Source organism: Equus asinus, chromosome 3 (genome assembly GCF_041296235.1).
Source record: "Equus asinus isolate D_3611 breed Donkey chromosome 3, EquAss-T2T_v2, whole genome shotgun sequence".
NCBI classification, from domain to species: domain Eukaryota; kingdom Metazoa; phylum Chordata; class Mammalia; order Perissodactyla; family Equidae; genus Equus; species Equus asinus.
This window is the reverse complement of record NC_091792.1, coordinates 135,102,965-135,391,322: the sequence shown is the minus strand read 5'-3', so window position 1 is coordinate 135,391,322 and position 288,358 is coordinate 135,102,965. Positions and strand designations below refer to the sequence as shown.

Below are 288,358 nucleotides of genomic sequence, written 5' to 3'. Positions count from 1 at the left end.
TTATGAATGCAATTAAACAGTATTATGGAGTTCTTACCATTTTGGTGTAGCAGAATTTGGTAAGTCTGAATTTGATCCGAGATATACCTTGAGAAGATGAAATTAAAACTAAGATTTTAAGATTTTGTTACTGGATAGTAACTATCTGGCTACTTTACCATGACTAAAATTTTAGGAAGAGAGATACTATGATTTATAAATTGTAGCAGTAATGTTTTGTGAGTTTTTCCCCCAGACAAAATTAATTGGGAAGAGAAGAAATGTAGAATTAAATAAATAGTAAAGAGCAAATAAGAGTTGAGAGTAGAGAATGGGACTTATTAAGTACTTTGCTTAGGCAGTTCTGGCATTTTTATATCTATTTTTTCATTTACTACATGATCAATGTTAGATTGATATTTATAGATATAAAATATAACGAATATCTAATTCATAACTCCATGGGATCTTTCTATCTTCTTGCTCTAAACAAAACCAATGTCATAGTAGTTATCCCTGTAGCCTTTGCAAGTGGAGCCTGTGCTCTCTTCCACACCTTATACAGCTCTAGTATGTGTAAATGGGTAGGAATCTCTTGGCCCTTTCCATAAATTTCTCCTTTCCCCTCATGAAACCCCCAGAATTTTTGAAGTGTGGATAGTCAGATTTCATACATTTTTACCTTCCTCTTAATGTCATCTAAAGATCTCCCAATTGTGCTCCTTCATTCTCTTATAATTTTAAAGCTCGGATTACTTCATCTTCCCCACTCTTTCTTTTGTCATTCTTGTCAAATTCAAGACGTAGTAGATAATCCTTCCAACACTTTGTCTTCTCATCTTCCTGACCAAGCCACATTTGGAGATAATTTCTTCCTCTCCAATCCATCCACTCACACACAGTTATAGTCTATATTCTGTCATCCCCTATCCATGCTCTGCCTCCCAATTCATACGTAATGCTTCTGCTCTCAGCTCTTAACCTCCTATCAATTCAACTCATTTAATATCTTACTCTGCTGCACACATGAACACAGTATATGTCTCCTTTATTTTGGTCTTCTTTAATTTTGCTTAGCAGTATTTTGTAGTTTTCAGTATATTGTTCTTTCACAGATTTTATTAGGTTAATCTCTAAATGTTTGATATTTTCAATGGCATATTTATGTTAATTTCTATTTCCACTTGTTGTTGCTAGGATATGGAAACGAAATTGATTTTAGTATATTGATTTGGCATTCTACTGCTTTGTTAAACTCAACTTCTAGTTCTAGTAGCTTCTTTGTAGGTCTATCAAATTTTCTACATAGACAATCATGTTGTCTTCAAATAAACACATGTTTAGTTCTTTCTATCAATTTTGTAAAATTTTATTTCACTTTCTTGCCTTATTTCACTGGCTAAAACGTCCAGTACAATGTTGAATAGAAGTAGGTAGAATGGACAAACTTGTTTTCTTGCTATATAAGGGGTTGAACAGTCATTTTTTCAAAATTAACTATAATGTTAGCTGTGGATTTTTCATAGAAGCCCTTTATTATGTCTAGGATGTTTTCTTTGATTCCTCATTCTCTGAGAGATTTCTTTTTTTTAAATCAGGAATGGATGTTGTATTTTGACAAATGCTTTTTCTCTGTCTCCTGGGATTATCATACATTTTTTTCTGTTTATTTTGTTAGTATAATAAATTATACTGAGTTATTTCCAAATGTTAAAACAGCCTGGAAAGAATTTCGCCACTGTTTCTTCAAGTAATTTTTCTTTCTCCATCTCTTTTTCCTACCCTTTACGGACACTAATTATACAGTTAGGCTGCTTGGAGTTGTCCCACATTTCACTGATGCTCTGTATTTATTTACAATTGTGTTTTCTCTGCGATGTTGTTATGGATAGTTTCTACTGCTACATCTTCAAGTTTTGCCATGTCTAATCTGCTATTAATCCTATCTAGTAGGTATTTTTTATTCTGTCTCTTTCTTTCTCTAATTTCAGATATTATAGTTTATATCTCTAGAAGATTATTTTGCGTCTTTTTTCTTTTTGTCTTTTATATTGCAACTTAACTCTTTAAATATACAGAATACAGTCACAAGCGGTTTTTTTGTTTGTTTTCATGTCCCTGTGTGCTAATGCTAACATCTACATTAGTGCTAGGTCGATTTTAATTGATTTTTCTCTTCATTATGGGTCCTATTTTCTTCTTCGCATGCTTCATAATTTTTTATTGGATGCCAGACATTGTAACTTTTACTTCATTGAGTGGTAAATGACTTTATATTCTTCTAAATAATTTTGAAATTTGTTTTATAATACAATTAAGTTACTTGGAAACACTTTGATCCTTTCAGGTCTTAATTTTAATATTTGTTATGTGGGACTGCAGAAGTGTTCAGTTCAGTCTTGCCACACGACTGATACAAGAACTTTATTAATATTCTACCCACTGCCTCATGACTCATGATGTTTTACAGTCTGGCTAGTGGAAACAGCTGCAATTTCCACTTCTGTGTGAGTACTGAGACTGTTACCTCTATTCCTTTTCATGGTCACTTCCTCAGCCTTGGGTAGTTTACTCACATGTATTCCTTGGTCATTATTTACCTGAATTCTTGAAAGAAACTCATCAGAGATCTCCAGAATTTACTCTGTGCAGTTCTTTTCTCTCCAATTCTCTCCTGGAAAATCCTGGTTTTCCCAGACTCTCGGGTTTATATCCTCAAGTTATAAAGTCCTCTGCTTTCCACCAGGATTACCCCTTCATGAGTCACCACCTGGAATCTCTAAGAAAGTTGTAACAAGTGTAAGCCTCACCTAATTTGTTTCTCATCTCACAAGGATCACAATCTTTTGCTATCTGATATCTGTTGTCTTGTAAACCTTTTATTGTTTGTCTGTGTTTTGGTAGTTTCAGGCAGCAGGGTCAATCCAATCCTTGTTATTGCATCTTGGCCAGAAGTGAAGGTCCCCAAATTAGCCTGTTTCATCCTTATACCACAAAGTATACCATTCTTTCCAAATCTACACCTATACGCTGTGCTTCCTTTACATTGAAGTCGAAAAAATTACCCCCGCTTCTGTGTGAAGTCAACTCTTCCACTTATATCCTAAATCCAGTTCTTTTCAACTAATCTCCTGCAAATATCTTATTTCTCTTTTATATCATCAATTTTGTCCTCTACGGAAAGGGTAAGCAAACTTTTTCTGTAAAGGGCCAGACAGTAAGTACTTTAGGCTTTGCAGCCTATGTAGTCTCTGTTGCAGTTATTCACCTCTGCCATTGCAGCACAAAAGCAGCCATATATAATATGTATGTTGGTATATTTTCCTAAATCTGTCAATCCTAAATATTTTCACATATCTGTAAATGGTACAGATATTAGCATAACTGCTCAAATGTACTCAAGGAGTCATCACAGATTATATTTTCCTTCACATCTGACAACCAATCCATCTGTAAATCCTATTGACTCTACCTTCAACATACATTCTGTATCTGACCAACTTTTACTCCTCTTTACTGCCAAAACTCTTGTCCACGCGACTAATATATCTCACACGGAGTATAACAATACCATCCTCTCTGACCTCCCCACTGCCCATTGCCACCGAAGATTCTTGCAAAGTATAAATCATTTTATGTGGCTCTCACATTCTAAACACTCCAGTGTCTTTCAATCACACATAAATAAACAACTCATTTCTTTCCTAAGGCCCAAGAGACTGTATGATCTGTTTTCTAACAATCTCTTCAACCTCATTTATTACCACTATCTACTTGATTACTGTTGTCCACATATTTGGCCTCCTTATGCCTTAAAACATGCCAAGTATGTTCTAGCCTCAAGAAGTTTGCACTTGCTGGTTCCGATACCTGTCACTTCCTTTAGGTTCAAGGCTTCACTTCATCCAGGCAGAATTGGTACCCTTCTTGAGAAAGATAAAATAATTTTTAAATTTCCCATAAACTTACCATGCCTTTATGCCACTTACCTGGAAATTTCTTTTATTCTCAATGCACTTCAAAACTTGAGTAACTTTACAAAATATGCATTTTTCCTGGCCCTGCTTCTCTAAGAGGCCAGAGTTTACTCTAAAGACATTTTGTAAGCTATTAGGCACATGACTGTAATATCTTCAACAGGAAAAGGTTGCAATTAAATGTAATACAAAATATGTAATGAAACCTCTAAAATGAAAGTATAACTTTTTAAAAGAATATGGAAAAATAGGATAATAGATGGTTCCTAACTATGTGTTAGAAAGAAAATCCAGAGAAAATGAGATGAAAAAGAATGATGGCCTCATTTGTAAAAGATTTCATAAGCCAGCTAATAAACACTAAATATGCTATAGATGAATGAAGAGGCTGACTTTAAGAAGGATAAGAAAAGATAATGAGGTAAAGATAATGAGGTAAAACACAAAGTGTACATTATAGCAATAGAAAAATAGTAAGGAACCAGATGCCGAAGAAATTGGCAGGAAACAAACAAACTGAAATCGCTTGAAGGTCCAGCCCCATGGCCGAGTGGTTAAGTTTGCGCACTCCGCTTCGGTGGCCCAGGGTTTCACCAGTTTGGATCCTGGGAACGGACGAAGCGCAGCTCATCAGGCCGTGCTGAGGCAGCATCCCACATAGCACAACCAGAGGCACTCACAACTAGAATACAAAACTATGTACTGGGGGGCATCGGGAAGAAGCATAAAAAACAAAAAGAAGATTGGCAACAGTTGTTAGCTCAGGTGCCGATGTTTAAAAAAAAAGTCACTTGAAAATAGTTCACACACATTTTCCCAACATTGATGAATGTTAGTGCTTGTATTAATATGACAATGTCTATAGGATTTTAAATGGTCACGTTTGTTCTTCTCCTAAAATATGGTTTCTATTGTGGAAATTAATATTAATGTAAATTTTATTCTTCCCTTGCATCAATGAATAAAGAATAACAACTGCCACACAATCTTCAAAAAATATTCTGTATTTTTTGAATACAGAATAGGAATAAATGATGGATGTAGTACATCTCCAGTAGGACTGTGTCTGTAATTCATTTTCCACACACCTCTGGGTGCTACAGTAGCTTTTAATAGACTCTCCAGTGCATACTCTGTTGTGTGTTTTGCACTAAAACCCTGACACAGAGGAATAATGTTGAGGGCGAAAATAGGACAACTCAGCCCTCGGTGAATGATTTGAAGAGTGATTGGATCATTTTTCTTTCTAGGATGGAAACGAGTTTTGTTTATACTGTTCCACATTTTTATTATCATAAGTAAGTCTTGCTTTTTCTGTGGAAGAGTTTGTCTTATTCTGACAAATACCCATTAAAGTATATAGGAAAGCAGAGGAGGAGATGTAGAACTCTATAGGGGAAAAAAATGTAATGAAAATGACTTATGTTCCTTCAGCTCATATCTGATCCCTGAGAATATCACTCAAACCATTTAGTCCTGCTGAAAACCCATGGTCTCTGTAAATCTTTCCTGTTATAAGGGACTATGCAACGGCTTTTACCATGCTTAACAGAGTTGTTAAATTACTTTTTATCACGTCTTAGTCCTTAGAGATGAGAATTATGTGGAGTTAGTGGATTTTATACAAGTGCTTGTATTGTTCTTTAAGTCAGGTCAGGATAAGTTTTGTTTCCACTCTTGAGTTCAATGCCCCTGCTTTTCCTCCTTTGTCCTTTTCTAGTGTGCTGCATTGCCTTCTTTTCAAATATTTGCATTTGACTCTTTATAATCTCATATTCTAAATGACTTCCAAATACCATTAAGTATCAGGACCTGTTGAAGTTTTATAAGCCATTTTAGGGATGGGGCAAAGGACAATGTGATACTATGAAAAGGAAGACATTGAATATAAAAAAGAGAGCTAGAGCAAACCTGGCAGCATTGCATGATGGAATTTGGTATGGGGGCAGTGGGGAATAGGAGATTCAGAGACATTAACAGGGAAAAAAGGAGACAAAGAAATAAAATAATGGAAAACTTAAGAAGAGGGCAGGATCAAAAAACATAAAGCATATAATATAAAGTAACTTGAGTTTTGAAGTGAATTTGGAATTATAGAAATTCCAAAGTAAGTGGTGTAAGGTGATGAAAAGTTTATAGCAAATTGAGAAATTATTTTCTCTTTTGCAAGAAGGATGCAAATTCTGCTCTTTCGTTTATTTGAGGGAACAAAGCAATGGCAAAGAAGAAAATAATGGCAAAAAAATAGTTGTCACTTCTCTGGAGTAAGTTGAATATACCAGGCTTGTGAATTTTCAGAGAACTTTTCCTGTCAAATTATAAAATGTTATGAGTCCTGGCAGTCAAGTGGGCAAGAATAACTCTATACCTACTCTTATTCATTTGTTTATTCACTTAATGAACATGTACTATTTATTTGGCACTGTACAAAACGTGAGTATAGAGAGATGAATACATCCCCAAGCAAGTAAGTAATAATACTACATTAAATCTGGGACGAAACAGTGTTAGTGGTGAAGAAAAGGATGAATATGGATACATACTGAAGGTAGAGCAGATATGCTCTCCTAATGAATTGAATATGAGATGTAAATGAATGGGGTCATGCATGATGCCAAGGATTTGGGCCTATACAATAAGAAGGATATGGTTGTCTTCAGCGGAAGTCAGGAATTCAATTTTCGACATGTTAAATTTGAGATATATTTTTCTATATTTTATAAGATGTGTTGAGCAGGCAGCGGGAATTAAAAGACTAGGTTTGAGAAGAGATAACTAGTCTGGAAAGAGAAATTTGTGAGAGTCTGACTCTTAGAAAGTATTTAAATCTATAAAATAGATGAGATCAACAAGGAAGTCAAAATATAGAGCAGAGAACCAGGAACTAATCCCTGTAGCATTCCAAAATTGAAAGGATGAGATGCAAGTAAAATAGACTGAGGAAAAAAAACTTGTGTGGTAGGAGGAAAAAAGAACTACCAGAAGATTGTGTTGTTCTCGAAGTATGGAAAAGGAAGTTTATAAGTAAGGGGGAGTGATCAGTTGACAATGTTAAAGGCTGACTATTTAAATGAGATGAAGACTAATAACTGACACATTAAAGAGATGCACATTAAGGGATAGAGAACAGTAAAATAATGGTAAGATAAATATATTGAACATCCCAAACAGATTCTTGGGTTTGGAGTACCACAGGGAATGAGTTAGACAGGTAGGAGGAAGTGTTAGGAAGTAGGATAGATGAACTTGACATTAAAGATGGCTACAGTGGTGTATTATACAAACTATAACTCACTACTAACAGACAATTGTTGAATTTTTGGGAATTTTGTAAGCTGGTTACAAAACCCCTAGTACCTTAAAATCATCCATGATAGGATAATTTTCATGATAGAAATAAGAAAATTCTATCAACCAAAACTTTTTTTTCTTTCCCAGAGCCAATTTACTGACAAATCACATCTATTGCATGTATATATCCTTGTAGTATCTAGGGTATAAGTATTAGAATGAGTGCTAAAGTAAGTTGAGAGACAAGCTAATAAGAGGAAATGAGTTCAAATAATTGAGAACCCAACGTATTGGAAGTATTATCTGTATATTGTTCTTCATATGTATATTGAAATAATGAAAAATCAAGACAGATCTAGTGCTGGAGAGATTAACCATGAGTCAGAAGCTGAAAACAATTAGAAATGATGGGGTGTGACTATTCATTTGTCAGATAATAGCACTGAGAAATAGTACGTGATAAACCTAGAAGATATTTCATACAAAGCTGGAAGTGTTGGAAATGAGAAAAAGAGAATGGTCTAAACGTGGCAATGAGAGAAAGACATCCACGTGACCAATCTACTGGCTCTGTGGTGTGAGAACTGTAGGAGAAAAAATAACTGTCACTTGAGAAGGCTATGTGGGAAGCAGAGCTTGTGGAGGGAAGCCAGATTTTTATTAGACCACAAACGTGAAGGAAAAGTTCAGAGGAGAAGATCAGGATATAAGATATTGTTCCGATAATGTCTTGTATATTTGAAGAGTCTCGTGAAAGATTTTGAGGAATCAGAAAGCGATGGACTGGGGATTACAGAGACATGTGTGTAAGAGTGAAGGACATGGCAGTCAATCTGGGAAACTGAGGGTTCTTGTGTTGACCCATATAGAGGAATGGAGGACTTAATAAAACTAGTTGTAGTGAATTCAAGACAAGTGGAGGGGTGAGGTTGTGTTGAATGGCAAGGAGTGGCAGGCTTCTGATTCTTCCTCTTCATCCATGATGATGAGATTCCAAAGTTTGGGAGACTTAGTCTTAGGCCAAGTGTGCTGGTGCACTCTGACTTTTGGGAGGGTTGAAACCTCATGGAACCAGTGTTGCCAGGGTGCATCCCCAGCCGGACAGGGTCTCCAGAGGTATGGACTGCGTCGGCGAAGGAGGAGGCAGTGAGACAAGGAGTTTGGTGTCCAAGTCTAACTTTATTTTGTGTATGTATGATTTATATAGGGCTCAGGGTATGCAAGGATGATTTCATGAAACAGTCCCAGTACATATTTTTGGCTCGCGTAAGCGGGTTTTTGCAAGGTAGACAATAGTCCTAAGAGCAACTGATTGTAAGGTACACAATAGTCCTAAGAGCAATTGATTGTGTGCAGGCCCGGGGGGAGTCAAGCTTCTGTAATTCTTTTACTTCAAGGAGGCTACCCCCAGCGGTCTCCTGACTCAATGGGCCGTGACAACCACCGTCCTCCCAGAGAGATCTGTGGGGGCTACAGATTTCTTTGTTCCCTTTCCACTCCCATCGCTTTACCCAACCAAAGGACGGGTTAGAATGTTCTTTCCCTAGAAGATGTTTTTCCCCAGAACTTTCCCTAGAATATTGCATTGTTTCATTCTCATTCCCAGGGCCGGGCTGACTTCCCCTGAAATAACCCCAGGTGCAGAACAGAGTAAGCAGAAGCAGGAAAGTCAGAAGTACCAGGGAGATTTGTTGCAGGGGCAGCCTAGTAAATTCCCTTGAGGGTCGCCATGCGTCCCCTCATCTCTCTCCCGGACCGTGTCACAAGGCAGAGGCTTAATTTGTAGGCTGACAGCTCCCAGCACAGTCTGTTATCCTGCGAGGCCCTCCCTTCACCACTGGTGATGAGGAAAGAAGGCCTAAGGGAGGTGTGACATTTAGTCTCAGAGCCCAAGCCTACGCCTTGACCTCTGAGGCTGAGGCTCTTTCAAACTAAATATTTCCTAAATATGGAAATGAGAATTGTTTTTTTTTAAATGTGAAGATTTCATTGCACTCGTCATAAGTGTAACAATGTAGCTATCCAGATAGCTATTAAAGATGGCCATTGAATATGGGGGTCGCAGTGGTGCATAATTTAAACAGTCTGATTCTCCTTCTCCCATGGATAGAATTCATTTATTCAAGAGAGTCAATTCAGTGCCTCTCTCGCTCTCTTTTTTTTTCTTTTCTATACAAAGATAAAAAAAGGAAGCATATATTGACCTGGGATTAGGATTTCATTACTTGCTTCAATCAAAGTCTCCAATACCCTGGGGATGCAAAGCCAGTAGGAAGTGAGGAGCCTTGTATAAAGAGCCTAAGATTCTTCTAGAAAGAGGAATCTGATACCCTAGGTGCTTCCTGAGTTTCAAGTCAAGGAGACAGGGTGGCATGGATGGAGATTACCCTATCCTAAATCTCATGGCAGGGAAGAGAAAAATAAAATAAAATGACTCTGAGGGGAGTAAAAATGTGAGTTGATGACATGGTTTCAGGTAAATAAGGCATGAAGGTTCTTGGTAAGGGCTGACACCATCAGAGTTTACAGCTAATAGGTGCAAGGTCTTTAGGACCCAGACATCATTTTACAGTGTGATGGGCTGTGGTCTAACAGAACTGTAACTTTGGAGCCTGAGTGTGTCACACCACTCTGATATGGCAGTACGTAGAACTGGATTTGGCATGGTTGCTGGGTAGATAAACACCACTAGAGTTGTACAAGACCAGAACAGATGCAAAGTCTGTGGAAAAGGACTCATATCTCTTGCTGGGAAACATTTCTCCTATAGATGACAAACCTTCCTTGCTCCCAGACACTGGTGTAAATATGAGTCTGGATTTCTTGGATAATTCAAGAATAGTTTTTAGAAGAAGACAATAGTAACAAGATATTTTTTGGGCTCCTGTTACTAAAAACAAATGATTAAAAGAGATGTGACTATGTTCTATGTTAGTTTCACGGGGCTGCTCATATTTGAGTAAAGTTCTTAGAAATTAATCAGTTTATTATTTTTAAATTTATGCTTAATAGCTTGCGTGTTTTATTCTTCTACTTGGAGAATGTCTTTGCTTATTTCAACTTTGAGTCCTTAGTATCTAACACAGTGGCAAACACCTACAAGGCCATTCATTAAAATTCATTGAATGGGTTCAAAGGTTACAACTCTTTTGATTCTCACCTACACTCAGCCACCTGTGTTCAGAACATAGCGCTGTTACAGAGAATTGGCTCTAAGTTATTTAAAGAAGCAAGGACATGCTGAGTTAGAATTAGCCATTCCAAGCAATTAATTCATAATTGAATTCATAAATTAATTAATAAATAAATGGATTTCAAAGTTTATAAAAACAGAAATAAACATTTTATTTTGTTGTAACGTGTAACTTGACACTCTAATGTGAAAACAATTAATAGATAGGAAGATTTATGCCCAGCAGGTAGCCGAGGTATATTTTATTAGAAATTTCATGAATATATTGTTTCTCAAGTTCTTCCAGTATTATTTTAATTGTTAAATGGATGATTTAAGCTTATGATAAAGTAATTGGATTTGACTATCCAAAGTGAATGCATTAACTCTTTAAAACTCAACAATAAGAAAACAAACAACCCAATTAAATAATGAGAAAAAGACAAGAATAGCTCACCAAATAAGATATACAGATGGCAAATAAGCATATGAAAAGATGCTCCACATCCTATATCATTAGGGAGCTGCAGGTTAAAACAACGAGATGCCATTATGCACATAGTAGAGTAGCTAAAATCCCAAACATTGGCAACACGAAATGCTGGTGAGGATGTGGAACAACAGGAACTGTCATTCATTGCTGGTGTCCTGCACACCAGGTGTTTATTGCAGCTTTATTCATCATTACCAAAAGTTGGGAGTAAAGATGTCCTTCAATAGGTGAATGCTTAAACAAATTGTGGTATTTATGTGAAGTAAACTATTATTCAGCAAAAAAATGAAACTAGCTACCAGGCTTTGAAAAGGGACCTTAAATTCATATTGCTAATTAAAAGAAGCCAATCTGAATATACTAATACTGTACAATTCCAACTATACAATAGTTTGGAAAGGGGAAAACTATGGAGACAGTAAAAAGATCAGTGGTTGCCAGGGGCTTGGGGATGGGGGAAGGGGTGAAGGATAGGTGGAGCATTGGAGACTTTCAGGGCAGTGAAACTACTCTGTATGATACCGTAATGGCAGATGCATGCCATTATACATTTGTAAAACTCCATTGAATGCACAACACAAAGAGGGAACACTAATGTAAATTATGGACTTTAGTTAATAATAATGCATCAATATTGTCTCAGAAATTGTTACAAATGTACCACACTAATGTAAGATGTTAACAATAAAGGAAACTCTGTATATGGGAACTGTCATACAATTAAAAAAACTGAATGAAGTCCCTTTCTGCCCTTTGGAAATTAGTTATTACAGTGAGTGGAGAACTACTGCTCTTCTTACAACACACACACACACACGCACACACACACACCCCCCCACACCCCCGAGATTTCCCTGAGCTCGTGTATAAGCTCTAAAACTGGTGAGTTGAAAGATACAAAAAAACCCAAAAAGATGGAAGATGAGCATGCTCTGGGTAACAGTCAATATTCCGTCGGCATGCGAGTACTTTGGCAAGCATATTTTTCTGTCCAGTGGTTTGCTGTACCCCATGGAGCCCAAGACTAATTCTCTCCCTCGGTCTGACTAAAACATTTTACTGTGGAGCTAACTGTTGAGTGTGCTTTTCTGGGACTAGAAGGCAGAACTGAAGTAATTACTTCTTTACCAAGAGCAGAAGACATATTTACCTGAATAGTTTCGTAATTGTGAAACACAAAAGTGACTCTTGTTTAAATTACCCAAGTGATATTAGTATTTTATTTCAGGTTTATTTTGTACATTTAGGATTCTGTGGGTATGTGGGTGCATATGTGTGCACTGGAGACCAAGAAGTCATTCCCAAGTCCAGGAGAACTTCCATGAATAATATTGATAGTTGAACTGAACAGAATTTTAGAAATATAGTCTTATAAATGTAAGTAATGGATAAAAGAGGAAGGAAGACACAGATAATCTCTAATACGTATTATATATAATAAGTAATGTGCAATATGTAATAGAATATGTTGGATATAGTATTCTATATATTATAGATATAAATATAAAATATGCAATAACATATATTTTATATTATGTAAATGTGTGTATATGATATGGCACATATTATATACTTCATGTTCATGATCTCTTTCTATCACTACAGGGATATTTGTTAGGGTAAAGCCTGGATTTGGAATACTTGCTATTTGCCCCGACTATCCTCCAGTCAAAGCTATAAACAGTTAATGTGCAAATATCTACATAGTTCACAATTATTCCCCTTTCTTTTTACCATTTTATAAGTTGATACTTTATTGAGGCATTCTGTCTTAATAGTTATAGATTTCACTCTTCGTTTGGTTTCATAGAATCTGCTCTCTGTGACCAGAGAAGGATATGTTGTGGAGAACCCAACAATTCTGTCATTGATTTGAATATCACTAAATTTCCAGACTTTTTTCACTTGAACTGTAAACCAACGCTTCTCCATATTTCACTTTTGCAATTAGCTACCTCAAATGTTCTTTGAGGCCGGTGAAGTCTAGATTATAAATTCATGAAGCCACAAGTAAATTTTGTTGACCTTAATTGCCAGAATATAAAAATTTGTAACCATTATTTTTTTCTGTAAAGTTACAAAAAGCCCTTTTAACTTCTTTGTTTTTTCCTTTTTGCTCCCCAAAGCCCCAGTACATAGTTGTATTGCCGTAAGGCATTCTATTCCTCTCTTTGGGATGCTGCCACAGCATGGCTTGATGAGTGGTGTGTAGGTCGGTGCCCAGGAGGCAAACTGGTGAACTCTAGGCTGTTCAAGTGGAGCACATGAACTTAACCACTACGCTGTCAGGCTGGCCCCCTTAACTTCTAAACATGAACTTATACAGGAATTCCCTTTTCATAGACTAAACCATAAACTTTTTGAGTATGAAGGTCACACATTCATACTTTATATAGTATTTTCTCTTGATCTCTTACTGTTTTACAGATTGTGGCATTCCAAGAAAATTTTATTAATTTATTATGAGTTTAGTAAGATTAAAGTAAATTCATTGTAGTTTAAAAACATCTTGAAATTCAATTTCGAATTTTAAACAGTGAGAAAAAGTGTAGATGTAGTTATATAAATTCATATATGCAATTATATATGTAAAGAGAACAACCTATTTACCTAGTCAGAATCCCACTGTAAAAAGTCATTAATGTTTAACAGATATTTTCACTGTCTAAAGCTTAACTGCTGGAGAAATGCTATTAATCACATTAACACTATTTATGGTAAAACATTACTCATCTTGTTTGATGACAGTGTAGAGTTTTTGACAATCCCCAGAGTGTCATCTGATTATGATTATCATCACTCAAATCCAACAGATATTGGGATTCTTGTTTCAAGAACATACAATTTCTACTTACTGACATTCTTTATAACTTTAACAGAAATGTAGGAGAGAAGACAATATCTTACATGTCTATGACAAAAAGGCAATCATTTTAGAGATAGATCAGCCACATTTTCTCCAAAACAATGCCTTCTTTTCTAAGTTAAGAAAAAAGGCATTTGTGCTTCCCCTACTTTATAAATTATTTTCCTGTGAAAAAATAATAGCAAAAATATTCCCTGAATTCATTGGGGCATAAATCATGGAGAAATTTAAAAGAGCACATGAACTCCTTTCTAAATGTTACCTGGAGAAATAATAATTTTAATTTAAGGGCGAATTTAGAGATTTTAACAATTAGTTTATATTCAATTCAACCTATAATTTTCTTTTTGTTGACAAGCCGGAATACAAAGCTCACTTTTCTCTAAAATACTCCAATTTGGGGCCAGCCCTGTGGCACAGTGGTTAGGTTCATGCACTCCACTTTGGTGGCCCGAGGTTCACCAGTTTGGATCCTGCACACAGACGTGTGCATCACTTAGGAAGCCGTGCTGTGGCAGGTGTCCCACATATAAAATAGAGGAAGATAGATACAGATGTTAGTTCAGGGCCAATCTTCCTCAGCAAAAGGAGAAGGGTCGTCAGCAGATGTTAGCTCAGGGTTAATCTCCCTCAAAAAAGAAATAAAATAAAATAAAATACTCCAATATGGAGAAAGGTTTTGTTTTTCTCCAGTTTTATTGAGGTATAATTGACAAGTTAAATTGTGAGATATTTAATGTGTATATTGTGATGATTTGATATATATATACATTTGAAAGGATTCTCCACATCTAGTTAATTAACATATCCATCACCTCACATATTTATCCTTTTATTTTTTTGGTGAGAACATTTAAGTTCTACTCTCTCAGCAAATTTCAATAATACAATACACTGTTATCAACTATAGTCACCAGGTTATACATTAGATCTTTGGACTTTATTCATCTTATATCTGAAAGTTTATATAAGAAATCACATTTGATATACATGCTTTCTACAACATTGAAGCAGTGTGACTAGATCTGGAATAATTTCTGTAGGTCAATCTTTAAAATTCACCTGTTCAAGATTGCCCTGATTTGCTTTAATTTGGTGCATATGTTGTAAAAACCAGTGTGTCCATGACAATGTTTTAAGTACTATATGTTTGAACATAAAGGAAGGAAGGCATAAACCTTGCTACTGGATGGAGACACAAATAACTGGTTACTAATGCTATAGATCAGGGATTGGTAAACTTTTTTGTTGAAAACCCCAATAAAAAATAGTGTAGGGTTTGTGAGTCATATTTTCTTTGCACAACTATTCAACTCCACTGTTGTAGTGTAAAAGCAGTCATAGACCATATATAAAGAATGAGCGTGGCTGGGTTCCAACGAAACTTTATGTACAGACCCTGAAATTTGTATAGCTTTTATGCGTCACAAATATCAATCTCCTTTTGGTTCATTTTCAACTATTTAAAATGTAAAAACCATTCTCAGTTTGTGATCTTTATATATAGGTGAGGGCTGGATCTGATCCTCAAAATAGTTTGCTGATAATATAGACATATAGAGGTATAAAAACAGTGTATATAATTCAATATATGCATGAGATGGTATAAAATACAGAAAAAATGTCATCATCGTTTGAGCTAGTCAGAGGTGGATTCCTGGAGAAAGTGAGATGATTTAGCACTTAAAGTAAGTTTATAATTAGGACTAGAGGACAAGGAATTGAAAGGCGATAAAGAAACAAGTTTTTAAGTAAAGGTTCAAAGGTAGAAATGAATAAACTGTCTTGGTTATTTGAATCTTATATCTGATTTAGATTTTGACAGTGCTTACCTATAACCTCTCAATTGTTATTGTACCAATTTCTGTTGTTTTTAGCTTATGCTTAGTGATAAATGTTCATTTGAATAATTTAATATTAAATACAAGTAAAACACTTCCAACATCTGATACAAATATACTCAATATTCCAAAAATATCTAACTCTTAGTATTCATATTAAATATGGACATTTCATTTCACTTATAAAAATCTTGTAGAAATTCTGTCTTCACCATGATTTGATCTCATCACTATTTTTTCTGCGTTTTTGCCTTTAAAAAGAAAACTATTTAAATCAAACATGCAGGTCTGGCCCCACAGCCCAGTGGTTAAGTTCAGCAAGCTCTACTTCAGCAGCCTGGGTTCAGTTCTCAGGCGCAGACCTACACCACTCGTTGGTGTCCATGCTGTGGTGGTGACCCAAATAGAAAACAGAGAAAGATTGGCACAGATGTTAGCTCAGGGCTAATCTTCCTCAAGCAAAAACAGGAAGATTGGTAACAGATGTTAGCTGAGTGTTAATCTTCCTCAGCTGCCGGGAGCTGCCCACCAGTCAGCTAAGCCTCTACTCAAGGACAATGGTCTGGGAGAGAGATGAGGGAACGCACGGGGGACCCTCAGAAGATGGCGGTCGGCCGCTCCTGATCCTACTCATGCTACTAATCTTAGCAATATTGCTCCTGCTGTTCTTTTTCTGTACATGGGGATATCTTGGGGAAAATCTCTCCACGCAGGGGAAAGAAGCTGATGTAACCTGGCCTTCTAGGGAGGGTTCAGGGAACAACAGCCTGAAGGGAAAAAACGTTCTGACCCCCTCCTGGAGAGGCGTAGGGGAATTTGGACAGCCCTCAAGGAGGAAGCCTTCTAATAATCAGCCTCAAAAGAGAATATTCCCTCCTCAGGTCCTTCTAGGAGGTAGAGATTATCCTAGGCCTGTTAGGACAGGAGGTAAATGATGACACCCACCCAGGAGCAGAGGCATACAAAAACTACCCCTTCCTAAGGCAACTCACGATCCTGATAAAGTTGCAGAAAAATATCATAATATATTGACACAGGGGAACTGGGATTATGATGAGGACTGGGAACCCTATAATATAGTTAATGGTAAAAGAGAAACCCCAAGCACTGTGCCAGTATGGCTTGAGATCAGATGGAGCTGGGGGCCTGTGTGTATTTTGGTCCCCTTACACTTTGTAATACTTCTGCTTTCATTATTACAGGAATAAAGATAGAGGCTTATGGCCATTCGACCCATGAGGAACTAAATCTAGACGTTACACCCCGTTTTGCAATCAGTCTTGGACATCTAGACGCTTAAGAGACATATAACAAAGGTCAATATCTATATTTAATAAAGGTTGCTTACTTCTCACAGACATACTGTGCTAATATTGTAACAAGATATGCTTATGTACCCATTTTGTTTGCCAAAATTATATACTGAGACAATTCCATGAAATCATAAACACATGACCTGGACCCTATATAAGTGCTTGAATACTTCAAATAAATCGGACTTGGAAACCTCACTTCAAGTCTCACCGTAACTTCTTTTTTCGCTGAGGCCATTCATCCCTCAGGAACCCTACCGGCTGGAGCAGGACTCCGGCACTCAGGAAAAAAAAAAAAAAAAAAAAAAATCAAACATGCAAGTAAACAGTATGAAAGTAGAACCTTTCCTGAGGTGGAATTCTAGGACAAATACTCTCCACTTAGCACCGGCTTCAAATATACTCCATTTCTACAATAACTTCTAAAATGAGAACATGACAACTTATTGGACAGAAACCCCTCCTTGAATATCACACATCCCACGTAAAGCTGCGTCTTTAAGTTTCCAAACCAAGCAATTTTATTGAAGGAAAAACTCATAGCAGTTGTGTGTCACAGATAAAACTAATCAAGCAATTAAGAGAAGTCTTACCTTTTCAAAAACTGATTACAGCATCATGTGAGCAAATCAAATCATGGATCTCAAGATACCAGTATTTAAATATTTATATTACAGGTACTCATCATGACAGATTTTAATTCTCAAGTAGGTCAAATTTCTTGGTGTAGGATGTAGAGAATATTCTCTCAGAACCTAACAGCAACACTAGCTTCAACGTTAAAATAGTTTGCTAGGATGATACTTGAACAAATGTGTCAAGGACAATATATATTGAAAGCAGGAGGATACCAAATTATTCATATTTTGAACTGCATCACTAAAGAGTAATGATGGATGGAGTTCCTTCTTTCAAAAAATATTTCGTTAAGTCAAGGTTGTACACAAGCCATTAAATTGTTCTGCTAGGTCTCAAACCCATGCAGCCTGATCCAAGTGCTTCTTCACCACTGTGTGAAATAGTAATTACTCCATAGGTAAGTTCTACCAAGTAGTTCATCTATTGTAAATTTTCCTGCTGAAATACTCACAAAGCAGCATTCTGGGAATTTGCTACCAACAGTACTGTCAGATTCATTTCTGTTTCCTTTCCATTTTGAATTTTATTTACATTGAGGTAGAACTATTTTGAAGTTGAAATAATATGAGTGTAAAAGTTGAAAAAATGGTCTTAGCAAAAACAGCGATTAATAATATGTTGAGAAATGAAGTACATAAGCTTGTCAGAACATTTTTCTGTTGTCTAAGTATTTTACTAAAGCCTGGAGAATGTTCAAAATTCTGTGATGACATAGCTGTCTTGGTGGTCTCAGGAAAGTCTCTCTATAATACTGGAGTCACAGGCTTACCAAAATATTCTCCACTGGTGCCAAAGTGCTCATGAAACTATTACTAGCTGGTGGCCATGCCGGTCAACTGTCAACAGCTTTTGTGCTTTATAAAACTAAGCCCAGTTTGAGGCAAAGAATAGAAATTTTTAGATTTTGTTTTTTACTACTAATATACCTATCAATGTACTGACCTGAACCATTTTTCTTATTTACCTTTTTATACAAATATATTGTTTTCTCAAGAAAATTGTAAATGCCCTAAAATAATAATCATTTTGGTCACAGGATCCACACATAGTAAGTAGTCATTTCTTCATGCATGCATTAATGATTCATTTTCTCAAGAATAGATGCTTCTTTGTGATGTCTTTGAATATATCAGACTGATATTTGAATGCATTTAAGCTATGGAAAAATGACCCCATATAATTATGAGCAACAATCATAAACCATTCAAGGATTATTTTTCAGGTGTTTTAGATTTCTGAATAAGAATTCAGGGAGGTGCCTACATTTTAGATGAGTCCTATATTCCTCCATATGCAAGGCTGCATACTCTCTTTTAAAAAAAATTATATTTATTGAGATATAATAGACATATAACATCAGGTAAGTTTAAGTTATAAAATGTGTTGATTTGATACATTTACGTGCTGCAATATGACTACTACCATAGTGTTAGCTAACACCTCTATCACATTCCCTATTTTCATTTCTTTTTTGTGGTGGGAACAATTAAGATCTAGGCCCTTAAGAACTTGGACGTTTCTAATACGTATTGTTGTCTATAGTCACTATGCTGTGCATTAGATCTCCAGGGATTATTTATCTATTGGTTGCAACTTTGTACCCTTAAATAAAATCTCCTCAATTCCCTCACCCTTCAGGCCATGGTAACCACCATTCTACTCTCTGTTTTTGAAAGTTATCTTTTTAAGATTCCAAGAGTAAGTGATATCATATAGTACTTGTCTTTCTCTATCTGACTTAAATCACTTCATAATGCCTTCAATCTCTATTTTTTCCAATAAACTAGGTACTATATTAAAAAACTAATAGAATTACTATAGATTTTGTTATATAATTATATATTTTATCTATTTTTTGTAAAAATACAGTATATAATTATATATATAATATAAAACTTATTTCATATTGAATTACTAGATTGCTCATCTGCAGTTTCACGTTAAACACATTTCAGAAAGTGTTTTAACAGGCGAGTCTCTTCTGAAAATGCTCTAAATATGGAGTTTTCATTGAGCATTCTAAAGAGACCGATCTGATGTGTCTAATTGAGTGCCAAGTGGGCATGAACTGGGTCTAATTGTTCTTTATAGCATTTAATGCATTGTTGATGCTCAAAGCACCTTTAAATGATGACAATACTAACAATGTCCCCTGGCATCCTGATGGAATGTTTCCTCCCTTGCTATTTTCTCTCTGCTGGGTGCATTACAAGACCCAGTCTCGCAGTCCAAATTGCTTGGATCGTGGCTTTTTGTTTCCATGCTATGGCATCGTTCTTTCACTATATTTATTGGTATTTTGGCATTTCTTCCACTCGGGAGATATGGGAATGCCTTGTGTCTATGTGATCCTTAACCTTTGAAAAATACCTCACAGCAAACCCATTCAAAATTTCTTAATTTCTATTATTTTGATCACGAAATTCGTAGTTTGAGTAAACATGTAAGTTTTCTTTGTCTCAAAGGAGAAAAAAATGTTACCAAATGAAACCTGGAGGTTTTATTCAGCTTTAGTGTCTCGAGATATTATTCAATTTTTATGCCCAGTGTTATAAATCATAGAGACGTTTATCTTTCCATTCCAATAGATCAGCACAAAGCTGAAAGGAAGCATTTACATTATTGCAAATTCCCAATAGTTTCACCATAATAAACCTTTGTCCACTAAAAATCTCTATTGCTTTCTTCCACAATTTAACATGTTTGCATTATCTAATTCACACAATAGCTCTTGAGATGTGCAATGGCACTAATTATTTTATTTTATTGTTTAAGGATAATATAATAGCTAGTATTCCTAGAAAGCTCATTCTTATTTCAAAATTAAAATATTTTATTTTTCATTTTAGATATTACAAATATATAAATATATCTTTCAGAAAACATAATAAAATTATAGAACATATACAGCAAGTAACACACATACACTCCCCCTAAAGTTTTAGTAATTAGCTAAAAGTCTTCCAATACTTCCAAACTGATGTCATGCAATTCAGACTTCTAATCATATTAGAACAAGCTTACTCCATGAACTCAACTTGCAGGTATGTAATTAATACGGAGAGAATACATTTAGTGAAATGAAACTATTATTGTTGGCAAGTACTTAAACTCCAAACCCTATTGTAATCCTCTGGTGGCATAAAATGAAGAAAGTGGAAAACTAAGTTAGATTAATTGTAATGAGAATAACTGGTATTGATTGAGTCTTATGTTCCAGACACTGTGCTTAGGCATTTTGCATGTTATTTAATCTTTACAACAACTGCATGAAGTGTTAACTGTCACCATATTACAGATAAAAAAAATGAGCATAAAGAGATCTTGGACAAAGTCATTTTGTTCATAGGTAATAAATGCAAGATTCTAATTCAAGTGGTCGGACTCCGTGGTCTATGCAGAGAAGGCAGAGGAATGGTTTAAGTGGTTTCCAATTCGTAAAAAGGCTTAGCAGTGTCCTTTGATTTTTCTGCAACAAGTCCATACCAGTATTGGAGTCCTCTGTATCTTACCCCTGTGATGGCAAGATAAGTCCCAGGTAATCCACTCAGGGTTACAGCAAGTTGAAAGGCATTTACTCCAATAAAGGATAAAGAGTTGGTTCTCATTTTACTATTACTCTTTTATCGAGTCTTGGCATCCAAATAGTATCTTTGCATTTGACACATTTTTTTCCATGTTCTTCTTACGTGGATGTGGAGTGAGAAAAGAGTACTAGATAATGGGCTGAGAGAGAAAATGATGAGGTGTGTTAAACTATTCCCAGTGACTAGCAACTGTTACAAATGTCATGTGATTGATTGATTGAGTCAATGAATATTTATTGAATTTCCACTAAGACTTGAGGTCTAGGGTAGATTCTGTGACAGATAAGTAAGAAAGATATAGGTGAAATAATTGTGCAAAATTATAAGCAGTTATGCTTTACAATGGTACCCAACACATCAACTTTACCGAGCATTCCTTCTTTGAGATATTGTAAAAATTAAAAAAAAATCCAGGTAAACTAGTTTAAATTCTGGTTTCCCAAAGCAGCAGAAACATTTATGAGTTCTGTTTCTTCTTCTTCTTCTTATTGCTACATTATTATTTAAACCATGTAGTTGATCACGAGGAGTATATGTGGTCCATCTATTATAATTCACAGTAAAAAATCTTACAGAATCATTCTCACATCAATTCAGAGAATATTTACGTTGATCTAGTGTTAAAAACAAAATCAGGGGCCAGCCCAGTGGCCCAGCAGTTAACTTCGCACGTTCTACTTCTGCAGCTGGGGGTTCACTGGTTCAGATCCCAGGTGCGGACCTTCACACTGCTTGTCAGGCCACAATGTGACAGGCATCTCACATATAAAGTAGAGGAGGATTGGTGGCAGATGTTAGCTCAGGGCTAATCTTCCTCAAAAAAAAAAAAAAAAAATCAGGGCAATCTGGTATATATATTTGGTTACAGGGCTTTTTGGTTTTCTCCACAGGCACACTGCATTACTGTCTTGCCAAAAGATTTCATTTGAACAACTAAGAAAAAGAATAAATGGGGTCTGGGAAGAATCTGGTTCACGTTCAGTTCCCTATAATTTACCAGGTTTTTCTTCTTATGACAGTGACCCAATATTAAGTCTGATTGCAAAGGAAAAAATTAGAAGTGTTCAGAGGGACATCATAGAATAGAAATAGAAATAAATCAATCAATCTTGATTCTAATGAAAATCAGTCTAATTTGGGAGATAGGAAAACAAATAAAAAAAGCATACTTTTTCATTTTTGGAGGAATCAAGTTAATGCTGTATCGATTTCATTCACTCTCTGCCCTTATGCTGTTCTCCTTCTTATACATACAAAGCTGTCTGAGAAATAGGGCAGGAGGAGAATTTTTGGATATGCAATATTATCTTAATATTCTGCCTGCAAAAATAAATTCATAAACTACAATTCAGGGAATGACTGTTATAGTACCTAAAACTCCTGGATCCATTATCTCCTGCAAAACAAGTTTGTCAAAGGCTTATCAGTGTTTGGGGTTGAATAAGAAGATTTGAGAGACAGTTGGAAATAACAGATTAATATTGTTAGACCTAGGAAACCTCATTGCCTGAAAGGCTTAGCTCTCTCCACACTTACATAAAAAGAGAGTCAAGTCCTTATTTCTGGGATAGGTCTGAGGGAAATTATAGTTTCTATCAATTATTTTATTGGTGAGATAATAAAATATCTTTCTAGAAAATTTAGTGGCGTTGAAGACCCTCAAATTTAATTTGTTAAATCAAAGAGAGAAACCATTAACAGCAATATAGCATTCAGAGACTCAGCAGGAAGCATGGGAATTGAATAAAGGGATTACATGGAATTACACAGTCAAAATTTGCGATTGAAAGATCAGGCAATTTTCCCTAATGTCAGTGCACACAACAAGTGATTAGTGAGTACTCTAGGAATGAGAAGATGTGGAAACATGAGGAATAAGGTGTGTACCTCATGACTGAACTCACAGTGAAGTAACTCAATGAAACACATACAAGAGTGATCCTGTGGCATTTTGGACATGAAACTTAAACCTAATCCAACAATGTTCTTCAGTGATATCATCTTTAGAGGATTAACAATATATGTCAATCTTTGCCCTCAGGCATTCGAAAATACTCCATATCAAATCAACTGTAGAATATACATATAAATGGAGAGATGTCTCATGTTCATGGATTAGAAGAATTAATATCGTTAAAGCGTCCGTACTACCCAAGCCATCTATATATTCAACACAATCTGTGTAACAATTACAATGACTTTTTTTACAGAAATGGAAAAAATAATTCTAAAATTTGTATAGAATCACAAAACACCCCAAATTGTCAAAGCAATCTTGAGAAAGAACAAGCCTGGAGGCATCACATTTCCTGACTTCACACTATACTGCAAAGCTCTAGCAATGAAAACTGTATGGTACTGACGTAAAAATATACACATAGACAAATGGAACAGAATCAAGAGCCCAGAAATAAACCCCACGTATACGGCCAACTAATATTTAACAAGGGAGACAAAAATACTCAATAGAGAAAAGATAGTCTCTGAAATAAATAGTGTTGGGGAAATTGGATATCCACATGCAGAAAATGAATTTGGACTCTTATTTTACACCGTTCACAAAAAAACCTCGAAATGGGTTAAAGACTTAAACCTGAAACCATAAAACTCATAGAAAGAAACATAGGGAAAAAGCTCCTTGACATTGGTCTTGGCTATGATATTTTGGATATGACACCAAAAGCACAGGCAACAAAAGCAGAAGTTAATAAATGGAATTACTTCAAACTAAAAAGCTTCTGCACAGCAAAAAAAAAAAAAGTCAACAAAATGAAAAGGCAACATACAGAGCAGGAGAAAATAATTGCAAATGATATATCTAATAAGGGGTTAATATCCAAAATATATAAGGAACTCATACAACACAATAGCAAAAAACGAAAAATCCAGTTAAAAAATGGGCAAAAGACTGGAATACACATTTTCCCAAGAAGATATACAAATAGCTAAGAGGTACATGAAAAGAGACTCAACATCACTAATCATGAGGGAAATGGAAATCAGAACCACAACAAGATATCACCTCACACCTGTTAGATTGGCTGTTATCAAAAAGACAAGAGATAGTATGCTAGCGAGGAAGAGGAGAAAAGGGAACCCTTGTGAACTGTTGGTGGGAGTACAAATTAGTGCAACCATTACGGAGAACAGTATAGTGGTTCCTCAAAAAATTAAAAATAGAACTATATTATCCAGCAATCTCACATCTGGTATATATCTAGAGTAAATGAAATTACTATCTTGAAGGAATATCTGTACCCCCATGTTCACTGCAGCATTATTTACAGTATCCAAGACAGGAAACAACCTGAGTGTCCATCATCGGATGAACAGATCAAGAAACTGCGATATATATATATAATGGAATATGTAACCATGAAAAAGAAGGAAATCCAGCTATTTGTGACAACATAGATGGACCTTGAGGGAATTATGCTAAGTGAAATAAGTTAGACAGAGAAAGACAAATACTGTGTGATCTCACTTATAGGTGGAATCTGAAAAAAAAACCAAAAACCAAACTCATAGAAATAGAGAGTAGATTGGCGGGTGGCAGCGGTGAGTGTTGGGGGAAATCAGTGAAGGTGATCAAAGAGTACAAACTTCCAGCTATATGACAAATAAGTTCTGGGAATGCATGGATGGCAGGTAAAAAAGGTAAACAAAATATTGCTAAATAGTTCCAAATTTCCCTACATAAAGTTTGCAATTCTTTATGCTTTCACTAATGGCCCTCAAGTTGCTTGACTCTCTGGTTCCTTGTTAACATTTCTTGAAGGTATCTGCATTTGCCAGGTGAAAAATTGCATCATGGTTTGAATTGTCATCACCTTTAGTTATTGGTGAAGTTGAATATTTTCTCATTCATTCGCCATTCATTTTCTTCTATGATTAGTAATAATTTAGTAGGCTCTAGGGTCTACTAAAACCCACCTATTCCTTTAACATTCACGTACAGTTCAGGGAACTACCACAGACCTTTCAGTTTTACTCCAGCCTCTGTCCTCATTGTAATAGCTCTGAATGCTTTTGCTTTTTCTTGTCTGTGTTACCCAAAGTGACATAATCACATACGCATTTTTATCGATACTTAACTTGCTATTCAAATAGATTGCTTTTGTATATTACTTTTTTCTTATTATGATGTCTGATGGACGCCCAATAAGCACTTTTTAATTGAATTAAATCTATTTGATATGTATATTTAAATTGATCTGTGCTGTCGGCTAGAATATTGAAAGAAATGTTTACCCATTGAGAATGAACAAACATTTTGTTGTTGATATTATTGTGGTTATGGTTGTATTTTTAGTGTCAATTTACTTCATCATATCCTCCTAAAATGTTTTTGTCTATTACATATTTTTATCTAGTTTATGTGGCATAACTTGGATTACAATCCAAGCAGTCAGGTGTCAGAGACCTCAGCCTAAATAAGTGAGTTTTCTGTCTTCCTAAACAATGTCAAGTATATATGATTGTGATGATTTTACAGATAAGAAAATCTAGTCTTAAGAAGTTGAAGCAACTGCCTTGCCAAGTTGACATACGTTATAGAACAGGAATTCAAAGCCAGGTCTACCTAACGCCGCACCATGTTGCACTATCTTCTTTATTCTTATTTGTATTTTATCAGCTTCAATTGAGCTTGATTCAATTAAAAACTTAGGTTAGCTAAAATCAGATCTTAAGGAGTCCAGCTGCTACATATTATAACTGTAGCTTAGAGGGCAATAGTTTAGTTTGTTTTTATTGACACATCAACACCTGTAATAATCAGCACCTTCACAGGCCAAGGTGCTATTGGCCAATGGAGCACAAGAGACAATTATTCATGATTGGTACAGATAACTTTCAGCACATGAGAAATTTTACTGATTCGAGCTTATTTTGTCTTCTTTTCATTGTTTTTAACAGCTGCACGGCTAATGAATAATGATTCTTCATTGTAAAACTTTCAAGAAAAGGGAATTATACAGGCTAAGAAATCATAATCATTGTTGTATTAGTTTGCTAGCATTGCCATAAGAAAATACCACAGACTGGTGGCTTAAACAACAGAAATTGATTTTTCTCACAATTGTGGAGGCTAGAAGTCCAAGATCTAGGGGTCAGCAGAGATGGTTTCTTCCAAGACCTCTCTCCTTGGCTTATAGATGGTCATCTCCTTCCTGTGTCTGCACATGGTCTTCTATTTCTGTGTCTGTGCTCTAAACTCCTCTTTTTATAAAGACACCAGTCATGTTGGATTAATGATTACCCTTGTGACCTCATACTAGCTTAATTACCACTTTAAAGACTATCTACAAATACAGTCACATTCTGAGGCACTAGGGGTTAAATTTTCAGGATATGAATTTTGGAGAGAACACAATTCAGCCCATAACAATCTTATGTCTCCTTTAAACCCATTCTTGTCCATTAGATAACCACTCCCAACATTTGATTTCAAATCCAGGCAGTCCTGTTTCAGAGCCAGAGTACATGGGCTCTGTAAAACCTATTCTCTAAGTCAAATACACACACACACACACATAGATAGGTATATGTACACACACAAATATATATATATATATATATATATATATATATGTAGTATATTATATAATTGCATAAATGTTTCAGTGATCATTAAGTAAGTTGGTCATATTTGTTCAACTATTCATATTTGCTTTAAAAATAGTTCTAGCTTTTCAATAAGAGCATACAAACTGTATGACTTGGCATATATAGAGTTGTTTTTGGTGGTCAAAGCACATGCTGGATTATTGTATGGTAAAATAAACATAAAAGCAAGTTTCTAATTGTTGACCATGTAGTTTCTATTCCTAATTGTATTTATTAATTGTCTGTGTGATTGACTGAGTTTGAAAGAAAATATGTAAATGTCTCCTACTACTATGAATTTTTTAATTTACTTTATATTTCTATAATTTTATTCCTTATATACTGAGATAGTAGATTATCAAAGACAGAGAAAGATTCTTGTCTACTATAAATTCTTCAGAATAATTATATAAGCTAATAGAAAAATATAAAATACCTATTTAACGATACTCATCTTGTCATATTTTGTCTGATTGCAATATACATACTTAATATCCTTTTAGGACACTCACCTTGTATATTTTGTCCAACCCTGACCTTCAGTCACTCTTTTAAGTGGGTCTCTTATAGGCAGTAGATATCTAGGCTTATATGTCTTTATATTAGGACCTTTAGCCCATTCATCTTACAGTGATAACTAGAATATTTCCTCTTATTTCTATTTTCTTGTTTTGTCTTTAACATTTGTTATGATTTTTCCTATTTTTCATTTTCTGTCTTGATCAGTATTGATTGAGGTTTCTTTATCAGACATCCTCTTTGTTCCCCCTAGATGATCAGAAGTTACATATTTTATTTATGCTCATAGTTTCCTTAATTTGTTATTGAACACATGTATTTTTGTTTTTCTCTTAGTTTATAGAATTGATCAAAATCTAAAACTCATAAGCTTCTCCAAAAATGAGATTTCTAACATGTTTCTACTCCTCCCACATCCTGCCATAGTTTTAAGCTGTTGTCTCTACATATTGTTAGAGATTTTTCTAAATATTTCTAAATAATTGAACTTACGCTTCACAATAATTTTATTAGCAAATTTTTATGCATAGATAATATTTCCTGGTTATACTTAAGCTTACAAATTTTTCTAATATTTGAAGTTTTCTTTTACTCATATTAATTTTTCAAATTGCTGGACTTTTTCCAGTGGCAATTATTGATCAGAGGGGGGCAATTTTCAGGGAGTCAACTGAATGCATTTGAAAGAAAATTTGCAGTTCCACCATACATTTTGGGGAGTGAGAGACAAAACAAGGAGAAACCATAGGCAAAGTAGTGAAAGGGCTTATGTTCTTGCAACTACAAAATTAAGGAGAGCCAGGAGCACAATGAAAGCAGAAGAGGCAGAACTGTTCATGCCTCACTCTCACTTCCTCTGGCAACAAGGCTTCCTTTCATTGCAAAATAAAATTGTAATAAGAACAAACATAGGTGAGGGGCTGGCCTGGTGGCGCAGTGGTTAAGTTCGCCTGTTTCACTTCGGCAGCCCAGGGTTCACTGGTTTGGATCTCGGGTGTGAACGCGGCACCGCTTGGAAAAAGCCATGCTGTGGTGGGCGTCCCACATATAAAGTAGAGGAAGATGGGCACGGATGTTATCTCAGGTCCAGGCTTCCTCAGCAAAAAGAGGAGGATTGGCAGTAGTTAGCTCAGGGCTAATCGTCATCTTCTGCAATAAAAGAACAAATATAAGTGCATGAAGTACTTAGTAATTGGAGCAGGGGATCTTATCCTTGACCATTACAGACCAATTAGGTCAAACTCTCTAAGGATGAGACCCATTCACCAGTGTAATTTAACTTCTCAGGTGATCCCAGAATGCAGCAAGTTTGAGAATCACTGAAAAAGAGTACATCAGAAGATTTAGGGGAGTATTTCAGTTCTAGATGGGGAGGGGAGGAGAGAGGGCAAGAGTGACATTATGAGGGGAAAATGGTTTTGAGTCATGTACAAGAGGCTTAACTTAATATTTTCATGCTCTGGAAAGCACCTACTGCTCACCTGTTGAAACTCCATTGAAACTAGTCAAGTATTATGGGCAATAATGGTGTAGTTACCTACACAAAGTGTCTTGCTTGTTCAAATCATCAGCAGCAGCATCCTTTGAAAGGGAAATGCATGCTCTGGTGACAGAGAAAGTTTCATTCTCTGAGGATATATTCTTATTTGGGGAGACCTTCATAGCAAGTCATGTAGCTTGCATTCAGATTCTTTCTGCTATTCTTAATTTCACCAGCAATCCAGGTGAGGTGGTAGAAAAGGGAGTCATGAGAGTACGCAAATTAATAATTTATTCCTAATAAGTTTATAGGTGATAAGCTTTTGCATATTTTTAGTTTGGACTCACTTTTCTTTTATAGTATTTTAAGTATTATATCAATTACATACATTAAAATGCAAAGATACTTTTAGGTTTTGTTATTCTTTTAATTTGAAACTGTTTCAAAATTATGGACAATTACAAGTACTGTACGATGTATTCCTGCCCCCCCCCCGGACTAAGTTGTGAATGTGAGATCCTATCATGTCAGAATACATCAGTATATTAATCATTCAAATAAGAACATTCTCACTGGATGTAAACATTCTAATAAGGAACTTAACACATGGACAGCTCTGCCGTAACAAAATACCCACAGACTGGGTGCTTAAACAACAGAAACTTATTTTTCCACAGTTCTGGAAGCTAGAAGTCCCAGATAAGGTGCCACCATGGTCAGGTTCTGGTGATAGCTCCCTTCCTGGATTGCAGAGGCCCACCTTCTCACTGTGTCCACACATAGTAGGGAGAAAGAGAGAGAGAGAGAGAGAGAGAGATGTGGTGTCTCTTATAAAAGCACTAATCCCATAATGAGGGGCCCACCATCATGACTTCAGCTAAACCTAATTGCCTCCCAAAGGCCCCATCTCCAAAGACATTGGGGGTTAGAGCTTCAGCATATGAATTTGAGGGGTGCAGTTCAGTCCATAGCAGTCACTAACATCAAACTCTCCTGTTCCATTTAATTTTCACCAATATAGTCAATAACATCTGTAAAAGCAAAATAATCCATTTTCAGATTCAAGCATTTCATTTACTTGGCATGTCTCCTTAATCTCCTTCAATTGTAAATAATTCTTCAGTCTTTGACTTTCATGAACTTGATGCTTTTGAAGATTACAAGTGAGTTATTTTTTAGAATGTCCTTCCATTTGGGTTTATCTCATATTTCCTCATGATGGATTTCAGGTTAGACGTTTGGGAAGAAATACGGAAGTTGTGCTTTTTCTTTCCATTGCATTCTCTCAGGCAACCTAGGGATGTCTAATCATCTTGTACATTTGCAATTCATCAGTGATGAAGGTGGCATCCACCAGCTTGCCATTGAAAGTGTACACATTCTACCTTTTTAATTAACAATTATTTTGTCAGAGATGCTTTTGAACTACATAAATATGTCCTTCTTCAACAAACTTTCAGTCTATTCCATTCAATTATTTAAGTATAAAATCATTGTTTCCAATGTTATTGAGTGAGTTAAAAGTCATTGCAGTTATCCTTTACCTTGATGCCAAAAATCTTCCAGATTTGACAAGTAGATGGGCTCTTTTTTCTTTTGACGTGTTCTTATCATCCCTTGGCACCTTCTTAACTTCTGGCAGGACAAGATATTCTATATCTGGAATTAGCCATTTTCAAGGAGCCCTGGTTCCTTATGGTGGAGCATAGTATTTAGAAACCAAGTATGCACCCTAGTTACTCATTAACATCCACGCAATGTTGCTCCCAGGACCTCTCAGTGCACAAAAGTCAGGAATGCATGTGTATGTATAAATATAAACCCTACATTGTTTATTCTAGTTCTGTCCTTTTCCATACTTGTAATTCCCTTCTCCATTGGTGAGAAACCTGGTTTCCATTATTTTTAATACATTTACTTATTTAACTAGTCTTCCTGTAGAGAACTTCCATCACCACAACTGCCCCCTCCCCTGGGCTATCGTCCTCCTCCCCCTACTTAGGCCTTAATATCCATGCTGAGCGTCTGCTACTGACTACAACACGGATGCCCTTCTCACCTCATTCAAACTCTGATATTCTGTAATATGCTGCCCCCAAACAGACAGCCTTCTCACCCTGCTCAAGTTCTGACACTCTCCACTGGGTTGCTCACCACAATGAATGCCCTCCTTTCTCATTTAACTTTAGCCCTATACTGGGTCTCTCCCCTTGTGTGGGAGCCCTCTTTATCCCACCTAGGGTGTAACACACTTGAAGACAGCTCCACGTTGTGGATGCTCTCTCAGACTCCTAATCCATGTCTCAGGCTGTATCCTGCATATCCCCAGGACAACTACCTTCCTCAGTCTACCTGGGCTTTAACACCTTATGCTAGGCTTCCAACATCACTATGTGGATGATTTCCTTACTTGTCCCAGGCTTTAATAAGCCTCAACAGGCGGTCCCTCCCTCTTTTGAAGCCTCAACAGGCTGCCTCTTTTGAAGGGTCCCTACTCGCCTATATTAGGCTTCAACACTTCACAATGAGCCCTCCCTGCATGGATGATGCCCTTGCATTGCTCAGGTTCCCACATCACACGCCAGACCTCCCTCTCATGAAAACACCATTCTTACTCAACTCGCATCCAACACCTCACACCTGGCAGCCCTTCTGCGCAGATTCCCTACTCATCTTACTTCAGCAACACTTCCGGTATCTGTAAAAGCCACTTCCCCATTTTTAAAATAGGTTATTTGACTTTCTATTGATGATTTATAAAAGTCACTTACCGCTACGGGATATGGGTCTTCTGTAAGATATATATACTGCAAGTATTTTCTCCAATGTATGGCTTGCCCTTTTCCTTTATTAATAGTGTTCTTGTTTTTAATGGACAGAAGTTTATAATTTTATAAAATTTAATTGATTAAGGTGTTTCTTTTTTTTTTTAAGATTGGCCCTGAGCTAACATCTGTTGCCAATTTTTTTTCCCTCTTCTCCCCAAAGCCCCCCAGTACATAGTTGTGTATTCTAGTTGTAGATCCTTCTAGTTCTATTATGTGGGATGACTCCTCAGCACGGCTTAATGTGCAGAGCTAGGTCCACGCCCAGGATCCGAACCAGAGAAACCCTAGGCTGCCGAACTGGAGTGCAGGGTCGGCCCCAAGATGTTTCTTATTTTCTGAATTGTCTAAGAAAAATTTGCCTAACCTACGTGTACTAGTTTCACGGAGCTTCAGTAACAAATTACCACAAACTCGGGGGATTAAAGCAGCAGAAATTTATTCTGTCATAGTTCTGAAGGCCCTAATGGGGTCTGCATTCTTTATATCTTCCAGTTTTTGGTAGCTGTTGACGTTCCTTAGCTTGTGGCCACTATACTTCTATCTCTGCCTCTGTGGTCACATTTACCTCTTGCTCTTTAGTATGTGTCAAATCTCCCTCTGTCTCATTCTATTAAGGACATTTGTCATTGAATTTAAGGCCCACCAATATAATCCAGGATTGTTTCTTTATCTCAAGATCTCTAATTACAATGCAAAAACTCTTTGTTTTTTAAACTAAGGTTACATCACAGGCTCCAAAGATTAGGATGTGAACATATCTTTTGGGGGCCATCACTCAACCCACTACACGAGCTTGATAATCTTCCTTTAAATGGGCAAGTGACTTGTAAGGCAACTATACAAATGGAATGAGTAGCCAATAAGCACGTGAAAAGTGCTCAGCATCATTTGTCATAAGGAAATGCAAATTTCAACTAAGGGAGCTATCTCTACAAAATTATTTGAATAAAGAAAATGTAAAAGACAAACAATACTACATATTTTAACTTTAATTAAATCTGGTTAATCACGTTTTCAGGGGTTTTCAAAATAGTCGAAGAAATCTTTGCCTAACCCAAGTTATGAAGATATTATCTCATGTTTTCTCCTAGAAACTTTGGAGTTTCAACTTTGATTTTTAAGTCTATAATCCATCCCAAATTAATTTTTGTGTATGGGGTGAGGTAGGGCTCAAGGTTACTTTTTTCCATATAAGTGTCCACTTGCTCCGTAACTATTTATTAAACAGTATTTACTTTTCCAATGAAATTGCACTGGTAGCTTTGTTTAAAATTATTATATAAGTTTAAGTCTATTTCTGGAATACCTGTTCTAGTCTATTTTCTTTTCTCCTACCAATACTAAATTTCTTAGTTAGTGTACCTTTGTAGTTGTAGCATTTCAATAAATGTTAAAACTAGATAATGTAAGTTCTCAAATTTTCTTCTCATATTAAGTTTGTTCAAGATATTTAAAACTCTTTGTGTCCCCATACAAATTTTAGGATCAGCTCATCAGAAAAGAAGAAAAGAAAAAATTCTTCATTTAGGTAGAAATGGTATACTAAAAAAAAATGTTACATTTCCTGATTTATTTAGATATTCATTAATTTCTCTCAACATTTTAAACATTTTCAGGACGAAGGTATTGCTTATCTTTCATTTTATTTATTTCTAATATTTGAAGTGTTTTGATATCATTTTGAATTTTATTTTTTAGATTTTCATTTCCAAGTGTTTGTTATCATTATATAGAAGTAGTTATATCTTACAACCTTGCCCAAATTGCTTCTTTGTAGTAGTTTACATGTACATTTCTTTGGACGTTTTATACATACAATTGTGCCTTCTGAAAATAATGACAATCTTACTTCTTTCTACTATGTAACAATTTTTTAATTTCATTTTCTTGTCTTATTACACTGGCTAGAAAACCCAGCACAATGTTTAGTAAAATGGTGAGAGTGGACATCTTTGTCTTTTTCCTAATCTTATGGGAAAATATTCATTTTTCTCACTTTTAACAATAATGTTTGCTTTAGATTTTTGTAAATACCCTTTATTGATTAAAATTATTTTGTGTTCTTATTTTCAGAGTTCAAACCATGCACAAATATGGAATTTTATCATGTTTTTTCTGCTTCAATTGAGATGTTTTTTTATTCTACTTCATTCTGGTGCATTGATGGATTTTCAAATGTTAGATCAATCTTGCTTTATCGGGACAAATCTTGCTTAGTCACAATGCAATATTCTCTTTATATATTGGTAGATATAATTTGCTATTATTTTGTGCTTATGAGGTATAGTGAAATGTAATGTTCATTTCATATTTTCACCTCATCATCTTTTGGTATCAGAATTATTTTGGCTGCATAAAACTATTTGAGGAGTATCTCTATTCCTCTATTCTCAGAAAGAGTCTTCATAAGTTTGTATGAAAGTTTGTATTGTTTCCCCATTAAATGTTTGATATAATTCCCCATTGAAGTCATTTGGTCCTAGATTATTTTGGTGAGAGATTGTTAACTATAGCTTCATTCTAACAGACATAGTATCCATCATATTTTCTATTTCTTCCTATGCATGCTTTCAAAAGATATCTACCAAATAATTTGTCAATCTCCTCTAAATTGCCAAATTTATTACCATAAGATTAATCACAATATCTTCCTTTTATTCTTTCAGTATTGTTAAGATCTTTAGTGATGTCCATTAAAAAAATTCATGATATTGATATTTTATGTTTTTTCTCTCCTTCTTATTCAGTTATGAGCTTATCAATTTCATTAATCTTTGCAAAGATACCGCTTTTCTCATTTTTGTTTTCTACTTCATTGATTTCTGTTTATACATGGATTATTTCCTTTCACTTACTTCCTTTGAATTAATTTGCTCTCCTTTACCATGTCCTTCAAGTTAAAGCTTGAATCTTAAATTTTCTACCCTTTTGTGTTTCTAATAAATTTTTTGCTCCAAGCACTGTTTTAGCTGCATCATACAAATTGATGTGGTGCTTTGTTCCCATTATCAATCATTTAAGTGAAAAATATATATATTTCCTCTTCTTTTGGGGGAGGGTGTGTGAGTTCTATTTGACCTATAGATTTTTTAGAGGTGTTTTGACTTACTTTCAAATATCTGGTGTTTTTTTTTTTTTTTTCTCATTATATGCTTGTTATTTACTTCTAATTTAATTCCATGTGGTAGAAACATACTTTGTGATTTCAATCCTTTAAAACTTATTAAAACTTGCTTTATGACTCCATAAACCTGTCTTGGTAAATGTTCCATGAGCACTTAAAAATATGGATTCTGGGGCTGGCTCAGTGGCATAGTGGTTAAGTCTGTGTGCTCCACTGCAGCAGCCTGGGGTTCACTGGTTTGGATCCTGTGCACAGACCTACACACTACTCATCAAGCCATGATCTGGTGGCATCCCACATAGAAGAACAAGAAGGAGTTATAGCTAGGGTATACAAGCATGTCCTGGGCCTTTGGGGAGAGGAAAAACAAAAAAGAGGAAGATTGGCAACAGATGTTAGCTCAGGGCCAATCTTCCTCACCAAAAGAATATATGTATATGGATTCTGCCATTGTTGATTTTAATGTTGTATAATTGTCCTAATTTGAAAAGGTTAATAGCCTTGTTCATCTCTTCTAGAGTCTTACTGCTTTTTGTTTACACCTTCTGTTAATTATTGAGAGAAATGCACTTACATCTTCAACAAAGATTGGGATTTCTATATTATATCTTTTTCCATGAATTTTTAATTTATGTATTCTGTAACTATGTTAACTGTACAGATATTGAGACGTATATCTCCTTAGTAAATTGATTCTTTTATTATTTCAAAAAAGTTTCTCTTTATCTCTTTAATATCCTACATTTCTTCACTTTGAAATCAACTCTCACATTCTGCTTCGGTGGCCCAAAGTTTGCCAGTTTGGATCCTGGGTGCAGACATGGCACCACTTGGCAAGCCATGCTGTGGTAGGCATCCCACATATAAAATAGAGGAAGATGGACACGGATGTTAGCTCAGGGCCAGTCTTCCTCAGCAAAAAGAGGAGGATTGGCAGCAGATGTTAGGTCAGGGCTAACCTTCTGCAAATAAAAAGAAAGAAAGAAATCAACTCTGATAATAATATAACTGCATTGCTTTTTGTAATTAGTAGTGGTATTGCATAGTATATCTTTTCTCCCAAATATTTAACTTCCTCTTTTTTCTTATATCTAAATTAAATCTCTTTTAAGCAATATATAGAAGGATATCTGCTTTATTCACATAATCTAACCATCACAATCTTTTAATTTGTGTGTTGAATTTATTTACACTAGGTGATATTACTAATATGGTCAGTTATTTGTTTTTAGTTCTCATAAAGTCTTTGATATTTTATTATTCTTTAAAATACTCTTTAAAATATAATTGTGTTATATTTTGTCACTTCCATTGGCTATAACATATCACATCCCACCTCATTATACTGCTCATGAGCAGTATAAGAAATAGTGTAATTATATTTATACACCTTCCACTCTTTGTGATATTGTGGTCATTTTTTTTTACTTTTATTTTTTTAAAACCCTATAGTACATTTTAATTGTACTTGTTTTAAACAGTCCATATTCTTTTTATAAAGTTAAATGTGATCTTGTACCTTGGTTCACAATTTTTTTTGACTTTACGGTGTTACTTTCCTTCTTGCTTGCACAAACAGTATTACTTTAATTCAGGAAGAACTTTGTTTAGTTTCCCTAGTGGTGTGAGTTTCCTGGCAATGAGTTATTTCAGCTCTTGTCTGAAAGTGTTTTAATATTGCCTTCATATTTAAAGATATTATCACTGGGTATGGAACCCAAGTTTGACTTCTGTTTGATTGTCTGTTTTCATAATCCCCTGCCCAAATTTAATGATATCATTCCATTACCTTCTGATTTCTATTGTTTCTGATGAAAAGTCTATTTTTATTATTATTATGATTGCCTTGATTGTGATATTTTATTTCCTGTATCTGATTATAAATGTTTTTCTTTATCTTGAATTTTCTCAGTCTGACTCTAACATGCCAGGGTGTCTGTGTGTATGTATGTGTGTATCTGCATATTTCTTTTTATATTAAGCATTCTTGAGGTTTATTGTGATTTTTTGGCCTGTGCTTAGAAAATTTACATCAATTACAAACAATTTTTGTCTATTGTCTTCTCACATATTTCTTTTGCCCCCTTTTACCCACCTCTCCTTTTATTCCAATTGTGCAAATTTCATAGTTTGACGTTGTTTTATATGTCTATAATGCTTTACTTGTTTGTTTCTTTTTTTTTCCTATGCTTTAGTTTGTATTATTTCTATTGGCATATCCTCATGTTTACTAATACTTTCTTCTGTAGTGTTCAGTTTGTTGTTAAACTCAAAAGAGAAAAGCCCTTTTCTTTTCAAACAGTAAATTATAGGGGCTGGTCCAGTGGCATAGTGGTTAAGTTCACACTCTCTGCTTTAGTGGCCCAGTGTTTGCAGGTTTGAATCTGGGGTGTGGATCTACACACTGGTCATCAGGCCATGCTGTGGCGGCATCCCACATACAAAATAGAGAAATATCAGCACAGGTGTTAGCTCAGGGACAATCCTGCTCCAGCAAAAAAAAAAAAAAAAAAAGGAAGATTTTCACAACAGATGTTAACTCAGGGCCAATCTTCCTCACCAAGGGAAAAATAAAGTAAATTATAGAATTTCAGAAACTTAAATTCTGGAACTTTGTTTTTATAGTATTTTATTACTATGCTGAAATCATCCATCTTTTTCCCTAAATTCTTCAACATGTGTAAAACAGTTATTTTAAAGCCTATGCCTGCTAATTGTAACATCTGTGTTACTTATGCATCTGCTTCTGGTGGTGACTTTTATTCTCTTGATTATGGATCACATTTGTCTGCTTCTTCACATGTCTAGTAAATTATGATGACTGATGAGCATCCTGAAGGATACTTTGAGGAGCACTAGATTATGTTAACTAGATTATTTTTCTCTATAAAGTGTTGTCTTGTTCTGGAATGAAATTAAAGTACTTTGTTCCTGTCAAGTCTTGATTTTGGTTTCCTTGAAGCAGATCAGTCCTAGTTTTGCCATTATTCCTCCAATAGACCTTAATTCTAGGCATAGTTCATATTGAAAGTACAAGAACTTTCTGAATTGTCAACTGAAAAAATAGTACTTTCACTAAGAGTCTCCTCTCTTCCTGGCTAAGATTCAATATTTCAGCATTGTATGATCTCTGAAATTTCTATGCATTTGACAGCCCTCAAGCAGCTGTTCTCTGCTGTATTTCCTGGATTCTTGCCCTGCTTGTTCCAAGCTTAGGATTTGGCCAATATCTAAGGAAAGCTTCTGTGCAATATAAAAGCCCAAGTTTTCCTCGAACTTGAATAATTTTTTAGCTATTTTACTGGCTGGATAGACTTACACTTATAGTCAGTTATTTACATTTCATATAAAATTAAATTGCACTTGTAAAAAATATTAAGTATTACACTATTTGCAATAATATAAAAGAATTTGAATTTCAGGAAATAAAATAGAAAGTTTTTGAGAAAATATTACAGGTAAAAAGGTGTATAATGTAAATCAAATAAATGAAAAACTACTAAAGAGTAGCATCATCACTTCATTTCAATAACACATTTTAGTCCAAAAGTATAGTTTTAATATTGCAAGGAATAAAGTCTTTGGTTTAGACTTCTGAATAAATGTATTATAACATTACATCAATCTGATCCAAAAAAAGTATATGTCTCCAGAGAGTGACTAACTCTTAGCTAACATTTCTTATCTCATGAGAATATGTGTAATAAAAAGTAGGTCACTGATTTTGAAGAGTTCTTGAAGTTGCTCTGTGACAAAGCAAGGGGAAAAAATTGTTGAATAAAACAACGGTTAGGAAACTTGTCTTTATCTCACTCCCAGGAAGGCATACATCAATACTTCCTTCAGTTTAAAATATAAAAGTGAAATTTGCCTGTGGAGACATTTTTTTCCTGAAAGAATGGGAATGCTCATTAAGAAGAGTGAGAAGAGAATAAGGAGGAGAAATGTGTCTTGATGCATATAGCATATTGACATTTTTCTTTTGTATTTTTGAATTCTCTTGTATTCTTTATGCAGTAAGACAAGGCATTTTACTAAAAAATTGTGAAGTAAGAACTGAAAAGCGTTATATAAAAATATTATAAAACATTCTATTTTGATTCCTTTTTATGTCATTATTTGCTATTTTCTATTATCTCACTATTTTCTATTATCTGGCTTGGTTTTAAAAAAATCTCTTATTAAATCAATTTGGGAAGAACCTCTACTTTCCAAAGTGAACTAACTTACAATATGATGTAAAACCAACACACTTAAACTTCAGTATCTTATAATTTATTATAATTTGTGGTGCCCCAAAGCATTGCATAAACTTTAATAAAGAATAAATCTTGGGAGCAGGCCCTGTGGCCAAGTGGTTAAGTTTGCGCTCTTTGCTTTGGCTGCCTGGGCTTTCACTGGTTCAGATCCTGAGCACGGACCTAGCACTGCTCATCAAGGCATGCTGAGGCGGCATCCCACATAGCAGAACCAGAAGGACCCACAACTAGAATATACAACCATGTACTGGGGGGTTTTGAGGAAAAGAAGGAAAGAAAAAGGAGATTGGCAACAGATGTTAGCTCAGGTGTCAATCTTAAAAAAAAAAATCTTCATAACCCGTTTCTTTTGAATGCATCTAAGCAGGCAAAAATGAGGAATCATTATATGCACTGGGTAGAAGCATACTTTTAAGCTGCAGTTTTGTTTAATTCCTATCACCTTACTCATAACAGCTATAACAAATAAAGAAACTGAGGATGAATCCATGGGGATAATTAAGTAGTGTTGGTCTTAGGACAGTTGTCTTTTCAATGAAACACTGATTGCATTGTTCATAACAAAACTATCTCTGCGTGACAGAACTAATTAGTGACCATCTGAACTTACTTAGCCAAACGAAAAAAGCAATTAAAACCACCGTCATCACTGGATCTACCACTGAACAGCTGGTTATATTGATAAGCAATCCAGCAAGTTAAAGCTACTTTAGAACACAATGGAACATAATCTGCTTTCTGAGTAGTAATTAGAGAGCAATAAGAGAATATGAGATTATTGTTGAGAAACTGTAATTGTGATGCAAACAACTTTTAAAATGCATTTTTCATCCTGAATTGGCATAAGAATAATAGGTAATAATTTTTATAGTCTTTGAAGCATTTTATATTCCTGTGGGATTTACAGATCATATTGTAGGGTCTATCAACAATTAACCAGGAAAAATTTGTATGACATTGTAGCTTGACTTACAAAGCAGGTGAAGATGGCCTTTAATAGAAATCATTGTGACACAAAAAATTGGAAGAAAGATTACACGTCATTGGGTTACAAATATCGAGAGGACAGGAGTAGGTGTTTCTATTGTAGTATATAAGACACAAAATCTCTGAAATGTGTGGGTGCAAGTGTGTGTGTTTGTGTGTGGTTTTTATGTTGCTATTCCCCATTATATTTGTTTCAAAATGTCCATAGATATGAGAAAAATATTTTCCGATTTTTAGGTAAGTGAGAAATAAAATCACATTCTTTCCAATCATAGTTGGTGCATAGTTCCAAGTAAAAAATTCAATTAAATTCAATTAAAAGAAAAAACTTTAACAATATCTCAAACTTAGCTAATCTATGAGCAGTTAGCTATGCCTGTTTGAAAGAGTACTTGCTACTCTTAAGTTGTCTGAGTCCTTTTCTGTCTTTATAGCCATTTAACTAGAACAAATTTTCATCCTAGAATACATGATAGTACAATGTTCAAACATAAGATTTTTGGAAATATAAAAAACAGACATATATCCAAATCCTATATGTGCCATTAACCAGTTATGTTATTTCAGGCAAGTTACTTCATTTTTAACCCTTAAAGTACACACCTGAGAAATGGTTGGGAGGGGATACTAACAACTTTGGGAGATTGTTGAAATAAAGTGTATATATGTATACATATATACACACACATATGAACACACAAACACACATATGAACACACAAACACACATGTAAATACACATATATTCGTAAATGTATACATATGTTAGGCTGAATAATGACCACTCAAAGATACAAAGATATCAAGTCCTAATTGCTGGAACCTTTAAATATTATTTTATAAGGATGAAGTTACTTTGAAGATGTGGTAAAGTTAAGGATTTTGAGATGAAATTATTCTGGATTATTCAAGAGGGTTTTAAAGGCAATCACAAGTGTCCTTGTAAGACAGAGACAGAGAGAGATTAACACATGCACAAAAGGACAGGACAATGTCACCATGAAGGCAGAGATTGGATTGATGCAGCCAAAAGTCAAGAAATGTTGCCAACCACCCAAGTTGGAAGAGGGAACAGATTCTCCAGCTCCTCCAGAACCCTCAGAAGGCAGGTAGCCCTGCCTGTAACTTGATTCTGACTCAGTGTGCTGAGTTTGGACTTCTAACCTCCAGGACCATGGAATAATTTCTGTGGTCGTAAACTACCCAATTTATGGTAATTTGTTACAGCAGCCACAGGAAAAATGACTTATATATAATATATTTAAAAATTTATATAGATGTATGCATAATATTAGCATCTGAGTATTCTGACTGGCCCAATAAATGGAAGTTATAATATTTCCAAACAATTCCATTTACTGTTTATTTAGGTACTAATTTCATTTGTTCCTCTGGGTTTCCCCACTCTTTTTTCTCTTGTTTTGTTTTGCCTGTTGTATGTTATTGTTTTACTTACTCCATGGTAAGTATATTAAAAACAAAGCAAGACTTATTTGTTAGCCAGCTGCAAGAAAAAAAAGAGGTAGATGGCGAAGGTCTTAATCTTCCAAACAGTACTTTTTTGAATCAGTAATGCAAGGAACAAAACTCATCTCTTCTCTACTGCCTTACTGTGTGCAATGAAGTTCCCTCCCAAGGCAGAGCCATATAATCTAACCCCTTTATGTGTATGGATTATTTAACTCTCAGACTAAATACGGCAGGTTATTTGTTATTCCACATCACAGATGAAGTTAAGAAATGTGAAGTAACTTGTTCAATCTCAAAAGGCTAGTGAGTGGTGCAGCTGTGATTCTAAAGCTACCTCTCTTGAAGATTATGGCAAAAAAAATTGCTTATTTGTTCAGTCAACAAATATATATTGAGCACTCACTATGTGCCAGGGCTACAGCAGACAATAGGTGTATAGTAGACAAAACTACAAAGTTCTTCCTCTTATGGAGTTTTCTCTTTATTAGTATAGCCTAGAGATCAGCAAACTTTTCTGTAGAGAATATTTTATTTCTGTAGAAGTATTTAGACTTTGCAGGCAATGTGGCCTCTGTCACAATAACTCATCTCTGCTGTTGGAATGCAACAGCAGCAGAGGGAATACATACATCATGTATGTCCTGTTTCAATAAAATGTTATTTACAAAAACATATGGAGGGCCAGATTGGGTCTGTGCGCCGTAGTTTTCCTACCCCTAGTATAGATAGATAGTGGACCAGATAAATAAATACTAATAAACTATAAATCACATTAGAACATAAGTGTTACAGAAAAAAATAAAGCTGAGAAAAGAGAGAGGGAGTTAGGAGCAGGAGAGTTTATATTAAATCCAGTGGTCAGGAAAGAGCTCTCTATGAAAGCGGTAAAAGTGAAAAAAGGGACGGAGCGAGTTATGTAAATATCTGAGATAGGTAGAAAGCAGAGCCCTTTCAAAGCCCTGGGGTAGGACCATGGCGGGTCTGACAAGAGCAATGAGAAGATGAGCGAGTCAGTGAGGCGTGCAGGGCTGTAGGCGAGCAGAGAGTTAACAGGAAGCCACATCACATGCGACCTTGTGCTCCAGAGGGAGAGTCTACCCCCGAGTCACACGGAAAGCATGATGAAGTAGGACAGTGATAACACGATCTGTTTTAGATTTTAATAGCATCATTCTAGCTATTGTGTCAAGAAATGATTCGGGGTTGGCTTTCACAAAGGCAGAAAGACCAGTAAAATCTCCTTAAACTTGTTAACAGAATTGCTTTTTAACGCAATTCTTTTGGATAACATTTTCTTATTCAGCACCCAATGAAATGAATTCAGTAAAATGTATATGGTACTTCTGCATGCCAGGAGCTCTTCTAAGTCCTATTGTTACAGTCAAACAGGACACTATTTTTCAGTCTGTGTCTGTTTTTGGCTACTAAGTATTCGATCCTCTGCCTTTCTTAGTAAAAGTAGGCAGTGGGTTTTTCTGTTTTTCTGGGTTTGCTTGAAACAAAAATAGCATTTGTGGTGACTTGTCACTTGAACATTAGAGTTACTCTTCTTCAACAGAGATACTAAAATGGCAGCGATGCATTAACAGACTATATTTCATTCTCCTGTGACTTCACCGCCTTCTCTTTCCCAAGAACTGTGTATCTGTTAACGGTCTGGTATGTGTCAATCAGAGAGGAATAAACAGAGGAGACCGGAAGTTGAGATTCTGACGGTGAGGTGACAAAGACTTGCAGTGCCTGACTCTTGGTAACGTCAATAATTCCTTCATTTGAGTGGGTTTTATGGTTTCAGCTGAACTGCCAGGCCCTCACTCAAAAAGGATCAGCCTTGTGGGCTGCATAAGCGTGAGATAAAAGCTCTTTCAGTTGCTAGCAAGTCAGGAGAGGTTAGTGAGATCAGCTTTTGGCCGAACTTCAGACAGATCGTCTCCATCACTGATTGGCATCATAAGCTGATAAAGGGGGCATGGTTTCATGTTGCCAAGGAACAGAGCATTTAGGGGAGAGACACATGCCTACGCTTTAATCTGTGTCCCAAGACATTTTCCCAATATCTCTTTAGACTAAAAACCAGGGCTATTTTCCTTACCAATATAAGATGACTGTGTCAACCAGGAAAATTAGATGGAAATGCTAAGGTTTTATAGGGATTTGAAGTCAATCCTTGTGGATTGCTCCAGTCTGCACTGACTCACTGTCTAATAATAATATTTCTGTCTTACTGTGTATCCTAAGAAATCACACTGGTATTTAGATTTTACTATAGCATTTGAGTTTTGTTATAAATGTTATCATTGTCATTGTTTTTCTATTAAATGTATGTTTCCTTAACTATAAAATTTTATTGTCTTAACCCTAAGTTTGAACATAAAACACTAAAATTATAAAGTCTAACGATGGGTAGTATATTTTAAAATATATAATGAACACATAGGGCTTTGAAAGAGAATTTATTGTGTAAATTATAAATTGCAGATAATGGAACTTGATTATTCAATCCTAATGTAATTAAAACCTCTGAAGGAGTTTTGGCTGATTTATATACATATTTACACGTGGCTCTGTCTTTTACCTAACAGTTCCTGAATGTCTTAGGCATTTTAATCATTTTTATAAGACTTTAGAATGTTATACATCATTACCTCAACATTATAGAGCATTAAATTTAAATCTTCAGAAGGAAAAAGATTTGTGTCAAAATGTCAGACAGCTAAATTTATTATTTAGTAGACTATTCTTGATTCTGAAATGAAACATTTCTTTTTCTAAAATACTTCTGTAAATGCAATCATTTGGAGTTTTTTGTTTGTTTCTAATTAGATGTTTTTACCTTTTCAGATTTACAGATATTAAATGGCATTATACGAGTTTATTCCTGTCACTTTTCGGCATGTTTCACAATTTCTCCTCAATAAAATGCTCATGTATGTGTGTGTGCATGTGTCTGGGTGTCCAGTGTACACTCAAGCATAGGCGCTCTCTCCTGCTGTGATTTTATCACATTCTCCCAGTGAATGGGGTCAACTATTTTCCCTTCACCATCTCAGCCTCTGCCTACTCACCCTTCCCTACTCTTTTCCAATGTTGCTGTCTCTCACCCTACGTACGCACACACAGACTTATGCATACACACATCTGCACCTATGAGGTACTCGAAGGATTCAAGACAAGCTTATGGGAATTCAAGAAAATCAACCATCCAAAAGACAACAACAGAACAAGTAGTGAGCTGTCTAAAATTTCATGTAAATCTTGTGAAGAAAATTGTTTTAGACTTCTTATTTATGGTCCACTGTGTAAGGAGCTTGGAAGTCATAAACATTCCCATCCACACAACAAAAAAAAAGGTATACAAACTTAAAAGCAAAAATTCTTAGATCTGTCAGAGAATTGAGGGCATGGGGCAAACTGCTGGCTTCCAAAATTGGAAGGCTAGACAGGCGGATAGAGAGAATCACGACTTACCTCAGCAGAATCCCATGAGGAGAATCCTCTGTGGGAACCTGCATCAGAGCGGGAAAACCTAAAGAGTAATTGAAAAATTGTTGAAGGCTCAGTATGGGCAAGTTTGAAAGTTCGAAACTCCACAGGGGCTCAGTCTTCATGGCCCCCAGACTTTTGTGAGTTTTACCTCCTGGAGCTCTACCAGGTTCTGACAGTGAAAATGGGAGGGAAATCTTATGCTTCTGGCAGAGGGAGGAAAATAGTAACTATTTTGAAAAAACTCCAGAGCATTCTGTTTTTCCTAAGAGCCCTGCTCTTGAGATAAACTGTTTCACCAATGGTTAACCAACTGGGCTTTTACTAAAGTCTAATTGACCTGTGGGAAGGGAAATATCCAACTCCAGCCCCCTCTTGCCTTTTTTGTCTCATCTAAGCTGGAGAAAGAAAACAATAATAAAACAAAAACTGAGGACTATTGTGACGTTTACAGTCTAGGGGCACAGGCTCACTAAATTACGGAGACTTGCTCATAGGATATAGGACTCGTCCCCCTCGCTCCACAACTTAACTACCACATCAGAACTCTTGTGAAAACAGGGACTACAACGGAATGAACTGCATGGCTCAGACCTTATTTAAGAAGGTTCTAGGGAAACCCAAAAACAGCAGGGGAGACAAAAACAAGGACACCAGAGGAAATTTTTACCTCTGAATCCTACAGCCAGCGTTAGTATACGGTAAACACAATTTCTCTTTAGAAACTATGCAAGTGTGAAAAGAGGGAAGTACAATATTCAAAATGTTGAAAGGAAAAAAGCCTCATCAACCTAGAATTCTGTATCTAATAAAATTATCCTTTAAAAGTGAAGGGGAAATAAACACTTTCAAAGAGAAACAAAAATTGAAGGAATTTGTCACTAGTAGACCTGCTTTGCAAGAAATGTTAAAATAATTTCTTGAGAAAGAAAGAAAATGATATAGGTCTGAAACTCAGATCTTTGTGAAGAAGAGAAGAAATTAGAAAAGGAATAAATGAAGGCAAAATGAGATAATTTTTTCTTCTTCTTAACTGATCTACACGGATAATTTGCTCACAATAACAATAGCAACAATTATGTAGTGATTGTAGCTTATGGATATGTGGACTGAATGATGACAATATTATAAAGGACAGGAGGGAGGAGTTGGGAATACCCCGTTTTAAGATGCTCACACTACCTATGAAGTAGTATAGTCTGATTTGCAAGAGGACCTGAATTAGTTATAAGTATATACTGCAAACTCAAGGGAAACCACGCAAATAAGTTAAAAAAAAATTGATATACTTAGAGGAGGGAAAAATGGAATTATATAAAACGTTTGCTTAAAACCAAAGATGGCAGAAAGAGAGTAGAAGTCAAAAAAATAAAAAGATACTAAAAACAAAGGCAATTAGTAAAAAATAGTAACAAATATCACAGATATTAATCCAACTATACAATAATCAATTTAAATGATCTAAATCCACCAATTAAAAGACAGAAACCATCAGAGTGAATTAAAAAACAAAACAAAAAAGACCCAACTATATGGCATTCTGCAAAAATCAAAACTATGGAGACAGTAAAAAGATCAGTGGTGGCCAGGAGTTTGGGGGGAGGAAGGGAGGAACAGGTGGAGTAAATAGCATTTTTGATACCGTCATGGTGGATATATTTCATTACACGTTTAACAAACCCCACAGAATGTACCATACAAAGGGTGAACCCTAATGAACTATGGACTTTTGTTAATAATAATTGTAATAAATGTAACACACCAAAGCAAGATGCTAATAATAGAGGAAACTGGGAGGGGAGGAGATAGAGTATATGCCTTCTCTTTGTATTTTCCACACATTCTTCTGTAAACTCAAACTGCTAAAAATATATATATATAAAATTAAAAGAAGTTTTACTTATGTAACTTTTTTTCTGTAGTTGAACACTCTCTAAGGAATGAAAAACTTTCTTTTTCCTTCTAGTTCCCCGCTCTCACCATCCCTCATAGATAGTTAACTGAGCGTTCATGTTCCGAGTTCTGAGCTTTCTTATATCAAGGGATTGGTTACAACACTTTTATTGAGAGGACAGCTCTGGTGCGTTGAGGTGAAGTCATGTAAGTTGTCTCTGGGATAGAGGAAGTGAACTTCAGATCTTCCAGTTAAAGAGATGGAATTGTTCTAACACAGGAAAGAACAGGTTCACTGAGAGAAGAAACTGTCTTCAAGAGTTAGAGAAGCATCTGTAATTGCAAGAATTACAGCATACTTAAAAATCCATAACATTTTCATTTTGCTAGACCATTCTTGTCTTTTCTGAGCCTACCACACTCATCAATGTGTGAAGTTGATGAGAACATATCAATCAAGGAGCACAGTTTTTGGACACTTTTGAAAAAAAACCCAAATAGCCATCTCTTGGCTCTTAATCCTCAAACACTTGATATAATTTGTTGTATTTTACTTTGTTTTAATATAATATTCTTAGGAATTCTTCTTTTTAGAAGTTTCTATTTTTTCTTTTCTCCTATCATTCTGCATTAAGAAATAGAAAGAATGATCAGAAAATTAATTATTTTACCTGATGTGCCAAATGAAGCATCCTATATAAAGAGGGTTTGAGTTTTATTTTCAAAAACATTCTCTTTTGTTTCATGCTTGAAATTACCTATAAAAAATAGCTAATGGCACCTGGCCTTTACACTGCCTGGGTGTCTAATGAATGCGAATGTCTTCCGAATTCCTATCATTTTTTATACTTTCATCTTCTTGAACAGTGAAATACTTGATTTGAAGAGTGATTGCCAGTGGATAGACACCCTAAACGAGTTTTTGGGTTTTTTTAAAAGAAAAATCACAACGATTAATAATTCGGTTAGGTCAGCTGAATATAAGCCAAAGATCCTCAATGAGGTTCCGACTCTGATCCACCAAGCAGATTTTCTGGTCAACACCTGCCTGCTCTGGTAGCTCCTCTTTCTGATCTCCATGGCGATTACAGTCGGCCTAATGCCTTGGCATTTGCTTCATTTCCGTTTTTTAGTTCATATAACTATCAGTCATAATTTGCTTTGAACTTTAAAATAATTTTATGTTCTCACGCAGATTGTTACTATCTGTACGAAAGTTCTATTTACTTCCCATGACACCTAAGGTTGTTAGTAAAGCTCCTTGATGTCATAGAGAAAACATGAAAAACCATGAACTTTTAAGTCCTGTCTTAACTTCAAATAACAGCTTCTCCATGTTCTAACTGTATGACCTTAGGAGGATTACTTAACTATTGTTTGCCTCAATATCCACATCTGTCAAATGACAACAAAGATACTAAATTCACTTATGTCTTGTGAGAACTAAATGAGATTAAACATGGAAACTGGCTCATAGTGTGTACTCAAGAAATGTTTTCCTTTAACATAAATCTAGTATTTATTATGTTAATAAATACCGTGTTTAAACTGAGGTGTTGACGTTTAATATTATCAGTAGTGAATTCAGTCATGCATCACTTAACGTTGGGTATTTGTTCTGAGAAATGCATTGTTAGGCAATTTCGTCATTGTGCTACATCATGGAGTATACTTATACAAACCTAGATGGTATGGCCTACTGGACACCTGGGCTATATGGTGCTAATCCTATGGGATCACCATCATATATGCAGCACATGACTGTATATATTGTATTCAAAGATGTGGTTTTTATTGTAGAAATTGTTTATTTTGCTTTCTTAGACCAACGAAGTGAAATTAGGAAGTAATTTTAAACTTATCTACAGTTATCTAGTTTAAAATTCTTACTTAGAGCAGAAATTTCCATAACCTTTTGAAAAACTTCTAACTAACAGCCTCTAGGGGTTGGCCCTGTCGCATAGTGGTTGGGTTCACACATTCTGCTTTGGTGGTCCAGAGTTCCTGGTTAGGATCGTGGACACAGACCTACGTGCCACTCATCAAGCCATGCGGTGGTGGCATCCCACATAGAAGAACTAGAAGGACATAGAATTAGGATATACCTCTATGTACTGGGGCTTTGGGGAAAAAAGAAATAAAAGAGGAAGATTGACAACAGATGTTAGCTCAGGGCCAATCTTCCTCACCTAAAAAATAAATAAATAAATAATAAAAGCCTCTAAATGGCTACATTTATGACTAAGAGACTTTCAAAAACATCCCACCACTGTTTGAGGATTCTAACTGTTCGAATGTTCTTTCTCATTTTGAACTAAAGGGAGACATTTCCTCCAAACATTAGCTTATTATTCTGCTTTCTTAAGTGACATAAAACAAATCTATGTCCAATTTCAAATGATAGACTTCTGTGAAATTACAAAAGAAGTGTGTCCACCATCCTTGAGTAAGGTTGTTCAACTTGGCAAGAATGCATCTACTTTTGTTGTCATCAACCCATATTTCTCCAACTTAAATCTTAGACAATTTGAGAACCTGTGAAAGGAATTACCAAACTAAACATACATTGAATACATTATGAAAACAAAATGCTTTGTCACATCAGAGATAAATATCTATAGCAGTACCATATTTTTCTAGCTAATAACACTATCACAAATTAAAATGAGGTTAGTTTGGGCTGACTTATTCTTAGAAAATGCAAATTGGATTTTAATAATATTTTTCCATTATTATTGTTTCTCCCTTATATTTCAAAGACCTTTGACAACAGTTCCAAGATTACAATGTAAATTTGTTGCAATATAGTAGGTGGAGAAATCCATTTAAACAAGCTAAGATGATTACCTATCTTGAGCTATCATTCTCCTTCTTAAATATTTTTTTTTCCAGTTCAGTTTTTATTCTTCAGTTTTGATGTGGATTAAGGCTGCCCCAGGTAGAGAAGCCCAAGGTGAACTGGCCTACATGCAGAACTATGTGACCCGGTGGATTTTTATGGTCTGAATTAGGACTGCCCCAGGGAGAGAAGCCCAGGGCATCCTCACCTACATGCCAATCTATGTGACCAGATTCGTAGCTAAAGTTATACGACCGCACAATAACCAGACCCCATCTGCACTGAAATCATTTAATGACTTTTTACATCATCTTTTCTTTTTCCAGTAAAAGTAAGTCACGTACCCATGCCTTATAAATTTAGCCCTAACCCTCAACTCAGGGCAGCAGGAGGAGCTCTGACTGCCCATGGGTCCTGTCCCCACGCAGCAGTGGCAGCTGCACTTCACTGCCCATGGGTCCTGTCCCCATGCCTGCAGCTCTTCACTGCCCATGGGTCCTGACCCCATGCTATTCCGTACTATTCTCTAAATAAAAGAGCACCACTGCCAGACCTTGAGAGTCCAAGAAATCTTTGGACACTTCGGCTCGCCCTCCCTGCATCAAGTTTTAGTTCAAAAACTGCTCTTTGTCAACTAAGAATTGCATCATTTTGCTGATACTATTGTAGGGAAGATGGAAATATTTCATTTGATAAGCATAAAACTCTAATTTAGCTGACAACTCCTTTCCCCTCATACTAGGAAAGAAAAAACAAATCCACAGGTGTTCGGTCGGCGCTTAAAGGGGAGAAAAACTGGAAACTCTCATTTCCCAGGCCAACAGAACTGAAGGAAGGAAAACAAAGTCACAGGCAAAAAGTACGTGAAAATTATAATATAAAAAATTTTAAAAACTGTATGCAGCAAAAAGGATTAGTTTTAATATCTTCTGGCCTTAGAATTTTTGCTTTATGCAGATTGATACTTTTATGTACTTATAATTTATGTTACTTTTATTCTCTATAGTTTAATACTAGATTTTAGGGTCTAAAGTGACAAGGATATTGTCTCATACTTAATATGTTTACCAGAGTAAACCAGAATGGATGTATTTTTAAATTTTTTTTTATTTCTTTTTTTGTTTTGAAGTAGGGGTTTAATTAATATGTACTGGTCAATTATTAAAACTTTTGCTTGACATTTTTTACTTTAACTTTTCACTCCAGATGTACATTCAAAGATTTAATTTTCATAATATATGTGTTTTCTTGTTCTGCTTTAAATGACACAACTTCTGTTTCATAGGTCATATGGGGTAGAATTAAAATAATTATAAAATGGATTTTTTTTTCTCTCTATTCCTTCTCTCAGTTACCAATATACCTACATGACTTCACTTTAAATCACATTAATTAGACTCCTGTTATCTGATAAAACATAGATATATTTTCTATTGCTGGTACTCAATACAAGGTTATTGCATTGAAATGATAATTGATGTAGTATGTTCAATAGATATTTCAGCTGTTTAAATAGTCAAATGATTATTTTATAATGTTCTTCATGAATAAAATGAAAAAATAGGCAGCTTTATTCAATTCAACAATATTTATAAACATTTACTTTGTTTGTGACTGCATTAGGCATATTGGGGATATTTCACTAAGCAAGATTGATTTGTGCCGTCTGTCCTCCAAAATTTTACTATGCCCAGGAAAATTATGTTGGCTAAGGTTTCTTGTCAGGTTCCTACACTGACAATCACCCATCCTACATAAATGAGAGCACTCATTGACTTCTTTGATGCCTCCTTTCTTTCTGAAACACTTTTGCCCCGGCCCACTTCACTGGCTCCACATCCTACCCATTCTGCATATTGTGTCTTCCATGTCATCCTCTTAAGGAAGCCCTCCTATCCTCTGGTAACTAAATTCATGTCTCTTGTTATATATTTTTATAGCACTGCCTAATCATTGTGATTTCCATAATTAGTTCTTTGTGCGTGTTTAATGTTTATCTTCCCTACTGGAGTGTGTGTTATCAGAGGGCAGGACTAGTCTTCGTTTACCTTCATATTTCTCATGTCTAGTGAATGTTTGACTCAGTGATAATTGAATAAATGAAGGATTGGTTAAGGCACATAGCTAATACTATTTTTGCAAACTTTTTATTTTGAGCAAATTGAAAGTTAAAGAAAGGTGTAATGTATCCTTTTTGTAGATTCACCAGTTACTAACATTTCACCACATTTGCTTTCTTCCTTTCTCCCCCACCTCTCCTTTTTATATGTAATTTCAGCATGTATCTCCAATGAACAAGGACGTCTTTCCACCAAACCACAATATAATGATCTTCTCAAAGCATTTAACAAAGATAAAATAACAATATCTTTCTTAGGTCCATATTCAGATTTCCCCAATTGTTCCTACAATCCTCCTTTTTGTTTAATCCATGATCCAACCAAGTATTACAGATGCTTTAAATTGTCAAGCTACATTTATTATATTTATTATTACCTAATATGATAATTTTGCTTTGTTTTTGAAGCATAACATCATTTAAATCTCACTTTTACTCTCAAAAATATGGCTTACTTAAAACTTTTGAACTAGTTTAAGTTCTCTGGTTCATAGATTGCCAAATGAATGAGTAGCCCAAAGGCAAAATTTACATATGTCTTTATTTATCCTCCACGAGTAGGAATATTTTAAATTTAGGCTTTTAAAAACTCATTACTAATGGTACAGCATATCAATATTAAAATACGATTTCTACAAACAGCACTCTCAATGCTGAACATTTACATAGTTCCGAAAAACAGATTAGAAAATTTTTCACTCTTTAATTTTCTCCTTGAATTACCTCCTTCATGAATCTAAGTTTACCCACGGGGCCTTAAAGAAAATGAAAAAGCCTGCCAGAAAATCATACTATATAAGAAAGGTTCAGTTTTTTTTATTTTTTTATTTTCAATACCATGGAGCTTTCTGAGAAAAATCAATGTAGAGGAAAGATATAACGGGGACAGTCCAAAGAAGTTATGCTATTTTAACTCAGCACCATGTTTTTAAAAGCTACAAGAATGAACACTGTGGCGTTGAAGAAGTGTCTATAAGAAGTGAGATAGATGTTTCAATCTGGGCCCATTTCACATTCACTGTGAACAGTTGGATATTATTGAACAAGCTTTGCCCTTTACTAGTAAATCCTGCAGCTAATCTTATTAAGAACCAGTGGAAGCAGAAGTTATGTAGAAATCAGAAGTCAACTCCACTGTAGAAAGTTCAAAGGCTGTCTTTTCTCTTGAATGCTTTTTCTGTGGTTTTTTAAAGAGAAGTTATCTCATTCACTTAATTATATTTCAAATACTTAAAAATGTAATCAGATGGGTTACACACTGCAGTTCCCCCATTCGAACACATTCAAAGATTTAGTTTTGCCAAACGCAGACCAGTTTGCCTTGAACACGCTTTAGATAACATTGAGGCACTTTGAAGATTCTTTGGAGAACGTAGACCATCTCCTTAAAACGACTTCTCTTTTCCTCTAAGATAACTCTGAAAGAGAATTGACGCTATAGATTCTGAATAAGTTTCAGAGTCCCCTGAAATATTATATCTGAAGCACGTCACCATCTTGATTTTGTCACTAAGTAACTTAGCCAAATTACTGACTGTTGGAAGACAACAGATTGTGGATAACATTCTGTTTATGACTCTCCACTGGTCATCCTTGTGACTTGGACCCATTAATCATTTAGCTTCTCCAAGCCTTGGTTATATATCAAGGTTAGGCTAGGATGATTCAGTAAAATCTAGTTATATCAAGTCAGTCTTTTGCTCACGATCCTTCAAAGTTTCACCACTTTCACTCAGAACAAAATGAAATCTTTTTAAATAGCCCTCTGGGTCCTTTGTGATCTGTTTCTATTTATTTGTCAAAACTCATGTCCATCTACTACCCCCTTCTATCTACTGCCACTCCTGTTTTTAGCCTCCTACAGTTCTCCCAAGCTTTTCTTTAAATGCTGCATTCTCACTGAAGCATAGCTATACAAGCATCCTCCTTTAAACTTAAAGTCACTGCCATCTGTTCTATACTTTCCCCATAGCATACATTGTGTCTATGATACATGACCAAGAATAAAGTAAGGTGATGACTTAAGTCACAAGTTAATTAACTTAATGATCATTTCCAAGATCTTTTTTTTTAATGCAACATACATAGTGAAGAATGTTCAAAAATCAGCCATTTGGTCATCAGAGAGATAACAGTTGGAGAAAGGAACATCAATTGATAAAGAGATAGATTGGCAAATTGAGTAAGGTATAGAAAAAGTCCGTTATTATCAATAAATTCAATTGAATTAGGGTTTAGCATTAGGATAGTAGTTGAGTTTATGTAATATGCTTACAAAATGCATAAGCAAATCACTAAAATGCTACTTTATCATGGAGCAAAAATTTCTCGGTAAATTGGATGTGATGTCTTTAAATACAGTTTCACTCAGCATTAGGATGAGCTGCTTTCCTTAACTTAAAGTAGTTATTCATATCTGAAGGTTCGAATAATTGGCTTGACAAACTAATTTAGGGAACAAATGGGCTCACAGATAAATTATTTAAATGACAGTTATAAAAATGAAGCTGGGCCCTCAGGAAATGAATTTTGTTGGTAATTAAGCATGGATCTTTTACAAAATCTTAGTCCTACCTCCCTGTTGGATCCTCTCCCTCCAGTTCGGATTTCCATACACACTCACAAATAGTCCAATAGTTCCCAATGCTCCTCTTAATTGATATTTATAGACCTTCTATTCATATATATTGCAGAAATCAAGATATAAATGAAGTTGCATTTCTTTTTATTAGTCCTTAACCTTATTTAGAGGATGTTCAATTTTCCAGAATTTCTGAATTTGGCCTATAAATGTAGTTTAACTTTTTAATCCTTTACCTCTTCCATCAGAGTCAGTAGTACTACTGGGAACTATTGGACTATTTGTGTGATCCATGCTTTGTATTGCAAGCACCCCTAAAGCTGAACCTAAAATAAGGTGGAGTCTAAAAATATGTATCATAAATAGCTCAAGAAACATTGTAATTTGCTAAATGACTAAAAAAGAAAGGACTTCTCAGAATATTTTCAAAATTCAGGTTTCTACTGTGAGTACTGCCCACTTTATTTAAGGTGAAAACTGTCATGATTGTCCTCCATTTTGTGAACCTAAAATCAACACACATTCCAAATTATTTAGTTTTAAATAAGAACCTAGTGTTTTTTTTATTATACTTAGAATAATATATCCATGCCTACACACACACGCGAGTACATGAGGTTTCCCTAAGATGTTTCCTTGAGTGCCATGGGTACTTAGAATTGTCTTTTTTTTTGTAACAACCTTCTGGTTGTAACTTCTTATCAAACTGCAAAACAATCCTGACCCCAGGTATTGAATAGAAACGACTAGCCTCCAGTTCTTAACAAGGATTTACAGAAGGTTTAGTTAAAGCAGATGGTAAATACAAGAAAGTGTTTACATCTCTATATAGAGTCCTACCTCATGTTTTCCATTACACCATCTTTCTTAACTTGCTCACATTGACTTTCACAGTCAGGGTCAACCCACTCTCTTCTAAAAAAGTACTCTGAGCACATCTTTTCCTGGTGTTCAGGCTCTATTGCCCTAAAAAGAGAATTATTTACCCTATGTCAACATCATCATTTCCTTCCTCAAAAGCGAGTTTTGTTTCTATAAACATAGGTAGCCAGCCCCAGTGGTCCAGTGGTTAAGATTAAGTACTCTCACTGCCAGGGCCTGGTTTCATTTTCTGGTCAAGAAACCATGTACTACTGTCTGTCAGTTGTCATGCTGTGGCCAATGCATGTGGCTGTGATACTGAAAGCTATGCCACTGGTATTTCAAATACTAGCTGGTGGACAAGTTTCACTGGAGCTTCTAGACTAAGAAGGACCTGGGGAGAAGGACCTGGCCACCCACTTCCAAAACATTGGCCATAAAAATTCTATGAATAGCAGCAGAACATTGTCTGACGCAGTGCCAGGAGGTGAGAGGAGGGCACAAAATGACCAGGTAGGGTTCCGCTCTGCTGTACACAGCGTTGCTAGGAGTAGAAATTGACCGGATGGCACTAACAAAGAGAAAACATAGGTCTATAGTGATCATATTGGAGAATTTTGTAACGTGATGCTTTTCACTTAGCAAATGATGAACAAATTTAATCATATATCATAAACAATTTACTATATATATTATTTAGGTGTGATTTTGAATATTGTATAAAATTTCGTAGTTTTGACTTTGTTCACTATTGGGTGCTATTATGAATTACAATTGTTCATGAAGCTTTATGTAAATTCTCATAATTTCCACTGGTTGAGTTACTAAAAGAGAATTGACTGGCTTAAAAGGTATGTACACAATTAAAGTTTCAGCTCCCTTAACACTTCATACAATTATTGCTCTATCAGTAGCACGTGGCAATGCTGATTTCCCTATAATTAGTATTTTATGTGGTGAATTATATGGTTATATTTTTGTTATAATATGTTACCATAATTAGAAAAAAGACAAGCTCCCACATTTCAGCTTAAGTGCTAAGCCTTAAGCTAGTTTTCTGTGAAACTGGCCAATTCCATGAAGAAAGCTGGTCGTGTCTGTGTTTCCACCCCTTTCTCTATCCTCTTTCCCTAACATTAATCTCCTGCCTCAAAAATGTTTTCATTTGAGTGTTTTTAAGGACCTCCATTTGGCTTGAAAAATATAATAATATTCTCACCTTTTTAAAATCATAGCACACATTTAAATTTTGCTGTCATAAAGATGGAATTTCATTGCCTGAAAAATTATCTCAATTATAAGGGTTCAATTGATCATATGCTAATACATTTTAATGTTCTAAGGAAAGCTACTTGATCCTAAATATTTTCCACTGAATTTCTTGTCTTAGCATTTCTCCTCTGATGTATATTGAGTAGAACATGTGTTATTAGGAAATAAGGAATTAAGGAATCTAGGAAAGATTTATAAGAGTGAAAGTGTCATGCTCAGAATCATTCTTCATCTTCTGCTTCTATCAGGTTCTGTTTTGATACTGAGCATCCTAGGGCAATCTTCTTTTTTCCATGTCTCTGCCTGATAACAAATAGGTAAAAGCCAAATGGGAAGAACAATAATGAACCCTGTTTATAAATCCCGGCTTAACCCATAAACAAATGAGTCTCTTTGGAAGAGTCATTTACCAAATCAGGACTTGAATCTCATCTAAATGTAAGATATAGTCACAGTCAAGCTGACTATTATGTAGGAAATAGGCTAATAGTTTTAAATGATTAATATTTTAATCCACTTTTATCTTTTTGAGAACAAGTCCTTTGACCCAGTTGGCCAGAGGCATTCATCTTCCTAGAGAGTGCGGCGGACTAGAATTTATTACAGAAGGAGTGAAAAAAAAAGTGTAACATTCAGTTTTTGACATATATAATTGATGCAACACGACTGTAGATGTGAGAATTATGCAATGTTGGAAGAATAAAATTTTTCCACATTGACTATGTCTCTTATCTCCTCCAAACTGGAAGACCCTTGCCCACAGAGATGATACCCTTTATACCCATGACATTGAGGCCTTGTGGCTATGTTATATAGAATGGAAAGTTTTATCATGAGGAAATTTTTAAAAGGAAGCACATATCTTTTCCTTTTCTTGAGAATGGTGAAAAGAAAGATATAAGGGAGAAGAGTGAAACAATCAGTAATAATTGTCCACTTTCTCTTTCAAGACTTTGGTTTGGTAAGCAGGAGATATATTACATATTAGAGTTAAGAACAAGGGCAGAAGGGACCTAACATCTCCTCCCTTTTTCAGGCAATAGAATGAACAATTCTTGGGTCATTCCTGAATGAAGCTGAAATGTAGCAAAAATGACTTGGTAAAATTCTGTAGACCTGAGATTAATTTCCCCAAGTTACACTCAGTTTTCATGAGGCATGGGTATGAATTGCCAGGAGTTACCTTTCGTAGGGCCCATTTTGTCAGAGAATATGACCATGCAAACCTAGGAGAAAACTACCCAAAAGAAATGGACGGTGCATTGGGAAGATAGTCCTGGCCTAAGTCAATGGAAACCAAAACGGGGCAAAACCAGCTATGGGGAGATGGTGGGCTCTGTCCAAGCCATGAATCATGTGTACTGCAGAGCTCAGCCATTCTTTCAGCAGCTAAGATGGCTGCTGAATGATGGGAATCAAGATTAGTTGTCGTAGATGATATACATCTCCTCTGCTAATTTCCTCCAATTAAGAAGAAAAGAGAAGAGGAAAGAAGAGGGAAATTGCCTTTTTAAAAACCACACAAGATTTGGCAAGAAATGGGGCACTGTTTATCTGATGAACCTGGGTTACAGCTCCTGCCACTCCATTTTAGGTGTTTATGTGCCTCTGGTAAGACTAGATTCCCTCTAAATATTTGTTTGACTATAAATTTCTAAAAAGTATTTTATTCAAGTTTGTTAGGGATGAAATGAAATGTTGGACATACTCTTGTCATTAGGAGTTTACAGATTATTTAGGAAAAAGCAAAGGCAAAAAAAAGCATGCAAAGTTAAATATCAATAAACATGATAATCAAGGAAATTTAAAAGATAGTAAAGTGCAGCATTATTTACAGTAGCCAAGATCTGGAAACAACCTAAGTGCCTATCCAGGGATGCATGGACAAAGAAGATGTGGTATACACACACAAAGGAACTCTACTCAGTTATAAAAATGATGAAATCTTGCCATTTGCAATAACATGAATGGACCTTGAGGGTATTAAGTTAAGAGAAACAAGTCAGATGGAGGAAGTCAAATACCCTATGATCTCTCTCATCAGACGAAGATGAAAACAACAACAACAACAAACAAACACATAGATACAGAGATTAGATTGGTGGTTACCAGCAAGGAAGTGGGGAGGGAGGAGGGTGAAAGGGATGATTAGGCACATATGTACAATGATGGTTGGTAATTAGTCTTTGGGTGGTGAACACGATGTAGTCTACACAGAAATCAAAATGTAATGATGTACACCTGAAATCTATATAATGTTATAAACCAATGTTACCTCAATAAATAAATAGATAAAAAGAAAACTAAAAAAAAAGATAGTAAAGTGTAATGATCATCCACAAAAATGGGTATTAATATTTTGATAGATAATTTATTAACTTTTGAAGTTGCTAAATAGGGCATTTTGGGAGAATAGCCTTAAGATAAACCTTGATGTATTTGCTCATTTATGCAGGCAAATACTGTATACTAGAAAATCTGTTGTGCAGTGAGGCTACAGAAGTAAATAAGAGGTAAGTATGGTCTTCATGAAGCTTATAGTCTAAGCTTAAGAGAGAATAAACATAATAAATAAACCAAATACAAATAGGTTGGATTAGTGTGGGGAATATTTATTACAGAAAAACGTCACAAGGAAAACACTTGGTTATAAATGAGTTTGGAAGTTTAGGAGACTAATAGTGACTACTAGGACAAAAGAGTTTTGTTTTTTCTTCATTATTTTTTTTTGTGAGGAAGATTCACTCTGAGCTAACATCCATTGCCAATCTTCTTCTTTTTTTTTTTTTTTTTTTTTGCTTGAGGAAGATTGTCGCTGAGCTAACATCTATGCCAATCTTCCTCTATTTTGTATGTAGGTCCCTGCCACAGCATGGCTTGATGAGTGGTGTAGGTCCACACCCTGGATCCAAACCTGTGAACCCCAGCCTGCCGAAATGGAGCATGCTGGACTTAATCACTATACCACAGGATTGGCCAAAAAGAGAGTTTTTGAAGGGAAAAGTGGTGGGAGATTAAACTGCAAATATTGATACTGGCAGACTTTGCAGTGTGTTGATTATTGTGCTCTGCACTTTGGATTTTGTGTAATAGGTAGCATGGAACCACTGAAAAGTTCCAATCATGAGAGTGACGTATTTAAAGCTTTTCTTTAGGAAGAAAAATCTAGCAAGGCTGATGGAGAGGGAGTAGAAGCCTGTACAAATTATCACAGCCCCGTCAACTGGATGAAGTTGCATAGCACTGCAAGACTTTGCTAAAGGTATTTGGCTGCTTAGCAGTACAGGGAGCCTCCTAAAAAAGTTGCTACAGAAGAAGAACTTGCTCTAATTGGCCCCAATTCAAGTAGTAGGAGGAGAGAAGACACGACTTATTGTACCTCCAGGAAGGAAATGTAGGGGAGGAAGACATTTCCTCTACCTTATGTGGGTTCATCTGGCCGGAGAACGAATTAAATTCACATGAGACAGAATAGCAGGAGAAAATTAAACAAAGCTTTATGAGGAACCATGGCTCGGGGCCTCTCTTCCTGAGGGAAGAAAGGGCACTGAAGAAGTGGGGTGCACAGAGTCGTTATATACCCCCAAACAGGGTGTTTCACATATGATTGAAAAGTCCCTCCCACAATAGTCACAAGATTGCCCTGTTGGCACAGGGCTTGATGGACACAGCAGGTAGTGGGTCTGCTATCTCAGAGGGCGTAGCAGGAGGCTAGTCTATTGTCTTGAGCTGGGTGGTCACAGTGAGTGCAGCAATCAGTTCCTAGCCTAAGGAAAGATGCTTAATCCTTAAAGAAATGCCAAGGTTGGGAGGGGGAGGGAAGTCAGTTACAGGAGGAGGTTACCAGACAAGCACAATAAACAAATGCAGATTTAAGTCCTTGCCTTCCCCATTGATTAAGAGTTTCTAGAGATAAGCTCATCTCCCCTTCTTCCTGGTAGAGAGGGAGATATCTTTACAGATGGAGTTTTCCTTTACAATGTAAATGTCTCTTAACGAAAGGGTAAGCAAGTTCTACTTTTCAGTTGCTTTCCTGTCTGCAAAGTAACTAGCCTCAAATAATCATCATGCCAAAGAGACGTATCTTGGGGTGGACAAATCCAGGTCCCCACAGAAACAACAACAAGAACCTTATCCTTTAGGAATTTATGATTAAACTCAGTCGTTAAAAAATAGTAAAAAAGTATCAAAGGCACAGATGATAAAAAGAATTCCTGGGGGAAAGGGACCAGGTAGATAATCAACCAAGGGGTTAGGAGAGGGCATTACAGATAAAGGGAACTATGAGGGCAAAGGCTTTTATCTCAGATGTGAGAGGATAATTGGTTTGTCTAGGACAGTTGTTGAGGAATTAAAAATAAATTTTTTCCAAGGAAGTATTGGTAACACATAGTGATTAACCCCCACTAACAAACTCAATGCAGGGAAGTAAAATTTTTGGTCTATCTTTCGAAGTGAAAACCTTCAATCTGCATTTTAAATACAAAGACTAGATCATGGAAGAAGGATCAGGCATCAAGATTTAAATGTTGTAGTCAATCATGCAAAGAAGGAACAGAAGGAAGAAGAATTTTCTTCAAGTTTAGAATCAAGTATGTTTAAATTATTTGGTACATCCCACTGTCTAAAGAACTGGGATAAAATTAAATGAAACTCCTAACTAGAGTTGGCGATGAGATAAATGAGCTGTATCTCATTTTTTATTATTATACTTTGTTTTACTTTTTTTTGTCAGAGAAAATACAAAGGTTGTTTAACTTTTTTTTAATCCTACTGCCAGATCTGTTCAAATGATATTATAATCTTTTAGATTATAAAGTTATACCTTTTAATATCAATACTTCAGAATAGCCCATGATCTGAAGTAGCCAAAATGAGATTTTTCCTAGATATTTCTGGTTTAAATGTATATTATGAAGTTTATTATTTTCCTTGGCAGTAATCCTTTTCACATTAAATGAATTATGGTTTTATAAAATAAGGGATAAAATACTAAAGGAGATCCCTTATAGATGTTCCTGGAAGAAAACTTAGGCAGTTTATAGTTTAAATTCCTATCATAATTGTAAAATTGTCCGGAGAGCATTCTATGGCTTAGAGCTGTTCAAAGGTGAAATTGAGTTTCTTCAGGAGACAACAACTTACTCTGCATGGGGGAATAGAATGGATTTAAAACACAAGGTGACATTTAAGAGTGAAGAGCTCTAAGTGAAATTGTTTGCTCAACATTACTCAAGTGACTTGGACCCAGGTCTTTTAACTACCTAAACTCTGTCTTTTACCTCTTAAATCTTTTCTATTCTTCAAAGTTATGATGCAATTTTTCATTAAACAATGCTTAGCAAACGAAAGTGAATACCATGCCCCAAATAAACAAAATAAAAATCTTTCTTAGCCAGGGGTTATATGAATTTTAAAATAAGGCACAATTATTGATTTAGCATTCCATTTGTCTTTATGCCAGAACCTGTTTTGGGTCTAGGAGTCAGGGTGCTTTAATCAAGATAATCAATCCAAATCTAGATTAGATTCTTATACCAGGATGCTGAGTTACTGCAGTTACACCTTGGAACAGAACTGTTTTGAAATTGACCTGTTCAGACATGTCCTTGGGCTGACTTAAACCTCCTGAGGTTAATGTAATGGGAATGGCTCTGCTTCAGGACTGCTAAAAGTGTCACTTCCAGTTGTTCTTTTTTATTGATCAACTGCTAGTCCAAGAGCAGAATAAATTGTAGCACAGATGTTTAGAATCTTTCACTTACTCTAGTGTAATGAGCAATGTAAGATTGAAGCATGCTAGGTCAGTCGATAACTGTGGGAGTGGTCTTGGAATATAATTTTCAAAATTTATTTGTAGTACTTTTTCTCTATTCATCCAGGAAACATATATTTATATGTACTCCTCTAGGACCTAAGAAAATAGTGGTGCAGCATGCCATGCTAATAGGTGTAAACATTCAAAAACACAGAAAAAATTAGTGGTAAGTGATCTGAAGTGTGTAAAATAGGGCCATGTGACAGAACGTCTGAGGTCTGCTTTAGCTGGATTATCAGTGAAGGATTTCTTCATATTTGAGTTGAGATGAGAATGATGAGAAGAACGCAGCAGTGCAAAGATGTGGGAGAGAAGTGGGGGGGGGGGGGGTGGATTTCCAAGAAGTAAATATATAAAGTGCAAAGCCTATAACACAAAAACGTACATGGTCATTTTCAGAGAGAGAAAGAAGACCAGTGAGCTATAGTTTAGAGAGTTGAAGAGTAGTTAATGGAGGACCTTCTAAAACAGAATAGATAATTTCAGTTTCATTCATATTATAACAGAACCATTGGGTTATATTTTTAATTTGAGAGTGAAATATAGTTTATATGGTTTAGTGGAAGTTGAACTAGGTGATGGTAAGAGTGGAATCAGGGCAATACATGGGCTTTTGTGGTAGGTAATTCACATCAGAGCTGGGGATAGCTTGGACAGGGTTGTAACATTTAAGAGAGTAGGAGATCTGATTCAGAATATATTTCAGACACTGAGCCAACAAGTCTTAAATGTTGGATAAAGAATGTAAGGGATAAAGTAGAGAGACTACCAGACTCTTGACCTAAGGAAGGGGAAGAATCAATAACTGAAAAGATGAGATGCTTGTTAGACATCTCTGTAGTACAAATTGACTATTGGCTATACTACTCTGGAACTCAGGGTACAGTCCAAACTTGCTCATATGAAAATCATCAAGGAGAAAAGGGCATTCCCATATTGATATGTTTGACAGGGGAGTAAGAGACAGTAAAGGAAAAAAATGAAATAAAGAATGAAAGAAGAAACTTGACTATGCTAATGTCTCAGAGAACTAGAAAACGCAGTGTTCAAAGCAAGAGAGTAGTGAGATATTGATATGAAGTTGATAATTTGAGTAAAAAGGGCAAAAAATGTCCACTGCTTTGGCAAGATGCAGTTCTTGGTGACTCATTGGCCTTAATCAATAACTCAACTACACTATTTTAGGCTGAGAAAGTTTGCTTTAAACTTTTTGTTATTATCAGTGATGCAGTAACAGTAATATAATAAATATAATTACTTCAAAAAATTTTCCCTGAAGTGGAATAAACATTCTGAGAAAAGGATGGAAATAAAGGATGGATGTTTCCACATTCTGACATCAACAATCACAGATACCAGTTTATTCCCCTTCTAATAGACTTCATGTTATTGGGCAAAGTCAGCAATCCCACAAGTACTACAACTAATTTAGGAGCCTCTTCATCACCACCAGACATCATATTGAATTTCATGCATGTGACTAAGCTTTTGAAAGTTGAAACTTAAGATAGCAACTGGCTCCTCTGAATTCAGCTTACAATTTAAAGAAGTAAGACACTGTGGTTCTTAGAAATTTGACTCTTTTTTTCTACATATTAATGTTCTGTTATTTATTATATCTGAGATTAATTGTAAAGTGCAAAAGAATAAGCTTACTTTCTTACTAGGGTAAGCTAACATAAACATAGGAAAGTAGACTCAAATGAGCCCATTTTGAACATCAATCAATACACCATTGTAGGGGAGGAGGACATTTCCTCTACCTGTTCTGGGTCCTTCTGGCTGGACAACAAATTAAATTCACACAAGACAGAATAACAGGAGAAAATTAAATGAAACTTTATAATATGTATACATGGGAGAAGCTCAGGCAAACTGAGCAGCTTGCTAAAATGGCGGAAATTCTCATCTTAAATATCATCCTCATGTAAAGACAAAATAGGATGTTGGGGTGGGGGGAGTCAGTCACAGGAGGTTACCAGAAAAGTATAGTAAACAAGAGTAAGGTTATTATGCAGATTTAAGTCCTTGCCTTCTGCATTGATAGGAGTTTTTAGAGATAAGTCATCTCCCCTTCTTCCTGGTACAGTGAAGGAGACACATTTACAGGAGATTTCCTTTACAAATGTAAATATCTCTTAACAAAGGGTAAGTAAATTCTTCTTTTCAGAGTTTCTTTCCTATCTGCAGTTTTTAAAAGTAACCAGCCCAAAATAATCCTCATGCCAAAAAGACATATCTTAGGGTGACCAATTCCACTCCCCCACACCATCTAATGCAAATAAACCCCATTAAACAAATATAGATATACCTAACTTGAAAAGAGATGGTGCCTATCTAATGTGACATTAAATTATAACTAAGGAGATTAACCTCTCTTGGTACAATCTGATGGAATATTCTTATAGTTAATTACCACTTGTAAGGGATCCTGGATGATGTGGACTAAGGCTGCCCCAGGGAGAGAAGCCCAGGGCATCCTCACCTACATGCCAATCTATGTGACCAGATTCGTATCTAAAGTTATACGACCGCACAATAACCAGACCCCATCTGCACTGAAACCATTTAATGACTTTTTACATCATCTTTTCTTTTTTTCCAGTAAAAATAAGTCACGTACCCGTACGTTATAAATTTAGCTCTAACCCTCAACTCAGGGCAGCAGCAGGAGCTCTGACTGCCCATGGGTCCTGTCCCCATGCAGCAGTGGCAGCAGCTCTTCACTGCCCATGGGTCCTGTCCCCATGCAACAGCTCTTTGCTGCCTATGGGTCCTGTCCCCATGCTATTCCGTATTATTCTCTAAACAAAAGAGCTCTACTGCCAGACCTTGAGAGTCCAAGAAATCATTCTTTCAACTCTTCGGCTCACTGTCACCGCGTCACTGGATACCTCTATACAAATGCAACATAAATAGATATATTGGTATTTTGTTTAAAATGTTTAATTTAGTTGATTTGCTTTTCAGTTACTGAATTTTGCTTCCTGCTACAAGCTTTCAGTTTCCTTAAGAATGCCAAGATGAATTTAATTGCATAGCTCCTGCTGGTGAAAAGTAAATTTGAGGAGAAGATGGAGCGTGTAGCACACTTGTGCCTTTTCCATGGGTTTTCCAGAGAAAACGAAAGATGAGTGACCAGGAATTCCTGCTGTAATTTTGACTTTTGATATGATCCTTAGTAAGTCACCTAACCTCACTAGGAATCACTGTCTGAAGTGGTGAAGACAAGAGGGAAAGGTAGTGGTTTTCTATCTCTCAGAGGCAGGGTATGGAATGATAATTCAGGTGTTTGAATGGAAATAAGAAGAGGCCGCTTCTTTACAAGTAAAGAAAGCAAATGTCTGTGAATTTGGAATATTAATCTAGTCTATGGAAATCAAAGCCTTTATTTTCTTCTCAGAATATGTATAGCTCTATTCCACTGCAATTAATGTAAAAGGCACAAGTTTCCTATGAAAGCATTAAAGAAAATCAGCTTAAGTTTGAATGCTAGAACTAGAAGAAACTTCAAAGTTAGTGGTTTTCTCACTTTTTTTCTTGCACAATACCCTTTCTAAAGTAAAATTTTTAGCTTAAAGTAATATTTAATTCAGATAAGAGTTGTTTTATTTGCTTTGGGAACACCAGCAGGAACCCCATTGATGCGGCCTCCTTTTTGATCTCTGCTAGTAACCCAGATAATTTTGGATAAGAATATGGATGTACTCAATTAGAGATTTGATAAAGTATTTTTTGAATTGTAAAGTTAATAAATATGTAAGCTATTTACCATTGTGGCACCCAGACACTTCTATTCTGAATCCATGTTAAGCAGAATTGGTCTTAGACTAATTTGCAAAGAAGATAACGTTTTCTGTTGGTCACTCATTCTCTGCTTTGTATTCCTTTAAAAAAGAATTCTAAAAACAAGTAATGGTTTATTTACATTCTTAATCTTTCTCCTCACCATTATTGTTTTCTTACTTCCACAGGCAGTCTTCCGTGATCTAGACATGTAATTCTTCCCTATCAGACTTAACTGATTTTTAACCCATTTCCTCTCAATCTTTCAAATGATGAATTCTTTGTTTTTCCAGTAACGATCTACTGGCTATTTACCTAAAGAATGGGGCCGTGACTCTAATACAAACATAAATAAAATGTAGTTTCGTCACTCAAGGAAAGTATAGTTTAAGGAAGCAAATAAGAAAGTCAGCAAGAAACTTTAATATCTTATGCTTGAGATATTTTGTTACTTAAACTCGGATGTAGTAGGTAGATCACAAAGCAACCATAGAAGTTCATTGTTAATTGATGACCGTGATATGATTCACTGGGATATGAATATGGATGCATTTTGAAATATCAAGGCCTTTACAAGGTAAAGTGGTAATAAAAGAATCATATATGAAGTTTTAGTGCACAGGACTAGTAGATCAGGTTTTCAAAAACTGCCATCTAAGACAAATAAGTGCAATTAAGAGGACTCATTTTATTATTTTCCTCTTCCTTTCACTTACAAAAAAAAAAATCTTCTCACCAGTGCCATCACTCTTCACAGAAGCAGAAAACACAAGTCCCTTGATTTCTGCTTTAGGCCCAGCCAGAGGACTGAAGTAGAATTCTTGGAAAGATGATAGATAGAAGTATTATTTTTTCTCAATATTTGTTCTTTAACAAGTGCCTTTACACAAAGAAGTGAGTAACTGCGTCATTTCAATCATTATGCCTATGAAAGAGGGAGAGAGAGAGACAGAAGGAGGTGCAGGTGATATTTGGTGCCCTGCAAATCTTATATTTCACTGTTGACTGATTGCTTTGTTTTTAGATGTGACCGTCAGTGTTTAGAATAGCAGTCCTTATACTAAGTGGTCATTGTACAAGTTGAGGAAAGAAAAATGGATCTGCTTATTGAAAGGGCAAGCAATAAAAATTCTTAGGAGTCTAAAACCTAACAAATCTTGAAAGTAACAGCTGCCATTATGCAACAATAGATTATTTCCAGTAAATCTCATAGTGTGAGGATTTTTCGTCACACATAATCTTTTCAGCAACAATTGAATATACCAATCATGACAGTATTTCTCATCTAGGGAGAAATATAGCAGTAAAAATATGGCATGGTCAAATAAAAAAGAATTTGGAGTGCCTAAGAAGAGTAAATGTGGCCTAATAATCTTCAGAGTTGAAAGCAATCATCTTGTCAACATTGTCTTTATATAATTCATATCACACAGTCTGAAATACATCTGGAATAATATACACGAAATAATTAAGGAAAAGAGTATATCAGAGATGCTTCCTGTAGAATAGAGTCGAGGAGAATTATATTTTTGTACTTAATGAGTTTTAAAATTTAAGTTATAAGGAATATATTACATTTATTATTTAATGTTAAAATTAAAGGAATACTAGTTTTTCCATGAAAGAAATTGTATAAGGTAAATACAAGCAGCTATCTTTAAACTTTATATTTCTAATCTTTTACACTTCATACTGTTACATATTTATTCTTACTTTCTTGTACTGTGGGCTTTCATTCTGAAGATTAATGTTTATGACTTTATAGTTTGCTGCATTTTATGAATTGGTTCATATTCTAAATCATAGTAAAGATGCCTGGTTTCTGAGCCTTGAAGGCTTGTTCCAGTTTATAGAACAAAGCTGTTTTCATGCCTCTAGAACTCTGTATTACTTTGCATTTTTATGCAATGTTTAGAATTTTACCCAAAACTTTCAGAGAATGATTTCAAAGTGTTTTATCACACGGTATTACTCATATAACATAACTAGCCAAATGCAAGTTTGAATTTGGGTTTCTAAAATTAGAGAAATGCTACAGAACATATTACAAATAATACTGACTTTGTGTTGTTTACTAGAGCAAGAAAACTATAAAAAGAAGGAAAAAAATTTCATATAAGAAAATAACCTCATACTTGTGTATATTTTCCACCAAACTTTATTGACATTTTTAATTTATTTAATTTTGAAATCATACGGCATAAATAGTTCTCTGTTCTGCTTGTTTTACTCAACATTACTGAATTTCCTCATTACGTTATTTCAAAATCTACATGTAATCATTTTATTGATGAGAAAAATCCCAATACATGGAGAAAAATAGTGAAAATATTTTCTGTCATTGAGGATTTAATACACCTCTGATTTTTATTGTTTTACAGGTTATGTTAAAAGAACTCCTTTTAGGGATAAATTCTTTTTGTAGGAATATGATATATTTTCAGAATTCATAAATGTCTTAGTGTTGATTCTACAAGAAAAAAAATCTACTGCGTAATTTACAGGATAATGTTTTAATTGAAATTGTAACCCCTGGGCAGCGAATAAGGGAAACTGGAAGTGATGCTGAGAAAAAGTATAGGTAAATACAGCATGATATATTACTTCACATGAAAATATAGCTGTTGTCTTGAATATATGGCACATCCTGAATAGGCCACATGGAACCTCTGGGCCTTGAAATAGTCCATCAGAGGGAAGAAGAGAGAGGAATTTTTCTGCCAATTCTTTCTTTCCCCTGTCTCTCATCGGCTAATTTTTATTCCATAAAATGTTACTTTTGCACATTTCCAGAATATATATTAGCTACTACTTCTGAAAGAAGCCTAGGAATCCAGGTCCCATGCTCTCTGGTGTGCTATGTTACTTGAATCCACAAGAGCTGCAGGCCAATTTTTCATTCCTGGGACTTGTTGAGTAGGAATTGGGCATTGAATATGCTGTAGCTTTCACCATGGTGGGCACCATAGAAGCCATGCAAAGAGTCTAGCATTCATATTAAACACAGTCAAGGTAACCAAAGGTGCCATGAGATAAGATGATAGCCAAGGATGGCTAACAGCCTGTAAGAGAAATGATACTTAGCAAATTTAAGGTAGAGCACGTCTTGGTCCTGATACATCAATAATCTGATAAAAGGTATGAAAATTTACTTGGTCTTAAAGAAACTGACATATTTTAAAAAAATGTGTACTCTTCTACACATGTATAAATAATAAATAAATGTATTCACTGTTTTTGTTAAGTCAATCTATTTCTTTCTAAATCAATCAAAAACTTTGCTAAATAGCATTGTTTAATTACATTTGAATTTTTATTACTAGAACAGCTTAAAATTATTTATGCTTATTCATCTGGACTTTCAACTGCTCCATATCTATGTAAATATTTCCCCAAATTATTTAAACATAATTTTCTCATCAATCTAAAAAATATAAAAATAATGATTAAAGATTAAATAACTAGTGCTATACTTTTAAGAAATGTTCAATAACAATATAAAAAAAAATCTTACTACCACGATACTCAAAAGGATACATGAACAAATGGAAAGACCAACCGTATTGTTGGATTGAAGGACTCAATAAATATAGCAACTTTTTTAAATGTAATCTATAAATATAATGTGATTCAAAATCCTGAGATCTTTTTTAAGTTAATAAGATCTATAAAAATTAAAGCACAAATAACCAGAAACTGCACTGTTGCATAATAAACAACCAGCAAATCTCACTGGATTCCAACAATAATCATTTATACTTATGGGTCTGTAGGTTGCTTGTGGTTTGGTTGCTCTCAGTTGACCTTAGCTGGCTAAGCCAGATTCAGACCAGGATCTGATCCAGGTATCTTCATCCTACCTAGGCTGAAGAAGCCAGGGCTACATAAGGTACATCTTCACAAAGCAGACATCTGATGCTCAGGAGGGGTCTATTAAGACCTTGAGTCTTAACTTGCCTTCTCTTTCACTTCCGTTACATTCTGTTGATTAAGTCATGTTATGCTGCTAAGCTTAGTGATGGGAGAATTTTACTCTGCTCCCAGTGAATAATGGCAAAGGCAGAGAAGGAAAACGAACTCTGAGCAAATAATACATTCTGCCACAAATAACTTCTTTATGATTTGTGTTCCACTTACCCTTTCAGTCTTATCTTAATCACCTCCTATATTTTCCTTTATTTCTAAAGCTCGTAAAGCTATTTTTTGACTCCAAAATATTGCACATATTTCCCCTTCTGTACCAACTGCTTTTTCTCTACTTCATGGCTATGTTTCAGGTTTCTGTTTAAAATAATTTTCTTAGTACCATCTTTACTAATGGCCAATATTCTTGTAGGATCTTGTTGTCTTATTTCACAGTTTTTGTCATGATAGCATTTAAATACTTTGGTAATTATTTGTTTAATATTATCATAATTGCTACAACAACAATTTCATGAAAGCAGAATGGCTTCTGTTTGTCTTCTTCATCACTATATCCCTAAAGTTCAGCTCAAAATCTGCCGTAAAGTAAGCACTCAATATGGATACGTTGAAACAATACATGACATAATTTATGCTTTTTTTTAGGGAGGGAATTGTCTTTTTAGATACATTTTCCAACTATTATTGGGTATTCTTATTTTTCTTATCATTTTGTACTCTTTTACACCTATAGCATATTATCCCTTTCTCAATTATTTATTATTTTATTCCACCCAACACAATTTGTTGATTTTTTTCACTTTTGTTTATTTGTGTTGCTTTGATTTTGATAATTAAGGAAATTTTATACAGTACAGATTTTGAAAAGATACCATACTAAAAATTATAAATCCAAAGAAAATAATAAAGATTCCATAATAGCAAGGGTTTACTAGAGTACAACCAAATCTCAGAGAAAACCCCATAATTCAAGAGGGCAAGAATAGAAAAGGAATAATTAAAAATAAAGAGACTCATTTACTAGAAATGAATTCCAAATGGATATGGATAGAGAAATATTAAATGTGTTACATTCGCAGAAGGTTGATGCTACTGGGTCATAATGCAAATCAAAAGCAAAACAAATTATCAAACAGAATTGGAGGAAACTCAGGCAGGTAGAAAACTTTTGATTGTGCAACTTTTGCCATTCTTTCTGGCCAGTTAACTCTTTAAAGATTTTCCTTTTCCTTTCTCTGTTGCAGATATTTGTTTCTCATCTTTCTCAGTTAAGAACCCAATCAGACCTTCTCCATGTAGAGCAATGTAAGCCTTAATGCCTGGAGCCTGTCCAGGAACGTTAAAGGAAGTGTAACCCATGGATATGATAAGCATCAAAAGTCTGTATTCCACCACTTTTATTACGTTTCATTTTGTTCCTTGGTGATGGGTTGGGGGTCAAGATTATCGAGAGAGTAGGAGATAATATTAGCGTTCATATAATCTTTGGGAAAATATCTCTCATTGAATAAAATTTGATTGGAATTCTACTAATTTTCAAAGAATAGCCAATATAATGCGGCCAATAAATTCTCCCAATAACTAGGACCAGTCCCATGAGTTTCCTTTCACAAAGTTACTCTAGCATGCTAAGAAAACATGCATACTCGGGCGAATGAACACAAATTGCCTTCCCCAAGGCATTGCATGTAATAGAAATAAAAAGTTTCTCCATGAATCTGGACACAACTATGAATTTTGATGACTATATAAGTTTTATCTATTTGGATTCTAAAAAGAACCATACCTTTTTCCCCCTTTTTCCTTTAGTATTGTGTAAGAGCTTACAAAGTTACAAATCTGGTTGTTCTATTTCTCCCTTTAACACTGGTCACTTATTCTCTCCAAAAAAAATTAGTAGTATGATATACAAAGTCCTTCACTATCTAGAGAGCTTCCCTACCTGCTGTCTTATGTCTTTATGCGCCCTATGGTCATAAATATTTACAGTTTCTATGTTCTCTCACAAGAATGAACTAAAGTAGTTGTAGATTCCTTTAAGACTACGCATCTCGTGGCCCCCATAGCTCCATCAGAATGAATGCAGAGGTACCCCTATTCAAATACACACAGTGCCTGCTTCTCCTCTGCCAAGCAGCATAGTCTTCACCGGTTTGACAGGCAGCAGAACCACAATGGTATGCTGATAAACTAGCTCTCAGAGAGGGGCAAAAAAGCTCGGATTTGTAGCTTTTGCTAATTTCCGTAGTGTAAATACTCCCACCATAGCTGATTTCAAGCTATCAACATGACAGCATTCCAAGGGTTGGAAATTGGGGAAGCATTGAATACAGGGGATGGAAATACAGAGAACTGGGAAGGTGTGCACAATTAGCTCTCACAAGCCAGTATAAGCTGGATCCAGCACACCACTGAAACAAATTCAACCATGTCCTTTATTTATATTTACTGTAGATACTATAAAAAGCATGAGACATTCTGGTCTTTTCTTATCCTCATTAAATTAATCCCCAGAGTTTCATCCCCCTAGACTTTCATATATCTTCTTCTGACCCCTTCTTCCAACCTTGCCACCGCCCTAAACATTTTCACTTCGCCTTTTGAAAAATCACAGTAATCATCAGCAAAATTTACTATATCCTCAACCTCAACTATGAATGATGGTTTCATCTTTTGCTCTAGCCAAAATCTAGTGAAAAAACTGCTTATCTTGCAGCCCTCCACGTTGCATCTTGTTTTTCCTACCTCTCGGTCAGAAGTTATGACAGATCCTTCTTTCTCTTCATTGACATTTCAAAATTTTTATCACTTCTTTCTTTTTAAAATACCCTGATATTTCCAGAACATAACCGCTTCTTTTCACTTTACCTGTGTCAATTGTTCCATTGTCTTATTATACCAGCACTGTCCAATAAAAATTTCTATAATAATAAAGATCTGTTCTATCTCTTCACTGTCAAGTATTGTGGCCATTAGCCACACATGGCTGTTGAACATTCGAAATATGGCTAACATTACCGAAAAATTGAATTTTTAGTTTTAATTAAGTTTCATTTAAATAGCCATATGTGGCTAATGTCTACCATATTAAACAGAATAGCCTTACATAGAACATATCATTTGCAATTTGTATCATTTTCAATAATTGTACCTCCTCTATAATATCAATTTCATGTATCCAATTCTCCACATCTTCATTTTTATCAGTTTACTCTCTCTTTTGTTACAGGGTCAACATTTCACAACACCAACATGTTAATCCAAAGATTTTTGCTTTCTTTCATCCACTTCGTGTTCTCTTTTCTCTTCTGTCTCAACTTTGATTCCATGGTCTGTTGTTAAGACTACTCCATTGCATACATCCTAGAATCCTTTGTCTCAATCTTGGTTCATCACACTTGCCTGATAATCTTAGGTAAATCCAACTTTCCATCATTCTTTTATGCTCCAGCATAGCTTAATACAGTTGTTAAAACACATACAATACTCTCTAACTGGTCTCACTTTAAATACGTGAAAATTGATCTCCACAGTTCCCTTTGTGCTGTGCAGCCCTTAGTCCATTCTTTGTGCTATTTTTCTCCATGACTGTTTCATCACTTCCTTTCCTTCCTCAGATTTCTAGTACCTATTCCCTCATCCTTACTTTCAGCTCATGACTTGCCTCCCATTTTACTGAGTAGATAGAAACAATCAAAAAAGAACTTGCATGTCTATCTATCTACTTGCTTTTTTTCCATATATGCTGCCTTCTTTTTGTTGCCACATATGAGTTCTCTCAAACTCTTCATTCCCCTCAGCTATCTCCCCCCACAAAACAAATGAAAGCCTGATCACACTCAGTCTTTCCCATATCAAAAAATCACATTTGTTGTCTTTGACTTTGTTTTCCACATCAAATATTTAATCCACCATAAATTATTTCACCTCCACTTCAAATTATATCCAGAAAAATGCAGAATCTGGCCACTTATTACTATCACCCCTGCTAAGGCCCTTAATCATGCCTCCATAACGTGGATTATTGCAAGATCCTCCACTTTCATCACTCAGCTTCCAACACAGTCCAACATAAAGTCTATTCTCACAAAATTGCAGAAATGATCTTATAAAATATAATAGAGAGAGAGAAACATAGGGACATAGTTATATTTAGATAAGATCATTTCTCTGCTTAATACATCCCCTTTCCCCATTGACTTCCTTTCTCGATAAGAGAAAAAAACACGTAGTCCTTCCCATTCCTAAGGCCTTATGTATTCTGCTCTCCGCCCCCACCCCCACGCTCTCTGAATTTAGCTGCTGTTAATCAATCAGCTTCAACCATGAGGGCTTTTTGCTGTTTCTCTAAAATGCCAAGTAGGCTTTCCCCTTAGGATTTTTTACATTGGCTTTTCCTTTCCTTGACAAGCAGGTACCTGAGTAGATCCTTCTCTTGCCTTGTATTGCTTTTCAAATTCTACCTTATCTTTAAGGCTCTTTCTGTGTCTCAGTATAAAATAGCAATGTCCACTGTACCTAATTACTCTTTCTATGCCTTATACCTTGCTTTACACTTCTCAATAGAACTTATCACTTGATATCAATTCATATATTCTCTTGCTTACTGGTTTATTTTTACCTCTATTAGACTGAGGTATTTATCTTTCTCTTCACTGATATGAACCTAGCAACTAGAATTGGCCTTGGAATCTTGTAGATGCTAAATAAATATTTATGAATGAGTGAATGAAAGCCAAGACTTCTCTGGCAGTGGCAGTCTGCGTTAGGTGTCAGTCTATATGCTTCAAATGGGTGTCCTGATGTATTCCTTATACTCATTATGATTTATTAATTTTCCTTTTAATGTTCTGTCTTCACTCACTTCTGCTCCAAAGACTCTAAATATGTCACTGATTCACCATGATGAGTAACCCTTTTAATACTTCTGTATATCGTCACGTTCTATCCCTAATATCTGGAATTCATAGAATCCTTTTCAACTCTGGAGTGATTTTATATTCATGTTCAATACTTTCTCAATTATCCCTTCTTCTGTGTGGCTGTTCCTAATTTCCTTGGCAGTTAGACATCCTTTCCCTGTGCTACTAGATAATTATCACATTGTTATTCTGATAGTTATGTGATATAGTGATAGATTTTATTACGGGTTAAATTGTGTCCCCCAAAATCCGTAAGTTGAAATCTTAACGCCCCGTATTTTAGAATATGATCTTATTTGGAAATAGAGTCATTGCAGATGTAATTAGTTAAGATGAGATGACACTGCAATAAGGTGAGCACCTAATCCAATGAATGATGTCCCTATAAAAAAGGGTATTTGAAAGACACATGAACACAGGGAGAATGCTGTGGGAATGTGAAGGCAGAAATTGGAGTGATGAGGCAGATGCCAAAGAACGCCTAAGATTGTCAGCAGACCAGCGAAAGCTAGAAGAGAGGCAGGCAACAGGTTTCTCCCTCGTACCCTCAGGAGGAACCAATTGTTCTACACCTTGATCATGGACTTCTAACCTAAGGACTGTGAGACAACACATTTATGTTGTTTAAGCCATGCAGTTTGTGGTACGTTGTTCCACCAGCCCCAACAAATTAACAGGTTTATTTTCCCTTACAAATTAACTATTCCTCTTTTGTGTCCCATTGATCTTTATATAAATCCTTCCTCTAACTCCAACCAATCCCCAAATTAAACAGTGTCAATGAAATGAACAAATAAGTAAAAGAATGAGTAAATGAATGATACCAACATGAAAAAAAAATCCTAGTTAATTACTGTGGCTTGAGATTTTAAGATGAATACAAAAAATTGTTGATGTTGTTTTGAAAAAAAAATCTTAAAAAAATGGGTTGGCAATTGTTCCACTGAATATCTACATAGACATTTAAATTCCTGTGGCCTCTTTCAATCCTACAAAATCTTATCTCTATTTTGATTCTATGTGCATGAACCCACTCTCTTTTCCACAGTTGCTTCAGCACCACCCTTTTGCATGAAAATCTTGTTTTAAAATAATTCCTTCCTAAATTATTACCTTCAATGCAATTCCCTATGTCCAATTTCCTATGTAAACTTCTGCGACAAATGCCCTGACACTTCTGTAGCTTCACCTTGATTAAATGAGTTTATTGTGCTTCTTCAGTGTATATGAATTTTCATTTGCCAAGAGACTTGAACTGTAGGATAATGCCTTCTGGATATTTTTCTTTATACTTTTAATTTTAAGAAGAACTAAAGATTTGTTCTGATTTCTCTCAACCCTCAAGAATGAGGTGGAAGAGTTTTTAAAAGGGTCAAGAACAAAATGTTATTCGGAAGTAAAATTATACCACATGCTACACTGTGGAGCTTCTAAGGACGTACAAAAAGGTGTTAAATGGAACTGCTCTGTGCTGGATTTCCTTAGGCCACATCAGATAACTTTTTAGACTGCTGCTTTTTTTGCAGGGACGTGTGCAAAATTATTCGCAGGGGAAGCATTCCAGTTCTCAGAGAGTAGTAAAAAAGGATTAAGTTTCACTGAGAGAAATCATCAAACAAGCTGACTGCTTGGGACTATCTGCAGACTAGGACAATGGAATGCTCATGCCTTACGAATCCCATCTCACTCAATAAGACACTATGTAGGGATTTGAAAGCAGATCCCTTGCTGATCATAACAACTTTATTCGCCTGGAATGCTGGAAAATGTGAACTGGGAATCCTTAGCAACTGTACGACACTGACGCAGAGTGTGTGAGCTGTGGGGATCATGGTCGTTTTCATTCATTTCTCATCAAAGGGATGTTGCTAACAGATGGTGTCTGGATTTAAAACTTTAGTCTGGGTTCACTGCATTCCTCTCCTGTCTCCCTTCAATTCTGCTTAGTTCATTTTATAATTTCTGACTCATGAAATGTGTGGCAACCAATAGCGGTATTGATTTCCTTCCATTTTAATCACGGGTTTCTAAGTTAGGCAGTACACTTATGATCATAACAGGAACATAAAATAGGTAGATTGGATTCTTTTAAATAATCATCTTTTGTTGAATTTATATTTTAAGGAAATAAAAACCAGTACAACTACATTTTAAGAAATACCTCCTTCATAGTTATTATAACTCATTAAACACTTGAGAATGATATTTCTTGTAGAAAACTATTTCCTAAGTTAACTTAAAGGCCAAAATGAAAAGATACATTAAGTAAGAGAAAATTATTACATTTTTTTCTTGTCTATGTAAGTATTACATAACAGGTATAGCATAGAGACTTCTGAGTTCCCTCATTGATTTATTGCATTCTACATCAATACTTGGTTTTAATTTTTTTCCTTAAACCAACACCTAAGTATATGCGCCTATTGAAAGATAGTGCTGAAATGTAGCTAGAGAATAAATTCAACTCTAAGATATTGGACAGGATTCTCTAGACTAATAATAATATAAACTTGTAATAGCATATAAAAGTAAACAATACTGGGGAAAATTACCCAATGTACAGGCAAGTCATTTTTAAACGATAGTACTAGTTTATTGTTTGTCTACATGCAACGTTAAAAATACAAGCAGCATCTATAGAAAGAAGGAACTCTCCATGCTGTGCTAAGCTAAATATATCTGGTTTTCTAAAAAAAAGTTGATAACATACAAAATAAGTTTCCAAGGGGAAAAAAAGCTCCACACAAATAAGATATACTTGTCACAGAGGATGGTCTAGTCACAGCAATTGCAGTGCAAGACTTACACGGCTACCCAACTGAACACTTATTTCCTTGGCACCCATTTCCTAATGGAACAGACTTACTAACTTGTAAACAGGCAACATGCCATCCTAACAGATGGTTGTGAGTATTTGCAGCCAAGAGACCATGAATGAACATCAAATGTGTTTGCTGAGGGCAGGAGTCCCAATCAAAAACGCCCAAACAGCTGTCTTTCCTTAGGTTATGAACCCAGGATTGAAGGCACCTGCCATTCTTACTCCATATCTTGTGAGAAAGTTTTCTCAAACCCTCAAGTTGTCTTCTATCTTTCATAGCAAATAACCCATGAGAAATATTCTTTATACACTGGACTATGTGTGTATGTGTTTAATTATATTCAAGGTATGTTTTACTTGTAAATATGTTAATTTCAGTTAACATCTTGAATGTATGCCCAAAGGAAATTGCACATACACACTCAAATCTAATATTGGTTGATATGTATTGCCATCATTCTCATAATTATTATTTATGTCTCAAATCTGTCTCTGACCATAAAAGACCTCTACTGTTAGAAGCACTGTTAGACAGTAAATGTCTCTATACTCTGCATTGGCAGAAAGAAAAATTGATCTGTTCTTGTCCAGATTCATTTACCATGAGCTTTTAGGAAATGCAAAATAGTCTGAGAATGGTGTTCGTGATCTTCTTCCTTGGAAGCTATAAAAACCTGAGCAACACATATGATATAACGATGAAAAGATTTCTTAGGAAAGTAGAGAAAGAACTAAAAAAAAGGTGACAAGAGGAAGAATTATAGTTAATAATACATGAAAATATATTCAAGTTCATTTTACTTAAAAGTGCAAAATTGAAGCTATTTGATGAATTATTTTTTATTGATCAGATTGATAGGGAATATAAGTATGTGTTATTCAGAATTAGAGAAGAGTTTTCATCTCTTTTCATGAGATCATAAACACTATAGCACTTTTGGATGGCGATCTAGTCACACACACACGAGAGAGAGAGAGAGTGAGAAGGAGAGATACAGAGGGATATTCTCCAATCATTTGACTATGATTATTCAAAGAGTAATGGGGAAGAATAAAGGAGACTTCTCAGGTGTTTACATTTCTGTTTTTTTCATTTGTTTGTTTGCTTTTGTAAAATGTGTGCATTGATATTGTGATTCAAAAATTGTTTCAACAGAATTAAACAAAAATTCTATGAACTGCACAAAATTATGAAAATATATTAAGATTCTAAAGACATTGTAAATATTAGCTAAATTTTAATTCAATGCTCCTCAAATTTCAGCTTGTAAAATAGTAATTATGGAGTCTAATTAAAATACAGATTCCTTGGTTCCACTTTTAAGGTTTCTAGTCGGTATATGTAGGGTGTAAACCATGAACATACATATTAATGAAAACTCTGGATGATTCTGATGCCAGTGTTCTCTACAGAACATACTTAAGAAAACACTGTATTGATATTGATGAATTAAAAAAAAAACAACTGGAGTCTACAGTAGAGTTTTGTTTTGATTGTATCTCACTATGAACTCTACACTCATCTTTTTTTGTTGTTGTTTTGGTGAGGAAGATTGGCCCTGACCTAACATCTCTTGCCAATCTTCCTTTTTGCTTGAGGAAGATTGTTGCTGAGCTAACATCTGTGCCAATCTTCCTCTATTTTGTATGTGGGATGCTGCCACAGCATGGCTTGATGAGTGCTGTGTAGGTCTGTGCCAGGGATCTAAATTAGTGAACCCTGGGCTGCAGAGGTGGAGCATGCAAACTTAACCACTACACCACAAGGCTGGCCCCTACACTTATCACTTTTACAGGAAACTCTCTCCATAGAAACTGTTTCCTCTTAATCAAATTTCTCTAAGTTATGATGTAGAGAGTTTAGGAACATTTTCAGTATATTCATAGCATCCATGTTATACTTACGTTAAAGATTAATCACACTCTCATAACTATTTTTCTACAGATTTGCTTCTGTCTTTCTCACAAAGTGTGAGCTTTGTGAAAGCATGTATGACACCTCACTTATTCACTGATCCACCCCTAATGTCTTGCACAGGTTTGAGATATAATAAGTGTTAAAAAATATTTGTTGGATATGGGTGGGTAGATGAAAGTATGAGTGAATGAATGAATTGCTATTAATCTCATATTGTCTCATTTTTATGTATACATTCTATTCCCTTAACTAGATTCAGAATTTTGAAATTATCTGTTTTTTTCTGTAAACTATGATAAACATGAATGCAAAGAAATATTGCTTTAGAGATTAGAAAGAATAAGAAAGTACCAAATATTCTGTTAAACTTTTAGTTTATTTACTGTTACTGAAAAGGTAATGTTAGTAGAAGGATGCAGAGACAAAATAAAATGGTTTAAAGGGTAGGATTTTGAATTAGACTTCCAGGATTGGCATTCCAACCTCAACAGTTTATAGTTTAGTGACATTGGGAAAGTTTCTAGACCTTCTATGTCTCCATTTTCTTATTTATAAAATGGGAATGATAGTAATATGGCTATATCTGTAGACTCCTGCAAGGACTAAATGAATTATTTGTAATTCTGCCTGACGTATACTAAGCAATAAACAAATGATTGCCAAATAAATTCTGGGTGATATTAACGCTGGCTCTTTTATAGCTGTTATCATAATCTGGGTCTAGAAAGCACAACAATTTCATCAGTTGGGAGTCTGTTGAGTGTTTAGTAAATCATCACACTGCAGATGGAGTGCCCTGTGATCAATGCAATCCATGTTTTTAGCCAATTAAACTGTTAGCTCAGTGGCTGGCTTTTTCAAGATCTGTCCATGCCTTGTCTTCCAATAAGTAATTCTGAGCACTTGTGCCCTAGGTAAAGCCCTATCTTCATGAATTTTAAGACTATTGTGTATGAAGAAAATACAAAAATAAATAAATGTATAACAAAATTTTATATGTAATGTAGAAGATGATACTGATGAATATTAACAGACAACATATCTCTGTAGAAATTCATTCCGCAAATTCTAAAGTTATTTTTCAGATGTTTGTGTGTATGTATCAGTTAGCTATTTGTAATCATCTCCTTTTTCCTATTTCTATAATAAATATAAGCCTAAGGCAATGATCAAGAATGGCATGTCTCTATTAATACTTAAAAATTAAAGAAAATTGCTGACTGGAATATTTAAGAATATAACACTGATTCCAAGCAGATCAAACACTGGCCCAGTCCCCACAACTCTATTATTAGAATAAAGGTAGAAAAGATAATGTGTAAGCTTGAGAACACATGTTGTTTCTAATTATGGACAAAAACAAATTCATTTTTCTCATAATTCCCACGTTAACCCTTGAAGTTCCTCTGCAATCTCGCACCTTCACTGTGGAGTCTTCCAACAGCAACCCCTTGTGCAAGTGCTCACCTCACTCTCAGGTGCTGAGGCTCAGTGTTTTCACGTCCATCAGAAATGAATCAGGAACCATGTGGTTATTGCCAGAGGAGCAGGAGGAAGGAGGTGGATGAGATGAGGAAGGTCTCAGACAGGTCAAGTTTCTTATGAAGCTAGAATTTAAAATGGCTCCATTTGCTTGAATATTTTTAGGTAGTAATTGAGTTCTGGATATCCATAGTGCCAAGATAAAGTAAAGAAGAAAGGAGAAAGGAAACAAAGATACCAAGGGGATTATTATTTTTTTTATTTCTGATGAGAACGTCAGAGATTTTTATTTCTGTTGACCATTTCAGTTGTCCCAATGAGAAAAATCATGCTAGAGTAGAAACTTTTCTTTCAATTTTAGTCTTTTGTCTTTATCTCATTTAGAGTTTTATATGTTAACAATTTTTCAAAATTCAAATATTCATAATTTGGGAAGCACCTCTTGGAAGTATTGCTATCCAAACAGAAAAAAGGGGCGTGTGGTTTACAAATTGGAATTGTAACTTACTCCTTCTAATACCATTTGGGTCCACCTTTTTCAGGATGTCTCCTTAGAAATACTTGAAGGTGCTTCTGGGTAAAGACAAGAGAAGAATTAAAGTGATCTCAAAGTGAGTGAGTATAAGAAAATGTACCATATGTGACTCTGTCATTAAGTTATTAATCACCAGGTTATTAATTACTTTATGATTAGTATATATATACCTGCCTGGTCTTAATACATATTTTGTCCTGTTCATTCTGGTTCAGTTACTCTGATTAGTTTTCTATAGTTCTGGTTTTGTGTTTCTGGTTTTTATTTTGCTTTAATATTGGGGACTTTCTGGCTAAACAGGCAGCTTCTCAGTTTGAAACCATTAGGATAAATTTGCAGCCTTCTTAGTCTCTGTCTTTAGTTACTCAAAAACTGACCCATGCATTTTTCTTGGTGGAGGTCAACAAGTGTGTTTATATGAGGCCTACTTCATCTTATTAATTGCACACATATCTACAGTGTTCCTATTTTCTGAAGTGCAGTGCTCATGTGGAAATCTCCTTACGCAAATCTTTACATTAGTATGAGGAAAAGTCTTCAAGATCCCGGTGTCCTTGGTTGAGTATTGCCAGAAGACTCTCCTTTGATTCTTTCATTCTCTATGGGTGAATCCACCAGTCATGCCTTTACTTTGTTATAAATAATACTACCTCATGTGGGCTTTAAATTGTCTGTATGTTTTTGCTCAATAAAAATTGTGATTAATTGGAAGAGTATCTGAGATTGCTAGCTGTAGATAAATTAAGAATCTAAGGCCAGAGAACTGAGGAAAAAGTTGGCATAAAAAAATTTGTGAATGAAAATAAAGGCTTCATTAATGGTCAGTTAACTTGGGGCCTGGACTGCCGCCCCTGAGGGTGGTGCAGAAGTAAAGCTCGCACTTCTGCTTCAGTGGGCCGGGGTGCACTGGTTCAGATCCTGGGCACAGACTTAGGCACTGCTTATCAAACCATGCTGTGGCAGGCATCCCACATATAAAATAGAGGAAAATGGGCACGGATGTTAGCTCGGAGCCACTCTTCCTCAGAAAAAAGAGGAGGATTGGCAGTAGATGTTAGCTCACATCAAATCTTCCTCAAAATGGACAAATGAATAATCAGTGGACCTAGTTATTACTTGGCAACTTTAAATGTGTTTTCTTCTCGAACATTAGAATAAGAAGGTTGTCACCATATGATGTATTTTTTTTCATCTACAGTGTTTCTTAAACAGAATTTCTCACTTATTGAATGTTTACTACATACCCGGTTTTGTTCTGTGTGATATACATACGCATGTGTGCGTCAGTTTACGTTGCCTTCAGTCCATCCTATGAATTTGATCTGTTGAGCTATTATGATCTGTAGTCTATGGATGGGGATTCTGAGCAGCAGCCTGACATCTCACAGCCAGCAAGTGGTAAAGATAAGTTTCAAATCCATGTGTCAGTGTCCATATGCCATGCTACAAACCAGTGTTCAGCACAGAAAGTCCTTATATATTAAAGAAGTTTTATCTATAAAGCATTTTAGTGATTCTTCATATGCAATGTGACTGCTAAAAGTTGATGGCTTTTCTTGACAATTCCTAAGAAAGATGAGAGCAGAATTCCCTGGTTAACTAATCACAAAACAATTCATAAAACCCTAGCAACAGAATAATAGGTTAGATGAACACTCAATAATTGGATGGATGAAAGGGGAGATTTACACATTTAAAATGTAATTTAGAGAAGCAGAATTTATGGTATTACAAGAAAAGTAATATTTAAATGTTAAATGTTTTAAGACCTCAAATTTATATTTAATTCAGAAGGAGAAATGACTATCAAGATTAATTTCACTGGCAAAGTGGTAGCTGCCTATTTCATTATTAAACTAGTAATAGTGACACTACACTTGACCCTTTTATTCTCTCAACAAATATTTATTGGATTCCTACTATGTGTCAGTTACTATTCAAAATTCTGTTATTTCAACTGTGAACAGGACAGAAAATATTCCTGTATTTATGGATTTTCATTTTATCTGAGAGCAGGCAGAGAATAAACAGTTTAAAAAAAAAGAGGGAGGATATTTTCAATGGGGATGATATGGTAATAGCTAACTTTTATTGGGTTCTTATTATGTAACAAACATTTTTCTATGATATTTACATGCATAACTCCATTTGATTTTCACAACCACACTGTTAGGTAGGAAACGTTATCACTCATATTTTTTCAGGTTAGGAAACTCCAGCCCATATATATTAAATGTTTGTTGAGCTTCAAACCAGACAATTTGCGGGGTTTTCTAAATTAAAATTTTAGTTTTTTTAGTTTAGATTTATATAAAATGAGCAGATAGTATAGAAAGTTCCTATATACACGCTCTCTCATTCACTCACGGTTTCCCTTACCATTAACATCTAGTGTCAGTGGGATACACTTGTTACCATTGATCAGCCAGTATTGATATATTATTATTAACTAACTAATATATGGTTAAATAAAGTCCATAGTTTACATTAGGGCTTACTGTTTGTGTTGTACAGTTTTATGAGTTTTGACAAATGCATAATATTTTGTATGTACCTTTACAATATCGCAATAATGTCACTGCTTTAAATAGCCCTCAGGCTCTGCCTATCTATCCCTCTCCCCTTCTCTCTAGCAATCACTTATCTCTTTAGTGTCTCTATAGTTTTACCATTTCCAGAAAGTCATATAGTTGGAATTCTACAATGTCGTTTTCAGGATGCTCAAGCAAAAATACCATAGACTGAGTGGCTTAAACAACAGACATTTATTTGTCACAGTTCTGGAGGCTGGGAAGTCCAAGATCAAGGTGCTGGCAGATTCAGTGTCTGTCTGATGAGAGGCTGCTTTCTGGTTCATAGACGAACATCTTTTCTCTACATCCTCCCATGGCAAGAGGGTAAGGGAGCTCTCGTTTATAAGGGTACTAATCTCATTCATGAGGGTTCCACACCTATGATATAATCATCTGCCAAAGTCCCCAACTACAAACACCATCACATTGGGGGTTAAGTTTCAACATACAAATTTTGGGAGAACACATTCAGTATATAATAACATGCAGTAGGTGGCCTTGACAGACTGGCTTCTTTCACTAAACAATATGCATTTAAGTTTCTTCCATGTCTTTTCATGGCTTGACAGCTTATTTCTTTTTATTGCTGAATAATAATTAAATGTATGGATGTACCACAGTTTGTCTAATCACTTTTTGAAGGACCTCTTGGCGCTTCCAGCTCTGTTAATTATGGATAGGCTACTATAAACATTTGTGTGCAGGGCTTTTTCAACTCATTTGGGTAAACATAAAACAGTACAATTGCTAGATTATATAAGATTATGTTTAGGTATGTAATAAACTGCAAAATTATCTTCCAAAATGGCTGCACCATTTTGCACTCCCAATAGTGATAAATGAGAGCTCATGTTGCTCTATATTCTTTCCAGCATTTGGTGGTGTTATTTTTTTTTAATTTTGTTTTTTCTAAGAGATATGCAGTGGTATCTCATCATTTCATTTTCTGTTGCTTAGTGACATATAATGATGAGCATTTTTTCGTATACTTATTTGCCATTTTTGTACGCTCTTTGGTGAAGTTTCCGTTCAGATCTTTTGCCCACTTTTTAATTGAATAGTTTGTTTTCCACTTTGTTTCTTATGCCCCAATTCCTAACAAGTATGTCATATTGCCTTGTTGAGCAATGTGTAGACAATGGAACAGGATAAGAGAATAGATGTAATTCAGAGGATGAAGAATCTGTTTTATATTTTACATACAACTATCAAGGAGGGCCTTTCTGAGGAGGTAACATTTGAGTTGAGACCAGAATAATAAAAAACTCCAGACATGAAAATATTGGTGAGTAAAAGGAGGTTTTATTAAAACTGAGTCACAATTTGCTAAATTGTGAAATAAAGATATCTTGGTTAACACATACTCCGTTTGCTTATATCAATTGAATGGACACAATCAATAATCAATTATCTTTAAATGGAGCATCTAATTTATGGACTATTTGTACATATGTCTTCTATGCTACCCTCTGGACTTTGGATACCTGGCATTATTGTAGATGTGTTATTAGTGGAATATACAGAAATGATTTATAATTTTGCATCTTATTTTCAAGTGAGTATTTTTCTGGTTAAATTTCAATGGAAAACTAAATACTATTTTAAAGAAATATATACACAAAGTCTTTTTGCCAAGTAATGCTTAATGTGCACAAGAGTCACATCAAGTGCATTGTTTAGCACTTTAGTTGCAAGCAACCAAAACTGACCCTGGCTAATTTAAGCAGAAAATCGTCTTCAATGATGGAATTAGATAGATCATAGACAGTTCAGAAGGGCCCAAAATCCAGACACAGAGCCTATGTAGGCTGGAATATTCCTTCCAAATCCTACCACCTCACTAGTTCTGTGAACATAGTACTGCTAGCATGCTGGTGACACTGTGCACTGAAATCTGGCATTAGAATCCTTGTCAAAGCTGCCCCTGGAAATTAACTGTAATCGCTGCATTTGCTCCAAATTCATTGGTTTTTTTTCTTCTGTACATCTTTTGGTTTGCATCCCAAACTTCAAACTGGGGAGGCAGCTATTTCTGAGGTCATCTGTCCACACTCTAGGTGCAAGGAAAGCTCAGTAAATGAGTCAATTATTTGGCATTTTAAGTTTCATCAGTGTGATATAAATGCAGGTAAGGCAGAATATTCTCCAAGCATTGAAAAGAGTGCAAGTGTTGAGTGGCCTAAAAGAATAGCAAGTTTATATAACATGCTATATTTCATAATATGTTTTTTCCTGAAAAATATACTCTACATTTCATTTTCTAATGTTGTTGTGATATCTTAGAATTTTTAGTATGTATGATACAAAAAATGTCCACCATTTCTTTCTGTCATGTGTATGCCCCCTTGCATTCTAGCTCTCCTATCAACAGTTGATTTCTCCATTAGTGTGAGTCTGTTACCTGCTTTGGACAATAGAACCTCAGAAATGTTGTAAGCAGAGGTTTGAAAACTGTGTTTCAGGGCTTGATCTTTTGATAATCTTAGCAACCCTGTAGTCAACATAATGTGAACAAGCCTGGAGAGCCAGCTATGTAGCCAGTGAAACACATCCCAGTCATCCCACTGTCTACTGGATTATGGCAGATGCATCAGTGAGACTACTTGACATCATGGGAAGTAGTTGAAGACTAATGCAAATTACCCAACCATAGAAATGAGGAAGAAATAGAGTATTTGTTGTTTTAATCTTCTAAATTTGAGGGTGGTCTGTTTTCAGTAAATGTGTCTAACACATTTAGTGCTTTCTCCTTTACCCATATCACAGAGCTGTTGTTTTTTTCTCTCTTTAAATTGATATTCATCTGATACATTTAAAGTAAATAGCTAAAAATTAACTAATTATTATTTTTGAGTGTACATGAAATATATTGGACATGTTTTGTATAGTAGCTTCATGGAAGACAATGTATTTATTTATTCAACATGAGATGTCTTTTAAAATTTTTTCTGACATTTTCTAACAACATGGTATCTTGGCATATTTAACACTTTCGACATAGATGATGATGTGAAAAACTTTAATTTCTTCTCTGTTATTCAAATATCAATTGATTTCAGAAGTCAAAGTCCATTATACTAAAGAGAAAGTAAGTGACAATTTTGGAGCAGAAACAAGTTGATTATTTCTAACTAGAGAAATGGAAAAACGACATGGACTCTAAATGCTTGGCAGATCAGAGATTCAAAGCTTTCATAGCATTTAATGACTATAGGGATTGCAGTGGATATAGTTCTGTGGACAGTGTATCATATGATTTCACCAGGGAATACTGGCCAGCTCATTTGCTATCAGTAAGAAATACTTTAAACTCTAATGAACATGAAATTTTGATAGTGTTCACTGAATATCCCAGTGAATCAGTTTCTAAACTGAATTTATATGTGATTTGTAAATGACTTCTTCAATTCTATTTTTGTCATGAAAGGCTAAAGCACTTTTCCAGAAGGATTTTCCTCCAAATTACACATATTGAGTGGACTACTGTTCATTATGCCTAACATCCCATCAATTATTTATAGTATATATCAAAGTGATTTCCTTACATTGAAAAAAATATGGAAACGTGTTTCTAAATTTACTGTGTTATAATTATAGAAAAAATTTTTAGATAAACAGATTTTCGTGACTTTTTTCTAAGTTATTCATCTCATATCCTCATATTTGACTGTATTCATAATCTTTTAAGTAACTCATTTTGCATAATTTAATTTTAAATGGATTATAGAAATTTATTTAGTGTTTAAGGTTTATGAAGACACATCGATATGCATAACAGAAAGATTTATAGATAGTCATTTTGAGTTAATAAAAATTTTTAAGGATAGTATGCGTATACCTGTGTACACCTGAGCAAATTAAAAAAAAAGTCTGTGTGTTAAGCCAATTAAATCAAGAAAAGTAGTAATTTAAATTATTACCAGGGATAAATGCTATGAACATATGATTTGAGATATTTCACTAGCTGACATTTATCTTAGCTTCTCTATATAGCAGCACAGTAGTAGGGAATGAAAAGAATCTAAACTAAGAGAGACAAAACAAGTTAGATTGATCCAAGAAATAGAGTAGTGAAAAAGTGAGTAATGACCAGAATATCAAAGAGCAAGATGACAACAAATAATTATTATTTTTGTAAATCATAATATATTATTTATAACTAAAATATTAATTGAGTATTTGATTCATTTAAAATCTTACCCATTTTACCATATTTAGTTTTCAAATATACCTTTATAAAGATTCAATGTTTAATATAAATTCCTTTGATTGGCATTCTAATCTAGCCTTGAATTCCACTTCCAATTTCAGTTCTACCAATCTATGACCTTAAATAATTTGTTAAATGGACACGGAAAGAATAGCCCTTCTTGTATGTGAAGACATAAATGGTATCCTCCTTTAGGCTTTCCAATTTTATGGTGCCTCTAAAAGGTTGATTTTTTTTTAATGTCTTTGATTTGTTTTTTTTTTTAATTGCAAAGTCTAGTTGTCGATACCACTTCATTTAATTATATATATTCAGATGACTCACAAAACATGAAGAACAGTTTAAATTCTGAAATTTACAAATATGACTTGTATCATGTGCTAAATAGATCAGTGACAATAATCCCATCAAGGATTTTTATTCTTATTTGTACAGATGACAAAACTGATATCCGTAATTTTTAAGGTGCTTTTCAGGTAGAAGACCTGAAGCTGAAATCCACGTCCTTTGATCCAGTTCATTTCTTTTTCTATTAAGATTTACAGCCTCCTGTAGAATAGGATTTATCTGTATGCTACTTTAAATTTTCCCATTCCAATGGATTATTGAATTTAAAAATTGAAATATTGGTCATTATGTCAATAAATGGAAAAGCCATATAAGAGTTATTCTTCTATGATTTCGGTCAATCATAAGTCAATAATTTGATGCTTAAAATGTCCCCCGAAGACAGTGAGATTTCCAATCATAAAATTTCTCTGAAGAAGGAAAAAACTAAAATAAAATAGCATTAAGATAAACCAAAACACGACAAAAGAGTTGTTGGGTCTAAAAGCTGGGAAACATTAAATCAATTTTCAGACAAGTAATATGTTCTTTATATTTAATAACTATTATGCACTGCAGATATGTAATAACACTCACAATATGTTAATCTGAAAGAACTCTTAGGAATAAAAAAACCTGAAGGAAAATGTTTGTAGTTCACTGCTTATGTGGAACAATTTTCAATGACTTCTTATAGCCAACTAGTAGATATCTTAGCATACCATCCATGGTGCCTCAGATCTTAGTCCAAAGATTGTGTTTTTTGCTTTTTATGTCAGCAAAGCTCTAGGATGTTTATATTTTCTTGAAAACTTATTGGTAGCCATCACCAAGACTGAAATCCAAAATATGCTCAATTTGCATTCTAACATCAAATTGACTTTTAACCAAACCCAAAGTAACTGCAAGCTACCTTTGACCAAACATTAAAAAGAACTGGAGGACTAGACTAATCTAAAAGATATTCAAAACTATGTTGCCAAGATAGAGCAAAATTCTGTAGTGTTTCCTGGGACTTACCAAAAACTTAAGAAATTATTGCTTTATTATAGTAATGAAGCTCTTAACTCAAGTAAAGAATTCACCAGCATAGCTACTTTTCAAAAATCAGTGTGCTTGCATTATGCTATACAATACAAATATAATAGACCATGTCTCCCTTGGGAATTTTCATATAAAAGTTAAATAATTTTAACATTAAGGTTTATTTAATATTATCATCAAGAGGAAAAGTATTTAGATTTGAAATCTCTTTTCTTACATATTTAAATTATTAACCAGCATCCCACAACAGCAATTTCTAGCAATTTTCCAAGTAAGGACACGATGGGTCTGGACAGTATTGATAGGTACTTATAATCATTTGCCTAGGAGCAAAGAATATTAGGACTTTACCACTCAGACTCCCAAAAGTAATTTCCAAGATTCACATCAAGTGCATGATTGTTATATAGTAATTCTCCAACACTTTACGTTTTTGAAATAATCTAGATAAATTCAGTCCACTAGAATTCCACTTGAGCCTATTTAATTTCCTATGATTTGATTACATTAGCAAAAGGATTTTGCTTGGATCTGGGGGTTGTGATTGAATAAGACTCAAGTTAATTATTTAGGTACTTAAATGTTCTTAACTCAAGGATTTCTCCTGACAATTCTTTCAAGAATGGCCTTATATTCTTCATTTCATCTATTCCACAAGAAACAAATTCAAGGAAATTCCATTCTGCTCAGATATTTTTTTGTCTTGTCACCAAATATATTCCTCAAGGCCATTTTTACTTACAAAAGGTGTATATGCTACATAGATTTAAGCACCTATATTTCTCAGCTAAAAGTCAAAGGGTGTTAATCACAGTTCCATAATTGTTCTAAACTTCATTAACAGACACCATATTAGACTGAGGAAAAGCCTTGCTGAATCAGGTTTACTAAAATTACTCAGGTAGGTTATTAGGATGAAAAAGCAGGGAAGCTAGAAACATGCCTGAGGGAGAATATACCCTGATGCTACCTATCTTTCTGACTCTAAAACCTAGGTAGCACTGACATATCTTTAGAAAGAGAAAGTTCAGAGTTACTATTAGATTTTATTTTTAGGCATTAGAGTTTGATAGTTTCAATTATTGAAAATAAATGAAAGCACAACCTGTTGCAAAAGGATTTCAACAATGATGTTCCATTGCTTCAAATAGAGTTTTAAACTTTCTGTCAAATATTTGAAATGCCTAAAGCCGTTCAGATTTATTTTGACTATACTCTTCTGGTATTAATCCCACAAAAACATATCTGTGAGATTTGGAAGAGTGCCTCTATTATAAATACATATATGTGACCACCTAATTCGTGTCAAGGTAACACAGGTATTTTCTAGGTGCTCCGACTATTATGAAACTAAAAGAAGAAAGCACTAAAATTTCAAGGACTTTATGTCTGATGTAAGTATGTATAAATATATACACATTTGACATTTATCAAAAAGAGATTTTGGTCAAACAAAATTATATTTATGACTGTATATGAGTCACTCTGTGAGTGTGTGTGCACATGATGAAATTACTGTATAAATTAATATTCATTCAATTCAAGATAAAAAAATTCTCCTCATTGTTGTACTACAAAAGGCATTAAGGTAAATTCTAAGAGGCTATAAAATATATTAAAATATAATTATCTTAATTTGAGTACTTTTTGAACAAACATATACATGTAGTATAAAAGCAAGCAGAATATGATGCATTATTTTGGTGATATAAAACTTTATGGAGCTTCAGAGACATGAGTAGTTAATTTTTGCTCAAGAGTCATAAACGTTTAGGTAATTCTTCTGTAAAGAGATAATATTTAAGTTAAATCTTTTAAAAAGGAGTAAAAAAATTTACTGATGGCATTTGTCGGCAGCATTTCTTCCTTCATTAAAAGGACAGCATGGGGAGAGATATCATCATAGTGCTATGAGAGGATCCTTTTGTCTCTCCTCTTAAGTCTACAATGAGTAAAATATCCATTACCCAGCAAAGGTTACATTGCACAGCACACCAGCATGCCAGAAAGACCTACACATTGGTAAATACAAAAGTGGGTAAATTGGAGGACATAGAGGAGGTTAAATTGGGGAACAGCAGAGGCAGAGCTCAAGATCCTGGATCCCCAGATGTGGTGGCTGAGCCAGTCACCCCCAGCCCCATAGCTCAGTGGGCAGCAACAGAAGTGTGCATGAGACTCTAGTCAGTTCACCTGCAGCAGTACCTGTGACTACAGGAAGCAGAGTAGCAGTGGAGGTGGAGCCCAGTGACCCAAGGGACCCTGGCTTCAGCTTGAAGCCTGGTGGCAATTGTGGAGGTGCTCCTTATCCTAAATCTAATCCTAAGTCCTACATCCGAACTGCAGTGGTACCTTTGGCCACAGGGTAATGGGCAACAGCTGAGATGTGTCCCATGTACCCGGTTCCCTCCCCAACTTCCCAATTCAACAACAACTGCAGTGGAGCTTCTGATCCAGGTGATCCCAGACATGGCTGTGGCATCTGCCATCACTATGCCCCTGGCGGTAAAGCCAGTGAATGCAGTGACACCAACAACAACAAGGCATTAGTGACCCCCAGAAGTGCAGGAAGTGATGGTGAGAGTACTGTCAACATCCAAAATAGAGATGGTTGAGGGTGGACCATACAGATTTTCAAATATAACAGAGGCATCTCAGATAAGAGAAACCAAAAACTAGTGCTATAGTAACTCCTACTGAAAACCAAAAGAAAGTCTTCTAAGCTCCAAGCAGTTGAAAAGTTTGAATTAAAACAAACAAAGCTATGCCTAAATTTAAAGTGTTTGCTACAACAAATGCACTGGCAGAGGAATAACTCAGCAAGCACCACAAAAAGCCATGTACTGTGGCATCACAAAAAGAAAACAATTCTTCAGAAACCAAACATAAAGTCAGATTGTGATCTAACTGATAAAGAATTCAAAATTGCTGTCATGAAGAAACTCAAGGAGCTACAAGAAAACTCAGGTGGTTCAGTGCACTCAGGAATAAAGTCAATGAACAGAAGGAATACTTTGCCAAAGAGATTGAAACTTTAAAAAACAACCAAACAGAAATTCTGGAGCTGAAGAACTCAATAAAAGAGATGCAGAATGCATTAGAAAGCATTGGAAATAGAGCAGATCACATGGAAGAGAGAATTAGTGAGATCAAAGATAGAAACCTAGAAATGATGCAAGTAGGAGGAGAGAGAACTAACACTTAAAAAATGTAGAAATTCTACAAGAATTATCTTAATGCATTGGCAAGGGCAACACCAGGGTAATGGATATTCCAGAAAGAGAATAGAGAGAGAAAGAAGCAGAGGGCCTATTTAAAAAAATTATGGGGAAGGAACTGAGTATACAAATCCATGAAGCTAACAGAACTCTCAATTGTCTCAAAGCAAAAAAGAATTTCTTCAAGACATGTGATAATAAAATTCTCCAAAAATCAATGACAAAGAAAGAATTTCAAAAGCAACCAAGGAGAAAAAGAAAATGATCTACAAGGAAATCCCCACTGGGCTATCAGAATATTTCTCAGCAGAAACCCTATAGTCCAGGAGAGAGTAGAAAGATATATTCAAAATATTGAAAGATAAAAACTGTCAGCCAAGGATACTCTATCAAGCAGAGTTTTCTTTCAGATGTGAAGGAGAAATAAAGGCTTTATCAAAAAAACAAAAGCTGAAGGAGTTCACCATCACTAGGTCTGCCTTAGAAGAAATGTTGAAAGGAGTTCTACCTGAAACAAAAAGGCAAAAGTGTACAAAGCTTGAGCAAGGTGATAAATAGACAGAATCAGAAACTTGCAATTCTGCATCAGAATAGGTTAGTATACACTTAATTATAACATAAAGGTTAAAGGGAAAGAAAGCATTAAGAATAATTATAAGCAAACTCATGAGGCAGAAAGGGATGATTTGTGACAACAAAAACGTAGAAAGGAGAGAAGAAAAGGATGGAACCATAGGCAAATGAAGAGAAGTTATCAGCAGAAAATGATCATCTTATCTGACCCTTTTTATACAAACCACAAGGAAACAATGAAATTATAGAGCAACTAGAAAACAAAAGATAAAATAGCAGTATTAAGTCTTCATATATCAATAATCACCCTAAGTGTAAATGGATCTAATTCGCCAATCAAAAGGCTTAGATCGGCTGGGTGTATTAAGAAACAAGACCAAACAATAAGCTGCTTCCAAGAGATCCATCTCAGCTGTGAAGATAAGCATAGGCTCAAAGTGAAGAGACGGAAGATGATACTCCAAACAATTGGCAATCAAAAGAAAGCAGATGTAGCCATACTTATATCAAACAAAATAGATTTCAAGTGAAAAATGATAACAAGAGACAAATATGGAATTATATAATGATAAAAGGGACAGTCCATCAAGAAGACATAACATTTATTAATATATATGCACCTAACATGAGAGCACCAAGGTATATAAAGCAATTATTACCAGACCTAAAGGGAGAAATTGACAGCAACACAGTAATGGTAGGAAACGTTAATACCCCACTTACATCAATGAATAGATCATCCAGACAGAAGGTCAACAAGGAAACATTGGCCTTAAGTGAAATATTAAACCAGATGAACTTAATAAAAATATAAAGAACACTCTGTTAAAAAGCAGCAGGATGCACATCCTTCTCAAATGCACATGGAACGTTCTCACAAATAGACCATATGTTGAGGAATAAAACAAATCTCAATAAATTTAAGAAGATTGAAATCATCTGAAACAACTTTTCAGACCACAAGCATATGAATCTAGAAATCAACTACCAGAAGAGAGCTGGAAAGTCACAAACATGTGGAGCCTAAACAACAGTCTACTGAGCAGTTATTGGATCAATGAAGAAATCAAAGAAGAAATCAAAGAAGAAATCAAAAAATACCTGAAGACAAATGGAAATAAAAACATAGCATACCAAAATTTATGGGATGTGGCAAAAACAATACTAAGAGGGAAGTTTATAGCCATACAGGCCTACCCTAAGAAACAAGAAAAAGCTCAAATAAACAATCTAACAGTACACCTAAAGGAACAGCAAACCTAAGAGAAGAACAAAGGATGCCCCTAATCAGTAGAAAGAAGGAAATCATGAAAATCAGAGTGCAAACAAATAAAATAGAGACTAAAAAGGTAATAGAAAAGATCAATGAAACTAAGAGCTGGTTCTTTGAAAAGATAAACCAAACTGACAAACCTTTAGCTAGACTCATTAAGAGAAAAAGAGAGAAGGCTCAAATAAATAAAATCAAAAACAAAAGAGGAGAAATTACAATGGATATCAAGAAATACGAAGGTTTATAAGAGATTACCATGAAAAGCCATATACCAACAAATTGGATAACCTAGAGGAAATGGATAAACTCCTAGAATCATACAACCTTTCAAAACTGAATCAAGGATTAGAGAATCTGATAGACCAATCCTTAGTAAGGAGATTGAAACAGTAATCAAAAACCTCCCCCCCAAAGAAAAGTCCATGACCAGACAACTTCTTTGGTGAATTCTACCAAACATTCAAAGAAGATTTGATACCTACCTATCCTACTCAAACTCTTCCAAAAATTTGAAGAGGAGGGGACATTTCCTAACTCATTTTACAGGGCCAACATTACTGTGATATCAAAACCAGACAAGGATGACATAAGAAAAGAAAATTACAGGCCAACATTTTTGATCACCATAGATCAAAAAATTTCCACAACAAAATATTGGAAAATCAAATACAACGATACATTAAAAGGACCATACATCACAGTCAAGTTGTATTCCAGGATGCAAGGATGGTTCAACATCTGCAAATTGATTGATGTGATATATCACATTAACAAAATGAATAAAAATCACATGATCATCTCCATAGATGCAGAGAAACTATTTGACAAGATTTGGCTTTATGATAATAACTCTCAGTAAAATGTATATAGAAGGAAAATACTTCAACATAATATAGGCCATATATGACAAACCCACAACTAACATCATACTCAACAGTGAAAAACTGAAAGCTATACCCCTAAGAACAGGAACAAGATAAGAATGCCCACTCTTGCCATTCCCGTTCAACATAATACTGAAAGTCCTAGGCAGAACAATTCGGCAAGTAAAAGAAATACACGGTATCCAAATTGCAAAGGAAGAAGTAAAATTGTCACTAGTTGCAGATGGCATAATTTTATACATAGAAAACCATAAAGAATACACCAAAAATCTATTAGAAATAAACAAATACAGTAAAGTTGCAGGGTACAAAATTGACATGCAGAAATCTGTTGTGTTTGTACACACTAACAATGAATGAACTAGAAAGAGAAATCAAGGATACAGTTCTATTTACAATGACAACAAAAAGAATAAAATACCTAGGATTAACTTTAACCAAGGAGATGAAAGACCTGTACACTGAAAACAAGAAGACATTGTTGAAAGAAATTGAATAAGATACAAGAAATGGAAGGATATTGTTTGCTCATGGATTGGAAGAATTAACATCGTTAAAATGTCTATATTAGCTAAAGCAATCTACAGATTCAATGCAATCCCTATCAAAATCCTAATTTTTCATGGAAATAGAACAAAGAATTCTAAAATTTACGTGTAACAACAAAAGACCCTGAATAGACAGCAATCCTGAGATAAAAGAACAAATCTGGAGATATCACACTTCCTGATTTCAAAGTATATGATAAAGCTGTAATAATCAAAACAGCATGGTACCTGCATAAAAACAGACACGAAGATCAATGGAATGGAGTTGAGAACCCAGAAATAAACTTACACATTTATGGACAGCTAATTTTTGACAAAGGAGCCAAGAATAAACAAGGGAGAAAAGAAAGTCTTTTCAATAAATAGTGTTGGGAAAAGTGGACAACCACATGCAAAAGAATGAAAGCAGACCATTATCTTACACCTTACACAAAAACTAACTCAAAATGGATTGAAGACGTGAATGTGCCTGAAACCACAAAATTCTTAGAAGAAAACATAGACAGTATGCTCTTTGACACAGGTCTTAGCAGTGTCTTTTTGAATACTATGTCTCCTCAGGCAAGGGAAACAAAAGAAAAAATAAACAAATGGGACTAAGACTAAAAAGCTTCTGCACAGCAAAAGAAACCATCAACAAAACAGAAAGACAACCTACCAACTGGGAGAAGATATTTGCATTTAATGTATCCAACACGGGGTTAATTTACAAAATACAACTCAACAACAAAAAAATGAACAACCCAATAAAAACATTGGCAGAGGATTTGAACAGACATTTTTCCAAAGAAGACATACAGATGGCCAACAGGCACATGAAAGATGGTCAACATCACTAGTTATTAAGGAAATGCAAATCAAAACTATAGTGAGATATCACCTCACATCTCTCAGAATTGCTATTATTGAAAAGACAAGAAATAACAATTGTTGGAGAAGATGTGGAGAAAAGGGAACCCTCATAGACTGCTGGTGAGAATGCAAACTGGTGCAGCCATTATGGAAAACAGTATGGAGATTCCTCAGAAAATTAAGAAGTATCACATGATCCAGCTATTCAGCTTCTGGGTATGTATTAAAAGAACATCAAAACACTAATTCAAAAAGATGTATACCATGCTACGCTCATTGTAGCTTTATTCACAATAGCCAAGACTTGAAAACAACGTTAAGTACTCATCAGTGAATGAATGGATAAGGAAGATATAGTACACACATATGCAATGGAAAACTACTCAGTCATAAAAAAGGTCAAAATTTTGCTATTTGTGACAACAAGTATGGACCTTGAAGATATTATGCTAAGCAAAATAAGTCAAATGAAGAAAGATAATTTATGATATGATTTCACTCATGTGGAAGATAAACAAACAAACACATAGATACAAAGAACAGATTGGTGGTTACCAATGGTGGAAGGAGGGTGAAAGGGGTAAAGGGACACATGTATAGTGACATATAGCAACTAGACGTTTGGTGGGGGACCATGTAGTCTATGCAGAAGGGGAAATATAATGATGTACACCTGAAACTTATACAATGTTATAAATCAATGTTACTTCAATAAAAATTATAAATAAATAAATAAATAAAATTAAAATTAAAAAAAGAACAGTATAGGTATAGGAAAATATTTGATAGCAGGCATGTGTAATTAGATGTATGTGAAAGTCCTTTGCAAACCACCAGGGCAGTGGTGATTCTCGATATATAGGAAATAGTGAAGAGTACAACCAAGAGTAAGGCAGAATGGAGCTGACATTTCAATATCAAGAGAATTAGAATTCAGTCATTCAAGTGTAAGTTTTTCATCATGAGGGTTATTAGGAGACATTGAAATATTTTAAGCTGGGGAGTGGCGTAATCCCATTTTAGTTCCCAAATAATCACTGATGCTTCAGTTTATAGAATGTATGGGAAGGAGGTAAAAGTAAAGACTGGAAGATCAGTTTGGATGTTGTTGCTGTTGCTGTATTCAGTTGAAAAATAAAAGTAACTTGATCTAAGGTAGTGGCAGTGGAAAATGATAAATATTAATGATAATGCTATATATTTTTATTACTATTTTATTTCTTGCATAGAGAGATCTTGCTGTCCTCTTTCCTCCACCACATTGCTAATCTTATATTTCTAAAGTAGAGATCTCATTACATAAAAAAGCAAACCGAGAATTAAAGAAAAACAAAAGACACTAAGATTAGATTCTTGGTACTTTGATCATGGAAATAGATGTTTAAAGCTCTGTTCATACACTATTAAAAGCGTGTTCCCACACTGACATTAGCAAGAGTTCTGTAAATGCAGGTAGAAAGTAAAATTGTTAATTACTTTAATTCCGAAGATCTCTTTTTTCCAGTTTATGTGAATATCTACATGTCAGAAGTTATATTACAGGTTTGTCATTTGGTTATAGTGTGGTGTTAACCTGTCATCAATATATATCAGCCTGTCCTTACCAGTTAACAGTGTAAAACCATTCAGCATCTGAAACTAATACTTTTTTTAAATTCCATGGAAATAGACTGTGAAATTCATAGGAAAATATTCTTTGTCACGAAGTTGAATGTGCAAGGATAAGTTTTGATATGGTGTCGATGTATCAAAATAACACATTTCATGCTGTGTGATAAAATTTTCACCACTGGCAACCTCAGAGAAAAATAATATTTTAACAGGTTTACAAGAAAGCAAAACATGCTTCATTATCGCTTTGAATATTTCATGAGATCAAAGGAAGCTTTTTTTCCCAGGGAAAAATCTGTTTCGTTACTGAGAAAAACTTTAAGTTTAAAAAGGTCAACACTTCTGAGATGAATGTTACATTTTCACATATAAAGATAAGAATTTCCAATTTTTTCCAGCATTAAAACCCACATTCTAATACTTGCAATAAAATTGCATTTGTAAATATTCCATTCTGAATCAATATTTTAAATGAAAAAAATGCACATTTTTAAAACACAGGAAAGAGAAACTAAAGTTACTATACAAAATTAACTTTAATGTCTCAGATGATATACTGCACTGAATCCATTAGAGTATGATACATCTCCATCTGAATCCAAGGTGTCCCCCTCACTAACTGTGTCATCCTCAACAGACTGTTTCTCTTTTCTAGGCCCTTGTATCAGTCTACTAGGGATGCCATACTTAAATACCACAGATTAGGTGGCTGAAACTACAGAAATTTATTTTCTCATGGTTCTGGAGGCTAGATATCTACGATCAAGGTACTAGCGGGATTTGGTTTCCTCTGAGATTTCTCCCCTTGGCTTTCAGATGGCCACCTTCTCGCTGTGTCCTCACATGGTCTTTCCTCTGTGTGTGCACACCCCTAGTGTCCTCCTTGTGTCCTGATCTCCTCTTTTTCTAGGAATACCAGTAAGATTGGATCAGGGCCCACCCTAAGGGCCTTAGCTTAACATAACTACTTCTTTAAAGGTCCTGTCTCCAAACACAGTCAAATTCTGTGGTACTGGGTGTTAGGACTTCAACCTATGACTTTTGAGGGGACATAATGCAGTCCATGACAGCCCTAGTTTCTTCAGAATAAAAAGAGAGACATCATTCTTAAAATTACATTAACCTATGCACTGAAGAGAAAAACATTGAACTAGTCAATCCAACTTGGCAACTAGCAAAATTAAATCCTACTTTAACATAGCCGCAAATAGAATCTTCTGAGATGACTGAGAAATGACATTTTTAAAATTTCATTTGTAATGCTCAAAAAAACATTATTTAATTAACTCCAAATACATCCAAAGTCATTCATAGCAACATAATATTAAAATGAAATGAATTTTCAACATCAAATATGAGGCAAATTAATAAGACCAACATTCTAGGTCTCACCAGGACATATTTCCAGTTTTCTTTCTGTTGCTCGATGCTTGGTCAATTCCTCACCTCGTCAGTAAACCCCTCTCTCTAAACCTCATTTTGCAAGCCATGTGTGGAGAAGGAAATGAGCCATTTTAGCATCTGGAAAAAAAGGAAATTTTAGTAGCAAAATATCTTTTAAATAGCTGACGTGTGGCACGCCATGCTGTGGTAGGCATCCCACATATAAAGTAGAGGAAGATAGGCACGGATGTTAGCTCAGGGCCAGTCTTCCTCAGAAAAAAGAGGAGGATTGGCAGATGTTAGCTCAAGGCTAATCTTCCTCGAAAAAAAAAAAATAGCTGACGTGTTATAAAGCAGCTTATAAAATTTATTAATTAAAAGTTTAAAATTACTCTAAAAGAAAAAATAAGACAAGCACTTTAAAGCTTAAGCTAGAAAGAGTTAAAATTTCTAAATGTGAAATTTTAAAATTATTTTATATAAAAAACCAAGACTCCAACTTTTAAAATGTGCAAAAGATGCTGAAGATTTATGTGCTAGGAAATGCAAATATTGAATAAATTGTATGAAATAATTTAAATTGCAAATTTATTTTGTTTGAGGGGATTTATGTTATGCAGGATGAGATGGACAAGAAACACATAAATAAATAAATCTGTGCCAACATATTATTAAATAAATCTGTAACAGATCAGATAATAAGAATTGATAAGAAGAAAAATAAAGCAAGGTAAGGATATAGAATACATAGATGTTATTCATTGAAATCATTGATAATATTTACTAAGCATTTATATAAAAGCATACAGCTGAGCTTTTTACAAAAATATTCATTAAATTTACACAACTCTTATGAGGATTTATAGTATTTTAAAATTTTCCTAAAACACATAAAAACTAAGGAATAGAAAAGTTAAGATGCTTGCCCAAAGTACAGATTCTTTCAAAACACGTCGTCTGGATTCCAAAATTTCAAAGCCCACACTTCTGTAAGTAAGTCACTGCCTCAATAACTATTTTATGCCAATAATTAATGAATGAATGAATAAGTGACTGAATATTTTCTATTTTGCCAAATTCATTGAATTATATTCCAAATTAATAAGTTGTGCTCAAATTTCTTCTATTCAAAAATACAAAATATCGTATCCCTATCCTACCTAATCTTGACTTATTCCTCAAAGTGTGAGGACTCACATTTTGTCTGCCAGAATGAACATCTGGCAAATAAGGTATTTATTTTTATTTTTTTAGCTGTCCTTTTTAAACTCATGATAAAAGTTTAATGTCCTAAATGAAAAATTAACACAAAGTATCAAATTAAGCTTTTCTTTTTTGGAATATTGTATTTTAATTCGTAGTTGAATAGAGTCACCCAGATTACACAATTCCTCCACTAAGAGGCATCTTTTTTCTTTTCTTGGACTTCTAGCTTTTTCTCACATGGTTTTTTCTTCACTAGATCTAGAAACATTCATTTTTGGAAACAAAATTCTAGAAACACTTGAATTGGATCTCTTGGTGTTGGTTTTCTAAGTATATAAATTATACATTTCATTGAATTAGTCAATACACTGCTAAAACAGTAGGATAGAATTACAGTAACCCCTTGAAATTGTCAGAGGATTGGTTCCAGAACCCCCGTGGGTACCAAAATCCAAAAATGCTCAAGTCCTTTATATAAAATGGCATAGAATTTGCATAAAACCTATACACATCCTCCCGTATACTTTAGATCATCTCTAGATTACTTATAATACCTAATACAGTGTAAATGCTCTGTAAATAGTTGTTGTGCTATATTGTTTAGGGAACAAAGAAAAGAAGAAAAAGTTTGTACATTTTCAGTACAGACACGACCATCATAGGCCTTTCAATCTGCAGTTAGTTGAATCAACCAGATATGGAAGGACTACTGTATTTCATCTATAAATAAAAACTGAACAAATAAATATAAACTATTTATCTATATATGTTCGCTTTTTATCTCAAATATTGTGATGAGATAAACTCAGCATTCCAAAGAAATTTCAATTTCAAATATATGTATGTGAATTTTATACATTCACACCCACATTGGAATATGAAACTTTATTTTGTTACATCATAATTATATTTATAATGAAAACATCTAATTAAACTACTTTTTATAAAAAATTGTTTGTGCATCAGATGTACCTGAAAAACAAAAAAACTACATTATTTTCATTCTCATGTGTGGCCAAGCTGATAAGAAGCTGTTGACAATACAGAAAAGTAGTGTAATGGTTTTATGTACTTAGGGGGTGTGAGTCTGAATTCATTAAAGAGATCAAAGATACCTGTTTTCTGTTACTTTTCTGTGTTAAAAAATACATGCTGTTCCAATATGTTGTTCTTCTGCTAAATATTCAGTATGCTAAAATGGAACCTAAAGGCAATTATTGACCTTTGTATCTTATTGAAAAAAACTGTATTAAAAATAATGTATTCAGGTTTCACTAAATGCTTTTATTTTCTAATTTTCTTGTAAGAAATACTTGTTGATATTGGACTATAAATACAGATGACATTAGTAGGATTGTTTTTGTTTTCCTTTCTGAGTTCAAGCAGTGTCATTTGTTATTCCAGATACCTTTCTTATTCTGCCTATGACCCAATATTTGACAGGGATTCATGAATATTTATTTGAGTATAGTGAGGTCAAGTTGAAGCAAAGTAATAGACCAGTACTCCTTTGTCCTATCTCTGCTCTGTAGGAGTGGATCATTCTTTGACGTGGCACTTTACATAGTACTTGGAGAGCAAGCATGCCTTCTGCCTGCCACTCGCCTTCCCTGGGAGGTGCAAAGGCAGAGTGCAGCCGTAACACAATCCTTGTGTCTGCAGCCCCTTGCCACTGCATCTGAACAAACAGGAGGCCGTAGAATCAGAGACGTGCATGCTGAAAACATATTTCTGTTTGTAATGCGATGTTTAGGGTCCTTCAGGTCATATCTGGTATTTAGCTGTGAGATCACAGGTCACTCTTCTTCAAGAACTTTGTGTAAACAAGTTTTTATTTTGTTTCTGTGAGTTTGTCTCTGAAATGTAATTGCTGCCCTTAATGGAGAAGTGCGTACCGCAAGGGAAAGGAGCTGCTTCTGCCCAGATTCTTTTGTTAGAACTCGTTCAACTATCCTAGAAAAGTCTATTCAGGCATTCCAGTCTGAAATAGTCATTCTATATAGGAGGTCACACATCAATGGCTTTTGCCACGAGCTTCAAAATCTCCTTGAAGCACCACATAGACACCCACTGGTCCAGTACATCAATGAATAAATTAATCAGCTAATCACTCCTTCAAAAGTAACTAAAAATGTTTCTGTTTTAGCGTGAAAGTACAGCAGCTGTTGAAAGTAATTTTCTGACAATTTTATATTATTCAATTTAATTTTTAAAATGCGATCAACTTTGAATAGACACAGCTTTCATCATGACTCTAAAATGGTAATCTTTTTTATGGAGAATGCTGCCTTCATGACTTGGAATTTTCTAACCTTATGAAAAATCTAAAATTTTTGTTCCCTAGGCTTTATGAGTCCTTCTCAATATACAGATAATTGTTCTAATACTGGAAAGTTTTACTGAATATTACTATGTAAGTACAAATGAAAACTATGAATCATATGTCACTAACAAGACAGATATTTTGTAAGGGCATAGATTAAAGTAAAATATGTTTAGGCTTTTTTTTTTAACTTTAACAGCTTGTTTAGTTTTAATAAGGATAGTTTTCCATGTGATTTTTAGGAACAAAATATACATGGTATAGCTAAAATGGCAGTAACGCTAATATAAACAGGTGGTTTATGGAAGTACAATTGTTTATTTTAAATTTTGCTCTCATTTATTCTATAATACTTTAAATGTTGAGCTTTTTATTTTCATAAAGAACTTAATGGAATAATTTATTTAAGAAAGTTAAATATGAAAGAGTGGTGTGCCCAGCCATGACTTGTCCAAACATGTTTGTTGCCTGCAATTTTCATTTAAACTCTACTTCATTCATATGTAATTTTGTCATAAATTTTCAGTACTTCAGAAGTGTATTATGTTATGAAAAAAAGAAGTGGGGGGGGGCAGAAGAAGGTCAACAATATTCCTTTGAAATGTGCCTTGCCATAAGAAGATAAAATCCAATTATTTTAAGTGGTGGATATCAGTGCTCTTTTAGTTCATTGAGTCAGACCCAATTTGGTTAGTTTATTGTTTCAGAAAGAATATGTACCTGACCTGCATGCAGATGCCATACTACGTTTTTGCATGTATATGGGTATTTTTGAATCCAGGGCTTCTATCATAAGCATCTAAATTTTATGTGCAAAAAGCACATGTCCTTATGAAGTTATAAGAGCAATTCTTAGGAATAAAGTTTCATTATATTTAAGAAAATATCTATCTGACATTCCATGATGCTTTCCTAAAATGGTACTTGGAAAGAAATCCATTTCACTTTGTCTATAGAAGTGAGACTTCCAACACCTTACGTAGCAAACTCTGATAAGACAACTTGTCTGGCACATGGAGGTGTTCCTTGTTATGTAGGTGTGGATGCCCTCCAGGGTATTTGGGCCAGAGCACAGATAAGGTTGACAATAAATAAAAGGGACAGGGACAAAAAATCAGACTGAAATATTTTGAGTCATTTTCATTTCTTGTACCAAAATGTCATTTAAGTATTAAAAACTCTTCCTGCTTACTATATGCTCTCCTTCCAAGACCTGGAACTTTTAATTTTTAGCAATGACAATACTTTCAACTTGGGGACAAATTAGAATTATCTCCATGAACCAGTCCTTGATACTTTAACATAAAATGACCATTTGTTTTGGCATTTGACAACACTTTCTATTATTCTCATATTTCTAGTTATTTTGTATGTTTGTCATCTCTACAACTAAACTATATCTTTTCGGGGATAATTATGTATTGTTTATTTGTCTTACCCTTAAAGTAATAATAGTACTGCTGCTTACATTAAAGTGTAAGCATTCCATTAATATTTGGTGAAAGAATGAATGAACAGCATTTATGAGCAAAAGATTGAAATATTATAAATAGAATGTTTAGTCAACAAATGGAATTGTGACCACCTTAATCTGTCCTGACTAGATATAAAGTGGACCAATATGGAATAAATATAGGATAAAAAAAGAAGCGACAATACAGAACTAGAAGGAAGGAAGATGGTTATAGCAATCAGGCAGGAGGGCTGAAGCAGGCCGAGGCTGCAACAGCAGCAGCAGCAGAAGTGATGGCTGGAAGATGTAAGAGGCGCAGTAAAAAGCAATATGACAAGCAAGTGTAGCAGGCAGCAGCCGAGTGGAAAAACCTATGTATTAAAAAATAGTGGTAAGGAAAAGTACCATCTTTGGTGACACACTCATCCAAGGAAAATTAATGTAAGTAGAAATACATTCAGTACATCCAAGTAACGAAGGCCTTAAGGTCCTCATAGTACAGATGAAAAACATAGCAAAATAAATTGAAAACAAAAGGGGGCATAGCCACAGAAGAATAGAGTCTTATAGTCATTTGCAGCTTCTGAATGCAAGAATTTTGACCACTTAACAGATCTCATTCCGTGTATCTAAAAAAATAGTGGATCACTGAGACAGCGTAATATTAATACTCTTCCTTCCTTTTTTTCTTGATTGCTGTCTTGATTTCTTTCTTCCTCTCTTTCTTTCTTCTTTAAATCTTTCTTTTCTTCTTTTTTAGCTAGTGACTCAGTGGGAAAATATGCACTTCTGAACTTCATTTAGACAAATCATCTTTTCCCTTTTCCCTTTTTCCTCCCCCTTCTCTCTCCCTTCCCCAACTGCATGTCTTATTAGATGCATGCATGACATGCATGTCATTATTAAAAGATATCCCATGGATTTTTAAATTGTATACTTTAAAGATGAATTTGGAATAGTATTGGCAATTGTGACTGTTAATAAACATTCTGTAAACCTTCCTTTCCTGAGGCATAATAACTATGTGCCATTAAAACTGAAGAATGTATTCTCAAGGGCAAACTGCAAGTAATTAATTTAATTTTTCTTAATTGGAAAATTAAATTAAATGTAACTACTGATCCCAAGGGTAAAAGAAAGTTGAAGCAGCCTAATGTAGCCATCAAAATATTGGAGTACACAAGACACAAGCAGTTTTATATAAAGATGCTTGTCTTTCTTCCCCAGTCCTCAGAATTTGCCATTGTAAACCATAATCTAGATTATTTTTTAATATTCTTTTTCTGGGTAATCAGAACAATACCTCTCCCCCCAAAAAATCCTCGCCCTCATCTCTGGTAATTGTGAGCATGTTACCTTAAATGAGGGAAGAATCAAAGTTTCAGATGAAATCAAGTTGTCACTCAGCAGACATTCAAATAAGTCAATTATCCAGGTAGGTCCAGGGGAATCAAAAGGTGCTTAAAAGTGGAAGAGAGCAGCAGAAGAGGTGAGAGTGGTGCGAAGGGAAAAGGAATTGACAGACTGCTGGCTTTGCAGATGGAAGGGGCCCACAACTCAAAGGATACAGGCAGGCTCTGTAAGATGAAAAAAGCAAGGAATTAGATTCTCCATGAGGTCCTCTAGAAGGAATACAGCCTTGCCAATACCCTGGTTTTAGCAATGAGACCCATTTTGGATAGCTGACCTCCAGACTTGCAAGATAATAAATTATGTTGTTTTAAATCACTACAAATTGGTGTAGCAATTTGTGACAACAACCATAGGAACCTAATACATTGTGTATGGTTATTATGAGCCTCGTACGTGGTCGAGTCAAATAGTATTTTGATTTTTGAGGTAACCGACAAAGACTATAAAATTAAAATGTCTGAAGGATGTCAAGTTGAAAAGATTGCTTGCTCTGATTGCTATCATTGAATTTAACTGATATAAAACACTTTGTTCTTTTAATTATATTTTGGGTTTTCATGAGTATTTGGTTGCAATGCAAACTCAAAGTTAAAGATTCAAAAAGTCTTAGGTTACTAATTTATTTGAACATGAGTTATTCAATCAGGTAGCAAGAAAACATTATCTTTAATATGAACTAGAAAAAGATAAAAATTTACCTTTTCCTGGCATATATTCCCCATTTATTAAGGAAGTCTTCTTTAAGAAATCAAATATGTGTGAGATTAATATACATTAATTAAAGACTCAAAAATGGTAATTTCAAAATATAGAAAAGCTTTACTATTAGTTTATTAGATCTCTTTTAATGAAAATCAAGATAGCTGTTTAATGAAAATCAAGATTATCTGTTTATAATGCTAGAAAAAACTTTCTATCATCCATCTATCTATTGATCACCTATCATCTCTTATTTTCCTTTGCATTATATCAAAACTTCATCCTCGAGACAATATTTTTCTTGGATAGTGATGTGTAAAATTATGTTATTTACCATTATGTTTTCACTGGGGCTTTTTTGCCCTCATTTTCTCTCTCTTAATCAATTGCAATAGTCACTGAAATGTTTTTTCTGCCTCCAGTTGCTCTGTGCCTGTACACATGATATTCCCCCTGCCTGAAATGGTCTTTCCATGCATTTTTTGGTTATTGAAGTCTTTCGCATTCATTAAAACACAGCTCAAAGGTACTTCTCTCTGTGAAGTCTTCACTACTTTCCCCGGCCACTAAGGTTGCCACTTGGAATGCAAAATTAAAAATTCTTTGATAGTACTCTTTTACCTGGCATCACCAGTGTTACTTTGTAGTGTCCCTCTGTCTCAGGAGGTGAATTAGTTAAAAGCAATAACACATCACAGCACCTGGGACACTTTATCAGTGCTTATTGAGCAAATTAAGTACCTGATTAAATTTTAGGCATATGTCTTTCCATCTAAGATCCTGCATTTGTTCTGCGGAGGTAAGGTATTAGCATCATGATGGATACAAGTCACTAGATGTCCTTAACCACTCCAAACCAGTTAAAAGATAAAGCAAAACTAGAAAATCCTTAGTGACAAATTAATGTATTTATTAAAGAATCTCATTTTAAGCACCTACTTTTAACCTCCATGTGCTGGCCACCTATTTAATGTGGTACACTGGAAAGAACAGGGACCATCATACTTTGAATGGGGTAATTCATTCTTTAGGGAGGGGTTTAAATGCTTTTATTTATATGTCTATGACCTATTGTGTTTTTAATCTTAGTAACCACTAATTCTGTTTATATTTATTTGTAATTTAAAGGTATTTTCTTCGTTTCTTGGATGCTGAATAAAAGGAGACATCCTGACTTAATTCCCAGTCCAACACTAGGCCAGCTATAACTCTGAGCAAGTCAGTAAACTGCGCAGAGACTCAGTTTCCTGACAACGGATGGTGGACTTTTCATATTAGCCAGTTGTAAATGTTGGGAGGAGTCAAAAGAAATATTGCATATGCTAGATGGATCTGTGTTGAAGGAATAACTACTCTAACACTGATCTTTCTTCCATTCATGTGTTCACTCATTTCAATATATTATATGACTAGTATGGTCAAAGCACTGACAGGATTTGTAAGTCAGACATCAATCTGTGAAAATTTTAACAATAAAAATAATAGGATTATACAGTTTTTCAACATCTCTTTTCATTGTGATTACAATTGATTCATAGAAAAACCGTGCTTACCTATATTCCATAAATAGTAATAATATTCATCTTTTGAGTGAGAACATAAATATGAGAGAAACTGTAAGAACTTTATATGTCTTGTTTCATTTAAAACTTATACTTTAAAAAATTTACTTTAGTTTCCATTTAAAAATTGTGAAAATCTTCCATTTCAAAGGTGTTTAAGTATATTAAACAACCTACACTCTAAGTACCAGAAGCAAGCACGATTCCCCTGATGTTTGATCTATAGGGCCAATCACTAACCACTGAAAAAATTTTTCAACTCTAAAATAAGGTTATTTAGGCTAAAAGAGGTTACAAAATTGTAAAATGTTATGTAACTCAATTGAAATAAACCTGCTAAAGACATTGATGAGCTATACTATTAAATGCAATATGTTAGGAAGAACAGTAGAGTCAAGATGAATATTCTGGAATGCCTGAATTCCATGTTGGACCAGTCATACTTCATTTCTGTGTGGTTCTGGAGGGAGATAGATTCACAAGTGTCATTGACAAATGGGAATCCTGAGTACTGTTTTATTAAGTATATGGTGTAATTATCGACTGCCAAGATCTCAATGCCGTGTTCTTTGGTAAAACTGGTTTGGAGTATGAAACAGGCTCTGTATTCAAGAAGGCTCATTCTTTAAAACCTTAATTTCCAGTATTGCCAGCAAACGGGCACTGAAACCTAGAATATAAACAGCTTGGACTATGTGTAATATGAAATGAGGAAAGTCTTCAAATGTATCACTCCCTCCACCACTGTACTCGCACAATCCTATAGACAGAAGAGAAGTCTGCAAAGATCAAAATTTATGTACTCTGGGATGCAACTTAGTAAATGTAGCCCAGTCATTGTCATGGAATCAAACTAATAAGAGAGATGTTCCTGCCTCTTGGAGTAAAGCTAGAAAGGCAGCAGCCAAAAGGATGGATGCTAACTCTCTAGAGCCCTGCTTGTTTTGTTTTGGTTTTTAAATTCTAAATGTCATGCTTAATCTCTAGGTGGCACTGCTTGGAGCCAGGTGTCAAACCCAAGTAACAATCTTCTTTCCTTTCCAGACCATCTTGTGTTTAATAGATTAGAGAAAAAAATACACAAATACAGAGAAAATAATACCTAATACTTTCAGTGATAACACATTCCATAAAATTGTAATCTTTTAAACCTAAAATAGACTTATTCAACACCTGATTTATGCACGGGTAAATGAGTCTGGAATTCCTGGCATTAACATTTTAGATTAAGGCAAATACATTCTCTAGAAGAAATAATAAATGATGCAGTGCAATAAAAAAACAAAAAAGACGTTATCTGAAAGTCATGAGATGAGCTCCACACTTTGCCTTATCCAGACTAACTATAAAACCTTTTGCCTTTATTTTTCGATTTTTAATCCCTATATTTGAGAAATCTCAAAGTCTTTCTAAGTTTGTATTTTGGGAATTTTTTTCAATGTATTCACCATTATAATCCATACTAGTATTTCTTTAATCCAGGTTCTTATCAGATTTCAACTTGATTATCACAACAGCTACTTAATAATTCTTTCCTCAATAATGATCTTTCTAAGATACAAACCCACTCAAGTTGCCTCATCCTTATAAACATCCGATGGCTACACACGACCCACAGAGGAAGTTTGAGCTTTTTAGCATGGCATGGAAGACCCTTCATACCTTTACTAATGCCTTCTTGACCAGCCACATCCCCTCCCTCTCTTGCATAGACACTCCGGAAATATTAATCTACTTTCTGTTCCATCGTCCTGGAAGCAACCAGTTTAGTTTTCTTCCTTTGGATAATCTGTCATTATGTTTGACTGGACACCTGCTAATTCTAAAACAATTACACATTTTGTTACATGTATTGCTCATAACTTTACAGAGTAAGAATTATTATAGGTTCATAGATTAAAAAATTAATCATAGAATTGCTAATTTACACTCCTGCAGTTGTACTACTAGCAACTGAAAGAGCTTAATTTCACATCCCATCTTTTGTATACTATATTTCATTCCTCTAAAAAGTGTTAACGGGACTGGAAATTGAACCTATTATATGTCGCTTGAAACGACTTTGAACTTCACTTGATCCTACCTCGTCACAGAAGAAATGACCCTAATGTCTACCTGATCATAATATCACCCTAGATAGAAATGACAGGAGACACATTTGTTTTGACTATTTGCTGTGACTCTCTAAAGAAATAAGTTTGAATCCAAAAGCAAATGAAGTTTTTCTAATTGCTGTTTATGTCAAATATATATTTACATATATGTTTATGTAAATACATATAAATATTATAAATGTATACATAAATATCACTTTTATATATGTAATATATGTATTATGTATTATATGTAGCATGTGTATATATTATATGTAATTATATGCAATATGTAATTATATGTAATATGTATAATTATGTAATTATATGTATTATATGTAATATGTATAATTATATGTAATATATATGTATGCCATGTTGCCTCATACTTATAATTATACAATTAGCAAGTGTATATGTTTATATGCAATTAGGAAAACTATATATATTCAAATATTTTGTAAGACCAATAGAAAATTGGTTAGAAAGAAGGCTAATGCTTTAATTGTTCTCATTGTATCTCTAAGGTTTCAGTTTTATATTTTTCTTCCTTGTTTCTATTCACACTTCTCATCTCAAATATAGTGCACCAAAAATACATGTGAGACTTGTTCCTTTTGCCTTCAAAAGCTAAATTATTTTCCTTCCTCCCTCTCTCCCTGCCTGCCTCTTTCCTCTCTTCCTCTCCTCCTTCCTTCCTTCCTCTTGCTCTTTCCCTCTCTTTCTCTCCTATTTTAAAAATGTGGGCCAACAGTTTTCTCATTTTTCTAAGAGTTATTTACCATTTACTCCATAGAAAGAAAGGCATTGTATAACAAAAATATAAAGCAGGTCACTGTCAGCATTATGAGCTGTTTAAATTAGGTACTCTTCCAAGTATCAAAGAAAAGAGCCTGAGACTCAGATCAGAATGAAATGAATATGGCCAATAAAGAAAGTGTCTTAAGGTCTTCCATTTTTACCCTTTGCTTCTGTTTTTATGGTATAACTTGGAATCTTTCCAAATGAAAATACAGTAGAAATCTGGGAGATTGAAACATCCAGTTCACTTTTATTTTATTTCACTAGCTTAAAAGGAGAAAACACTGTACTAGACTTTCCATTGATGTCTGTAGACTATTTTGGCATCTTTCAAGTCCCTGTAGGAAATCCTTTCTCTTTTGTTGTTTGTCACTAAAATCAGCTCATGTGTTTGAAGCTGCCAGCTCTTTTACTTCTTTTCAGCTGCCACAGTCCACCACTTGCCCAATTACCTACTATTTCTTGTACCCAGGAATCATCTCATGCAACCTGAATCATCCCATAAGCTATTGTCAGGACTCCGTGGAATTCTCCACTCATTAGATGAGGGTGACCGTATTGCGATCAGTCCAAATAGAAGGTGCAGCCTCAGTTTTCTGAAGACTTTCATGAAACTGGCACAGCCCATTAGAATGCTCATTTGTGATATTAACATTAATTCTTTAATTCAAAAAGTACCACCCATGATGGTTTAACTTTTGAACCCAGAGTGCTAGGTTGGCTTAGGAAATAATATCAAAAAAATGAGAAATAAAAGCCCTTGGAGGATTAAAAGGGAAAACAAATATCTTATGTTATATTTGTATTACAGGCTCATTTCTGAACACTTTTTCCAAGTATTCAAAATTTACCAAGTTTGAAATAGCACAAAGTAGTAAGCATTTGCTAAGTCTTTTATTTTCCTGTTCCATAACCCTTTAAAACAATAATTATATGATTAAATATGTGGAGCTTCTCAGCATGCATTTTGCTTTCAAATTGTTTAGATATGCCTCCACTCTCACCTATTAGCCACCTTCCATTTCTAATGCTAATGCAGACTGGCCTATGAAAAATATTTCTTTTCCCATAATGCTATGTTGTTATATAATGTTATATAAGGTATATAACCTTATATAAATATCAAAGCAATAGCAGGTCAGATTGTGTGTACGTGTTCATTATCTGGAACAATGTTCCTAAGTGGACTTAAAAAAATAATCTTTATATGGAAATTGTAGGAGACAGAACTCCAAGCATGAAACTAGAGGATTGCATGTTAAAATCTTGAAAAATGTGCTTCGAAACAAGTTTGTCTATAATATGAGGGACACAGGTTGTCAAAGACAATTCTTCCCATCACTAATTTTACTGTAGTAATCAAGCTCTGGTCTTTAGAATGGAATCATTACAATCATTGACTGGAAGGCAGCCTCACAGGTCTATTGGTCTCTGCTGACATCTTCCTGGGGGTCAGATTTCAGAGTATTATAGAGTAAGGAAGGACAAAATGGTGCTTATGTCAAGTTATATTCACAATGAAATTCAAAGCCTATATCTTATTTTTTCTAAGTCATCTTAAATATTACAAAGAAGGCTATAATTTCTTTTTATCTTCCTCTCTTTTACTTCCTTCCTTGTGAGCAATATTCTGACACTGGATTTGTTAAAATGATGATATATAACACTTGAATGACACTTTGAAAAATAAAAAATTTTATTGTTATTTATCTTAATGTTAAGTGTGCAGTTTGCAGCACATTGAATTTGTTTTTAAATTAAATATATCAATTTTATCTATATGCTTGATCTTAAGGAATATATAAAATACAGATGTTCTCCAATTTTTTTTTTTTTTGAGGAAGATTAACCCTGAGCTAACTGCTGCCAATCCTCCTCTTTTTGCTGAGGAAGACTGGCCTTGAGCTAACATCCATGCCCATCTTCCTCTACTTTATATGTGGGATGCCTGCCACAGCATGGCTTGCCAAGGAGTGCCATGTCTGCACCCAGGGTCCGAACCAGCGAACACAGGGCCACCAAAGTGGAACATGGGAACTTAACTGCTGCACCACCGGGAGGCCCCATCTCCAATATTTTGTTGTGTTGCTAATAGCTAAGGAAACCCATTACCTCTTATATCATTGTTGAAATTATTAGTTGTTGTGTAATAAATATGTTTATTTTGAATATATTACATAATTTAAAGTTTGACATGTAGTTGCTTTAAATATATTTTTCTTTACTATAAATAAATATGTAAATTAGAAATTTTTATTTATATAACTTCACTTACTTTATTGGATTGGTTGATTGATTGATATTGATGACCTTTCTGAGTGATCAAGTGCTTGAAGGTGAATTCGTAGAAAGCGGAAAATCTATAGAGTACTTTCATAAGTCAACCTGAAATAAACCTCACATTATAAAATAAATCAAGATGATGTGAATGATGTTTCAAGGCTGTTCAATCTTCATCAACACTCTTTGTCATGATATTATCATTCACAACTCTTATAGCATACTTGGGTCCATACATATTGTTCCGTTTCCTTGTATTTATAATAAGAGAAATTTTAAGACAGATACTAAAGTGTCAATATACATCAATGATGTGATTTAATAGTGAGATATTTTAATTTTTATCTTATAAACATCTAATGTTTATTAAGTGCTTAAGTAATTGAGAATCTCCCACAGACATAGTTAGTAATATTCAGAGAAATAAGAGAAAGGAAATATAGGCAAATCTTACAAAAAACCTGGTCTTCTCTGTTATAAATTTAATTTTAAAATTATGTAAAATATAAGGCTATTAAATAAGTACGTGTAAGCCTACAAGTTTGTGTTATTCATCTTTACAACAATGTTTTGCTGTGAACATTAGAAGTAGCATATCTATAGAAAGGGAACTAATCAATTATATAATAGGATTGGAATAAATTTTAATATTTCAATTGTTCTGAAGTTACATTATATGTTTTAGAAAAAAAGCATTTTTTTCAATTTTTTTTTTCAAATTAAAAACAAATCGGCTCAGAAATAGTTAACAATATCCCGTCTTGGGACACCTGCGTTCTTCTGCAAGATTGAAAGCACGACGGAGGTGATGAGAGATATTTGAAGCGTCAATCAAGAGGCCGTTCCCAAATCCTCCCACGGGGTTGAAATCCTGCTGCCAGGAACATATTGGAAAGTTGTTCGCTCAGTTGAGGTGACAGGTACAGATTGTGACAAGGCTCATATTGGGACTCCAGCCTGAGGGGGTAACACGGAGTGAAATGAGGAATGCAGAATTAATGGAGGAAAATGTCATTCGCCAGTCTTCCTATTCACAACTTATTTCCCTTCGGACTACAGTTCACAGCATTATCTGCGAAAAGAAAACAGGCATAGGTGAGATTTCATCTTACATCGTATATTTAAATTCTTAAGTTGTGATGCTAATAGTCAATAATTAGAAGATCAAGTAAGAACTTTTTAAGTATTTCCGTTAATTGTAGGGTTTTTTTCACTTAGAGAAAGTCAAATTTAGTTACTCACGATAAAATTGAACTGGGAAAATTTGAAAGAAGAAATTGTACCTTAAATTTGAACAGTATTTGACTACCTGAATATATCACTGCTTTGGCAGTGATAAATTCATCTGTGTATCTATCAATTCTATCAGTTTCATTTTTCAGTAAGACAATACGTGCTTAACTCTAAAGCTCTTTATTTCTTTCAAAGCACTTAAACAGAAATGATCCTGTATGATTTGCAGTTGAGGAACCAGTAGATCAAAGAGTGAGGCATTTAGAACCTGTATCTTCTGTATTCCTAGTGCATTGTACTGCCACTCTAGTATAAGAACTTTCTAAGTCTTTAAAGCATCATTTCCATAGAAGATGAGATTTAGGTGAAAATAACAATCAGTAAACATAGCTAAGTGACAGTTCTGTAACCAAAATCTCAATAATTAAAACCCAAGGGGCGGGCCTGGTGGCTCAGAGGTTAAGTGCGCACATTCAGCTTCGGTGGCCTGGAGTTCGCAGGTTTGGATCCCAGGGGCGGACATGGCACCTCATGGCAAGCCATGCTGTGGTAGGCGTCCCACATATATAGTAGAGGAAGATGGACACGGATGTTAGCTCAGGGCTAGTCTTCCTCAGCAAAAAGAGGAGGATTGGCAGCAGATGTTAGCTCAGGGCTAATCTTCCTCAAAAAAACAAAAAAAAACCCTCAACTTTGCCTCTTACCAGTTAAAGGAGTTAAAATTTCTAGCCATTCTGTTAAAGGTTTGTTAGTGTTGGCTCTGTGTGTAATTGAGTAAAGAATTTATAATCTAGAGATTAAACACACATACACACACTCATAAACTGTTATCAACAAACTACAAATACTGATACAACTGATTTTATATTCTACAAATGGAGAATACATCTTCTTTCAGATCTCCAAGGAAAATTTGCCAAACAATAATAATTACAAAAATAGTGATCGTATACAGAGCATAGAGAAATTTTCAGTGAATTTCTAAATCATAAACTGCACTTGTACTATATTCTTAATTCAGTACATCTATAAATTAATAATACAAATTAAATCAGTAATCCTCAATTATGTGATAATTTTTTAAAAGTCTTAAAATGTATCAGTTCAAATAAGAAATTAAATAAAATAAATCAGAAGTTGTAACATTTATAAAGTCTGAATGTGGAGATATTTTTCAATGAAAAAGCCTACAAGATAAAATATTTTCATTCAAAAGCAAAACATTTATTAGCATTTGTTCCTGAATAAAATTTTTTTAATTAATAAAACAGGAGCAAGTAATAAAAATCAAGTCCTTAAACTAATTATAAGAATAAAATTAAGCATATCTTTAAAATGATATAAAGGAAAAAAATCATGTATTCTAGAAATTAAAAAGGAAAAGGAGAAAAGAGAATCAACATGGGGAACATTTTAAAACATGAAATATATATACTTTGAAAGTTATCCTAATTTTAAAATATAAAAAAAAAGGATAGAACTCTTGTAAAAAGTAAATCTTTTCATGAATATTAATAAAAAAGCATGAAAAAAATTTGAATTTATAGCAATTTTCAAGAAATAGATCATTTTCCTTGCTCTGAAAGTTTTGGATATATAGAAAAGACAGTTATTGAAAAAATATTGTAAAAACAGATGATCTATGAAAATTACTTACCTCAATAATAACATTTAATGAATTGTTATATGGTGGATATTAAAAATTAGTAACTGTCTTTCATCCAATTACTGTTTAGAAAATATAGTAGGGGTAAAGAATCCAATTTAGATCACAACTTAATAAAAACCTAAAATGCAAAAGTAACTATAAATAAGAAATATAATACTTATATTAAGAAAATAGCAAACTGACTAAACTCATTTTTTTGCCAAAAAATGGAGAGATTTTGCAAATATTAATCCAAAACAAATGTCTTTAAGCAAATATCTTAAAATTTTTTGACTATATAAACCAATTCCAAGTATTTGTTGGGCATATGAGAATGACTAAAAATTTAGAAAAAAATAAACTTAAAAAAGAAATGTTTCCTTTCTAAATATTGAGTATTATACATTCTCATTTCTTAAAATATTATGGTTCTGTTGCACAAATGGAAAGTTAGATTAATGGCACATAGAATGGGATGTATTAATTAAAATTAATGTTGCAAAACATGAATCTGTTCATAAAGACACTCAATGAATGATGGCTAGAGGACTGATCTGTTATCTTTTAAAAAATTCGAAATCAGGTCTTCACTTTATACAAAAAACTTTTAAAATTCAAAATCTTAATGATTTTGTTTGTTTGGTTTTGAGGAAGATTGGTCCTGAGCTAACATCCATGCCCATCTTCCTCTATTTTATATGTGAGACACCTGCCACAGGATGGCTTGATAAACGGTATCTAGGTCCATGCCTGGGGTCCAAACCAGCGAACCCCAGGCTGCCGAAGCAGAGCTTGCAAACTTAAGTGCTATGCCACCAGGCTGGCCCCATGATTTTTTTCTTTACCATAATTTTTTGTACATTTGTCCTATAGTGAGCACAGATGCAAAATAAAATTATATAAAAATATTTTTTCCCTTTTTCAGTCATCTCTTTAAAACAAGTTTGTAATTTACGGTTCAAAAATATGCACTTCATAAATTTACTACCTCTCCATGGATTATTTAGCCATATCAGCATAATCAGTTCCAAATAAAACTTAAATAGCAACACATTCTTTGTAGTACTGACAGTTATACAACCACAAAACATGAGAATCTATAATAATTTTCCTTGGATGATAGCATGTTTTGACTTTATATTCACTGGCATTTTGTTAATGACATGTCAAATGCTGATTTCTCTGCTAATTTTTATATAACATCTGCCATTAAAATATTAATAATGATAATTTTTGACCTGGAGGAATAAGTATGTGAATTTTCTCAAGTTGCTATGCAAGAATATTTGTCTTCTTTTCTCCTTTCCTTTCCTCCTTCTTTCCTTCTTTCTTTCCTTCCTCCCTTCTGGGCAATAGATTATGAATCTTCCCATTGTGGAAGCTTTTATACTGGAATAAACAGACTTCGTGCTATTAGAAGACAGTTCGATATTAATTTAAGTTATTGCCTTGCTATAATTTTTCCCGTGCATTCCTTTATATACTTAACCTTAGCAAGCTGAGAACCACACCATGTTTAGAGGGAATGGCTGATGAAGAGAAACATGAGGCCAAAGAGAGCATAAAGAAAGCAAAATAATTCTGATACTAGTATTCCTCAAAGAGATGAGTTTACTTATTTATACTTCTGTTTGTATTCTCCACCCCCAACCCTAAGTCTCCTTTCCCAATCGGGGAAAAAGAAAAAGAGAGAGAGACATGTTATTTAATATCATCGAATAGACTGTAAACCCCAGGTAGTTTTTTTAAAATCTATTATTGCAAATTACTATGTTAGAGATAGGCATTGATTTCTCTAAGGCTTTGGATAATTTTGTGTATCATCTTACGTATATATAATCATGGAAACCACTAAAACTGACTAACAGGGTCTAAATTAAAGTTGTTGAGGATCAGAATGAGAAAATATGATGAAAAGAAAGAGGTGAAAATTCGATGAACACCTTTGCACTGAAGAGACAGTATTAATCACCTTAGAAGAAGACAATGATAATCTGAAAGTTATTTTAAATAAATATTCTACAGAAAGAAGTTCTGTCTCCAAAACTGCAAATTAGCATATATCATTCTTTAAATTTTCCTCAGCTAATTGTTAACCAAATGTGAGATATTCAGAGGGGTCATTAGTGTGATAACTTATATTTTTTGCCTTCTATATAAGACCAGGTATAATTTTCTAGAACTAAGTGAATTGGTAGAATAAATCAATATTCCGATGAAGGCTTCTTCTATAAATTGTTTAGACTGATCGAGTTGCTGGTGGATTAATTTTACTTTAAGTCTAGTTTGAGTGATAGACACAAAATTGTTCAGATTCAACAGGCATAAATTTTAATTGGACTAGTGAAGCATGCCACAATAAAAAGTAAAAATGTACTTCCATACACACCCTTCATACATACACACATATAATTATCCATTTGTACTGTACACATAAGAAAATAATGTCTTAACTTCAAGGAGACATAAGATTATGAACCAGACACTTCGAAAATTATTTTTGAACTAATTTTAAAACAGATAAAAGTAATGGTATTTTTATAATGTCTCTTTTTCCAGGAAAAAGAGTATTTTAAAAAGATAATAGCGAATTGACTGACCCACAATGGAAAGTTGCAGTTAGGAAAGAAAGAACTAGGAAAGGAGGGCCAGGGACAAAACAGCAATGAAGCATGCGTTTCCTATTGCAAACGAGTAGGGAATTATCCCTGATTAGGAAAAAAAATAGATAAATTAAAAAAAATGGATAGATTTGAAAAGCCATCTTGTCTGTAAATACAGCTTCGTTAAGAAACATCTGATCCCACAACTAGAAGGACCTGCAACTAAGATATACAACTATGTACGGGGTCGGGGGCAGGGGGGTTGGGGAGATGAAGCAGAAAAAAAAAAAAAGATTGGCAACAGTTGTTAGCCCAGGTGTCAATCTTTAAGGAAAAAAAAAAAAAGAACCATCTGAAAGGAACAGCAAACACTAATAGGCACAAACACCTTGCCTTTTCCATGCTTTATGTATTTACAAATATGCTGCTTATATTTTTCCACTCATTGAAATCTCACTATCTTTTAAATAAATTATTTTCTAAGGTATTCTTTTAGCATCCATTAAAATAGTCTTTAGTAGACTCCTATCAGTCAAAGTTATCTACCTTATGTAACATACTTATTATAATTGAAATATTAAGAGAAATCCTATTGATGGAATATTATCAGCTGTTTTTTTTTAAATTTTTTATTTTTTTCCTTTTTCTCCCCAAAGCCCCCCGGTACATAGTTGTATATTCTTAGTTGTGGGTCCTTCTAGTTGTGGCATGTGGGATGCTGCCTCAGCATGGCTTGATGAGTGGTGCCATGTCCGCGCCCAGGATTCGAACTGAGGAAACACTGAGCTGCCTGCAGCAGAGCGTGCGGACTTAACCACTTGGCCACGGGGCCAGCCCCATTATTAGCTACTTTTGAAAGAGAAAGAAGAAGAAAAAAAGGAGCAGCCCTGGCATTGAGAAGCTGGCCTAACACTGAGAGCTAAGCCATGTTATTGTCCCATCAGACATAAACAATCACACAAAATACCAACCTCAGATAAGATTACTCTGAGACCACAACAAACTGAGACAAAGCAAGGCCATTTCTTAATTTTTTCTAAGCATACACAAAAACAAGTGCATTTGCCACTAACAATATAACAACAATCCATTCTCTTGGTCAAAATAAATGTCTACTACTTCTTTACCAATTACAGCTTTGTCCTGCTGCCAGTCTGTCACTGTATAGATAAGAATTATTAAAATACCCAATCATAGAGTTATTCCTACTTTTTAACAGCATCTAATCTAGAGCAAACTTCTACTTCTTTATACTATCGCCCAGACCACACCACAAAAACTCAAATCCTATATTAGGTTCTTGCTAACATCCTCTTAGGAAACATACCATGTTTCCCCATGGTGCCTATTCATGTGTCTCTGATGGATTTTGTCTATAAAACATTGACACTGTAATAAAAGTTACACATTCTGTGATTAAAAGTTTTCTCAGTGAGAAAAGAGAGTGAAATTTAAGTTAATATTAATCAGCTTTGACGCTTATAATGGTGCATGAATTCTTTTATTTATTCATTCACTGAATATCTTTTTTACATTGAGACCTTACAGTGTACTAGGATTTTAAGGAATACAATGGTTATATATATATTTATATAAAAAGATGAAAAATCAGATTTTTTCCCATCCTATCATCGCTAATATTCTACTGGTAGAGATATATGAAAATTGACCACTTACTTCTCTAGTCATACCGCAGATGGTGTTGGATACCAGTAACTGCAAAACCTCCACAGTACCAATTTCAAGAATAGTTTAAAGCCCTCAGAAACTATTATTCTGGATCATTCCTTTTCGTCTCCTGACTTCTACAAGTTTCATGCTCCATCAAGACTTCAGGACTTACAAGACATCGATGTGCCCATTTTTCACTCTTTCATTATCTTCATTGCTTTATTTCTGCCTTTACACAGGCTAAATTCCATTGTGTATCATTTTCATCTTGCATTCCATTCCCCTCTTTAATTTCACTATATTCATTTGAGGGGACAAAACTTTGATAAAACAGTTCTCCTACTCTCTTTGGCAGGAGTTAAATGTAGCTAGAGGAAAGAAGGGAACAAATGTGGATACAGTTTCCATTTCATTAATGATCAGTAATAATAAGTAGGCCCCTAATGTTTCTGTACATCCTACAACATTACATGATCTATCACTCTCTCTCTTCTAGAATATTCATTTTTATCTTCTAATTTCCCCTCAAATTGCCAACACTATTTCCCTCATCCTTACTCTCACTTGATGTCTTTGCTTCCTAATTCATTGACAGCATAAAATAAATAAGAAGACAAATTCCAAAAGGTACAGTGACCACATCTGGACACCTACCTGGATCTGTTGCCTATTACTATAGTTGGACTATCTGAATGCCTCTCAAGGGTGAAACACTCAACTAGTTCACTAGATATCACCCTACTTGTTCCTAAAGCGATTACTCCAGCAGTTTCTCCTTTTGTATCCTCCTTCACCAACTTTTCCCTCTCCACTAGAGCAATCCCTTCAGCATTCAAGCACTCTTCCATTTAGCCAACATTAAAAACAAAAACAAACAGTATGCCATGGTGTATACATACCACGTTTTCTTTATCCATTCATCTGTAGAAGGACACTTGGGTTGTTTCCACATCCTGGCTATTGTGAATTGTGCTGCAATGAACACAGGGGTGCATAAATCTCTTTGGATCATCGATTTCAAGTTCTTTGGATAAATACCCAGTAGTGGAATAGCTGAAGCATATAAAATTTCTATTTTTAATTTTTTGAGAAATCTCCATACTGATCCCCATAGTGGCTGCACCAGTTTGTACTCCCACCAGCAGTGTGTGAGGGTTCCTTTTTCTCCACATCCTCTTCAACATTTTTTGGTTTTTGTCTTGGCAATTATAGCCACTCTGACTGGTGTAAGGTGATATCTCATTGTAGTTTTGACTTGCATTTCCCTAATAATTAGTAATGTTGAGCATCTTTTCATATGTCTGTTGGCCATCTGTATATCTTCCTTGGAAAAATGTCTATTCATTTTCTCTGACTATTTTTTGATCGGGTTGTTTGGGGTTTTTTTGTTGAGTTGTATGAGTTCTTTATATATTTGGAGATCAACTCCTTGTCTCATAAATGATTTGTGAATATTTTCTCCCAGTTGGTGGGTTGTCTTTCCGTTTAGTTCATGATTTTCTTTGCTTTGCAGAAGCTTTTTAGTCTAATGTACTCCAATTTGTATTTGCAACAACATGGATGGAACTGGAGGGTGTGATGTTAAGCAAAATAAGCCAGAGACAGAAAGACAAATACTGTATGATTTCACACATATGTGGAAGATAACAAATACATGGATAAAGAGAACAGCTTCGTGGTTACCACTAATGGTGGTTATCACTAGGTGATGGAGATTGAGGGGTGGACAAAAGAGGCAATGGGGCACATATGTATGGTGATGGATAAAAATTATACTACTAGGGGTGAACACGATGAGGTGTATTAAGGAATTGATAAACGATAATGTAAACCCCAAATTATGCAATGCTATAAACCATTATAATCCCAATAAAATTCCTTAAAAAAAAACAAAAACAAACAAAACCTTTCCTGACTCCACTGCTTGCTTCAAATATCTCTTCATTTCTCTACCGTAAAACTCTTTGATGAACTCTTCTATGCAAGATATCTCCAAATCTGGTTATCTTTCTTCTATTTTGAATGCAACCTAGTCAGAGTTTTCTCTCTGACTGTGCTGCTATATTTTCTTTTTTCAAAGTTATTATTTCCATGTTGCTGAAATCCAATGGGTATTGTTTCATGAAAATCTTTCTTTACTGGGCATTCAGAACATCAAACTCACTGCTTTCTTTCTAATCTCATTGACAATTCATTCTCACAGGATCAAACCAGAAGTGCTAGGGTGCCCTATGTCTTAGTACTGGGGATGTTTTCCTACTTTCATTACTCCTATGTTTTTTTTTTTTGAGGAAGCTTAGACCTGAGCTAACATCTGCTGTCAATCCTCCTCTTTTTGCTGAGGAAGACTGGCTCTTAGCAAACATCCGTGTCCATCTTCCTCCACTTTATATGTGGGATGCCTGCCACAGCATGGCTTGACAAGCAGTGCCATGTCCGCACCTGGGATCCAAACCAGTGAACCCCGGGCCGCCAAAGCAGAAGGTGTGCACTTAACTGCTGTGCCACTGGGCCAGCCCCCTCATTACTCCTATATTGTTCAACTCCCATGCTTTAAATTCTTTATATGAACCTAATTACGTATACTTTTTACCTCTAAGCCAGAACTTTCTCCAGAATTACAGATTAATTCTTCCCATGATTTATTCGCTACCTTTTCTTGATTATCTAATACTTATCACACCCTTAGTATGCTATAAATGAATTGCTGACATTACCTCAAAAAGAGGGCACAGCTGTGCACCCAGCAAATGTGCTAGCCTAGGTTGAAAAAAATCTATAATGAGAAGTAGAGACAAAAGTATTAATATCAATTATGGCCTTGGTCTGAGTTGTAGCAGAAGGGATTCTAGATAACTTGTTTCACTAACTACCTATTTCACTCATCTTTGGGGATTGTGGTTGCCAATCATCCTGAAGCATTGTACCGGGTTGGACTCCACGTGAAGCACAAGTCTGTGTTGTTCAAGGGCTGAACTGCAGTAGGCCTTATTCACGTTCCACACTGTGTCCCATAAGCTTGTCCGTGTTCACCTATAGTTGTAAATGAAGTAAGTTTTCAGCACGTCACTTTGCCCTTTCAAGACTCTGTGTTTCTCTTAATTCTGTCATAGAGCTTTTTCCATCACAATGTTAACTTGAACAGCTGCATTCAAATGAAACTCTTAAATATGGAAGACTTCCCTTCACCAATGAGAGATAGAAGTTATTAGATTATGCTCTAGCTTCCTCACCATTTCATGGAATGAATCTGAGGTATGTCTCATACATTTTCTCAGAGTTGCTAATCAATTGAGTTTTGGCTGATTGATTGGTAATGTACATTTTACTGTATTTCTTCTGTTCTCTTTCTTTGCCCATTTTTCCCGTTTTATTTCCTGAGATCACCTCCAAAATCAACTGCCTACATCCCAGTGCTTGATTCAGGCGGTGCTATAGAGGAAAATCTAAATTAAAATAGGGTGTCACCAAAAGTCTATTTGAAAAAAAAAATAGATACTTATCCAGTTATGTGAAGGACCACAAGGAGCCTGCAAGTTGAGGAATGGGGAACAAGATATTCTTGCTAAAAGAAATAGTATATGGCAAATTGAAGAGCTGTCAAAAATAGTGTCCCAGGGACTTATGGAAGACCAGTCTGGCTTTATTGTAGTGATTAAGTGGGAAAATGACAGATGATTTTAGAGAATTAGGCAGAGGCCTTGGAAACAGTTTTGGATTTTGAATTAAGTTAAACAGGAAATCACTGCAGAATTATAAGCACAGGAGATACATAAGAAAATATAATTTGATCTGCTTTGTTACAATAGGAGAGGTAGGTAGGAAAGATAAGCTTAGATGGTGGGATATCCAAAGGTAGGAACCAGGGCATTAAAGAGCCTAGAACAGCACAAAAAGCTATTTTAAATTTGCATCAGTGTTACCCAGTTTCGTAATAAATGTAAGTGTTGAAGAAGAATCGTGTCCTAGAAGAGAAGAAGAAGAACAGACATTTCTCAGTATGAGGATAATGGGAATATATATTGGCCAGTCTCTGGGGAAGGAAATTTATCAATCCATTTAACATTAAAGTACACATAGCCTCAATAATTTTGCACATATATATCATACTTACAAATTTATATATTTATATTTGTTATAAATATATAATGTATTTACATATCATATAATATAATATGTATTATATATTTATATATACTTCTAGAAATGCAAATTACATATACACATATATAAACATTGCTTAATAATTTATGAAACGAGGTATATAGAAGGATATTTACTGAAAGATTTTAAAGATCATAAGAATAGAAACAACCAATACATTCAAATTCCTATAAATTATGGGCCATTTATAATATGGAATGTTATTCAGTCACTACAAAGGAAAAGAAGATTGATATATACTGATCTGTAAGACTTCAAACTGTGTTACCTGAGAAAAGCAGGGGGTAGGAAGCTCGTGTAGCTTTCTGTCATTCATATATTACCCTATTAACATAGAAGCAAACTTGAATTTGTTTATTAATTAATGTCAGAAATATTTCCTGAGTATCTCTCTTTACAAGAAGGATTCTAGAATCAAGGAACAGAGCGTTAAAAAGTATACCAAATTATAGTCTACTATTTTTTTAGTTAATACTAAGTTTATAGGTGTTAAAAGCATTGAGTCCTGATTCCACCGCTCTTTTAACTTTAAAATGACTTGTGACATTGTCAAGTCCACAAAATCCTGACTCTATACCCCGTCTTTATGGGTTTTACCTCCAGGATTTTGTTGATTTCTCTGCCTTCATTCTCTTAAGTTTTCTTTAATTTTCAGTTCCTATAAGACATGATAGCCCTTGTTGACATCCTTAGGCAATATTCACATGGCACATTTGGGCACATTTTAATTCTCTTGTCAAAAAGTCTCCAAATAGTCATGGAAAAATGTCAGCTAATGAAAATATCATTTTTTTCCCCACAAAGCACAATGATTATTTTAATATCTTGATAGGAGCAGGAGAGAAGTAGATATGAAAATACTATTTCCCCCTAAATTGCTTAATAAAAGTTCTTGAGTCTGAAGGTGACCTCACAAATACTGAATATTCAGATACTATTTTCCTAGTGCGTTACACTAAAGTAGATCGGGACTATTCAATATGACTAGTCATCTGTTTCATGCAGATGGAGTAGAGTATTGCCTTCATGGAAAAGATAGTAGTGAATCTCAAAACATAAATAGAATTAAATGAGGACAGATGGGAATGGAGAAACTTTTCAGGAAATTCTTGTGTGTGCATTTTTTAATGCAGACTTGCACAAACTACATTTCAAAAATATATTTTGTAAATCTGGTTTATTTAGTATTTAGATGAAATTGAATTGAAAAGCTAGCACATCATTGAAATGAAAATAATTCCTATGTTTATAAGTATTTATAATATTTCAGTCTTGAAAGTTTCCAGTTATCCGGACCTAGAGGATCTTGCATATATACAGTTTTCTCCTCATCCCACTCATAAAGAAATTTGAGTTACTATATTTCATTCAAATATTTTCAGAGAGGTATAGGTTTTTATCCTCTTTAATATTAGAGTCTTGATATTTTCTTTGTCTCTTATTTTTCTTACTCTTATAGTTGCTATGCATGATCTCAATAAGCAAGTGTTTACTTACTTTTAAGTCCTTTCCTTAGAATCAACATCAAAATCAAAATGCAATTTCCTAGTAGACATAAAAACTGTTAAAGAAGAAATGAAATGCCATTTTTCACAGAAATTTTAAAAAGCAACTATATACAAAGAGAATTTAGATAAATAGGCATTTTTTCTATATTATAGCTGGGTGTGTGAATTGCGAAAGTATTTTGGAAAATAAATTAGAAATTTCTCTGGAAATTTAAAATGCATATAACCTTGCACAACAAACTCTCTTCTGGTGATAATTTATATAGAAGAAAAGCACTAGGAAATAAGACTATATAGACAATTATTTTGATTGCAGCATGGATTATAGTAACATGAAATTTCAAAGAACTTGAATATTAATATAGGAATGGCTGAATAAAGTGAGGGCTATTTGTACTTAAGTATGTATTCGTCAATTAAAAAGAAGGAATCAGATCTGTATCTTTTGACCTGAAGGAAAGACCACGATGTGAAATTTTAAGTGATGATAGTGCTGAGCATGTATATGGAATGATCACAGTATTCTGGGAACAAAGAACAATAATACAATAATTCAATGATTCAAAATCACATTTTTTTTCACATTTTAGCATCATAGTCATTTGTCTTATAACTAACAAGAAAGCATTATGTCAAAATTTAATTTTTAAAATTTTCTTTCCTAGTGTTAAACTAAAAAAAAAATCCTATAATCATTATCTGCTTAAATCCAGTGACATATGATATATGGCAGTAATAGCTAATATTTATTGAATACCCACATGGATAATTACATGTGTACAATTCCATTTGTATGACATTTTTGCAAAGGCAAGTATAGAGACACAAACAGATGAGTGATTGGCACAGTTTTGGGTAAGGGAAGAGTTGGCTACTCAGGGACATAAGGGGTATTTTGCTGGTGATAAAACTGACACCTTGATTATGGTGGTGGTTACTACCCATATACATTTTTCAAAACATGTAAAATGCTAAAAAGGGTGAATTTTATTGTATGTAAATATGGCTTAATATTAAAACGCAAAAAGGCTTAAGTAATAAGTAGAAAGCCAAAAGACATATCTGCCTTTTCAATAATGGCTGATGTTCTTTTAAGAAGCAGCATATAACATGCTTGCATGTGATCTGAGGTGTCCATATGCACCAAAAAAGTATGTACAGATCTACATCCAGCTCTTAATGTTGATGAGCTTTGAGCAGCCTGAGGAAGAGAATGAAGAAAGTGTAGAGGGAAGTGGTAAACTTGTGTGTGTGTGTATGTGTTGAGGGGAGAGAGAGAGAGAGAAGACAGAGAGAGGGAGAGAGGGAAATGTGTGTGTGTTTATTCACTGTTTTCATTGAATGCTTGTTAAACATTTGTAATATTTGATAATACATGTAATTCCTCAGTAGAACTGGCATCTCTAAGATGACTGGGATTTTTGTCTGCTCTATTCCCTTTGATTTCTAGCTCATATAGAATGGTGCCTGGTACATAGTATGTGCTCAGGGGAACGAGGAATTAATTAGCATAAAATTTTAAACCTCTAGTTTATGTGCAATATAATATATTCTCCTTTTTAGAGATGTTACCTCTAACAAATAATATTTTATGTCTGGTTCTTCCTAGATGGATGGAATTGGAAGTGTTATGCAGGCTGATTATGAATATAGTTGGTTAGGAAGAGAAATGTGTTGTCTAACGGACATGACTTTTAGCCCTGGCTCACCTCTTACTAGACAAGTGCTTCTAGAACGATCTTCTAACCACTTTTAGTCTTGTTTTTCTTGCACACAGGTTTATCTTAAATAAATATTCGATAATTACAAAGATAATTTTGTAACATACTTTCATTTTATCAAATTAGGGATAAATTTTAGTATGGTCATATTCTATTTATATAGAAAAATACAGATAGTGTGTATATTTTAGAGATGATTTAGCTATAATTCTCCATGAAAGCTGAGGAGAATATATAAATTTGCAGATTCTATCCAGTTTTTAATTCCAACATTTTTTTCTTCCTACTTTACTTCCTTTCTCCTCCCCTCCCTTTCTTTCTCTCTTTTTCTTTCTTTCATTCATCTGTGTTCCAAGTACAGCAACAGTTACCAGGCATACTTTGTTGAACAAATTGAACAAAGTCCTCACCCTTACAGAGTTTAAGATCAAGCAGATTTATTCAGTTATCCATTCAACAAATATTGATTGCCTCCTGTGCACTAGACATAAAGCTAAGTGTTAGAAGTTTGCCTACAATAAACAAGAATGAATGACAGCACCTCTGCCCTTTCCGGGTTTACATGTCTGTGTGGCAGGGAATAGAGCACATGGAGTAAACAAACAATGAACCCATCCACGTAGATTTCCAAACTGTGATGAACATTAAGAATGGGAAATACAGGGAGCTATGAGATATTAAATACCAAGCCATAACTTAGTTTGGAGGGGATTTAGATTATGTTAATACGTATGTATGACTACTTTCATTTTTAGCAATGAGATAATATTGGTATTTTTAATACATGTAATCCTTCAGTATAAAAAAGTGTCCATTTAATTTTCATTCTAAAACTGTCTAGCATAGCATAACTATGGGAACATTAGAGCAGTTAATAAATGACCTGGAGATGATAAAGATACTACATATCAACAAGTTCCATCATGCCTTTCATTATTGTGACTGTAATATTATTTGAATTTCCCAACAGGATAAGATTTATTACAAGACAGATGTTGTATTCCATTTTTTATCGTTATGTTGTTTGGTGAGGCTAAGAAAATATACACATAAGTTTTCAGAAAGTGACATAAGCAAATTCAATCAAAATTACCTTGAGAATTAGAATCAGCCCATTTTCTAGATCATTAGGTGATATTCTCTTACCTAGGTAAGTAAAGATAACTGAAGCTAAGTACTTTTTTCTATTTCAGTTAATCAAGCCTTGTTTTTATCTGTCTATTGTTAAAGAAAACCAGAGCTGAACAGTAGTTAAGCAGTAAAAACAGATTTTATTCAGGAAGTATTGAGCTGGGCTCAATTCTGAATACAACAAAAACAAGTGGAGACTATAGACGAGGAGGTTTAAGGATGCCTACCGGTCAATGGATGGAAAACTACACAGAGGAGACATCACGGGTAAAGGGTATTCTTGCTAAACTTATCTAACAGGATTCTAGCTGAAGGCAGGCTAGGGTGATCAGATATCACCTGGGGGATGAGAACTTTTACCAGATATTGAGGGTGATCAGATATCAAGGGTGGGTGATCCTCTCTAAACTGACTTTGCAGCATTCTTGCTAAAACTGGGCTATCGACGTAGGCTGAGCTGAGAAAACTCAGCTTTCCTGAGTAGGGAAAAACCCAGTTCTTCCTTACTCTGTCTTTCCTTTCTGCATGGCTCCTTTACTCTCACACTGACACCACACTCACTCAGGACACCTCATGTCTGACACTTCTAGTCACCAAATTTGTGCAGGCTTTTCCCTACAACAAGCAATTCTCTGCAACACCAGCTGGGCATCCTACAGATTAATTCAATTCTAACACTGTCTACCTGGACATGGTGTCAGATCCCACAGGATAAGTGCAGAGTCCCACAAAACTGCTCCTATTCCACTTCAGATGCCAATTGCAGGTAGTAGGTCCCTAGTTACCCGCAACTTCTGTCAGATTTGGATACCAATCAGTGGTTCCCATGATCTCTTCCTCGGGCTCAATTAATTTGCTAGAACAGCTCAGAGAACTCAGGGAAACACTAACTTACGTTTACCAGTTCGTTAAAGGATATGATAAAAGATGCAGATAAATAGCCAAATGAAGAGATATGTAGGGCGAGGTCTGGGAGGGTCCAGGGCTCAGGAGCTTCTGTCCCCATGCAGATGGGGTAAGTCACCCTTCAGGCATCAATGTATTTGCCAACCTGGAAGCTCTCCTAACCTTGTACAATTGGGACTTTTACAGAGGCTTCATCATGTAGGCATGATCAATCACTAACTCCATCTTCAGCCCTTTTCCTTTCTCAAGAGAATAGAAGAAAGGCTGAAAATCCCAACCTTCTCAACATGGTTTGTTCTTTCCAGTGCCCAGCCCTCATCCATGAGCTATCCAAGAGCACACACAAAGTCACCTTAGAAAAAGAGACACCCCTATCACCCAGGAAATTACAAGGGTTTCAGGAGCCCTGTCTCAGGAACTGGGTCAATGACCAAATATTAAAACAAGTGATGGTCCTAGTGTTCTTATCACTTAGGAAAGTACAGGGATTTTACGAGCTCTGTGCCGGGAACTAGGGCCAGAGATCAACATATGTATTTTCTATCTCACACAGGTCCAACGAGGCAGGACACTGAAGCCCATGGTCGAGACCTAGTTGAGACAAGTGCTTAGAGGAATATGACTAAAATTTAGTCAAGGAGAGCATCTTTGTCACCATATGTCATTCCTGGTATGATGGCAATAGTCGGTAAAAGGCTTCCTAGGATAGGGATGGAAGACATCATATGTACTCGTTTATGCAAAGAAAAGTTAAACATGGTCACATTATCCTTTTATTTAAATATATATTTATTTGTATAAAAGTAATAACTTTTCGGGGCTTGCCCCGTGGCCGAGTGGTTAAGTTCACGTGCTCCGCTGCAGGCGGCCCAGTGTTTCATCAGTTCAAATCCTAGGCGTAGACATGGCACTGCTCATCAAACCACGCTGAGGCAGCATCCCACACGCCACAACTAGAAGGACCCACAACTAAGAATATACAACTATGTACTAGGGGGCTTTGGGGAGAAAAAGGAAAAAAAAATAAAATAAAAAGTAATAATTTTTCAAAGTAGTGTGAGTATACTCTGTGATGGCTGAGGATCTGCAATATTGTTTCTAGATTTCCTTACCATTTCTTAAGAAAGACCTTGTGAATGGGAAAGGTTTTTACAAAAAGAGCACAGATTGGGGGCTGGCCCTGTGGCCGAGTGGTTAAGTTCGCGCGCTCCGCTGCAGGCGGCCCAGTGTTTTGTTGGTTCGAATCCTGGGCGCGGACATGGCACTGCTCATCAAACCACGTTGAGGCAGCGTCCCACATACCACAACTAGAAGGACCCACAACGAAGAATATACAACTATGTACTGGGGGGCTTTGGGGAGAAAAAGGAAAAAGAAAAGAAAAAATCTTTAAAAAAAAAAGAGCACAGATTGGCAAAGTTTTCAGAAATCAGAGCTACAAAGAAATGTTTAAAAACATTAAAATGTTGACTCTACAAAACAGAAGGTATTTTTATTGGTTCATAGTAGAATCTTGATAACAATTTTCTGATTTAGTGTGAGATCGAAAATGATTTACTAATATCCTGTGTGAACCCAAAGGGCCTTCCTTATGGGAAATGAAGAAACAAAGTCAAGAGTCTAAAGTAAAATGCCTCTATTTAATCACCACAGCCTTCCTGTGAAGTAGGTGACGGTGTTTTCATTCATACACAGGAAAATAGATTTCAGTCAAAGAAGTAAGAGTTTTCTGACAACTTCCTTTTCTTATACCTTGCATGTTGTTAATCTGAATACTATGGCCTACAGATGTAAACGTTAACTATTTTGGTTTCTTTAAAAAAGAATACAAACTCCTGCAGTTTTAATATATGTTGTCTTGACTAAGCCTTTAAAATATTTAAATGTCATTTTCCCTTCTGTAAGTTCTATCTTGAGTGAGGTCCTTGGTATTAAATAATAGTCATTTCAATTTACATGCAGCAGATTTTCCCTGAGTATTCTCTTCCACTGATTACTTGATTTTAAATTTCTAATTTTTTAGCAAATCTCAAAAAGAGTCAAAAGGGAGAGGTAAAATAAAAACATTATCAACGACGTTGCAAATCAGAGGTGTAGTTGCAAGTGATCTGTGCTTCTCTTAAGACTAGATTCTAATCATGAAAAAGATTATTTATTTTATTCTAATAATACTGCATATTTCCAGGAGAACGGAAACAATTTCAGATAGTATCAGTTTATGATAGAGAAAAATTAAGGGTTTTTTTGTGTTTTGCTTGTTTAGCTGAGAGGCATCATTTCCAAACTGTTAATTTAAATATCTTATTTATAATTCAAAGGAAAAAGTTATGACCTTACAGATGTGAACAATTTATCAAATTTTGTGTTTGGTAGGTTGGTTGCATATTAAAACAACAGAAAATGTATTGTAAACCAATTGTCCTGGTATTTCAAAAGTACAGTTTATAAAATGAAATGAAGAATAAGGCACTATTGTCTTGGAAAAGAGCTTCATAGCACAGACATCCTGGAGTCTCATTATGGGATTAATTAGAAATAATGAGTTTTTGTGGAAACTTTTTTATTGCTTCTCAAAGGAATTGTAAATAATAGAAATCTGAAGAGCTAATAAGAAATGACAAATGTATTACATAGAGAAACACTAAAGAACAGATTTTTTCCCCCAATTATGTACCAGCACTGAAAGGGAAAAGGAGGTATTGTCACAAATTCTCTTTCAATTGCAATAATATAAAGCACAACGTTTTAGCCAGTGAATTACTGTCATGTCCTAGTGTAAGAGGAAATTGTTTAACATAAAGCAATGTGGTCTTTCCACAAAATAACAACAAAAATTCTTGCTGAAATACCAGGCCACCTCTTATTAACTCACTTTTACAAGTGCGATTCTTAAAGACGCAGAAGTAATTGCACAAGTATATCAATGCCAAGAGGTCATGTTTTGAAGGTTCCAATTATGGAAGATGACTGTTAAAATAATCAAAGGTGAAGGAAGATAATGCAGTCTATTTTTATGAAAGTAAATTTTCAAAGATAGATGCATGCTCTTTTTGCTTATAAGAAATAAAAGCAATCGCTGTCACCCATGCTCTACAGTAGTCAGGCGATTAAACTTGTAGATCTAAGCAAATTTCCCCTGCCCCAGACCAATCTCTCTTCTCCATATGCCAATTTCCTGTCACAAAGATGATTCAGAAAGGCTGAGTATAAAACACAATTTGAAATAATGAATCTTTTTAATTTACCCATCACAATCATGATAACAGATATATCACAAAATAGAGAGAAAAGATGCTTGAGATGGCAACTCCACAAACACGTGCTTGACGACAAATATCTTTAGGATATTAAGAGGCAAACAAAAACTGTCAAAAATAACTTGGGAAAGCTGGTTTAATTAAACTAAATAAAGTTCCTTTAAGACCTCTCGGGTTCTTTGATATGCAAGATTATTATAAAATTCCGGAAGAAGAGTGGACAGTATTTTCTAATCTTTTGATGTTCTGACTTAAGCAAATGATAAAAACTTAAAAACAAACAACAAAAAAAACAAATACCTTTTATATTTACCCAAATAATATTCTGTTTTTATCATTATTCAATCCACTCTCAAAATTCTTGAAAACATATTTAGGTGAATCTCTAGCCACATCATCCTAGAATATTCATTAAAACATTTTTTCCCTCATTCATTCCGCGTACAATATATACTTATAGATCATGTATAACATATGAAGCCCAGAGCAGATTTACTCACCAGGATTATAGCAGTGCATAAGAAACATGCTCTCTGCCTTTAGGAAGCAAACTTGCTAGTGAGGAGAAACAGACATTAAACAAGGAAATAATATATAAACAAGATAATCTCAGATTATGAAAGAAATGCAAAAGACGATTGCTAGATAGAAAGTGAAGGTGGATGGGGAGAGGAGTTCTGGCAAATGCTTTGCTTGGGAAAGACCTCTCTGAAGAGCAAAGAATGAGAAACCTTTTGGCCTGAGAGCTCAGAGTGCATGCCCGTGACATTAGAAGTTTGCATCCACTGACATGTGTAAGTATCACGTTTTTGCAATGCTAGTCCATTATTCAAGTATTTGGCAGAATTTGGCTGCTAGCACAAACAAGTTAAACAACTGTGTGTGTGTGTGTTTGTGTGTGTGTGTTTGGCTTGGGGAATACAACCTGTTAGTTTTTTGTACTCTATGATTCCAGTCAAACTCTTTAAAGAAGTACAAGTTGCCTCCTGGTGGAATCCACTCGCTCTTTTTTCAATTAGTTCAGTGCATGTTCATTTAAAACGCACATATATAAAATACTAATGAAAATGCCAGTTACATTGCTATGGCCCTAAAGTCACCCAGTAGGGTTGAAGTGGCCGCCTCATTTAATTTATGCAAGATTATGTTTTTCCCAAAATATGAACTCTTGCCTACCTTCATATAAATATATTGGAAAACTTTTCAAAAAATTCAGGTTAACATTGCTATTTCAGAACTAATCTATTAGATTTTCTGAGAATAGGCAAGATTATAGGCTCCCCCAGTGGGTATTTATGCACCTTTGTCCCAAGCCCCTCGTGTCTGCCATTCTATTAGCTGCCACAAGTGAACTGTGATTTAGGTAATGATATACAGGTCATGTGATTACCTTTCTCACCAAACATGATTAATTAAAAGTAAAATCTAAAGTATTTACATGAGTAAGGAACCAGGCAAAGAAAGGGTTTTTGAGGATCTGATCAACAACTAACATGGTCTGTCAGATGTTTTTCAGACGAGAAGAAATTATGTGTTCTGTTTGACGATGTCCCCATTTGCAGATGTTGTTATTTTGCAAGGAAACTTACCCATTTACAGCAACACCCCCTACAAATTGTTGCAGTACCAAGTGTCCTGAAGATACCTTAAACTCATTAGCATCTTAAATTCTCCTCCTCTAGGAGGGTCCCAGTAGCCATTTTCAGATCATGGATGTATGTAATAGGATGCTTACCTGCTATGCATGCACCCTGAATGAATGTTACACAGTTATTACAAATAAACCTGTTGTCTTCTGATCTCTTGTGTATAAAGTCTGCCCCAGCTCTGAGATCAGAGAGACACTGAATTGGGAGGCATCCCCAATGATCTCCATTGCTTGTGAAAGCAATAAACCTTTTCTTCACCTACTTCTGCCTTGGTTGTGCTTTTCGGCTCCACACTCACCAAGAGATGAACTTATTGAGTTCAGTTACATTTATTTTCTCATTTCAGTATGATTTTACTTCTAGTTTTTATTTATTTATAAACTTAATCAAAATGGTAAGTTCAGTTGAATAATGGTACTGCTATGGTTTGAATATTTTTGCCCCCCTAAAATTCATATGTGGAAATTCTAACACTGAAATATAATGGTACTAGGAGGTGAGGCATTTAGGAAATGCTCATATCATGAGGGTGGAGCCTTCATGAGTAGGATTAGTGCCCTATGAAAAAAGACCTCACAGAGATCCCTTGCTCTTTCCACCATGTAAGAACATAGTGAGAAGGTGCTGGCTATAGACCAAGAAGAGAGGTCTCACCAGAACCTGACCAGGCTTGCACTTTGATATTGGACCTCCCAGCCTCCAGAACTGTGAGAAGTAAATGTCTGTTGTTTTTAATATACAATATGTTGTTTACAATATAATCCCAATCTGTGGCATTTTGTTATAGCAGCCCGAATGGCCTAAGACAGAAACACTCACAGAGACACTCAACATTAAAAAATAGAACAATATATAAAGAAATGTAACATTGAAAACATTGTCAGTCTTCCAGTAAAATTCTGCTCTCTTTTCATATTGCAGAGAACTTCAAGACATTGCTCCATATGCCAGTCACCACTTTTCTGTTTAACAGTTAGAGAGAGAGAAAATATCCCAAATATGTTATGGGTACATAATGTACATGATTCCCTGTAAGAATTTCATTCCAATATGTAATTAATTTAGACCACTGATGTGGTATACACACCAGTGTTAGTCTCTGAACAGTTTGTTACTGATCCACCAGGAGATAAGAAACTTGTGGTAGAAATAGAAATCATTTAATACTTTCTGTATCAAGAAAGTCATGTTACCCTTACCACCCAAAAGAGTCTGTGAAACTAACCAGTATGGTATGTTTACTTCCAGAGTTGATTTACAGTTTGGCTCAAGCTTCCTGTCTCCTTACCGGCCAATAATGCTCGTAGACCAGCCTCTCTGAGTAGCACTGATTGAACGATCACATATGTACAGCGTTAATCGCACTCTTCTGGCTTTGATATGTTTGTGTTCATTTACACTGAATTGAATCGTTCAGTTTTGGAAAACTTTTACTTCACTTTCAATGGAAGCTTTCTAGAAATTTCTGGGAAATATTTATTTTCTGTTAAATGGGTCAAGCTAAAAATAAAATTATTATTACTTTTTTGCACATAGCAAATTTGAGTCTATAATCATTCATTGTTAAATAACTTGTATAAATGCATAAAAGAAATTTAAAAGGAAACAATAACTTTAAGTTAAATATAACATCATTTAAGAGTTGATTTATAATTAAGGAAACATGAGATTTAGCTTGTTTTATTTCCAGTGTCTGTTCATATATTCATAACAGTTTTGTGCTCTTTTTAATAACAGAATAGGGAGAATGTACTTACCTGGTGGCTATAGTGGAAAAAACTCTCATAGTATTAACCTCATGATTTAACTTGAAACATTAATCAGCACTGAAAGAAAAAATAAATTCAATGACATCTTCAAAATAGTTTATAACTTGACTTTTATTAATTTGTTGATTTCTTGAAATCTGTAACTCTTAGCATACTATTTAAGAACTTGTTAATCACTACAAAATTTGGGTTTAAATCCTAATTCTGCCATCTATTTGCTATTTGATTTTAAGCAAGTCATATCTCAGATCACATATCTCAATTATTTAAAATAGGAGTAAAAACACTAACTGATAGTGTCCATGGGTGAATCAAGACATATAACAAAATTGCTAACTCAGATTTTGGCACACAGTAGGTGCTTTATAAGCTATTGGTGTGTGTGTGTGTGTGTGTGTGTGTATACATACATATATAGTCAATTTATGTATGTACACACAGACAATAATTCATTCAGCCGGTTCTTCACTGAACACAGATTTTATTGAATATTCCATGGACAATGCTAGTCACTGAAGATATAGTGAAAAGGACATAATATTGGTCCACAAGAAGACTTAGAGGGTTACAATTTATAACTGAAATCCTGTAAAATAGTGGAACTGGTAATCTTAGTATTGTTAAAAAGAGTAGAGAAATTTGATTTACTAAGGTAAAAATCCCCATCAGTGGCAAGACCAGTACATTATTATTGTCCTTGAAATATGTCAGTGGCATATAGCAGAAGACTATTGCGGCAAACAATAAACGTGACTATAAAAAGGTAAATAAATAAGTAAATAAAATTCAGATTTGTAGAACCAAACAGGAAATCAGGCTTGAGACACCCATCGCAGATTGCTATCCCGTGAGACAGCAACATGTGGCCCAGATCCTTGGGAATTTACCCCTTTTTAGGTCTAATTAGTACTTTTTATATCCTTGTAAATCAATTTATGGATATTTTAAGCTATAAGTGAGCTGTCTTAAGTGTTCCCAATACTGATAACAGACTACCCCCTGACAATAAATACATACATGCATACATACATACATAAAAAGCCAAAGTAAAACAACATAGAAATACTCTTAAATATCTTGAGTTTTCTGGCATTCATTTCTTGTACTAGGTTGTTTCATTCATCTTTAACTTGGCAGAAGATTTTTGTCAAAGCTTAGATCAAAAAAAACAGGCCAAGATATTATAAAGAAAATACCTATCTGGCACTTAGTGGTTCCCTTTATTTCTGCTTCCCTGTGAATATAATACACTGTGTTTCTTGCTGATGTTGCTGATTAGTAATTAAAGAAATCTGAACTAATGCTCAGAAACCCAAAGGGATGAAAATGAATGGTTGCGCATTAGTTTAGGCAGAGGTTTGAGGATGTAATTTATTTATGAACTATTGAATTAATTCATGAGAATCTGGGTGTGGTTAGGGGATTAAGGTTCTTTGTTCTGTAATCTTAGCTTGGAAAACGTTGATTTAGAGGTTTTAGCCAGCTAGTGATTAAGATCACTAGGTGAAAGCCAGGTTGGTTTCCTTTATTTACTTGCAATCACCTCGAAGCCAAATGTGAGGACTACATTCTACCTGTCAAAATCCACATACTTGGAGGAAAAATATATTTCATAGAAAATACTTTAAGCTTATTTCAGACAATCTTCCTGTTTACTTTTCAGGTCAAGCATTTTCTTCCTTAAGTAAGCAATAACGTGAATATGAATCTATGATAACAGAATAAATTCCTGAAAAATATCAGGTAACGAAAAAGTGATACAAAATCTCAATTTTTCAGAAACTAATAACTACATATATATAGAAACATCCCAGAATATAGTCATTCATTTGAGACAGCTGCTGCTGAAGTCCTTCTTTTGAAGATGTTAAAAAGACAAACTTTATTTATTTTACAGAACATACTGATTAGGATCAGAAGTGTTCAAAATCTCAAAGACACTTAAAACTTGAAGAGTTGTTCTTAAAGTCCTGTGTATTTTTAAAAGAGAAAAAGAGTAAAGCAGTTAAGGGGAGGCCGAAATCTTATGATGAGATAAAGTATGTTTTTTACACATACTTTAGATTAGCAGATGACTTGAGTTTCTGCTTCCATTCGTGGTCTAATATCCATAAGCATCTCTGGGGAAATGTATCATTGGGCGGCAACAATCAGAGACAGTAATTAGAAGATGGAGAAATGCCATCCCTGATGTTCATAAAAGCCCTAGGCGGGTTCTCTCCATCCTGAAGTTTAGCATGAAGAAGATGGCTTTGTAACTTTTGTTAAATGTGAAAAACCCCATAAGCAATAATATAAATAAATCCAAGAAATCAATCATATGAATTAAAATTAAAAGTTCCAGGCTTATATGTTCTAAAGACTCTTATTACAGTGCCCAAGAATTAATAGGCAAAGTAGTCTCTCTTGTCTAACTTCCACAGAACTTCACTGTGCTTTTTTGGTGACTCCTTTTACCAGTTTTGATGGTGGGAATTATTTATTTGCATCCATGTTCCAAATACTCAATAAGTCAGGGAGTTCTTTGAGGGATGGCACTAGTTCTATGTATCTCCCATGGTCCTTTGCACACGGAAATTATTAAGTAAACATTTTCTGATTAGATGAATAAAGAATGGAGCAGCACATTAACAAAATAAGGGCAGCTGAGCTATAAGACTACTAACTGTTGTTAAGCTGGTAATAGGACCCCGATATAGGGAACACACAATAGATTTGTTTTAGTGGAAAGATTTGGCAAGTGGCTGCTTGGGGCCATTTCAGCTCAAGAGGCTTGAGCTGGTGAAAGGCAGAATGAGGGCTCCTGTTGCCTGGGGAGGCTCTCGAGGAAGTGAAGTTGGAAGGAGAGTAGGCGAAAGGCAATGAAACTACTTCACCTACTTTACAGTTTTTCTTAGAGTTGGCTCTGAAAATGGATTTCAAAAATGACAAAATTCGCTGATTGATATATCTATGCTATAGTAATAATAAAAATTTTAAAATAAGTGATATTTATTGTCTATTGAGCACTGAACACACTTGCCTAAGAACATGCACTTGAGTTTTCCTTTTGCATGTGTTACAATGCATAGTGATATATGATCATTTCCATTATCTTACAAGTTTCTTCTCCAGTGCTCTGGTGCATATGCCATCTCACATGATAGAGAGGCAGTATAGCATAGTGATAAAGAGTTGGACTCTAGATTTGAAATGCCTGGGCTCCTTTATTATGAGCTGAGCGACAGGACCAACACACAGCACAGGGCTTTACAATTGAGGTAATACATGTAGAACAGTAAGAGTTTGAGTTGGAGCCAGAAAGTGGAATCAGCTTCCCAAAGATATACAGATGAGTGGAAGAAGGGTAGATGCTTGTCCAAAATGTTAAGAAAGATTAAGGGAAAAACGAATTCTGGGTAGGCAACCAAGAGTCTACAATATATTCTGCCTCCGACTTCTCAGCAGGGCAGGACACTGATTGTAATAGGAATTAAACACTCACTTACCCAGCAGAAATCCCCTACCTTCTGGCTCTCCACTCTCCGCTCACTGCAAGATAAAGCAAAATGTCAAAAGTGCGGGAAGCTTAGTTACAGACTGATAGAATATTGGGAGAAAGAAAAACCATTACTGCACAGAGTGGCCAGCAGATATTAAGGCTAGTATTTCAATGCAATTATTAAAGCATTTATTAAGCAATGATAATAGATATGAAAATGTGAGAAATCAGATGGAAGTTAATGAAGGAACACCCAAGTTCAAATTAAAACTAAGAAATGAGGACATTCGCAAAGCAGCAGGATACAAGTTGAAAGCATAGGCTTAGGGAACAGACTTCCTGGGATACAGATACTAGGTCTTCCTTTGATTAATTACATCACTTATCTGAACCTACATTTTTCCCTTTGTAAAACAAGGATAATATTAACATATACTGCATGTGGTGGTTGTGAAGATTAAATGAGAAATCCAGGTGAGGTGCCTAGCCCTAAATGACCGATTAAATATTTTTTTGCGATTTCACATAAAATCATTTTCTCTTGACCTGGTCTTGGAAATATATCTATTTAGAAATGCATCTATTTAGAAATGCATATTTGTGCCTATTTCTCCATAATATCAGAGGTATGAAATGATAGATCTAATTATAACAACCAAGAAACTTATGTTGTAAGGAACAAAGTGTCATTTATATCCCAGCTGTGAAACTTCATGTATGCTAATGAAGTCAATGTGACATTATTTGACTGGAACAGATATTTAATTTTAATTTTTATATAAATCTATGGCTCTCAGATAATATTTGGGTATTAAAATAGATACATAAAATCATGTTCTACCCTTTACAGCATTAAGCAAGCCCTGTTGTACTTGTTAATTAAAGCTTTGAAATTGTTGACATCAGACAGTTTAAGTGTCAGCAAACTATGAACATGGCTAATTAAAATTTAAGAAGAATATATGCATGATGGTTTTCACAGGAAACATGTTTATATTTAAAACATGAGGATTACTGATCACTCGACAAGAATGCCCTTGGTGTGGCCTTAACAATCATTTACAGGTGACTTTTGTTCTTGAGTGCTTGGCATCTTTATGTTCTCTGTTTATATCTCCTGAATTTAAGTAGGATCTCCAAAGTTCCCGACTGATTTTATAACAAAAATTTGACACAAGTGTTAACACACAGCTTGACCACTTTTTCTTTTCTATTTTAATTTCTAATAGCAAATTCTTTCCCCAAAGATGCACTCATTGGGGACATTTAGACATTCATATGGGATGTGCCTTCTGCTAAAGTATGATGTGATAATCTGAATGGCACTGTAAGTCCATTTGATTTTCATATTTAAATTTTATTTGAAAGTTTTGGGGAATTTCAACCATTTTGATTTACATTAGAAGCTAACAATTCTTATCTTATATCTGATTTCATTAATTTTAAAGTAATGTCATAGCATGGTAAGAACCACAAAAATACTTTAACAAGTGAACTGCTTAAAACCATACAAGGTATTGTGCAAATTTTATCTCCTTAACAAGTGGACCTGAATAATGTCTATCACCTATTTATTTGTTGTCATCTTGAAAAAAGTTGTATTCTTTAATTTTTTTATATATAGGTTTGATTATAATGGGATTCATACTTGTCAAACATTTAATGCTGGCACTATGAGACTTCTCATATATATTTTTCTCATATTTTTTTTGAAACTAATTCATTGTCAGATTTCTTCCTTTGCATATTATTTTACTATGAAAATTATATTTAAATACATGAAAGTTAGATACCCTAAAATATGCAATAAGAAATAAAATAATAAGATATTATCCTCATTCAACAGTAATAATGCAAGTAAAATTCTAATAAGAATGAAAACGATAATAGTTTTGGACACTATTTGTACCAGACCTCATCCTAAGCATGTAACGTATTTAATCCATACATAGCCTTATGATACATTTAGTCTATCTGCTTCCCATTTACAGTCAAGAACACTAGTGCTCGGAAAGGATACATTGCCTGCGGTCATTTAGTTAATCACATAATACAACAGGGGGCAATCATTTGGTATTAAATTGAGTATGACTTTCTTGTCTTGAAGTTATGAGCTTGCTTATCTAATTCGAAATAAATGTATGCATTTTTTGTTAAGACCAGTGAAGAGCTATATTATTCCTAGTCTATAATATACCTATAAAATGTATAAATATAGAGAGATGACAATGTCGATTTTAACCTGAGATATTCATAAAATTGGAATTGCCAAGCAGAGCAAGTTGAAGAGGTGATCTCCAAAATCTTATATTAGCACATTAGATTTAGTTTCTAACTGAATTTTTATTACAGATCTTTTGAAATCTTAAAATAGATGTAAAAAAACCAATGTTAATCTCATAAAGAAAGCAAACAGAAGTGTAGTTCCATAGACCTCCTTTAGATAACTGTTGCTTCTGTTATCTAAGTTAGAGAAGCTATTTCATTATAATATCAACATTGCTTTCTGGTTTTGATATCAACTTTTTCATAATGTAATACAAAATAAAATATTTATGCAAAAAGTAGACAAACGAGTTGGATATATGTTAAACTGACAGCTTAGTTTCACGTTACCAAAGCTTGTTGATGTCATAATTTTCTGCATTGAAGGAACAATAGATTTAGCCATACTGCCATTGATGTGTTTTTAATAAAAACTTGACTCAGGGATACATTGAAATCACCTTGTTGACTAAGTTATGTGCTATTCTGGGAATAGCTAAGTCAAGGGACAAATGAAACTCACTTAAAACATGAAATTTCTTTTTACTGAGCAGAAAAAAATAGAAGATGAGCTTATATATTTTTTAATCTGGAATGTGACAATAGAAAATATTTACATTAAGTGAAAAAAAATTTATCAATCATTTATTTACTTTGCCAGTTGTGAAACCTGGCGTTTTTTTGGAGCTATCCATGTTAGTTGATCATTTTGCTCATACAGAGTCTTGAATCAAGTCTGAATCTCTTTTTGAGGGCACAGACCTCCCAGGACTTCTCTGAATCTTCTTGTAGCTCTAAAACTTGCAATTGGTCTACCCTGGGCTTTTGCTTCCTACAGTTTCTTAAAGTGGCCTGTCTGATCATATTGTACTACAGATGGCTTCAAATCTTCGTTCAAAGAGAACAGGGCGTTACTGTCAATACTGCTTATCATGGAAAACTTGTTGGGCTAGCACTTTACTGTGGGGAAGGAACCACAGTGATAGAAATGTTTGAATTCATTCTTAATCTATTAAAGGCCCATACTGATGAAAACAAATGCTCATCTAAAACACCTAGGACCTTCTCTTATCTGAATTAACTCCTCTTAGCAAAATATTTTAAAAAGAACAAATATCCCCAAAGCTATTATAAATTTATTGTGAATATATTTTCTCACTACTTCTACAATCTGAGAATTTCCCTTAGATTGTCAGGATAAAGAAACTGATGATATAACACCGTCAGAAAACTGATGTTTTTAATTTTTCTATCACAAGTACTAATTATTTGTAGAAATCACGCATGTAAAACAATAAATGATGAACGACCATCTTGATAGTAAATGTCAGAAATGCCACTCAACCTGACTTAAGAAAAAAATAGCTATTGTTTCAAATAGTAAAACTAAGGGAAAGGTAGGGACAAAACTAGGTCTTAGGACAAAAATAGCAGGAGTATTTAAATGCCTTAATAACATATTCCCTTCTAGCTTTTTCTACGCAGTTGGGAATAAGGTCACTTGTAGTAATGAGGCATATGTCCGCCATCAGAGAGTAGTATGTTAAGAATCTTAGTGAAGAATGCCAGTTGGCCTAGTGTGGATTAGAGATCCATTCTGCATTTAATCAATGAGTTGATTTTTCAATGGACTGGGGTATGTATTTAATTCATCTTCAGTAGATCCTAGCAAAATCACTGAATCCAGACAAGCTAAGTAGGGAAGAAGATGACAAATTCCAATTAGATCACAGTAGTAGATGACAGCTAGGCACACTTCATAGATGAAATAGAATGCTGGCAAGGATGAACAGCATAGAGGTGCCCTTCACCAGCTAACACTGAAATTAGGTACTTAGAAGCACTGTCTTTTCCATATGACTGTGAATTCTGGTTCATGGCTTAACAAGGATGTCTTTGAAACATCAACGTCTACTAGAGGACCTGGAACTTTTGTGTGCTCCACAAACAGAGCTGCATTTATCAGAGCATTAAAATTATATAAACAGTTTTTTTCTGTAGTGATGGCTTAAATTCTATTCCATATTGGGCACAATAGTTATACTATGCTATTTATTTCTTAGCTCTAGATAACAAAAATTATTTGTTTTATGTTACATTCTAGTATTTCCTTTATTATCAATCATCCTAATGCAACTTATCTTTCCTTATTTTTCAGCATGTGAATCAGTGATGAATTTACATTTTAGTTTAATTCAGTGGAAATCTAATTTTTTGTTGTCTTCTAAGATTTGTCTTTTTATTTTTTTTAACAGTAAAATAACAATCATCCTTTCCACAGGCTCCTTTTCTCAGCCTGTAATATTCAATAGACTTTATAAACAGTGATAACTTCCAAAAGGGATTTTGACTCCAAAAATATTTTCAGGCACGTTAAAAGATGATGATTCTTAGCAATAGGGAAACATCACCAACACATATGTGTAGTTAATATTTAATAATAATTAAATGTTCGCTAGAGCAGGTTACATTATGAAGTGATTAAAAACTTTCACCAAGGAGTAGTTAGATTTTTGCCTTGCTAGCTTCCTTTTCCAATCTTCGAGGAAAAGATTAACATTATGTTTCTAGATAGTTTTGTAATTGCAGCATTATTCTTTTTCAAAGTCTGAATAGCTTTAAAGGCTACAGATATTATTTTGCTTTTACCTCCTTGTCATTTTATTGTATTATCAAGAGATGACATAGTAAAAGTCTGAATTATATTACATATTTTAAGACTTTTTATGTTTTCTATTTGCCCTTGCCTTTATTTTCTAGACTTGACTTTTCAAATATAATTCACTGCTAAAATTACTTATCGAGAAATGCCATCAGATATTTTTATTAGATATTATGTTAGACTGTAGCTAACTTGCCTGTAGGTATTTACTAGTCCTCTCCTCATTTTACAGACATGGAAACAAAAGGACCCAAGATATGAGTTACCTTGCCCGAGGTTGCACAATAAGTACAACATCAATGCAGTGCCTGGTATTTGTCCATTTCACTAAAGATAACATGATATAAAACTATTATAATATAATGACCCATTTTATACAATATACTCCTCTAGGTGCTAAGGATATAGAGATATATAGAGATGAATATTATCTAAGGCCTGCAGATCAATTTGCCTGAAAAACAAAGACAGAATCTAGGGTATTAAAAGAACACTTGAAAGTCCTTACACACATCTTGTATTCCCAATGTTAACTCTGTGAATTTCCTTTTACTATATAAAACTTTTGTATTAAACATTAAGAAAACATTGTTCTATTTCCAATATGCTGATTTATAGTATTTTGAGGAAAAGACATAGCCTTTCATTGTTTGGGATCTTTGTTTTAGGTCTACTCGTTGACTATTTTGAAAATTTAAAAGAAGTGTATTTAGCCAGATGATTTTAATTTTTACATTATTGTCAGCCCATTTGTCTATTTTAAAGTAACATTTTCCTGCATGCAAAAAATGAGAGAGAAGTCTAAGATTAGAAATCACAGATAATATTATTTATTGTTTATTCATATTTTTATTTGTTTATACATTTACTTATTTTGGAAAATACTCCTCGAGAAGAGTCTGGCAAAAAATATCTTTTTGTGAGACAGACTTTCAGCGACAGTGCTGGTCTACACATCGCTTGTGAAGCACAATTTCTGGACAAGACCAGCCCTCTGCATGTTGTTATAGAGAGCAAAATTATCCTTCCCCTGGTGCATCTGCAAGAGGCAGCTCTTAGAAAGTAAACCCTCTCTGCAGGCTATTGAAATAAAGCACACTGATCTCATGCAAAGAATGGTGCAGCTGGTACCAAGGGAGGAAGACAGTCAGATCCTTTCTAATGGAAAAATGAAGTCAGACCAAGCTTGCCTCCTTTCTTTTACAAAATGTAATTATGTAAACTACAAAGCTCCATTATAGACAATGTTTGTAATTAGTACTATTTTCCCCTTAATTTTAAATAAAGCATGTTAGTTGTGAATGTCACGCCAACATATTTTCTACAGATGCTAAAAACAATGAACAATCAGAAATCCATTTGGGTTGTTTTTGTGGTTACTATTTCAAATTGTGAAAACTCATAATAAAAATCAATGTAATGAACAAACACCATTATATGTTGATAAACATCATACTCTTTCAATTTCAGACAAAGCCAATGAATATTAATCAGATCTTTTGCTCTAAAATGATGACATCACATGGGATTTCCAATACTTACTAGGTTTCCCTCCTAATTCAGTTCTAAAAATGATCTAAAAAAAATGATTTTTAAAAAAATCCACTGAAATAGTTTATTAGATTCACATCTCAAAAGTTTTCAGAATGACATTAACATATTTATAAAACTTAAGGGAAAATAAAATATTAGCTGGGTATTGAAATGGCTTGATTTCAAGACTTGGCTTGCCCTCGAGCAAACAAGTTAATCTGTTGTGGTCTCATTTCATGAGGTTCTAAGTTTCCTTCTACTTTTGAATTGACATAAACTATGAATTGTGGAAAGCAATGATATAATTTGTTAGGAAAAGTTGTAAATTATGGACATGTAGGTGTAGATTTACTTTTCAGATTCGAAACAATAACAGTTTAGAAGCAGCTGCTGAGTTTAGATAGCACTTTATCTCTATTATCCAGACTTGGCTCTATTATTTATTATACAATCAAGAGCTTTCAGTTAACTATCTTTGTTTCTTGATTTTTTTCATCTATGAAATGATAGGCACTCAACAGTCTCAACAATGGCTTCCCGTTGCACCATTCCATCATCTGTGCGTTGATGTAGACATAGGCAACCCTACAAAGTTTGGCTATGTCTATGTCTGCAGTAGAATTTCAACTCTTCAACTCCAACATTATCAAATTCATCTTATTTGTCATGCCATTAATAACAGAGTTTACATACAGAGTTGTGAGAGGTGACCATATAATTATAATAGAGATGTAGTTGTGGTTAGACAAGTTTGAGGATTTTTTAAAAAAATGACTAACATAAACTCTTTAATTCACATCTAAACCCTCTGTCATATAAACAACTAAAATTATTCAAACATTGGTTCATTTGGTTGTATTCAGTCAATTGAACACTACGAAATCAAAACACTGTTATTTAAAATTGACCAAAATTTTACATATACCCAATGTCTTAAGAATATATCTCTGTGTATAGATCCAGCTGGATTTTATATGATCTGTGGGTTTCCAGTCTATAAGAAGTCAACCCCTGAATTCTTTTATTTCTTTCAGTTGCTGTCTGCCTTTTGGCTATTTCACAGCTTGTTAGCAAGTGAACAGGGACAGGTAGAAGAGGTGAAAATTAAATATCAATGTTGCTTCTTGTGTTAGCAGAACTGATAAGAAAGGATGTGAAAATATTGTCCAAAGCCTATAATTTGCAACTACATCAAATTACCCATATCCTCCTTTAGTGTAGAGAAGCAAGAGCTAACTAACTTATGACAGGACTTCAATATGTTTACTTGAATGGAAGAAGTATAAAACCATATTTTTTTTTGTTTTGTTTATAATTTTTTGTTTTTTAGGAAGATTAGCCCTGAGCTAACATCTGCCACCAATCCTCCTCTTTTTGCTGAGGAAGACTGACCCTGAGCTAACATTCATGCCCATCTTCCTCTATTTTATATGTGGGACGCCTGCCACAGCATGGCTTGCCAAGTCGTGCGTAGGTCCACACCTGGGATCCGAACTGGCCAACCCCAGGCTGCTGAGGTGGAATGTGCAAACTTAACCGCTGTGCCACCAGGCCAGCCCCCATATAGTTGGTTTTAGACTGTCCACTTCATCAAAAATTCCACATAAGAATAACTCTTGTATATCAAACATCTACTATATATAATAGTTCCCTATGTGCTTTACATTAACAGTTTTAACTCATATTAACCCTTCCAAAATATGTTTCTATATCTTCCACTTCCTATAACTCTACAGTATTTCATAATCTCTTATTTAATAAAAATGACTGTGTAGCACAATCAGTTAAGTTGGAGGAGTTCCCTGCTGAGGCTAACTGTTAGTCCACTGCTGTGCAAGCAAATGCAGGTGATCCAGAGGGGAGAAACATCATGCTTTCTTCTGCCTACTTTATTACTTTTCTTTTCCTTTCACCAAAATACTCACATGCAAATTGTTTCTTAGAAACCCTACCCACCTTTTCTTTAGAAAAGCCTAACTCTTAGTTGAGTTTAGAATCAGGATAAGAGGCTTATTCTACCCCAGAGCCACGACTAGCTACATAATTTGCAGGGTCGAGAGTAAAAGGAGAATGCCAGGAAAGTCAAATTTGTTTTCATGGCCTACTGCCCCAATGCACCATTGACGGATGATCCCCAAGGATCCCAATCTCCATACCAAGATGTATTTGGTACCTGGATGGAAAGTGGGAAAGAGGCTCCCACAGAGACACCTGCCGGATATGCTGTGCTGTGGTGCTGTCTTCCCAAGGAGTGGCCACCTTGCCCTGTCCTGAGAGCCCAGGACATGCGTCTGACCTGACACTCTCTGAACCCAGGCTCCCACCAAGGACAGAGTGTAATGGTGGAATACAGGATTCCCTCTGCCCTACTCATGCAACCCAGTTGCAGCCCTGGGTGGAGGGAAGCAACAGTGACAGAGCAGGTGTGGGGAGGAGTCTGAGTGAGACCCAGGGTGCCAAAATGTTGAGAATGTAGCCCAGAACCCATCTTTGGGAGTTTGGAGACAATAGAAACAGGGTCCTATGAGCTGAGGATCCAAGCTCCCAGTGCAAGCTCCATTGTCCCATTGAACTTCACTTACGAAACACAAATTGGGAGATAAAATTATTAAGACCTTCAACAGGATGAAAGCAGAACTTGAAACCCCACACCTTTGTGAATGTGGGGCCCTACGCTGTTACACATCTATGAACCTGAACTATGAGGACACCAAGATGAAGAAAATCTAAATAATTAACCCAAGACCACATATATGATAAAACTGAGAGTCTATATTTTTGGCTTTAAAACCCATATCTTTCTACTCTGCTACCCTGATTATCTGCATAAAACTTAATATGTTGTTTATTTCACCAGTATTCTCCATTATCATAAGATATTTGTTTGGTGTATGCCTTCTGCCAGAAGGGGCATGGCCAGAAACGCCTTATTTCCATTAGTAGAGAATATTAGTGAGAACTCTTTTGATTCCATCAATGCCTTGCATTAGTGTGGAAAAAACAGAAGAAACTTGTTACAGAGACAAAGAATGCATACCTCAGAAAACAAATGGGTTTCAAAATAGATGGAAGCTGGGCATAGGGAGTCAACGAATTTTCCCTCTCCCTCGTTTCTTTCTGTATGCCTGCTTTATCTTTGTCTCTTTCTAAATGAGTATTTCTATTGCATATTTTCTCAAGTTACAGATGGAATTTGTACACACTTCCTGAGTTTTGATATTACTGATTCAATCACCCAAGAGAGGATGGTTTACTATTTTTATTCTCAATTCTAAATCCCTGAAAAAGGGACTGATTGGCATCTCCGAAGTCATAATCACCCAGCCCCTACCTCTCAAGAGCAACTGTTCAAAAATATTAATATGTCAAAGAAAGGACTTCATGAAACCCCAATAACCATATGTGTGAAGAGAACAGTTTCTAGAAATGACAGACTGACAGCCAACTCGCAGGTTCCACTATGAATGGCAAGGCCCTGTGTCATAAGATCTTATTAGATTTATTATGAAACTTTGTGGTCGCATCACTCATTCCTCAAATTCAACTGGATGGCAAATAGATTTTTGAAATATCACAATAAACTTACTCTATTTCTCAACTTTATACAAGAGTCTGGATGACTTTAACTAAGCTCCACATCAGACCCTATTCATACAAAGAGCAAAACTTCTGTCATTTTTCATTTGTGGTGTATTTGTGACCTGACAGTCCTCCCATCCCTCTCAATGATATATTTTATTGAAAGAGTAAAAATGCTGGAAGGTGAAATACAGTGTAGACCATCCCATAGCTGTCAATGTCATTTTAGTTCCTGCTGGGATTTCCAGTTTGTCAGAAATTGCCAAAAGTCAAGAGAACTATTTAAACTGTGTATATATCCTACACACCAACGGGAGCCACTGTGCACCCAAGAAACCTCGAAGAGCAGTGTCAAATGATTCATGCTAAACAATATCTACTGCCAGAAAGTTAGCGCTGTCCAAGGAGAGCTACATAAAAGGAATTGTGCTCCTGGGGTCTATCCAAATGAAAAACATGGCCTCTGTGAACCTGAATTTCATCTGCTTATATAGAATTTCAAATTGCACACTTCTCTAGTACATGTTCTCAGGCTTTGCAATAATGCTGGGTGTTTTGTGATGGAATTTTGAAGTATAGTGCTGATATTTTTGACAAAATGATGTGTCTTCAAAGTTTTGTATCATGCATTTGTATTTTGCAGCCTTAAATGAGTATATTTTATATCATGTCACCTTCTCCATTTATAAATTTTCCTCAAAGTCAAAGCCTTTATTACTTTTGTGCATTATTTGTGTGCATGGTCTTGATTTGGGGAAATACTTTGTTTCTTTATAAACTGGTGTAAAGCATCATAATTCCTTATTGTTTTATTCATAATCTTAGATTAAGTTTTTACATATCTTTGGAAATGAGCCTGTCAGGCCAATAGAATGCACTGAGGCTTACTAAAAATTATTAGCGCTACCGAATCATGCTGAGGAAACATCCAGAATCTCAGATCCAGTAAATGAAATTTCCATAGTTACCACACTCTTATCTCCACTTTACAACAGCTAAGAAGTATTTGTTTTAAATGTAAAAATTTTAAAGTTTGCATTGGATAAGCAAATTTTAATAAAGTTTGAAGGTAAGCCATTTGCAAAGATACAGTGATTAAAACACCAAAAATAAAACAATGTATGATTTGTTATTGGATAGACTTCGGTTCAAATTCCAGTTCTTATGCTTCCTAATTCTCAGCTGTTGAATAAGCCACTTGCTCTTTATATTTTTCCATCAGTAAAATGGGGGAAGTCTTATTATATATCTGCCCTGTGTGAAGATCAAATGAGGAATCATCTGGGTGCTCCTATTCAGCTTCGTTACACTCATAAACACAGAGGTTGTATACAGACACTATCTTTTCTCATTTGTTGAGGTCCATTGTATACCAACTGTGAAATATTTTGAATATATGTAAGTACTTGTAACCACAAACTGGAACACATTAGATACCCAAAATTGCCTAAACCCAGTGCTTAAACGTAGCAATGATTATTTTACTTCGTATATAGAGAGAGGATCTTTGAAGAATCTTTCAGGTGGGGTGAACCTCTCATCAGGAAAGAGCTACATGCATCAAGACACAGGATTTTAATAAGCAATTCTTACATTAATTTGTGTGATTTGTCACATAGTGGTGTTCTTTGAATACTTTGCTCTACTGGGCATCATTTCAGACGGATGCTCAGGGATTTGTAGTGATTACTGCCTGGTGAAACAGTGGCAAAATTTTCAGTGTGAAGGTTACAAACAGTCATCGTGAGATGATGCCACTTCAACTACTGATCCCCACATTTTTCTACTTGAGTATCATTTTGTATTAACTTAAAACAAAGTGAAGGAAAATATAATTGCTGTATCTTCCATTAGGTGGAAGGATACATTTCCTTAGAGAGGAACAGTATTTTAGTTTAGAACTGCTGACCCTGAAATTCATTAGTTCTTAATCATGGTTAAATAATGGCATTATTTAAAACTTATTCAGCCCTCATTAAATACGAGGGCCCTGTGAGTACTATGTACTGCACGTAGAGATTTTAATTTAATTTTCAGACAATCTATGTCATAGATAAAATTAATTTTCCCACTTCACATATAAGAGAACTTATGTTTTGAAAATATAGCATACCTGGCCAGGGTTCTATAGTTATTAGAGAACAGATTAGATTTGCATCTAGGTATGCCTAACATTGGAAAAAAGACACTATTTTCTGCTATGCGTTACTGTCTCCCAGAGTAATACATATAGTTCTTTTAATATTAACTTTGCTTTTTAAAATAATAAGTAAATTGAGGATATCTTTTATTTCTTGTAAAAAAAAAAAAAAAAGACAGTTTTGTCCTTGTAGTGATTTCTCAAATTGTGAAAAACAATTTGTGGACCTTCCAATAACCAGGCAAACTGGGTTCATACTATTACCACCTCTCCCTCTGAGACAACAATAAGATGACTGCGAAAATATATAAGCTCAAAAGAATAAACAAAAAGAGAACAGAGACCATCAAAAGACAGGAGAGATGAACAAATTTCTTTTAGTGGGAAAGTGAATAAAAAGTTTTTACTAGTGGAACTTAGGAAGTTTTATCTCTATTAAAAGCAACTCTATTTATCTTTCCGGTTGTGAGGCCAAAAACCTTGCATCTTGGACTCTTCTCTGCTTCTCACACCATATATGCAGTATCTCACCAAATCCTATTGTCTCTAACTTTAATATATTACAAATTCCAAAGTTTCTTCTCACTACCACCGTCATCCAAGCCACCATCTTCTCTTACTTCACTGTTTCAATTGCATCCAAGCTGATCTCCCGGCTTCCACCACCGTTGCTCCCTAGTGTCAGCCAATTCTCAACAGTGTAGTCTGAATAATCTCAGTAAACGTTTACCGCATTGCACCATTTCTCTGCTCAAAAGCTTCCAGTGACTCCTCATTTCTCAGAGTATAAGGCAGTATATCCTTGTAGTGGCCTGCAAAGCACTTTAAAATATAGTCTCTGATCACCTCTACTTCAGAATCTTCTGGAATGCAACTCCCCAACTTTCTTTTAATCCCAGTCACAATGTCCTGTCTGCTGGTTTTCAACACAGTAAAATACTCCTAATGCGTAGATTTTTCATTTACTTTTCTCCCAGATGAACATCTCTCCCTCCCTCACTGCCAGTATCAATTTCTTATCCAGCTCTTTACTGAACAACCTACTCCGTCTCCTGTAGTCGCTGCTTTCCTTTTTTACTTTACATAGCTCCACAGAACTTAACACATTTGAGTATGTTTTATATCTAATTCATTTTGCTTTCCACCTGCCCAGTCTCATTCCCGTGAGACTGCATATTCCATAGGGACAAACATTTTGTCTGATACATCCATTTCTCTGTTCCATCAAATTAAGCTTGTGTTAAGTTTTTGATATAACAGACTAATATGTAGTCATATAACTATATTGAACACACTAGCTGAGAAGTTATTTGCATGACTGGGAAAACCCTAAAAATTTCCAGTCTTTCTCAAGACATAACTCAGGTGTAAAATTTTCAAACTTTAAGGTCAAAGAGAAAATCTGAACACGTTACAGTGATGGAAAACAACTAACTAACAAGCAAAGCAAGGAAGATAAATCAGGTTTGCATCAATTTCCTATTAACAACTGATATTGTAAAATGTGGATGTAATCACCAAAAGATTAAGAAATTGGAAATGTTTAAAAATGCACCCGGGGAAAGGATTCAGAAACAAAATGAGAACCACGTACATTTAAAGGGAACCGTACCAAGTTTACTATTAATTAACTGTGCAATTTTTGGCAAAACATTTACATTCTATGGATCTTAGATTATTGTCCTTGGATTTCAATAGTTCTATCCTTTTCTTTCTTGATTCTGTTTTTTTTCTATATGAGTGCTTTATTCAATAGGTAGGAAATTATTTCTGCTTTGATGATTTTTACTTTATCTTTTGAAAATGTCATAAAATTAAAATATTATTACAGAATTAAAAGCTCCAGCTTTCCAAATTTCCTGCAGAGAAGCATTATGGACAGTAGTTATTTTTGTTACTTCTTAATCTTCTTATCAACCATGAGTTTTTTCTTGTCATTTTTACCTAATCCTTGAAGCATCAATCCACTTGTTTTTCACCCAGAACATAATCCAACTGTTAGTAATTTCCAGTTGACTTCTGGACATTTCTGATCTAAATAGTCCATCAATATTTTCTGCCTTAATGTTTTTAAAACTGTACTTATTCTCTTTCCACCCCGAGCTAGGGCCTTCTCGTGTTGTTGCTCCTTCTGTCAACAAGATCGCTATCTTCTGAGTACTCAAAACTTCCATGTTTACTTTTTGACTTTTTGTTCACCTTCTTTCCTAAAAGACATTTCTTTATTGGATGCCCACTTACCGTGGGCTTGGCATTCCACTGGGGTACAGATATGGAATGAAAGGCAGAATCTCTGCTCATCAGATATTCTTAATTTATTCTAGGGACCAATACACAAAGAATTACAATACAACAAACTGAGTATTGAATGAACGATCAAATCATTTTGCAATAAAGCAGTATGTGTACATAAAAGAATAAGGGATTGTATCTATCCCTATAAGAATATCACATACATTATCACATTTAATCTCCTAGGCCACCATCAGAGTTGAGTTTTGCAATATTATTCTTAGGCCAACTACGTCTGCTATTAAACATTTAGGGATTTCACTTTGCCAAGAGAACCAAATAAAATTGTTTATTGGGTATCCAAGACACCTATGGTCTAGCTCTGATTGTTTTCCAAGCCTTATCTCCCACTATTTCCCTATTAAAAACTATACGTGAGATTTATTGAAATATTTGCATTTTTCCAATCCACATCCTTTATCAATTCATTTGCTCACTCCATTTTGTTAACTATAGGTAGCTTTATCTTTTAAGAAGCGACTAAAATCAACCCACTCCTGAAGTCCTCCCTACTTATAACAATAAGAAATCATCGATTCCTTCTTTTAAATTGCCTAGTGGTTTATATGCATTATTCCTAATGTGCTTATTTTACTTTTTGGCATATTTTACTACACACCTGTTCTTCCTTACAAAATAATATGCCTGCTGAGAGTAGATATCCTTTCCCTCATCTCCTGGATTATATTTTTGTACTTAGCAGATTCTTGAACAAAATCTCCTTTACAAGTTTTAAACACACATTATTCTGCCTCATATTATTGTTAAAAAAGTGGAAGCAACAAATTGTGATTTTTAACTATTGCTCTCAATTAAATAAAACCACAAACGGGGTACCATCTTCTGAAAAAAGATAAATTTCACATTAGTGCCACAACTGAAATAGATAATGCTTATAAAGGGAAATCTTTTTACAAATGTTGTACTGCTTTGCTGTTTCTTTCACTTTTTGAAATAGAAAACCTTCTCATTAACGCTGCTTTACTCCAATGAGGCAATGGGGTTAAAACTGGGCCTCACCACAACCTATCATTTCTGCTATAAAAAGTGGGCAATACACTTTCTTCTTAAATCAATGCTCAATTTGTAGATAAAACCTTTAGTTCTATTCCTGCCTAAAGTGAGAATTCTGATAGTTCTGATATGCAAAGAGCTTAGCATGTCTCCCAAGGGGAGGGTGGAGCCACATAAGTAAAGGGTAAAGCTGAATGTAATGTAAATGTTATTTGAGGTACATTAAAAGGGGGCAGTAGAATAATAGTTTGATACTACTAAGTCTCTCCTTCTCATTTTCTTCCTTATTTAATAGAATAAAAGTTAAGTCTATCTCAGTGATGGAACTCACACTTGATTTTTTCAGTTACCCAATCTAAGCACCAGCATAGCACTTTGTGTATTGAGGGAACACACAGTAATTGTTTGCTGATGGCAATTAATTTGATAATTAATGGAATCAAAAAATAAATTTGGTTTTTGTTTCTATATTTATTTCTTCTGTTTGTTGCATTTGGTTTGATAAAATACTATTGCTTTTATGCAAAAGACTATGCTTATTTCTATCTCACTCTTCTTTAATTCATTGTAATGACCTTTTAAATCCAGAACAATAGAGCATTTAGTCAGATAGATTAACAAAACATGTGGGACATGTATGCACTGAAGTTAAGAGCTTTTAAGAAAAAAAAAAATGTCATAAATTGATTCTGTTGTTTCATCTACATGTGACCAAAGTCTCGCAGACTTTATGAGCCTAACTCTCTCCTTGCTCTCTCATGTGTATGTCTATATGTGTCTGTGTGTGTGTGTGTGTATTAAACAGAAACACAGAAAGTGATCCTGAGAAAAGCAAGAAGCAAAGATGTAGAGAGAGACACAGAATAAATAGCATAAAGATGTACGTTAGAGATGAAGAGAAGTCTTGGTAGACCCTGAAAGTCTAAGTTACATAAATTCTGCTTTGGTCACACCTTGACTGCCTACTTGGGTTCTAGTCCTCAGAGACTCTTATCACTTGTTTTGTCTGCTTTTGAAATGCTGATATTATCTTTAGAAGTCTCAGTTCATTTAGAACCTGAAGGGCAGTAAGACATTTATTTTCAAACTTGACAGTCCATTTTGGAATAAAAGATTATTACCTGTGGAATTAAGCAGTTTTTGTATAGGTGGACAACATGATAAATAATTTTTAATCTACTTTGGGCCCACATATGTGTTGGTCAGTTCATGAGCTGTGCCAGTTCCTTTGAAATGCAAAGCCACCTGATTGCCTTATTTTTTTTTAATTTATTTAATTAATTAATTTATTTTCTTTAGGAAGATTAGCCCTGAGCTAACATCCATGCCCATCTTCCTCTATTTTATATGTGGGACATTTGCCACAGCCTGGCTTGATAAGTAGTGCTTACGTCCTCGCCCAGGATCCAAGTTTGTGAACCCCAGCCTGCCGAAGCAGAGCATGTAAACTTAACTGCTATGCCACTGGGCTGGCCTCTCTGATTGCCTTATTTTGTTTACAGATTAAGGCAGTCTCCTTCTATAATTCTTGGAAACAACATTGAAACTAGCATTAATTTCATTATTATGAGCTATTTTTCCAAATCAACACCAATTATTTTCATCTAGTAGGGATAATGGACAGTATGATCTAAGGAAAACTGTGTAAATTAAAACCCTGAAAGAACAAACCTATGTTTTACTATAAAATAGAAATTAAGTGCTACTTTAGTTGTTTAAGAGCTTTATTAATCTTCCAGACAACAAATAAAGCATCCACAGCAATCTGGGTGAGGTATGTGTGTGTATGCATGTGTGCTTTCATGCTCATTCACACAATGTGGGGTTTTCTTTTCTGAGCTGCACTTCTCTGTATTTACCTCAATCCAAAAGAAATTCATTTCCTTCCTATAGTACACTTATTTATTTATTCAAATAACACATACTTATTTGAAGCAAACTAAGTAAAAGGGAGAAGACATGGTACTAGCATCTCAAAATCTAACAAGCAAGAAATTTGGGGAAAAAGTAGAATATCATAATGCAATGTGATGCTTCCTATAATATTTTTATGCTAGGGTCTTCCTGGAGAACAGAGAGAAAGAAATTAATGACTTTGTGTGAATCTGGGAAGATTTCATAAAAAGTTTAGCAGTCAAAATAGACTATAAAAGATAAGGAAGGTGTCAGTTGTAAGAGAAAAGAGAAAAGAAATTGCCAGGAAAACTATTTCAGTAAGTAAAGAACCCGTATTTTCCAATGGAAAATCACCTTTCTCCATTTTGTATTTTGCCAAGCATTCCATAAATGTGTGTTAAGACCTTGAGTCTAGCAAGGGTGGGAACATGATCCAGGTTAGGCCAACCTAAATCTATTTCCCTGAACTTGAATATTCATCATAAGAACTCAAGGTAAAAAGTAGAGAAGTGATTCATCCTGAAAATAATTCTCTGATAAGGCTTTCTACTAGTTTGTGCTTATTGGGTTTCCAGAAAGCATCTGTTTTTTATTGTGTATGAAGCCAGACTCTATTTAACTGTGATTCAGTGAGGTACTCAATATCTTTTCTTCTCACTCAGATATGAAAAATAAATAAATGGAAATACAAAAAAAAAAAATAAAGAAAACTAATATCAAAGATAAACAACTTCTTCAAAAAAATGAATCAGCTTGATGGATAAAGCTGAGGAAACAATCAGTGAATTTCAAGATAGATAAACAGAAATTATTCAAACAGAAACATAAAGAAAAAATATTGAAAACTGTACAGATATATAAGATATAAATAAATACCCAATGGCCCAGCATATATGTAATTGGAAGTCTCAGATTGAGAAAACATAGAGAGGATAGAAGTAATATTTACAGAGATAACGGTCAGTTCTTTTAAAAAGTTAACAAAATTCAACAGACCATATAACCAAGAAGCTCAGCAAACCCAAGGAGGATAAAAAAAAAAAAAATACAGATAAACAAAAAAACTACCAATCAAAAAATAAAAACATCTAGGCACTGTACATCCATACAGTTAAAAAGAGAAACTTTTTAAGACATCCAAAAAGAGAAACAGGGAATATTGCATGCTAAAAAACAAAAATCAGAACTACAGCATATTTCTTGTCCGACACTCTACAAGACAGAAGATAATGGAACCACATCTTTCTATTATGAAAGTGAAAAAAAATCTGTAACCCCAGAATTCTATACCCAGTGAAATTATTTTTTCAAAAATGAATGAAAATAAAGACTTTACTTAAAGAATCAAACCTGACAAAATCTATTTCCAGCAGATATGTATTACAAGAAATGTTAAAGAAAGTTCTTCAGAAAAACTATATGATATCAGAGAAAAATTATATATACATAAATAAATAAAAAATGTAAGAAGTGGTAAAATTAACACTAAATATAACAGTCTTTTTTTCTGTTAAGACTAAAGCAAAAAGTCTAATAATGTGTTAAATTTGTTACGTGTACAAGAGTGAAATGAATGACACCATAAGGTATCATAAGGAATGAGTGGGAGGAAATGGAGATATCTATTATAAAGTCTTCCACTATAAATTGTGTCGTATAATATTTGAAGGTAGACTATGATAAGTAGAATTGGTGAAGAACAAATGGGACCCAAAACAGCAGCTAATATGTGAGCAATGAACAAATGGAATTTAAAAATTAAAATGCAAAGCTATTTACATTAATGTTCAAAAAAAGAATTACTCGTGTATAAATTAAACAAAATATGTACAAGATCTATACGAGAAAAACTACAAAACTCTGTTGAAATAAATCAAAGAAATAAATAGATAAATATTCTATGTTCATAGATAGGAAGACTCAATATTATCAAGATGTCAGTTCTTCCCAAATTGATCTATAAATTAAATGTAATCTCAATTTTGATCCAGTTTTTGGATATCCACAAACTGATTCAAACGGATGTGGAGAGACAAAAGGCCTAGAATAACCAACACAATATTAAAGGAGAAGAACAAAGTAGGAGTACTGACCCTACCTGACTTCATGACTTACTGCAAAGCTACAGAATCAAGACAGTATTGTATTGGTAGAAGGATAAACAAATAGATCAATGGAATAGCATAAAGGGACTAAAAATAGATCCATACAAGTATAGTCATCTGATGTTTGACAAAGGAGAAAAGTAATACAATGGAACAAGATAGTCTTTTTAATAAATGATGCTGGAACAACTGGGCACTCACAAGCAAAAAAATTAGTCTAGACACAGACCTCACATTCTTCACAAAAGTTAACTAAAAATAAGTCAAAGACCAAAATGTAAATACCAAACTGTAAAACTTCTAGAAGATAACACAGGAGAAAACCTAGATAAGCATATTTATGGCAATGACTTTTTAGATGCAACACCAGGGCACAACCCATGAAAGAAATACTTGATAAGTGGGACTTCATTGAAATGAAAAACTTCAGGAAGACTGATGTCATCAAGATTATGACATAGTTTGTCCCTGACTTCAGCCCCCCTCACAAGAAAACCAACTAGCAACTCTCCATAGACAAGACACCAATTTGAATATCCTAGAACACAAGAGTGAGGCTGAAGCAACCCTCTGGACCACAGAGACTGTGAAGGACACCATTAGAAAGATAAGAAGAGTGCCTACTCTATGACTACATTACCTCTCCTCTAGGCTGACAAAGTGCCCCACCAAGAGGGCCCCCCCTGGATCTATGGTTGCTCCAGTGGGAATAAGAGACCCCAAGGTTGACATCAGCTCCCCTAGCATTGTGAGCTGCTTCTTGGGAGGCCAAATCAGATCTTGCCTCATGGGAATGTAATCTGCAGGACTTGATCACCAGAGATCAGATTGTGAAGAAAAAACGGGTAAGGCTAACAGCAACCAGTGCTAGGATCTTGGCAGACTGAATTCCTCCTCACAATGGTGCCCAAGTAGAAATCCCAACCAGAAGATTTGCCCATCTGCAGAGCCAGGATGGTGGCCTGATCCAGCAAGGGAGCCTGGTGCACAGTTTTGCCTGATTCAGGATCCCAAGCAATGAGCCTTCCCAGCCATGAAGTCTGCCATCCTGCTTGGGCAAGGAAGATAATTCATAGCCCCACCTATTACTGAGTAACCCCTGGCCCTGCCCAATGGGAAACCTGGATGGAGAACTTGGGAAGCTGCATAGCCCAGCAGCACTTGAGTGGTGAGCCTGGCCATCAGCTTTGACCATCTGCAGAGCCAAGCCAATGGCCTTGTCTGTCCAGGGATCTTGACGTACAATTCTACCAGATTTGTTCCACAAATAATAGACCTTTCCAGCCTTGGAGTCTATGCTGCAGCCCTGCCTGGACAAGGAAGCAAGCTTTTAGCCCCACCTACTGCCAAATATAGCTTCCAGCCCCACCCTACTGGAAACCTAACCTGAGTACCCAAGAAGGTGTGTAGCCCATCCTACATCCCCAATTATAGTGGCACTTGGGCATAGGCCCAGCCAGTGGCTCTGTGCATCTACAGAGCAATGACAGTGGCTTGCCTCACCAGGGAACTTGGTACACAGTTCTGCCTGACTTGGGCCCCAAACAATGAGCTGTGCTGGTCTTAGGACCTGTTGTGCTGCCTTGTCCAAGAAGGGTAACTAATTCACAGCCCTGACTAAGAAGCCTCACCAGAGAATCCAGCAACTGCACACCCCATCTTATAGCCATGTATGGGCAGAGAACCAAGCCAGCAGTCTTATTCAACATTTCCCAGCCAGTGGCACCCCTGCCCCCAACCTCAGAGCTCAGACAGGGGCCTCACCCAAAAATAGACCCTGATAGCAAGCTTCACTTGCCTAAGGATGCTACCAGCTGACCTGTTCAAAACTGTAAACTGAGCTGGCTGGTGAAGGACTATCTCTGCCAAAGCAAACCTGTAAAGTCTAGAAGAGGAGATAATTTACTCAAATATACAGATACCAATGGAAGTAATCAAAGACCATGAAAAATCAGGTAAATATGACACCATCAAAAGAAACTAATAAAGCTCCAATAACTGACCCTAAAGAAATGGTCATCTATTAATTCTCTGACAATGACTTCAGAATAATACTATTAAAGAAGTTTAGTGAACTGCAAGAACATACAGACAGATAACTAAACAAAACTTGGAAAAAAATAAGTGAACAAAACAAAAGGTTCAACAAAGTAATAGAAACCATAAAAAACAAACAAACAAACAGAAATCCTAGAAATGAGAATACAATGACTGAACTGAAGAACTCAGGCTAGAGCTTCAACAACAGACTTCATCAGGTAGAATATAGAATCAATGAACTAGAAGATAGGTCATTTGAAATTATCCAGTCAGAGAAGAAAGAAGAAAAAAGAAAAAGAAAAAAGAATGAAGAAAGCCTAAAGGACTTTGGGGCACCTCCAAGGGAAAGAGTATATGCATATGAGAATCCCAGAAAGAGAAAGGAATATTTCTCTTTAAATATATTTGAAGAAATAATAGCTGAAAACTTCCCAAACCTGGGGAGAGAAATGGACATCTGGATTCATGAAGCCCAAAGGACCTCAAATAGATTGAACTCAAAAAGGGCTACACTGAGACATGTTATAATTAAATTGTCAAAAGTCAAAGAGAGAATTTTGAAAGCAACAAGAGAAAAGTGGCATGTCATATAAAAGGGAATCCCCTGATAAAATTTTGGGTAGATTGCCCAACAGAAGATTTTCAGGCCAGGAGAGACAGGGATGATATATTGAAAATATTGAAAGAAAAAAACCTGTCAACCAAGAATACTATAATACCTAAAGATGTGGTTCAGAAATGAAGGTGAGATAAAGACTTTCCTGACAAACAAAAGCTGAGGGAGTTCACCACAAGTAAACCTGCCTTACAAGAAATGCTAAAGGGAGATCTTCACACAGAAATAAAAGAATACTAATTACCATCATAAAAATGTATGAATGTTAAGTGTGAGACTCACTGGAATTGTTGAATATACAGTTGATGTCAGATTGCCTAAGGCAATGGTGGTATATAGTTCACTTACAACTATAGTTTAAAAGTTAAAAACAAACACATTAAAAATAACCATAATTACCATAATTTGTTATTGAATACACAGTATAAAAATATGTAAATTATAACACCAATAACCTAAAATGTGAAGGGGAGAGGTAAAAGTATAAAGTTTATGTATGCTATCAAAGTTAAGTTATTATAAGCTTAAAATGGGGTGTTATAAGATATTTTATTTAAGCTTTACGGTAACAAAGGAAAAACCTGTATAAACCACACAAAAGATTATGAGAGAGCAGTCAAAGCATACAGCTACGAAAAGTCATCAAATCACAAAAGAAAACAGCAAGATAAGAAGCAAGGAACAATGGGTCTACAAAACAGTCAGAAAACAATTAACAAAATGACAATAAGTCCTTACCCATCAATAATTACTTTAAATATAAATGGATTAAATTATCCAATCAAAAGTCATAGAATGGCCGAATGGATAAACATTAAAAACAAATAAGATCCAATAAAATGCTGCCTACAGGAGACTCACTTTAGCTTTGAAGGCACACCTAGACTGAGAGTGAAAGAACAGAAAAAGATATTTCAAGAAAATAGTAACCAAAAAAATGCAGAAGTAGCTATACTTGTGCCAGAAAAATAGACTTTAAGCTAAAAATTGTCGAAAGAGACAAGGTGATTATATAATGATAATGGAGTCAGTGAATCAAAAAAATACTTTTTCTTTGACTTTGGAACACCTAAATATATAAAGAAAATACTAACAGAACTGAAAGGAGAAATAAATAGCAATAAAAGAATAGCCAGGGACTTTAATACACTACCCTCAACAGTGAATAGGTCATTCAGACAGAGAATCAATAAGGAAACTGCAGATTTGAACAATACTGTAAACCAAATGGACCTAATAGACATATAAAGAACATTCCATCCAACAACAGCAGAATACATGTTCTTTTCAAGGGCACATAGAACATTTTCTTTGGTAGATCATGTGTTAGGCTACAAAACAAGACAGAAAATTTAAGAAGGTTCAAAGTATGACATGTATCTTTTCTGACCACAGTGATGTGAAATTAGAAATCAGTAACAAGAGGAAAAACTGGAAAATTCACCAATACATGGAAATTAAACAAAGCGATCCTGAACAACTAATGGATCAAAGAACAAATTAAGGGTAAAAAATAAGTATCTTGAGACAAACACAAATGGAAACAAAAGTTACCAAAAACTTATGGGATGTAGCAAAAGCAATTCTAAGGGGAAAATTTATAGATATAAAGAAATACACAAGAAAATAGAACAATCTCAAATAACAGCATAACTTTACAGATAAAGAAGCAGAGTAAGCCAAAAGTTAGCAGAAGGAAAGAAATAATAAAGATTAGAACAGAAATATGTTAAATAGAGAACAGAAACATAAGAAAAGAGTCACAAAACTAAGAGTTGATTCTTTGAGACTATAAGTAAAATTAACAAACTTTTAGTTAGAGTAACCAGGAAAACAAGACAGAGGATGCACATAAATAAAATTATAAGTGAAAGAGGAGACATTACAACTGATACCACAGAAATACAAAGGATCATAAAAGACTACTATGAATAACTATGTGCCAACAAACTGTACAACTTAGAAGAAATGGATAAATTCCTAAAAACATACAACATACCAAGACCGAATCAGGAAGAACTGGAAAATCTGAACAGACAATGATGGGTAAGGAGATTGAATCAATAATCAAAAACCTTCCAATGAAGCAAAGCCCAGGACAAGATGGTTTCACTGGTGAATTTTACCAAACATTTAAAGGAGAATTAACGCCAGTCCTTCTCAAACTCTTCCAAAAATCTCAACAGGAGGGAACACTCCTAACTCATTTTACAAAGCTAGTATTGCCCTGATACCAAAGCCAGATAAGGACACTCCACGAAAATAAAACTATGGGTCAATATCCCTAGTGAATACAGATGGAAAAATTCTCAATAAAATACTAGCAAAATGAATTCAGCAGCACACTAAAAGGATCATTTGTCATGATCAAGTGGTATTTATCACTTGGATACAAGGATGGTCCAACATATGAAAATCAATGAATGTGTTATATCATATTAGTAGAATGAAAGATAAAAATCATTTGATCCTCTCAATAGACATAAAAAGCGTTTGACAAAATTCAACATCCATTCATGATACCAGCTCTTAACAAATTAGATATAGAAGAAACATACCTCAACGTAATAAAAGCCGTATTTGACAAGCCCACAGCTAACATTATACTCAATGGTCAAAAGTTGAAAGACTTGCCTCAAAGATCAGGAGCAAGACAAGGATGCCCACTCACACCACTTCTATTCATCACAGTACTAGAAGTCAGCCAGAGCAATTAGGTAAGGAAAAGGGAAAAAAGGCATCAGAATTGCAAAGGAAGAAATAAAATTTTCTTTATTTGCAGATGACATGATTTTATATGTAGGAAATCCTAAAGACTCCACCAGAAAATTGGTAGATTCAATCAACAAATTCAGTTAAGTTGCAGGATACAAAAATCAACATAGAAAAATCAGTTGTGTTTCTATAGACAAACAACTAATTATCTGAAAAAGAAAGAAAACAATCATACACATTTATAATAGCATTAAAACAATAAAATATTTAGGAATAAATTCAAGCAAGGAGGTGAAAGATGTCTACACTGAAAACTATAAGCCATTGATGAAAAGAATTCAAGATGACACAAATAAATGGAAGGATATCCTGTGTTCATGGATTGGAAGAATTAATATTGATAAAATGTCCATACTGCTCGAAGCCATATTCAATGCAATCTTCATCAAGATTCTAAAGGCATTTTCTACATAAGTAGAAAAAACAATCTTAAAATTTGTATCAAACCGCAAAAGACCTTAAATAGCTAAAGCAATCCTAAGAAGGAAGAGCAAAACTGGAGGTATCACACTTCCTGATTTCAAACTACAGTCACGTGAATATCCTAGAGTATACTTACATAAAATTATGTGGCATAGCCTACTACACATCTAGGCTATGTGGTGCTAGTCTTATGCAATCACCTTAGTATATGTTGTCTGTCATTGACTGAAACATAGTTGTGGGGTGCATGACTGTATATTACAAAGCTATAGAAATCAAAACAGTATGATACTGGCATAAAAACAGACACATAGACAAATGGAATAGAATTGAGAGTCCAGAAATAAATTCATGTATATAGGGTCAAGCGATATTCGACAAGGGAGCCAAGAGCACTTAATGGAGAAAAGACAGTCTCTTCAATAAATGGTGCTGGGAAAATTGGATATTCACATATAAAAGAATGAAAATGGACTCCTATCTTACACCACCCCAAAAAATTAATTCAAAATGGATTAAGGACTTAAATGTAAGACCTGAAACTATAAAACTCTTAGAAGAAAATATAGGGAAAAATCTTCTTGTCATAGTCCTTGGCAATGAGTTTTTGGATATGACAATTAAAGCACAAACAACTCAATGAAAAAAACGACAAGCGAGGGCTGGCTCAGTGGCGTAGTGGTCAAGTTCGTGTGCTTTGCTTTGGTGGCCCACTGTTCCCAGACTTGGATCCTGGGCATCGGACTACACACTGCTCATTAATTGAGTCATGCTGTGTTGGCATCTCACATACAAAGTGGACTAAGATTGGCACAGATGTTAGCTTGGCAAGAATCTTCCTCGAGCAAAAACAGGAAGATTTACAACAGATATTAGCTTGGGGCTAATCTTCATCACTAAAAAATACAACAAAAAAACCCAAGTGAGACTACATCAAACTAAAAAGCTTGTGCATGGCAAAAGAAATGATCAATGAAATGAAAAAGTAACCTATGGAATGGGAGAAAATATTAGCAAACCACACATCTGCTAAGGGGTTAACCTCCAAAATATTTAAGGAAGAAATATAACTCACTATCAGCAAACAAGCAAACAAACAAATAATGCAATTAACATGGGCAAAGGATCTGAATAGACGTTTTTCCAGCGAAGATGTTCAAATGGCCAACAGATATGTGAAAAGGTGCTCAACATCACTAATTATTAGGGAAATGCAAATCAAGATAACAATGAAATATCACTTCAAGTCTGTTAGAATGGCTCTGATTGAAAAGATGAGAGATGGGGCTGGCTTGGTGGTGTGGTGGTGAAGTTCTCGTGCTCTGCTTTGGCAGCCTGGGGTTCATGGGTTTGGATCCCAGGCATGGACCTACACCCTGCTCAACAAGCCTTGCTGTGGTGGCATCCCATGTACAAAGTAGGGGAGGATTGGCACAGATGTTAGCTCAGGGACAATCTTCCTAGAGCAAAAAGAAGAAGATTGGCAAGAGATATCAGCTCAGGGCCAAACTACCTCACCAAAAAAGCAAAAAAAAAAAATAGATAAATGCTGGAGAAGAGGCGGAGAAAAGGGAGCTCTTGTGCACTGTTGCTGGGAATGTAAATTGGTACAGACACCTTGCTAAGCAATATGGATGTTCTTCAAAAAATTACAAATAGAAGTACCTGTAATCCAGCAATTCCACTCTAGGTATATAACTGAAGAAAATGAAATCACTATCCAATATGGAAATCTGTACCTCCTTGTTCACTGCAACATTATTTACAATAGCCAAGACATTGAAATAATATAAGTATAAAAGTGACCATTGATAGATGAATGGATAAAGCAAATGTGATATTTGTATACACACACACCCACACACAATATTATATTATATTATATTATATTATATTATATGGAATATTATTTATCCATAAAAAAGAATGAAGTCCTGCCATTTGCAATAACATGGGTGGACCTTAAGCAAATTTCATTTGCTAAGTGAAATACACACAGACACACATACTATGGAATACTATTCAGTCATAAAAAAGAATGAAATCCTCCCATTTGCAGGATGGATGGACCGCTAACATGGATGGACCTTAAGGGCTTTATACTAAGTGAAATATGTCAGACAGAGAAAGATAAATACTGTATGATTTCACTTATATGTGGAATCTAAAAAAACAAATTCATAGAAACAGAGATCATATTTTTGGTTGTAGGAGGTGGGGGTGGGATGGGGGAATTGGGTGAAGATAGTCAAAAGGTGCAAACTTCCATTTATAAGATAAATAAGTTCTGCAGATGTAATGTACAATATGATGACTATAGTTAACAGTATTGTATTGATATCTGCAAGTTGCTAAAAAAGTAGATCTCAAAAGTTCTCATCACAAGGAAAAAACTTTGTAACTACGTGAGATGATGGATGTGTTAACTAAACTTAGTGTGGCACATAAAAATTAAAACTACTGTGAGATATCATGATTATTCATAGCAACATTATTCGTAATAGCTGTAAATGGAAACAGTTCAAATATCCAGCTGCAAAATAGATATACAAATTGTGGTACAAAAAGGAACACATTACTAACACACACAACAAAACGGATGAGTTAAAATAAAATTATACTGAGTAAAAGAAGCCTTTCCTGAGAGGACATATTCTATGATTTCCATGAAGTCTTGGAATGGGCAAAATTAATCCATGGTGACAGAAATCAGAACAGTGATTGCTTCGAGTGGACACAATGATTGACAAGCTAAGGGCACCGGGACAACTTTTTGAGGTCACAAAAAAGTTCTGTAACTAGATAGGAATGAGTTAAACAGGTGTATGTATTTGCTAAGATGCTTCAAACTATATAATTCAGCCCTGTACATTTCCGTATAATCAAATTATGCCTCCCCAAAACTAGGGCTCACTATGAGAAAAAAATGGCACACAACAGGACTATATTTCAGTAAATTTAGTAAACAAACAGTAAGTTACATGCAAAATAATTTTGAATGAACTCCTGAAAACAACATGCAAAGTAAGTCTCTTTCTCTTTCTCTATGTATGCACAAATGATCATATATATATGAGTATTAATTCAAAATAAGGTATAAAATACAGCGAACTTGAATGTATTCAGTCTCAGAAGTCTATCATTATTTTGATGTTTTGATATTTGCCATTATTTTCCGCTTTTAATGGATATTATTGCTACTTTTTATAGTGGTATACTGAATGCAAATGGTACTATTTTGGTAGATTTTTTTTCTTACAATAATATTTTCATCAACTTTGTAGTTACATATTAAATTCAGATATTATACACAGGTTTCTTAAAGTTGCTATTGTATTTTAAAAATTAGAAATGAAGCTGGAATTGGTTTTATATTTGTGCAGTACGTAGGATGTCAGCCAACTAATTCCTGTCTTTAACAATGTTTTTTGTAAATCTGTGACAAAGCCTTTTTCTGTTGGCAGTCTACGCTGTTAGTAACAATTTAGGGGTAACCACAGCTCATCCCTGGCCTCGTCCCTCTACACCACTTACCTTTTGTGCTCAGCTCTTCGTCTATTACACATGTGGTTTGAGCTCAGACTAATTTTACTTAATATTTGCTGATACACAAATGTGGTTGTTTTTCATCAGAACAAAGGTAGAGGTAAAATTCAAACTAATGCAAATATTAAAAATTTTAAATACCTCTCTGATGTTCTCATTAAATATTAAGTAAGAGTAATGATATAAAATATACTATTGAGCATTTTATCTGTGCCAGAAACTCTTTCATCCCCTTATAAGTATTATTTCATGAAATATTCTCAACAAGCCCTTGAGGGAGAAACTAATATTATTCCCGCCTAGGACTGAGAAGTCCAAAGAAGTAAAACAATTTGCCCAAGTTATACAGCATAGCAAGTGACAAATTTAAAATTCAAACTCATGCTTTTTGGCTCTAGGGATCCTGTGCTGTTCAGGTGCATGACACCATCTCCATAACTCCTTATGTTTTTAAAATACTTAAAATCAATATAAGCATAATGTTACTTTTTCCAAAGAAATAAAATTAAAGTATAGATAAAACTTCTTATAGGCTTTAGCTGTAAAAGCAAAGAAAGTCAAGTAATCTAGGTAGGATATTAATTTAGCACAGAACTAAAAGAAAGAAAGAAAGAAAAAGAGCTGGGTCTTTCATCAGCAATCATGCTGTGGCATAGATTCTGGAACAGTGTCACAGATTTTGTTTGTTTAGCAGATCAAAAATGGAGGTAGGAGGATTGGCAATATTTCATCAAAAAAATTAAGGATAAAAAAGTGTCTTGGAAGGATGACATCTGTTAGATGTAGCGGAAACAAAAGACTCTAACATTGCATAGCAAATGTGTGCCTAAGGATATGCCAAAATACTTCAATGGCACTGCATTTTCAGAGGTCAGGCATATATGAGGACTTGTAACTCAGGGAAAAGTCAGAATTTCAAATCAAATAGGTAGATGCAGTTAATTTTTTGGTTTTTTTTTTTTTCATAATTCCACCAAAATTTTTTGCAGTTGTAGGGATCTGAAATTGGCCACCCCTAGATATGTCTCTTTGGCATCAGGATTATTTGAGGATGATTGCTTTTGATAAACTGGGACAGGGAAGGAGGCTCTGAGGAATGGAACTTGCCCTTTCTTAGGGCACATTTACATTTGTAAGGAAAATCTCTATCTGTAAAATGTGCCTCCCTCTCTGTACCAGGAAGAAGAAAGGAGATGACCTTCTCTCTAGAAACTCTTAATCAATATCAAAGGCAAGGACTTAAAATCTGCATTTTATTGTGCTAGTCTGGTAACCTCCTGTAACTGACTTCCCTCCCCTCCCAGTTTAAGGATTAAGCATCTTTCTTTAGGCTGGGAACCGATTGCAGCGCTCATCTGTGACCCCCCGGCCCGAGGCAACACACCTGCCACCCCGCGGTTTTCACTGAGACAGCAGACCTATCTGCCGTTTCCATCCAGAGCTGTGCTGACAGAGCAGCCTCATGACTATTGTAAAAGGGACATTTCAATCATATGTGAAACACACTGTTTGGGGGTATATAACCACTCTGTGTACCCTACTTCTTCGGTGCCCTTTCTTCCTTGGGGAATAAAGACCCCGGGCCATGGTTCCTCATAAAGCTTTGTTTAATTTTCTCTTGCTATTCTGTCTCATGTGAATTTAATTCATTCTCCCGCCAGACGAACCCACATTTGGGGAGAGGAAATGTCTTCCTCCCCTACACAGTCATCTCATCTTTTCGTCTCAGTAGCTTTCCAAAGTTACCTTATATAAATTGATATGGTTTCTCCCTGGCTCATCGCATAAATGAAATATTTACTTGAAGTATTCCTATAGCTTATGCAGGGGAGGAAGACTTTTCCTCTACCTAATGTGGGTTCATCTGGCCAGAGAATGAATTAAATTCACATGAGACAGAATAGCAAGAAAAAATTAAACAAAGCTTTATGAGAACCATGGGCTGGGGCCTTTCTTCCCGAAGGAAGAAAGGGCACCGAAGAAGAAGTGGGGTGCACAGAGTGGTTATATACCCCCAAACAGGATGTTTCACATATGATTCAAATGTCCCTCCCACAATAGTCACAAGATTGCCCTGTTGGCACAGCCCTTGATGGACACAGCAGGTAGTGGGTTTGCTATCTCGGAGGGCGTAGCAGGAGGCAAGTCTATTGTCTCAAGCTGGATGGTCACAGATCAACTCAGCAATCAGTTCCTAGCCTAGGGAAAGATGCTTAATCCTTAAGGAAATGCCAACGTTGATGGGGGGGAGGGAAGTTGCACTTTTATCTCAAGAGCCTTTGTTCTTGCCATAGTAAATGTTTTAAAGCAGATATACAATGTGTGTTCAATGGCCACAGTCAGGCCCTTTTGGAAAAAATAGCAAAGTCAGGCCGAATTAGGTTTACACCAAAAGGCTTCCTCATGTACTCCAATATATCTTATTGTTTGCCATTTCTATTTGTCAATGTATACATGGGAGAGGTTCAGGCAAGCAATTTGCCAAAATGGCCAAAACCACCACCCCAAACATCATATCCAGCCAAAAGACAAAGGAGGATGTTGGGGATTGGGGGAGTCAGTCACAGGAGGTTACCAGACAAGCACAATAAACAAATGCAGATTTAAGTCCTTGCCTTCCCCATTGATTAAGATTTTCTACAGATAAGGGCATCTCCCCTTCTTCCTGGTAGAGAGGGAGATATCTTTACACAGGGAGAGTTCCTTTACAATGTAAATGTCTCTTACAAAGGGTAAGTAAATTCTACTTTTCAGTTGCTTTCCTGTCTGCAAAGTAATGAGCCACAAATAATCATCATGCCAAAGAGACATATCTTGGGGTGGCCAATTCCAGGTCCCCACACTTATTTCACAGAACTTTGGCTTATTAGAGTAAAAATTTAGGACAAGGATGAGGCAAGCTGAATAAGATGGGGACTGACATATACTTGTATCATTTCCCCACAATGAAGTCCCACAAGCACCATGCAATATATGCATAAATATGCCACATAAATCTTCACAAATTTTCTTGCAAAATGTGAAAACCAATATCTTTATGTATTCTACACAAAAAGAAGCAGGCTCACTTTCAGAATATCAGCCAGAAAACTTTTTTTCAAGTGTGAGAAAACAGACTTGTAGCTCTAAACCAAGTAATATGAGTGTAGCCAGAAATTTTATTAGGATATTAATCTCTGTTTTAGCCTTGGAAATGTCAGAAAGAGAGCTTTTTTTTTTTTCCTTTTCTCCCACCTCCATCTGGCTAGGGCTTTCAGCAGTTTTACAGTCCTGAGATTTCCCTTATCTCTAAATCGTACACAAGATTCTTTTTTTAAGACTTGAAGGTGTTATGTTCATGATCATGGACAGTGTCTTCTGCTGTGGGATGTGAGAAGGCTGAAGAGTCTGCAGCTAAGGATGGTTAAAAGACAAATGCAGGTAATTTCCTATCAGAGGGTGGACCTGCCGATGCATTTTCTTAGGGAAGTTCCAAATGGGCAACCATGGCAGTAAGCAGCTATCGCTGCCTGTTTTCGGGGGACAAGCAGTCTTGGACAGCACTTGGTGACCAGTATAGTTCAAAGATAATGAGATGTAGGACTATAGAAATCTAAAGTCTCTGGATGTTCAGACAATCAGAGACGTGATTAGGGAGGAAGCCACAATGAAGAACTTTTTTCCTGAGATTTTTTTCTCATGGCAACAGGAGCACAAACTCAGATTTAGTTTGTTTTGGAAAAACAGCATGATGTGATTCAAATACAATGATGAGCATTATTTGACTTTACAGGAAGTGGAATATAGTAGCACTATGCTTTCAAATGGATCCCCACTCCCTAAAAAGGAAAGAAGGAACGGCAGCACGATTTAAAATCTGAAGTTCCTCTTATTCTCCATCTCTCTTCTCCCACTTAATGAACTGTTGTTCTGAATGATATCCATCACCCCCCTATACACACACACACACAACTTCATTGACAGTAATGCCAAGAAGTAAATGCTCAAATTAGATACGTTCAAATGGTTGTGCAAAGAAATGGAATGGAGAGATTTCCATTTATGTTTTTCAAAATGTCATACATGGATTAATAAAGCATCTTCACTTGGCCCTGATGCTTTAACGGTGGGATCATGCTCTTTAATTTGTCATCACAACACATAATTTTTCACATCTGGCAGATGAGTTTTCGAAATAACTATTCTGACAAAACTTACATGATCTGTATCTATTTATAGGTTAAGATAATGGAAATAAAATATAAATTCTTGGTTATACTATTAAATATCAGATTTTTTTCCTGGAATACTAAGCTATGGCAAACATTCTGGCATGTCTATAAGCAACCATTAAGTCAATAAACCAAGATTATAGTCTTCGTTAAGAATTTATCATCTCAGTGGGTCTTTCAAAGCTGTGGTTAGACAGATATAGTCAGAGGTTCATAATCCATGAGATTTACCCTAAAGGTAAAATGATGCCGGCTTGCCTCTGCTAGTTCACCAATCTTAATTGACCTTTCCAGTCATTTCAGTATTGTTTCTTTTTGCATACTGTTATGTGAATGAGCCAAAGATTGTGCATTGGCCTTTGGTTATTTATTTCTTCACTGCCGGCAGAGATGTATTAGCAAAAAGCCCTGCTTGTGCCCAACTCAAATTTTTACCTATCAAATTATTTTTAAAATACTCCAAACAAGCAGATACTTAGCCACTTAGAGCCTGCCTGCTTTGTATATCCCATGACACCTCACAGAACATCTGACAGCAGTATAATAAGCCCCTGCCGTAAAGACCCTAAGCCATGCTCTGACCCAGAGACACCCCGCCATGCTGCTGAGCAACATCAGTTAGCCATGAAACTCCTTCCCCTGATCACCTTCTTCCTGAGAGTTTCCTGGCTCCGCTCCTCTTCTGAGTAGTGACCCCTCCATGCCATAGTCTCTGGGGAGTCTCCTGCTTTGAGGGACTTTCCCCTGCAGCTATACCTGTCAAAGCACCACCGGGTAAAGCTTGTGGGTGCTGCTGCCATCTCATGATCATATCTTGTACCTTGATCAGCCCTCAACTCCATGGAGTCCTGTACATGGACTTCCATTAAAGGGAAAGGAAATGTATTGTAATTAAACTAAACAATATTTCAGACCTCCTGTTTGACACGTTTATACCCATGTCAACCAAATTCTGCCACTTGCTTGGAGTGAAGTGAGCACCGAATCAGCTTCACTTACAAATGCTTTTATTTTTAAAATTATTACTATGTTATTGTATGGACATAACGGAAAAATAAAAATTTGCATTATCTGGACAACAAAGGTGAGCAGTCAAAAACAGAGAAATTAAAGAAAAACGGAGGGAAAATTATAAGAATTCATGATTCCTTGCCTGCAGAATAATTAAATTATGAGCTTGCTTCGCCTTCATTTTTTCTGGTGAACACCAACTGAACTTTCAAAATTGTTCTCAGAATTTAATGTCCACTCTTTTAGCCTGTGAAATCCCTTCTCTTTCTCAAAATGTTGTCAATATTGTCTTCATTATAGTGTTGCATTATGGGCATCTTTAATTACATTTTGTTTATTGTACTGTAATTTATTTCCTCAAATTTGTTTTCTGTAGTAGGCCTTGGCCTATGGAGAAGCCATGTCTTACCCATTTGTTTTTCTAATATCTTGGACAATTCATACTACATGGTAAGCTCTAAACAATTATTGAATGAATATGTGAACATGAAACATCACTATATTTCCTGTTATATCTCTGTATATAAGTATGTATATATTTTATATAAATATGTAAGTGTGTGTGTACTAAGAAGAAGAGCTCAGATATTACAATTTCCTTTAAATAGTATCATTCCTAACATGTGTGGGCTTGTCATTGAAATGCTGACATGTCACACTTATATGAGCCATTTATCTTTTCCAATATAAATATCCTTCATTGTGATCTTTTAAAATTTGGTTTTGGTTAAGTATAGTGTGGAAGTTAAATCTGGCTAGAAAGAAAACCAGATGAGATATCTCATACGTAATTGAAAAGATTAAAATAACAGCAAGTTGTTTCTAATGATACTTTAAATTCTTTTGACTTAGTTTTTTATTTTATCGAGGTCACATTGGGTTTATAACATGTAAATTTCAGGTGCACATTATTGTATTTCGGCTTCTGTATAGACTGCATCATGTTCTCCACCAAAACTCTAGCTTCTATCCATTACCTTAGACATATGCCCCTTTACTCCTTTCACCCTCCCTGCACCCCCTTCCCCTCTGGTAGCCACCAATCTGTTCTTCACATCTTCACATCTATGGGTTTGGTTTTTTGTTTATCTTCCACATATGAGTGAAATCATATGGTATTTGTCTTACTCTGTCTGACTTATTTCACTTACCAAAATACCCTCAAGATCCATCCATGTTGTTGCAAAAGGTACAATTTCATCTTTTTTATGGCTATTATTCCATTGTGTATGTGCACCGCATCTTCTCTATGCAGCCATTCATTGATGGGAACTTATGTTGCTTCTAAGGCTTAGCTATTATGAATAATTTTGCAATGAACATAAAGGTGCATATATCTTTTTGAATAGTGTTTTATGTTCTTTGGATATATACCCAGAAGTAGAATTGCTGGTTCATGTGGTATTTCTATTTTTAAATTTTTGAGAAATCTCCATACTATTTTCCATAGTGGCTGTACCAGTTTGCCTTCCCACCAGCAGTGTACGAATATTCCCTTTTCTCCACATCCTCTCCAACACTTATTTCTTGTCTTCTTAATTACAGCCATTCTGACAGGCATGAGGTGATATCTCATTGTAGTTTTGATTTACATTTTCCTAATAATTAGTGATGTTGAACAACTTTTCATGTGCCTGTTGGTCATCTGTATATCTTCTTTGTAAAAATGTCTGTTCATATCCTCTTCCCATCTTTTAATTAGGTTGTTCATTCTTTTGTGGTGAGTTGTATTAGTTCTTTGTATATTTTGGAAATTAACCCCTTATCAGATATATAATTTGCAAATATTTTCTCTCAGTTGAAGAGTTGTATTTTCTTTTTGTTGATGATTTCCTTTGGTGTGCAGAGCTTTTTAGTTTGATGTAGTCCCATTTGCTTATTTTTTCTTTTGTTTCTCTTGCCTAAGGAGACATGATATTCAAAAAGACGCTGCTAAGCCTGATGTCAAAGAGCATACTGATTATATTTTCTTCTAGGAGTTTTATGGTTTCAGCTCTTACATTCAAGTCTTTAATCTGTTTTGAATTAATATTTGTGTGTGGTGTAAGATAGTGGTCTATTTTCATTCTTTTGCACCTGGCTTCCTAGTTTTCCTGGCATCATTTATTGACGAGACATTCCTTCCTTCATTGTATGTTCTTGGCTCTTTCGTTGAAAATTAGTTGTCTATAGATGTGTGGGTTTGTTTCTGGGCTCTCAATTCTGTTCCATTGATCTGTGTGTCTGTTTTTCTTCCAGTACCATACTGTTTGGGATACTAGAGCTTTGTAGTATATTTTGAAATCACAGAGTGTGATACCTCCAGCTTTGTTCTTTTTTTTCTCAATTGCTTTGGCTTAGCTTTTTAAATATAAAAGTTTACATCATGAAAAACTTGATTTGTCAAAAATAGATTTTATACACTCCAAGCCAATTGATGATTTTAGTGTGTCTCTCACATGCTAAAATGTTAAAAAAATGACATGAGACTTTTGAAAAAAGACTGCGGCATATAAAAGGGGATAATGTTGTATATAAGTTGGAATAGGTTAATTTTATCTATCTTTTCCTAGGGCATTGTCCAATATATGCCACACAGTAGGCTTCAAATCAATTTTGAATTACATATGAACATGTAATACATAGTATATATCATTATAATAGTACTGATTGACAAATATCAGAAAATTGGATAGAATTTGGCTGATCAAGTAGACATCAAGTTTAACAGCTAAGAATTGACTAACAATTGCATTTGTGCAGAATGTGAAGAATATTATAAACATCTTATTTACTAGGAAATGTAGTGTTGGATTGTACGGGCATCTTTCAATTAAGTATTAAGTAGGAAGAGATATAAGCAGAAATCTTATGTATCTTAAAAATTTTGGGGGGCTAGCCCAGTGGTGCAGCAGCTAAGTTTGCACATTCTGCTTCAGTGGCCTGGGGTTCACCAGTTCAGATCCCTGGTGCAGACCTATGCATCACTCGTCAAGCCATGCTGTGACAGGTATCCCACATATAAAGTAAAGGAAGATAGGCACAGATGTTAGCTCAGGGCTAGTCTTCTTCAGGAAAAATGAGGAGGATTGGCAGCAGATGTTAGCTCAGGGCTAATCTTTTTCAGCAAAAATGAGGAGGATTGGCAGCAGATGTTAGCTCAGGGCTAATCTTCCTCAAAGAAGAAAAAAAAGAATAAGAAAATTTTTGCTTTCACTTCACTGGCCTTGCTCCAGTAGCCATCTGGGCACTGACAGTGAAAAAAAGATAAGAGATACTTGGGGAACCTTGGCACTGACATCTTTGCACTGGTGCATCTGCTCAGAACTTCCAACATCCAAATTTCTTGTCATATGATAGAAAATTAAGATACCCTCTGTTTATTTTTAGCCACTATTATTTGCGTTTATTATTACATGTGACAATAGAATTCCTAACTGAAATAGTGTATGTATGAGTGTGTAGGTGAATTATACATGATATTTTACATACATATATGTAAACATGTCTATATATGACTATGGGAGTATGAGAAATATCAAAGGATGCATTTTCAGTTGGTGACACAGATCACTTTGGGATGATAGAGAGATGATATCAATTGGAAAGAACTTCAGAGAGGAAGTAATATATGATGCAAATATTTAAGAAGTTTATAGCCAAGTAGTAGTAGAAGGGGAAGATTGGTCAATATTAGCAAGCACACTGAGCAGTGAAGCAGATGGCAAAGACATCAGATTAATTTTTCTGTGGCTGAAATAAATGGAAAGCCAATGGAACAGGGCATAAGGTTGCCACTGTGTATACTGAAACAAGACAGAGAAAGTGTGTAAAGATGAAGTTTACTTGCTTCATAGGTTTCCTTCAAACGTTGCCATTGTGTTTGCTATTTTTAAATAAGACCCAAAGGAGAATTTCATTGCCCTGTTGTTTTACTAGACTATTTCCCACTCTCTCACTCCCAGGGTAAATCCCTGAAACTCATCAGTGTTCATGTAAGTGATAAGCTCTTCAAAATTTATACTGAATCCAAATGGGACAATACTTTGTTTAATAAAATGTTATTCTAACTTGAAAGAAAGAGATAAAGAAAGGAAAGGAAGAAAGAAGGAAGGAAGGTAGGTTGTGAAGTCATAATTTGGCTGAAAACACTTTAAAATCATTTAGTCACTATGATTTGGAATAATGATACTTTCAGCTTGAATGTTCAATTTAGCATTAATAAATTCAACTCCTCCACAAACCCATCCCAATGCAGTCTACAAATTTGAAATCATAAAGGCCAAGGACACTATTAAATGCATTGACTTTCATCTTTACTTACAATTCTCTGAATAGCCTTTAAAATTGACAAGTAAATGGGGATAACTTTGCCTCCTTCAAGAAAGTGCACAGGGAAAATGGAAGAACCAATAGAAAACTGAAAATGGCTTTGATAACATCTCAGTCACTCTGCAGGGTTACTTGGCCGCAAAACATTTGCTAATTCACATAAATTATCTTTGAAATATTCCAACCATTGAAATGAAATGAAAATAGCTACTAGCTTTATTTACATGGCATGACTTGGGTTTCTTTTAGCATGCAAAACTATGTCTGATAGCAAAAGCTCTTAATAGAATCTCAATCTCTGCATTCAGCTCTGGGTGGGTTTGCATCTTTGTATGCAAAGTCATTTATGGGCAAAGTCTCAAATACATGAGATGCAAATTGTATGAATCCTGTTATGTCACCAAGTTGGACACCAGTAACATATATAGAAGTTTCAGGCACACTGAGTTGAGAAATAGTGCAGAGTCTACACATTAAATTGCATGGACATTTTCTACTCTTCATCGTTGAAGAGGAAAATGATATTTGAGTTGTGTTTGGAAGTAAGAAGATCATTCAGTGCATCTCACACAGTTTGTTCTACTTAGGTATGTTTCACATTTGTTCTCTGATAGGTTGCTGCTGTTTTGATGAGTATTACGTAATTTTGTAAGTCAAGTCATGTTAAACCTAGAAAATATTTCTATAAACTATGAGCTTCTCTCTTTATCATAACTTGCTAACGAAGTTAGCAGTTTGGACTGTTTTCAATGACTAATCTCTTAGCACACTGTAAAATGCTGTGCACCTCTTTGTGTCCCTGCACCATCCTCAAGACTGAAGACTTGAGTAGTTGAGTTTCTGGATGCAGCACATTCCTCCTGCACTTCTTAGACAGGATTTTACTTTATTTTCCATTTGGAAACTCATTTTATTGTTGGTGGTAAAGAAGGCATGATTCAGTTTTTCGGAATCTTATTGTCGGTCATCTTGATATAAGATGATATTTAGTGAACTCATGGATGATAATAGTGCAAATATGAGGCCCTATTGTTAATTAAAAAATGTTTTTAAACTAACAGAGCTTCTCTTTCTATATCTTCATATGAGTACTGTAATGCTGCCTATAATTTGCAGGTTTACGAGGGAGAATAGTTTGGATAATATATGCAAAGATTTCTGAAATTTTAAAGGAGTTTTTAAATTCTAGCAATTGTATTTATTAATATTTTAATTGCTTTTCATACTCATTAAATTTCTGGACATCACCTGGAAGCCATTCTTTCTCTTCGATAGCTTTCCACATTTTTTAATAATATTAATAATCTTAACCTTAATAGTCAATTCATCACTGTACTTTATACTGAGTCTCAAGGTTTAGGGATGTCTAAATCAGCAGAGTAAAGTTGATGAAAATCTTTTTTGTCTGCAGACTTTTCTTGTTACCAGCGTTATAGAAAACCAAACTGTATCTGCAGTATGATCCATGGACTAAAACTTTGTGATTTGCTGTCATTTTTATGAATCCAGCAGAAGAATCACATGAACTCAGATACATAAATTGTGCAGTAAGATTAAATTCTATTAAGGCAATAAAACTGAGTTAATTCTCTCTTTAAGGGAGAAAAAAATTGAGTTACCTAATAAAGTCATGTATTTATTGATCACATACTATGCAATACATTCTGCTATATATTTGTAAACTTTAAAGCCCTGTGAGGACCGCTATCTTAGCTTGTTTGTATTAAAGTACCTTCTGTTTCAAATTTGCTGTTGACATCTTTTCTCTTCTATTAATGTCATAATGTTGTTTTATTTTAAAACTCTCATTTTTTAAAAATTCCCTAATATTAGGTCAAAAACTTTGAAAGGGTCTGAGATTTTGACTACTTCTAACTAACAAGTTACTTACAGATGCTGGCAGAAGATGGAGAACTTCTGGGTAGGGAGATGAGAACTTTACACACACAGCACCACAAGCTCCATGAATGTCATGGCTGCATCGGTTCCCTTGCTCTACCAGTTCCATGAGTGTTTACAGAGGTGGCCAGTTGATACTGCACATGCAGTGGCTTTGCTTCTCAACTGATTAACTCCAAGTGCAGGGAACCTGAATCTTTTATAATGGGCTGCTTAGCAACCCTGCCCTTTGGCCCAAAAAGAGACACTATTTCTATTTCCAAGACTGTTTTCTATACAAACATCCTTGAAAAGATAGTCTAGAACAAAGGGTGATCAGTGTCTCTGCTCATAGGACATGAAAACACATTAGAGACCATGGAGAATTGTCTCCCAAGACATTATAACCTGAATTATGAAACAATAAGTATAATACTTTCTGAATTTGAGCTATGTTTCTGTTTGGATATGCTAATATATGCTGTTGCAATAAGCAACCCCAGAAGCCTCATTTAAATGAATGTGTCAAAATGAGTTAGCAGCGGGCTCCCATCTTGACACATGCTTCAATATCACCTACACAGGAAGAATGGACATGGTAAATCACCTACTGGCTCTTAAAGCTTCTGCTTGGAAGTAACATGTATTACTTCCACACACATTTCATTTACTACAGCAAGTCACACAGTCACGTTTAACTGTCTAAGAAGTAGGAAGGTGCACTCTTCCCATGTGTCTGAAAGACGGCCAGCACTAATGACAAGTCTACATGTGCATGGAAAGAAGAAAAAATTCTTATATTTGTAATCAGATCTGGTGATGGCCACCAGTTACTTCCAATGTGATGCTTTAGATGGTGTTGCTGCTTTCACGCATAGCCAATAGAAGAGGAGAAGTAAAAGGCAGTTCCCATTTGGGAACAGAGAATCTCTTCTTTGAGAATGAGAAAATTCTGACTTCTTTGCCAATTACTTCCTCTGCCCTTAGTGCCACAGGACCAAAACTGCATGCCGTAATAATGTGTAAATACTGCAAAATAGCCAGCTCTTCAGAATAAATACAGCATAGTAAATATTCTGTTATCATTCAGCCGTGATAACATATTTCCATTTGCTTTCACTCCACCACTCTACTCACTATACTGCCTAACCTTCTCTCCATCCACCTTGAAGAAGTCTGGAAATAATGTCCAAAACTATAACACAATTCTGAGTTGCAGACCTTGACTAAATCAATTTTCAAGAGCATTGGATAAGCAGAGGTTTTGTCTTTGTTTTCATATTAGAATATAATGAAATTTATTGAGCTACTTTTTCTTAAAAATATAAACAGATAAAATAGCATAAAAATGAAGAGATGAAAAATACAGGGATCATTACTAATCTGATGAAAAGCTATAGGCACAACATTTTACAGAGCTGAAAAAATTTCAAAATTGCTAAATAGGTACAGCAAAAACTGCAGAAGTTAGAACTACCTGTGACATAACCTTGAGGTGTTAAGTAAACAAAGAAAACACATTTTTGTTTGTTAAATTATAGCATTTTTGCATATTAAAATTGTATTATTATTTTATTTAAATTTTCGGAAAATCCTGGCTTATAGACAAAGTAAAATCATTACACAAAGTATGCAGTATATTTTGCAGAAAAAAAATAGTAGGTTCTTTTTAATTATAGGCTTCTGGAAGAATAATAATGAAGATATATTATTAATGTATTTTAAATGAGGAAGCAATAGTAGAAAATGAAAACACATTAAGTTCTCATTGAGCATACCAAGGGATTATCACCTCCAGAGAAAGCAGAGACAGCTATAAGCACACTGAAATCATTAAAGATTAGCTCAACTCCTATGAAATGAAAACAAATGCCATTACTCTAAAGCAAGCAGTGGTGGCCATGTTGTCTGTCCTGGACCTCTTCTTACCTGTTCTTCTTTCTTTCACATCTTCCTTGCCTCACATGATTCTCAGTTTCATGTTTTCCTTCCTTCCTTCCTTTCTTCTTTCCTCCCTTTCTTCCTTCTTTCCTTCTCTTTTTGCATGCTATTATCCTCATCTGCTATTCAAGTATTTCTAGCATATTAGTTTTCTTTTGCTGCTGTAAGAAAATACCACAAACTTAGTGACTTAACAAAAATTTATTATCTTATAGTTCTGGAGGTCAGAAGTGAAATGAATTCCATGGAGCTGAAGTCAATGCATCGGTAGGACCGCATTCCTTCTTGAGCCTCCAGATGACAATCTGTTTCCTTGCTTTTTTGATTTTCTAGAGGTTACTTACATTTCTTAGCTTGTGGCCACCAGCCAGCGGTTGCATCACTCCAACCTCTGCTTCTAGTCACCACATCTTCTCTGATTCCAATTCTCCTGCTTTCTTATTCACTTGTAAGGATCCCTGTGATTCTGTTGGGCCTACCTGGGTAACACAGAATAATCTCATCTCAGTATCCTTAACTTAATCACACCTGTAAAGTCCCTTTTGTCATATTTATAGGTTCCAGGAATTAAGACATGTATATTTTTGTTAGGCCGTTATTCTGCCTACCACATCTAACAAAGTGCCTATATTAGCCAGATTTTCCAACAGAATATTTGTGTATGTGTGTGTGTATATGTATACATTGAGAAAGAGAGACACAAAAATTTATTTATTTTAAGGAATTGGCTCTTGCAAATTTGGAGGCTTGGTGAGCCCAAAATCTGAAGGATAGGCCAGCAGGCTGGTGACCCAGGGAAGAGTTGTTGTTCCAGCCCAAAGTCAGTCTGTTGACACAATTCCTTCTTTCTCAGAGATCAGCCTTTGTTCTATTAAGGCCTTCAACTGATTGGGTGAGACCCACCCATATTGTGGAAGATAATCTGCTTTACTCAAAGTCAGCCTATTTAAATGTTAACTTCCTCCACGAAACACCTTCACAAAGCATCTTGAATAATGTTTGACCAAATATCTAGGCACTGTGGCTCAGCCAAGTTGGCACATAAAAAAGGCACAGTGCCTTTCCCCAGTGATTATTTCCACACATCTCCAGGATGTGCTAGATGTATACTCAAGGTAAGTCCTACAGGCTATTGCATGCAGGCTTACCACCATTGTCATCCCCCTCTATAGAAGCACTTCCTGGAGAAGTAGGCTGCCTGTGGTTCACATTGATGAACCATTGCTTTAAGATAATGTTATCTCCCATTGGATCCTAATACTATGGATGAACCAAAGTCTGTGAGGTGTGTGAGGTGGTCCCAAGTCATAGTGTTTTCCTGAGTACTTTTAGCACTGAATCCACATTGTGCTATCTACACAAGAAAGGACAAACCTTTATTCTGCCATTCACAGACATGTATCAAAGTCGTTGATGTCACAATATCTCACAGAGTGTTAATTGAAAATAGCCATTCTGTTTTTCAGTTGTGCCTCTCTTTCCCTAGTAGAAATCAGACAGAAGTCCATGGGTGGTTAGGCTCAAAGACAACTATGAGTGATGAACATCATGCTGTACCCAGAATTGCTTCTCTTGGCTGATAATGAAAGCTTTTTTATTAAGCCAAGCTTGACCGCCTGACTCTGCCTTTATGATGAGCTCTCTCCCAGGATGCTTCTCAGGGGATTATTACAATAGAGTTCTGGAGCCAGCTGCTACACATACAGAGACATGTCTGAATCTCACACATGGACAGAGTGTTGACTAAAGCTATGACATCTCCCCTCCTCTAAGCCCCACCCAAGCTTCCAAAAACTGGTTTTGTCCTTTAAAAGACATTTTAAAATGTAAGATGAACTATTTTTTTTTTAATCATAGCTTTTTGGAAAAATAAGGTGATTCTAGTGATACTACTCGACAATACAGAAGAGTAAATGTAGATGCAGAGATAGGAAGTATGTTTATTCTTAAAACTGGGAAAACAAGTAAGCGGGCACTGGGCATCCCTGTCATCTAAAGAAGTAAGTCAGCAGCAAACACAAAGATCTGTTAATTCAACAACTTTATGATAGTTTAAGAATCTCTTTTAATTTCACAGTGTTTATTATATAGCTGTCATTTCTGATTCTCCGTTATACTTATTGCTAAGCTGCTCAAGAGAAAGAGGAAAGAATTCTTTACCAGCAGCCAGTTGTAAAGAAAAAAAACTCAAAGATATAAAATGAGTTTGGTAAATCTGAAAAAGGAAAGACTGTCTGAATTCCATGGTTTTAAGGAAGGAGAACATATAAATGCCTTGAATGGTGAAATGGCCACTTTAGCATCGAAAGACCTACGTGGGATTGCTCGACGTTTGTCTCTATGAAGGGACCTGTGTGGAAAGTGCTGTATACCATCAATAATTGATTATTTGTCAACAATTGAATATTTGTCCATGAAAGTAATTTAAAATTACTGTCTACAAGCAATTGGTAATAAAGTAATGGAGTGTTTCTTATATATTCCTAGGCATTTCTGAATGTAACCTATTTTCTAGTTTTACATTTTTGAAAAACTCTGCAGAATAGAAACAACTATATAAAAAATCTTTCCTAGTATGTATGTCCATGCCTCTCACGTAATGATTTCAAATTATTGATAAGTTGCCTCACTGATAAAGTGCTCCATTTTATTAATCTTGATTTGGACAAATTAGATGATGTAATTGCTGCAAAGCACTTTCATTTGCCGTAGTTTTCTCAAAAGCTTGTCTTCTTACACCCTCAGAAATACCTAATTAACTCATTTAATATGAGCACATGCAGAATGTAAGTGGAATAAATTACTACTCATTGAAATTCAAGTATTTCCAATTATTTATTTGGTAAAATATTGAGTTTTTAAAAATTATTTCATATAAGCACTTAGAAAGTATGAGTTTAGGACCCACTATCTGTAAATCATATTACCAACATTCAAACAGCTGGTTCAATGCATGCTTCATTTATTGGCAAGTTACAGTATTATATAGGAGACTACACAAATCTTACTATATCTAATATTACCAAAGAGGGTAGGGTTTACTTGCTGACTTGCCTTATTTTTATGTAACAACAGAAAACTATGTGGGTGTAAATAAAACAACCTGTTATATATTATAATGAATAAACAAAGTGAAACTATACCATTGTACTTGTCTACCTATGTCAGAGAGGCAGACTTCTAAAGTAAATAAAATCATAATTTCAAGCATAAAACAACCTGGGTTCCAGATGTGCCTAGCTATCTCCTGAATAACTGTGAACAAAATTATTTCATTTCTCAGAGGCTCATTCCTGACTCTAAATGTGGATAAGAATAGCATTCTCTTGATGGTGTTTGCATTAGTCTTCTCAGGCTGTCATAACAAAATACCACTGACTGCCTTTAAAATAGACATTTATTTTCTTACAGTTCTGGAGGCTGGAAGTGCAAGCTGAAGGTTCCAGTTGACCTGGTTTCTGATGAGAGCTCTCTCTTCCTGGATTGCTGATGGCTGCCTTCTCCCTGTGTCCTCACAGGCCTTTCCTCTCTGCACGTGTTCTCCTGGTGTCTCTTCCTCCTCTTATAAAGACATAGGTCCTATTGCATTAGGCCCTCACCCTTATGACCTCATTTACGCTTAATTACCTTAAATGGTCTATGTCCAAATATAGTCACAGGTGGGGTTAGAGATTCAACTAGTGAATTTTAAGGGGTCACAATTTATTCTATAACAATGTTGTTGTAATGATGAAATGATACAAAGCATGAAAAGTGCTTTCTAAAAAGTAAAAACTCTAAAGTGTTAACTGTCATATTTTAATATCATTACCTAGAGTAAATCTTGATCTATCTGCTCTGGAAACATTACCTGGTAAATTATTCAGATGCCTGGAGCAGTCACGGTATCTCTCATCTTCTCACCTTCTCTGGATCTCCTCAATTACTAGGGTTTATTGCCAAATAGGTAAATGATCCCTTCTCTTGTGTTCCCATGCCCAGAATTTTTAAATCAATTCACCACCATTCCCCAAATCACAAGCTTTTACACAAATGAACAGTAATGTTGCAAAAACAAAAACGTAGAAAAAGAAACAAAGCTTTAAGTGTGCTAAGACATAAACACAACACAGATACAAACACAAACTCACTGGTTTAAGGCTTATCTCTACAGATTTGCTGCGCATTTTCAAAGAAAAAGTCAAATTTGCATTATTAAGGAATCTTAGGGTTTCATATCTATTTTTACATAAGTTTAAATAGCCAGTCAGCCCTCCACACACACTCCTTTATTGACTCCTGGACTATTTTTATTGTTCAGTAAGAATACCAATTAGATGACAGTTCTTGATTTTAAATCATTTTATCCAAATGTTGCCTACACATGTAGGTTTATTAATAAACAGTATGTGTTTCATTTTCAGTTGCATTAATATTTTACACCTAAAATTGCAGTTATAGCAAGTTTACTGAAAAGACTTTCCGGCTAGAATTTAAATGAAAGAACAAAGAAAGCATTTTAGCATGTGGACTTTAGAAACCTTCAGAAAGGATTATATTTTTAGACCAGCTATGGAAAATGTGGAAAACAAGTTCTGTATCTGGAACAACATCTCATAATCACTTGTGTATTTTGCATCAAAACTGCCAAAATAATGAGTTCTATTTATTTAGAAAAAGAAAGCAAATTTTGCATCATGCTCATACTAATAAAATAATGGTATTTACATAAAAACTAACATAATATATTTAAGAAAGATCTGAAACTACTTCAGATAAGGTCAATAATATTTTCCTAATTTTATTTTATTTATTTATTTTTTAGGGTTAATTACTTTTCTTTTTTTTTCTATTTCAGTAACATTGGTTTATAACATTATATAAATTTCCAGTGTGCATTATACTTCAATTTCTTTGTAGATTACATCATGTTCACCACCCAAAGACTAACTACAACCTATCACCACACACATGTGCCTAATCACCCCTTTTGTCCTCTTCTCTTCTCCCTTCCCCTCTGGTTACCAAATCTCTGTTTCTATGTGTTTGTTTATTGTTGTTTTATCTTCTATTTATTAATGACATCAAATGGTATTTGATTTTCTCCCTCTGACTTATTTAACTTAGCATAATACCCTCAAGGTCCATCCATGTTGTCACAAATGGCCAGATTTCATCCTGTTTTATGGCTGAGTAGTATTCCATTGTGCATATATACCATATCTTCCTTATCCATTCATCCCTTGATGGGCACCTAGGTTGCTTCCAAGTCTTGGCTATTGTGGATAATGCTGCAATGAACAGAGGGGTGCATATATCTTTATGCATTCGTGTTTTAATATTATTTGGATAACTACCCAGTGATAAAATAGCTGGATCACATGGTAGTTCTATTCTTAATTTTTCAAGGAATATGTACAGTGGCTGCACCAGTTTGCACTCCCACCAGCAGTGTACAAGTATTCCCTCTCTCCACATCCTCTCCAACACTTGTTATTTCCTGTCTTGTTAATTATAGCCATTCTGACAGGACAGAGGTGATATCTCACTGTAGTTTTGATTTGAATTTCCCTGATAATTAGTGATGTTGAACGTCTTTTCATGTGCCTGTTGGCCATCTGTATATCCTCTTTGGAGAAATGTCTGTTCAGATCTTTTGCCTATTTTTTAATTGGTTTCTTAGTTTTTTGGTTGTTGAGATGTATGAGTTCTTCATATATTTTGTATATTAACCCATTATCATTTATATGGTTTGCAAATATCTTCTCCCAATTATTAGGTTGTCTTTTCATTTTGTTGATGGTTTCCTATGCTGTGCAGAAGCTTTTTAGTTTGATGTAGTCTCATTTGCTTGTTTTTTCTTTTGTTTCCCTTGCCTGGTCAGACATGGTACTTGAAAATAGGCTGCTAAGACTGATGTTGAAGGTCATACTGCCTATGTTTTCTTCTAGAAGTTTCATGATTTCAGGTCTTACATTCAAGTGTTTAATCCATTTTGAGTTAATTTTTGTGTATGGTGTAAGATAATAGTCTACTTTCATTCTTTGGCATGTGGCTGTCCAGTTTACCTGAGACCATTTATTGAACAGACTCTCCTTTCTCTATTGTGTATTCTTGGCTCCCTTGTTGAAAATTAGCTGTCTATAAATGTGTGGATTTATTTCTGGTCTCTCAATTCTGTTCCTTTGATCTGTGTGCCTGTTTTTGTGCCAGTATCATGCTGCTTTGATTACTATAATTTTTGAAATCAAGGAGTGTGATATCTCCATCTTGGTTCTTTTTTCTCAGGATTCCTTTGGCTATTGGGGCTCTTTTGTTGTTCCATATAAATTTCAGGATTCTTTGTTCTATTTCTGTGAAAAATGTTGTTGCAACTTTGATAGGGATTGCACTGAATCTGTAGATTGCTTTAGGAAGTATGGACCATCCCTGCATCCTGGGAATAAATCCCACTTGATCATGCTGTATGATCTGTTTAATGCATTGTTGGATTCAATTTGCTAGTATTTTTTATTTTAGATTTTTCCATTGATGTTTATCAATGATATTGGTCTATAATTTTCTTTTTCTATGTAATCTTTGTCTGGTTTTGGTATCAGGGTAATGTCACTTTTGGGGAATGAGTTAGGAACTTCTCCCCCTCTTCAAACTTTTTGGAAGAGTTTGAGAAGGATAGATATTAGGTTTTCTTTGAATATTTGGTAGAAATCACCAGGGAAGCCATCTGGTCCTGGACTTTTAGTTTTTGCAAGGTTTTTGATTACTGTTTTTATTTCTTTACTGGTGATTTGTTTATTCAAATCCTCTATTTCTTTTGGATTCAGTTTCGGAAGGTTGTATGAGTCTATGCATTTATCCATTTTTTCCAGGTTATCCAATTTGTTGGTGAATACTTTTTCACAGTATTCTCTTATAAATTTTGGTATTTCTGAGGTGTCCCTTGTAACTTTTCGTCTTTCATTTCTGATTTTAAATTTTTGAGACTTGTCTCTTTTGTTCTTGGTGAGTCTAGCTAATGGCTTGTCAATTTTGTTTATCTTGTCAGCTCTTAGTTTCTTTGATTCTTTTTATTGTTTTTTTAGTCACTATTTCACTGATTTGTGTTCTGATTTTTATTATTTCCCTCCTTCTACTGATTTGGTGCTTTGTTTTTCCTTCTTTTTCCAGTTCCTTTAGGTGAAACTGTTAGATTGTTTATTTGAGATTTTCCTTGTTTGTTGAAGTAGGCCTGTACAACTATAAACTTCCCTCTTGGATCCACTTTTGCTGTATCCCATAAATTTTGATGCATCGTATTTTCATTTTTATCTGTCTCCAGGTATTTTTTGATTTCTCCTTTGATTTCATCATTGACCCAATCATTGTTCAGTAGCATTTTGTTTAATCTCCACATATTTGTGGCTTTTCCGATTTTCTTCCTGTAGCTGATTTCTAGTTTCATACCATTTTTGTCAGAAAAGATGGTTGGTATTATTTCAGTCTTCTTACATTTGTTGAGACATGTTTTGTGGCCTAATATGTTGTCTATCTTGGAGAATGCTCCATGTGCATTTTAAAAGAACGTGTATTCTGCAATTTTGGGGTGTAATCTTCTATATATATCTACTAAATCCACCTGGTCTAATGTGTAATTTAAGGCCATTGTTTCCTTATTGATCTTCTGTTTGGATGCACTACCCATTGGTGTAAGCGGACTGTTAAAGTTGTCTACTATTATTGTATTACTTTCTATTTCTTTTTTTGTGTCTGCTAATAATTGCTTTATATATTTAGGTCCCCCTATGTTAGAAGTATAGATATCTACAAGTGTTATATCCTTTTGGTGGATTGTTCCCTTTATCACTATGTAGCACACTTTGTCTCTTGTTATAGTTTTTGTTTTAAAGACTATTTTGTCTGATATAAGTATTGCTACCTCAGTGCTTATCATGGAAATAGGTAATTTTAGTACTTTTGTCTTTCGACCTTCATACTATCTTCATAGGTGGTTGATCTACTATCTTTAATGTATATTTGCCTTTACCAGTGATTTTAGTGCCTTTTTTGGGATAATTTTATTATTCCTATTTGTGGTCTTCTCTTTCCACTTAAATAAGCCCCTTTAGCATTTCTTGTAAGACTGGTTTCTTCCTGATAAACTCTTAGTTTTTGCTTGTCTTGGAAACTCTTTATCTCTCCTTCTATTCTGAATGATAACCTTGCTGGGCAGAGTATTCTTGGCTGTAGGGTTTTTTCTCTCAGCACTTTAAACATATCTTGCCACTCCCTTCTAGCCTATAAAGTTTCTGGTGAGAAGTAAGGTGATAGCCTTATGAGGTTTCCTTTGTATGTAACTTGTAGCTTTTCTTTTTTGGCTTTTAGGATTCTTTCTTTATCTTTAATTCTTGGTGTTTCAATTATAATGTGTCTTGGTGTGGACCTCTATGATTTTATCTTATTTGGTGCTCTCTGTGGTTTCTGTATCTGGATATCTGTTCCCTTCCTTAGGTTAAGAAAGTTTTCAGCTACTATTTCTTCAAAAAGATTCCCTGCCCCTTGCCTCTCTCTTCTGCTTCTGGGACACTTTTAATACAGACGTTAGTGCACTTGATGTTGTCACATAGGTCCCTTAGACTGTCCTCCTTCTGCTTTCTTTTATCTGTTAAGCTTGGATGATTTCTTCTAGTCTTTTGTATAGCTCACTGATCTCTTCTTCTATATCATCTACTCTGCTACTGAGTCCCTCTAGTGAATTGTTCATTTCCAGTATTCTATTCTTCATTTCTGATTGGTTCTTTTTTATATTTTCCAATTCTTTGTTGAAGTTCTCACTGAGTTCATCCATTCTTCTCCCAAGATCAGTGAGCATCCTTATGACTTTTAGTTTGTACTCTGTCAGGTACATTGCTTATCTCTATTTTGTTTCGTTCTTTTTTCTGGGGTTTTGTTCTGTTCCCTTACTTGGAATGTATCTTCTCATTTTGCCTCTTTGTGCTTACATGAGTATATTAGATAGGAGAGCTAAATCACCCAATCTTGGAGAGGTAGCCTTAGGTAATAGATGCCCTGTGAGTCCCAGCAGTGTGCTTCCCTCTCGTCACCAATCCCAAATGCTCCAGGAGTGTCTCCTGTGTGGGCTACAAGTGTTCTTCTACTATGACAGGGTTGTCTTGCTGTTGGTACCCAGGGAAGCTAGGCTGAACCCCCTGGCGAGCTGGTTGTAATGCTCAGCTGTGTGTGGCTGCTATAGACCCTTCAGCTACTTTATTTTGTTTGGGGAACCCCAGCATATTTGGCTGCAAAGTCTATTAGAACATTCCTGTTGCAATTTTTCTGTTAAGTAAGCAGGTTTCCAGCATGGCTAACTGTTAAGCTCAGGGGCTTACAACTGTTGTAGTCCTCCAGGCTGCAAGGATGTTGTCAGCTCTCTCAGGATTGAAGCTGAGTGGAGCTGGCCCCAGGCATGGGACCACTCAACTAGCTCAGGCTTTCGAAGGTGGAGCCAATCCCCTATGTGGCTGTTTGAGAAGCATAAGTCTGCTACAGCTGACAAACCCCACTGTCCACAGGGCCACAAACCCTCTCAATACTGTCCTGCCCCATGTGCATGCTCCAACCCACTGAAGCAGACCCAGTCGCCCCACTACAAAAGCCCCTCACTCCACCAACAATGTAGGCCTGCCCCTCATGCCCACTCTGCTGCACAGAGGCAGACCCACTCACCCAGCTGCAGAGGTTCCAGGCACCCACCTATGCAGGCCCACACGTTGTCTGGGGGCTTGCTGTTGGGTGGATCCAGTCCTTAGGGTGGGCTACTTGCCCTGGCTGAGCTGGATTAAATCAGTGCTCTAATGAGTGGGGCAGACCCTTGGCTAACAGGCCAGGGGAAGAACTCCAATGGCATCTGCCAGTGTCTATGTCAGCATGCCTATACCAGGTCACAGAAATGGCTACTGTCAATGTCTCAGTCCCTGAAGAGGGGATTCCAGTGGTAAGCTCTCACTTCTTGGTGAGAAGCTCCCAGAGCCTATAAAGTGAGTCTCTTTTCACCAAAGGACTGTGCAACTTTCTTTCTGATGATTCTAGGTGATTTTCCAAAATGGGTGCATTTGTGCATGGGTCCTTTAAGAGCAGGGTTTTCTCCCCATTATGTATGATAGCTTTTAAAGGGGTATTCTCTGTTGTAGTTAATCACCAGAAAATCCAGATATTATGACCCTTGTCTCAGTTGTACTGAGTCCAAAAGCTGTTTATTGTGGTAACCCTCCCCCACTCAGATCCCCCACTCCTCAGGGAAGGCTTCATACCTTAAGATTCTTCCTGGCTGGCCATGAAGCATGATGGCTAGAAGGTGGTGTTTTTCTCTCCAGAGAGGAATTTCTATCTTCCACCTCAGTCAGCACTGTGCCTTTTTGTTGGGGTTCTTTTTATCCAGTTTTCAGTCTCTCTCAGGGGTAATTGTTCCAAGGGTTCTTGTAAATCTGTTGTGTCCATATGAGGAGGTGAGTTCAGAGTCTGGCTACACTACCATCTTGACACTGCCCCCCTCAACTTTAAAAATGATGTATTTAAGTCTTGAAAATTGAATCTGATATAAATCCTCCAAATAGCAATTTCATTCTTGGGAATTGTTATTAATTTAGAAATGCAACATATTGATAATTTCACCTTGCACTTGTATAGGTCTGTTACTGAGCAATGGGATCTCTCTGCTCTCCACGATCTGAGCCAATTAATCACAATAAGTTAGGGATTGAGAAGGAATGTTTTAATTCCATTAGGCAACATAATCAGGAAAATGGTAGACTAATGTCTCAAAAAAAATCTTCAAAAATTACAGAATCTTGAAGCAGCTATATAGGGAAAATGTACAATAAGGAGGGGCTTTCCTTCAGGCATGGCAGACTCCAGGGTCTTTTATTGTTCCATTCTTCTGTCAGCTGTGACAGATACCTTGTCGGTATGTTTACCGCCAGTGGTCTGTCTGTTCCTGGAAAGAAATTCATTGAACAAAGTTTTAATTTATCAAGCTATTGGGGAGTACATATGTAAGTGGAGGCTATAAATCAGGGGAGCATGTGATGATGTGATATTTTTAGAGTATGTGCAGAGCAGCTAGTAGTCACACAAAGAAAGGGCTAGGGTCATTTAACATAACAGGATGGCCTCACTTTTGCTCACTTTCAGTTCATCAAAATTCCAGAGTGTTTATGCCTGATCTCTAATTATTGCAATAAAGAATGATTGAGCATCTTCATAAAGACAAAGCTGTAAGAAAGAAGATAGTGGCCTCTAGGAGTTTACATTAAAATGTTTCAGCTCAAATGTGTCATTTGTTGATCCACTTTAGATCTAGACTCTCCATCCTAGTTGCTTTCTTGGAACACTTTAACATTGTCACCTGTGTCTTTTTGTGTCTTAGTACAAAGTGTGGTGGGAGGTAGAACCAAATAATTATAAAAACAATTAAATAAAATTTTGAAGTTTATAAGTAGTTTTATAATATAATAGTATTTGTTAATTGGCACATGATATTCGATATTCAGTTTCCAAGAAAACATCAATACACAGCAATTCACAGATGAGAGAGAGTCTTTTCATGGCACTAATAGAAACTCACTATATTAGTCAGAGGTCTCCAGGAGGTTTATTACAGGGATTGGTTCATGTGGTTATGGAGACAGGGAAGTCCCACAATATCCCATCTGAGAGCTGAGAAACTAGGAAAGTGGGTGGTATAATTCAATCCAAACCCAAAGGCCTGAGAACCCGGTGGCTACTTGTGTAAGTCCTGAGTAAGTACTCAGAGTAAGAAAGCCTGAGAACCAGGAGCTTCAATGTCTGAAGGCAGAAGAAGTTGAGTGTCCCAGCTCAAGTAGAGACAGAGAATACACTCTTCCTTCACCTTTTATTCCATTCAGGCTCCCAAAAGATTGGCTGATGCCTGCCCACATTGGTGAGGGTTAATCTCTTTACTCAGTCTCCTGAATGAAATGCTAATCTCTTCCAGAAGTACCCTCACAGACATACTCAGAAATAATGTTTTACTAACTATCTGGAAATCCCATAGGCCAATCTGGTTCACACATAAAATTAACCATCAGGCTCAGCTAATTTAAAATTTTAGAATTGAGTGGAACTTAGAGATCATTTCTTAGACCAGAAAATTATAGTAATGAATATATGTGACTGTGCTTCTTATATGTGTTAGGCAGTGCTTTAAGTACTTTACCTATTTTCTTAACATTCTGGGAGATGGGTGGTGTTCTTGTTCAACACCCAGCTGCTAAGCATGGAGTTTGGATCTGCAGTGAAAGAGTCAGTTTCCATAGCTGGAGGTCTTGATCATGGTATTTTACTGATTGCTATGATATGGTTATGTGCATGTTATAGGCAAAGGACTATTCTAGGCACTGTGGTAGACGCAAAATGAATAAGCTGTAGTCTCTCTTCTCAAGGTGCAACTTGTAAGCACTTAATTATAATACCTGGCAAAAGAATTGAACGCTGATCAAAGTTCAAAGTGATTTGGAGGCATGAAAGAAAATTTGTGACTGGAGGATAGGAAATGTTTTCATGAGGAAATTTGTACCTTAGCTAGATCTTGAAAAATGTATTGGATTTCATAGTTGACTTGATTAATTCTTCCAATTTGTCACCCCCTCTCTATAATAAAATTGTGTATTCATATCCTTTAATATATGATTTGGCAGTGCCTCTCTGTAGAGTCCAAAGTGCATGGGATATATCAGCCTATACTAATGATGTTGGGCTTGGCTACATGTTTTTCTTAGATGAGTGGAATACCAGTGAACATTATATGAACTGGTGTGGTTGTGTTTGGTCTCTTGGACTTCTGCCATCACCATGATAAAAGCATGGCCAATAAGTCATTGGTCCCAAATGAGAAAAGTGGGGCAGTCCTGAACCCAGCCTGCTGCGTGGTACTAAATCCAACTAAACCACAACTCATCCAAACTCATGAAGAAGGAAAATATATGTTTTTTTTTTTTTTTGAGGTAAGCTACTGAGATTTTCAAGTTGACTTTATTTAGCAAAATTTAAATAATGAATACTTTAACAGATAAAGTGGTAGGAGAGAAACAGAGACTTCAAGTTGGATAGGATAATATAATCAAAGGTAGAGTCCCCCAAAAGATTGAGAGGATAAGCACTGAATGTAGTACCAAAGGACTGAGATGAAGTTGTCATGGAAATGTATAAAGGTTGGTAAAGTTGCATTGTTCCATCAAGTGTGAGCTCCATCAGGGGGCAGTTTTATTTACTTTGTCACTCTGTGTCTCTAGCGTTTAGAACACTGCCTATAACAAAATGAGCATTTGAAAAATATTTGTTGGACCTGAGTGCAAATGGATGACCTGAATGTAATTAAGAATTTTTTTTCCAACTGAAATCTCAAGGCTATCAAATGTTTTTCAAAAGAAGGATTTCATAAATTGTATTAAGTTAGTGTTTTTTAGGGGTGGGAGGCAGGGGGAAATGGGGTGTTCGGTTCCCTGCAATACATCTGTTTTCATGTGGGAGAACCTCTAAACAGAGTAACACTCCTGGACTAACTCACTCCTCAACAGGGAGGATGGCTTAGAGTGGCAGGAATTTGGAGGTAAATGAACTGATTATAACTCTTCTTTGGCGTATTCCCTGTGATTTTTATAGAGCAGGCTTCCTTGCCACCACATATCTACCTCATTCTTTAAAGTAAAAGCAAGTATGAGAAATAAGCAGGACCAATTAGAATCCTTTTGGGGAATTTATTAAACCTATTTTGAGTGAGACTCATATTCTTTGGGATGCTTGGTATTAATTTGACCTGTTTTCAGTGCTGCTGTTAACATCTTTGCTAACACCTGGGGAAAGTCTGCCAATGAATTAAGTCAAAGAAGAGGAAAGCAAAAGTGGGAAACTCAAAGGAAGAGCTTTGATGATAACTTTGAGTGTCTAGACTCAGACTTGCCTGAAGCAAAATCCAGTGCTTGGAATTTTCTATTACATAGATACATACGATTTAAAAAAGTAATTTTTTTTTAATGCTTGGAATTGGATTTCAACTGGTTTGTGTTTGATTCCTTATAACTTATAGTTAGATGAGATAAATAGTGCAAATAGAAGGGAAGAGAATGAGAGAAGTAATAGTTGAGCTAGGAGAGTCAATGGTACTTTATTGGATACAGAGGAGAGAGAAACATGGAAGAGTTAAAGATGATTCTGAAGTTTCAGTTCTGGGGAGGAGGATGACACTATCAAACTAAAAGAGGAAACAAAATAATTGAATAGATTTATGAAATTCTACTTTATGATGGATTTGATGACTCAGTTGGACAGTTAAGAGGTGATGACTAGAAGGTAATTAAAGTTTGTGATTATTGGGCAAATGAGAGGTTTACTGTGGCAATATTTATTTACAAATAATAAGCAGAATTATAGGGGAAGTCACGAAAGATGAACACTTAAGAATAGTTTGTCCCAGAAGGAGAGTCAATGACTAAACTGGGGGAATGTTTGTACTTGGGGATGGGTAGAGAAAGAAAAAGCCCTGATGGAGACAGAGTGGAAACTTCAGAGAGAGACAAAAAGAACCAGAGAGAAGGAACTTTATTGAAGACTGAATATAATTTTTTCAAACATTTTCCGTGTTATCTCATTTCATCCTCAAAACCTATTGAGAAAGACATCACTATCATCCTTTTACTGTTGAGTGAACTAAAGCTTGACAAGGTTAAGAAAACTGCTCAACATCCCAAAGCCAGGAAGGGCAAAGCTGTGATTCACACGAGTCTATCTGACTCTAAAACCTATGCTCTTTCTGCTACCTCTTGCTGCTTCCCTCACCAAAGGAGTTTGCTGTTACCAGAGCCAATGAAAAGTGAACTGCTTCTAGCAAGAACAATTGCTGCCTGCAACATGTATTGCTAAAAGATAAATTGAGACATATTAAAAATTTGAAGAGATTATTTGAGCAAAAATCGATTCAAACAAAGTGGTGCCAAATCAGAAATGTTTAAGAGTGCTCCATTGACAGGAGCTGGGGACAGACTTTTACAGAGAAAACGTGGAAGCAAAGCAAGGAAATTATTAATTGGCTATAGCTTAAAGCCTAGTTGACTATTTGCGATTGGTTGTCCTTAGGTTCCGATTTCATAACCTTGAGGTACTAACAGGCTTAGATTTTTAGTTTGCTTACCATGTAGGTTGCCAGGGCATTGGAGCACCCTCAATCTAACAGCCTCCTTATTTAGTTAATTAAACAATACTGTGAATCATCATACATTCTAAAATGACTATAGCCTTAGTAGTGTATCAGAGACTATTGGATATGTCTGCATCATATCTGCTCCTAGTTCATCTTACCTTATATCTTAATTTTTCTTCATTGAAATAAGAATGTTATATACAATGAAGAATTAAGAATATGCTGCTCAAGAAAAGCATGAATTTTACTGGTAATTTCAGACAAAATAGGCTAGGCTTCGATACTCCAGTTTCTGCTCACCTGACCAATAGTGAGACTTGTTAACTAATAAATGAAATAGGTTTTTCTCCAGTATTATACCTTCTTACTGCTCAATTTGACCATAGATGTACCACAAACATGGTCATCCTTTCAATGCTAATAGCTCTGAAAGAAATAAAAAGCAGTAATTGAAAAGAGAGAGATATATAGTGGTGTGGAAAGAAGATGGATAGAGATTCCTTTATAGAAAGGTTAAGGAAGGCCACTCTGAGTTCTGTATAATTAGAAGGAGCCAGCCATCAGAAGATTCTCAGGCAAATAGAACAGGAGGGGAAAGCCCCCAGGTAGTATGCTATTATCATATTTGAGGAATAGGACAATTGGCAGCAAGATGATACTCTTCTGTTTTGGGGAGAGGTTGCCTGGGCTTTGGTTCACTAGCTTGTTTCTTCAGAAGGGAGCTTCTGTCAGTCTTGGAGACCAGATTAAATGCATCCATATCCCCTTTTCACCTCTATCAATAACATAGAAATGACTGCTCAGCTTGTTACCAGGTGACATTTTTCCAAGAAAATGATTTTAAGTCCATCACTGACTGTGGTCCTCTGACTTTTCAGTCCATGGCCTGCATGACCAGTATCCATAGATTAGGAAAGTAAAGTAAAGATAATTAAGTCATAACATAAAATGTAACTGGTTCTCTTTGTTGGCAGATTAAGAGAGTGAGAAAATGTTCAACCATTCTAGAAATATTTCCTCCCAATTGTTAAGACAATATGCTTAAATCAGTGGGTCTTAATATTTAATGCAAGTTGGGCCCCTTACATAAAATACTTACCATGTCTCCAGAAAAAGGGATTTTATAGATCAGAGAGGGATCAGGCTATGTTTTTTAAAGGTTTCTAGGTAATTCTGGGACTTATCAATGGCTAGTAATTTCCAGTTTATAGTAAAAGCATATCACTGGTACTCTCCCTTAATGTGCACTGCGTCAGTTCTCTTGTATGGCAACGCTGTATAACAAACTGTCCCAAGTGGCTTAAAACAATAAGCTCTTATTTAGCTCAACAGTCTGAGAGTGGGTGATTTAGGCTGGGCTTGGCTGAGTGATTCTTCTGATCCGAGCTGGGCTTACTTTCAACTCTGGCAGTCAGCTGGCTGTCTTCTGGGGCGATGGGGGTGACTGGACCATAGTTCTCTCATTCTTCAGTAGGCTAGCCTGGACAAGTAGTGAAGGCAAAAGAATGAATAGAAAGATGAAAGTACTTTTTCAAATCTCTGTTGTCATTAAGTTTGCTAATATCTCATTGGCCAAATCAAGTCACCTGGCCAAGCCAGAATGTGAGGTCACTGTGAGATTACTAAACATCAGAGGGATGAAAAAAGAATTGGGACATGAATACCCTTGATTTACCACATCCTCTGTGTCCACAACTCGACCAAACCCAGAGAACACTCACTTTTAGTCTTTCCCTGCTATCCAAACACCTACCCTGGGTTTAACCTTATACCTAGACAGTGACAATGAGCTATGTTCACTAGACGTTTAACTAAGACACCATCCCATTTCTCAGCAGAGCAGATTTAGCCTAGAAGGTTTGTTGTTATTTAGAGAGATCCTACTGGTAAGATCACTGTGAATGAGGGAAAATATCCTTTAATAATCTTTTCTCACTTGTCATCTTTCTGGATTCTCAGGCCTGACCCCTTCTTCGAACCTCCCTATTCATTTTATATCTGAATTGACAATCTCGTCCTCTGCTTATTCAGAAATAATCTGCTACTCTAGACTTAGGGACATAATTCAAAATTTAGGTTCTAAATGTAAAAAGTTGGTGCAACATGTTAATATTTAAAGTATACAAGTGTTCATGAATTCAGAAATGATTTGACTGCTGAGTACACAAATCTATCTCTTTGGGGAGATCTTCACATTGGACGAGTGTTAGAGTGATACTGACAAAGGCTGAGCAAATCTGTTACTCACAGTCAGACTTCTGCCATTGAGGGAGGATTGCTGATCACAGGAAGAGATTAGGTTTCATTTGGGGTAGTGAAGCCATCAACTGCAGGAATTTTTACCAGGGGTGTTGACTTTCCTTGCTTTTGATGGGGATATTGGGATCCAGCAAAGTTTTAAAAGTACATGTTGTATTGCTACCTTTCCTTGATTTCCATGCCAAGTCTCTCTGGGTTCTCACACCTTTCTGAGCTCAATTCTGATGTTTCCTAGTCAATTTTGTGATCAGCTTGAAGCTAAGAACATAGATTAAAATACTGATTGGCTGTTCTGGGAATTTAGGGAATCTCCAAGTTTTGAATCCTTTGATTTAAAGGTTGGTTTTTTTCATTAAGCTCATCACTTCTCCCATAATCCCCAAAACAGAAATTCTAGAGCATCAAAATTAATCATTTCTAGTGCCATCAGAATATGTTGTGTAAAAAGTGACAGCCATATAGAGGTTTTTTTTTAAGGTAATAACTTATATGTTAAAAAGTAAGAAACCCACATACTGAGCTATTATAAATTATTGGCTTCTGAGACAGATGATCCAGGGTCTTTCTACAATGACATGGTGATATATTTGGGAAAGAAAGTGGGAAGACACTGATTATACTGTGAATTTTTGTTTCCCAGACTTTATCTGAGAAGCATAGTTGATAGAAAGAATTCACCTTAATTTTTTAACAGGAAAACTGTTTTCACATTCTTAGACTGTTATGCAAGTCATTATCCCTAACGACTTAACCAGCTGCTGTGCTCAACTCTATTTCTCTGTATGAAAACTTGATGATTAATGTGACTAATGTAATGATACAAGTACCACTTACCTACTTTTAAGTTAAGAAACTAAATTCCCTATTCAAATGCATTGGGATTACAATATTTTTATATTGGCTTGCACAGTTCAGTGTGTCTATCCAGAGGATTTCTTTAGAGATCTTTGATTAAGTGCATTATCTTCACAAAGCTTAGGCAATTTTTTTATTAGCAGTTTCTTTTTTTTAACAGCACCCAGGAGTGTTGGAAATTATTTTTAAGGTTAAAAATGAGTAGGTTTACACACCTCTTCATTGGAGACCTAATTAGCTAGGTAATTTAAATAGCAGAAGTTGAGAGTTTTATGAAATACAAGAAGAATGGCTACTTTATAATTGTTTCTACAACAAAAACACTCTTGAAATAGTGATTGATTTTATAAATAAACTGTTCCATGATATGTAGAGTTTAAAAAGGAATTTTTGATACATTTTCCCTACAATTAAGCACAACTAACTTTGGAAGGGGTAAAAATTAACAGCTTACAGCATTTTAGGACATTATTTATTCTGTAGTTCAACAGTTGGGTTTATTCCACTTGGCATTTATGATAGGATTTCTTTAACTCTATCCATCTTATCCATAATATGTCTAAACTTCTTCAAGCTACTTTCTCCTTGAGGGGGCAAGAGAAGACAGCAGGTAAGCATTCAGGGTCATAAAGTGTCAGCATCTGACCCAAGCCATCCTCTCCTCAATGCTCTTATTATCACCAACAGAGAAACAGTGGTTGATACTATGGCTATTCTTATCCTGAGGTACAGTAATTGGCGTGAGTTGGACAATTTCAAGTGGTCTTTCATGTTGCAGTGAGAAATTTCAAACATATAATTCATGCTCACATTTTGGGCTTTTAATGCCCTTCATTCAATAAATATAGACAGATTAAAACTGAATCCTCAAATACACTGGAAACTAGGACTTCTCATATAAGGCTGAGAATAATCATGTCCTCATTATAATATTCTATGATATTCTGGATTTAGGGGCTCCAAAAGAAAACACTTTGTCTACTCAAACAAATAGAAACAATTTAGAAATACATGCAGGAGTCAGTCAGAGGGAGATCAAAATGTTATCTCTACTATTGACAAGGTGAAAGGAGAATATGGCTTAAGGGGCAGCCAAATGGGCTTATTTATTTGCCTCTGATTGAACTTCTCTCCCCAACCTTCTCCATAAAGGAAGAGACTGTCATACTAAACTTTCCACAATTTGGAGACAGAGAATCAAATGTTTTTGTTTTTTTTGCTGGCTGCCAGATCATAAAGTGTGGACACAGAAGTTGCTGAGATACACCCACCAATTGAATAGTCTCCTCTCCCTGGGGAGGCATGTGGAGGTAACAAAAGCCTCGACTGTTACTCTAATTGAAGCTCCTCCACACAGGGACATGAAGGAAAAGGGATAGCTGATACCCTTGACAACTTCTGGGGATTTGATATGCAATGACATGTGGAATCACATTTTTCTGCCTTTCAATATTGATTTATAGTAATAAATGGAGCCTGAGAGAAAGAAAAGATCATCTTTTGCTTGAAATAAAAATGGTAGGATAGATATAAGGTAAACAGTTGTTTAAACAATCATCAGACTTCTAGCACCATTTGCTACACTATATAGCATAATTGATATAGAAGGCCAAATTTTAGGGCAAAAGAGTTCTGCTACCTCAATGCCCTTTTCATCTTTGGCCTCAGAGGAGATAGGCTGGAAAGTTATTCTTGTAATTTAAATTATAGACATGACTTTTTATGGTGTCAGCTGAGGCCATCATCTCATTTTACATAAAACACCAAGCAGCTATTGGAAGTTAATGAACTTTCTTTATTAGCATATCAGGAACACTTAACTCAGTGATCTAGAGAAAGAGAGCTCTTCATATCTGATCATAAATTTTGGAGCTCCCCATCACCTTGATTAATACTGTCTTCAAGATTTGGAAGAATGATATTCAAATGTGTGTATATATTAATGTTTTTTTTGTGTGTATGGCATGTTTCATTATTATTTTTGGAAGGGAGCCATATAATATTATTCACTATCCTTATTAACATAAGTTCGTTTTGGTTTTTTATACTATACAATGCTTTAAGAAATTATAAATTTCCAAATACTACACATTGCTTAAAATTACATATGATAGGATAAATATAACTATATATATTTAAATTATATAAAAATATTTTAATATATATATTGAAATGTACCTATTTTAAGGAAGACTATTTTAAAAGTAAGAATATAAATTTAATCACCACCCAGATCGAGATAGACTTTTTTACTAACATCCAGAAATCTCTTAAGCTCCATCCCAATTATTAACTCCCCAAAAGAAATATTTTTTAAGTTCTATTTCCATAGATTACTTTGCCTATTTTTGAATGTTTATATAAACGGAAGCAGAGAAAATATAATATTTTATGTCTGCTTTCTTTTGCTCAACAATTTATCTGTAAAACTTATCCACACTGTTGTGCATACTAGCAGTTCCTTTTCTTTTCTATATATTGTTCCATTGTGTTAAAATTCCACAATACGTTTATTTCTTCTACTTCTGATGTACATATACTTGAGTTGTTTCCGGTTTTCTACTATTATTATGTGCTTTCTATCAGCTTCTTGTCCATGTGGTGAATGTGTGTACTAATTCTCACTGCGTATGTACCTAGGAGTCTTTTGGTGAACATGTACATACATTTCTGCTGGTTATATCCTTAGGAGTCATATTGTTGAGTCATAGGGACCTTAGTTTCAACTCTAGTAAATTACGTCAAAGACGACTCCAAAGTGACTTTCCCACCTGCAGTATATGAGAGTTCTAGCCACTTCGCACTCTTGCCAGTACATGTTATTGTTGGTCTTTTTTAAAAACGTATTTTACTCATTAGTTGGGGACACTGAGTCATGCTGCGGCTCTCTGAGGTTTTAGCTTACTTTTCCATGGTGAAAAAAAGAGGTGAATGTCCTCTTTCATTCATTGCCTATTCATTTCATTGGTCAAATTTCACTGAGTTGCCTTTTAAAAAAGTTGTTTGTATATGAATCATTTGTTGGATATATTAATTGAAACTGTCATCCTAAACTGTAGCTTACTTTTTATTCTTTTAATAATATCTTCAATGAAATACAAGGATTCAGGCCTCTCTTTATGATTAGTTCTTTGTATAGCAAGTCTAGTTACCTTCTGTCTTACCAATGTCATGAAGATATTCTCCTATGTTACCCACCGGAAGCTTTATTATTATGATCCATCTGGAACATAATTTTGTTTACATATAATGTGAGGTAGAGTCGAGAGTTTTTTCTTTAAAGTAATATACAACTCTAAAGCCAATCATTAAAATACAATCTATATTAACATTTCACTGATCTCCTTTTATATATCAGATGACCTCATATGTGTGCAGGTTTTCTTGATTATCTAATCTCTTTCTTTCATATATGTGTCTATCTATGTGCCAATTCCATTCAATTTAATTACTGTAGCTTTATCATAATTCTTGAAGTATGGTTACGTAAGCCCTCCAACTTTGCTCTTCTTATTTAAAATTATCTTTGTGGTTGTTGATCTTCAAACATATTTTAAAATCATGTTCTTGATTAAACACACACTCACACCCACACACACACACACTCTGTTTTGACCAAAGTTACATTGAATCTATAAATCAACATGCTGAAAAATCCTATCTTTACAGCATTGAATAGAGTTTAACCATTTTATTATGATATATCCTTTTATGTTTTTAGTATTACACATTGCCTTAAAACTTTCTTTATATTAGTAAAGCTACATCAACTGTTTTCTGTTACTGCTCAAATGTTTTTTTTTTTCTTTATTTTAATCTTTCTGAGTCCTTATATCTTAGGTCCTTATTGTCCTCAGGTATGAAGAATACCTGAGAGTTTTTGTTTTTTGGTTACTGTGAGGTTTTATAAAAGATCTCATAGATGAGATAGTCCTTTTCCTGATGATGCATCTCATCGCCCCAGCCTATGCAAGTTCCATCCTTTTCTGCTTCTCCTCCTATGTTTCTGTTGTCACAAATTATTCATTTTTATGTTGTAAAATTTGTTACCAAATTAAGTGTATATAGTTGTTTTTGATACTTTCTTGTCCTTTAGCCTTTATGCTATAATTAAATGTTTACTAACCTATTCTGATATAGGGCTGCAATTTTCTGATTCTGTCTGTCTGTTTGTCCCCTTGCTCAAAGCTTTGTATACCTTTGCCTTTCTGTTTCAAGTAGGAGGGTTCCTTTCAACATTTCTCGTAAGACAGGTGTAGTGGTGATGAACTCCCTCAGCTTTTGTTTGTCTGGGAAAGTCTTTATTTCTCCTTCATATAAAAAGAATTACTTGGCTGGATAGAGTATTCCTGGCTGATAGTTTTTGTTTTTCAATATTTTGAATATGTTATTCCACTATCTCCTGGCCTGTAGAGTTTCTGCTGAGAAATGCGCTGATAGCCTGATGGGGATTCCTTTGTAAATTATTTTCTTCTCTCTAACCTCCCTTAATATTCTTTCTTTGTCATTGACTTATGACAGTTTTAATACAATAGGCCTGGAGAAGGTCTTTTTGAGTTGAGATAATTAGGAGTTCTGTGAACTTCACGTACTTGTGTATCCAGTTCCTTCCCCATGTTTGGGAAGTTCTCAGCTATTATTTATTTGAATAAGCTCTCTGCTCCTTTCCCCCTCTCTTCTCTTTCTGGGATACCCATTATCCTTATGTAGTATTTATTAAATGAGTCAGATATTTCTCATAGAATTTCTTCATTTTAAAAAAAAAAATCTCAGTTCTCTCTCCTCTTCCACCTGAATCAATTCTAAATTTCTATCTTTGAGCTCACTAATTCTTTCTTCCATATGGTCTGCTCTATTTTCAATGCTTTCTACTTTATTTTTCATGTTATGATGTTCTTCCTCTCCACAAATTGTTTGCTTTTTTTTAGAGTTTCAACTTTTGGGGGAAGTACTCCTTCTGTTCATTCATTTTATTCCTGAGCAACTCATTGAGTTTCTTCGTGAGAACTATTTTGAATTCTCTGTCAGTTAGACTGTAATCTTCTGTGACTTCAAGTTTGGTTTATGGAGTGTTGTCATTTTCTTTCTGTTCTGTGTTACTGTAGTTCTTCATGGTACTTGATGAGTTGCTCCTCTGCCGGCACATTTGTAGTGGTAAACATCTTTCTTATTTGGGTAAGGCTTTGGTTACTTTGGGTCTGAGCTGCTTCTGTTTGTATTTGAGAGCCTGCACTTTGCAGCCTCCGCTGCCTCTACTAGAGGCATTGTCAGTACCCTCCTTGCACTGCTTGTGCCTTTGAGGTTGCTGGTGCCTTGCAGGTTATGACGTTGCTGCAGTCTCAGGTGTCACAAATGGGTTCAAGCTGTGAGCACTTCTGCTGCTTCTGGGGTCACCTGGGTCTCCTGTTCCCCCACTGGCTCTCTCTGGGCTCTCCATGGGCTTGGGTGCTGCTTCCCCAGGCACCACCTGTGCTGCTGCTCCCAGGTTATCTGGGGGTGATGGCAGCACTGCTTCCAGGAAGTCTGTGTTCATTGGTGTTGCTGTCACTGCAAGGGGTCCAGGGTTTTGTGTGCAGCCCCTGCTGCTGGTAGAGCTGGTGTCAGGGGTGCACCAGCTCTACTGGTCTGGGTCACAGTCTCTGCTGTGGCTCCTGAAACCAGGTTGCAGGTGCCCCACCTACCCCTGCTAGGGGATGGGCAGGAGTTAAGCCACAAGTGTTGTTGCTGGTCTTGCACCCTCTCGGGACTGGAGTGTGTCATTTTGCTTTTTGAAACCTCAAGTCAGAGCACCCCACCTCTGCTGGGAAAACCCATGTTTTCTGTGATGAACCCACTGCTGGAAACACCAGCACCCCTTCTGGGGGAAGGGAAGAAGGCTGGGTCACCAGCTCTAGTCTGTGTCCTGAATCCTCAGCATGTGTGTGCCATCTGCCACTGCTCAGGGGTGAGGGCTAAGCCACAAGTGCCATGTCTGTTCCTGTAGCCTCTATTTACCAATGTGCACCAGTATGAGGATATACATTTTAGATCACTGCCACTGGGGCAAGTGGAGGGTGCCACTTCCCTAGTTCCACTGCCTCCTGGAGGTTCAGTCCATCCACCTTCAGGTGTGTAGATGCACAGATCTCTCAGGCATTTTGGTGTACTGTGCAAGGAGTCCTTTTTTGATGGATGTCCAACTGGTTGTAACTTAGAGGGGTGAGACAAAGGGAACAACTCACTCTGCCATGACGTTGACATTACTCGAGACTTCTTGAAGAATTTTTTCATTCAATCTTACAAATTTATAGAAGAATCAATGTTAAAAATTAGTGTTGCAGAAATTTTCACTTCTAGCTATGCAGGACTAGTTGTTATTAGACTAATATATTTAACAAAAATGTTTAAAAACCTGGAAAAATGTAAAAATATAATTATAGGAAGGTACTGGCAAACACTGAATGTATCCATGAGCTTTTCCGGGACGTGCAGCACCATTGTCAATTTTTGCATGTATGTATTAAATGAAGAAACTGATCATACAATGATTTAAGTTATTTACCCTGGATTCTCTAAATTTTCACTTTTGGTTATCCATATTCATTCTCTCCTACCCTTTTTATCTCTGGTCTTCTTTAAATATTTTATCTTACATCTAATATTATTTCTTTTTTTTAATATATCCTATTTTATTAAGAAACACTTCATCAATAATTCCAGAAAGCCTGAAATAATATGGCTTCTATCTCTTCTACCATTTTCTCATGAAACAAATCAGTAAGTTCTGTAATTTTAGCTTATGAGTCATTTTATTATTAAAATTTCATCTTTTTCATATTCTTAAAAGCACTTACACTAAGAAGGATCTAATTTCTCCCTGGACACTTTCAATAGGCTACTGTCTTCTTATTTATATAGCCATTTACAAATGTGTATTAAATTTTTACTTGCAGAGGAATAACTATCAAACATACATGTGAACAACTAAAAAACTGGACAAAATATATAGAATATCTGTTTCCAGGTATTCGGCAACAGAAGGCTAAAGACTGTTATTTTTAAGCATCCTTAAGGAAAGACAAACAGAAAACGAGTTCCATATTTGCCCAGTGAACTCTTTCAAATCAAGTCTCTGGTAAGTGGAGCCCAAACATAGAACAGCTCACATTATAGGTAGAGGAATCTGAAATTGGAGATATGGGTTGACTGGACAGCTGGAATTTGTGAGGAAATATCAAGTAAGGGGAAATACACACAAATGCATACCCAGAAATCAGTATAGACTCTTTGGGAAAATAGTATTCTATTCAGGCACAGGGTGATACTTTGTGATGCCTAGCAGAGAACAGCTGTTACAAGCTATGGGCTGAATGGTGATTTGAAGATTGTACAATTCTGAGAAATGTTGAAGATCCAATAAGCTACAGTGGAGATACCTTACTGAACTCACCAGAAAATTAGCTGGGACCCCAAGAACATCATAACTTATAAGTAAGACTAACCTAACTGTAGATTAAGGTCTACTCTACACTTCCCATAATAAAATCTAAAAATGAAACTGGATAATATCAAGCTGATCAACCAGCAAATTAACTCATTGCCAGAACAAAACTAGCAGTCTTTCAAGAGAGAAAAAAACAAATGCAGAAACTCAACAATGTAGCATCCATAAGCATCAGTACACAATAAAGAATTAATTGACATGTGAAAAAGGAGGAAAATATGACATTTAATAATTTAAAACCAAAAAGCTAATAGCAACAGATCTAGTATTGACACAGATGACAGAAATGTGGAACCAGAACTTTCACAGGGCTATTCTAAATGTTACCAAAAATTTTGTGATGGGTAGAATTTCCAGATAGCCCTCAAGATTTCCGCCCACTGGTGTATAATCCTATATGATCCCATTCCTTTGAGTGTGAGTGAGATCTGTGAATATGATAAATGTTACTCTTTTGGCTGGGCTATCATATGTGGCAAAGTTGCAAAAATTTTGCAGATGCAATTAAAATCCTTAAATGATTTGACTTTGAATTAGCCAAAGGGGAGATTATTATGGGTGGGCATAATCTAATAAAATGGACATTTTAAAGACAGCTAACGTCTTCCAAGAGATCAGAGAGTGTGTCTTCCTGGGCTTGAAGAAGAAAACATCCATGTAGTAAATGTCTTATAGAAACAAAAAGTGTCATAGAACTGTGGGAAATCTCAACTACTGATTGTGGCTTCCAGCTGAAATCCAGTAAGAATTCAGATCACCTCAGCCATAAATCTCAAGAAAATGAATTTTATCAACCATCCAAATGAATTTTTGAAGGAAAATACTTATCCTAATCAAGCCTCTAGGGGATAATACAGTCTAGCTAAGTCGTTGATTATAGCCTGGTGAAACTCTGAGCAGAGAAGATCCAGCTAGCAGTGCCCAAACACTTGAAGCATGGAAAGTGCGTGTTTTGTGTGTGTTGCTTTCTTGCTGTTGTTTTCAATAGACTTTATTTTTTGAGCAGTTTTAGGTTCACAGCAAATTGAGGGGAAGATACAGAGATTTCTGGTATACCCTCTGCCCTCACAAATGCCTAACTTCTCCTCTTACCATTATCTCCTTCCAGAGTGGTACATTTGTTACAGTTGATGAACATAGTACACCTACATTGACACTTTGTTATCTTTAGAAGAACAAAATGTATCTTAGAAATAAAGACATGATATCTGAAGTTTAGAAATTCACTGTGTGGCTATATCAGCAAAAGATAAGAGCAGTATATTTGGAAACAGGAAATTAGACCCTTTAAAATAAGGCATAGAGAGAAACAAAAGACAAAAAAAATAAAAAGAATCACCATCTTGGTGGAATATCAAGCAATCTAATATAGATGTAATTGGACCCAAAATAAGTCAAGAGAGAGTAGAGCTGGAAAAAAAATATTTTGATTATGTAATGGACAAAATTTACCATAAAAGTTTGTAATGAAAACTTTTTAATAATTTTATAATAAAAATTTCTGATGTTCTTAGAAACCTCAACCAAGCGGGACATACACACACAAATTGTACGCATACCTTAGTCAAATTGTTGAAAACTAACAAAATAAAAACTAACTAATGAAAACTGATGCTGAAAAAATCTTAAAAGCAGCCATTACAAAGAGGTCGCATTTGAAAATTTACTTTCACACAAAAACCTGCACACAGATGTGCATAACAGCTTCGTTCGTAATTGCCAAAACTTGGAAGCAACCAAGATGTCCCTCTGTAGCTTAATGGATAAATAAACTGTGGTACATCCAGATAATGGAATATCATTCAGTGCTAAAAAATGAGTTATCAAGACATGAAAAGTCATAGAGAAACCTTAAATGCATAGTACTAAGTGAAAGAAGTCAATTTGAAAAGGCTATATCATACTGTGTGATTCTAACAATATGACATTCTGGAAAAGGCAAAAACATAGAGATAATAAAAAGATCAGTAGTTTCCAGCGGTTAGGGGGAGAAGATGAATAGGCAGAGCATAGAGGCTTTTCAGGGCAGTGAAAATTCTCTGTATGATACCATAATGATGGATACAGTCATTATATATAGACTATGTACCCATAGAATATACACCACAGAGTGAAACATAATGTAAACTACTATGTACTTTGGACCCTATTGTTGGATACTGATCATGGCAGTGCCTATGCTTGTGTGGGGGCAAAGAGCATATGGGAAATCTCCATACCTTCCATTCAGTTTTGCTATGAATCTAAAACTGCCCCCCCAAACTGTCTTAATAAGCAAAAAAAAAAAAATAATAAGAAAACAAAATAAATAAACAAAAATAGCATCTCAGATTTTGTTGATGAAAACATTTGTTGGGGGTGGGACAGGTCTAGCAAGAGTGAAGAGAAGGTAGCAGCTTGGAATAGTGTTACGTTATTGAGACAGATAGAATTGGTTGGATTGAAGTATTCTAGAGGTAGAATCAAAAGATCTGAAGATCCTTAAGATCTTCTACATTGTATCTATGAAGACAGTTGAGGACAGAAAATTTGCACTGGAGCTTGTCTGTGCATGAATTTGTGGGTGATAAAGGCTGGAAAGATGGAAGCGGGTTAGTGGTGAAGAGCTGGATATTCCAGACTAAACAATTAGTGAGTTTTTTTAGTCTGAAGAATGTGCAAGTAAACTGAAAATATCTGAACAGAAGACTCCTGGTGAGTTCTGCATTTAAGAAAGATTTTCTGAGTGGTGGCAATATCTGGAATGGATTCTAGTGGAAACTGGCTGGGCACAGGAAGTGATGATTGCAAGTGTCCAGATAAAAGTAAGGTGATAAACCAGAACATCTTTAGTAACACTTTCTTTTGCATCTTGTCATAGCCTGCCTCCTATTTCCAGGTAATTGACTCAGGTGTATAAATTATATCTTTCCAATGAATTTATAAGCTCCTTGAGGTCAGGGACCTCAGCTTATGTTTCTTCCATATGAGAAAAACACAGAACAAAGCATTATTAAATTCTCAGTGAACACTGGTTGAATTGAACAAGCTCAGCAAAGTACTGGCTGGAAGGATACTAAACTTCAGTTCTAAACCTTTCAATTATTTTCTTATATATTGGGGTCAAAGTTTGAAAGTGTTTGAAAAAAATGCTGTTTCTTTGTTATAATAATTAAGGAGTTCTAATGGATCAAATACAATTTAGTCACTAAATTTTAAAATATATAGTTAAAATTGTGATTGAGTCTAAAACGTCAAGGTCACATTTATATTTTATATTTATTGAAACAGTGATGATAAAATTTGCTTATAAAATATATTTTAAACTTCGAAAAATCTTAATTAGTTCAAAATGTGATAACCCCTGTCATCCTGCCTCAATATTTTTTAAAGTATTTTTTCTAAATAATGACTTAATTACATTATATTTTATATATTCTATAGATTATATATTACACTATAGATTCTGTTAGATTTTATACTTCCATGCACAAAATTGTCTTAAACACTATTTTGTAAAAAAAATATGCAATAGTTGATGAACAATTAAGTGGCTTTGCATCTGCTTGCAGTATATCCATTTTGTTTGCAATGAAGCCATGTATTAATGAGAAATTCAAAATTCCAGAGCTTTTACATTCTGTTTCATGAAACATATACCTGTAAGAAGTCTCTGTTGGACTAATAAAAGTACATGGCTTTATTAAAAGAGTAGAAGTGGTCTTTTCATACCAATGCCTTAAAAACAAATTAGCTGAAAGCAAGGAAATTGAACAGGTAATTATTAGAATAAAATATGTCAACCTACTTGGAATGCCAAAAACAGTTTGTTTGTGAAAAATTTGCCAGATGTTATCTCATTAAATTTAAAACATAAAAATGTTGAAGATTTAAAACAATTATTTTAAGGTGGGTTGGTTTTATTCAAATTATTGTATCATACAATTTTCTCATAGACTCGTATGATCAGATGGGTGACTTAGTGAAGTTACTGATTTCACCTCTTCTGTCACCTGGAATGCAGGTAAGGTACTCCTGGGTCTGCTGTATTGCTACGTATCTCTCTGTTTCATTTTGACTTTGAGCAAAAGGAGAAGGAGGAACTTGATGAGCTAAAGTTACGATGTCAGGTACGAATATAACAAGTTTCTTTTCTCTATTTCCAACGTTTGCACATTTCAATATCACTTCTGAGGACTATTCTTTTCCCACTAGAGGATTTTCCAGATGTCTGTAGTTACTTCAGTTCGACAGCTCCTTTAAAAAGTTAATTTCTATTTGAGGAAAATCTATTTTAATATTATTTATTTATTTTCTAGAAACAAATTTTTTGATCTTTGCCAAGTTCTAATTATTCAGACTAATAGGGAAATGCCTCAGGTAGGAGTATCTTAAAATAATAGTAATAGAATTATGAAATCAGATCCTTAAATGGTATGTTGGGATGTGAAAGAAGCAGGGTACATAGTTTTTCCATTTAACAAGTATTATTGAGTAAAATCTTCTAAATAAAGACATAAAAATGTCTAACTTTTAAATTACCTTTCCAACTCTCATATTTCCTATCTTTATGACTTTAGAATGGTTACTAAGCGTTTCCCAAATATCAGCCACCACCCCAAAATCAAGATGTGAACTCAGAGAAACTGAAGGACAAAAACTCTGAATAAAGACACAGTTACCCGGTAAGTCAACAGTTGAATAATAATTTAGTATGAATTCAAGAGAAGTATGTATGTACCTCCATTAGAAGGAATGTGACTAAACTTGATTGAACGTGAAGTACATTCAAGTTCTTTACAGAACACTTCCAAGGGAGGATTATTGCTTCAGTTTCATAGGGGAGGAATCTGGAGTCATTAAGTTTTTCAGTGTCAGGATCACATTTCAAAAAAGCTGTGCAGCCAAAATTTGAAACAAGATTTTCCTGTAATCTCTCCTTTATCACATGTTGCTCCTTGCAAGAAAAAACATGATCATTCATTCTGGAAGCTTTAGATTCTTAGTTTGGTTTCAGGAGTGGGAATCCATTGGTTAAAACTATGGATCCTCATCATAGAAAAAAAATGCATCAAAATAATACCATAGACTGTTGGCTATAGTTTCAAGAGGTTCCCAAATTCACCAAAGACTTCTAAACCCCACATTCTAGGGAAATCCATCAAGATATGGCTTGGAAGTTCTCAAATATACTGATCATATTTTTTAAAGTGAAAGCAGGGACACACCAAGTGAAAAGACATGGAGGAACCTTAAATGTTTATTGCTATGTGAAAGAAGCCAATCTGAAAAAGCTACATACTTTATGATTCCAACTATATAACATTCTGGAAAAGGTAAAACTACAGATACTAAAAAAAAATCAGTGGTTAGCAGGGTGTAGGGGGAAGGGAGAGATGAACAGGTGAAGCACAGATTTTTAGGGCAGTTGAACTGCCTTGTGTGATACTATAACAGTGGATATAGGTTTTTCTACATTTGTATAAACCCAGAAAATGTATAGCACCAAGAGTGAACCCTAATGTATACTATGGACTTGGGTGATAATGATGTGACGATGTAGGTTCCTTAATTGCAACAAAGGTGCTACTCTGATGTGGGATGTTGATAATCGGAGAGGCTGTGCATGTGGTGGGGGGCAAAAGATACATGGGAGTTCTCTGTACTTTCCACTTCATTCTTCTGTGAACCTAAAACTATTCTAAAAAATAAAGTCTATTTAACATTTTTAAAAAAGGACACAATTTAATGCTTTAGTAGTTCATGGTCTGACAAAAGGACAAACTGCTTACAATTGGAAATGCCCTGGAAAATATCAGTTCCAAAGTTTGTATTCAACTTTTTATAGAATAATTCATGGTTAAACTCATCACAAAAGGGCTAATTATAACAGAATTGGATTCAGATCTATTTCAAACAAGGAAAAGCCAGGGCAATGTCTACTGAGATTAAAGTGTCCAATATAACTCTACATAAAATATGGAAGTTAACACGCTTAAGCAAATAAGCTCAATATCATTAACCTGATGATTATCACATATTATGCGTATTAATTATATATTAACTTGATAATTAAGAAAAGGCTGAACATAAAGCTGACTATTAGCCAAAATTTTCTATAAAAGAAATATAAAGTTCAGGACAAAGATACATTTTTTCCCACCAAACGAAGTTTAGAATGGGGAGAGTCAGAAAAGTAGCTGATAATAATCATGGCTGTCTTTGTATAAAGCTTTTAATCTTCAATAGAATTTCTGACCAAGGATCATGTTTCATCCTTAATCATCTTTGAACAACATTTAAAGGTGATATTACGTTAATTTTATCCATGACAAAACTGAGGGTCAGAGATATTAAATACTCTATGTCTCAAAGCTAGTAATATTTAGATGGCATGCCTTCTTTTACCCAGGCCTGAGTGTCTTCCACTTCAGCATGGCACAGTATAGGGCCACACGGGATTCAGAATGTTAAGCTAATAAACTGTATAAAGCTTAAGTATGCATTGCTTATGGGCTGAATTGAGTCCCCCCAAAATTTGTACGTTGAAATTCCAGCTTCCAGTATCTCAGAATGTAACCATATTTAGAGATAAAGTTTCAAAGAACTGATTAGGTTAAAGGGACTGTATTCACTTTAGGGTGGGGTCCTAACCCAATATGACTAGCATCCTTATAGGAGAAGGAGAGACACCAGGGAAAGGCACATGTGCACAGAGATAAAGCCAAGTGTGGACACAGTGAAAAAGATGCCATCTACAAGCCAAGGAAAAAGTCCTCAGGACAAACCAACACTACTCTCACCTTGATCTTGGACTTCCAGCCTCCAGAACTGTGAGAAAAGAAATTTCTGTTGTTTGAGCCACCCACTCTGTGATATTTTGTTATTGCATCATTAGCAAACTAATACACCTTGTGAAATACCTATATCTTCAATCATGATTGTAATCAATAGAGAAGATGACCCCTGTCAAGATGGCTAAAATGATTAATTATTTCTCTAGTTTCCAGTTGCTTTTTTCTTCACTTTGAATCCCTAATCACCGAACTAAAAGATTCAAGTATTTCTTTTTCAAACATTCACTCCTCGAGGACTCTAAATGATAGCAATCACTGTCTACTAAAACACGTAAGCTGTATAACCTTCCTAATGGTTTTCTAAAGTCCTTAAAGTTCCAGTTCTAAGATGTATGATTTTTAGGTTTTTGGGGGCAAAATATCTGTAATTATAGAAATCATTATTCTGCTAATCTGTTTTGAAGGATCAATGTAAGGATTGGTAAAAGGACTGAATAAATATTGAAGAAAAATTTTGTTATCATTGAATGTTCAAAGCTTGACCTAAGAGATCATTGCATTATTCCATTTTATGAATAGTTAAATAGATTCCATTATACTGTGTGTGGGGTTAGCAGAATAAATGTGATATGCATTAACACAATAAATATAGCTTTTGTTTTAAAAAAAGTCTCTTTTGACAGATTGTGTTAAAAACAATTAAAAACTTTTTCCTACCTGGAAACAAATCTCAGTGAAATTAATAGCTCAGAACAACTAGTTTGTCTCTTATAGTTTGTGAATTAGGCACAAATCAATCATCTGCTCAAACAGTAAGTTTTCAGACACAGTTGTATGGGGTTACACATACCATATTAACCCTCGTCCTCTTGCTGCAGTTTTGATATAAAATTAACCATCAGCTAACATTCTGTGGACACCTATTGTGTATAGAGCACTAAACTAAACAACCTAGCTCATGTAAGGATGCAGATTGACAAATTATTGCTATAGCATTAACTGAAAGGAATAAGTTAATATAAATAAGTCTTGTTCCAGCTAATTGCATTCACTGAATAATTAATTATCAACTCAAAATTAAGGATCTACCTCATTTCTGAGAACTCGTTCTAATAACTGAAATGATCTATGGACAGATTTTCTAAAGTTTTAAAGATAGTTACTACACAGTTCTTTGTCCATCTTTATATCTATATCTATTTTGAATTTTGGAAGGCTGTACATTAAAAATGTATGGCAGAAAAGAATTAAACTGGTAAAATATGTAGATAGGCATGAAATAGAGTACCGATATGCTAAATGAAGTTCTTTACTCCTTCTTAATTGAAGAGGGACTTGGCTCTGCCAGAGTTGTCTAAGTTGATCAATTTAACCACCACTTGCCTGACTGGCTCTCAGCAGAGGAAGTCTTGCATTCAGAGAGGAAAGTGTGAGGGGTTTCCAGAGTGGAGCTGTATTACTAGCAGAGGCAATGCCATCACTGGAGTGATTAGTTCATCTAATGAAGGGACTCTGTTGTCAAGATTGATAAATTAGGAAGAATGAGACCAGATAAAATGCTGGACCAGGAGGTACTGACCTAAAAGAAACTGAAGGAAAAAAAAAATATCCAGTGTGCATTTGTTATTTGTATAAAATGCCCCAGACACTCTAGAGGGTGTCTAGATGTAGAAAGTGTTAGATTCACACACTTTTCTAGCTGTAAAATATCATCAAACTCCTCTATCTATTGTCTTGTTTTACATGTGAGGATACCGAGGCTCAAAGTAACAGAGGCCGCCGTGGGGCCCAAACTCAGATACCTTGCCTCCTATTTCTGAGTTTCTTTGACAATGACAATCTCCTGTGTAAGCTTTAAAGCAGCATATAAATATTAGATGTTAGTAATAACTAGCTTGGGGTACTTGTTATTTCATATAGTCATATCTTTTATTAATAGCATAGGGCCTTTATGTAACTTGAAACTCTGTTAGGCATTGTATGATGACATTCTGTGCCTTTCCTGGCATATTTTCTTACTTTTCCGTGCACTATAAATTGCTGCAGAATATGATGAAATGAAAAAAATTGGGACTCAGATAAACTTTAAATTCATTGTATGAAAAAGTATCATAGATAATTAGATAATTTGTGTTCTTATGTAAAGCAAAAATAGATAACCCCTCTGTTTCTATGAAAATGACAGAACTCATATTGTACTGGATCTGGGGCAAAAGGAAAATATCAGAAAATAATATATATTGTCTGTCTTTGGGGAAAATAAGATAAGTAAAAGAGCATTTACTTAAGCTTATCTATCAACTTCTTTTAGAAAGTTTCTATGTAATGTCTACATTACATAACATGCCATGGATATTTAACAGGCAGATAAATTCCCTCAACATTCATTATGAATTTAGTAAGGATTTATAAAGGGCTTCCTTGATGTGTCAGACAGCATGATAAATAATAATCGTGCAAAGGTGAATGCTTGTAAGGGGTGGTACAGACAAAATAATAAATAATTACAGTTCAATATGATGAGCCCTAAATTTCCAATATATAATAGTAATTCATTATTAACTACATAATTCAAATATAAAATAGTAATTCTACCTCTAGGATTTGTAGAAACTTTCAAAAGATATGATAGTTGAGTTGAAGATTTTTTTTAATAAATAGGAATTTATAATGCATTCAGGGCAGAGAAAAAGGTTTTAAATGGGCATAGATATTTGAGAAAGAACAGCTTTTTTAGGTAACCAAGCAAAGGCTTTTGGTGTGCTAAAGCTTAGCTTTCATGGAAGAAACTAAAGTCTGAAGATAGAAAGGCATTCAAGAGCTGATGTGTTAAACAGTGAAAATTTTCTACAAGGAAACTTTGAAGGGTTTTAAACAGGCTATTGATAGAAGATTCCCAAAGATCATAATCTGAAGCAACTTTTCAAGCCATTTCATTCCAATTCTCTTCTTTACTTTGTGCTTTTTCAATGTACTCTGTATCTTAGTTTATATCTCCTTTCCTTGGAGGTGGCCATGGCTCTGGCAATGGTGATAGCTTCTCCTCTGTCTCCTTCCTCCTCCTTCTCCTCCTCCTCCTCCTTCTTTAACAATTTCCTAGCATACTTTTGAAATAACTGGTACTTTAGTTCTCAAAAATCTTTGAAGCTAATTAAAGCCAAAAAATTGTCCTACTGAGTTAACAAATTTCATATTTTTTTATGAATTTCAATCCTTCTTTTGCCCATTGTGTGAGTAAAATGCAAAATGTGTGGCAGGGAATCTTGGGGATGAGTTTGACTAAGATATAAAAAATCTAATGTTTATGTTTTCTAAAATCTTTTTGACCACTTTATGTTTTCTAAAAAAATTGTGAGCACCATTATTAATTTGGAAGACAATAGTAATAATAAAAATATCCATTATATGTATAATATGAGCTAAAGAGTATTGGTTTTCTATTGCTGTGTAACAAATTACTACAAACTTAATGGCTTAAAACAACACCTGTGTATTGACTAACAATTTTGTAGGTTGAAAGTCCAGGCATGTGTGATTGGATTCTGTGCTCATGGCCTAAAAGGATGAGGTCCAGGTATTGGCCAGATTCTGTGCCTGTCTGGAGCTTAGATTTCTTTTTCAAGCTCACATTATTGTTGGTACAATGCAATTCCTTGTGATTGTAGGACAGAGGCTGCAGTTCACTTGCTGGCTTGAAAACACAGTTCATTCTCAGCTCCTAGAGGCAACTAAAACTCCTTGCCACCTGGTCCCCTCCATAGACTCTGTTAGCCTTGAATATCTCTGAATTCTTGAAGTGACCTCCTGATTCTAAGGCCCCATCTGATCTCGTCAGGCCCGCTCAGATATTCTCCTTCTTTATTAACTCAACTGATTAGACTGAGTTGAATCTTAAGTCCATGAATCCAGGTACATGAATCAAGGTATTATGTACCTTGATTATTTCAGGAAAATCTCTTTGCCATAATCAGGACAATGATATATCATCATCTAAACAGATCCCCTACACTCAAAGGCAGGGAATCACACAAGATGGGCTGGGGTCATAGGGACCATGTTAGAATTCTTTCTACCATATAAATATTGTGTTAAGTGATTTACATATATTATTTTATTGATATCTCAATGTAACTTGGTTGTCCCAGATTTGTATATGAGTAAAGTCAGTCTTGCAGAAGATATGAAATTTCGCCTAGGTCATATTCTGAATATGGTTGACCTGGGTAGGACCTGAAATCCAAAATGCAAATTTTTAATGAGATAATACCCCATTAACAGTTACTTAGAAATACAGTAACTTTTCATTTAGGAAAAGTTAAATTATAACTTTGCAATGAAAACTGTAAATAAATGTTGAATTTATTTCATTTTCTGGTTTTACATTATTATACTAATACACATGGAGAATCTAAATCAATATAAAATTGGACTATAGTAATTTAAAAAATGTTAATATCTCCAAGATGCATGTGTGGATATGTGTTCACACACGCACGTGCAGAGTAAGATGTGCTGGGTAGGTCTCACTGGTGTTAATGGGATTACTTTCTCTGTCAGTTTTATAGATAATTTTTGTTTCTTGTTTCTTTTGAGTTCCTCTTTTATGGAGTGAAGTAAAACAAATGGATTAAAACTAAACTTCTATTCATAGAAATAATTGATCCATACATGATATAGGTACAATTCTAAGATGTTCCCCATTATTTCTCACCTTTGGGGTATATGCCTTGCATAATCCCTGGGACTAAGAGTATGATGGATTTTACTGCCATGATTATGTTATATTATATGGCATGGTTTACTTTAAGATACTGAGTTTGTGATGGTTAATTTTTTGTGTCAATTTGACTGGGCCAAGGGGTCCCCAGATTACGTAGTTTTTTGTGTGGGTCTGTGATGGTGCTTCTGATTGAAATTAGCATTTGAATCAGGGACTCACTAAATACTTTGCCCTCCTCAATGTGTGTGGGTATCATCCAGTTCCAAATAGAACCAAAAAACTCAGGAAGGAAGAATTCATCCCTTTTTGTTTCCTCTCTGCCAGTTTGAGCTGAGAGATAGATCTGTTCCTTTGCTCAAGCTGGATTTACACCAACTTTCCTAGTTCTCAGGCCTTTAGACCCACCAGCTCCCTGGGTCTCCAACTTGCAGATGACAAATCATGGGACTTTGCAGCCTCCATAATCTTGTGAACCAATTCCTCATAAAAATTATCTATTTATTTATCCTATTGGTTGTGTTTCCTTAGAGAACCCTGACTAATACAGAGTTCTACCTGATGATTGTGACCTAATCACACAAACCTCGTAGAAGCAGAAAGATCTGGTCACAGAAGGGAAAGCCAGAGAGATTTGAAAAGTGAGAGGGATGGCAAGGACCTGAGAGTAGCCTCTAGGAGCTAAGAATGATCCCTGGCCAACAGCTAGCCAAACAACTGGACCTCCTTTCACTGCAAGGGAATTAGTTCTACCAGCTATCTGAGGGAGCTTAGAAGTGGACTTCTCCCTAGATTCGCTTTCTAGTGAGGATTTAGTCTGCTGACACCTTGATTTTAGCTTGGTGAGACTCTGAGCAGAGGCTCTATATTAAATGTATTAAAACTCTTGACACAGAAATTGTGAGACAATAAATACATATTATTTTAAATTGCTAAAATTGTGGTAATTTACTACTCAGCAATGAAATATATGAAAGACTATTCTTAGCATTACAGATTTTTCAAACATTTGGGTGAATTTCAAAAACCTCATTGGGTTCTTGAAGAAAAGCACCTAGGTGTGCTCAGACATAGACACTATTTTCTTAACAACCAAACTAGACTGTCTTTTCAGGACGCTTCAAGGGGATGAACACTTAAAACCCATCTGTTCAATAGCTGTGAGGCGAGATTTCCAACTGACACATTTGATTGCACTCATGTAGACTACCCAAGGTTTGAAAAGGAGAATTGCCACACTTGGCTGTTTACTCGGAATTAGAGACTAGGTTTGCTTTGTTGGAGCTTCCAAATCATAACGGAGATTGACTTCTCTTCAAGCTCTTCAAAAAGAATAATAATATTAATAAAATGACAGGAAGAGTAAAGTAAAGGAAAAGGGAATATTTAGGAAAAGCAGTAGAAAATGACATCTCTACATCATGAGTGGGGATCATGTTGATATTTGGTGGTGAACAATTAAAGCGACAGTGAGACCTACAACCTGGAAGTAATCTGGAACCAATATTTGTGCCTCGTGTATATGAAATTATTTATATTTACAAAGGTTTTAGACACCCTCACTATTATTTTCTCTATGACAGGTATTAAGAATTGCTTAACCTATGGCTTTTCAAAGAAGAATTTCTCTCTAAATCTAGAATTGTTTTTCCAGAGAAAAAGGGATTCCAAAGAGATATTTTCCCCCTCCTAAACAGGAGATACTTTAAATAATAGCATTGTGGCTGATATACAGGCGCTGAACTTTTCCCCTTCCTATAAAATTGTTATTATGAAGTATTGGCATTTCCCCTTATACGCACATGCTGATGAGCACAGGTGCATAGAAGCCATATGGTCACACTTTCTAATTCATCTTTTTCATTAAGGATACATTAAATTTTACTAGAGAGCTTCCATAAAGTTACTTTTTTCATGCCTACATTATTCTGTTTCATCAATATTTCAAAAACAATGACAAGACTATTTTCTATTTCGTAGTAAACAGGGAATGAAATTTAAATCAATAAGCACTTTAGTTCTAACACATGCCATTTGGGATTAGGGGAAAATATAGTACGAATTAGTATCCTCTCTTTAGATGAAAAGACTCATTCATCAAGGAAGAAATTCATACATTGAAACATCGTAATCTATTGGAAGCACTCTACTAAAAAACTGATCACTTACATTTTTGTAGCATCATAATGCTCAGAGAGCAGGGGTATGAAGTCAGAAACTAGGTTCTAACAAAAACATTTATTCATAGAGAAAAATACTTATTAAACCCTTTCCTAACTTCCTGGCAACTACTGGCACTTAGAAAGAACACGCTAATAGAAATTCAAAGGACCAAAGAAACACTAAGATTGGAGCATAATATTCTCTGGCATACACAGCATTCTTCGCTAATATAGTCTTTGCTGTTTTCCTTTTCCTTCTTGGTTATTAGCATGGAGTGACATCTTGATTACAATTCAATAAGTATCTCTTATATATTCCTAATCCTTTCAAAGTCCACTTTAAATACTGAGTGTGTGGACAGTCAAAACTGGGTGTGCATTAGAACAAGTGCTACATTTCTAGCTTCTGATCATATTAAGATGGGTAGGAAAAGATTACGTTTCATTTTCCTGCATCACCTGACAGTTATTCTCATGTCTCTGACTCTTTTTTCAGAGGAAATAAAAGTTCCTATTCCATATTAAATGGGCAGGAACTTGAAGGAGAGTGATAGACAGAAAATAAGTAGGAGGTAGAGATAGAAATTGGAGACATAAATCCACATATATATCAAATAAGTTCTGGACCTTTAAAATAAAAAAGCAAAGAAAGGGGTCCATGTTAGAGCATGGGGAACAAGACTTGGTAATTGCATTTTACACACTACTGCTCTACATACTACTTGAAATTTGAGTAAAATGTGAAATTTGAAATCTGACGGATATTCCATTTTGGGACTGAATACAGATTATTGGTGCGTTTGTAAGATGTGGGCACTTCTCAAATTTGAGTTTGTCAACATGAACTGGAATAACTTTGTTTACAGTCCCCGAGAGCTGAACATGATTTGGAAGAAATAAGGTCCACTGCTGCCCATTGTGTTTTCAGTCTTGCTGGTTTTTGCACCCGTGAAATAAAGTAAATAAAATTGTATTTTCATCTCTTTAATCTCTGCTTTGAAAATTCCCTTAGAACTGACTTTCAGAACTTTAAGTGCGAGTGCTTTATGCAGGTAACAAACTGCAACTTCAAGTCAAAATACAGTTTGTGTTATGGAGTAACAACACCATCTGTCCGCATGTGACGTTTCCCTCATTTAACTGCCCAGGAAATCAGGGTAGACAATAAAGCCTGAATCAGCAAACACCAAATCACCCAAACCGCACCATGTCAAACATCACAGGAAATGTACCATCTTATTTTGCCTTGAACTGTAGGATCTGGCCTTAATACAACTGGTTTTTCATACACTAGCTTCTAGCTTCATCTGTCTCTCAATTATGGCAAAGCTGTTGGTATTTGGGATAGGTACAAATTTTGCTAGGGATGTGAGAAGATATAATCATGTTGTATTTCAGCAAATAGCCCCTCCTCGAGTTTATTTTCTTTTTGGTTTTATTTGGCTTAGCATTTGGCGGATGGCAGAGCTGTTGCTCCTTTGCTGCAGATCCAGAAGCTCGAAGAGCATTTTTAGTTTCAAGGGGAATTATGTTCCATCACCTTAAGGGAGGAGTATCTATAGAAATTATTTGGGGTTCTTTCACATGGGATATGTCTCTATTTTTACGCAATTATTTGTCCAATAATTTATTTATATCAAGATAGATATTTATTTTATACTTTGGGTTATAATTCAACACTTTATTTTTTGTTCAAATTGTTCTAGCTTAAGCACTGGGAGTTCTTTCAATTGCTTTCTTTGATGTACCCCCATTAATAAAGGTGGTGGTGGTGGTGGTGGTTGGAGCACTATCTTACTTTCTGGCATGACAAGGTACACTAAATTCATTTTGTATGTTCCCTATTCCTAGAACCAGCCATTTCTCCAAGGAGCCCTGGTTCCTCTTATTTGAGAATAACGTTAGAAACCAAGATTTGGGTGTTGGGTGTAATTGTTGCTACTAGGGTGTCATTGTTTCTAGGCTCTCTCAGGAGACAGAGCTTGGAAAAGATATATGTGGCTAATAACTTTATTTAATGCTGTGAAGCAAGTGTCACCATGCATGGCTCAGACGCCATGAGAATTGTATCTCCTAGAGTTGGGCAGTTCACTGATTGTACTGTCATATCCAACAGCTCTGATAAAGTTAATACTAGCATGATATACATAAATCAAGTTGCCTGAGAATAGCAGGACCTCCTATTGTTACCAAACCAAAGTGAGTTCCCTCCTAGCAAGTTCAATCAGACTCTACACCAGTAGTAGTTGTCTAACAAAGTAGAGTATATTTGAAGCAAGTAGGAGACCATGAGGAATCATTTGCAGAGTCATGGCATCCTTGAACAAAGGGAAGCAAGGACATTTATTTTGGATGGGGAATGAATATTCAAAAGTGAGAGGTGGGTATTCACTTGCAAAGGCTCAGCTGGAAAACGTGCTTCCACATGTACTACAGGTTACCGTAATAAGGCCTAAGCTCCTTCTGGAGAGATCTTAGTATTAAAAATAAGGCAGAGGTTGTAGGCATAGCTCTTGTGGTGAGGCTTGGTCCGGTTCAAGGTGGTTGGTGATTGCATCTCCTTAACATAAATGGAAAAAGAACAATTTGGAAAAATAGTTAAAATATCTAAACCCACCCTTGAGTTTCTTGGGGTAACTATTCAGTCACACTATCTACTATTAGTATAGGCTTTTTATCAACAATGATATGGACTAAAAAATTTGAATGGTTGGATCTAACAATCATCCAAAGATCGTGTATATATATACCAAAAATTCTTCCTAAAACTTTGATTTCCTTCCATTATGATTAATGTTGACCCTCACGCTAATGGGTATATGAACCCATCATGATTAGTAAGCTAATTAAAAGGCAAGTATATACAGCATTTTTAATAATCCTCCTTTTTTAAGAAAAGGGTAAAAGAGCTGTGCCATTAATAAATGAAATTAAGTAATATTTAAAAATCTAATGTCTCCTATAGCAAGTTTTAAAAAATTATTTTTAATATGTCTTATATTATTCATAAGGTCTTAGCATAGTGGCACCTGGATGTAACTTACAAATACATAAAAGATTTCAATAAATGAGAATTTCTGCTTTGGGTCAAGATAGGTTAACAGGAACCAACTGAAATAACTCCCTCCCCCCAAATAAAGATAAACATATTAAACAATAGGTTATAAAACAGTGCATCAGAGATGTTGCAAAACTTTAAATTAAAAAAAAAAAAAAGCTCAGCCTTATGACTACCCTGACTGGTTGGCTTGAGAGAGTTTTCAGGCTGTAATATGGAGAAGGAAATCATTGAAAGCCTGCTGATTTTCTGATGTGAGGAGGTGGAGCTGAGAGTCCAGGGCAACCAAGGTGGCTCAGTGGCTGAAGTTTTCAGAAAGAATAGTGGAGAAGAGAGAGCTGCACAGACAGAGAGCTCAAGAGGTCTGCGGAGCATCCACTATGAGTGTAATGAATTAGTGCACACATGCGAAACACTGCCTCACTTTCTGTCACTAAGTAGTCTCCAAGGTAGGAGAATAAATATACACCAGGAAAGTAAACTGTCTTCAAAGAAAACTCCAGTTGCATTTAAGACAAGAGAGCCTGAGGGAGAAAGAGTGTTAAGGAAGACAGCCTTACTGTTCCCCTCAGCTTGACTACACTTTAGACAGGCTTCTTCCTGGCTGTAGGCCCTTGACTTCTCTTTTCCTAGAGCATTTGCTTTAGAAAATTTGCAATTGTAAATTCTTTCTCTGCCCCTTTGAGAAGTAAATCTTTATAAAAACCTCCTGTCAGTTACGTAACCCAGGAAAGTCTTTCTCAAGAACCTGAGAGCCATCCTTTTGAAATGTCTTCAGGGAAGATAGCACTCCCATTTCTCAGTCTCTGTGGGCAGGTAGGAGTTTAGCTTCTATGGATACAAATTAGCAAATGCAGATGATCTAATCATAGAGAAAAAACACCTACAAACTCAGGACAACTCAATATGCTTGACACATTTTGTTGACCAAACATCCTTGCAGTATCCCTCCAGAACATTTTTTTCCTAGCTTATCCTAGCCCTTTAAAACTCTCCCACATTTTGTTTCAGTGGAGTTGAGTTCAGACTGAGTTCTGGCTTCTCTCTCCTACTGTAATAGCCTTGAATAGTCTTAATCACCGGTTTAATTGTTTCCCCTGCAAATTTGGCTTTGACAGTGTGTTACCTGAGTGTTTGCAGGACGCATAGGGATTTGTGTTCTCAACCATATAATGGGCTTCTAGAATTGCACAGGGGAGGGTTTGAGAAAGAAAACAGAGAGTGGATTGACCAGGGGAATGAAGTATGAAGCATTAAGATGCTTGGAATATATTGGAGGATGGATAACTCAAATGCTTACATTTTGTGATGTGAGTCAAAATGCAGTCGGCCCTATGTATCCGCAAAACTTCAATCTGCAGTTGGTTGAATCTGCGGGTGTGAAACCTGCTGATACAAAGGGTATTCCTTGCACTCCACTATCTTATATAAGAGATTTGAGCATCTGCAAATTTTGGTATTCACCATGGTCCTGGAACCAATCCCCAGCGGATATGGAGGGGTGGCTGTAACAGCTGCACGGTCCTAGTGGAGTTAGTTTGCCCAAGCTTTACAACAGAACAATTTCTAGCAGGGGGTGATAATGTGAAGACAAACTCCTCCCCAGAAAGAATCTGCTGCCGCTTTCTTGTTTATGTTCTTTTAGAAAATGACTCCATCAGCCTTTTCTATTGACCACAATGGAAAAATTCCTCCTATTTGTCCAAGGACCAAATTCAGCCTATGTTTATGAAGATGGAAAGCCCTAATTGTTTTTGTTGTCTGTTTGTTTGTTTTTACCCTCATGCTCCCCATTCTAATTTGGTCCATTATCTAATTCTGTATGTCTAACTTCCTTATCTGGGCCTAACATGACATGAGATTGTTGCCCAGATTAATTGAATTATTTTATGTAAAGTGCTTAGAGTAGTATCTAATATAGTAAAAGTTTTGTAATTACCTGTTATTTTTATCATTGTTATTGACAGTCAGGGAAAATCAGCAGGTGTGGGGAAGGACTTCTTTACAGTAGCTTTTTCCTTGGCAATTTGGAAAATAATGGGATGTGGAATTTTGCACCTGCCCCCACCTCATTCCTTACTTCTAACCTTTGCAAAACGTTTCTCAATCATCACTCTTCTATAAATTTTACTCACCTACTTAATGCTTAATCAAGAAGTAGGCTATTTCATTTATCAATTGAATGAAAATATTTACTCCAGGTGCACTACACAGAAAGAGTGTTTATTCTTTCTTCTTTTCTCAGTAAGGTACATTGAAACCCTAGATGAATAGCGTTTATAATTCTGAACGTATGAAACACTCAGGATGGCTGTTTATATTCAAATAACAAAAAAGCTGCTAAATAAATCTTGATGAATCATGATACTGAAAGATAGACCATATTTACAAAAATGAGGCTTCATTTTATGTTTTTTCTTAAATAAATTACAGTAAGTTATATGTTTGTTTCAAGTGAATATTGTCTTTGTACCTCATCTCTGATTCATATAGCATTTTGCGTTAAATCAGAAGCAGACAGAAACATACAGCCTTTTTTTTTTGATGTGTTGTTATTCTGTGTAATAAAAAACCTAGCAAAAATATAGCTTTAATTTTGATTCACTATAAACTCATATTATTTCCAGAAATCTCTATGATCAAGAAAAAGGATGTTATTTGAATTATTAAAGTTTAGTCGCTCTGGGTCTATGATCCATTTTTGTATGTAAAAAAAAAAATCAATTGTTTAAACATGAACAACCTGGTATCTCCCACAGTGTCAGTAAATACATTTATTATTGAGATCATAAGAAAACTGTTTTTATAAATCCAACATTGTTGTATAAGGTATACAAACTTACTGGTCTCTGAGGTAAGGTTGCAAAACAAAAAATGAATAAAATGATATTTCTAAGAACTTAAGGGGTTTTGCCTAGCTGCACCAGTTAAAGTGGTTGCATTTACATGCTCAGTACGTTCCAAGATCATGGCAATTCTCTCAGCTATAATTAAGTTCTCACTTTGGGTTCTGATATCTTTCTCTTATGCATCCTATATTTCCCAGCTTTTCAAAAAAAAAATTTAAAAGAAGAATCAGTGCAAACTCTAAATTACCTTGCTCCTGATCCAACTAAAGGAATCAGCAGGTAATGATCCTTTCAATCCAACAAAAAAGATGTGTGATTTGTGTGCATGTGTGTTTGCAAGCCGCTGTACCTCTATTTAGGGCATGGAACATGGATCATTTCATTTGAAATATTCTGAAAGGTCTTTTAAGTCATGAGTATAATAAAATACAGCTTCAGAAATATGTCTAAATAGGCATATTGCCCTTTACAGTTGAAGCTTCATATTATTCAAGCTGCAAATGAATGTTTGGTCTCAGATTTAAGGCTAAAGATGTTCTAATGCATGAGGATAAAGTAACATTTTCTGCTTTTAAATGCTTTTGTTTTCTTTGCTTTAATATGTTGTTGTTTGTTTAGGATTTATTTTTTGTTTAATTTTTTTTCTCATGTGGTTCTCAATAGCCGCGGTTGGGAAACTTTATTCTTTGTTTTCAGCTGACCATTAATCCTTACCATTGGCACTTTTCTTAAGCTTAGTAGTTGAAAGCATGGTCTGATTTCTGAGCCTATAATCACAAGTGTTTATTTTAACTGGATCATTCAACACTCAATACACTGATGTCAAAGTAGAAGGCCATTTATTTGCACCTTCAATCAAATACATGAGGTATTGATTTTTACGTTGGTTATATCATTCCAGAAATTCCTGATTTTCAGCCTAGAATCTCAATAGTGTTACCAATTAGTGACATAAATATTTTGTCTTTTGAAGAAAATCAGACTATTATCATAATTTTTGGAAACAGTCAACTTATTATCTACTTAATCTCTTAATTTTCTGAATGAGAAAAAATAGAGACAAGGAGATAAACAAAGAAGATTCTTGAAATCAGAATATATTTCTCACTCCAGAAACCATACTAAAAAGAATATCTTGGGGGCTAGCCCTGTGGCATAGTGCTTAAGTTTGGAGCTTTTGGCGTACTGTGCTTCAGCAGTCTGGGTTCACAGGTTTGGATCCCGGGTCCTGACCTACACTGCTTGTCAGCCATTCTGTGATGGCAACCCACATACAAAAGAGAGGAAGATTGGCACAGATGTTTGCTCAGGCCTAATCTGCCTCAAGTAAAAAAAGAGGAAGATTAGCAAAAGATGTTAGCTCAGGGCCAATCTTCCTCACCAAAAAAAAAAATATATATATATATTAATAATATCTTATATTTATATAATACGTGGAATCTGCTCAAACATTTACATCTCAGTATGTCATTTTCACTATACTACTAAGTTCACTGGATAGGCTTTTGCTCTGATTTGGATCATTAAAGAATTCTTGATTGCATGAGATTTGTTTCAGGTGCGTCTCCTTCAACCAAGTGATCACCAGTAATTCAAATACTTCAGATTAACTGCCCTGGGGTACTAACACTGAATCACATCTTACTGGCTGTCTTCAGGCAGAGGAAACACCCTACCAAAAGCCTTTAATTAATCCCCAGGCCTTTCCACTGTCCACTCTACTGGTCTCCCAGAGGGAAGATACCAAGAGACCTTGGTCACATGTTTTGGGAAGAGCTCAGACTACTTCCCTTTTGGGGGGATTGGCATTCCGAGAAAAATTTTATCGGAACATGCCTCCTCCTTGTCCTCTTTGTGGCTTCCACTACTACTTGGGAGCAAGTAGTACACAGTTTAATTTGACTCAGATATGCTTAATTCATTTTCTCATCTATCCAGGTGCTTCTTTCTTCTCAGCTTGTTCTTGATTGTGCCCAACTAAGGACAAGGATTCAAAGTCTAACCGTAAGCACGGGTACTCCTATGATCTTTACCATAGCAGCTCCTTCCCCACGCTCTTCTGATGCTTCTAAACTTAACTTTGCTATCTTTCTTTCTAATATAATGACAACTTTTTTCTGCTGACTCCTTTCATTTAACACCCTTCAAAATATGCTTTTCTGTCTGTATATAAATAAATGTATAGTTTGTTTTTCTGCTAGATTTATAAAGCTAAGAAGTAAATTGTCAACATGTACATTGCATGCAGGAACATCATCTTCTTCTGGAAAAAAGGCTATTTGGTTATTTAACATTCTAGATGTCTATCTAATTTCGAATACCTGGGAAATATGAGTGGTCTTGGAAATGCAGAAACATTCAGCTCTTTATATTCTCACACATCTTGTACAAATATCAAACAATTCTATTAGGCCAGGCACATTTAACACACCTGTTTCAGCACAGAATGTCTAAAAAGGAAATTGCCATTAACCAGTAGAAATACTATATTGTTACTTAAGGAAACTCTTAAGTATCTCATTACTAATTTTAACCAAAATTATTTATACTACTATCACAAAAATCAGTATCTAAAGCCAACTCTCTTGTATATAGATGAAATACTTATCACATAGAGTTCTTGCAGTAGTACGCTAATTTGGATTCATTCTCTTCTTTAGCTTTCTCAGAGAAGGGTAATAAAAACTAGAATTTTTCTTAACTTTGCTATTATGTTTTCCATATCTTCATCTTTGGCATTTATTTTTCTCTTGCAGAGTCCCTTTATAGCTGACAACTTTCATGAGATTTGTCCCTATTTTTCACAAAGCCAGTCTCTCATAAAAGTGATCGTCCATTTCCCAAGCTGCCCTTTTGCATCCTCCTCAGTCCAGGACAGTTGGCCACAAGCTTGGGAAGTGAGATTACGACAACCTACTAGAGATTCTGCCATTTAGGTTTGTATACTACATTTCTAGTGGAAGTGCACTTTACCTTCCTGGCATACCTGTTTTCATATTCCAGCTACCTCATTCTTCACACTGCCTGAATCCTGCAGAAGGATCTCCTTATCCTGGACCTTTTCCTCCCAGCCATCATTAGAGCCAGATGTTTTACAGGGATCTTTCTCTCTTGAGCAAGAGGTATTTCTAAGATTTTTTTTTTTCCTCTAGAATAAGTCTTTCTATTTCACCATTTGGATTGATTATTCCCAAGGACCATTTAGGACATTAAAAACACACATACTCCTATTTTTTTTAATGTGATGTTATTAAAGAATCAAATATATGTTGACCTGAAATGTTAGAAATTGATGAGCTTTTCCAGAAATTCCTTCCCACTTGTCATGCTTGACACTATTTTCCATCTTAGCTGAATCTCCTTTTTACCAGAGTACCCACAGGCACTTGCTCACACTTCCTGCTACTTGCTGGCCCAAATTCTTGATTGTCTATCTCCACTCCCATGTTGCAGAGAGCACAGTTCTCCAAGGTGAGTGTAATGAGAGAAGGGCAATGTAAATAACAGCTGCCTATGTTGCTCTGAACCACCAAACAGTACAAGGAGAAGAGATCTACTTTTTTCCTTTTCTGGGTCCTTGAATTTTAGGCTTTCTGTCTATGCATTGGTGCTTATTATATTAGCCAAAACAACACAAACATTCACATCTACGTGATTTATTACTTAGCGCTGACCTACAACAAAGAGGTGAGCTGTGCAACTGGCAGGAGGGTTGAGAACTGGGGAGATTGGAGATGTGAGAGATCTCTTTCTTTAATATATTAGTTATCTTTTTCCTACATGACCTTTGGCAGAAAACTCTTCCAAATTTCTCCATAAACACTCTCCAAGTAAGAACCAACCAGCCTAGTATGGGTCTTACTTGCTATTTACTTCATTTATCTGTGTTTTTATCACCATGCTATTACCAGCATAAGGTGATGCTTTTGTTGTCAAGGCAACTGAAATGTTTAACTCCACTTGTTATAATTCTTGCTGAGTTCTAGGCTGTCCTCACTTAAAAAAAAAAGAAAAATTAAAGAATGAAATCCGTTCCTTGTTTCTGCATACTTTGTTTGTTGGCTATCTTTTAACCAAGGTGTCATTCTTACTCCGATTCAAGTCTGAATAAACTATATGGTTTCTACTGCACATACTCATTCATATATTTCTAATTATATGTGCTTACCTTGATGTGTTTTGTCTCCTCCTATACCACAGGTATTCCTTCCAGTCATTATTTCTCATTCATAAAGAACCACAGATTATTTATATTTAAGGAATGAATAAAGGAAAAACGAGAAATGTGGAATGGAAAGGAGTGATAAGAGTTTTAGAGGCAAATCAAGAAAGGAATTGATCTCAAAAGGCAAGGGACAGGATCAAGAAGGGGTATGATCAAGCTTAGCAAATGATGGAGACAATGAAGCAGCATGCTTGAGGAGGGGAGGAAATTGTAGTACAACAGTCTGAATATTTAAACCCAATATGCTGTATTTTTCAAATGTCATTTCGTGTTGTATGTTCTCCACACACACATACTCAGTGCATGGTTATTTTATAACTGACAGTGACTGTTGTGGTATCTGCTTCACTTAACAACCAAATCATCTTTTGTTTTGTGTGCCGTGCTAGATGATTTATTTTTCCTGATGACAGTTGATTATTAAAATAGCAACTAATTAAAAATAAATAAAGCAAAGACATACAAAATGGTCAAGAAGAAATGCCGCTAGGGAGTATAAATGGGGCAGAAAACATTTTGAGGTATTAATCAAATTTTACAGATCCATTTAGTTTTGAACAGTATTTTTAGTGAGAGTAGTATTTCTTCTTAAGCACTCCAATAATAAAAACTTCAAATGGCTTGTGAGTTTTCTGACTAAGGTAGCTACCCTCCAAGAATGCCACTTTCCCCTGTACCCGCTTCCCCCATGATCCTCTCCTGGTTTTCTCACCCTTGTCTAGTCCCTTCTCACTTCGAATCTAAGCTGGCCTACAGAGAATGCAGTGCAGATGATGAAGAAATACTTCTGAAGCTGCCTCCTAGAACTCTTGGCTTCTGTCTGGATTATTTATTTTGGAATGAAACCTCTTGGAATCCAACCACCAGGTCCTGGGAAGCTCAGGACACATTGAGAAATTATGTGCAAGACCTCCAACTGACAACCCTTGCTGAGCAGCCGGTTGATAGCCAGCATCAACTACCAGCCAAGTGAGTGAGCCTCCTTGGATTTGCAGCACAGTCAAGGCTTCAGATGACAGCAGTCTCCTCTCACAACTGATTGCAATTGCTTGAAAACCCCCAAGCAAAACCCACTCACGTAAACTTAGCAGTCTACCAATTTTCACCAGTCATGAAAGGTAAAAACATACTTCTGCCACTGAGTTTTGAGTGTTTCATTATGCAGCAATAGATAACTAAAACTGATCTTAAGCAGAAGATGCTTCTGTGGGGGACTGGAATTGGCCACCCCAAGATTTGTCTCTTTGGCATGAGGATTATTTGGGGCTGGTTACTTTTAATAAACTGCAGACAGGAAAGGAGGCTCTGAGGAGTAGAATTTACTTACCCTTTGTAAGAGACATTTACATTGTAAAGGAAATCTCCATCTGTAGAGGTGTCTCCCTCTCTGTACCAGGAAGAAGAGGGGATGACCTTATCTCTAGAAACTCTTATCAATACAGAATGCAAGGATTTAAATATGCATAATAATCTTATTCCTGTTTATTGTGCTTGTCTGGTAACCTCCTGTAACTGACTCCTCCCATCCCCGACATCCTCCTTTGTCTTTAGCTGAATATGATATTTAAGGTGGGGTCTTCAGCCATTTTGGTGAGTTGTTCAGCTTGCCTGAGCCTCTCCCATGTATACATGTTATAAAGCTTTGTTTAATTTTCTCCTGCTATTCTGTCTCATGTGAATTTAATTCATTCTCCGTCCGGAAGAACCCACAGAAGGTAGAGGAAATGCCTTCCTCCCCTACATTTCATTGCAAACTATGACTTCTCTCTAGCCTCCAATTCCACATCCCATTCCAAAATAAATATATACAACAAAAAACCTGAAGGACACAATTGGACTTGCATTAAAGAGACACTCCAGGATTAAACCACAAATTACTTCGATGCAGATTGAAGCTGTCATTTCATTGAAGTTAACTTCAGTCACACTGTGTTGGCTTATATGAGAACACATGTGGATGTATAAAAACTCACCTGAACTGTATTGAAATTGCAAACAGTTACTTTTGAATATTACATTGCTGCTAAAGTTTCCATTGTTTGTCCTAAAATAATAAAGGTTGTATCCTTTTATCCTGATGTTCACTGTGTAAATTTCCTTCTGAAATTTTATGAAAGTGGACTTTTGAGTAGTTTGATTTTGGTTTTTGGTATATGTTTTAAAAATTTATTGTGCTGAGTTTTATTTTGTTTGTTTCTTTAGTTTGTATCATCATAAAAGTGACATATCTTCATGGAAGAAAGTACAGATATTGAAAGGCTATACAGAGTTTGACTTTGTAGCAAAAAACTCTTAAATTTTGAGTGCAGATGCATTAACTATTATGTATTTTTGTGCAAAATTTGATTCTACTGATATTTTCTTGGATATGTGCTTTTTATGCATATTAATAACGGTTAACATGCTTTCCTGACATACCTATGCTATCACATCATAATTTTAGTGACTTTATGATATTTTATTTTATGGATATATGAGGATATATTTTGGAATTCCTACATAGTATATGTTTATAACAACAAAATAAGTTGGGAGTTATCAAATTTCATAACTCATTCCACACACAAATTTAAATAATTAGCTAAAATACTTATACTTTAGGAATATATGTTATGTGATTAGTCAGTCCCCATCCTCATTTAAAAAAAATTTCAGAATATATGCCTGTTAATTTAGATATAAATGCCTTTATTTTCTTTTGTCTATTCTAAGAGCACTCCTTCTACTAATGAATGCAGGAGTTACAAAGGCATTTTCTGTCTCACTTATTCAATCAAAACAGGGAAGAATGTATTGTATTTATTCAATTGAAATAAATGCAGAGAAGAGGAAGACAAGTGAATTGGTCTATTACAAAATCTTTTAGAATAAGAAATTAACACTGAATTGCATATGTATTTTATGTTTAGTGTGCCAGAGAAATACTGAATTGAAATTTGTGTCTCAAAAGGTCTAAAGGAATAAGAATTGAGTCATTTACTAAATTATTAAATTGTACTCTAAGAGTCATTAGCTTAAAAGTGTTTTATTGGATTAATCTATGCTATCACAGGATTCTTCCCAGATTTAATATTCTTTTCAGACTCTTCCACACAGTTTCTGAAGGTTACTATAAAGGGCTTAAGAATGACATCATAAGAGGACATTTTTTGTTTTTTTACTAGTTTATACACCGGACAGAACTACAGGCAAAGCAGGAAAGATACTTGAATATTTCACAAGTCCACATTGCAGTGATTCCTTATAATTTCTCTGTAGGAATATAAACTCTAAGTGCATCTGTGTTAGTAAGGAGCTGTTTGGTTTTTTCCTTATTTTGTTTATTTATTTAAGCTAGCCAGCGTGGGTCTTTGGTTTGTAGAAAAGGGTTAGCTTGACTTGATAAAAAATAGGTCAGATTTCTAATCACTCTATGGCTATCTTTGCATACAAAAGGCAGACACTGACTACTAGTTATCAGAATTTTCTTCTTGATTCAGGAAGAGTTGTATACCTCTTCTTGAATATCCCATAGGTATTCACTTTCAACATACCTAAAGCTGGACTCATTACTCTTTCTCAAAATGTGCCTTTCTTCTTACTTTCCCATCTTGGTGAATTAAAGTACAGTAGTCTCCCCTTATCTGCAGGGGATATGTTCTAAGACCCCCCCAGTGGAGGTCTGAAACCATGGATAGTACTTTTTTCCTATACATATGTATCTATGATAAAGTTTAATTTATAAATTAGGCACCCTAAGAGATGAACACCAACAACTTCTCTTTAGCATATCTGAATTGCCAGCATCACTACTCTTGCACTTTGAGGCCATTACTAAGTAAAATAAGAGTTACTTGAACACAAGCTCTGCGATATCCAGACTGTCTACCTGACAGCCAAGTGGGCTACTAAGTGACTAAGCAGTGGGTAGTGTATGCAGCATGGATACACTGGACAAAAGGATGATTCATGACCTGGGCAGGATGGAGCTGCACTGTGTGAGATTTCGTTATAATACTCAGAACAGCATGCAACTTAAAACCTATGAGTTATTTCCAGAATTTTCCATTTAATATTTTTGGACCTTTGTTGACTGCAAGTAACAAATCGTGGGGGAAACCACGCACAATGGGGGACTACTGTAGTCATTTAATTAGAGACCTGGGGTCTTCCTAGACACATTTAGATTACTTCGCTAGCTTTTAAACTGGTTTTCCTGTTTCCTGTCTGGTCACATCTCAATCTATTCTACTGTCATTGCACTATATTTCAAATCGCATAAAATTTAAATCCATTAATAATATTCCTTGTTTAAAACTATTTAATGATGCCCCAATATTCAGAAATTTCAGTTCAAAATCTTTAGTTTTACATATAAGGACCTCCATCATATAATTTTTTGCTTAAAATATTTCTTTACTACTCATCATATACACTTGTACCAGTTAAAATTACATTTGGCTGCTAGTAACAGAAACTCAAAAATAGATTTTTAAACCAAATATTAGTTTATTTCTCACAAAATTAAGTCCAACTATCTGTATCCAAGGCAGCAGGATGGAGAAAGGAGCAAAAATGTTTATGTTCCCTTTCTTAAGGATTTTTCCAGATGGCAAAACTAATCTCCACTTGTACATCTTTGGCCAAAATTTAGTTATGTAGTTCTACCTAGATTTACAGAAGAACCAGATATTCTTGTGATTAAGAGACTGAGAGAATATTAATAGAGGAATAGAGAAAGAAAATTAACATTTGGTAGGCAACTAGAGATTTTCCTGCAGTACTTTTCACAAGATACATGGACTATTTTGCTTTCTGAATATATCATGTCTCATGGACACCCAGGACGGTTTGTCTAGAATGCCTTATTCTTTCTTCAGGCAGCTAGATTCTATTCATTCCTCAGAATCAACTGGAGTCTCTCCAAGGAACTTTCTGTGGCATTCTCAGTCTTATTTACTAGCTTAGTCTTCTATTTATACCTATATTATTAGCACTTCTCGTTCTTAATACTTTATAAAAATATTTAATTTTAAGTATAAAAGTATGAAAGTTTTGTTATCATTGCTTGCTTGTTTTACTAAATTTTATATTCTTATACATTTAGGCTCAAAATCAAGGCCTTATTGGAATTATATAAACATGAGAATATATGAGATACCAGAAAAGCTGACGAAGAGGGAATCCTTGAGCCTCACATCGATCTGAGAGAAGACAATAATCAAGTTCTTGGAAGTGTTATTTTACATATATGATCTTTCAAGTCTTGCCAGTTTTTATAGCATGGCCCATGAAGGGGAAGAAAAAGGCTTTTAACCATAAGTCTCAGTTTTTTCTGTATAAAATAAGCGCTAACTCTTTTGTGTTTCATTTTGTTTTTTGGTTCAACAGTTGTGATATGAAATTAAAATCCTGTAATGCCTTTTTCTAAATTAAAATATATGGAAAACATAAAAACCTCTTGTCAAAGAGTAAGTGTTTATAGCTATTGGACATTTTACATGATTGCTTTATTTAGTTTCTCAAGCCCAGCTGAAGAGAAATACTTGATTATGTGTGATTGCATAGTATATCTTCTTGGAGAAAAAGCTATTATGCTGCCACTGATGGTCATCCTAAAATGCAGGATCTGTGCTGACCCTAAGAATGAGACTCATTGGGTTAGATATATGGAGGTGGATACATAGTAAAAGGCAGGCTGCTTATGAAAGAGAAATGGGAGTTGGGTAGAGGTAACTTTAGTGGTAGGAAATAGGCATATGCTCCTGTCCCAAATCTGTAACATTTAGAAGGCATCAAAATGAAGTATGAACCAAATACTCATGTAAGAAAGAGAGAAAAGACTACTATCAGCAAAGTAAATTGTAAAGTATTTTTAGAGGATAAAATTACATTAGCATAAAAAATACATTTCTACATGCCGCTCAATTTTAAGATTGTTAATAATTATATTATGAGTATTACTTCTTTCATGTGTAATATTGGTGTAATGTTCAAATAAACACATGAAGAATGATTTACACCTAAATCCTTGGTAAAATTGTTACCAGTGTATTGGGTTCTTGTTGTCCTCCAGGATAGAAATCAAGAAAGACAACAAACAAGAGTAGAAAAGTAAAAATTTATGAGCTTGTGCACAGAAGAGGCACAAGGGAGTGGGTGCAGAAAGGAAAGGGGCAGGTGACTGGTTTAGCAGGGAACAGGATTATGGGACTTTTATTAGACAAAGGCTGGGGAGGAATGTCTTGTCATGGCATGTTGGGGGGGAGGCTGTGCTTGCACTTCCACTGTGGTTCAACATGCCACCACATGTGTTGCATGTGTCATTAGCATGCTAGCTCTCCACCCCGCATGTGACTTTTAGTATGATAATGGGGCTAGGGTCACCTTCAGAGACCCCTGGGTGATGGGGAGCATGTGTAAGCCTGGGAAAGTCCCCAAACTGCAGAATGTAGATCTTGGTGCTATCTATCTGATTCTCCTAGCTTGTGGATTGGTTAGGGGCCTTATCTTGTTAGGCCAGGGACCTTGTAGATGGCCCTGTCTTGTTAGGCTGGATCCTGTCTCAATATCTCCAGTACTTACACATCCTCTAGCAAATGCATTTTTATGCAGTCATGCACTGCAGAACAATGTTTCAGTCAATGACAAACTACCTATATGACAATGGTCCCAGAAGATTAGTACCATGTAGCCTAGATGTGTGCTAGGCGACACTATCTAGGTTTACGTAAGTACTGTAGGGAAGGAAGACATTTTCTTCCACCCTTCTAGGTTCGTCTAGCTGGTCTAAGAATTAAATGGACATGAGACAAATTAACAGGCAGAAAACAAACAAAAGTTCAATAATACACATACATGGGAAAAACCCAGGAAAACTGAGTAACTCACCAAAATGGCTGAAGCCCTCACCTTAAGTACCATCCTTAGCTAAAGACAAAAGATGTTGGGGGTAGGAAGAGTCAGGGGCTTCAAAGGGAAGGAAGGCAACTCACAGGTAGGTGAAACGGAGCAAATATTTGGAAAATGAATGTTTGTTGGTCACGCAGAAATAGAACACAGAAGGGAGCCCAACAAACAGGCCTTTCTAGGTTCCTCCCTGTCTACCACCTAGTTCATGTTATGCTAAGGTGATATTTCTCTTCCTGAGACAGGATTTTTTATTTAAATTCCTTTAGGCAGTTAAGGGGGTGTTAACTAGAAAAATTTTCAGTCTTTTGTTTCTCAAAAATAATCAGTGTAAAATAATCCTTATGTTAATTAGATACATCTTGGAGTGACAAATTTTGTCCTGCTTTAGTACACTCTATGATGTTCACGTAAGGATTCATTTCTCAGAACGTATCCTCATCATTAAGCAATGCGTGACTGTAATTGGAGCTGTGAGTTTCCCCCTGAATCTGAAGTTTTCCCTTTTACTGGTTACCACCTTTCTTTCTCATTATTACTTATTTTAATAGTATTTGAGGTGTCTAATGTGTAACAACTACTTTCTTGAACATTTTTCATTTTGACCAAGGGAATTAGAAATTACTGATGTCAAATATATCAGAAGGAAGTGGAAAAATAGAGTTTAGACATTTCTATTGGTGACCAGGCCAAAAAAAATAACATGAAAATATCTAATTCAATATATGAAACATAACTCTAAATGTGAGGGGTAAGTATTATAAATATTAAATCTTTCTTAGATTTTAGCAATGAAGATTTGGTAAAAACTAAACAGTAAGAGGCTAACTTTAAGGTTAACTTAAAACTGAATTTTAGTGGGTGGAAAAAATAATGTGTAATCAAATACCAAAATAAAATATTTCAGGGAGAATAGTCCCATAACTTTAGAAATGAATCCACTTTTATAGTACTGCATAAACTTCTTTTTCTATGAGCAAGACTTGGAGAATATGTTAACAGTAATCATTCTAATTAATTATTGCAGGTTCTCTAAGACTCTGGGACGGACTGTGGGCTGTGGACCTTGTGGAGCGGGAGCTGTGGACTTGGTTGTCTGTGCTCACCTAGGATCTGCCACTTAACATGTTTGTGACTTTAAGCAAGTTTTTCTACTCTTAACATTTTAACTAGAATTACTCTAACTAGTTAAAGTTACTACGTGTAACTGAAAATATTTATATATGATTTCCAAGTTTTCCCATAATTTAGATTTCCCTTAGTTTAATTACTAAAAAATAATGATCTGTCTAAGCTAAATATTCTTTTCCCTCCCATACTCCCCTCAAAATCTTTGATTATAATGCAGATTTGAGCAAACTCAATATTTGCAAATTTTATCAGAATTTATTCCAAACTTTATGTAATGATTTCAGGAGTAAATTAAATAAAAGATGATACCAAGCCTTCTAATTTGACAAGTATCTCTATCAGCATCTTAAACAGTCTGTAATTACTACATAGGAAGATACCATAATATAGCTCCAAGATCAAAACTATCAGGACAAACCAAGCCCACTTCTAAACTTCAAATGAATACAAATCAATGTATCTTAGATAAGACATTTGCCAAAGAGCACACTATGTTTTCCTTGCACACTACCAACACCTTCATGAATATCTCCTTTTTAAAACATCCTCAAATTATCTTAATTTGGTTATATCATTTGTTATCCACTCTGACCCTCAATGATTCAATAATTAGCACAAGAAGTGGCCCCATGCAACAAACTATGAAAACGGGAGTGTAGTTTGGTTTTCTCATATGTTCAAGCAGCACTGGGATAATCTAATTGCTGGAGAAATGTGACACATATAATCCCTAGCATGCAGCTTCATCATAATTATTCAAATCATTCCTGGAATAATATAGAATGAAACACAGCATGAAGGCATGGTGGTAAGAATTCAAATGGCTGTGACAAGTAGGTGCCATGGTAACAAGGATAAATGCAAAGTTGGATAGGCACTTGGTTTCTTCTGACATTCCCAGAGAGCATATATAGGAAAAAAGAAAACTGAAATGTTATGAAGATACAAATTGTAATCTGTGTTGAGCGCCAGAAGAACTCCACACTTTGAAGGAGTTTCTATTCACCTATAGTCACCATGCAGATATAGCTAAGGACCAAGCCAGTTTCTATTTCATGGTTTCTATTAAAGACTAAATCTTACCAAATCTCTTACGTTAAGGTAGGGGTTGGCGAACTATGGCTTTCATGCTACCACCTCACTTTATAAATAAAGTTTTATTAGAACAGTCACAACATTGGTTTCCATGCTATCAATGATAGAATTGACAGAGCTGAGTTGTTTCAACAGAGACTGTGTGGCCCACAATGTATACAATATTTGTTATCTTACCCTTTAAAGAAAATGTTTGTGAATCTCTGTGCCATGGGAATGGAATTTGTGGAGAATGAGTGGAACTCTGAGACATGGGATGGAGTCTTTGAGCAAATGAAGATGAGTCTGAGAAATACTGCCCTCCAAAATCCGTGAACCACCATTATCTGTAGTGACGGTATGCCCTCTTTTCAGGAAACCATCCTGTTTTGACATAAGAAACAGAATAGGGGAGCAGTTGCCTTACAAGCACTTCTACCACCTGTCATGTGACAACAAGAATTAGGTAAGCCTGAAAGAGAAGTTCAAGGAGACAATGGCTTTCACACTAAAAAAAAAAACTAAACTAAAAGAACATTTCCATTCATATTAGCGGGATCCTGAAGAGCATGTGAGGGAGTGGGAGTTAGACAAAAGGTAAATAAAGTGTAAGATTCAGTTTGGAAAAATTCACTGGCATGAGTGTACTTATCCAGATTTTGAGATTTTATGGCTGTATTTACCCAGGTTTCAGGATTTCATTACTGGGAGTTGAGAACCGAATTGTCTCGTTAATTAATTAAAGCCTGGACTCAAGGGTGACCTATGGTCAATAAAGTCAAAATTGTCCAAATTTCTCTTACATGCTCTATAGAAAGGAGTTGCAAGGCTCAAGGGATGAAAATGTTGGAGTTAATCTATTTTGAGTAACCTAATCTGCCACATGCTAACCATAACCTCCAGAAGGGCCCAGAGGATACTCATTCTCCAAGGTATTTAAAATGTATTAGCCTGAAACAATCGGCTTTTTTGAAGAATTCTGTGGTGTCTGTCCTCTGCAATGATGTGGAAATGCAGAAATTAACACATCCATAAAGAAAGATGGTGATTCCTACTACATTCTCGTCTAACTTCCTGACTTAAGAATTGAAAAGTGAAGCACAAAAGTAAAGGAGCTCTCTCAAATTTACCCAACTGGTTCAGAAGCAGACTTTCTAATAGGAAGTCTGAAGCCGGAATCTGGTGTTTAGCAGATACACGATGTTGCCCTTAAAACAACGAGAAACTTAGTTAATGAAAGTGGAAGGGAAATGTCTGCAGTCCACGATGCAGGAGAAATAGCATTTTATCCTGGAAAAGGGTCAAATTTTATAGTGGGAGGGGGATGATGTGCTTTTATTGTAAGCAAGAATGAAATATAAAAGAGATAATTGGGAATTTAAGACAGTTAACGGTATTTGACCAAAAAAAAGAGAGAATAAGCTTATAAGAATTTTTTTTGAAAGAGGAAGTTGATCTATTTTCTGGTTTCATTGGCATATCAAGAAGTTGATCTGATTACTTGGGCATTTTCAGCAGAATATTGTTATGGAAAGTGTTGTTCCTTTGAGTCATAGGCATTCTCATAAACCGTCAGCTATATTAAGCATATGGAAAATGGGAGGTGCTGATGACTATTACAAAATAAGAAATGAGATATTTTAGTATAAGGAATAATTGGATATCTCAGCTATGAAAATAAGCTACCAAGTTTAGGGGACTTGACTCTAGCAATGGAATTGCATGTAGAGTGCAAAGTTTACCTGTTTATGATCTAAGTAACAAGGTTTGCTACCCTAGAGTGGGAAGAAAATCTGTAAAGGAATTAAAACGCTGAGACTTCCCTTTATGATCCCCAGCAATAATGATCAGAGGACAGTCCAGGTGAGGCATGTGGGCTCCATGATCCCCAGAGTAAGGTTAGATGAATTGAGGGAAAAAGCAAAGGCGAAGTAACTTTTGTCTCAATCTTAGAGAGAAGAATGACAGTGAGGGTTTTGGGTTACCATGATTGTGGTAGGGGCAGGGCCTGAGCACATAGTATCTTTGAATCAAAACAGAAAAGAATATTGTATTTAGTTTGTACTGGACCATGTAATACCTGAAAAATGAAATTGTATGTTAACATTTGAAAGTAATTGGAAAAGCTGTGGATCAGCCAAGGCATTAGTCAAAGCAAGTAAGGATGATTCAACTGATCTGGCTTTAAAAGGCAATGGAGATTTAAAAACAAAGAAACGTTAGTCTTGATTTACACCTTTTGGAATCTGCTGCTTCAATAAACTATAAAGGACTTTACCAGATGGAAAGCCTCAGCTGCACAGCTGCATGCAATCTCTGTAAGAAGTTCCTGAGATCTCGCATTTCGTGCTTAAAAGAAGTTATTTGTCTCAGGAAACTGAGGTTCATCATCATTAATTTACTCTCAATTGGGGACAGAGCTCATCAGACGTAAGGCAAGAAATTCATGTCAGTTTTCCCTGACTCGGCAAGTCATCTCTCTATATTTTACTACTGCTCAGTTAACATAATAACAGTCAATATAAATCCTTGGACCAATTGACTACTTGGTTACTTTAACTATCAATGAACACAATTGAAATAAGACCCCAGTGAATGGCACATTGATATTTCAGTACAAACTTAGTCATCCCACACTAGTCAAAAGTGGCAGTACGGCACAAAATCTTGTTCCTAGATTGCTTTTAATCTTTGTATAAATGGATACTATGCAACATGTATCTGACCATGTTACCTAGAATATATTTGATTCTGAACATTTTAAATGATGTGCTATTTGTAAGCACATTTTTATGCAGAACCAATTGTGCCAGACATGGGAGCCTCAGGGAAAAAACATGTTGGTATTTTAAGAAAAAAGTATATTTAAAGTAAAGAGATGATGTTGAATTACTATGCGTATATGAACACCATAAGGATGGCTTATATATAACAACTGTTGTCATATTTTTAGCATGTGAGTCACAAAATAACCACTTTCAAAATGTGTGAATAAAGAGATTCTTTTTGTAGTCTGTAGCAGTTTATGCCAATTAACTCATATATGCTGGGTTGTATATTAAACAACTATTTTACTCTCTCCTTAGCTACTTTATTGTAATTTTATGTTTTGGTTAACTTACTATACACAATATGTATACATTTTCTTGCCATGATAACTGGCTACATCTTGCTAAGTCATTATTCAGAATAATGCATTATTCACTGTATTTGTTTACCTACGTTGAAGCGCATCTACATCTTATTGTGCTTCTTAGCTGGCAGCAAAGGTTAGTTAAAGGGGAGCCTCTTTTACTTGCTATGAATAGGTTGAATGAAGAGCAGTACACTATTATTTTGACTTTTCACGTAAAGACTATGAGAAACCATAATCAGTAGACTGGTTCTTTACAAAACGTGAAATGGGGAGAAAACGAGCATCTTGATGTAGAAGTCCAAGTCCAACACTGGGCATTTTCATTCGTGGAAAACGTGGAAGAGATTGACAGGGAGGCCCAGAAGAGTAACACAGTGGTGAATACTTCAAGTGCCCAGTAAGATTTCCTCTTCTAGGAAACTAGGTATTCAGTTTTACAGAAAATATTGCAAAATGAGCCTTGTTCATTTACTGATTCATTCTTTCATGTAATTTTCAGCAGAGACACATGGAAATTCAGGAGTTATAAATTTTAAATCATTTAAAGAAACTATTGCTTTATGCTTAGTTAGCCTATCTTTCTGAAAACAAATCTTCCATACAATCACTGAGATAGGTTTTTGCAGGACACACTTAGATTTTTCTCCCATTGTAAAGATTTAGGGTGGGATAGAGGAAAAAAAATGAGCATATAACCTGAATTAAAATAGATAAAACCTTCCCCTGAAAAAATTATGTGGGAAGAAAAGGAGATTAGGGTAGAAGCAGACATCACTCACTAAGGAATTGAGTTTTCCCTTAAAAACCAATTTCACGGAGTCTCCAGAATCTCAGGGCCAATACAAGTCTATCCACAGCTCCGTATGAATTTAAAAAATGCATCTTCTCCAGAACAAAGTAACTTCACGTGAGCCCAATAAGTAGAGCAGAGACTAGATATGTGTCCCCACCAACTCCTGGTGGAAAACAACCTGTAAATCTGTAGAATGTTGCAGAATTATACCGGCTCCAGGACCTCACATTTTTCTCTTGATCTAAGCATTTTATTCATTTGTTAACATTTATATTTAGATATAATTTCTCTTTTGATTTAGATTGAAATGCCATAAAGAAAGGAACGAAATATGTCTTGGGTTGTAGTAAAAAGGTGGAAGAAGGTCATCTTTAATTACATAGTAATTTATCACTGTCAATTTAAAAAATCTTCCAACGATACAAATAAACCTGTTGCAAATTATTTCAGGAAATCAGAACAAACTCACCTCACAGGTATCAAATCACACCATCTTTAGCCCACATAACAGAATTGTTTCTACATATTTGGTAGCTAATTCCAATGTCCAGTGGAATGTTCTATTCAATAAATATTCTTGATGAAAACAAAATTCTCATTTAATAAAGTAAGAAAATATAAAGGTCTCTAAATTGGTTTTTGAATGTTGACATATGACAGTTTTATTATCAGATCATTTAAGAAATTCATATTTGACAAGTGTATGTTTTCTAGTGCAATATTCATAAAACAAACAGTTTTTTAATCAGTTTCCCTTGGTTTAAGTAGGCAGTGATATGTGGCTCACTTTGAACAAGAGATGCAGTTAAAGCTACAATAAAACATTCAATCAATTTCAGTGAATTCAATTTCTCCAACTCTGTTCCACAAACTGATTAAATTCATTTTTGAGTCCCTACCATGTATCAGGCATTAGGTTTGGCTTTTGAAGTTAGGGATTAAAAAAGTGAATAAAAGTTAATCTCTGACCTTAAAGAATTTACAATTGGCTCTTGACAACTTAATTTTTGCCAAAATGAGTTCTTGAGAGAAGTAAGAACGACCTTTACCCTAATGTTTCCGTCCTATAAATTGGTTACTCAGAGGGTGTCCCTATCGAATTCCAAAGGCAGCCTCAGAGGTACTAGGAGCCAAACAAGAGATCTGTTTACGCAGTTGTCCTGATTTCTGAATTCTTACCATTATAATACATTTGCTCAATTTTTTCCCGTTTTCTACAATAACGTAGTTTAACAAAGCATATATGAATACTTTGATTACAAGAAAACAAACAAAAAGAAACAAATAAGCAACAAGGACAAAACCTAAAAGCCTTCTAATGCTATTGTTAACAATAAAACTGAAAAATATCTGGTTGAAACAGTTTCTGTTATTAACTGAAGAAACATTTATTAAATTCAAGCAGATATATTTCTTTTCTTGAGCTTCATATAATCAAATCAGATTAACGAGTATTTACAGAACTTTACAGTTCAAAAATTGTAGTGCTTTATACTATGCAAGTTTTTGTTTTTGTTTTTTTAGTGAGGAAGATTCACCCTGAGCTAACATCTGTGCCAACCTTCTCCTATTTTTTTTTGTATGTGGGATGCCACCACAGTATGGCTTGATGAGTGGTGTGTAGGTCCATGCCCAGGATGCAAATCCGCGAGTCCCAGGCTGCCAAAGCAGAGCATGTGAACTTAGCCACTGTGCCACCGGTCAAGCCCAGCAAGGTATTGTTTTGCAAAGTAGTTTAAAGTGAAGAAAAGGCCAGTAAAATGCTTTCCTAAATTAAGAAATGCTTATCTCTTTTTAAAATTGGAAGGGTATGTAGATCAGAATCATGACAGATTGAGATAGGAATTCTTTGCCCTCTGTCTTTGGTTCCATGCAATATGCCTGTGAACAGCAGCATTTACAAGCCTTGAGGATATTTCAGAGGATAAACTTCAAAGAAATCCTAAACCTGACAGCAGTGATCCTAACTGTCCTTCAAAGTTCTTACATCTCAGCGTCCATTTGAGGCTCTTGCCCCCAGAGATTGGGTCATCTTTGTATAATCTCATTCTAGGGCTACAATCTGCATTGTGGACCATCTAAAATTTATAACCCTGAAGTGATACCTTATCCTGATGCTGAATTGTCCTTGGTTGGAAGTTTGTAGCATCTTCATTTGTTATGTGGCTCTACCTCCCTTCTCATATTCTCCTTCTGTAATTTAGGGGTAACTCATATCAATACCTTTCTATCCATCTACTGTTCTTTACTTTATAAAGTGTCAGTGAATAAAACTGTAAGTATTATAATTTCTGGAAGTATGAATATCATCAGGGCTTTTGAATCTGAAAGAATTAATAACTTATCATGGGATGTCTGATTCTGCCCCATCTACTTTGACATTCTACATAGAAAACTCCTCCTGCTTCTACGACTGACCTTAATTCATGGAAGTTTCCAGGAATATGGAGTATTTTATTTTGTAGAAGATTAAAATATGTGATAAAACAGAAGGAAGAATAAATTTCTTATCTGATCTCCTAAGGAAACAGGGGAAAATCTAATCTTGAAAACCAGTTTTTGGATGATTATAACATAATTAGAAATTCTAGTCTCATTTGCAGAACTCTCAAAAATGAGAACTGTGAAATCACATTTAGTAATGACATAAGAAAAAATGGACCTTTCTACTGTGCAAATGTAGAAACATCAAAAAGAAATACCTTCTCTAAAATTATATTGAAGCTTTATTCTACATCCTTTGGGACCCTGTTCTGTAATTTGGCAAATTCTAACCACTTTATTTTCATTTGTAGATTCAAGCCTCTCTTCGTAAGTTGGCTCCATGTAAGGTTATTCTTTATTGTATGATACTTCATTTCCCTTCATCTTGTATTGCAGAATTCAAAAGATGATTGTAAACTATCGTAATCTAATATGATCAGATTTTCTATATTCCCTTATAAATGCTCTGTGTCAGTGCACCTAATAATTTCTGTTAACCTATTAGAATCTACTACAACTATTTTATCATAATTTTTAACTGAAAGTGCAATGCATGTTTGAGAATGATATTTTTCTAATTGTCAATAGAGGAAAAACTATCATATCCATGTTTCTGAACATGAGTTCTACTTCTAGAGATCACAAAATAGCTTGGTTTCTGTTGCCAGATTTCATTGCAAGCTTGTATGTAATTTGCCTTCTCTTATCACCCTTGGGTCTTTTTGGGCCCTGAACACGAGTTTTACCTGCCCTTTGACTGTGCCAGGTTATTCTTCCCTAGATGCTTTACGTGGTTTGCTTTTTTATAAATTGACTCTGAGTTTGTGCAACCTTTTCCATATTTCTAACCTGTTTGGGTGCAGCTGTATTATTTTTGTTCTCTTCTCTTTGTTAACTTGTGCTGATTTAGAATAAACTAAAAAATTATGTTTGTACCCTGATCTTGCTATTCTCCCAGAGTTCTAACAATAAAGTCAATAGTTTTTGACTTGTATAATGCAGAATAAAATTTTGAGTTAGAGTCTAGAATAACCCAACCACAAGTATAACATTACACCTTTAAAATAAAAACTTGATTTGGAAGTCATGGCTATGTAATTGTTGTGAATATACTTCCTTTAACATTTTTACAATGTGTTCAAACATTTTACATTATGTAGTGAAACAACATGCTGTAAATTGTAGCTCATTCTATTCTCGAATTTGGGAAAATGATCATTGTCAAGTTAGACAAAATACTCTGTCAAATGTAGTAAGTTCTACCATGCACAATGTTTTTTATTTGTATTTATTTTATTTAATGTTTGTTATTAGTATTATTTCATACACATGATATATTTGATATCAATTTAAATCTGTCACAAGATTTTCATATTTTGAAGCAGCTTTTAGAGCACCATCACATTTTGGAGCAGTTTTTAAAACCCTGTCTCTGCTGTACAGCAAGATTCCTTGGTGGCTTCATTAGGATAATCTATATTTAGAAATATTGGTCATATACATACTACGTAGCGATACTTCTGGTTTTGCTTTGCCAAAGACAGTGTTGGTGAATGAAGGAATTCATTAGAAGAAAGGCTTCATGCAGTTTTGGTGGAAGAATTGAAATGTTCAAAATCATATAATTGTTCATTTTCTCAGGAAAAATTAAGTCAAGACCATAATATGACTATAATTAAAATGTTCTCATTCAATCTTGCAAATAGTTTACCTGAATTACTGGGTCTTCCAAAGTCTGTGCATCCAGATGAATTTCCTAATGTCACCTCTTTCAAATCTTTTCCCATCTCCTTTCCCTATTCTTGATTTCATTAGACTCCTCAAACAAAAGTGTCTGCCTCCCATAACTAGGTTTAGACTTCCCCACAGCTTCCCATGAAAATAAAGCCAGAACAGAAAGGAGGAGTGTATAGACAAGACTGCATTTCTCATGTTGCCTGCTCCTTTGCTTTCATTAGGTCTCCATCGATTTCCTTCTGGGAGCCAGGCTCATGGGGCAGGGTGTTTTTTCATTGTTGCCTTTACTGGCTTGACTCATCATATACAAGTCTTGTAGATGAAAGAAGCAGCTTGCAATAGATGTTATTTCCTTTAGGTAGTCTTCGTTCTCTGAACTCTGATTTCTTCAAATTCTTTAATAAATAAATACAAAAACAATGAGAGAATTTTATCCCATTTTAAGTCCATTTTTTCATACTATTCCATGCTTATAATAGAAGGTCCACATTTTTAAAATATTTTTTTCATGAGAACTTACAGATGCATAAAACTCAACATAAAAGAAAGGATTTCAAAACTTTTAATTATATCTTAGGTTCTACCACCTCTCTTTGAATCTTCAGATTTAATTATCTTTTCTCTCTTCTCAGCTCTCTTGGAACATTTCTTGAAGTGCATTTGTTCCTGCCAGATTTATAAGGTAGAACTACTTTATTCTCGTTTGACTCTGCACGTTCACCAATTTCCAGTCCATGTTTTCTATTTCTAAGCTTTATTATGCAACATAGACATATTTATATTTTACATTATGGACAGTGAATTTTTCTTTCTAAGAAAAGAGAGGAAAATAAAATATTATTTTGAGAACCATCTCAGAGTTCCCTTCTAAGATGTTGCTTCCTGACAATAGTGTCAACACTGTGTGATTTTAGGAAAGGAGGACTTGGAAACCATTTTACTCCACAAACATCTCAGTTAGGACCTTTGTACAGCCTTTACATTATGGCCACTGATATCTGAGAATGGAGTTAAAGAGGAATGCATTCCTAATGCTATGGTATTTCTGTCAGGGGTAGAAAATAATTATGTTTGCATAACTAACCTCATTATTTCTTGGAGACTTAGAAAATTGTCTATTCAGGGAATCACCCATTTTCTTTTGCCTAAGTGTCCAAGGTCAAGAGTATACTGCATTAATTCAATAAACCTTATTAAGTGCTTCCCTCATGTCAAGCAAGACACTGCTTAGTGCTGTTGCTGCAAGCCAGTCAAGGTTTTCCTTGCAAGATTTTTTTGTGTTTTTTTTCCTATACTCAAACTCTATGTGATCCTTTCCTATGTTTGTAGGTTTAAACTGGCTGAACTGATCGTGCGGTAAGATTGTGAGAGAGTTAGCAGTCTGCTCATAGTCGGCTCATAAACAAGTAATGCGTTTTAAACAGTAACCTTTGGGGAGATTATAGTGCCATCTTTTATTACTCCTGGAGTAAGACTGTCAAACTGTGAAAAAAAAGTCAAGTTGAAGAAGAAGATGCTAGAGCACAGATATTTTTAAGGAGGGAAGGATTTGTGGATTTCATCTAATAACTGTATAAGGTCAGCCTCAAATTTGTGGATTATTCACCTTTCATTTCAAGCAGCCATTTTCTTGATCAGAATGTTAAGTAGAACAAATTTTCCAAGCTCAAGACCTTTATTTTATATTCAGTTAAAGAAATTCAAGAAAATGTCTGAAAGAATTTTTGACCTTAATACATCTAAAACTGAACTCATTACCACATTTCCTATAATACAAACATACACATTCAAAACTAAACCTATTTTCAAATTTAAAAGCTACTGCATTCAAACTCAGTTATTTCTGGTCTTGATTAATATCTTCAACTCAGTATTGCAATTTAGAATCCAAGGGTTAATGCTTCCTTGTTACTGAAACCCATCTCCACCAGACTTTCCCATATTCCACGGTGCCTCTGTCGTTAATCTTCATGAAGCTATGCCTCATGGTTATGGAGGATAGAAGTCCAAGAACAGGATGTCCGCAGGTTTGATTTTCTTCTGAGGTCTCTCTCCTTTGTTTGTGATGACTGCCTTCTAAGTGTGCCCTCATATGATTGTCCCAGTTCCTCAGTCTATGTGTTGTCTATGTCCTAATCTCTTCTTAAAAGGACACCTCATATTGGATTACAGCCCACCTATATGACCTCATTGAACCTTAATACCTCTTTAAAGGCTCTATCTCCAAATACAGTTACATTCTAAGATACTGGGAGTTAGGACTTCAACATAAGAATTTTGGAGAAATACAGTTCAGCCCATAACAATGTCAAATTCTTTTCCCATATACATGAGGTCTTTCCAATCTGGTCCTAATCTGTCTTTTATTCTCCTTTGACAATCCACTCCACTCCATTCAGCTACCTCTGTTCAAAGTGGAATTCGTTCTGCCTGAAGTGCTTTTATTATTTCTCCACTTGCAAAACGTCTATTCTTTCTCCAAATACTTTCTCAGTGTTACCTCCCAAATGATGCTATAATCCCCTATACAATAATGCATTTGTTTGTGTAGAGAATGAAGGTCAGAATCAAAGGTCATTGAAGTTTCCAAAGCTGGCTTCATTCCTATGTTCATTTTATATCTCTTTTTTCCACTCCAACTTTGTCTTATTCTATCATGGTATATGTATCCTTCTAAATTAAATTAAATAATTATTTGAACAAGATGGACTATAAAAGTGTTGCTAAATATCAAGTGCCTACATAGACACTGTCTTGTTGCTGAGGATGCAATGATAAATAGACTGATCTCTACTCTCAAGGAGTTTATGCTTGCAATCAAACAATCTTACATACCTGTATCAGAATCTGCCATGGTGGATTTTAATTTAGCTATACACATTTATGTCTCTTTGACTGGATAGTAATCGCAAATATCAAGAACCTTTATTATCCATCTGTTCATCCTCAGGACCCAGCACAATGCCAGGAATAATAAGTATTTGTTTAAAAGAACAAAGAAGACATGGTGAAACTTAGATATAAAGTCTTCCTCCTCAAGAAAGACCAGACAAATAATTGACACATTTAAGTGACTGACTTTTGGTAGATCAGAATAAGAGTATTTTATTAATTTAACATCTTTTAAAAGTACAGAATCTCAGCTCCTCTGATCAGTAGCTATTTTATGTCTGATAGCAAGAGTGCTTTTTAAAAAAGTAGTGAAATCTTTCCTTCATCTCTGTCAAGCTTTAAGAAAAGAAAGCTTTCAATTGTAGGCCATTTAATCACAGATAGCCTCACTCCAAAGGTCACTCCATCCCTTGTGTACAGTAAGTAATTGGATCAAGCATTTCAGTGAATGGTCAGTACTTAATCACTGTCATTTGGTCTCACAATATGTCAATTTATCTTTCTCATTCAATTTCACTTTGACAAGAGAGAGTATGATTATCCAAGAGCATGCCTTCTGCCATATTTCAGTAATGTTATAGCCAACGGGGATGAGGAAAGTGTTTCCTAGTACTGTTCTTATACGTTGTCAGTCCTCTGGATGCTAATTTGGTCCCTCTTGCCTTCTTATTCTATATATTCTCCCTGAACGCTCATCTACTCTCCTGATTTCAATTATATTCTATATACAATTATCCTCAAATCCAAATCTCCAAATGTGGCCATCTGCTTCGGATTATAATCTATAGAGTCAACTTTTCATTGTACCTTTCTTCCTGAATGTCCAACAAGTAACATCAATATCTCTAACATCAAGATCACCTTCTTTGGCCCTGGTAATCTCTTCTTCTTCCTCCCCACTTCTTTCAACAAATGTTACCATTATGTTCTCAAAGTTGAATCTTGAGAGCCACTATTTATTTTTCCCTTTTCTTCACCCCACATATAACATATAATTTATTCTATCAATTATACATCCACATATACCTTCACTGTCAATTTTACTTTATTCCTGCTCCCGATACCTGAGTACAAACACCATCACTTCTCATCAGCATTTACTAATAGCTAATAGGAATAGCTAATCAGTTCTTCTCCTTCTTTTAAGCCCTGCTCACCTCCAAATCATTATGTTTTCTGGAACCTGTGGGATATTCCCCAAATTCCTAAGCCAAACATTTAGTTCCTCTGCTTACACCCTTGTGATTTTTTTTTCTTATAGCACTTTGTTTCTTAAAGATTGGCACCGGAAGGGCCAGGCTGATGGCGCAGTGGTTAAGTGTGCACATTCTGCTTCTCAGCAGCCTGGGGTTCGCCGGTCTGGATCCCAGGTGCGGACATGGCACCGCTTGGCAAAAGCGATCCTGTGGTAGGCGTCCCACGTATAAAGTAGAGGAAAATGCGCATGGATGTGAGCTCAGGGCCAGTCTTCCTCAGCAAAAAGAGGAGGACTGGCAGTAGTTTGCTCAGGGGTAATCTTCTTCTTCAAAAAAAAAAGATTGGCACCTGACCTAACATCTGTTGCCAATCCTCTCTTTTTTTTCTTCTCCCCAAAGCCCCCCCCCAGTACATAGTTGTATATTCTAGTTGTGAGTGCCTCTGGTTGTGCTATGTGGGACACCTCCTCAGCGTGGCCTGATGAGCAGTGCCATGTCCCCACCCAGGATCCAAACCAGCGAAACCCTGGGCCGCCGAAGCAGAGCAGGGACAGAGCCACTCGGCCACAGGGCCAGCCCCATGATGGTTTTTATTGCTTTAAAAATAGTCTAAACTACTTTGCATAACTTACTTTGCCCTGTAAGTATAGGCACTGCTTACTTCTCCATTCTCCTCTGACACACATGCCTCAAGTCATACACACACACGCACATAAAAGCTTCTCTTACCCTCATTCCCCACTGCAAACACACACAATCAAACTTCTAGGATTCTGGAGGTTCTTTCAGTGAAGGAATTATGTTCTATTTTTCTATCTTAACTACTGCTAGGAATTTGGTGTTGAAATCTCAAACTCTTATAAAACTAACCTCTATTTATTTTCAGTTTAAGATTGGATGACCCTTCCTCTGGGAAGTGACTCATTGCTTACAACAGCTCATTGTACGCAAGATGTCTATCTTCTTACTACGTGCTTCCATGCAACGTGGACTAACCTGCATTTGCTCTGGATTGTAATTTCCTATTTGCCATTATGGCAGGGGTGATGTCTGTTTGATCAATGATATATTTTCAATATTAGTACAGTAGTTTTTGTATATTATGCAGCAGATACTAATATTCATTGGACGGATATCAAATGAATAAAGACAATATTCCTGATACTCCTGGTTAAGGCAAAATCAGCTAAATATAGTAGATCTTGTTATATTTCAACCAACAGATACCCAAGTAGCCTTTTCTTCTTACTAAGAGGCAGCTAAATTTGTTTAAAATTACATATCTCTAACACAAATCTAACCAAACATGAAAATCTTATTTATTTTCAATAGATACTTACTTTCCATCTTTCCTTATGGCTGTGTGACTCAGTTCTTGCTAAGGACATATAACTAGAATTTTGCTTCAAGAATATAATATATTTTTTTCTTCTCTTCTCTAATAAAAGTGACAGACCTAAGAAGAGCACTTGCTCCTGCTATCATTTTCCTCTTATTCTTGACTAGAAAGCAGGCATGATTCTTGGAGATGTGACACCCACGTTATCAGTCTGAGGTGACACTCAGGAGGACAAAAACAACTATGTTAAAATAATGAGGGAAAAGATAGTTTTGGGTCCTTGAAGAAATTATTGACCTACCAGCTCAAAGCTATTAACCTTGGTCTTCCTACCAAGTAGACTATATATAACCTCAATGGTATAAGCCACTGCCCATAGAGCATTTTATTTTATTTCATAATGGATTCTAATTCTCATCCTTATTTGATACTGCATCTGACAGAGTACTTGGCCTATAGTCAATATTCAATAAAACGTGTTGAATAAAAAGTATAAGGAACAAAACTTTTCAGAGTTCTGCATCTGGTCTCTGAACAATCATAGTCTCCCCCAAAGTGAAATTAATGTAATGTAAAATAGTACTGTGTTCTTTGAAAACCTAAAATATGATGATAAAGACACATGATTTTAATCCAGTTGGTTTGCTGACAGTTAATAAATTCGATACCAGCGAATAAATAAAAAGAGCTGAAAGTCTTTTTGTCCGTGGATTGTTATTAAATTGGTGTTTATATGGGGGAACAAGGTCTGGAATTTCCTATTCCACCATCTTACTGAAGTCATTCTCAATAATATTTCTACATTTAAGAAATCAATAGCTACTTAGAAGACGAGAATGTATCCATATAAGGTTTTCAACAGTCTTTGCATGGGAACAAATGATCTTTGTTTTTCTTATATTAAGTTGTTTTTCTTTTTGGTATTAAAATTTATTTTACATTATGATAGATGTTAATAATTTTGTGGAGTTTTTTTCCTTTCCTTGTTTGTTTTAATGTTGTCATCCTTTATGATGATAATGATGATGACCATATTGACAGTGACTCTACTTGTAACTATCCTGTATTGAGTATGTAATATGTATTCTTTTTCCTTTAGAAGTCTTAACACTTCATGATTCAAAGACTTCTATGAAGTAGGTACTACTATATAAAGATGAGTAATTGGAGACAAAGACAAGTTAATTAACTTGTTTAAACCCACACAGCAAGAATACCAAAGATACAGGATTCAAATCTGGGCCTTCAGAGAGTATGCTCTTGCCTACTACACAAACCTGCCTCTTACATGTGAGTACCCTTGAACAAATGTTAATCATAATAATAACAAAATAAGAAAAGTCTTTCAAATCTCCAAATTTAGAAACAACTTGTACAAGGCAAATCAAAAAATCTAAAGTCAGTCTGAATTTGCATTACATCTTGGTTCCACTATATGGGAAATTTACTTAATCCCAACCCTGGAGCCTCAGTCATCTCGTGTTAAACAGAAATAATACAGCATATCGATTTCCCAGGACTCTCTTAAGAATTATTGATAATGGGTCTACTGTGCCTGTCAAAATTATGATTAAATTTCTTTACTTTTCTATGTTTTTTGTATTTTCTAAATTTTTAGAAATGATTATATGTGGCTTAATTATAGAAAATATTTAAATTTTATTGAACTAAACAGTATTTGACATGCAGTAGAAGATCAAAAATTAATTATTGTTTAAAATAAAAATAAAGGTTCTGGGACTTTGCATTTTCTGAGTTAATCCTTACATTATTAGCCAACTAATATAGAAGACAAACCAGAGCCACAAACTTACACACACAGAATATGATTAACTTGATATAAAAAGTGTAAATTGGATATGTGATGTCCTGTCCCACAGGACAGGGGATAGAGAGCTATCCACTCTACATCATTACTGCATGTAAGATGAGAGGATCTAAATTCAAAGTGAATATTAGCCTGGTCGTCTTCTTCCAGACTTCTTTCTCAACACTAAGAACGATTTTATCTAGTTACTTTCTCATTTATCTTTCCAGTTATGCTGAAAACTACAACCTCTGGACATTTGCAATGAGTTAAACAGGAAATTAGGTTAGTAATTAGAAAGGCTAATTTCAAACAGCTCAGCCAAGAACAAGCTCCCAAGTTATGCTTTAGAGTTAAAAAGCAGAAATGCAAACTCATGATGCATATTGTCAATGTTAGACCTTTATCTCCTTGGAAATAAGATTATAAATTAAAATATTTTAATATATATTAAACTATGTGAGGATGATTGTTTTTAAGGAAATGAAATGCTAGATGTCCTATATATAATAACTAAATATATACATATAGCTATGTGTACTTTTAGATAGGTGTAATTTAAACACATTTAGCATTCGTGTATATATATATATATATATATATATATATATGTAAATATATGTTTTCATGCATGTTAATCCATACATTAATCTATCGTGGAATAAAATAAAGATATATTTAGTGTAGAAATGTATCAGCTGAAATGCTTTGGGTTGTTACCAATCAAAGCCCCAAACTCAGTCTATATAGGTTTGCAAAAATTTTAGTACACATTTTTTTAAAGCATGCCTTAAAGAGGAATTCACAGTGGTAATTACAACTTATTTAAATATGAATAAAATGAAGTAATGTATTATAAGTTGCTGATAATATTGCACAAACTCCCAAAACATACAGGTTTTGGTAACTGGTTTGGTCCACCTCAACAAATTTCTTTTCCTACACTTAAAATTCTGCAGCACAATGTTGAACATGACTTTCACAGTGATATGATTCTGTTCTTCAGTGAACATTATACATTGTTTAATTTAAAAGATAAAGGGAAGGCATTATTCTATGAAAGACAAAATGAAAGGATTTCAATGCAAATGTCAAGTTGCCTGTGTCTAGGATATGAAGAGCTTGTAGCTTTGGATTTTCTTTTCTTTTCACAGATCCATTAATTAAAGATAATGTTTAATCTGTTACCAAAGTCACATCTGACTTTTTGAACGGTTCCATCAGTGGCACCTACAAGCCCTACTTAACATTAAATAGAAAGATAGGATCATTGATTACAAAGTCTTGGAAAGGAGCCAATCTGCAAACCCAGAGGCGACTTTACAAATACATCTGTAACAGGCTGGACAGATGCCGGAGTTAAATAACAGTAGGACAGTTGAAATTCTGTGAATCGAGGTGGGTGGGCCTCTCAGGAAGCATTTGTATTTGCCCTCTTGTTTTATGAAAATTGCATAACTTCCAGATAATAGACAAAATTTTTATCCACCTGTATTTTTTTTCAGTTGACATTAACAAACCAGATGTTTCCAATATCCAGATGTCTGTTGCAAGCATAGAAAACTTCAGATATTTAGTCAACATTTTACTTTCAGAAGCTTTAGAGAAAATATTCATACAACGTTGTATCCCCGACAAAGAGTTGCCATTTTCTTAATACATACTGCTTTTTCCTGCCATGTTTTACTAGAAACACCAATATTCAAAACAACTATACACATTATGATATAAAGGAGAAATTAATATTGAAAGGAGTATTAAAATTTCCAACTCAAATTGTTATTGCCGTAATAAATTAACTTTTGGTTTCCATCATCACGTTAATACTGAGCACATTTTTTTTTTTTTTTTTTTTAAGGATTGGCACCAGGGCTAACAGTGGTTGCCAATCTTTTTTTTTTTTTTCTCCTACTTTATTTCCCAATTCCCCCCGGTACATGGTTGTATATCTTAGTTGCAGGTGCTTCTAGTTGTGGGATGTGGGATGTCGCCTCAAAGTGGCCTGACGAGTGGTGCCATGTCCGCGCCCAGGATCCGAACCCTGCGCCTCCGCAGCAGAGCGTGTGAATACAACCACTTGGCCACGGAGCCGACCCCTGAACACATTTATATCAGTCTTTGTTCTCCCTTTTAGAACAGCAAAGGTGTTTTCCCACAGCACCATCTTCTATGAAATAGATACCCTTTTTTGAGAAACTGACTACCTCAAACATGTGGTTGACCCTCTTATTCTCCCTGGCTCATTTAAAGTTCCCTCTCTCCTCTCCTCTCCTCTCCTCTCCTTTCTTCTTTCTCTCTCAAGAGAAGTTCAGTGAAATTAAGTAACTTGCACAGGACCACACAATTACTAAGTTGGAAAATAAAGATTAAAACTCAGACACTTTAAATTATTGAGTGGGCATCATAGTTTTCTCCTTAAGCATACAATTCATCTCACTCCCCTTATGTACCTGTCACATTGTTTCATTGGGACTGACACAGCAAACTCCAGGAGTGAGTTCTGATAACTTAATGTTTCAGGGCACTGAGTGTGGAAAAGTTGGCAAGGGTCTACATATTCCCTACAATGGAAACTGGGCTTGTTTTGTTTTGTTTTTTAATTTCTTTTTTCAGTGTGTGCAGGACACTTTTAGAACGTTTTAATCAGATGACAATCATGATCAGACTTATACATCGATGACAAGTGTCTGGTTGTGGCATGTAGGATGTATATAAGGATGGTCATACCAAAAGTTGGAGCACTAGGACATAGTTTGCAGTAGAAGCGCAATCCAAAGAGGGTAATAGTTTAATAAAACCTAAGGAATGAAGGAAATAGATCGAAGAAATATTTAGGAGGAAAAACAGAACATTGGTAATGGGATACAGAGACATTGAGTTCTTGCAACTGTTCTTATTTATGACCTTTAATCTTCCAACTCACCTACTCTCTTTACTGGGCATGAAACAAATCCCTTATGCTCTGCAGGAGGTCTTTGAATGGCACTCATGCTGTTACTAGAATAAGAAGAATGTCAAAGTTCAAAATAGATTGGTAAGTGTCTCTTGACTCAGTCTTTAGTGATACTTAATTTACACGTTGTCTTCCTACCATGATCTAAGGGAAGGGATGGAACTTTCTGTGTCAAGCAGAACCAGGTGTATTTTCAGTGCCTATTATATTTGACAGGTAAAGAGAAGATGGTTTTAGTATGAAGGAAGAGAAGTACAAGGGCATTGAGCCTTAAGATGACCACTGGAGCCCAGGTTAACAACATCATTTACCCTTATTTTTGTACCTAGTAAAGTACAGAGATCTACTGGAGTGTTTTGCATTATATTATGATTTATAATTTCTCTCATGGAAGAAATTAGTTAAGAGCACCCTTTGTTTCCTTCCATCACAATTGACCTTTCTTTCTACCCACTCACTCCTATTATTTCCTAACATCTACACTGCTGGATCCCGTGGTACATCATTTTGACCTTTAAGAACCAGTCACTAACTTAGTCTTAAAAGTAACTGTGACTTTTGTCCTTTAAAAAATCCTAGTAAACTTAGACTGTCATCATTGACACATTAATTGTGATGTTCTTGCCTATAATTACCTGTTCACTTATTAATACTGTTATAAAATTCATCTGTGACTTGAAAACAGGCAAAAGACATTACTGGTGTTTTGTCAGTGCAGTGCTGGCCTTGACTTTCTCTTGTCTAGGCTATTTTACAACTCCGTAGGGCTTATAACTTGTAGACTTTTAGCTAGTATAGATACAAATAATTTTAGTTCAGTAAAACAGACAAACTGAGAGATTAACATTTTCTTGCCCTGTTGGACACTAACCAGAGTTGTAATTTACAGAAAATATGCTAGCATCTCAAATGCTTTTTGGATTGGTTTTAAGCTCTTCCAATTTCCTTCATTAGTCAAATAGTTGAATAAAACTTATGACTTGTGATCATGTTATATTTTCATGAGATTCATAATTGTACCTTTTTAAAATAGCATTTTGACAACATTATTCATTAAATGATAAACTCAATGTGAATATATACTTTGAAATTGCTCCTCAAATACCTCCAGCATTTAAGATGTGGGTGCATAACAGTCAGCTGATATATGTGCCTTCAATACAGATGGATAAATACATTAAGTATGATATAAAATTAAAGACCTATTATTATCATTATGGTCTTGACTGTGTCAAAATACCATGTTCAAGTCTGGGTTATCCACAGCATTCATTTCATGATATGGTGAAATTCCAGAACCCATGATAATATCAAGAACTCAAGCTGCTTAATCACAATAAGAAACATATATAGCAAGGATATAACTGATGATTTATTGATGCATATATGAACATAAATGCACAGCAACAGGAGAATGGATGTGTATACTGTGCCATATTCACACCATGAAGTGTTATACAGCAGACAAATAACATATGGCTGTTCACAAATCCATTTTCCTGCATGCTCCATTACTCCATACTTATGTAATATTTATAGTTTAAAATAAAGATTAACATGGGGAAGTGAGCAAGAAAAGAAAGGAACAAAGAACTGTTAAAACACCCAGAAAAAAGTACCAAAGTGGCAATAAGTACATTCTTATCAATAGCTAATTTAAATGTCAATGGACCAAGTGCTCCAATCAAAAGGCATAGGGTAGCCAATTGGATAAAAAAAGAAAACCCATATATATACTGCATACAAAAGACACTCACAAACTGAAAGAAGAGATGCAAGAAGATGCTCTATTCAAACAGCAATGAGAAGAAAGCTGGCATAACAATACTTATATCAGACAAAATAGACTTTAAAACAAAAACTGTAACAAGAGACAAAGACGGGCACTACATAATGATAAAGGGAACTATACAACAAAAGGATATAACACTTGCAAATATATATGCACCCAACATTGGAGCACCTAAATATATAAAGCAATTATCAACAGATATGAAAGGAGAAATAGACAGTAACACAATAATAGTAGGGGATTTTAACACTCCACTTATACCAATGGATAAATCATCCAAACAGAAGATCAATAAGGAAACATTGGCCATAAATGGCACACTAGAGCAGATGGACTTAGCAGATATATACAGAACATTCCATCCAAAAACCGCAGAATACATGTTATTTTTTTTTTAAAGATTGGCACCCAAGCCAACAACTGTTACCAATCTTCTTTTGTTTTTCTTCTCCCCAAAGCCCCCCAGTACACAGCTGTATTTTCCAGTTGTGAGTACCTCTGGCTGCGCCATGTGGGATACTGCTTCAGCAGGGCCCGATGAGCAGTGCCATGCCCGTGCCCAGGATCCAAACCAGCGAAACCCTGGTCTACCAAAGCAGAGTGTGCAAACTTAACCACTCGGCCGTAGGGCTGGCCCATGTTCTTTTCAAATGTACATAGAACATTCTCCAGGATAGATCACATATTAGACCAAAAAGACAAGTCTCAATAAATTAAAGAAGATTGAAGTAATACCAAGCATCTTTTCTGAACACAATGGAATGAAACTAGAAATCAACTACAGGAAGAAAATCGGAAAAGCCACACATATGTGGAGATTAAGCAAAATGCTACTGAACAACAATTGTATCAATGGAGAAGTCAAAGGAGAAATAAAAAATTACCTGGAGACAAATGAAAATGAAAATATGACATGTCAAAATTTATGGGATACAGCAAAAGTGGTCTTAGAGGGAAGTTTATAGCAATACAGGCTTACCTCAACAAACAAGAAAAATCTCAAATAAACAATCTAATGGTGCACCTAAGGGAACTGGAAAAAAAAGAACAAAGCCCAAAATCAGTAGAAGAAAAGAAATAATAAAAGTCAGAGCAGAAATAAATGAAATAGAGACTAAAAAACAACGGAAAAAATCAATGAAACTGAGAGCTGGTTCTTTGAAAAGATAAACAAAATTGACAAACCTTTAGCTAGACTCACCAAGAAAAAAAGAGGGAAGTCTCAAAAAAATAAAATCAGAAATGAAAGAGGAAAAATTCCAATGGCCACCTCAGAAATACAGAAGATTGTAACAGAATACTACAAAAAGCTATACACCAACAAATTGGATAATCTTGAAGAAATGAATAAATTCTTACAATCATACAACCTTCCCAAACTGAAGAAAGAATAAATAGAGAATTTGAATAGACCAATCACCAGTAAGGAGATTGAAACAGTAATCAAAAACCTCCCCCAAAATAAAAGTCCAGGTCCAGACAGCTTCCCTGGTAAATTCTATGAAACATTCAAAGAAGAATTAATACCTATCTTTCTCAAACTCTTCCAAAAATTTGAAGAGGAGGGGAAGCTACCTAACTCATTTTAACAGACAACATCATCCTGATACTAAATCCAGACAAGGACAATACAAAAAAAAGAAAATTGAAAGTCAATATTAGTGGTGAACATCGCTGCAAAAATTCTCAACAAAATACTAGCAAATCAAACACAACAATACATTGAAAGGATCATACACCACCATCAAGTGGGATTTATTCCAGGGATGCAGAGATGGTTCAATATCCACAAATCAATCAACATGATACACCACATTAACAAAATGAAGAATAAAAACCTCATGATCATCTCAATAGATTCCGAGAAAGCATTTGACAAGATACGACATCCATTTTTGATAAAAACTCCGAATAAAATGGATATAGAAGGAAAGTACCTCAGCACAATAAAGGCCATATGTGACAAACCCACAGCTAATATTCTCAGTGGAGAAAAACTGAAAGCTATCCTTCTAAGAACAGGAATCAGACAAAGATACACAATTTCACCACTCTTGTTTAACATAGTATTGGAAGTCCTAGCCAGAGCAATCAGGCAAGAAAAAGAAAGAAAAAAGATGCAAATTGGAAAAGAAGATGTGAAGCTGTCACTTTATTTTCAGGTGACAAATGTGTATAGAAAACCGTAAAGAATCTACCAAAACCTTTCAGAAATAATAAATGAATACAGTGAAGTTGCAGGATACAAAACTCACATACAAAACTCAGTTGCGTTCTATACACTAACAATGAAGTGGCAGAAAGAGAAATTAAGAATACAATCCCATTTACAATCGCAATAAAAAGAATAAAATATCTAGGAATAAACTTAACCAAAGAGGTGAAGGATCCATGCACAAAAAACTATAAGACATTGTTGAAAGAAATTGAAGAAGATACAAAGAAATGAAAGGATATTCCATACTCTTGGATTGGAAGAATTGACATAGTTAAAATGTGCATACTTCTTAAAGCGATCTACAGATTCAGTGGAATCTCTATCAAAGTTCCAATGATATTTTTCACCGAAATAAAGCAAAGAATCCTAAGATGTATATGGAACAAAAGACCCCATATAGCCAAAGGAATCCTGAGAAAAAAGAACAAAGCTGGAGGTATCCCACTCCGTGATTTCAAAATGTACTACAAAGCTCTAGTAACCAAAACAGCGTGGTCCTGGTACAAAAAAGGACACACAGGTCAATGTAACAAAACTGAGAGCCCAGAAATAAACACACACATCTATGGACAGCTAATTTTTGACAACAATGCCATGAACATACCTTGGAGAAAGGAAAGTCTCTTCAATAAATGGTGTTTCAGAAACTGGACAGTCACATGCAAAAGAATGAAAGTAGACCGTTATCTTACACCATACACAAAAGTTAATTCAAAATGGCTTAAAGACTTGAATCTAAGACCAGAAACCATAAAAATTCTAGGGGAAAATATAGGCAGTACACTCTTTGACATCAGCCTTAGCAGCATATTTTCAAGTACCATATCTGACTGGGCAAGGGAAATAATAGAAAAAATAAACAAATGGGACTACATCAAACTAAAAAGCTTCTGTGAGGCAAAGGAAACCATCAACAAAACAAAAAGACAATTGACCAATTGGGAGAATATGTTTGCAAACCATATTTCTTATTAAGGAGCTAATATCCAAAATATATAGAGAAATTATACATCTCAACAACAAAAAAACTAAAACCCAATTAAAAAATGGGCAAAAGATCTAAACAGACATTTCTCAAAAGAAGATGTACAGATGGCCAACAGGAACATGAAAAATGTTCAAAATCACTAATTATCAGGGAAATGCAAATCAAAACTACAATAAGATATCACCTCTAGCCCATGAGAATGGCTATAATTAACAAGACAGGAAACAACAAGTGTGGGAGAGGATGTGAAGAAAAGGGAACTCTCACACACTGCTGGTGGGAGTGCAAACTGGTGCAGCCACTATGGAAAACAGTATGGAGATTCCTCAAAAAATTAAGAATAGAACTACTATATGATCCAGCTATTCCACCGCTGGGTATATATCGAAAGAGCATTAAAACACAAATGTGTGAAGATACATGCACCCCTCTGTTCATTGCCAGCATTATTCACAACAGCCAAGACTTGGAAGCAACCTAGGTGCCCTTCAAGGGGTGGATGGATAAAGAAGATGTGGTATATATACACAATGGAATACACTCAATTGTAAAAAAGGATGAAATCTTGCCATTTGTGACAACATGGATGGACCTTGAGGGTATTATGCTAAGCAAAATAAGTCAGAGGGATAAAGTCAAATACTGTATATCTCACTCCTAAATAGAAATAGGAACAACAACAAACACTGAGACAGAGATTGGATTGGTGGTTACCAGAGGGAAAGCAGAGAAGGAAGAAGACAAAAGGGATGATTAGGCACATGTGTGTGGTGATGGATAGTAATTAGTCTTTGGGTGGTGAAAACAGTGTAATCTACACAGAAATTGAAATATAATGATATACACGAAATTTATATAACATTATAAACCAATGCTACCGCAATTAAAAATAATCACATAAAATAAAGTAAAAAAGAACTCTTCCAGGTCCACCATTCCATGATGTTAGGATGTAAAAAGAAAAAAAAAACACAAATTAAACACCTGGCAACCTGAAAAAGTAAATAAAATAAAGCTTAATTAAGTAAATTGTATGGAGAATTTTATTCTGTATCACTGTAATGCTAAAATAAATGTAACGAAGAGATATTCCTACTTAGTTTTGTAAATACTGAACAGTTTCTTTATGTTTATCTGAAGTAGTATGGTAAGCTACTTACATATATTAATGAGGTGTAGAGATACAAAAGGTTTTATCTGTATTATTCAAACAATAGAATCATCTACACAAGGCTGAAAGCTTAGTCATTCACTAAATGAAATATTCTGTTCTATTAAAATGCTTGTTTGGGGATAGAAATATTGTAAATGTATGTATGTTATGTATGTCACAAAACTTTATGTAACATAGCAACACAGGCTGTAACAAACTAATAATATTGACTGGTCAATCAGTGCAAACTTAATGTTTAACCTTTGCAGAAAACAAATTCAGAGGCACTCTCCTGTTCTGGAAGTTCACAGAAGAGAAACACATGTGACCAATAAATATATGAAGTAAGATGTTTAACCTTATTTGTGCTTAGAAAAATGGCATTTAAGACCAATCTGAGCTTCAATTTCATACCTATTTGATTGACAAAAAACAAACAAAAAATAATAACACAAAATTAAAATCTGACAAAAATAAGCATTGGAGAGGCTGTGGATTAACAAGCTATGTTGGAGTACAAATTGATACAATCACTTTGGAAAAATGTTTGCCATTCTTGCTAAGTCAATCATTCATATACAGTCATGTGCTGCGTAACGGTATTTTGGTCAAGAACAGACGGCGTATATGACATTGGTCTGTCAGATTAGTACCTTATTCTGTATGTGTGCAGAAGGCTGTACTGTCTAGGTTTGTGTAAGTACACTCTGTGATGTTCGCACAATGATGAAATCACCTAACGATGCATTTCTCAGGACGTATCCCCACCGTTAAGTGGTGCATGACCATACTTTATGACCTAGGGCTTCAACTCCTAAGCATATATACAAGGAAAGCTCCTGAGTGTATTCTATAGGAGACTTGTAAAAGGCGCTTCCAGGCAGTACTCTTCAAGGTAGAAAAAACCCTGGAGAACACTGAGTATACAGTCACAAACAGAGGATATAATGAAAATAATAAGAATAATAATGTTTTCACATATTGAGGTTTATGGGAAAGCCATTCTGGTTTAAAACTGATTCAGCATGAAACTTGCTTTTCCCAGAGCATCCTGACTTATGGCCCTCCAAGCATGCACTGTATATCTGCTTCAAACATTTTCCCAAAGCAACGGATGCCCTCTTTAAAGATAAGGATGAATGTCTTTCTTTCTCTGATGCCAATACCAACAGTTCTTTGAAGATAAGCTGTTCTTCCCAGAGAACCAAGGTCAGGATGACGACTTGTGTATGTGCAAACTGCAGCAAAACATCTCCTTGTGACTTTGAGAAAAAAATTGAATTCCTGTCATGCTTGCTGTATGTTCTTTGTTCTGAAACAGTATATAACCATGCTGTACACCACAATTCTCCAGGGTGCTTTCTTCCCTGAAGAAGATAAAACTTCTGGGCTAGTCCTCAGCATTGTCTCATTAAATATCAATAAATATCACACTCTCTTTCTTATCCATAGATTGATTATTGATTATTTGCAATCACAGATACAAACACTGTGGTAAATTTACACAATGGAGTGGTATACAACAGACAAAGTAAGTGAACCACAGCAGCACACGATAACATGCAGGAATCTTAAAATATAAAATTAAATTAAAAAATCTCTGAAAGATTGCTTTTTATAAACAATAACACTTACTCTAAATCCTCATTTATTTTTCAAGATTATACATAGATGCAATAAGTCTATAAAAAGGGAAAGCAAGAAGATGGAGTTAGGAGAATATGTATCTGGAGGCAAGATTTCAGAGGGGTCTTAATTTTTGTTAGGGATCATTCTTTGACGGGTGATACCACTAGTAAACAACAAATGACAATAAAGCAGAAAAAAAAACGTAATCTTAGCTTCACTTGCTAGAGATTTTCAAATTGTTTTTAGAGATAAAAAGTCAGAAGCTGAGATTTGAAATCTGTTAATTACCCTGCGGTTTGCTATATACATCTATGCCTAGAATAGTGTATATTAAATTGTATAATATGTATAAATATATGCCAGAGGTCATATTCATAAGTTATTTTGCCACTTTAATAAGTTCTGGGTTAAAAACCCTTGTTTTCCCTACCTCTACACAATATTATATAACATTGGAAGTTGAACTTGTGGACCCATTTAACTACTAAATTAAAATACGATGCTCAGAATTGGAAAACCAAGTATATAGGACTTCTCAAAAAAAAAATAATGAACTGCTTATTTCTAATTGGGTGTGTGGTCATGGATATGTAATAGGTTTATGTCCACATGATCTAAAGATTGTATTTTTTAATTGTCAATAAATATGTCTATATGATATTTAACATCTGATTACCTTGACTGACAATTGAAGAAGATTAACTTTAAATTGCCATTCCAAATCATGTTGAAACCAATTGATTTATTTGTCAACCAAGTCTTCTTGTTGAGAAAGGCAGGAAAATTCACATTTCTTTTCGATTTTGAATGTTTTATTTTGGAATTAGGAAATCCTGGATCATATTGACTTCGCATATAGAATTTTAAATCTCAAAATAAGAAGACTCATAAAAAAATCATGGAAATATTAAAATAAATACTTTGAGACTTCCATGAATCTGTTTTTAGTATTGTTTATAAAACTCACAATGCCCTACCCCATCTTCATCTTTTGTCGGAAATAGTTGTTCAGTGCTCATTTTGAGCAAAGTCTGCAGGTGCTGTGTGTAAGAGAGACAGAAATGAGACAGAATCCCAAGTCTTAAGGTACTCACCAGCGGGAAAGACAAGAAAACAGCAAAAGAAGGAAGCGTGTGTCAGGGGCTTATTTGAAAGAACAAGTAAATGATGGTGGGAATGTATTTTCTAAAAGAATACAAACATGGATTGTTTCACTAATTTTTATGCCCTTTTTTACTAAGACATTTCTTTTGAAGCTTTGATTACATAATTTACTCTGTAAGGAGGTTGGCAGCTGTCAAAGCCCAGTGCATTCATGGACACAAAACTTGTTTTTTGTACAATGTGATGTCCTTCTCTTTGCATTCTTGTCATTCCCTTTTGGTCTGGGGGCACCATTCTACGGGGAAATGTGGAGTATGTAAAAAAAGAGTTGACACCCTTTTACTTTAATATACATATACCTCATCTTTGTGCAAAAGATAGCAGAATAACTTTTGGATCAAATAAGCAATCTATTAAAAGACCAATATTTCCTGTTAATTAGGAGCAGATTAAGAGTCCCCTGAGTTTTCCTGTCATGGCATATTTTCCAGAAAAGGATTTTGGAGCTAATTTCCTTAGACATATTTAGAAAAAAAAATATATCATTCTGGTTTTTCTCCTTTCTTCTTTTTGAGGGAACAAGGAACAAGGTCCTTGTTAACAAGATCCTGGATAATTAACAAATTGATCACTGAGCTCCATTGCCATATTTCTATAATCAAATTTGGGAGAAGGCTGTCATGTTTTCATCAGAGTCACATAAAGCGTGAGTTGTGACTGAGTTCCATCTGGATGAGCAGCTAGCTTGTAACAATCTTGGAAAAGCTTGCAGATTTCTCAAAAAAGCCTCAGGTACTTTTTCTTGCAAAGCCCAGGGCTTTTCTAAGATTTGTTTGCTCAGGTTGGTTTGTCTCAAAAACCTGGTTTTCTGGAGCCCGTTACAAGACTTATTGTGTGTCAAAGAATCAGAATTAAGTTTGTTTTTGTCAGGTAACTTAGAAAACATGATATCAACTAATAGATATTTATATCAGTATAGCAGCATACACTTTCCATAAAATTATGGGAGAGTTTTTCAGTTTTTTACATACATAGTAATTGTATTTCTCAAAAAACGATTTTTTTGGCAATTGTTTTTCAATGAAGAACCGATTGAAAACAATTTCCTTGGCAAATCTCACTTTATAATTGATATTTATGTATTAGTTATCCATACTGAGATATGTATAATGGGGAAATAATTGCCTCTTACTCTATTTGTAACACATGTTAGATTTAATGATGCAAAAAATGTAAATTACATATTTAAAGGTAAAGTTAATAATGCTCTAATTAAAACAAAATCAATTAAAATAGATGAAAGTATACTATTTTCTAAGTAATATCAAGGCAAAAGTTACCTAAATTTTTCTCAACCTCAAATAATTTTACCTACTTGAAAAATGCAATTTTTGGTTTTTGAGATGTATAGATCACTTATCAAAACCATGTTAACACTTCCAAATTTATGAACATAACCAAGTCTGTGTTTTAAGGCGTCTCCTCTCCATTATCACAGACACACACATACACTATAATTCTTTGAATTTATTTTATCTTTCTTTATACACCTTAACCTTGAAAATAGCTTACAATTAGCATTTTTTGGGCACAGATATAAAATTAGAATCCCTGGACTTGAATATTGGCTCTGTAATTTACTAGCTTTGTGAACTTGATTGAAGTCCTTAATGTCCTTGGGCTTCAGGCGCATCACCCACAAAACAGAAGTTAATAAAACCGAATTCATATATATGCATAATCAATATTATTAGGTCATGTTAAAGGGCATTATATACTATGACATACTGTGTGTATTCTCTATCTGTAAAATATTTGTTATTATGTGCATAATATATTGTGTTATACTCTGAAGTAAACACAAAAGAAATTCAGAGTAACGGAAAATATAATCAATCTTTATCAAGAAATTATAATCTATTTCAGAGAGAAGAAATGATCATATCAAACGTTCAAGTAGTGACACAAACAAAAGCAAACAACATAAGACTGTGCTCCCAAACAGTGATAAATGCAACAAAACGTTGTCCACGTTCAAAGGCCTGGGGACTCAGTGTGGCATAAAACCGTATGGGAGTATATAACAAAGGTGTAGATCCTGAACTGAACAGCTAAAAAGACCTGCATGGTTGGAGCAGAAGCACTTCGGTAGATAAAACAGCCAATGAATTAGATGAGTTAACAAGTCAGTCTTGAATAGCAACAACAGCTGGACTCTTACTTATAAGGGAATGGGGTCTCATTGTCGGTTTTTGAGCAGGGAAATTTCATACTGCAATTAGGACCAACTAGACAAATAAACACAGCACGAGAATGCCAGGTGGATTTACAAGGTGACTCAATGGAAAAGAGAGAGAATGTCAGTCTAGAGTCCAGATTCAATGGCTTCAGAAATCTAGCCCAAATTTCATTACTTAAAATGACCTAATATTTTTTGTCTGCTCCTCATTCTACACATTTAAGTCCACGTAAAATTTGACAAAAATCTGAAAATAGTAGTCATCCTTCTAAAGATAGCTATTTGCCTGCGGTGCAATCAACATGAGTTGGCATTTATATACTCCAATGACTTGAGAGTAATAAATTCATGATGCGTTGAGAATTTGGCATTTTAATCTTTTAATTCCACTTAACTCTTCTAAGTTAGATTTTTCTGTTCCAGTGCTAGGAATCTATAAATTAAATTATTTTGAAATTGGAGCAGTCATTATTCTGGTGAATTAGAGGTTGTTTTAGATTTGAGAGGCGAGGCCATGCCTCCTCGATAATCCAGCATGGGAAAGGAGTTAAACAACTGAGTTAAGGAGTATTAAATAGAACTCTCAGACAGCAAGTCCTACCTGTGCCTACATCTAGGAATAGTAGAAAGACGAAAAGAGTGAGACAAGAGAAAGGAAAAATTTGTGGAAAAAACCACTAGCTACAATCATCCAGTCCATCCAGTTCAGTGGGGAGTTCAAAATACGTCATAACAGACATCTGGATTATAGACTGTCTAGTCAAATACATCAGCTTTCTTTATTTTGCGAACTCTGATAAGAATGATGCTTCTTGAGTATGTTTAGACTACAATGTTAAGGTTTTAACACGAAAATAAAGGTGGCTACAATCTTTTAGTATTGTCATATGTTAAATAGAATTGACAACTATTGATTATCTTCTGGATTCTCAGAATAGATCATCATTGTATATAACCCTACAAAAGAATGGTTAAAATGTTTTATCTCACTATATAATGCAGAATATGTGGTATATTTTCTTCAACATTATCATCTTATTACTACTTGGTGTAGGCTCGTATTTAGTCTGGATTCTCTGAACACATTTAACCAAGGCTAAAAGGAAAAGACCTAGACTCTCATTGTCAATCAGGATACATAGGTCTGAGATGAAAGCATTCTGATTACCTTCCACAAAATGGAATATGTAAGTACAATATAACACTGAGTATAAAATCCTCTGGAAGATCATATTCAGTTACCACAATAGGGATATACACAGGTCTGAAAATTTATTCATTATAGTCCTATGATATTTCATGGAGAGAATTAGTATCTTGCCTTTCTTGGTATGTTTGGGGTTGGAAAGGAAGGAATTATGGTAGAAGGAAATTATGACTAGATACTTTTGTAATATATGTTCAGTTAGAAATAGCAGAGTAACTGAACATAAAGATCCGAAATAACACACTGCAATTCAACGTTTATTTAATCTCTTCTCAAACTGTAATGTAAATCCACTGAGCATTGTGTTAAAATGCAGATTCTGTTTTAGTTGGTCTGGCATGGGGATCCCCAAAATTCTGCATTTATATCCAGCTTCCAGGTAACCGAACTTTGATTTATTAGGTGGTTGTTTTAAATACATTTTTTAGCACACATGTACTTGTTCTTGAAAGAAATAGCTTTCTAAATTGCAAGTTTTCAAACAAACCATAAACCTCTTAAAAGCTGAAATAGTTTTATATTGATGTGTCCTTAATCCTGCCTAGGATTAATAAATCCTGCTCAATAAATGTTTACCCCTAATAATGATGATGATAACTTCTACATGTATATTGCTTTAACTTTCAAGCCTTGAAAGCCTATATTAATTGCTGGATTTCAATGTTTAAAAACGTTTTGAGAATGATTACCCAAATACTTTATTTTGAGTCTGAAAGTTGGTGTCCAAATCCTAGCTTGGCCACTTTTTGGACTTGTAACCTTGGAAAGGTGGCCCAAACTCCCTGTATTTTTTTTTCTCAAATAAAATGAAGATAGAAATTGTTACTGCCAATGGTTTTTTTGAGGATTACATGAAGTAACATATTTATTACATGCTCTACATATGTGCCTGGCATATTAATTTCTCAATGAATGCTGGGTATTTTGATTCTTATTATTTTATATGTAATATGTACATGGATATGTACATCATATGTGAATTTATCAGTATTTTAAAATTTTTATCAGAGGTAGAGCTCTACTGTGTTTAAAATCTGATAATATAAATCTACACTAATTTCTGTAACTTAGGATCAAATGATATTTCAACTTTGTACTCTCTTGTTTAAGAATATATAATACTTATAAAAATGCAATGAAATATAATACTTAAGTTATAATTCAGTACTTGACATGCTATTCAGGAACAGCAGTACTGACATTCCATTATTAAAAATATCAGCTGAACATTTCCATGAGTTACACCCTTTATTTAGCTGAACAGCATGTACCACTATAACCAATAAAATATAGCTTACTCACATTAACTTTACATACAGTATGACAGTCACATCCTTACAATCATGATTCTTTATATAATTATATCTGTTAGATTGTATATAAATAATATTGCCATTATATGACTCCAACAAGGAAAAATATCAGTTTAAAACACTTTAGAATTAAAAAAGGAAGAACACAGGAAGACATTTCCTTCCAAGTTTTCTTCATTTTTTGCTTTAACAAGGTGCACTCAGACAAACAGTGAAACACACCAATGCATGGAAAAGGTGGAGAGCTCTTCTCTGACAATATAGGATTGAAAAACTTACATAAGTCAATTTTAGAATTTACCATAGCCTATGAATCCAAGGACTTCATTCTTCTAAAAAATATCTAGTAATTCATTCAGCAAATAATTATTTAGCACCTGTAATATACTAGGAGCTGAATGTGAGCAAATCATAACAGTACACAGAAACAACAACCTGCTAAGTAAAGACACGCTGTGAGAACATATGTGTGTCTCTCTTAATCTACCCTAGAAAATCTATCAAGGCTTCCTGGAAAATGCATATCTAAACAGGATCCTCGTTAAGTGATAAAAACCTAAATCTCACACCCCATTACATATTTTATTTCAGTGTGGACTATATAGGAAATGTGAAGTTTTTGTTCATTTCTTTCAAAAAAAAAAAAGCTGAGTTTAAACCTTCAGGGGGCACCGTCAGTTTTTCTATGTGACTGTTCTCAAAACAGTTGATAATAAAGATGTATTTACTCCTTATAATCAAATGAAACAAGAAAGTTGAGCAAAACCACCACGTATCAATTGATGAGCAGATAAAGGTAGGCTAATTTCTTAGTTTTGGAAGATCAAAATTGAGGTGGGTCATACTTATTAAATATTTTCCATGATTGAAGGTGTGCTTGCAATTGTTTTTATTATTTGACTTGCTCATTGGATACTTGAATGGATTGTTTTGGACTGTTTTTTTGGATGATTTATTGATGAGTAAATTGATTTTTTTCAAATAGCTCATGTGAAATTCTGCAAAATCTCACTCTTTATTAATGGAAATTTAATTACTGGTTAAAAGAAGAATATGTGTGGATCTTTATTTATCCTCTTGCCCAGGGCCCACAAATGATAGTAGTTAGGCTGTGTCCATTTCTTTCTGCTCTGAAGTTGACTCTTAGGGGAGGTGTGATTTGTTGGGGTCTCAGACTCTGCCTTATGAAGGACAGTGGCCACCTCACTCTGCAGCGCCCTCTAGTGGAGGTGGAAAAGGGAAACTTTAGGATTCAACTTGTCTTCTCTTCACACCTTGCCACCACCACACTAGAGGTGAAAGAAGAGTCAATGTGTCATCCTTAGAGACTGCCAACCTCTGGTCTAGAAAACAGGACCTATGTTTGGGTAGCTTTCTCTGTATAGGATCTAGAATGGTTCTGTGGACCACTTGATCAGATAGTAGTAAAGGTGAAAAGAAGTTGTAAACAGTCAGGCCTTCATTCCCAAAACTGTTGGTATGAGGAACCTTCTGGAATGTAGGAAGTGGTAGCATGCTTTATATTTCCCATCAGTGATTAGAGCCTGGGTAGAACTTCCAGCCAGTAATGAGTTCATCTTTAGGATCCTTATCCTGGATGTGTGGAAGTGGAGAATTCCGGCATATGACAGGTATTGGTCAGCCACTCTGAGGAGGGGTTCTGTTGTGAGTTTGAAAATAAGTCATTGTATTAGTCAGGGTTCTCCAGAGTAACAGATCGGTAAGATTTATATAAATATATAAGAAATTTTATTATGAGGCTGAGAAGTCTCAAGATCTGCCATCTGCAAGCTGGAGACCCAGGAAAGGCAGTAGTATAATTCAGTCCGAGTCCAAAGTCCTGAGACTCGGGGAGGCTATGGTGTAACTCCAAGTCCAAGGGCCAGAGAAGATGAAATGAGATGTGTCACCTCCATCAGCAAGGCAGGAACAAAAGGGGCAAATTCCTCCTTCTTCCACCTTTACTTCTATTCGGATCCTGAAAGGATAGGCTAATGCCCACCCACACTGGGGAGGTCAATTTACCTACTGAGACTACCAATTCAAATGCTAATGTAACCCCCAAACAGCCTCACAGACAAACCCAGGAACAATGTTTAATCTGTGAACTACATGCCCAGGCAAGTTGACACATAAAATTAACCATCCCACTAATCTACCCTGAGTCTAACTTTTCAGTAAATTATAAAGACTGCCACTAAGGGAAAATATATTTCCTCAGTTTCAGACTGGGCAAAAAAGACATGTAGTAGATCAAAATGTTGCCTCTTCCTGAGAATAAGTATGTGTTCCCCTCAAGAACAGTGATGCTTTGTGATTTTGTTTGTTGAATGTAAGACCTTATTTTTTAGCCCTTCTAATGAATTTGGGCTGTCATCTTACACCCATTACATTGCAAAGTCAATTTTTCTGAAAGGTTTATTATGTCTAAAATAGACACAGTCAATTAGGTATTTTGTACTCATTTAATGCAATTTAGTGGGTGAACCTGTAGACTGTGTATTCAGGTTTGAATCCAGGTTTCAAATCATATTTCAATGACTTAGCCATGTAGGGGAGGAAGACATTTCCTCTACCCACTCTGAGTCCTTCTGGCAGGAGAACAAATTAAATTCACATGAGACAGAATAACAGGAGAAAATTAAACAAAGCTTTATAACATGTATACATGGGAGAGGCTCAGGCAAACTGAGCAACTCACCAAAATAGTGGAAGCCCTCACCTTACAAACCACCTTCAGCTAAAAACAAAGGAGGATGTTGGGGGTGGGGGGAGTCAGTTATGGGAAATTACCAGAAAAGCACGGTAAACAAGGGTAAGGTTATTATGCAGATTTAAGTCCTTGCTTTCCACATTGATTAAGAGTTTCTAGAGATAAGGTCATACCCTCTTCTTCCTGGTACAGAGAGGGACACCTTTACAGATGGAGATTTCCTTTACAGATGTCAATGTCTCTTAACAAAGGGTAAGTAAATTCTACTTTTCAGAGTTTCTCTCATGTCTGCAGTTTTTAAAACTAACCTGCCCAAAATAATCCTCATGCCAAAGAGACATATCTTGGGGTGGCCAATTCCAGTCCTCCAGAGCCAGCTAATACTTTCTTGAAATTTGAATATACTGCCATTATATTTTTTTATTTACTTATATTTGCATATTAATAACTCTTTGTGTTATTACTTTTATGTGCACAAACAGTTAAGAACTTTCAAAGAAAAGCACATTTTCAAAATTAATCTCATGAAATTGTTTGCTGTATTTTATGCTTATAATAAAATGCTATGTAACGTTGAGCAAAGAAATTGTCCTCAGTGACGTTCTTTCTTTCTTTTTCCTTTCTTAAAAATTTTTTTTATTAAAGTGTAGCAAGCATACAACATTTTGTATTAATCTACAGTGAACTGTGTATATCATGTAATCACATTAATTATTGTTACATTTTATTCTTGGAAAAATAAGCATCCATTTAAATTTCTACTGGCTGGTAGAATTTCAATATGTGAAGCATACAAGGAGAGTTTCACTCCAAATTATATCTGGAATACTGTATTTGAAAGTGATTATTTAGATATTAACATTAACAAAAATCCTCATGACAAATCTTGTTTGTATACTGACATTGTTACACTTATTATATATGATATTAACTTACATGATCTTAAGATCAAGTGTACTATAAACTGATCAAATATTTCTCCCTGTATTTGTCTGTGTTATTCTCCTCAAACATGTGATCTACAGCGTCTTAAATGCTACTGTGAAGACATTGTCATCTCACATGACTCAATAGCTCATCTAACAATGAAAAAGACATACAGGAGTGACTTTAATCCATCTCTCCAAATAGCCACCTCATCATGGAACCTGGACAATGGAAGATATGGATTTCACAAAACAATACCCTATGGGCTGACATCAGTCCTTGACCAAAAGAGAAGACAGAAAATAAAAAGCAGCTTGGATGCTAAAACTCTCTCTTGCCTTTCATCTGGCTGGAATAAAATACATGGCTAAAGTTAGCTGCAGAGTTAACAGAAACCAGTATTTCTCCCAAAGACATGTCGCAGCTATGAAGTGTCTTAGCAACTACCTCTTTTTGAATGACTGCTGTTTTCTTTCTCTTTGAAATTGTTTTACCTTCACTTATGCATCCTCTGATGCTCCTCCTTTCTTTATGTAGATCCAGGCTTCTGATCTATATCATTTTCTTTCTCTCAGAAGAACTTCTTTTAATATTTCTTGCAAAGATCTATTTTCAAAAAATTCCCTCAGTTTTTGATTGTCTGAGAAAATCTTTATTTCTCCTTCACATTTGAAGGATAATTATGCCAAGTACAGAATTCTGGGTTGGTATTTTTTTCTCTCAGCACTTTAAATATTTTACTCCACTCTATTCTTTCTTCTGTGGTTTCTGAGGAGAGGTCAGATGTAATTCTCACCTTTGCTCATCTATAGGTTAAGGTGATTTTCCTCTGACTTTCTTCAAGACTTTTTCTATAGTTTTGATTTTCTGACATTTGAATATGATATACCTAAGTGTGTGTTTTTTTGTTTTTTTTATGGGGTTTTTTTGGCATTTATCCTTCTTAGTGTCCTTTGAGTCTCCTGGATCTGTAGTTTGGTATCTGACATTAATTTGGGGAAATTCTTAATTGTTATTGCTTCTGTTCCTTTGTTTCTTTCGCCATCTTCTGGTATTCCCATTGCTTGTATTATTTATACCACAGTTCTTAGATATTCTGGGGTTTTTTTTTTTTGGTCTTTTTCTCTTTGCCCTTTAGTTTTAGAATTCTGTATCATCATATCCTCAAGCTCAGAAATTCTTTCTTTCTTTACTTGCTAGATTACCAGTTTATTATGAAAAAATTATAACTCAGGAAAAGCCAGATTGAAGAGATGCATAGGGGAAAGTAAGGGGAAAGGGCATGGAGCTTTCATGCTCACTTTGAGTGCACTGCTCTCCCCAAATCTCCACGTGTTCCCAACCAAGAAGCTCCAGAGATTCTGTCTTCAGTTGTGTCCAGTCTACTAGTGAGCCATCAAAGGCATTCCTTTTCTATGATAATGTTTTAATCTCTTTCATTTCTCTTTGATTCTCCCTTAGAATTTTTATATCCCTACTTACATTATCGATCTGTTCGTGCATGTTGTCTACTTTTTTCATTAAACCCCTTAGCATATTAATCATAGTTTTTTAAATTCCTGTTCTGATAATTCCAACATTATTACCATATCTAAGTCTGGTTCTGATGCTTGCTCTCTCTCTTCAGACTCTTTTTTTTGCCTTTTCATAAGCAATCTAATTTTTGGTTGAAAGGTATGTACCATGTACTGAGTAAAAGGAACTAGGTAAATGGAACTGTGGTAAATAGGTCTTTAGTTATTTATTGGTAAGATGTGGGGAGACGGAAAGCATTCTATAGTTCTGTGATAAGATATTAGTCTTCTTGTGAACCTGTGCCCCTGGACTGTGAATTTCACCAGTGCTTCTCACTTTCTTCCCCCACTCCCCATCCTTAGGTAGGACAGGGTGGCTGGAGATGGCTGGAGTTGTGTATTTTCCTTCCCCCACATAGAAGGCTAGAGGGGGCTGGAGTTGAGTATTTTCCTTTCCCCAGCTAGGTTAGGCTCTGATAAAACCCTAGCAGGTTAGGTGCTAGTAAAATAGTTTCTCTTGAGGGCAGGCCTTGCTGTGCCATAGCATGTTGAACAGGATGCTCTGTCGTATTATAAAATAGTTCCTTTCCCTTCCCTCTGCCAGAAACATGAATGAGAACTTAGCAGAACTCCAAAAGGTAAAACTCAAACAAGTGTAGGGGTCACCAAATGACCAAGTTCCCTTGGAGATTTTAACTCTCAGACTTCTCTGCTCTGATGCTCCAGCAAGTTGTCAATTACAGTTCAAGTTTCCTTTCCCCTATATCTGTCTCTCCAATTTGAGGACAGTTGTTTGCCCTGTGATTTCATTTTTCTGATGGATCTAAGAAGAGTTGTTGATGTTTCAGTTTGTCTAGTTGGCTTCACAGACCAAGTAATGAAAAGCAAGGGAAAGAGACTGCCTAATGGCGCACTCTAAAGAGGCCAGTAGCAAATCTCTGGTATTGCAAATGGTGAGAGTGCAGAATAGGAAAACCAGCATGGAGAAAAATAAGGACACAAAGGCCCAGGATTGGGATGATAGCAAGGAGGCTCCTCAAATAGTTGGATAATCCCCTTAGTAAGTTTATGTGATATAAGTGATAGTTAAACAGTTGAAAATTGACAAGATTGTTTTCACGTATAACTTAAATCATTGATTTTTAGGAGGTTTTATTTTGTTTGTTTTTGCTCTGATTTTTATGGGGGTAGGGTTGTTTTACTTGGGTTTATGAACCTTTAGATTAGTCATCAGTATGAGTGTTAGTGGGGAAGATGGAGATTTGGACCATATTGTAACTAAGTTCAGTAGTTGCATACATACTTGGAATGCAAATTTTGGGCTACAATAAAAAACAAGTAACACAGAGCCCTTTTGGCAAGACATTTCAGGCCTCTAAAACTTTATCTTCAAAATAGCTTGTGAATTTTGAGAGGGCAAAAATCACATTTTATGCTTCTGCATATTCTCTTCTAATTCCAATATAGATCTTTTTACATGGAAATTACTGAAAAGAACTTTTAAAATGTATTTCTGTCAATTGGATAAATAGCAAAGATGGCTTAAGATAGTAACATGAATGATGAGCAGAGGGTGGAGTCTACATATTGAAAACATATTCAATATTAATAACATTCATAAAATCTGTTTGGAGAGAAAAAAATCAACACAGGCAGAAAAGGAATCACATGAGTATTATTTTGTTTTTAATATTTTAATTTTTAAAATGATAAATGCACAGTGTTTACAGCATACATGTACAATTTAGAATATTGATATAACCAAAATCATATACCCATTATTCTAATTACAAAATAGATGATTTTCTTAATGGCAATTTTATATGTATCTCCAAATACACCTCAGTCTGTCCTGGCTAGAAATAATGCTTATTTTCTTATTTAATTTAGATACATACATTTTGCAATATGTGTACTTTGAAAATTGTTTCTCTTGCTCAATATTACCTTCTGTAGCTTCATCCATAGTGATATATGAGCTTTATTTCTCTCATTTTTGCTGTTTCATCGTATATTCTCTTGTCCGTTATACATGTTGTAAATATCTGCTCCCAGTTTTTTTTGTTTTTGAAAGTTTCCTTTTTAACTTCTTTTTCATTTTCATCATTTAATGTGCCTTTTGGGGAAGTTCTTAATTTTAATTTAATTAAATCACTTGTTTTCTATTTATGTTTTGACATTTTCATGTCTCTTAAGAAACTCATCCATATTCTAAGGACATAAAAATAATCATTTATATTGTTTTCTGAAAGTTTTACAATTTTGTCCTTCACCTTGTGTCTTTTAACTGAAATGGGACCAGATTTTGTGCATAGTGTGAGATATATTCCATTCGCCCTTATCTATAATTTCAGTCAACCATTTCCAGACAGCTTATTTATGTTCATTCTTTTCTCCTAATCTACCATGCCTGCTCTGCCATAATTTGAAAATCAACATATACATGGCTTTGTTTTTTGATTTTTTATTACATAGCATTTGTCAGTATTTAAATCTCAGTGCTGATATCTTGCTCTCTTAATAGCTATATTATTAGACGAGTGTAATTTCTCTCACTTTGTTTTCCTGCTTCAGGAATGTTTTAGCTATATTTTTCTCTTTGCTCTTTCGTGTAAATTTTGCAAAGAGCTTCTCAACTTCTCCTTCTTTTAAAAAGCTGATGATCTCCATTATTTAAGAAGATAATAATGTTAACTATACACAACCGCTTTCAGAATATTGAAGAAATATTTTATGACCTGTTTTTAGAAACCAGCATTATGTAGTTACATCTTGTTATAGAATCCAGAAGAGGACATAAAAAGAAAAGTACTAATCAATATCTTTCCTTGAAAATACAAAAATTTTAACAAAATATTAGCAAATAAAATACGGCAATTTATAAAAAGGCTAATATACCATGAACAAGTGGCATTTATTCTGGGAATGCAAAATTGCTTTACCGTTCTTAAATAACAGTGTAATTCACTATATGAAAACCCATATGGTTATTGCAATAAATTCAAATCAATAGATTGAGATAAAGCATTTGACAATATTTAACATCCATTCTATACGTTCAAAAACATGTAAAATCTTTCAGCAATGTGAGACTAAAAGAGAAATTTCTGGATCAGATAAAGGGTATCTATGAAAAACCTATTGTATTTTGATTGTATCATGATTAATGACACAAATATTGATGATATGATATTAATGATTAATTAATGATTAATGGTGAAAGACTAAATACTGTTCCACCAAGAATATGAGAAATGCAAATATATCTACTCTTCGAATTTTTTTTCAACACATTATTAGAAGTACCAGCCAAAAATTAGGCTAGAAAAACATAGAAGGCATACAAACTGGAGAAAAAATAAAGCTAGTGAAACTCTCTTTATTAGCAGACAACATACTTATAATTGTAAAATAAATGAGATACAAGGAATCTACAAAGATGCTCCTAGATCTAATAAAGTGAGATAACACAGTTACACGTACTGATACAACATCAATATATAAAAATGAACTGCATTTTTATATACAGGCAGCCCTCCATATCCATTGATTCCACCAACCGAGGATCGAAAGACCTCTGATGATTGCATCGGTACTGAACACGTACAGACTTGTTATACTGCTCATTATTCCCTAAGCAATACAGTATAACAACTATTTGTTTAGCATTTGCATTGAATTAGATATTATAAGTAATCTAGAGATGATTTAAAGTATACGGGACGATGTGTATAGGTTATATGCAAATACTATGCCATTTTATACAAGGGACTTGAGCATCTGCGGATTTCGGTACCCAGAGGGTCCTGTAACCAATCCTCTGGGGATACTGATGGATGACTGTACAAGAAATGCATGCTTAAATAAAACTAAAAGTACTAAACTTTCACTTGCAGTCATGATGGAGAAATAGGATTGCATTGACACTCTTGCCTTAAATGCTAAAAATGTATGTGAAACGATGGTTTTTAAACATTGTACAATAGGCAGACACATGACAGTCTCAGACACCTGCGAGAATGAATCAAATGTGTAGAGCCCTACAACTGGCTCAGCTTACTGCCTGAAGAGTTTCCAGGTCACTCTCTGTGGATGTGGAGTGGAGGACAAAAAAGAACCTGACGGTCGGTCAACATGAGTTGATGAGACAGAATTCATAGACACCAAAGTGGCAGTATTTTCAAGGCAGATCACTAGAGAAGGGAGCTGCATGGAGCAAGAAACATCCGGAAATCTAGAGGTCACTTCTTGGATCTTCAGCTGCACACTGATAGTGCAAGTTTATAAGCACAATGTCGAAGCTGGGAAAAGAACCCATGAAAAGGAGCAGATAAACCAGTCTCTGGAGCTCATACAGATCTGGGATAGTTCATATTTCACCGATCAGAATGGAAAAAACCTCCTAATATCCTGAGCATTGAATGAAGTACTTAGAATGAGATTACCTAAATGACGCAAAAAATTAGCCCTACACTAAGGCGTGCTCTGGTTCCACCTAATAAAGTTTAAATGCAAACCTTGAAAGAACCAAACTGTTTCCAAGTTACTTAACTGTTTGCCAAAAATACATTAATAGGAATACAAAAACATCCAATATAAAACAATGTAAAGTTAATAATTTTATATCAGTATAAAACAATGTAAAATTAATAATTTCTGACATCTCAATCAAAATTGTCAGGCACGCCAAAAAGGCTGGAAAATGTGGCCTATAATAAAGAGTAACATGAATCAATAAAAAGTGACCCTGAAATTAAACAGATGTTAGAATTAGTAGACAAGAACATTAAAGAGTTATTAAAATATCCTTCTTGTATATTCATATAGTTTGTAAGATAAAAATGCACTGGATGAGATTAACAGCAGATTAGACAACGCAAGACGGTAAATTAGTTAACTTGAAACAGAACAAAGACAAAAAAATTGAGCAGTGAGTACATCAGTGAGTTAGGCTAAATTTTTTTAGGTATAACACAAACCATGAAATTAAAAAGTAGATAAATTATACTCCATAAAAAATAAAAACACATTTGAAAGATAATTTAAAGGAAAGAAAGACATGCCACAGACAAGGAGAAAATATTTTCAACAATATATTTGAAAGAGGAATTGTAACCACAATATATAAAGAACTCTCAAAACCCAATAAGAAAACAAACAATGCAATTTAATGCCCAAGTTTTTAAAAAATGGGTAAACTATTAGAACCAAAAATTCATCAAAGAAGAGATAAGAATGGCAAGTAAGACACGAAAAAGATGTTCATTATTAGACGTTAGGGAAATGCAAATTAAACCCAATATGAGATACTACTATACAACTATTAGAATTGCTCAGAAATTTTTGAAAAAAAAATCAATACTGGAAGGATGTGGAGCAACTTAAATTCTTACACATTGCTGGGAGTATAAAATGAAATAACTACTTTGTAAAATAGTTGTTTGATAGAGTTTTATATAGTTCTATCCTGTTTTCCTTATAATTTATGTATTATTACATTTATTTATATGATTTATTTAAATGTACTCACATGTAAATCAGAATCTTTGCTAATTTCTTTTACCATCTCAGATCTTTTATCTGAGATAATTTTCTTTTTGACTTACATGCATCATATTAATCAATGTATTTTGATATTCTCTTTGTATTATAGTCCCTTGGGTCTTTTTTTTTAAATCTGCTTTTTATTTTGCTTTAGTTATAAAATAATTTTTCTGAGATTAGAATTTTAGGTTGAAAATATTTTCTTAGCACAGAAAAGACATTATTATAATGTCTTCTGGATATCATTCTTGCGGTAAGAAAATTGATTTTCAGTCTGTGTGCATTTTTGTAAGTAATCTATTGCTGTGTTTGTTGGTTTTCCCACTCTCGTTGCAGATATTTTCCTTCTGGAATTCTGAAATGTTATTCTGATGTATTAGAGTTTGAGTTTTCTTGGGATTTGTTTTGGGATTCCTGGATCTAAGGATTAGTTTCTTTATTCGATTCTAGAAATTCCTTCGCCATTATATCATTGAATATTCCATTTTTCTTCATTCTGTGATCACCTTCAGAAAACCTGATTATAACTATTCAAGACCTTGTCATGATATCCTCAAGTCTCCTAATCTCTATTTCATATCATACTTACCTTTGTTTCTCTGAGCTGCCGTTTCGTTACTATTTTTCTTGTGTAGCACCCACTTCTTAATTCTTTCTGTAACTCTACTGTGATTTTTTTGACTCATTCACTCAATTTCACATTTTACTTGTTTGTTTTGATTCTACAAGTTCTATAGGGGCACTTTTAGACTATTTAAGTTTTTATATGACTTTTTTCTTGTTTTTCAAGCTGAACTTTTTAAATTTAAATTTATTAAGTGTAGTTACCTTATATTCAGGAAATGATACATTTTTTTTAAAATGTAGAATTGAATTCTTCTGTTTGTTAATTCTGCTGTTTCACCCCTAAGGCATTGACTCCTTCTGCGCATTATCTTAAAATATAAGAAGCTAATATTCCTTAAAGTTTTATCTTTGGGAAATATTTAAAGCCTAAGAAGAGTAGTTGAGATTACAGCTTCTTGGCACCTGGGAGCATCATAAACTCAGGTCCATTTAAACTATTTTGTTAGGGCTTTGTTGGACAACGTAAGTAGTGTCCTTTCGGACTACAAACCCAAATGTACTACAATTCTGGTTGCAAAATCGCAGGCTTTAAAAAATATATATTTGGAAGTATTATTCTGGATATCTAGTTTGCTGTTTATTTCTTTAAAGCATGTTTATCAAAGCCTTAATATATTTTACCACTTAAAACACTTCCAAGAAGTAATGTATGTTTTATTCTGTCTCTAATTCTCAGTTGATTTTTGTCATGTAGATGTCAGAACTAATTGTTGAAATTTTATAGGAAGTAATTCAAAATTTCAAAATTAACAGGAATAGAATATATTTATTTTTTCTTCTCAAACTCATTCTGTTAATAATCAACATAAAATCCTGTTCTACCAGAGTACAAATGGAAATTTATGAACAAGGGTTATAAATAATTAATTGAATATCCTTGAGATGAGCAAAAATCACTTCTATCAATAGTAGTCTAAGAGATTTTATATATCCCAGTGCTCTTGAAAGGATTAATCAACCAGAAATTATAAATTAGCATATCTCTCTGTCAGCATTCACATTTTAATTGTGCAAAGGATTGAATTATTTACAGAAAACAGAAGAGTATTTACAAATATTTATAAAACATACAAGAGAGCATTGTATATACTGACAATCTGAACTTCATTTCTTTCAAATTTTAATCTATTCTACAATGAACAAGTATGTGTGTGTGTATACATATATATTTTTTGTTTGTTTGTTTGTTTTTTTGGTGAGGATGATTGGCCCTGAGCTAACATCCATTGCCAGTCTTCCTCTTTTTGCTTAAGGAAGATTGTCCCTAAGCTAACATCTGTGGCAATCTTCCTCTATTTTGTATGTGGGATGCCACCACAGCATGGCCTGATGAGCTGTTTGTATGTCTGCACCCGGGATCTGAACCTGCGAACCCTGGACTGCCAAAGCAGAGTGCACAAACTTAACCACTATGCCACCAGGTGGCCCCAACAACAAGTATATATTTCTAAATAACAAGTATGAAATATATGCGACTGAATGTCGAATGGATTTCTTTACATTCTTCTGGCGGAAGCATGTTTGTCAGATTCACAAACAGAAAACATTCAGAATGCTTAGAATCCAGTTTGAGGAAAAAAACTTTATATCCTGAGATATAACAATTCTAACAATTCTGGGACAACTTTTAAAGAAAAGATACAGTTTATTTTTGGAGAATATAAAGAATAAAATTTCTGCTAAAGTGTTTTTGATTTTAAAAAGTTGGCAATTTAGCCATGTTTTAAGGCAAATACAGCTCACTTAATAGGTTGAACTAATGACTTTAATCAAGTTTCTTATTTGAGAGTCTGTAGAAATTTTACTTGCATTTGTGTCTGGATCCTAGAATAAATTTAATGTGTTTGAATGATTGTACTAATTTATTACATTTTATTGGGTTTTTTTCAGAGAAATTTATATTTGGATAAAATGTGTACATTTCCAAGCCTAAGCCAGAAATCTACAAGTTTATTTCTGATTGGAATCAGAAAATGACATGAACAAATGTGGCATAAGAGGAATATTAGTTTCAAAATATTTTTAAAATCATGTTATATGGATTTATGAAAGAGAAGCAGAAGAAAAGAATTATCTGAACCACGGAATTCTAGATGAACATTGTAGGATATTCTGAGAGCAGTGAGTACCTAATTGATTTCCCCAATTCAGCCTTAAAAGGAGCCTTGGGGCTAGTTTGTACTAGTACTCTTACTTTATAGACCTAAAAGAATAAGTGTATAAAGTATCACATATTCCAAAGAATTCAAGTCATAAAATGAGACTATCAGATAAAGAAATGAGTACAGTATTTCATGCCTTAAAGACACGATGTTAAAAAAAACTATCAAGCATAAAAATTATTTTCAAAAAACTTAAATTATTTAATATATTCAACATTGAAACTCAAAAAGTCAGTTATAATATGTGTTGGAGGTCGAGTTCCTGGGGAAGCTGGTTCTGAGGTAGAGGTTAGTGTATTGGAAGTTATTTGGGGAGCACTCTCAGGATGAAGACATCCTGGGAAAGGGAAGGAAATGGGATTGGGCAGAAAATGAAATTGGGCTGCGTATAGACTCAAGGAAGACCTAAGCTGAGCCTACATAGAATTCTGGAGCTGAGATGGCCCTTCACAGTGTTGCTTTGTGGGGCCAAGGAACCAGGCCTTTATACCTCTATATAAGTAGTGATATAATTTGACTTCCTTCAGAAAGAGAGCATGACTTGATGAGGCGTCTCTTATCAACTGAGGTCAGTCTTGGAGAAGGCTGACCTCTGAGCTTTGTGAGCCAGCAATTGGGGAGAAGTGTCTCTGCATCTTGAGACGAGTTTGAGGAGTCATCAGAGCATCCTCCACATTATCTGATGCTTATGTGCTATGGGTTTTATATGGTGACTATGCTAAGGGTTTAATACACATATTTATTTTTATCTTTAAGACATCCCTAAGCCCATCTCCGAGATTCAGAAAATGAATACATTTATTTGCCCAACCAACCAGTGAATAGGTAGTAATATTGGAGTTTCTGTTATGAGCCAACTCTTAACTACTTTGCAACAGTGTTTTTACCAGTAAGTTCAGACAAGAATTTTTTCATCAGGTTCTAATTTCTATTATTCCTATCTGTAGGAATATAGATATAAGGAGAACTATTTCATGGATTGTAAGCTCTTGGATAACAGGAATAATTTTTGCAAAGCAGGAAGACATTCGTAATATATATTAAAAGGAAGCAATAAATATTAAAATATGTGTTCTGATGACTATAATATTAGTGAGGTTCCTCAAGCAAAAAGAAATGGAGCATGCATCCCTCCTTTGCCCATTTCATTCTTTCTTTCCATAATATAAGCTTAAATATTCTCATTGATGCACAACAGGTGGGTCCATCTGCTATGACTGATTCCTGGTTTTATAAAGCTACGCCACACCATTTG

General features: G+C 35.1%; 1 long non-coding RNA gene across 8 annotated transcripts; it reads left to right on the top strand.

Annotated features, from left to right (window-relative positions):
• Positions 1-114,748: 114,748 nt before the first annotated feature.
• On the top strand, positions 114,749-237,991 carry LOC139044881 (uncharacterized). Of its 8 annotated transcripts, XR_011502283.1 has the most exons (10): positions 114,749-115,106; positions 124,280-124,421; positions 208,206-208,387; positions 212,692-212,759; positions 213,316-213,420; positions 228,516-228,597; positions 230,257-230,322; positions 231,075-232,689; positions 233,266-233,661; positions 237,630-237,991. It is a non-coding gene; the product is annotated as an uncharacterized lncRNA (long non-coding RNA). The 8 variants fall into 8 exon arrangements; XR_011502286.1 differs by lacking the exon at positions 212,692-212,759 and adding an exon at positions 212,760-212,865 and having other exon boundaries at positions 208,277-208,387; positions 231,075-233,661; XR_011502281.1 differs by having other exon boundaries at positions 208,277-208,387; positions 231,075-233,661.
• Positions 237,992-288,358: the final 50,367 nt, after the last annotated feature.